Source organism: Canis lupus, chromosome 1 (assembly GCF_011100685.1).
Source record: "Canis lupus familiaris isolate Mischka breed German Shepherd chromosome 1, alternate assembly UU_Cfam_GSD_1.0, whole genome shotgun sequence".
NCBI classification, from domain to species: Eukaryota; Metazoa; Chordata; class Mammalia; order Carnivora; family Canidae; genus Canis; species Canis lupus.
In genome coordinates this window covers 105,061,446-105,349,803 of record NC_049222.1, presented here as the reverse complement: position 1 = coordinate 105,349,803, position 288,358 = coordinate 105,061,446, and the positions used below count along the sequence as shown (strand labels likewise).

Below are 288,358 nucleotides of genomic sequence, written 5' to 3'. Positions count from 1 at the left end.
ATAGTCTTTCCTGCTTTGTTGAATATTAGCTGACCATAAAGTTGAGGGCTCATTTCTTGGTTCTCTATTCTGTTCCATTGATCTATGTGTCTGTTTTTGTGCCAGTACCACACCGTCTTGATGATCACAGCTTTGTAGTATAACTTGAAATCGGCATTGTGATGCCCCCAGCTCTGGTTTTCTTTTTCAATATTCCCTTGGCTATTTGGGGGTCTTTTCTGATTCCAGACAAATCTTAAGATTATTTGTTCCAACTCTGAAGAAAGTCCATGGTATTTTGATAGGGATTGGAAATTGAATGTGTAAATTGCCCTGGGTAGCATTGACATTTTCACAATATTAATTGTTCCAATCCATGAGCATGGAATATTTTTCCATCTCTTTGTGTCTTCCTCCATTTCTTTCAGAAGTGTTCTGTAGTTTGTAGGGTATAGAACCTTTCCTCTTTGGTTAGTTTTAGTCCTAGGTATCTTACGCCTTCTGATGCAATTGTAAGTGGCACTGACTCTTAATTTCTCTTTCTTTAGTCTCATGGTTGGTGTATAGAAATGCCACTGATTTCTGAGCATTGATTTTGTATCCTGCCACGTTGCCGAATTTCTGTATGACTTCTAGCAATTTTGCGGTACAGTCTTTGGGTTTTCTCTGTACAGTATCATGTCATCTGTGAAGAGGGAGAGTTTGGCTTCTTCTTTGCCAATTTGAATGCCTTTTATTTATTTTTGTTGCCTGAATTGCTGAGGTTAGGACTTCTAGTACTATGTTGAATAGCAGTGGTGAGAGTGCACATCCTGTCGTGTTCCTGATCTTAGGGGAAAGGCTCTCAGTTTTCCCCATTGAGAATGATATTTGCTGTGGGCTTTTCATAGATGGCTTTTAAGATGTTCCCTCTAAAAAGAAAAAAAAAAAAAAAAAGATGTTCCCTCTATCCCTACACTCTGAAGAGTTTTGATCAGGAATGGATGCTGTATTTTGTCAAATGCTTTCTCTGCATCTATTGAGAGGATCATATGGTTCTTGTTTTTTTCTCTTGTTGATGTGATCTATCCTGTTGATTGTTTTACGGTGTTGAACCAGCCTTGTATCCCGGGGATAAATTGCACTTGGTCATGGTGAATAATCTTCTTAATGTAATAATGGGCCCTATGGGCTAGTATCTTGTTGAGAATTTTTGTATCTGTGTTCATCAGGGATATTGATCTATAATTCTCCTTTTTGGTGGGGTCTTTGTCTGGTTTTGAAATCAAGGTAATCCTGGCCTCATAAAACAAGTTTGGAAGTATTCTGTCCCTTTGTATCCTTCGGAACTGCTTTAGTAGAATAGGTATTATTTCTTCTCTAAACGTTTGATAGAATTTCCATAAGAAACCATCTGGCCCTGGACTTTTGTGTCTTGGGAGGTTTTTGATGACTCACTGGTTATTGGCCTGTTCAGGTTTTCTATTTCTCCCTGTTCCAGGTTTGGTAATTTGTGGTTTTCCAGAAATGCATCCATTTCTTCTAGATTGCCTAATTGGTTATATATAGCTGCTCATAATCGTTTTCAAAATTGTTTGTATTTCCTTGGTATTAGTTGTGATCTCTCCTCTTTCATTCATGATTTTATTAATTTGAGTCTTTTTTCTTTTTAATAAGGCTGGCTAATGGTTTATCTATCTTATTAATTCTTTCAAAGAACCAACTCCTGGTTTTGTTGATCTGTTCTAAAGTTCTTCTGGTCTCTATCTCATTGAGTTCTGCTCGAATCTTTATTATTTCTCTTCTTCTGCTGGGTGTAGATTTTATTTGCTGTTCTTTCTCCAGTTTTTTTAGGTGCGAGCTTAGCTTATGTATTTGAGTTTTTTCCAATTTTTTGAGGAAAGTTTGTATTGCGATGTATTTCCTTCCTAGGACTGCTTTTTCTGTATCCCAAAGATTTTGAACAGTTGTATCTTCATTTTCATTAGTTTCCATGAATCTTTTTAACTCTTCTTTAATTTCCTGTTTGACCCATTCATCTTTCAGTAGGATGCTCTTTAACCTCCACGTGTTTGAGTTTCTTCCAAATTTCTTCTTGTGACTGAGTTCAAGTTTCAAAGCTTTGTGGTCTGAAAATATGCAGGGGAGAATCCCAATCTTTTGGTATCAGCTGAGACCTGATTTGTGACCCAGTATGTGGTGTCTTCTGGAGAAAGTTTCAGGTGCCCTTGAGAAGAATGTGTATTCAGTTGTGTTCAGATATATATAATCTGTGAAATCCATCTGGTCCAGTGTATCATTTAAGGCCCTTGTTTCTTTGGTGATGTTGTGCTTAGAATATCTGTCATCTGCTGAGACTGCCATGTTGAAATCTCCTACTCACAGTGTATTATTTAAGTATGTCTTTACTTTGCTTATTAATTGATTGATATACTTGGCAGCTACCACATTAGGGCATAAATATTCATGATTGTTAGGTCTTCTTGTTGGATAGACCCTTTGAGTATGATATAGTGTCCCTCTTCCTCTCTTACTACAGTCTTTGGGATAAAGTTTAATTTTTCTGATATGAGGATTGTTACCCCAGGTTTCTTTTGAGGACCATTTGAATGGTAAATGGTTCTCTAACCTTTCATTTTCAGGCTAGCAGTGTCCTTAGGTCTAAAATGAGCCTCTTGCAGACAGCAGATAGATGGGTCTTGCTTTTTAATCCAGTCTGAAACCCTGAGTCTTTTGATAGGATCAGTTAGCCCATTCATGTTCAGAGTAGCTGTTGAAAGATATGAATTTAGTGTCATCGTAATACCTATTTAGTCCCTCTTTTTTGTGGATTATTTCTTTGGACTTCCTCTCTCCTTTAGAGGGTACCCCTTAATATTTCTTGCAGAGCCAGTTTGGTGGTCACATATTCTTTCGGTTTCTGCCTATCTTGGAAGCTCTTTATCTCTCCTATTCTGAATGAGAGCCTTGCTGGATAAAGTATTCTTGGCTGCATGTTCTTCTCATTTAGGACCCTGAATATATCCTGCCAGCCTTTTCTGGCCTGCCATGTCTCTGTGGAGAGGTCTGCTGTTAATCTGATATTTATCCCTATATATATATAAGTGAAGAATCTCTTGTCTCTTCTTGCTTTAAGAATTTTCTCTTTATCTCTGGAATTTGCACGTTTCACTATTAAATGTTGATGTATTGAAAGGTTTTGATTTTGGTGGGGGACCTCTCTATCTCCTGGATCTGAATGTCTATTTTCTTCCCCAAATTAGGGTAGTTCTCAGCTATGATTTGTTCGAATACTCTTTCTGGCCCTCTGCCCCTCTCGGCATTTTCTGGAACCCCAATTATATGTAGATTCTTCCTTCTCAGGCTATCATTTATTTCTCTTAGCCTTTCCTCGTGGTCTCTTCTTTTTCTCTTCTTTTCATCAGCTTCCTTCCTTACCATCAACGTGTCTTCTATGTTGCTCACTCTTTTTTCTGCCTCATTAATCCAAGCTGTTAGGACATGCATTTGGGATTGCATCTCATTTAACTGATTTTTTTTAAAGATTTCATTTATTTATTCATGATAGACACAGAGAGAGAGAGAGAGAGAGAGGCAGAGACACAGACACAGGCAGAAAGAGAAGCAGGCTCCATGGAGGGAGCCTGTTGTGGGACTCGATCCCGGGACTCCAGTATCACGCTGTGGGCCAAAGGCAGGTGCTAAACCCCAGGGATCCCCATTTAACTGATTTTTAATTTCGGGATCCCCATTTAACTGATTTTTAATTTTGGCCTGATTAGATCTAAATTCTGCAGTAACAAAGTCTTAGAGTCCTTTATGCTTTTTTCCAGGGCCACCAGTAGCTTTATAATTGTGCTTCTGAATTGGCTTTCTGACATTGAATTGTAATCTGTATTCTGTAACTCTGTGGCAGAGGGTACTGTTTTCACTTCTTTCTTTTGTGGTGAATTCTTCCATCTAGTCATTTTGCTCAGTGTAGTGTGGTAGTATGAACAGGCTGACTCAAGAATATCAACCAGGGCCTAAGTAAATTTCACCCTAGATGATTCTGATGAGGTCAGAGACCAGAAAATGAACACAAAGATCAGAACAAAATAAAAGGACCACAAAAGTGAAAAACAAATTGTAAAACAAAGTAGTAAAAAAATAAAAGGCAAAAATCCCAAAGAAGAAAAAAAGAAAAAGAAAAAAAGAGGAAAGAGAAAAAAGGAAAAAAAAAAAAAAAAGGGAGGGGTGGACTCAGAGATAGTGGTGGTGAAGAAGTATAGTGGAGGAGAATGTAGTCTACCTGAGGGGCCCTAGAGGGTGATCCTCTTGGTTCTGAGTGTTTTACTTTCTGTTGTTAGAATATTCTTAATCCCAAGTTTATATAAACCAGCAATACTTGCAGAAAGCCCCAACATTGACCACCAAGACATAAATGAGATAAAAGACGGGCAGAATGGAAATGAAGAGAGAATATAATCTCACAGAATGAACCAGCACTGTATACCACTTGCTTCTGGGTGCATGCTGGTCATGTTTTAGAAGGTATTAACTTCTGCCATTGTAGAACAAAACGAGGCAGAGAAAACAACACCAAACAAAAACCCATATTTTGTATATCTCCCAAAATTAAATTACGTTGAAGGGAATCCAGAAGTGAAAAATATATATCTAAGACATGTAATGTAGAAATATGAAAGTCAAAAAGGAAGAAAGTTAAAAATGAAGATCTAGTAAAATATTATAGTTACGGTGGGAAAAGAGAAAAAATATTGGAAATTTTTAGGCTGATATAAAAATGAGTTGTAATGGAAAAAAGGGGAAAAAATTTTTTTTAAAAAGGGGGGTGGGAGCCTCTCTAGTTCTATATACTATTTCCCTCAGTCCTGGAGCTTTCCAGGGCTGCTTGGTCAAGAACTTGTTCTTCCCCTGTTCTTCTAGCTGTTCTTCCTGCTGTGCTGATTCTCAAGTGTGTGTGCCTGGTCAGAGATGCCCCGCCCCCTGCTGGGTGCTAGCCTGTGTGAGCTGTTTATCCTGTGAGGCCTTTGTTCCCTGGTGGCCCCACCTCTCCCAGGCATTCGGTGAAACGAGGAGGAAAAAACAATGGCAGTGGCCAGATTTCCAGCTCTGGAGTCAGCTCCCGACTAGTAACTAATATAGTCTCCCAGTTTGCACTGGCCTAGATTCTCCCGGGGCTGGCACAGGTGCACTGATCTGCACAGTTTGCAGGGCACCCAGCAGCAGGAGAGTTCTCACTGTCCTGTGCCCTCCCCGCTTCCGCCTGTCTCAGGGGGAATGCAGGATCGCCAACTTTGCTTGGCTGCCATGGGATCCGGGGACCTGTGCAGCTAGAACTGTGCTCCCTGGGGCCACGGCTCTGGAAGGCAACAGGGCACAGCCAACTCCGTCTGGAGCCAGCCTGCCTAAACCCCTGGCTTCTCCCAAATGCCCTGAGGGCTGCAGCACTCCAGTCCTTTACCGAGATTGGTCCATAGTTTGCAGTGCAATTTCCCCTGTGCGCACTTCCTCTATTAGTAACTCGGAGAATCTGGAGGCTTCGCTGCCCCCCTGTGATTCGGTCCTATTTCCCTGCTAAGCACCTTTTCATCCTGAAAAAAATCTGGCTCGGATTTTTCTTTAAGATTGATTGATTGATTGATTGATTGATTGATTGATTCATGATAGAGAAAGAGAGGCAGAGACACAGGCAGAGGGAGAGGCAGGCTCCATGCCGGGAGCCCGACACCAGACTCGATCTCAGGACCCCAGGATCGTGCCCTGGGCCAAAGGCAGGCGCTAAACCGCTGAGCCGCCCAGGGACCCCCTGGCTCGGATTTTTAAAGTTTCCACTTTTCCAGGGCTGGGCTATCCTGTCCCGGAGGCTTTCGCCTCTCCTCTTTAGCCCGGCTCCTTGCGGGGCCCCTCCCCCACTTTATTCTTCATTTTTTCTGCCTTCCTACCTTGCTAGAAGTGAAAACTGCTTTCTGTTCAGGCTCTTCTCTCTTCAAATCTCAGGTCGAATTCGTAGGTGTTCAGGGTGTTTTGGAAGTTATGTAGGTAAGTGGTGGGACCAGGTGAGTTGAGGACTCCTACTTTTCTGCCATCTTGCCCCACCCCCCCCGACTTTTGTATACAGTGTTAGCTAGGGGTCCAACTTCATTCTTTTCCATGTAAATATCCAGTTGTCCTATCTATTCAATATTTAATCATCAGAGTTCCTTTACTAGACTTTAAAATATCAAAATTGCTCTTTCATTGAGAAGAAATTATAGGATCAGTGGGCCATGGAACCAATGTAGTCTTCTTGGTTCAGATGTTTAGACTTTGAATCTGTAGAAATAATAATATTCTGAGGGATTGTAACATCTGTGTTTGGTCAGGAAAACATATACATATACTTATTTGAGAATAAGAATTACCATATAAATTAAGTCAACAGTTTAGAAGAAATTTGAGCAGTGAAATGTTTGAAAGACTGATGGGTCATAGAGTTAGTCACAACTACATCCTAAAGCCCATAGTGGGTGGAGTAGCCAAAGATCATACATATGTCTGAGAAATTACTGTGTCTGGTTGCCTTAAATATGTAATTTTAGAGCTTGTGGGGAAGTCTGCAAAGTCTTTATCTGGTCACTTATTTCTCCTGATATTAACAATTTTTTTCTTTTTTTTTATTGGAGTTCAATTTGCCAACATATAACACCCAATGCTCATCCCACCAAGTGCCCCCCTCATTGCCCATCACCCAGTCACCCCAACCCCCCACCCACTTCCCCTTCCACTACCAGAGTTAGGTGTCTCATATATTAACAGTTTCTACTTACTTTTGCCTTCCACATTCCATATAAGTTTTTCTCATTGGCATACTTCAGTAAAAATCATACAGCATTTAAAAGCAAAAGTATGGACTACAGCAGACTAGGACAGGGCCCAATGGGATAAGCAATAAAAAAACCAAAAGTATGGGGAAAGGCTGAAAAAAAAAATTTGTGTAGGATAAAGCCCACATACACTGGACAATAAAGTACCTGAGAAAACCATAAGCTATTTCCTCTGGTGCTGCACAAATAGAAAGTGAAGACAAAGGCAGAGTGCTAATGGCCTGGCTAAGAGTTGGAGTGTCACAACTAAGAGCAAACCTACCAACAATGGGAGAATAATCTATTTTCTTTTCCTCTTCCTTTTCCTTTCCTCTTTTTCTTTTAGCTCTAGACATTTAGTGAAATCTTTGTCAAATCACAATATGATAACTAAGCTAATGGAAGAGACTACATTTATCACACGGATAATGGATACAGCCTTTACAAAATTAGTTTGGAAAGGTCACTAAACAAATTAGAACTCACAACAAGCAGCAAAAACAAACCCTCAAGAAGGAGAATCTGATTTCCAGAGTTCCACATTATAATACTTTAAATGCAAGTTTTCAACAAGATTATGAGGAATGAAAGAAGCAAAAGTATGGCTGAATCACAAAAAAAAAAAAAAAAGAAGAAGAAGAAATTAAGAGAAACTGTTTTGAGAATGCTCAGACATTATACTTTAAGCTGAAATGAAAGAATGCTAATTAGTTAGAAAACACACTGGTGGGATCCCTGGGTGGCGCAGCGGTTTGGCGCCTGCCTTTGGCCCAGGGCGCGATCCTGGAGACCCGGGATCAAATCCCACATCGGGCTCCCGGTGCATGGAGCCTGCTTCTCCCTCTGCCTATGTCTCTGCCTCTCTCTCTTTCTCTCTCTGTGACTATCATAAATAAATAAAGATTAAAAAAATTAAAAAAAAAACACACTGGTAAAGTATATCGTTAAATTCAGAATACTGTAATATAGTGGTGTGTTAACCACTGAGATCAAATGTAAAAGTGAAAGGTCAGGGTAATAAAAATAAATATACAATATTTGCTAAAGCACATACAATGTAAAAAGAGCTAATGATATCAAAAACTAAATGTGAGAGGAATAAAGAATAAAGTTCTATTTTTAAAAAATATTTCAAATAATATCTACACCCAATGTGGGCCTTGAACTCAGAACCAAGATTAAGAGTTGCACAGTTTATTGACTGAGACAGCCAGGTGCCCCAAAGAGTAAAGTTTTTATATGCAATCAAATTTAAGTTGTTGTCAGCATAAAATAGACCTTAATCTATGAGATGGTTTATGTAAGCCTTGTGATAGCAACAATGTAAAAACTTACAATGCACAAAAAAAGAAGGGAATTAAGGCATACCACTATAGGATATTATCAATTCCAAATGGAAGTCAGAGGGAAGAAGAAACGAATAAGGGAACTACAAAACAGCCAGAAAAGCAATTGATAAAATGGCATTAGTAAGTCTACCTATCAATAATATTAGTCTGAATGTAAGTGAATGAATTATTCAATCAAAGAAAGAGTGGAGCAATGAAACGCCGGGACACCTGCACCCCGATGTTTCTAGCAGCAATGGCCACGATAGCCAAACTGTGGAAGGAGCCTCGGTGTCCAACGAAAGATGAATGGATAAAGAAGATGTGGTTTATGTATACAATGGAATATTACTCAGCTATTAGAAATGACAAATACCCACCATTTGCTTCAACGTGGATGGAACTGGAGGGTATTATGCTGAGTGAAGTAAGTCAGTCGGAGAAGGACAAACATTATATGTTCTCATTCATTTGGGGAATATAAATAATAGTGAAAGGGAAAACAAGGGAAGGGAGAAGAAGTGTGTGGGAAATATCAGAAAGGGAGACAGAACGTAAAGACTGCTAACTCTGGGAAACGAACTAGGGGTGGTGGAAGGGGAGGAGGGCGGGGGGTGGGAGTGAATGGGTGACGGGCACTGGGTGTTATTCTGTATGTTAGTAAATTGAACACCAATAAAAAAAAAAAAAAAAAAAAAAAAAGTGGACAGCTTAAAAAGAAAGACTCTAGTAAATGCTGCTTACAAAAGAGTTAAGATTTAAGAATACACATAGTCTCAAAGTTAAGGGTTGGGAAAAGATACTCCATGAAAATGGAAACCAAAAGAGAGCAGGAGTCCCTATAATTATATCAGACACAATAAACTTCAATTCCAAAGATATAACAAGACAAGGTCATTATATAATAACAAAGGGATTCATTAATCATGAGGATATAACAATTGTAAGTAAACATATATATACACCCAACATTGGAGCACCTAAATATATCAAGCAGATACAGATCTAAAGGCAATAATAAATAGCAATAAATGTAGGGAACTTCAATATCCTATTTGCAACAATGGATAGGATATCCAGAGAGAAAATCAACACAAAATCATTAGACTTGAGCTATTCTTCAGATCAAAAAGACCTAAGACATATACAGATTATTCCATCCAACAGAACCAGAATATGCATTCTTCTCAAGTGCACACAAAACATTACCCAGGATAGTTCCTATGTTAGGTCTAAAAAAGGCATCTTAGTAAATATAAGAGTGAAATCATACCAGTTCTATTTTCTGAACACAATGGTATAAAAAGATAACAGGATTTAAAAAGGGAAAGTTCACAAATATGTGGAAATTAACACACTACTCAACTGATAAGTCAAAGAATAAATCAAAAGAGAAACAATATTCTGAAACAAATGAAAATAGAAACATACCATGCCTAAACTTATGGGATGGATCAGGAGAAATTCTAAGAGGAATGTTGATAATACCTACATTAAGGGAAAAAAATTCAATCTAGCTTTAGGCACAAGAAAAAGAAGAAAAAATTAACCCAAGTTAGCAAAAGGAAAGAACTAACAAAGATCAGACAGAAATAGACAAGAAAAAAAATAATAGATCAAGTAAACTAAAGACTAATACTTTAGTTTTACATTCCAGTTAGTTAACATACAGTGCTATATTTGTTTCAGATGTACAATATAGTGTTTCAACACTTTTGTACATCATGCTGTGCTCACCATAGGGCACTCTATTTTTAACTTTTTGAGGAACGTCCATATTGTTTTCCACAGTGGCTGTACCAGTTTGCATTCCCACCAACAGTAGTGCACTAGGGTCCCTTTTTCTCTGACTCCTTGCCAACACCTGTTGTTTTTTGTGTTGTTGATTTTAGCCATTCTCACAGGTGTGAGGTAATACCTCATGGTTGTTTTGAAGTGGTGATGAGCATCTTTTCATGAGTTTTGGGCATCTGGATATCTTTAAAGAAATGTGTATTCATGTCTTCTGCTCATTTTTAAATTGGATTAGTTGCTTTTTGGGTGTTGAGTTTTATAACTTCGTTATATATATTTTGGATACTAGCAAATATCCAGGTATGTCACTTGCAAATATCTTCTCCCATTCTGTAGGGTGCCTTTTAGTTTTGTTAACTGTTTTGTTTTCTGTGCAGAAGCTTTTTATTTTGATGAAGTCCCACTTGTTTTTTTTTTCCTTTTGTTTCCCTTGCCTCAGCAGACACATCTAGGAAAAAGTTGCTATGGCCAATGTGAAAGACGTTACGGCCTGTGTTCTATTTGAGGATTTTTATAGTTTCAGGTCTCATATTTAGTGGCCACATAATTGTGGGTTTATTTCTGGGCTTTCTATTCTCTTGCCTTGGTCTATGTGAATATTTTTGTGCCAATACCATATTGTTTTGATTACTACAGCTTGGTAATATAACTTGAAGTCCAGAATTGTGATGACTCCGGCTCTGCTTTTCTTTTTCAAGATTGTTTTGGCAGGGCACCAGGCTGGCTCAGTCAGTTAAGTGTCTACCTTCAGCTCAGGTATTGATCCTAGGATGAAGCCCCACAATGGGCTCTTTGCTCAGCAGGGAGCCTGGATCTCCCTCTCCTTCTGTCTGCTGTTCCACCTGCTTGTGCGCGCTCTCTCCCTCTCTCTCTGTCAAATAAATAAATAAAATCTTTTAAAAAAAGATTACTTTGACTATTCAGGGTCTTTTGCAGTTCCAGGCAAATTTTAGAACTGTTTGCTCTAGTTATGTGAAAAACACTACAGGTATTTTGATAAGGATTGCATTAAATGTGTAGATTGCTTTGGGTAGTATATACATTTTAACAATATTTGTTCTTCCAATCCATGAGCATGGAATGTCTTTTTTGTTGTTGTTGTCTTTCCATTTGTTTGTGTCATCTTCAATTTCTTTCATAGTGTTTTATAGTTTTCAGAGTACAAATCTTATAGGTCTTTCACTTCTTTGGTTATTAGGTTTATTCCTAGGTATCCTATTATTTTGGGTGCAATTGTAACTGGGATTATTTTCTTAATTTCTCTTCCTCCTGCTTCATTATTGGTGTATAGAAATGCAACAGATTTTTGTACATTGGTTTTTGTATCCTGCAACTTTACTGAATGCTTTTATCAATTCTACTGGGTTTTTTTTTTTTTTTTTTTTTTTTTAACTTTTATTTATTTATGATAGTCACAGAGAGAGAGAGAGAGGCAGAGACACAGGCAGAGGGAGAAGCAGGCTCCATGCACTGGGAGCCCGACGTGGGATTCGATCCCGGGTCTCCAGGATCGTGCCCCGGGCCAAAGGCAGGCGCCAAACCGCTGCGCCACCCAGGGATCCTCTACTGGGTTTTTAGTAGAGTTTCTGCATTTTCTTTATATTGTATGTCATCTGCAAATAGTGAAAGTTTTACTTCTTCCTTACCAATTTGGATGCCTTTTATTTTTGTTGCTGTTGTTGTTGTCTGATATGGCTAGGACCCCCAATGCTATGTTGAATAAAAGTGGTGAGAGTGGACATCTTTGTCTTGTTTCTGATGTTAGGGGGAAAGCTCTCAATTTTGCCCCATTGAGGATGAAGTTAGCTGTAGGTTTTTATAAGGTCTTTGTTATGTTGAGATATATTCCCTCTAAACTTATTATGTTGAAGGATTTTTTTTTTTAATATGAATGGGTGTTTTACTTTGTCAAATGCTTTTTCTGCATTAATTGAAATAATCATATGGTTCTTATCCTTTCCCTTATTGATGTGATGTATCATATTGACTTGCAAATACTGAACTACCCTTGCAACTCAGACATAGTGTATGATTCTTTGAGTTTGTTGAATTTGGTTTGTTAGTAATTTATTTAGGGTTTTTTTTTTTTTTTGCATATATGTTCACCAGGAATATTGGCCTATATTCTCTTTTTTAGTACTGTCTTTATCTGGTTTTGGTATTATGATAGTACTGGCCTCATAGATTAAATATGGGAAGTTTTCTTTCCTTTTCCTTTTTCAGAAAATTTGAGAAGAATAGGTATGAACTCTTCTTTAAATGTTTGGTAGAATTCACCTGTGAAGCCATCTGGCCTGGACTTTTGTTTGTTGGGAGTTTTTTTTATTACTAATTCAGTTTCTTTGCTGGTTACCAGTCTATTTTTATTTCTTTCTTCAGTTTTGGAAGTTTGTATTTCTAGGGATTTATCCGTTTCTTCTAAGTTGTCCAATTTGTTGGCATATAGTATTTCATAATATTCTCATAATTGTTTGTATTTCTGTGATGTTGGTTGTTATTTCTCTCATTTGTGATTTCTCATTGATTTTATCTGAGTCCTTTCCCTTTTCTTCTTGATAAGTCTGGCTAGAGGTTTATCAATTTTATTGATTTTTTTTTTTCAAAGAACCAGCCCCTGGTCTCATTGATCTCTTCTATTTTTTTTTTTTGTTTCTGTATGATTTATTTATGTCCTAATCTTTAGTATTTCCTTCATTCTGCTTGTTTTAGGTTTTGTGTATTGTTCTTTCTCTAGCTCTTTTAGGTGTAATATTAGGTTATTTCATATTTTTCTTGATTCTTGAGGTACTCCTGTATTTCTATGAAATTTTCCATATAGAACCACTTTTGCTGTATCCCATATGTTTTGGACCATTATGCTTTCATTTTCATTTATTTCCATATACTTTTTATTTTTTTCCATATACTTTTTAAATTTATTCTTTCATTTCCTGGTTGGCCCATTCATTGTTTAGTAACATGTTGTTTAACCTCTGTGTATTTGTAATCTGTCCACATTTTTTGTGAAAAAAGTCTCTTGTGGTTGACTTCTAGTTTCACAGCATTATGATCAGAAAATATGAATAGTATGAATTTTATCTTCTTGAATTTGTTGAGGTTTGTTTTGTGGGCCAATATATGGTCTATTCTGGAGAATGTTCTGTGTGCACTTGAAAAGAATGTGTATTTGTTATTTTAGGATGGAATGTTCTGAATATATGTGTTAAATCCATCTGTTCCAGTGTGTCATTCAAAGCCATTGTTTCCTTGTTGGTTTTCTGTTTAGTTCTGTCTGTTGATGTAAGTTGGGTGTTAGAGTCCCCTCCTATAATTGTATTATTATCAGTTCCTTTATGTTTGTGATTGTTTTATGTATTAAAATACTCCTCTGTTGGGTGCATAAATATTTACTATTACATAGTACAGCATAATCTTCCTTCTGCAAAGTCCCCAAATCTATCCCCAACACTGAATTTTTTAAATGTGCAGTAAACAAATTCATGAAATGATTTGATAATATGATTGGATTCTCTTTTCAGTTATATCTGGGTCACTTACATTTAAAACTGAGGATGCACATTATAAATGTAATCAAGTAAAGAAGCCTATCAAAATGGTTCTTCACTGGGGATCCCTGGGTGGCTCAATGATTTGGCCCTTGCCTTTGGTCCAGGGCGTGATCCTTGAGTCCTGGGATCGAGTCCCACATTGGGCTCCCTGCATGGAGCCTGCTTCTCCCTCTGCCTGTGTCTCTGCCTCTCTCTCTCTGTATCTCTCATGAATAAATAAATAAAATCTAAAAAAAAAAAAAAGGTTCCTTACTGGGGCACCTCGGAAGTTCAGTCAGTTAAGCATCTGCCTTCAGCTCAGGGTCCTGGAATTGAGCCCTGCATTTGGCTTCCTGCTTAGCAGGGAGTCTGCTTCTTCCTCTGCTCCTCCCCTGATTAGTGTGCTCTCTCTCTCTCTCTCTCAAATAAGTAAAAATCTTAAAAATATATATAATTCCTTACTGTCACAACCTGAAAGAATTCTTCCTAGTGTCAAAACCAACATTTGCATAACGGTGGGAAACTTTTGATCCATTCTTTATTGATAACAAAATATCATATTTATTTGAAAAATTGCAAAAGTCATAAACTTACAAAGTCTTTAGACAAGATCAATCTTCACTTGTCAGACATTCATACTGGGAATATCTTAAAATTATACTGAATAGGGCACTGTTTAAGCAAGTCAAACATTACTAAACACCAGTAAATAAATACCTCAGAAAAGTCTTAAGATGTAATATATGTGGCAACATTTTCATCCAAAAATCAATCTTTGTGGGATCATCACAATTTTGGAATGAAAAGTTAAGATTTTATGAGCAATAATACTCAAACCTTAGTAAATACTAAGGAATTCAAATGTAATGAACATCAAAACTCTAAATTTTACTTTAAATCTTATGAAATGCCACATAATGTATATGGCAGTGAAACCTTACGAATTTAATATAGTAAAAAATTTTTATCCAAAATGAAATAGAAAAAGAACAAAGGTGCTAAAAATAAAGTAATATTTTAATGAAAATACATTAGTTACTTTGGATAAAAGTAAAGTGAATTTGGTAGAAGAGATCCAGATATCCAAGAGATACATGAAAAGATATTCATCATCACTTACCATCAGGGAAGAGCAAATCAAAACTACAGAGATATTGCCTCAGACCTGTGAAAATGGCTAAAATCGACAACACAAGAAATAAGAAATGTTGGCAAGGACTTGGAGAAAAAGGAACCCTTGTGTACTACTGTTGGTGAAAATGCAAACTGGTACAACCACTGTGGAAAAGAGTATGAAGATTCCTCAAAAAGTTAAAAATAGAATTACCCGGGCAGCCTGGGTGGCTCAGCGGTTTAGCGCCACTTTCAGCCCAGGGTGTGATCCTGGAGACCTGGGATCAAGTCCCCAAGTCAGGCTCCCTGCATGGAGCCTGCTTCTCCCTCTACCTGTGTCTCTATCTCTCTGTCTCTCTGTCTCTCTCTCTGTATCTCAAATAAATGAATGAATGAATGAATAAATAGATAAATAAATAAATAAATAAAAAATAAATAAATAAATAAATAAATAAATAAATAAATAAATAAATAAATAAATAAATAATAGAATTACCCTATGATCCAGCAAATGAACTACTGGGTTTTTTCCCAAAGAATACAAAAACACTAGTTCAAAGGGAAGGATGCACCCTGATGTTTCTAGCAGCATTGTCTTCTCCATAGTAGCCAACATATCACAGCAGCACAAGTGTCCATTTATTTTTTTTAAGATTTTATTTATTTATTCATGAGAGACAGGGAGAGAGGCAGAGACACAGGCAGAGGGAGAAGCAGGCTCCACGTAGGGAGCCCGACGTGGGACTCGATCCTAGGGCTCCAGGATCACACCCTGGGCTGAACGCAGCGCCAAACCACTGAGCCACCAGGGCTGCCCACAAGTGTCCATTTATATTTTTTAATTAAGTTTTTAATTTTAATAATAACATAGTTAACATTCAGTGTTATATTTCAGATGTACAATATAGTGATTTCACAAATTTGTATTTACTCAGAACTCCTATTAATTGCCATCACCGATTTCTCTCATCCTCCACCTACTTCCCTTTGGTAGCCACCAGTTCTCTATACTTAAGACATCTATTTTTTAGTTTGTCTTTTCTCCCTTTTGTTCTTTTGTTTTCTTTTTTAAATTTCGTAAGTGCAATCATATGGTAGTTTTTCTCTGACTAGTTTATTTCACTTGCATACTCTCTAGCTCCATCCGTGTCATTGTAAATGGCAAGATTTCACTCTATTTTATGGCTGAGTGAGATATATATATATCTTCTTTATCCATTCCCCTACCAACGGCCACTTACCTGCTTTCCATAATTTGGCTATTGTAAATAATGCTGCTGTCAACATTGCAGTACATGTATCATTTTGAGTTAGTATTTTCATATTCCATGGGTAAATACCCAGTAGTGCAATTACTGGGTCATAAAGAAGGTACACTTTCACATTCTTGAGCAACCTCCATACTGCTTTTCCATGGTGGCTACACCACTTTGTATCCCCACCAACAGTTGACCAGAGGTCCTTCTTCTGCACATCCTTGCCAGCACTTCTGTTTCTTGTCATGGAAATTGTTTTTGAGGAAAGCCATTCTCACCTTGATAAACTGTAAACATTCAACACAAGTAGCCATAGAACTCTAAGCTCTAATAGAAACTGTTGAAAGCATAAACTTAAAATGGGGAGGGAGCAGTCCACAGAACATACAAATTCAAACAATTAGAAATGCCAGAGAAAGACATCTTGGAGGAACTCTCCACCCAGGTTCTGCGCTGGCCCAGCCCTCCAGCCATTTTGGTTCCACCTGCCATTTCAGTTTCTCTCCCATTATCAGAAGCATTCCTCCAAAGCACTGCTCTCTCCCGCCCAGCAGTGTGGGGCCACAGCCTGGCCAGTGCCAATCTCCCGTCTTTGTGGTAAGCGCTCCACCCAGGTTCTGCCCCAACCCAGCCTACCAGTGGATCTCCTCCAGCCAGGCCACTGTTTCCACCCCACCCATTATCGAAAATGCTCTCCACAGTCCCTGTCCCAGTCCCATCATTCCACCTGCCCACACAAGCAGTTTTTTACCCACACAAAAGTGGCTGGCAGGGAGCCAAGATAAAATTGGCTTCTGAGGGTTTTCAGCTTTCTGTTCTCTACCTCAGTGTCCCCAGTCCTACACCTCTGGAGTCTGGAGTCTCTAAGCATGTTAGAGTCCCCTCACCTGCATCTCCCACTGAGGTAAGTCCTGGGTCCTGGACAGACACACAGAAACCTGCTGCTGGTGCTGGCAGCTGTGGGTCCCAGTTAGTTTGGTTTTAAATCTTTCAGAGACCACCCCCACCTGTGCTCTTCTATCCCAATAGGTGTTGGTGAGGATTTGGAGAAAAAAGGAATCCTTGTGCACTGTTGGTGGGAATGCAATCTAATGCAGCCACTGTGGAAAACAGTATGGAGGTTCTTCAAGTTAAGAATAGAAATACCCAGGGATCCCTGGGTGGCGCAGCGGTTTGGCGCCTGCCTTTGGCCCAGGGCGCGATCCTGGAGATCCGGGATCGAATCCCACGTCGGGCTCCCAGTGCATGGAGCCTGCTTCTCCCTCTGCCTGTGTCTCTGCCTCTCTCTCTCTCACTGTGTGCCTATCATGAATAAATAAAAATTAAAAAAAAAAAAACCCAATGCAAATTATTAAAAAAAAAAAAAAAGAATAGAAATACCCAATGATCCAGCAATCACACTACTGGGTATTTACCTAAGAATACAAAAAAACTGGGATGCCCAGGTGGCTCAGCAGTTGAGCATCTGCCTTCAGCTCAGGGTGTGATCCCACGGTCCCAGGATCGAGTCCCATATCGGGCTCCCTGCATGGAGCCTGCTTCTCTCGCTGCCTCTGTCTCTGCCTCTCTCTCATGAATAAATACATACATAAATAAAATCTTTAAAAAAAGAATATAAAAAAACTAATTCAAAGGGCTACATGTACCCATATGATAATAGGAGCATTATTTACAACAGCCAAGATAAAGCAGCAGTGTAAGTATCCATCGAATATTGATGAATCAGGGGAATCCTGGGTGGCTCAGCGGTTGAGCATCTGCCTTTGGCTCAGGGTGTGATCCTACAGACCCAGGATCGAGTCCTGCATTGGGCTTCCTACATGGAGCCTGCTTCTCCCTCTGCCTGTCTCTGCCTTTCTTTCTCCGTGTCTCTCATGAATAGATAAATAAAATCTTAAAAAAGAGAGAGAGAACTGATGAATCAATATGTGAGATATATGTTTATTATATATTGATTTCTCTACACAAAATGAAATATTACTCAGTCATAAAAAAATACTGAAATCTTGCCATTTACAATGACATGGATGGAGCTGTAGAGTATAATGATAAACGAAAAAAGTCAGAGTAAGACAAGTATCATACGATTTGACTTATGTGGAATTTAAGAAACAAATGAGCAAAGGGGAAAAATGAGAGTTAAACCAGGAAACACTCTTAATTATAGAGAACAGACTGATGGTTACCATAGGGGAGGTGGGCGAGGGACTGGTTACATAGGTGATGGGGATTAAAGAGTGCTTTTTGTCTTGATGAACACAGGTGATTAATGGAATTGTTGAATCACTATATTGTATATATTTATATTTATATATAAATATAAAGTGAGTTTGAAATTATGTTTAGAAATTGTATTTAGAAATGCATTATGGTGTCACAAAGGTTTACCTGAAAGTAATTTTTATCAGTCACCTCAAGTGTGGAATATGTTCACAACTATATTGAACAACTCAAGTTAGATCTATATTTAAAAAAACTTTTTAAAAAGATTTCATTTATTTATTCGAGAAACAGAGAGAGAGAGAGAGGCAGAGACACAGGCAGCGGGAGAAGCAGGCAGAGGGAGAAGCAGGTTCCATGCAGGAAGCCTGAGGTGGGACTCAATCCTGGGTCTCCAGGAACACGCCCTGGGCTGAAGGTGACGCTAAACCGCTGAGCCACCTGGGCTTACCTAAAAAAAACTTTTTTAAAGCAATGGTTGGTGACCTAAATTATCACATCTATCCCTCATCTCCCACACCCCAGGTCTTATGTCTATGAACATCTATAGAAATGAATACATGATTGAGTACATGGTGAATGGGGACAAAAATGGAAATTATGTTCTGAAAAATGTTATTAAATATTGCCACATTATGGGATCCATGGGTGGCTCAGTGGTTCCGCGCCTGCCTTTGGCCCAGGGCATGATCCTGGGGTCCTGGGATCGGGTTCCGCGTCAGGCTTCCGGCATGGAGCCTGCTTCTCCCTGTGCCTGTGTCTCTGCCTCTCTCTCTCTCTATGTCTATCATGAATAAATAATAAATAAAATCTTGGGGATCCCTGGGTGGCGCAGCGGTTTAGCGCCTGCCTTTGGCCCAGGGCGCAATCCTAGAGACCCGGGATCGAGTCCCACGTCAGGATCCCGGTGCATGGAGCCTGCTTCTCCCTCTACCTGTGTCTCTGCCTCTCTCTCTCTCTCTCTCTGTGTGTGTGACTATCATAAATTAAAAAAAATTAAAAAAAATAAATAAAATCTTTAAAAATAAATAAATAATGACACATTTTTGCATTGGTATAGTTTTGCACATTTCAGTCTGCATCTATTGCATAGACAGGTGCATTCCATGCTTATTTAAATTGCTTAAATTCTAAAGCAGGAAATACTACTGGATCCAGCCATGACTCATATAACTCCCCATGGAGGACCTGGTCCCAACTAGAGTCCATCTCTACCTCTTCATCAAAAGGTTTTTTTTTTTTTAATTAAGTTTTTAATTTTAATTCCAATATAGTTCAGTGTTATATTGAGGTGTACAATATAGTGATTTGACAATTCTGTAAATTAATCATGATGGGTTTAGTCTTAATCCCCATCACCTATTTCTCCCATCCCTGACCTCAACCTTCTTGCTGGTAACCACCAATTTTTCTCTGTAGATAAAAGTGGTTTTTAATTCATTTCTTTTTTTCTTTTTTTGGTTTTAAACTCCACATATGAGTGAAATCATATGGTATTTGTCTTTCTCTGGCTGACTTATTTCACTTAGCATTATACTATCTAACTCTATCCGTGGTGTTGCAAAGGCCAAGATTTCACTCCATTTTATGATCAATATTCCGTTGTATATACATTCCACATCTTCTCATCCATTCATCAGATGATGGACACTTCTTTGCTACTATAATTTTGTTATTATAAATAATGCTACAATAAACATATGGGTGCAAATATCCTTTTAATTCAGTGTTTCCCAATCCCTTGGGTAAATACCCAATAGTTCAATAACTGGGTAGTAAGGTAGTTGTATTTTCAACTTTTGGAATAAAATCACAATGTCCTCTACAGTATCTGCACCAGTCTGCATTAGGAAAAAGAGTTTAGGAGGGCTCCTTTTTCTCCACATTCTTGCCAAAAGCTATTTAGTGTTCTCACAAGTTTTAAGGAAAGCCTCTTTCACTCTGGTAACCAGGTTAACTTTCAACAATATATCCCACACAACTCCACCCTTTACCTCAGTGTTCAAACATGAACTTAAATAGGCATGAAACAGTCCCCTCCCACTGGAGGCCAAAGAAACAGAAAGGGTTAGAAATTCCAAAAAAAAAAAGAAATTTCCTGGGGGGTGGGGCCCAGAGGAAGCCAGGCACTGTCCACCCGCTGATTGGTCGTGGACCCCCTCCGGAAATCCTAGCTAAGGCAAACCTTCCTGCGCAACCAGAACCGAAAGTTCTCCACCCCATTTCCGCCTGGCCACGCCCCCCAACACCTCAGCTCCACGGGTCCTTTCAGATTTTCTCTCCTTACCGGAAGCGCTGGTGCGTACTTCCGCCCCAACCTGTCCGCGGGTTCAGGCCTGGGAAACCAGTGCGTCCCTCCTGTTGCCGGAAGCGCTACGCTGAGGCCTCGCCCCAGTCCCGCCCACCCGCTGTGCTCTTCGCGGTCTGGGCGGCGTTCGCACTCCAACCCCCGCTGGAAGCACCACCCACCGGCCTGCGCCTAACCCGCTGTTCCTCCGGCGCGCAGGCGCCGCTCTTCACCGACGCGGAAGCGGCTGACTGGAGCGAACGTCAAATGGGCCTCTGAGGGTTTTTAACTTTCTCGCTTCTACCTGGGCGTCTCAGTCCCCAAACCTGTAACCCTGGGGCCTGGGTTCTCCACGCACGTTAGCGTCCCCTCACCTGCGCCTCCCACCGCGGTAAGTCCCGCGTCGCCGAGAGACACGGATCCCTGCCGGCGGCGCTGCGGCCCCGGAGGTCCGGCTGGTTTTGGTTCAGCTGGTTCAGAGGCCATCCCCGCCTGGGGTCTTCCGAGCCTCGGGCCCACGCAGTCCCCGGCGCCCCTGCCCCTCGCGCCGCGTGAGAACAGGGAGAGGGGCGCGTGCGCCTCGCCCCGCAGCCCGGCCCGGCGGCTGCCCCTGGCCCTGGGATCGCGCAGACCCCCAGCCTCCTGAGGTCTCCGCGGGGCAGCCCCGCCTGTGGAGAGAGGACCGATGCCCGGGAAGGGCCCTCTCTTCGGGGCGGGCTCTCAGGAGGGACTTAGGTCCGGGAGGCGGCGGGGAGTCACGGAGCGGGTCCCCTCCCCCAGGCGAGGATTGGGGGGCCTCGTGGAAGCCGTGGCTGCGGAAGGGAGGCCAGGACAGCGGCCGACGAGGGAGAGGAGGAGCGGGAGAAAGAGAGGGAGAGAGGAGAGCGATCAGAGAGAGGGTCCGTAAAGATACGGCAAGCTGGAGGATGCGGGAGGGACTGGCGACGAGGCCCTAAGGGCGGAAGACAGGAACTCGGGAACGTCGCCGCGAAATGTGGAGGAAAGGGAGGCGCTCCAGAGGTAGGGGACCCCCTAGGAGAGGTCCCTGGTGAACAGAAGGGGGGCAACAAGGTCGAGGAACTTCCCACGCACGGTGGGAAGGAGGAAAAAGCTGTGGGCAGGCGATGCGAGGACAGAAAGCGGCGGCAGTGCGAGAGCTTAGCCAGACGGGGAGCCAGTGAGTCGGAGCTGGAGGGGGGTGTAAGAGGAAAGAGAGGAGGGGACGGGGAGAGCAGAGGGACGCCGGCGGGGCGGGGCGGGGGGGCGGCGAGGCCGAAATATGTAGAGATCCCAACGGTCGGAGCGCTTGGAAGCAACAGTAAGGATTTCCAGAGTTCCCCAGAAAGTGTTGGTGTAGAGAAAGCAAGAGAGGAGACAGGGGAATCACAGAAAAGGAGAACCAGTGGCCAGAATCAGGAGAGAGAGACTCGAACAGATGAATAGAAACCCTTCGGAGAGAGAGAGCAGGGGAACCCAGAACTGTGTGGGTGCTGGTTAATGGGACATGGTGATTAAGTTGTGATACAGGGACTTGTGTCTCCATAATGCATTCAACTTTAAATGTGCTTGGTTGAATTGAACAGACGAGAAAGAAAATTAGAGAACTGCTTGTAAGGCTCGTGTGCTTTATAATTATTAGCGTTATAAGATAGCTTGTATTTGCTACCTTTAATTGGCCAGAGAGAGGAGAGAGACTGTCTTAGTCTTATGGGTCACCCTCCTATCCTGGGATGGCATGGGAAGATGGCCTAGAACTACAAATTACAGAATGATGCTTTTTGAAGCACTATTAAAAGTGTTTCTTTTTCTTTTAAATGGATTTACTTTTTCTTTCTACTTAGTTTACATTTAGTTTTTTAAACCAAATTGACGTGTATTGGACATCTATTCTGTAAAGAATCATTACAAGCTTCTGCAATAAGCTTTGGCGACATCTTAAGCCAGCTCTTGTGAATCTTTTCTAAATATTAGGTGGTTGCATTATGGTGAAAGCTTTGACCCCCATGGGTTGCCTCAGTGGCTGAATCTGTTAAGCATCTGACTCTTGACACCCTTGATACCAGCTCAGATTGTGATCCCAGGGTCGTCAGAGCCCCAGCTAAGACTCTGTGCTGGGGGTGGAGTCGGCTTGGGATACTCTCTCACCTTCTCCCTCTCAAAAAAAAAAAAAAAAAATTAAAGCTTTGACCCCAGAAGATTAACTAGATTTTTAAAAAATTCCAACCTGGTTTTTAAAAAATACTTTTTATGTATTTCAAGTGAGAAGCCCTGCGTTCTTTCTACTTGTTACCATATGTTGGAATATTCCTTTGTGGTTAGTAAATGATTTTGGGTTTTTTTGGTTTTTGTTTTTTAATTTTTTTTTTTTACTTATTTATGATAGTCACACACAGAGAGAGAGAGAGGCAGAGACACAGGCAGAGGGAGGAGCAGGCTCCATGCACCGGGAGCCCAACGTGGGATTCGATCCCGGGTCTCCAGGATCACGCCCTGGGCCAAAGGCAGGCGCCAAACCCCTGTGCCACCCAGGGATCCCTAGTAAATGATTTTGAACTATCACAGTGTGTATCTGGTAAGGGTGTCCATGATCTAAATAATCAGAACCTAGCTTAGTAAGTTAGTGTAATCTTCGACAGCATCTCTCCTTCCTTGATGTGATTGGTCTAATTAGTAAGATGTCAGCTCCAAAATAGATGTTCCCTTGAGGTCCCACAGGTCCGTTGTATGAACATAATGAAGGTGGGCTGGATGGACTATGAACTTTGTTCCAGTAGAACTGATCTATTCATGGTGAAGTAATAGGCTCAGAGTTGGTTTCCGTAGCTGATCCACTTTCACAGTATCCAGTACTCAATCTCTGATTTATCATTTTTTGAATTATCATGTTAAAAATATTTCCCCATTGATTAAGACCATGAAAGAAGTTTCTTTTGCTCAGGCATATTTTAGATGATTCTGGAATTTTTCATTTTTTAATGTTTTTGGTTTTTGGGGGGTTTTGTGTGTGTGTGTGTGTGTGTGTGTGTGCTTTTTTTTTTTTTTTTTAGGGAGTGCACTTTATTTATATTTATTTACCAATTTACTTAAGTGAGCTCCACCCCCAACATGGGGCTTGCTCTCTGGATCCGGAGTTCGAGTCCCATGCTGTACCTACTGAGACAGCCAGGCACATGGACTTTTTGAAAAAGACATGAGATGATAAGGATAAAGGCAAAGTGCCCCATGCCTCATTTAGGCCACCCTTCCAAAATTCAGTTACATGTAGTTCCCACTGAACTCAGGTGTGCTCAAGGTAACTTGTGAAAAGGCTTCCCTCCTAGGGCTCGGTGAACCCAGCTGCAGCATGGAGATGAAGGACAAGAGCAGGAAATCTGAATGACCATGATCCCTAAAGCAACTGAAATTTTGCATGTGTGTCTGTGTGGTATTTTTCTGCAGGATGGTTACAGTTGTGATTAGAAGATTAAGTTGGTCCTAACCCGACAATGAAAAATACTGTGAGGAAAGAGGCAAGGCCTAGGCTCAGAGCCAGAGAATAAATTTACAGAGTAAATCTGAAGCCAGGTCTTGTCAAACCCTGGCATTGAACTCTCCACTGGCTTCCCATCGCCCTCATGTATAAAAATCCAGACTCCTGGATATGACAGCAGAAAGCAAGACAACAAAAGAAAAATAGATTAATGCAAAAAAAAAAAAAAGGGTAGGCAAAAGACCACAATAGATATTTCTTCAGATGGATGGCCAGTAAGCTCATGTAGACATGCTCAATGTTCCTAATGATTAGGGGACTGCAACTCAAATCATGCCCCCTTGTGGGGCTATGCTAAAAAAAAAAACTGGGTAGGTTCAAAAGATGATAAGCACTGGAGAAAATGGGATGAAACTGAAAGTATTGTGCACTACTCCCAGGACTATAAATGGTGTGTTCCCTGTTGAAAAAATGTTAGTGATTTCTTTAAAAAATTAAACAGAATTTTCAGATAATCCACCAGATCCACCTGTGGGTACCTACCCAAAGAAATTGTGAACAGGAAACTGATCTGGTGCTTTTACGTTTTCTAAAACTGGCTAACTCACTGTCTTTATCTATCTGATTAGCAACATGTTGAACAGTAATCACTCCTTATTTTAAACATATTTTATCCTGACTTTCAGGACATTCAGTATTGACAGATGTCATCTTTTATTTGTGTGCGTTTTAATTTTCTTCACTCTGTTCACTTCTCAGCTGATTCACTTTCTCTGCCGATTTTTCCTCAACTCTCTGTTCTCTGATGGGAAGAGCACCCCATAGGATAGTCATAGACCTCTTCTGTACACCCAGGGACTTTTGATATCCCCTTATCTCCGGACTTTAAAGAGGTCTCCCAGGTTTGCATTCCATTTCAGACCTCTGCCTTGAATGCCAGATTGTGTTGTCCAACTGTGTCTCTGACATTTCTATTGGGACATCTCCACTTACAGTGTCCAAACATGACCTCCTGTTTCCTAGAGGTTTTCCAGTTGTGTTCCCTTAGTCCTCCACCTCCCAGTTCAGAGTAGTGCCATCTTCCTGGGCTTTGGTGACCATCTTGGCAGGCTTTCAAAATACATAGCACATTACAGGTTTTGTAATACATAGTGAGGGGGAAAAAAAGGCAATATCGGTGAAAGAGTACACGGCTTCCAAGATTCACCTGGGGTGGAGGAGAACAGTGTCAGAAGACCACAGCTGGACATTCCTGATCTTCTGTGACCTGATCCCATGCTGGTCTCCTCCCTACTGGGATTGAGGCCCACAGATATCTTTGCTATTCCTGGAGTCAGGGTCAGGACTCCCTCTTAGGGCTTTCCTAAGGTGGTCCCTCTGCCTAGAATTCTCAAACTCCTCGAATGTACATGGTGAACTTCCTCTCCAGGTCTTTGTTATATCACCTTCTAGTGAGGCCATCTCGCACACTGCCATGTCCCATTCCAGCCTCATCCCCACTCCATGTTCTGGCCTGTAATGCCTGTTCAGCATGAGTCTCTCTGCTCCTTCCTCTTGCACCATCTGGATACAGGGGACAGGGCCCTAAGAGGGAGCAGAGCCACAGGTGGGTGGGGTGGTGGGCTGGTTTCCTTGGAGTGGTGCTCCACCCTGACTTGCCATTGCATTGCTGAGGCATTTTGCATAATCTTCCTATGCCCAGTCCACAGAGATTTCTCTTCTTGTGTTTGGGAGCAACAGAGGCCAGCCTCTGTATCCAGCATCAAGCCCCAGGGCTCTGGCTCCTCCATTAATGAGGACTGAAAGCAGCCCCTGATCTAGAGAGAGGTAGAAAGTGCTGTGTGTCCTCTGTATGGTGGGTTAGCAGGGTGGGTCTGTGACTTTAAAGGGAGGTGCATAGATCCCCAGTGCTGCAGCTCAGGTGTGTGTTTCACCAGGAGGGAAGTGAGTTCTGCAGTGAGAGGCCAGAATGCTCACTTGCTGGTCTCTGTGTAGCAGTTTACTGTCCCTGCATCCCTCCTGTGGCAGTGGGCAGCAGAGGATTGACTACCACGTGGGGAAATCTTCCTGTGTGTGTGGTTGTGGCACAGAAATGTGTATGTTGCTAAACAGTGTATATTTGACACTCAGGATTGTTGTCTCAAGGCCCATCTCGCCTGGAAGAGAAGCCCAGAGGAGGCAGAGGAGGAAAACCTAAGAATCAGGAATGACTCTTTCTCAGGTAAAGTCCTAGCTCAGTTCCTTGTTCTGTTCTCTGCGTCCTCACCTCCACTTGGACTAGCTCTTTTCCCTCTCAAGTGTCTCTCCTGATGTATTTGCTCACATTCACCCCAGAGCCTTCCTTCAGCAGCTCTCTGCATGCGCATTCTAGCTCATACACTTCCATACCTTTATTTAATGGAGGTAGAAGTGAAATGTTATTCCAAAAAAATTTTTCACAGGGTTATTTGTGTAAGCAGGCTAAATAGAGTAACACTGACAGTGTTCTTTACGTTTAATACAATTTATGCATGTTTGTTGTACCAGAAATACTCAAATGAACTTGGATAAAAAAGGATAACAAAGAGATATTCTAAAAATAGGTGTCATCTAGAGACTACAGCTTTGATCTCAGTTATTTTCAGTGTGTGTTTGTTCCTGTGTACAAAAGTGTGTATGGGCCAGAGCCTGTAGTATGTAAAAAAGATGTCATCATCTCGTAAATAACCTTTATTTTATCTTGATAGTATGTCTGAGATATTTTTCATGGCTTTAAATATTTTCTATAGCACCACATAAAAAAGTTAATAGCAGTAAAAATAGTGTTTATGCATGTGTGTGTGCATGTATGTATATTGACCTTTCATCCAGGTTTGTGTTTCAGCCTTGGACTTGTTTCAGGTTTTCTCCATTAGCAAACCCTCTTTGTCAACAGACTTTTACTGTTGTGTTTCTTACTTCACCGTGTGGTGGTGTGGGTTCCATCCTAAAGCCTGACCCCTTGGTTCAGGTGCAGGGTCTGCAATTATTACCTATTCGACCAGAGGCAAATTCCTTAGAGTGTGTGTGTGACAGAGTTGGGTCCTGTGTAAGATGGGAACAAATACTCATTTAACTGGATGCTATATCTTATACAAGTTAACATTTGTAAAGTATTAAAGTAATGCTTATTATATGGGGAGTGTCAAAACTTCTGGTCGTTCTGTTATCATCAGCTTCCCATTTTTCCAGTTTTCACCTTTCATTGATGCTACTGTGTACTTGGTCATCCCTGAAGACACTACTCATGCTCTAGCTTATGTAGAAATTAGCTCTCATATGGTATTTACAGGATACTATCTAGAACTTACATATAGTTTACCGTTTGTTGAAGTTTTTCTTTCGTGTATTTTATCTGGCACAATATTATAAAACTAAGTAGTTTAGCTGATGGAAATTTGCTATTGGGAAAGTGTAAGAAACCAACATTGGGAATATATGACTTGTGCAAATGATATTTTATGTATTTATCTGGCTACTCTGTCCTCCTCTCATTTTTGTGAAATAAGTACTCTCCTGATGGCCCCTTGGTGAAATGTGCTTTCATTTCAGGAACTGTTGACATTCAAGGATGTGGTCATAGAATTCTCTCAGGAGGAGTGGGAGTGCCTGGCCTCTGCCCAAAGAGCCCTGTACAGGGATGTGATGTTGGAGAACTACAGGAACCTGGTCTCCTTGGGTGAGATTAGTTTCAAACTTCCCTAGTTTATCTTTGTGTTTCCCTTTAGAGTTTCTTGGGAGCCCCTGCCTTGTTTGACTCAGATTGAAGCCCTGTTGATTCAGAAATGAAAAGCTTCACAATGTGGTTCCTGTATTTTAAACCCAGATAATCACGCAAATTGGTGGTGCTAGAGGTTGAGGAGGAACAAGACCTTATGTCAAAACTTTAAAATACCAGCTTGCCTGGTTTTACTCCTGTAATTTTGATTCAGTAGTTCTGGGAAGAGAGCTAGATGTCTGTGTGCGTCAAACATTTAAGCATCTGGAAGAAGAGTGTCACTGAACAAATTTGTGTAATTCTATTCTATACCATCTGTAATTGAAGTCCTTAGTCTCAGCTGACAAAGGGCTGGGAAAACCCCAGGACATCATCTACCAGTTTCCATGTCAGCAGGAATCTTTTTCTGAGCTGAATATGAACTTGATTGTGGAGCAGGGAAGAGCTCTGGTACCTCAAGAGTGGGGAGAAACTAGCAACCAGGGGCACCTGGGTGGCTCTGTGGTTGAGCAATGGCCTTTGGCTCCAGCCATGATCCCAGGATCCTGGGATAGAGTTCATCGAGCTCCCCACAGGGACCCTGCTTCTCCCTCTGCCTATGTCTCTGCCTCTCTTTGTGTCTCTCATGAATAAGTAAGTAAAATCTTAAAAAACAAACAAACAATAAACTAGCAACAAAACCCAGATGGGTGGGAAGGTGTCAAAGATGTAACAGAAGTAAGGGTCAGACTGCAGAGAGGAAGGGTCTTCCTGAATTGTCATTTGGGATATTCTCCCCAGATAAGAGCAATGGTTAGGAGAGTTGATTTTTCATGGACTCTCAAAGTAACTTGTTCTCCCCTTCCTTCACTCTCTTCTATGTATATGATAGTGGGTTGGGGAAAACCTTTGATTCCCAGTCTTTCGTGGGGACTGTACCTCAAGCTTCAGGCCATCAGTCTGAACTCTGTAGTCAGACCCGAGATCCTCTTTGAACATTCCACGAAAATCAGACCCCCTTACTTTACTTTCGTTTTTGTCTTCCTCTTGCAGCTCCTTTTTAGTCTGTGAATATGGGAAAAACCTTGGTTTTTTCCTGATTTGTCTCCTATAAGTTTAGATGGTTTTGCCTCTGAAGTTTTCTTGGTTCTGAACCACAGTTCCTCAGTGTCTGATATTTTATCCTCGTATTTTCTGCTATGATAATCCAGCTTTTCAGTGCTAGACAGGTTGTGGCGAAGTCTCCCATGAGGAGTTTTACTGGATCAAAGAACATTCTGGATGGAGAAAACTTACATTTAGGTGTCACAGCATCATCCTGTTAAGTAGAGACGTGGGCTCTGAAGCACCTGAGTAGAGAATATTCCAGATGCTGAAATTGAGTGCAGCCTGAGAGTCTAGCTTATGGCTCCAGTTGTCCTTCTGGCTTTTGGTGCGTCATGGAAGTGTGTCTCAATGGCATTGTGGCAATGTTGATGGAGTACAATAAGGATCTTCCCCCTTGATTTGGTGTGAACAAGTACAGGAATTTATTCTAGGGAGAAAATTGTCAGCCTTCATAACCCCATCTAAAAGACTCCTGACCAAACTATTGTTTATGCAACAGTGTTCATTCTCTATGTATGCTGATGTTCTTTCTTCAACAAATAAGATGTTGATTTACTGTGTTGAGGGAATTTGAGTTCACATTGCTTACCTTATTGAACTCTAACCCATTTCTGTAGTTCATACAGCAAATGCTGTTACTTTGATCCGCAGATTTCCATGTATTACAAATGAAGTTATTTATGTATTTAATCATTTACTATGTACTTTTGATGATATTCACCAGCGTTCTTTCTTTGATACTTGTAATTTATGGGGCTGTTTGGTTAGAGAATGAATGTTTCATATATTTTACAAGATTTCCTTCCTGAGTGCTAAGGGGTATCAAGGAGCAGGCTTTATCCAAAAATCTATATAACCTCTGGAATTTGGTGAAAATATAATCATAGTTATCCTTCCTACAATTTGTTTTGTTTGAGTTAATACCTGCTTATTGACAAATACATTTCTCATTTGAATGAATTTGGATTTATAAAATTGAGCATATTGGCTATCTTGAGACTGTGCTTTTGTTATGAAGTGACTGTGGTCACCTCAGAAATACAAGGAAACTTACGCATAATTTTTTTTTTTTTTTTTTAAGATTTTATTTGGACACCTGCATGGCTCCGTGGTTGAGCATCTGCCTTGGCTCAGGTCATGATCCCAGGGTCTCAGGATTTATCCCTACATTGGGCTTCCTGCTCAGCAGGGAGACTGCTTCCCCCTGCCCCTGCCCTGCTCATGCTCTCTCTCAAATAAATAAATAAAATCTCTAAAAAAGAAAAGAGTGTGCCATATTGCTGGAATCCTGTAATTAATTTCCAGAATTCTTATAGAGTTGATTCTGAAATATTTTGGTAGTTCACTTCTGCCTTTTTAGAGGAGGTACATTTGGAGTTCCCTTCTTTGCCATTTCCATGTCACAGAGCCCCATTGTTTTTTTTTTTTTTTTTTTAAAGTCCGAGTTGGAATTAGTAAATTTAGTTAATGGTATTAATTTTTTTAAATATTTATTTATTTATTTATTTATTTATTTATTTATTTATTTATTTATTTATTTATGATAGTCACAGAGAGAGAGAGAGAGAGAGGCAGAGACACAGGCAGAGGGAGAAGCAGGCTCCATGCACCGGGAGCCTGATGTGGGATTCGATCCCGGGTCTCCAGGATCACGCCCTGGGCCAAAGGCAGGCGCCAAACCGCTGCGCCACCCAGGGATCCCCGAGAGCCCCATTGTTAATCTTTGTAATATTACATATTTATCAGAACTTCTATTTCAAAATGGGTGATTTCAGCATATTTTCCAGTTATGATATTGTATGTGTCTTCTGAAATACAACCTTTCTTTTTTTATTATGGGCTAATTTTTAAAATTCTAACATTTATATATATTTCTTACAAATATACACATTCCTTAATAATTGCTATATTTGTCTAGGATTACTAAAATGTTTATTTTTTCATGATTAATAGATAATTATAGCATATATTATGGAATATAAGCACATGACTCTGAATATTAACATTGCAGTATGCCTATTCTGCATGGATGTAGTTTTATAGCAAGTATCAGAAGAATATTTTGTTATTCTTTTTTTTTTTTTTTTTTTTAATGATAGTCACAGAGAGAGAGAGAGAGGCAGAGACACAGGCAGAGGGAGAAGCAGGCTCCATGCACCGGGAGCCCGATGTGGGATTCAATCCTGGGTCTCCAGGATCACACCCTGGGCCAAAGGCAGGCGCTAAACCGCTGCGCCACCCAGGGATCCCCTATTTTGTTATTCTTAAAGCTTTGTTTTACTGTTATGTATAGTAAGTATTCGATAATTAGTTAGATATATATGTTTCTTTTAAATATGAGCTGCCTTGGGACACCTGGGTGGCTCAGCAGTTAAGCATCTGTCTTTGGCTTGAGGTGTGATCCTGGAGACCTAGGATCGAGTCCTGTGTCCGGCTCCCTGCATGGAGCCTGCTTCTCCTCCCTCTATGTCTCTGCCTCTCTTGTGAATAAATAAAATCTTTTAAAAAAATAAATATGAGCCAGCTTTATGCCTCCTGTAGGGTTGCTATGGTCTTTGAGGTACCTGTATAAAATTCCTAAGTGTTCAGGGCTGTCATAACTTTTGATCACAGAGCATTTATAAATAGGCTTCCTTGAAAATAATATGAACTACCTGTAATCAGCCTTTCTTTACTGAGAAATCTTACATCCTTTGCATTTTGATCATTTGCATATACCATGGTTGACAAATGTAATAACTCTGTAATTATGAGTTTTATTTTTGGTGTAATACTTTTTATTATAAAATGTCCATTTTCAAACTTTGATTAATAGGAATTTACGATTTTTTATATCTTACAGATATCCCTACTATATGTGTGAGAAAAGAATTACCACCAAAAGATGACCTAAATAATGGAGAATTACTCCAAACTTTAATTTTGGAAAGACACTTAAGTCATCAGTTTGATGATTTTGACTTGAGAAAAGTCCAAGATGTGAACAAATTTGGGACTCAGTGGTTATCTGAAGAAAAAAAATATGAAGAAGACACTGCAACCCATTACAAAAATCTCATCTATAGAGAACATCAAGAACATCATAAATTCTATAATGATTTTCCTGTAAAGCACAATGTTTCCATAGGAAGAAGTACGTCTCAATGTTACAAACATTGTATGGGGAGTAAGGCACTAAAAAACAAGCTGTGCTATTCAGGAAGCAAGTACAGAAACCCTTTGGACAATAGGCTTGGATTAAGCTCTCATTCACATATGGCTCAACTGCAGAGATTTCAAACCCATGAGGAAGTTTATGAAAATAATCAAGTTGAGAAGTCTACCAAAATGTCCTCAGTTTCACCACTTCAAAGAATTCCTTCTAGTGTCAAAACCAACATTTTAAATAAATATGAGAAGGTTCTTATGCATCCTTCATTACAGACACAACAACAGAAAACACCCAAAAGAGAAAAACCTTATAAATGCAGTGAGTGTGGGGAGACTTTTAGCCATTGCTCAACCTTAGCTAATCATCAAAGAATTCATTCTGAGCCAAAACCTTATAAAGGTAATGAGTGTGGCAAAGCCTTTAAGAGGTTCTCAAATCTCATGAGAATCCATACTGGAGAGAAACCATATAAATGTAATGTATGTGGTAAGGATTTCACCACACAGTCACATCTCTGGGGTCATGAGCGAATTCATACTGGAGAGAAGCCTTACAAATGCAATGAGTGTGGCAAAGCCTTTTCTGATGGTTCATATCTTGCTCAACATAAGAACTTCCATTCTGGACAAAAACCTTACAAATGCATTCAGTGTGGTAAGGATTTTGCCACACGTTCACACCTTTGTATTCATAAGAGAATTCATACTGGAGAGAAACCATTTACATGTAATGTATGTGGTAAGAATTTTATGATACCTTCACAGCTTTGGGGTCATGAGCGAATTCATACAGGAGAGAAGCCTTACAAATGTAGTGAGTGTGGCAAAGCCTTTTCTAGCGGTTCAAATCTTGCTCAACATAAGAGAATCCATTCCGGAGAGAAACCGTACAAGTGTAATCACTGTGGTAAGGATTTTACCACACGGTCATACCTTTGGAGTCATGAGAGAATTCATACTGGAGAGAAACCTTACAAATGTAATGTGTGTGGCAAGGCCTTTATCAGGAGTTCCAATCTTACTCAACATAAGAGAGTTCATGATGGAGAGAAACCCTATAAATGTAATATCTGTGAAAAGGCCTTTAGTCAGAATGCAAGTCTTACTGTTCACCAAAGAATTCATACTGGGGAGAAACCTTATAAATGTCAAGAATGTGGTAAAGCCTTTAAACACTACTCAAGCATCAACAAACACCATAATACACATAGAGTAAAAATACAAGTATAAAGTGTGTGGTAATACTTTTATTAAATGTTTACACCTTGGGAATCAGAGAATTCATACCAGAGAGAAAACTTTTAAATGTCGTGAATGTTGCAAATCCTTTAAGCACTGTTCAAGCCTGAGCAGATACCAGAATATACATACATATAGTGAAGACATAGATGTAATGTGTGTAGTAAGGCTTTTACTAAATAGTCTCACCTTTGGAGTCATAAGGGAAGTCATACTGAAAAGAAACCTCACCAAAGAATGTAGCACAGCTTTCATGCCATGGCCTAGCCTCAATATTCACCAAAGATTTCATGTTAGAGAAAACCTTACAAATAAAATGCTGGGTATCTTGCTTAAGCAGGTTTCACAATGTACTATGGATCAGAGAATTCTAGCAGTATGAACTAAGTTTACTTGAAGATTAATCAAATCAAATGTTACACTCTACAGGAAAATTAAAAGTCAAAATGTTTTAAAGTGATGGGTGTCAAAGGAGCAGCAATATCTGTGGAATGACCCACTAATCTTCAGTTTATGTGATCTTTTTATTAATCTTTTATATTCTTTTTATTTTTTAGTCTTTTACATATCTTTTTTAAGATTTTATTTATTGAGACAGAGGCAGAGACATAGGCAGAGGGAGAAGCAGGCTCCACGCAGGGAGCCTGATGGGGGACTTGATCCCAGCACTCCAGGATCATGCCCTGAGCCAAAGGCAGATGCTCAATTGCTGAGCCACCCAGGCGTCCCAGTCTTTCAGATTTCTTGATGAGATTACTTTATTATGGACTTTGGCCTTGAAAATCTGTTGTTGATGTTATGTCTTCATGAGTGTCTGTGCTTGTACCTTTTGTTTTGGTCCTAATGTAAATGGTACTTTATTTTTAATTATCAATTCACTTAAACATTAAGTACCTTGGTATCTAGGAAGGCAGTTAATTTTTGATCCTTAACCTTGTATCCTGCTGCCTTGCTACAGTTTCATATTGTGTCTTATCTACCATACATCAGGGCATCATAAAATAATATTTCAATGCTGTGGTGACAGGTGCCACTCTGTTTTGTTTCTGGAATAAAAAGAATGCACTCTCCATTACTGTACTAATATCAAGCAGATCTTATAGTTATTAAGTCCAGCTTGGTCATGAGGACATGATACTATTGTACTATGTGGCAATCAGAGTTTCTGCAGTTTATTAAGATCTCAGAAGCTGGGGCACCTGGGTGAGGCAGTCACTTAAATGTCCAACTCTTGCTTTTAGCTCAAGTTATAATCTCAGGGTTGTGAGATTAAGCCCTGCATCTGGCTCTACACTCAGTGTGGGGTCTACTTAAGGCTGTTTCACTATCCCACTGCCCCTCCCTTCTTAAGTCTCTTTCACCCTCTAAATAAATAAATCCTTAAAAAAGAAAAAACTCAGAAGCTTTATGCATAACTGGTATTGCCATATAGAATAAATCTCTACATATAAATGGACTTGGACACAAACAAAATTATAAATAGCATACCCGAATCTAAACAAGGACAGCTGGACAGCCCAGGTGGCTCAGTGGTTTAGTGCCGCCTTCAGCCCAGGGCCTGATCCTGGAGACCCAGGATCAAGTCCCGCGTCGGGCTCCCTGCATGGAGCCTGCTTCTCCCTCTGCCTGTGTCTCTGCCTCTCTTTCTCTGTGTGTGTCTCATGAATAAATAAATAAAATCTTTAAAAAAAAAAAAAAAAAAAAAAACAAGGACAGCCTATGAAAACTCCTAAATGTAGATCTAGATTATAGGAAGAACACCATCAACCACCTTTATCCATATATTGTGTTAAAAACATGATATGATTTGTTCCTACCTCCAGTAGGTTTAAGTTCCCAGTCTGCTACTAAACAGGATGTGAAGTTACTCAAATCAATACTGTACCTTAGTCCACTTTAGAATGGAAGTAGTAGTTTACACCCTCAAATTTGTGAGGAATAAAGACATTAACTCCTTGTAGCACAGATTATTATGTTGTGTTAATTGTCCTTTCCTTAAGGGTTTGCCTGAGGGGGAAGAAAGGTAACATGGTAGCTGCTATTTCTTAGTTAAACCTGATTAATTTTTCTTTTATCCCTTTTCCACACATGGCTGATGCAGCTCCATGACTGTACTACAGCCTGGAGTTGTCATGGGAGACAGAATCCATAGGGAATGTAACATGATGGAAAGCTTTACAATGCAGGATAAAATAAATTTTACAAACAGGAAAATTCCCCATAAACAAAATGGACCATGACTTTCAAGTATAATTGCCTTCTCCCCAACTGTTGAGAGTTTGATGAAAATTCCACAAGTTACTTATTTGCTTGTGATCATGGGAGTCCATGCTGTGAAACTTCTTTCATACCAATATAGCTGGTAGGCAGTATTATGTAATACAGCATAATCTGTATAATTACCCTCTAAAGGTCCTCAAATCTATCCACAGCACTGTATCTTTTTTTAATGTACAGGAAACAGATGCATGAAATGATTTGGTTTATAGGAGGAGATTCTCTTCCAGTTATATCTAGGTTATTCACAGACATTTAAAACAGGATACACATTGTAAATGTAATCAAGGAAAGAAATCTATCAAAATGGTTTCTTAAAAAAAAAAATAAAAAAAAAAATGGTTTCTTAGTGTCACAACCTGAAAGAATGCTTCCTAGTGTCAAAGCCAACATTTGCATAAAGGTGGAAAAGTTTTGATCCCTTTGTTGATAACTACAGTTCTACATATTACAAAGAAACCCTAAAAGTAATTAACTTGGAAAGTCTTTAGACAGGATGATTCTTCACTAATCAGAAATTCATCCTGAGGAAATCTTAAAATTATACACAGTGGGGCACTGTATTTAACCTAGTCAAACATTAGACATTAATAAATACCTCAGCAAAATCTTAGAATGTAATATATGTGGCAAAATTTTCATCCAAAATTCAATCCTTGTGAGATCACCACAGTATTAATTTTCAAATGAAAACTTAAGAATTTTCTAAGTAATGATACTCAAAATTTAGTATATATTAATTCAAATATGATGAACATCAGAGGCTAACACTTATGAAACACATAATGTACACAGAAGTGAAACCTTACATATTTACATATTAAAAGTCTTTATCCAAAATGCCTTTATCATCAATTCTTACTGTAGAATTCATCTTTAACGCATGGGTTTTAGAGAAACATGTAGATATTAACTCATGGATATTGCCTTAAAGATTATTGAAGGTATAAATCAGATTTGGAAAACTGATATTCAAGCTTCACTTTCCTTAGTGTTCATATAAAGAAAACTCACATGCCTATTAATGGCCCTAAAATATTGCAAATTTTAAATGACAAATTCAAGTCTTCTAAAGAATATATACTTGAGCAGGACTGTAATGCACACCTGACATAACATTTACAATTAGAGAAACAAAAGTGCCAAAATATAATCTTTTATGAAAATATATTACTTTGGATAAAAGTAAATTTAATAGGTCATGTACCAAAAGGTCAATTATGAAATGCCCAGAATTTGTCAATTAAAACAATGTATTATCTGGGTTCTGCTATGGCCCAAACAGTATTAACTTTTTCTATTATGTGTTTTCATTTTTCCCTCAGAAATGGGGTTTAATTTTACATACCCAAGTCTTAACTTTCTCAATACAGATAAAAAATCGCCAAAAAAAAAAAAAAAAAAAAACCTAAAGGGAATTTGCAATTATATTTAGAAATTACTGAGAAATGAATTATGTCACAAAGGTTTACTTCAAGTTATCAGACACCTCAGGTGTGGAATAAACTGATAAAGAATAACTCGTTAGATATATATTTTTTTTTAAAATTTTTTTTATTTATTTATTTATGATAGTCACAGAGAGAGAGAGAGAGAGGCAGAGACACAGGCAGAGGGAGAAGCAGGCTCCAAGCAGGGAGCCCGACATGGAACTCGATCCAAGGTCGCTAGGATCACGCCCTGGACCGAAGGTGGCGCTAAACCGCTGAGCCACCCGGGTTGCCCCTATTTAAAATAAATAAATAAAAAAAAAAAAAATTAAGGGACGCTTGGGTGGCTCAGCGGTTGAAAGCCTGCCTTCGGCCCAGGGCGTGATCCTGGAGTTCCGGGATCAAGTCCTGCGTCGGGCTTCCTGCATGAAGCCTGCTTCTCCCTCTGCCTGTGTCTCTACGCCTCTCTGTGTCTCTCCCTCTCATATGAATAAAGTAAAATTTAAAAATAATAAATTTTTTAAAGCAGCAATTGGTGACCTAAATATCAAATCTAAACCCCCATCTGCCACACCCTAGATCTTGTGCCTAAAATCGGCTCTAGAAACGAACACAGGATTGAGCACATGGTGAATAGGGATAGAAATGAAAATGATATTCTGAAAAATGTTGGTCAATAATGGCATATTTCACATTAGTAGAGTATTGCATTTCACATTTCAGTTTTCATTCCCTTGCAAAGACAGGTTCGCTCCTTTCTTAAATTGTTCACATTTTAATTCTGAAGACATTCCTGGATCCAGGCATGGACCCACATCACTCCCCACAGAGGACCTTGTCCCAGATCATGAAGTACTTTTCGCCTATTGAGGATGCACATGTCTATCAATTAATGAAGTTTATTTGCATTAAGTGTTTTTATTTTTTATTTATTTGAGATAGAGTGTGTGCGTTGAGTGGGGGAGGGATGGCAGAGGGAGAAGGAAACTCCCCACTAAGCAGGGAGCCTGACATGGAGCTCAATCCCAGGACTCCAGGATCACACAACCTGAGCTACACTTAATCGAGCCACCGTGGCACCCCTAGTTTTTTTATTTTAATACTAACATAGTTAACATTCAATGTGATACCACTTCAGGTATACTTATAATGATTCAATTGTGTACATAACTCAGTGGTCATCATGACAGCTCTTGATCTCCATCATCTATTTCTCCCATCACCACCAACGACCTCCTCTCTGTCATCCCTTAGTGTGTACCTTGTAGTTCAAATAATTTTTTTTATCTCTATTTTTCCTTTCTTCATTTATTTTGTTGGTTGAATCGTACGGTATTTATCTTTCTCTGATGTATTTTGTTCCGCATGATATCCCGTAGCACCATCATTGTTGATAGACATGGCAAGGTTTCACTCTATTTTATGGCCGAGTAATACTTCATTGTGTGTGTATATATACCACATCTTATCCATTCCTCTATTAATTGACACTTCTCCATAATTTGGCTGTATAAATAATGCTACAATAAACACAGGAGTGCATATATCCTTTTAAATTAGCATTTTTGCATTCTTTGGGAAAATACCGCGTAGCTCCCCCACTGGTAGGAAGGTAATTCTTTTATTTGAGAAACCTCCATACCCTCTTCCACAGAGCCTGTACCAATGTAAATTCCCACAGTGCAGGAGGGTTCTTTTTTTTCCACATCCAAAACTTTTGTCAAAACAGTTGACAGAGGCCACGTTCACCTTGATACAACGTAACCACCTCAGCTTTCACAAGAGGCTTACACAACGCCAACCTTTACCTCAAACCGTTGAAGACATCAACTTAAAAGGGCAGGCAGCAGTCCCCTCACACTAGACCTGAGAGAAACTGGAAGGGACAGAAATTCCAAAGACATGTACTTGGGGGCGAGGAAACCATGCCCCATCCAGACCCCGTTCTAGCCTGGGGTCGTTGGGGCTCGCTGAACGCTGGCAACATTCCCGTGCATGCCCAACCCTGGCCGGGACAAATGGTCTTGGCCTAACACCGGATGGCCCACACACATACCCTTCCGGCTCGCCCAGTGCTGGAAGCTCTACCCCCAACTTCCGTCCGGCTCCTCCCTGCGGTCTTACTGGCTCCAAACCTTACAGTTTCCTTCGCTTCCAGGAGTTCCGCCCCATCCTGCCCGACGAATTCCACAGCGAGGCCGGGAATCTACTTGCTTCCCCACGCATCAGGAAGCCCTCCGCTAGACTCCGCCCTAATCCGGCCCATAGGCCTCACGATTCCGAGTCAACCCACAGTTCGCCAGCGCCATTACCGGAAGCACTACCCACAGGCCCTTCCCCAGTTCCGTCGTTCCAACCGCGCGCACGCGCAGTTTTCCGCCAACCCGGATGTAGCTGCACGGGAGCGAAGGTCAAATAGGTTTCAGATGGGTTTTTTTTAACATTCTCTTCTCTGCGTCACAGTCTCAGTCTCCAGGCCTACAGCCCTGGGGCCTGGGTTCTCCACGCACGTTAGCGTCCCCTCACCTGCGCCTCCCACCGCGGTAAGTCCCGCGTCGCCGAGAGACACGGATCCCTGCCGGCGGCGCTGCGGCCCCGGAGGTCCGGCTGGTTTTGGTTCAGCTGGTTCAGAGGCCATCCCCGCCTGGGGTCTTCCGAGCCTCGGGCCCACGCAGTCCCCGGCGCCCCTGCCCCTCGCGCCGCGTGAGAACAGGGAGAGGGGCGCGTGCGCCTCGCCCCGCAGCCCGGCCCGGCGGCTGCCCCTGGCCCTGGGATCGCGCAGACCCCCAGCCTCCTGAGGTCTCCGCGGGGCAGCCCCGCCTGTGGAGAGAGGACCGATGCCCGGGAAGGGCCCTCTCTTCGGGGCGGGCTCTCAGGAGGGACTTAGGTCCGGGAGGCGGCGGGGAGTCACGGAGCGGGTCCCCTCCCCCAGGCGAGGATTGGGGGGCCTCGTGGAAGCCGTGGCTGCGGAAGGGAGGCCAGGACAGCGGCCGACGAGGGAGAGGAGGAGCGGGAGAAAGAGAGGGAGAGAGGAGAGCGATCAGAGAGAGGGTCCGTAAAGATACGGCAAGCTGGAGGATGCGGGAGGGACTGGCGACGAGGCCCTAAGGGCGGAAGACAGGAACTCGGGAACGTCGCCGCGAAATGTGGAGGAAAGGGAGGCGCTCCAGAGGTAGGGGACCCCCTAGGAGAGGTCCCTGGTGAACAGAAGGGGGGCAACAAGGGCGAGGAACTTCCCACGCACGGTGGGAAGGAGGAAAAAGCTGTGGGCAGGCGATGCGAGGACAGAAAGCGGCGGCAGTGCGAGAGCTTAGCCAGACGGGGAGCCAGTGAGTCGGAGCTGGAGGGGGGTGTAAGAGGAAAGAGAGGAGGGGACGGGGAGAGCAGAGGGACGCCGGCGGGGCGGGGCGGGGGGGCGGCGAGGCCGAAATATGTAGAGATCCCAACGGTCGGAGCGCTTGGAAGCAACAGTAAGGATTTCCAGAGTTCCCCAGAAAGTGTTGGTGTAGAGAAAGCAAGAGAGGAGACAGGGGAATCACAGAAAAGGAGAACCAGTGGCCAGAATCAGGAGAGAGAGACTCGAACAGATGAATAGAAACCCTTCGGAGAGAGAGAGCAGGGGAACCCAGAACTGTGTGGGTGCTGGTTAATGGGACATGGTGATTAAGTTGTGATACAGGGACTTGTGTCTCCATAATGCATTCAACTTTAAATGTGCTTGGTTGAATTGAACAGACGAGAAAGAAAATTAGAGAACTGCTTGTAAGGCTCGTGTGCTTTATAATTATTAGCGTTATAAGATAGCTTGTATTTGCTACCTTTAATTGGCCAGAGAGAGGAGAGAGACTGTCTTAGTCTTATGGGTCACCCTCCTATCCTGGGATGGCATGGGAAGATGGCCTAGAACTACAAATTACAGAATGATGCTTTTTGAAGCACTATTAAAAGTGTTTCTTTTTCTTTTAAATGGATTTACTTTTTCTTTCTACTTAGTTTACATTTAGTTTTTTAAACCAAATTGACGTGTATTGGACATCTATTCTGTAAAGAATCATTACAAGCTTCTGCAATAAGCTTTGGCGACATCTTAAGCCAGCTCTTGTGAATCTTTTCTAAATATTAGGTGGTTGCATTATGGTGAAAGCTTTGACCCCCATGGGTTGCCTCAGTGGCTGAATCTGTTAAGCATCTGACTCTTGACACCCTTGATACCAGCTCAGATTGTGATCCCAGGGTCATCAGAGCCCCAGCTAAGACTCTGTGCTGGGGGTGGAGTCGGCTTGGGATACTCTCTCACCTTCTCCCTCTCAAAAAAAAAAAAAAAAAATTAAAGCTTTGACCCCAGAAGATTAACTAGATTTTTAAAAAATTCCAACCTGGTTTTTAAAAAATACTTTTTATGTATTTCAAGTGAGAAGCCCTGCGTTCTTTCTACTTGTTACCATATGTTGGAATATTCCTTTGTGGTTAGTAAATGATTTTGGGTTTTTTTGGTTTTTGTTTTTTAATTTTTTTTTTTTACTTATTTATGATAGTCACACACAGAGAGAGAGAGAGGCAGAGACACAGGCAGAGGGAGGAGCAGGCTCCATGCACCGGGAGCCCAACGTGGGATTCGATCCCGGGTCTCCAGGATCACGCCCTGGGCCAAAGGCAGGCGCCAAACCCCTGTGCCACCCAGGGATCCCTAGTAAATGATTTTGAACTATCACAGTGTGTATCTGGTAAGGGTGTCCATGATCTAAATAATCAGAACCTAGCTTAGTAAGTTAGTGTAATCTTCGACAGCATCTCTCCTTCCTTGATGTGATTGGTCTAATTAGTAAGATGTCAGCTCCAAAATAGATGTTCCCTTGAGGTCCCACAGGTCCGTTGTATGAACATAATGAAGGTGGGCTGGATGGACTATGAACTTTGTTCCAGTAGAACTGATCTATTCATGGTGAAGTAATAGGCTCAGAGTTGGTTTCCGTAGCTGATCCACTTTCACAGTATCCAGTACTCAATCTCTGATTTATCATTTTTTGAATTATCATGTTAAAAATATTTCCCCATTGATTAAGACCATGAAAGAAGTTTCTTTTGCTCAGGCATATTTTAGATGATTCTGGAATTTTTCATTTTTTAATGTTTTTGGTTTTTGGGGGGTTTTGTGTGTGTGTGTGTGTGTGTGTGTGTGCTTTTTTTTTTTTTTTTTAGGGAGTGCACTTTATTTATATTTATTTACCAATTTACTTAAGTGAGCTCCACCCCCAACATGGGGCTTGCTCTCTGGATCCGGAGTTCGAGTCCCATGCTGTACCTACTGAGACAGCCAGGCACATGGACTTTTTGAAAAAGACATGAGATGATAAGGATAAAGGCAAAGTGCCCCATGCCTCATTTAGGCCACCCTTCCAAAATTCAGTTACATGTAGTTCCCACTGAACTCAGGTGTGCTCAAGGTAACTTGTGAAAAGGCTTCCCTCCTAGGGCTCGGTGAACCCAGCTGCAGCATGGAGATGAAGGACAAGAGCAGGAAATCTGAATGACCATGATCCCTAAAGCAACTGAAATTTTGCATGTGTGTCTGTGTGGTATTTTTCTGCAGGATGGTTACAGTTGTGATTAGAAGATTAAGTTGGTCCTAACCCGACAATGAAAAATACTGTGAGGAAAGAGGCAAGGCCTAGGCTCAGAGCCAGAGAATAAATTTACAGAGTAAATCTGAAGCCAGGTCTTGTCAAACCCTGGCATTGAACTCTCCACTGGCTTCCCATCGCCCTCATGTATAAAAATCCAGACTCCTGGATATGACAGCAGAAAGCAAGACAACAAAAGAAAAATAGATTAATGCAAAAAAAAAAAAAAGGGTAGGCAAAAGACCACAATAGATATTTCTTCAGATGGATGGCCAGTAAGCTCATGTAGACATGCTCAATGTTCCTAATGATTAGGGGACTGCAACTCAAATCATGCCCCCTTGTGGGGCTATGCTAAAAAAAAAAACTGGGTAGGTTCAAAAGATGATAAGCACTGGAGAAAATGGGATGAAACTGAAAGTATTGTGCACTACTCCCAGGACTATAAATGGTGTGTTCCCTGTTGAAAAAATGTTAGTGATTTCTTTAAAAAATTAAACAGAATTTTCAGATAATCCACCAGATCCACCTGTGGGTACCTACCCAAAGAAATTGTGAACAGGAAACTGATCTGGTGCTTTTACGTTTTCTAAAACTGGCTAACTCACTGTCTTTATCTATCTGATTAGCAACATGTTGAACAGTAATCACTCCTTATTTTAAACATATTTTATCCTGACTTTCAGGACATTCAGTATTGACAGATGTCATCTTTTATTTGTGTGCGTTTTAATTTTCTTCACTCTGTTCACTTCTCAGCTGATTCACTTTCTCTGCCGATTTTTCCTCAACTCTCTGTTCTCTGATGGGAAGAGCACCCCATAGGATAGTCATAGACCTCTTCTGTACACCCAGGGACTTTTGATATCCCCTTATCTCCGGACTTTAAAGAGGTCTCCCAGGTTTGCATTCCATTTCAGACCTCTGCCTTGAATGCCAGATTGTGTTGTCCAACTGTGTCTCTGACATTTCTATTGGGACATCTCCACTTACAGTGTCCAAACATGACCTCCTGTTTCCTAGAGGTTTTCCAGTTGTGTTCCCTTAGTCCTCCACCTCCCAGTTCAGAGTAGTGCCATCTTCCTGGGCTTTGGTGACCATCTTGGCAGGCTTTCAAAATACATAGCACATTACAGGTTTTGTAATACATAGTGAGGGGGAAAAAAAGGCAATATCGGTGAAAGAGTACACGGCTTCCAAGATTCACCTGGGGTGGAGGAGAACAGTGTCAGAAGACCACAGCTGGACATTCCTGATCTTCTGTGACCTGATCCCATGCTGGTCTCCTCCCTACTGGGATTGAGGCCCACAGATATCTTTGCTATTCCTGGAGTCAGGGTCAGGACTCCCTCTTAGGGCTTTCCTAAGGTGGTCCCTCTGCCTAGAATTCTCAAACTCCTCGAATGTACATGGTGAACTTCCTCTCCAGGTCTTTGTTATATCACCTTCTAGTGAGGCCATCTCGCACACTGCCATGTCCCATTCCAGCCTCATCCCCACTCCATGTTCTGGCCTGTAATGCCTGTTCAGCATGAGTCTCTCTGCTCCTTCCTCTTGCACCATCTGGATACAGGGGACAGGGCCCTAAGAGGGAGCAGAGCCACAGGTGGGTGGGGTGGTGGGCTGGTTTCCTTGGAGTGGTGCTCCACCCTGACTTGCCATTGCATTGCTGAGGCATTTTGCATAATCTTCCTATGCCCAGTCCACAGAGATTTCTCTTCTTGTGTTTGGGAGCAACAGAGGCCAGCCTCTGTATCCAGCATCAAGCCCCAGGGCTCTGGCTCCTCCATTAATGAGGACTGAAAGCAGCCCCTGATCTAGAGAGAGGTAGAAAGTGCTGTGTGTCCTCTGTATGGTGGGTTAGCAGGGTGGGTCTGTGACTTTAAAGGGAGGTGCATAGATCCCCAGTGCTGCAGCTCAGGTGTGTGTTTCACCAGGAGGGAAGTGAGTTCTGCAGTGAGAGGCCAGAATGCTCACTTGCTGGTCTCTGTGTAGCAGTTTACTGTCCCTGCATCCCTCCTGTGGCAGTGGGCAGCAGAGGATTGACTACCACGTGGGGAAATCTTCCTGTGTGTGTGGTTGTGGCACAGAAATGTGTATGTTGCTAAACAGTGTATATTTGACACTCAGGATTGTTGTCTCAAGGCCCATCTCGCCTGGAAGAGAAGCCCAGAGGAGGCAGAGGAGGAAAACCTAAGAATCAGGAATGACTCTTTCTCAGGTAAAGTCCTAGCTCAGTTCCTTGTTCTGTTCTCTGCGTCCTCACCTCCACTTGGACTAGCTCTTTTCCCTCTCAAGTGTCTCTCCTGATGTATTTGCTCACATTCACCCCAGAGCCTTCCTTCAGCAGCTCTCTGCATGCGCATTCTAGCTCATACACTTCCATACCTTTATTTAATGGAGGTAGAAGTGAAATGTTATTCCAAAAAAATTTTTCACAGGGTTATTTGTGTAAGCAGGCTAAATAGAGTAACACTGACAGTGTTCTTTACGTTTAATACAATTTATGCATGTTTGTTGTACCAGAAATACTCAAATGAACTTGGATAAAAAAGGATAACAAAGAGATATTCTAAAAATAGGTGTCATCTAGAGACTACAGCTTTGATCTCAGTTATTTTCAGTGTGTGTTTGTTCCTGTGTACAAAAGTGTGTTTGGGCCAGAGCCTGTAGTATGTAAAAAAGATGTCATCATCTCGTAAATAACTTTTATTTTATCTTGATAGTATGTCTGAGATATTTTTCATGGCTTTAAATATTTTCTATAGCACCACATAAAAAAGTTAATAGCAGTAAAAATAGTGTGTTTATGCATTTGTGTGTGCATGTATGTATATTGACCTTTCATCCAGGTTTGTGTTTCAGCCTTGGACTTGTTTCAGGCTTTCTCCATTAGCAAACCCTCTTTGTCAACAGACTTTACTGTTGTGTTTCTTACTTCACCGTGTGGTGGTGTGGGTTCCATCCTAAAGCCTGACCCCTTGGTTCATTCAGGCGCAGGTCTGCAATTTTTTACCTGTTTAATACGAGGCATGTTCATTAGAGTATATGTGACAGACTTGGGTCCTGTGTAAGATGGGAACAAATACTAATTTAATTGGATACAATGTCCTTATCCGGTTTAACGCTTGTAAAGCATTAGAGTAATGCTTACTATATACGGAGTGTTCAGAACTTTAGATGGTTCTATCAAGAGATTCCCATTTTGCAATTTACACCTTTCGTTGACACTGTTATATAGACCGTATAGTCATCACTGAAGACACTACTCATGCTGTAGCTAACACAAAAATTACCTGTCATTTAGTATATGCAACATACTACCTAGAACTTGCATATATTTTACCACTTGTCGATATTTTTGCATTTGTGTGTTTTATCTGTCACAATATTGTAAAATCCTCAGTTTAGCTGATGGAAATGCTGTGATGGACAAGTATAATAAATCAAAATCAGGGACATATGACTTGCTCAAATGGTCTTTAGTGAATCTATTCCAGCACTCAATTCTAACTGACCTTTCTACCTCCTCTCATTTTTGTGAAATAAGTACTCTCCTGATGGACTCATGGTAAAATGTGCTTTCATTTCAGGAACCATTGACCTTCAGGGATGTGGCCATAGAATTCTCTGAGGAGGAGTGGGAGTGCCTGGACGCTGCCCAGAGGGCCTTGTACAGGGATGTGATGTTGGAGAACTACAGGAACCTGGTCTCCCTGGGTGAGGATTAATTTCCCTACAGAGGTTGAGAACTGTCCTGGGGTATCTTTGTGTTTCTCTTGGGAGTTTCTTGGAAGCTCCTGCCCTGCTTCACTGAGATTGAAGTCCTATTGATTCAGAAATGAAAAGCTTCCCATTGCGGCATCTGGATTTTAGCCTACCTCTGCACCTCCCGCTTTTATAGGTTAGTGGTGGTGCTAGAGGTTGAGGAGTAACAAGACTTCGTGTCAAAACTTTAAAATACCAGGTTGCCTGGTTTTATTCCTATAATTTTTTTGTTTGTTTTAAAGATTGATTTATGTATTCATGAGAGATACAGAAAGATTGAGGGAGACAGAGACATAGGCAGAGGGAGAAGCAGGTTCCCCACAGAGAGCCCGACACAGGTCAATCCTGGATCCCGGGATCATGCCCTGAGCCAAAGGCAGACACTCAATCAGCCACCCAGGTGTCTCTGCTTCTATAATTTTGATTCAGTAGTTCTGGGAAGAGAGCTGGATATCTGTATGTGTCAAACATTTTTCAGCGTTTGGAAGAAAAGTGTCACTGAACAAATTTATGAAGTGCTATTCTAGACCCATCTGTAATGAATGTTCTTGGTCTCAGCTGACAAAGGGCTGGGAAAACCCCAGGACATCATCTACCAGTTTCCATGTCAGCAGGAATCTCTTTCTGAGCTGAATATGAACTCTATTGTGGAGCAAGGGAGAGCTCTGGAACCTCAAGAGTGGGGTGAAACTAGCAGCAAAACCCAGGTGCGTGGGAAGGCGTCAAAGATGTGAACACCAGTAAGGGTCAGGTGGCAGAGAGGAAGTGACTTCCTGAAATGCCATTTGGGATATTCTCCCCAGATGGGATAGGTGGTTGGAAAAGAAGAGTTGATTTTTCATGGACTCTCAAAGGAACCCGTTCTATCCCTCCCTTATTCTCTTTGTATGTATGTTTCCTGCGCTCCTCAGTAGTACTGCAGCTCTCGTCCACAACAAGGGCAAAGTCTTCATCCTGACCAGATATGCTGGTCTCTGCCCCCTGGGGCCCTTTACTGGTTCAGCCTTGGGGAGCACATGGAGTGCTCTTTGTGAGGGCCATTCTTCCTCCTTTGGCCTCTCCTTCTCTGGTCAGTCATATATATCTGATCTGATGCCACCCCTCACCCTGACTGTGGGCCTTCTCCAGCTTGCATTCAGTTTCATGTGCTGAGTGACCTATCATGATAGAAACGTTGGCTACTCTTTTGCGTCTAGGGCTCGAGGCAGGTGCATGGGCTTTCTCAAGCCCTCTGCCTGTGTTGTGCCTCCACTATATCCTCATGTCCACTTTCACCCCTCAGCGGCATGTGTACTAGGAATAGAGTCGTTCTTCTGAGATTGCTACTCAGCAGTGCTGTATAGACAATGGGTGGGGAAAACCTTTGTTTGATTCCCAGTCCTTCAAGGGGAGTATATCTCAGGCTTCAGGCCCTCAGCCTGAAGACTACAGGCAGACCCCAGGTCCTGTTTGAATATCCCACAGAGTTGAACCCCTTTATTTTAGTTTACTGTTTTTTCTTTGTCTCCCTTTTGCAGTTCCTCTTTAGTCTGGGAGTGTGGGAAAGTCTTGGCTCTTCTGATTTCCTGGTTTCATAAGTTTGGATGGTTTGGCCTCTGAAATTTTCTTGGTTCTGAACTACAGTTCCTCAGTGTCTGAAAATTTATTCTCATATTTTCTGCTCTGATAACCCAGCCTTTAGGTGCTGGACAGCTTGTGGTGAAGTGTCTCCCATGGGGAGTTTTACTGGGTCAAAGAATATTCTGGTTGAATAATACTTATATTTAGATGTCACAGCATATCCTCCGAAGTAGAGACATGGGCCCTGGAGCATAATGGTCAACATGTTCTGGATGCTGATATTGAATATAGCCTGAGACTCTGGCTTATGGCTCCAGTTGTTCCTCTGGCTTTTCATGTGTCATGGAAGTGTCTCTCAAGATCATTGTGGCAGTGTTGATGGAGTACATTAAGGATCATCCCTCTTGATTTTACATGAACAAGTACAGGAGTTTATTTTAGGGAAAAAAATTGTCAGCCTTCATAACCCCATCTGTGATATGGCTGACTGAACAATTGTTTATGTAAGTGTTCGTTCCATATGTATGCTGTTCTTTCTTCAACAAATAATTTGTTGATTTGTTGTTTTGAGTGAATTTATGAATTCATGATGCCTACCTTGTTGAACTCTACCCCATTTCTGTAGTTGCTGTTCCTTTGATCTGCATGTTCCTTTGATTTGCATGTATTGCAAATGATCTTTTTATTTATGTATTTCATCATTGGTTATGTGTTTTTCATGATACTCATCAGTGGTTTTTATTTTATACCTGTAGTTTGTGGGACTATTTGATCAGGAAATGAATGTTATTTTATATATTTTATAAGATTTCCTTCCTGAATGTTAAGGGTTATAGCTGATTGGGTGTTTTCCCAAAACCTATATAACCTCTAGAATAGGGAAAATACATTTGTAGCTATCCTTTCCTAGGAGTGTTTCTTGATATATAATTGATTATTAAGAAACCCTTTCCTCAAGTTGCCTGGTTGGAAGAGCATGAGTCTGTTGATCTCAGGGTCACGAGTTCAAACTCCCATGTTGAGTATAGAGATTACTTTTAAAAAAACTTTTAAAAAGCCTTTTCTCATTTGAATGAGTTTGGATTTTTTAAATTGGGAATATTGGATGTCTTGAGAATATATTTTTGTTTGTAAGTGACTGTGTTCATCCCGGAATTAGAGGCAATTCATTCATAATTAGTTAATTAAGACACCTTCGTTTTTCTTTGGTATTTTTTACTTTGTCTAAACATAATTTTTTTGACTTTATATGAATTTTATAGATTTTTAAATTTTGTTTCAGATGTTTACTTTCCTTTTTTTTTTTTAAGATTTATTTATTTATTCATGAGAAACACACAGAGAGAGAGAGAGATAGGCAGAGACACAGGCAGAGGGAGAAGCAGGCTCCATGCAAGGAGCCCAACGTGGGACTTGATCCTGAGTCTGCAGGATCACACCCCGGGCTGCAGGCGGCGCTAAACCACTGTGCCACCAGGGCTGCCCCAGATGTTTTCTTTTAAGAATCCTCTCCCTATCTGTAGTCTCTTGATAATCTTCATTAATTGAGGATTTACTAATTTTGGGCAAATGCATAGTGATTTTTATTTATTCATGATAATTATATGTTTACTATTACATATAGTAAAAGGATCCCTCACCTCATGTCTTTTTCATGTGCGGAATTATGTTGAGATATCCATGATAGAATTTCAGGTAATGAGAGGAAGCCATCCTAAGAGAAACTATTATTTTTCCATAATAGTAACAGACTTAGTTTCTAATTTTAACATACTACAATTGGAAAATATTTATTTTTAGATATTTTCCAAAATTAATGACTTAGATCGTTAGTTTAAAAAGAATACTTTAGCTGGTGCCTGGGTGCCTCATTTTGTTAAGCCTTCAGCTCAGGTCACGATCACAGGGTCCTGGAATCTAGCACCATGTCAGGCTCACTGCTTAGCCAGGAGTCTGCTTCTTGCTCTACCTCTGTCTCTCCCTTTGCTCATGCTTTCTCTCAAATGAAGTCTTCAAAAAAAACTTTTTTTTTTTTAATTAAAAAGAACACTTTATTAGAGTGGAATTTCACATAACATAAAATTAACATTAACATTAATGGCTTTCATGCATTTAGCAGTTGTTCACCTACTGCCTGTATCTTTATTTTTGTTTTAAGATTTTATTTATTTATGAGAGAGAGAGAGAGAGAGAGAGAGGCAGAGACACAGGCAGAAGGAGAAGCAGGCTCCATCTAGGGAGCCTGACGTAGGACTCGATCCCTGAACTCCAGGATCATGCCCTGGGCCAAAGGCAGGCACTAAACCACTGAGCCACCCAGGGACCCCCCTACTACCTCTATCTTGTACATTTCCAGCAATCTACTGGAAATTTACTGTTTTACCCATTGAGCAGTTTCTCCACATTTTCCTCTGTCCCCAGTCCCTGGAAACTACTAGCCTGCCTTTTGTCTATCCATTCTATACAATTCTTCTTTTTCAATATTGTCTGGACCCTTTGGGCCCACTGCTGTTCCATATTTATTGGATCATGTTTTCCACTTCTACAAAAATGGTTTTTAGAAGTTTGATAGTGTCTTATAGAATCTCTGGTCAATATTACCATCTTTAAAAATATGAAATCTTCCAGTCTATTGTATGCTGTGTGTTTTCCATTTATTTAAATATGTTTAATTTCTATTAGCAGTGTTTTACAATTCTCAGTCTTAGAGGTCTTTCACCTCCTTGGTTAAATTTATTTCACAGTATTTTATTCTTTGGGTGGTACATTATTTTTTTAATTTCCTCTTCAGGTGTTCATTACAGTATATAAAGCACATCAGAGTGTTGATACTGTATCCTGCAGCTTTCCTGACTTCATTTATAACATGTCTTTCAGTGGGTATTTCATAGAATTCTGTATGTATACATTACGACATACTTACACAGAGATCATTTTCCTTTTTCTCTTCCAATATCTGTACTTTTTGTTGTTATATTACTCTTGTTAGAATTTGCAGAATAGTGCTAGATACCATTAGTGAACGAGGATGTCCATGATTTTTTTTCTTTTTTTTAAAGATATTATTTATTTATTTATTCATGAGAGACACAGAGACAGGAAGAAGTGGGGAGCCTGATGCTGGACTCCATCCCAGGACCCAAGGATCATGACCTGGGCCAAAGGGAGACACTCAGCCACTGAGCCACCCAGGTTGCCCCCATGTCTTATTTCTTACTTCAGAGGGAAATTTGTACTGTTTCATCTAGGATATTTGCTGTAGATTTTCATAAATAATCTTTAAGAGGTTGAGAAAAGTCCTTTCTTTCCTGAGTATGCTGAGTGTTTTTGTCAGAGTTCTAGAATTTTTCTTTTCTTTTTTTTTTTTTTAATATTTTATTTATTTATGATAGACATAGATAGAGAGAGAGGCAGAGACACAGGCAGAGGGAGAGATAGGCTCCATGCCGGGAGCCCGATGTGGGACTCGATCCCGGGGCTCCAGGATCCCACCCTGGGCCAAAGACAGGCACTAAACTCCTGAGCCACCCAGGGATCCCCTAGAATTTTTCAAATATTCTGCGTACAATGAGATCATTCTGGAGGTGGTTTTCTTTTCTTTTCTTTTTTTTTTTTTTTTCTGGAGGTGTTCTCCATTTGTCTTACTGTTAATATGGGTCATTACGTTTTATTTTATTTATTTATTTTTTTTTAATTTTTTTATTTATTTATGATAGTCACGGGGAGAGAGAGAGAGAGAGGCAGAGACATAGGCAGAGGGAGAAGCAGGCTCCATGCACCAGGAGCCTGATGTGGGATTAGATCCCAGGTCTCCAGGATCGCGCCCTGGGCCAAAGGCAGGCGCCAAACCACTGCGCCACCCAGGGATCCCTCATTACGTTTTAGATGTTTATATGTTGAATCTTCTTCCACTGTTGAATTTTTGGAACAAGTTCTTATTTATGTTGTGTAAGGTTTTTTTTTTTTTCTTTTTTTCCTGAGATTTTATTTATTTATTTAAGAGGACAGCATGAGCAGGAGAGTGATGGGCAGAGGAAGGGTTAGAAGCAGACTCCCCACTGAGCAGGGAACCTAACACAGGGCTCCATCCCAGGACCTCAAGACCACTACCCAAACCGAAGGCAGACGCTCAACTGAGTCACCCAGGCGCCCCTATATTGTGTAATTTTAATAATACTTTTCTAGGGGGATCCCTGGGTGGCGCAGCGGTTTGGCGCGCCTGCCTTTGGCCCAGGCCGTGATCCTGGAGACCAGGGATCGAGTCCCACATCGGGCTCCCTGCATGGAGCCTGCTTCTCCCTCTGCCTGTGCCTCTGCTTCTCTCTCACCTCTCTGTGTATTCTCATGAATAAATAAACAAAATCTTTAAAAAAAAAAAAACTTTTCTATTCAGTTGGCTGGTGTTCTGTTGAACACATACTTCTATATTAATAAGGGATATTATTCTGTAGTTTTCTTGTGATGACTTTGCCTGGTTTGGTATCAGAAAAATGCTGGTCTTAGAGACATCTAGGGTGTGTAGTTGTTTAAGAGTCTGACTCAGTTTTACCTCAGGCCGAGATCTCAGGGATATATAAGATCAAGCCCCATGCTCAGCATGGAGTCTGCTTCAGATTCTCTATGCCTCTCCCTCTGCTCTTCCTTCCCCAGAACTCACTCACTTTTTCTAAAATAAATAAATAAATCCTTGGGGGGGGGCAAGAATAATGTTGGCTTCAGAGAATAAATTAAGAAGTGTTCCATCTTTCATATCATGTAGTGCTCTTTTACTTACAAGGAACTTCCTCACCTTTTGTTTCTATTGGAAGCCTAAATTTCTCCCTTATTTTCAAAGGACAGTGTTTCTAGAGACAACTGATTAACAAGGACACCTGGGTGGTTCAGTGGTTAAGTGCCTTTGGCTTAGGGCGTGATTCCTGGGTCCAGGAATTGAGCCTGCTTTTCCCTCTATGTCTCTGCCGCTCTTTCTCTGTCTCTCATGAATAAATAAATAAAATCTTTTTAAAAAATTAACAGATTTTTTTTTTTGTTTTTTTTTTTTTGTCAGCACTTTAAATGTTATCCCATTGTCTCTGGACTTGATGGTTTAACTGAAAAATCACCTCTGATTGTCAAATGTGCATCCTTTGTATGTGATGTTCCCTTCCTGCTTTCATCTCTCTTTACCTTTGCCTTTCACGTATTATGATTTGTTGCAATGTGTGCCTCTGAATTTTTCCAAATTGTATGTTCACTGAGTTCTTAGATTTGTAGAGTCTTGTCTCTGAACATTTGAGAAATATGTCTTCCAATATTTTTTCTGCCTCCATTTCTTTCTCCTTTCTTTTTGGGACTCCCATTGTTCATATGTTGGCCCACATGATGTTGTCCTGCAGGACTATTAGACTCTTTATATTCAGTCTTTTTCTTTGTGCTCCTCAGACAGTAATTTCAGCCAATCTCCCTATCAGTTTGCTGAATCTTACTTCCGCCTCTTTAGATCTGATATTGAGCCTGTCTATGAAATTTTTCAATTCAGGAATTTTACATTACAGCTTCGGAAAATGTTTAGTTTCTTTTTCCATCTTCTTTTTGTTGATAATTTATTTAAACAGTGTTCTCTGGATTGCTTTTTAATTCTTTGTCTATCATTCTCTTTAGCTTGAATAGTTGAGTTAAAGTACGTGTTTAGGGCAGCCCTGGTGGTGCAGCGGTTTAGTGCTGCCTGCAGCCTGGGGTGTAATCCTGGAGACCCAGGATCGAGTCCCACATGGGGCTCCCTGCATGGGGCCTGGTTCTCCCTCTGCCTGTGTCTCTGCCTCTCTCTCTCTTGCTCTGTGTCTCTCATGAATAAATAAAAAATAAAAAAAAATCTTTAAAAAAAATAAGAAATAAAGTATGTGTTTAATTTAGTAAGTTCAAAGTTTGGGCTTCCTTAGGGCCAAGTTTTGTTATTTATTTAATATTTATTTTTCTGTCTGGGTCATGCTTTATTGTTGTATTGCCTCCTTTTTAACTTTCTGTTTACAACGGGAGATTTGGAATATGCTGAAACTTTGGAAATCCTTATATTTTCCTTTCCCAGGATTTTTTTTGTCTCTTGTGATTACAATTATGTGTTTGTTTCCCTCAAATTTTGTGTGGTGTATTTTCTTTGTTATGTGTAGTCATTGAAGCCTTTGGTTGACTTATTGGTTGCCTTTCCAGAGATTTCCTGAAACTCCTGGAACCAAACACAAAACAAACCAACTTTCTACTCTATGTAGATGTGTTGGGTGTGTGGGTGTGCTTATGTGTGTGCTGGGGAGTGCATGAAACATTTAGGGTAAGAAGTTTATGACAACAGTTCCTTACCCTTCTGCTTGCTCAGAATCTGATGGTCAGCAGGAGGGAAAACCTTGAGGGCTTCTCAGGTCTTTTCTCATGTGCCTGGTCCTGGGCATGTCTGCCACCTTCTAGGGTCTTCTATGTGGGGGATTTTCAAAGCCTTATTTCCCACTGCACCTCACTCCCTGGTGTTTTTCTCAGGGTTTTCTCTCATGAATAGATAAATAAAAACAAAAAAATAAAAAAATAAATGTTTGTGGGCAGCCCTGGTGGCGCAGCGGTTTGGCGCCGCCTGCAGCCCAGGGTGTGATCCTGGAGACCTGGGATCGAGTCCCACGTCCGGCTCCCTGCGTGGAGTCCGCTTCTCCCTCTGCCTATGTCTCTACCTCTCTCACTGTGTGTGTCTCTATGAATAAGTAAATAAAGTCTTTAAAAAAAATAAAAAATAAATAAATGTTTGTGACAAATGGCTCCTGGTCATCACCTACTTAGACATCTGAGGTAGACCAAAGAAAGGCAAACATTTTGAGCCAGTCCTTCAGGGAGCCAACAGGCAGATTAAAGAAACAAACAAATAACCAGTCACAGTCGTTTGAAGGTCCCATTTATTCCCTCTGGCTTGGGAAGCCTATACTTCTTGTAGACTCCCATCTTCAAGGCCACTTCCTGACTGTGGTGCAGAGCACAGAGTCAGGGCAAGTTAAAACAGCTACCTTTTTCTTGATTAAAAGTGTGCCTGATTGCTGGAATCCTGTGATGAATTTCCAGAGTTCCTATAAAGTTGGTTTTGATGGGTTTTGGTAGTTCATTTCCTGCTGGAGTCTCCTAGAGTTCCCTTCTTTGCCACTTTGCCATTTCCATGTCACAGAGTCCCATTGTTAATCTCTATAATATTAAATATTTATCAGAACTTCTATTTAAAAATGGGTGACTTAACATATTTTCTATTTATGATAATGTGTGCTGCTTCTGAAAATCAGCCTCTTTCTCTTCTTCATCTTATGGATGAGGTCTTTAGAATTCTGAAGTCTATGTGCTCACTTCGGCAGCACATATTACTAGAATTCTAAAGTCTATATACACTTTATAAATGAACATATTTATTAATTACTTCTGGATTTGCCTTGGGTTACTAACATGTTTATGATTTTTATTAAGATTAACACATAATTAATTTCTACATATATTACAGCATGTAACCACAGGTAAGTGCTTATTAACAATGCAGTATGCCTGTTTTGCATGGGTATATTTTTTGTAAGAAGTATTCAGAAGAGGGATCCCTGGGTGGCGCAGCGGTTTGGCGCCTGCCTTTGGCCCAGGGCGCGATCCTGGAGACCCGGGATCGAGTCCCACATCGGGCTCCCGGTGCATGGAGCCTGCTTCTCCCTCTGCCTGTGTCTCTGCCTCTCTCTCTCTCTCTGTGACTATCATGAATAAATAAATAAAATCTTTAAAAAAAAAAAAAAAAAAGAAGTATTCAGAAGAATATTTTATTATCCTTAAATGTTGTTTTAATATTGTATACAACACATTCAGTAATTGAATTTAATACGTTTTTTCAAGTATGATTCACCTATGTCCCTCCTATGAGGTTTTTAAGTTTTGGGATGCCTGTGAAAAATTTCTGTACTTCAGGGCAGTTGAACTTTTGACCACAGAACATTTGAAAATAAGCTTCCTGAAAATAATTTGAACTATGTGTAATTACTTTTTCATTGCTGAGGCATCTTGTGTTTCTAAACATTTGCACATCATGGTTGAGAAGCTTAATAACTCTGTTAGTTATGAATTATACTTCTGGTATAATATTTTTTTATTTTTTATTTTTTTATAATTTTTTTAATAAAATAATTTTTATTGGTGTTCAATTTATAATATCTTTTTTAAAAAAAGATTTTATTTACTTGAGAGAGAGAGCACACACATAAGCAAGAAGAGTGGCAGAGGTAGAGGGAGAAGCAGGCTCCCCACTGAGCAGGGACCCTGATGAGGGGCTTGATCCTAGGATGCTGGGATCATGACCTGAGCTGAAGGCAGACACCCAACTGAGCCACCCAGGTTCCCCTGGTATAATACTTTTTCATGTATAAAATATCCATCTTCAAACTGGTTAATATAGGGATCCCTGGGTGGCGCAGCGGTTTGGCGCCTGCCTTTGGCCCAGGGCGCGATCCTGGAGACCCGGGATCGAGTCCCACGTCGGGCTCCCGGTGCATGGAGCCTGCTTCTCCCTCTGCCTATGTCTCTGCCTCTCTGTCTGTGTGTGACTATCATAAATAAATAAGAAAATTAAAAAAAAAAAAACTGGTTAATATGAAGCTTATCATTATTTATATATTACAGATTTCTCTACTAGATGTATGAGCAAAGAATTACCACCAAAAGATGACATTAATAATGGAGAATTATTCCAAACATTGATTTTGGAAAGACATAGACTTCATGACTTTGATTTGAGAGAAGTCCAGCAAGATGTGAACAGATGTAAGACTCAGTGGCTATCTGAAGAAAAAAATGAAGGAATGACTGTATCCCATTACAAAAATCTCACTTGTAGAGAAGACCAAGAACATCAAAAATTCAGGAATAATTTCTCTGTAAAGCATAGTGTTTCCATAAAAAGTAGTAAATCTCAATATTACAAACATGATATAATTAATAAGGCACTAAAAAGCAAGGTAGGCTATTCAGGAAGCAAGAACAAAAATCGTTTGGACAGTAGGCTTGGATTAAGCTCTCATTCACATGTGGCTCAACTGCAGAGATTTCAAACCCATGAGGAAGTTTATGAAAATAATCAAGTTGAGAAGTCTACCAAAATGTCCTCAGTTTCACCACTTCAAAGAATTCCTTCTAGTGTCAAAACCAACATTTTAAATAAATATGAGAAGGTTCTTATGCATCCTTCATTACAGACACAACAGAAAACACCCAAAAGAGAAAAACCTTATAAATGTAGTGAGTGTGGGAAGACTTTTAGCCATTGCTCAACCTTAGCTAATCATCAAAGAATTCATTCTGAGCCAAAACCTTACAAATGTAATGAGTGTAGCAAAGTCTTTAACAGATTCTCAAACCTCACAAGGCATCAGAGAATCCATACTGGAGAGAAACCATATAAATGTAATGTATGTGGTAAGGATTTTATGATACGTTCACACCTTTGGGGACATGAGCGAATTCATACTGGAGAGAAGCCTTACAAATGCGATGAGTGTGGCAAAGCCTTTTCTGAGTGTTCAAATCTTGTTCAACATAAAAGAATCCATTCTGGAGAGAAACCTTACAAATGTAATCAGTGTGGTAAGGAATTTATCACCCGTTCTCACCTTTGGGGTCATGAGAGAATTCATACTGGAGAGAAACCTTACAAATGTAATGAATGTGGAAAGGCCTTCACCGGGAGTTCAAACCTTACTCAACATAAGAGAATTCATGCTGGAGAGAGACCATATAAATGTAATGTGTGTGACAAGGCCTTTAGTCAGAATTCAAGCCTTATCGTTCATCAGAGAATCCATACTGGTGAGAAACCTTACAAATGTCATGAATGTGGCAAAGCCTTTAAGCAGTACTCAAGCTTGAATAGACATCAAAATATACATAGAGGGAAGATACAGATGTAGAGCCTGTGGTAAGGTTTTATTAGATGTTCTCAACTTTGGAGTCATGAGGGAATGCATACTGCAAAAAAAAAAAAAAAAAAACTACAAGAAAATGGCATGGCCTTCATGCCATGACTTAACCTCAAGAATCACCAAAGATTTCACATTGGAGAAAACCCTACAAATACAACATGTGATAAATTGCTTAAGTAGGTTGTATGATGTACTGTATATGAAAGAATTCTTAGTGAGAACTAAGACTAGTTCTTGATTAATCAAGTAAGATGTTAAACTCTGCAGGAAAAGTAAAACTCAAAATGATTTAAAATTCCTGAGACAATTGATGTCAAAGGAGCAGGGGCATATGTGGAAATGCCCACTTAGCTTCAGTTTATACAGTCATTTGTCCTTTTAGAATTCTTGATGAGGTTACTTTATTATTGAATCATCGCAGACCTTCCATGTGTTGCCACAGTTGTGTCTGTGATGGAACCTTTTGTTTGGGTCCTAACATAAATGGTGTTTTGTTTTTAATTTTCTTTCTTTTTTTTAATTTTCAATTTACTTGTTCATTGGTGGTATCTAGGAAGAGAGTTAACTTGTACTGTAATCTTGGATCCTGCAGCCTTGGTATACTTGCACATTAGTATTTTATCTACCATACTTGGGGGCATTGCATGCAATAGTTCAGAAGTTCTGGTGCCAGGTGCCACTCTGTCTTGTTCCTGGCATAAAAACAAAGGACTCTCTGTTACCATATTAATACCAAATGAATCTTGCAGTTATTAAGTCCAACTTGGTCATGGGGCATGATTCTGGATGTCTTCATGTCTTCCGTACAATCAGAGTATCTGCAGTTATATTAAGATCTCAGATGCTTTATGCATCTATGTATTAGCATTTAAAATCTTTGCACATAAATGGAAATTGGATCACAGACAGAATTATAATATACTAGTAATCTAAAGTATGAGTACAACCATCCAGCTTTTTCAATAAATCATAATGGTTAAATCATGTGCATTGGTACCTCCCCCAGTAAGTTTAAGTCCCTAGTCTGCTGCTAAACAAGATGGGAAGATAGTGAAATCACCTAACCCTGTGTGCCTAAGTTCTCCTTAGAATGGGTGTAGTAGTAGTAGTCCCATCCTTGATTTTGGGAGGAATGAAGTCTTTTAAGTGCCTTGACATCAGAGATTCTTACATTATGAGTGTTCTTTAGAGTTGCCCAGTTAACTCTCAGAAGTCTCTTAATGGAGCTAAAATTAAATTTCTTAATGGGAAGTACGTGTAAGTGAAAAATACTGGATTTCACTTGAAATGGTAAATATAGGTGAAGCCTCAGGTTCCCATGCAGCATCCCCCAAAGGAAGAACATCACTCATTGTGAATGAACCCTCAGATGGCCTACCGGTTATTGACAGTAGAAATGGTCTTCTTATCACAGATACTGATTAGAATCCTAGGGAATTTCTTCTTTCTTTACCAGTAAGTTTTCCTTTTTGTCATAGGTGAAGATTAAGGTCCATAGATTTGAGTGTCAAGCACTTGTCTATAGCTGACTCCTTAGTTGTCATCTTTACAGGAATCTCCAGCACAGTAACAGCTTTTGGGTAGAAACATTTTCTCCCTGATTTTGGATGTAAATTTGTTTGCTGGGTCATAGAGTGATCCCATAGTATATTATGTAACATGTAAACTATCTGAGGGACCTGGGTGAAGTTTACAAGGACTTTTTCATATGATCTTTGCACAATTTGTGTATAGAAAATTACTTCAAAATAAAAAAGGCAACATGATGTGCTGTGGCTTTTAGAAAGTTCAGGTGCAGCTCTTTATTCATATAGGAATGAAGGACATTATAGATAATTCCAAAAGTCGTTCTTAAAACTGAAATTCTTAAAACTTGTCATCTCTTTGGTAAATTTCTGGAACCGTAATGGATTATGCCTCCACCCCATATAATGTGCAGTTTACTCTGCTTTTAAGAACTGAATCATCAGAACCAAAGGATTGGATATTTACAGTGTTGGCTTTATTATGCATTGGTAGATATTTTGTTCTGGAGCCACTTCTAATCCTGCATAAAGTGGGCAGATGGTCTGAGGAAAGGGGACGACAAATACAGAAGCACCATTGAAATTCTCTTCATGTCTAAATGAATGAAGCTTCCATCTTTCCCTTAACAGCACTACTGATGTTTTCTGCATCTTACACCAAGATTGGTGCCCTTAATCTCAGCGTATAGTTTTTCAAGTGGTATGTCAAATAGTTCCAACATGAGCAATAGCCCAAGATCCTGGATTCTGACCACTGAGTAAAACAACCGCATCAGCTCTCATTTCCACATGTCCAATGCAGAGGCCAAACATCCAGCCCAGTGAACCCATGAGGTTTCAGCGTAGGTGAACCGTCAGTGGACCAGTGTCAGACGGGAATCTAGGATCGCCGAGGTCTTCACAATGCCAGGGGCTTTGCTTCAGGCTGCGGATACGATTCATTCCTGTAGAGTTGATATGTTGCTGATGCCAATCGGGATTCATTCTTAAGTACCATCTCTGACCAGCCAAGTCTTTTAGGATCTTTCTGCCTTGTTGGTTGTAGGGTCCAAGTTGATTCATCAACATAGGAATGTTACAGTAGACAATCACAAGTGCTGAATCGGTCAGGCTTCATTTTTTACAAATGTTCAGTAGCAAGCTAATGGCTGTTTTCCAAAGCAATTTACCTGTTATGTCAAACCTAAGTCCAAACCTCAAAGGAGTCTTCAAGATGGGAAACTGCTTGCCTTCTTCAGAGACTCTAAATGACAGAATCTGGCACAGTTTTGCATTTAGACTTCTTATACTCCAGAAGTCTGTTGAGGGGCTGGGTCCTTTCTTTTTCTTTTCTTTTTTCTTTTCTCCTTCCTTCCTGCCTTCTGCCTTCCCTCCTTCCCTCTCTTCCTTCTTTTCTTCCTTTCTTTTTTGGGTTCCGGTAGTGGGGAAGACACAACAGTGTATTTTTCTTTATTGCTGGAATGAGCATTGCACATTGCCTACATAATTCCAATAAACTTTAACTGGAAAAGGACTCTGAATTTGTTACATTTTATCAGACTTACCTATTAGAGAAGGAATGTCCTAGATAGGGCTATTGAGACTAATGTCTCCAACTTTCCAACAAAGAATTCATCTACATAGTGAAACATTGACAGCAGGGTCAAGACAAATGTGCTATATTCTCACCCGTGCACTGATGGCAAATGCCTGGGAGTTTGTTTCACCAGGACTGCTCTACTTTCAGCTCATCCTGAAGAATGTCGGTAAATATGGAATCACAAATGGTGATGGTTGTGAAAATTGGTAAGACATTTTGAAAAGTATTGGAAGTATGAACTAAAGCTGAATAGATGTAAGCCTATGACTATGAAATTTACTCTTACATATGTAACCAACAGAAGTTTATGCATGTGTCACCAAAGCACAAGTTCTAGAATTTACATAGCAGAGCTATTCATAATAGCTCCACACTGAAAACCACCCGTGTGTGTATCAAGAGTGGAAAGATTAAAGTAATTGCTAGATGTTTACACAATGGAATTCTATTAAATGTTAGAGTCCACACAGTGGAACTAATGCTAATAAATGACCTACAACATGTGATAATAAGGATAAGTTCACAACATTTGGAATGTGGAGCCAAATACAGAAGAGTCCATCCTATATAGGTCCATTTCTATAAAGTGCCAAAAAGGCACTTTGAAGAGTGATCTATGTTAAATGTCACATTACTGTTTACTGTGGTGGGTAGTAACTGGGAGGCTTAACAAGGAGGTTTTGGGGGCTGAAAATCTGTGGGTTTTTTTTTTAACTAGGAAATGGATACAGAGATGTGTTCACTTTGTGCCATTTTACTGTGCTTTGTACTTAAGACCTATACATGAATCTTTAAAAATTGTTTTTAAATGCCTATCACCAACTTTTAAAAATTCAGTAGAAGGTAAGTAGATTGTTTTTATGTCCTTACATTGTTCTTGTAAAGACATTAAATACTACTGTAATTTGTTTTTAAAATAATGTATTCTAATTCCTAGGTGAAACATGAAGATAGTATAAAACCTAAATAAAGGGTAGAGAATAATTGGAAATTTACACAGAAGATAGAAAAATAAAATAGACCATGGGTAATGAAGAACATGCAATAAATTGGTAAATCTAATCCCAAGTAAACACAGTTATATTGAACATAAATGTGTAGCTCTTGTTACATTCTAACATTGTTGGACTCTATTCAGTGAGGGTTTTCTCATAAGTTAAAATATTAGGATTAAATAAAATTAATGAAATACAATTTCATGGCATTTTAACCTAGTAAACTGCCAACAGGACTGTATAATAGAGTTCAACATAGGCTGTCATTATGATAATTGTAAGTGGTACTATTCCATTTATTAATGTACAGTTTTTTTAATACTATTACTCAATAACAATCAGGCTGACAACTCCCCACACATTCACACATGCACAGACATGTACAAATGTGTTTGTGTATTGCATCTTGACTTGTGATCTGATGTGTGGTAAATATTTCTAAGTGTCCCTTATCATCTTAAAAATAGTGTTTCTCAAAAAAAAATAGTGTTTCTCTATTTCTGTGCCACAAAATTTATTATAATAATATTCATTATGTCAAACTAATTCTCTTAAAACTATTGAATCCTTAGTATTTTAGTACAGCTTTGTTTGGTAAACACAGAGATAGCTATATTATAATGTTTCTTCTACTTGAGTGACTATTTTGCCCCTGTGGAAATCCTCCTGCCACAAACTCCAACAGGATTCTTGACTTTCCCTCTAAATGACTGTTCCTGTTCCTACAGGTTTAGTCAAAAACTCCACTGAATGCCCCCAGGTCTCTTTCTTTACAACATGAGAATTGTCATCTTCACATTATACAGAAAAATCTATTCTCCACAGTTGCCAAAACTCATGCCAATTTTTCCTAGACATTTTACCTTTTTGTCTCTCACTCACCTGATGTCTTTTAAGCAATTAGCCATACATCTTTGCACTTTCATTTTTCCCACTGCAGTTTAATCTGGATGTTTCTACAGGAAAAAAATTATTCTCTCCCTCCATAAAATTATCTTTCCAGTGACCACTATCTCTGTAATGTTGTAATGTACTAATTTCATAACGTGGTCCCAAATATACCTGCTACGTGAACCTGATTCCCACTTCCGTTTCACCCCATTCTATTTCATTTTTCCCAGAGGGCATTTTGTTCAGTTTCTTGAATGGCCATCTCACATACTGTTCCTTTTCCATGAACTTTACTAGTTATTCCATGTTAATTTCTAGATAAATGTGTTATGTCAAGTTGAAAGTTACACACTCAAAGACATAATATCCAGGTTATGGCAGTACCCACGTTTTATTTCATCGACTCTGAACTACTTCACTATAAACATTACAATTATGTGAGGATTTATGTAATAATTACATAATTATAAATGTAAAATTACATTTACAGTTGTGTTCATGGTTTATTGGACACAACTGTCTATCCAACATCTTGTGTAAGGTGACTGTGTCTTCACTGTAGAACTCTGTGAAGAGAAGTGAATAAACAATAGATGCTGTGCATAAACAACTGTTTCATTTCTTTTTTTATGTGAACTCTGTGCCCAATGTGGGGCTTGAATTCTGAGCATGATCAAGAGTCGCAGCTCTACCGACTAAGCCAGATAGATGCCCCACTTTTCCTTTCTGATGAGATCAGGAGATTTTCTTACTTTTCCAGACAAAGCAGAGCCTGGACACACTGGAGCCATGGCTCAGGAGAACAAAGGGACTGACACTTGGGAAAGATCCGTTGTTAAGGTAGAGATGTTCACCAGCAACCAACTGGGATTATTAATAAGAACAATGCAGACTTGGAGGTGGAGGACATGGTATAAAATGATACAAGGGTGCGCCCAAGGAGAAGGATTCCTGGGGTGACTGGACCCGAGGGAGGATCTTGGAGAGAGATTGTTGCTATGAATGTGTCTGACTTGTGCTTGTGCAGGATGGAAACCATGGAGCAGCAAATATCAGAGGATAATAAAAATGTTGCCTGTAGTGACTGTGGTTTTGTGGTTATCTACCAGAACAGTGTCCCAAATCCTTTTTCATTGTGAGGTTTGCGTTATTTCATTTGTCAGTCAAATACAGGGAAAGCTATTTCCTAGTACTGGCAGGATCCAGTGCAAGAAAACAAAGCTAATGTGCCTGGGAGCTTTCACCTTAAGGTCTGCCCATGGTGGAATTTCTGGGGCTGATTGTGATGGCCTGGAACTTACTCAAGAGGCAGGTGCTTTAAAAAAAAACAAACAAACAAACAAAAAAAAAACAAAACAGGAGCTGCTGATGGACACACCCGCACTGTGAAGGTAGAAAAGTTTGTATCTGACATCATCAAAGAAATCTTTCAAATCAAGAACTGCCACTGTCTGGTAGACTCCTTTAGAAAGGGCTTAAGAGGGATCCCTGGGTGGCACAGCGGTTTGGCGCCTGCCTTTGGCCCAGGGCGCGATCCTGGAGACCCGGGATCGAATCCCACATCAGGCTCCCGGTGCATGGAGCCTGCTTCTCCCTCTGCCTGTGTCTCTGCCTCTCTCTCTCTCTGTGACTATCATAAATAAATAAAAAAAAAAAAAAAAAAAGAAAGGGCTTAAGAGTAGGCCATAATTAGGTGCTTGATAGTCAAATCTGTGGACCTCATGTTGTGCCCAGTGGAGTAAAAGAGATAATGGTAGAGAAGAGAGATCTACGATTCTGAATACTGTCTGTGATAAGGATTGTTCTGTTGGTCACATTCCTGAAGCCATTCTGCCAGCTTGCAGTGACTGTTAATTGTTTGTGCTTCAGAGTCAGAGGATCCTGCATGGGAATATGATGTACAGACTACATTTATGATGTCCATTGCAGTGGGATATTCTTCACAATACTCACCATTGGTTCGTTAGACAATCATAGTTCTGTAATTTTAAGCAACATCTCTCGACTTAGTGATGTGTTTGTACGTGACAGGAACAGACAACAGCCATATTCAAGTGCCATTTCAAAGATCTATCAAGTCCCTGGACATGTTTATTGTTGTTACTAGTCTAAGTTTTTAATACTCTGCTATTATTCTTATCCTGAGGAAAAGCTCCCACAGGTAGCAGCACTTCTCACTTTCAGGTGAAACTTCCCCCCTAGCTCCCACTTTCCAGTGCATGGGATGGGTCCATATATCAGACTCTCCCTTTCTCACAATGGGACTCTAGGAGCATATCCACAGTACCCTTTGCATGCTCTGTTGGAGTCATGTAGGCACACCACCCACCCTAGTGGCTGTGTAAATGCTTTCTAGATGTAGCCACTTGAATCCGGGAGAGCTTGCCAGTAGCCACCCAAGCTGCCTGGGATTTTGGGACTTGAGGGACCATGATAGCCAGTGTTGGCTGCACCTCAGGGAAGACCTGGAGCTGCTATGCCTGCCCACACCTAACACCCCTGGGAGCCCTGAGGACAGGCTTGGTGTTGGGAAAGTTGGACTGTTTCCTGAGAACTTAGCTGAAAGCCAGGCGTTTTGGAAAAAGACGGGGGAGGGCAGTGCCTCTAGGGGGAGTCGGGCTCCTGTGAAGGAGAGAGCGCTGCTGGGATGGAAACCTGCAGCTAAGTGCTGCCAGATAAGCACATCTGATTTTAGTGGATTGCCTCCCCAGCTTTAGCTGCACGTGGGCCCCGGGGCTGGGTGCAAGGTGGCTGGACATCAGTGGGACTGGACTTTCTCTGACTTTGGTTAGAGAAACCACCAGGTAAGAAGAGGAACAGAAAACCTGGTGAGAGCATGAAGCATGACCTAGAGCTGATTTCTATCCCTTAAAGAATCTTCCCCTTTGGTCACCATTAAACACCACCTGTTCCCAGGCCCTTTACTTTGGAAGTAGGTCCTTGGTTCTGTGATGTAGACCTATCCACTTCATGGAAAACCTCCAAGCACCAGACTCGTCCAACTTGCTCACACAGTTCAAATACAAGTGTGTGATTCCCCACACCCCACCTGCCCTGGCATTCCCTGCAAGCAAGATTATCTACTTATATACATGCTCAGGTGCCTTCCTCCAGGCCTCCTTCAGCCTCCTGGTCCCCCTAAAACTCAGCGAAACCAAAAGTTTTTGAGCCCCTTCCCTGTAGCTGCTGAAGCACCACTTCCATCTCGGTTCTGCTTACTCGCTGATTGGTTTCCCACACCCTGGCCCCGTACGGTGGGGGAACCCAGGGTGTGGGCCAGACCGTGAGGAGGGCAAGGCAGTGACAAGCTGGAACCTTCACAGAGTAAGTACTGTCACTGCCCCCTTTCCAGTCCCTTGATTGGATGCCTCCTTTCAGTCTCCAGCTCTCAAAGTGGTTCCATAGACAGGACCTGCAGCTAAGTTGGCACCACGCACACCGAGGCCTAGGCGAACAGGCAGGATGATGCTCCGGTGGCCCAAGCCACCCTGGGAGGCCAGCTTTTACACGGTCAGATGCAGAGCGCCACTGAGGCCACTGCACAGCATGGCGCAGAGAGGCTGCCCAGTCTTCAGGGGGTGAATCTCTGTGGGCAGTTGGGGTATCTGTGGGAAACTCTCCTGGGGTGTTGCAGTGAAACAGGCCAAAGCTGAGGGACAAGAAGGTGGAGTGAGGGTATGTGCTGGGCGGGTCCCAAAGCACTGGGTGCTCAGCCACACTGGGGGTAAGGCCGCTGCCGGTGGATGCATCCCTGCAGAGAAGGGTCCTGTGCAGCCAGTGCGGGCCACTCAGCCTGCCTGGGAGACACCCCAGGTCGAGGTCGGCAGGGAGCCAGCGGAGACTGCACTGTGCCCCCAGCCTCTGGCTGCAGGTGGCTCCACTGCGCTTCCCTTCCGGGGCGGTAGAACCTTCCAGTCCCCGGCCTCCACTGGCATGTGGTTTCCCCACCTGGCTCCTACCGGAGGCCAGGGAGCTCAAGGCCACACAGTCTGCACTTGGAACTTCCACATCGTTCCTTTCCCACTTTCACTGAGGGAACAGCGCGGGCTAGGTGCTGGTGGTGGCGTCTGGGTCACACCAGTGGAGTAACGCTTCTTAAAAATCAAACTGATGTTTTGGTCTTCCTGTATTTTCTCATGGGTGTAGTCATTTGGTGCTTTAGATGGAGCTCTTCTTAACACTTTCTCAAGTTAATACGGATTTGATCACTTTGGGGGCATAGGCTATAGCTTTGGAAATATCATTTCTTTTTAATTACTCCATCCTCCTTTTTTTAAGTCCTCTTACCTCCTTTCACCTTCCTTTGAAATCCTAAGTCTGGAGCAACCAGAGGATAAACCCTGAAAGGAAAGTGGTTTCTTTTCAATGAGCATTCTTCTGCAAGTTTGGGGGGAGGCAGAAAGGTCCTGTAGGTGTGCAATCATTGACTGCCATGGACCATCAGGTTTCAGAGGTTACCTGCCACTCAAAGGCCAACTGTGCCCAGTTTCCTCTCACCCTTGCCAACCTCCACCCTTCTGCCTTCAATTATAGTTCATAGCATGGAGAGTGGGCAGGAGAACCAGGCTGATTTTTTAAATATGTGGTGGTGGTCTTTGTGGTCTTCAGGCAGATTTTTAAGAGCTGAAAGAAAAAAAAGTTATGTATTTGTCTTATAAACTAGCATCAATGTTCCTTTCTTTTCCCTCCCCTCTTCCTGTAAAGATAGAAACTTGATACTGTTTGCTGCTAGTTTTTTTAATTTGTATTTTACTATTCTATTAAGTTTTTAAAATTTAAATTCTAATTAGGTAACATATAGCATAATATTAGTTTCAGGTGTACAATATAGTGATTCAACACTTTCATACCTCACCCAGTGCTCATCTGGACAAATGTATTCCTTAATCTCCATCACCTATTTAGCCCACCCCCTTACCCATCTCTTCTCTGGTAACCACCAATTTGTTCTCAATACTTAAGACTCTATTTCCTAGTTTGTCTTTCTTGTTTCCCTTTGCTCACTTGTTTTCTAAAATTCCACATAGTAGTGTAATCATATGCTATTTGTATTTCTCGGACTAGCTTATTTCACTTAGCATTATACTCTCTAGCTCTATCCATGTTACAAACAATGAAGATTTCATTCTTTTATATGTCTGAATAATATTCCACTGTATGTATGTATACCGCATCTTCTTTATCCATTCATCTATTGATAGATACTTGGACTCCTTCCATAATTTGGCCATTGTAAATAATGTTGCAATAAACATCAGGGTGCATGTGTCCTTTTGAAAATTACTGTTTCTGAGTTTTGGGGGTAAACACCCAGCAGTGCAACCCACAGATTATAGGGTAGTTCTATTTTTAACTTTTTGAGAAACCTCCATACCATTTTTCACAGTGGCTGTACCAGTTTGCATTCGTACCAACAGAGGCAAGAGATTTCTTTTCTCTTCACACCCTCACCAGCACTCGTTTTCCCCTGTTTTCCATTTTATTATTTTATTTTCTTTAGAGATTTTGTTTATTTATTCATGAGAGACAGAGAGAGAGAGAGGGAGAGGCAGAGACACAGGCAGAGGGAGAAGCAGGCTCCATGCAGGGAGCCTGACGCGGGACTTGATCCCAGGTCTCCAGGATCAGGCCCTGGGCCAAAGGCAGCGCTAAACCACTGAGCAACCCGGGCTGCCCCTTATTTTTATTATTTTTTTAAGATTTTATTTATTCATGAGAGACACACAGAGAGAGAAAGAGAAAGGCAGAGACACAGGCAGAGGTGAGAAGCAGGCTCCATGCAGGGAGCCCGACGTGGGACTTGATCCCGGGTCTCTAGGATCACACCCTGGGCCGAAGGCAGGCACTGAACCCCTGAGCCACCCACACTGCCCCTAGTTTGCATTTTAGCCATTCTGACAGGTGTGAGTTCCTATCTCATTGTAGTTTTGACTTGTGTTTCCCTGACGATCAGTGATGTTGAGCATCTTTTCAAGTATCTATTGATCATCTGGATGTCATCTTTGGATAAATGTCTATTCATGCTTTCTGCCCATTTTTAAAATTGGATTATGTTGAGCTGTATCAGTTCTTTATATTTTTTGGATACTAACCCTTTATCAGATATGCCATTTGCAAATACCTTCTCCCATTCCTATAGGCTGCCTTTTAGTTTTTTTGATTGTTTCCTTCACTGTGCAGAAGTTTTTTTTAATTTTTATTTTTATATAGTCCCAATAGTTTATTTTTATTTCCCTTGCCTAGGAAAATGTTGCTCTGGCCAACGCCAGAGAAACCATTGTCTCTCTTCTAGGATTTTTATGGTTTCAGGTCTCTGAATCCATTGTGAGTTTATTTTTGTGTATAATTTAAGTAGTCCAGTTTTCCCAATACAGTTTTTTGAAGAGACTTTTTCTCATTGCATATTCTTGCCTCCTTTGTCAGAGGTTAATTGACCATTTAATTTTGGGTTTATTTCTGGGTTTTTTATTCTGTTCTATTGATGTGTCTATTTTTGTGCTAGTATCATACTGTTTTGATTACTAAAATTTTGTGATAGAACTTGAAGTCCAGTATTGTGGTAGCTCCGGGTTTTTTTTTTTTTTTTTAATTTTTTTATTTCCCTTCCCCTCCTCTTCTTTATTATTTTCCTGCTTTGGCTAGTCAAGGTCTTTTGTGTTTCCAAACAGACTTTAAGGTTGCTTGTTCTAGTTCTAGGTGAAAAATGCTGTTGGTATTTTGATAGGGATTTTATTAGATGTGTAGATTGCTTTGGGTAGTGTAGACATTTTAACAATTTTTTTTCTTCCAATGTGTGAGTATGGAGTGGCTTTCCATTTCTTTGTGTTTTCTTCAGTTTCTTTCATCAATGTTTTATAATTTTCAGAGTAGAAGAGTTTCATCTCTTTTGTTAACTTTATCCCTATTTTATTATGCCTTTTATTACGGTGAGGTATGTTCCTGCTAAACCTACTTTGCTGAGGGTTATCATAAATGGACGTATAAATGGACGTTGTACTTTGTCAAATGCTTTCTCCATCTATTGAAATAATCATATTTTTTATACTTTCTCTTACTGATGTGACTTATCACATTGATTTGTGAATATTGAGCCACACTTGCATCCTGGGAATAAATTCTGCTTGACTGCAGTGAGCGATTTTTTAAATATATCGTTGGATTTGGTTTGCTGGTATTTTGTTGAGGATTTCTGCATCTATGTCCATCAAGAATATTGGCCTCTCTCTCTCTTTTTTTTTTTTTTTGTGGTGTCTTTATCTGATTTAGGGATCAGGGTATTGCCTGTGAAGCCATCTACTCCTGGAATTTTGTTTGTTGGGAGTGTTCTGATTACTAATTCAATTTCATTGCTGGTAATTGGTCATTCAAATTTTCTATTTCAAAGACAAAAACAAAAACAAAAACAAAAACAAAAACAAATTTTCTATTTCTTCCTACTTCAGTTTTGGTAATTTATGTTTCTGGAAACCTATCCATTTCTTCTAGATTGTCTAATATGTTGGCATATAGTTTTTCATATTCTTTTACAAATATTTATATTTCTGTGGTGTCAGCTGTTATTTCTCCTCTTTCATTTCTGATTTTATGAGTCCTTTCTTCCTTTTTTTGATGAGCTCAACTAGAGGTTTATTGATTTTTGCTGATCCTTTCAAAGAACCAGCTCCTGGTTTTATTATTTTTGTTATTATTTTCTTAGTTTTTATTTCATCTATTTCTGTTTTAATCTTTATTATTTCCTCACTTCTGCTGGTTTTGGGTTTTGTTCGTTCTTTTTCTAGCTCCCTCTAGTGTAAGTTGTTTATTTGGGATTTTCTTGCTTCTGGACGCAGGCCTGTATTGCTTTCCTGTTACAACGGCTTTTGCTGCATCCCAAATATTTTAGACAGTTTTCTTTTTTAATTTTCATTTGTTTCCATGTAAGTTTTGATCTTTTTATTATTTGACTTATTGTTTAGTAGCATGTTATTTAACCTCCACGTATTTGTGCTTTTTCCAGAATTTTCCTTATGGTGGATTTCTAGCTGAATTGTGACCAAATAATGTTGGTAAAAATGGCACATTTCGCATAAGTTTTCACACTTCACATTCCAGTTTGCAACTCTAGTACAGATGGGTTCATTTCTCGCTTAACTAAATTGCTTCAATTAAATTCTGGATCCAGCGCTGGCCCCACATCCACTCCCCATGGAAGACGAGGTCCCAGACCACCGAGTCTGGCTCGCCTCTTCCAGGAAGCACATAACTACCTCTATGATAAAGCTGGTTTTTTTTTTTTTTTTTTTTTGATAAAGCTGTTTTTTCGCCTCACTTTCAGAAAACGTAAACATGTTAGGTTTCGACACAATCGGCCCAAACGACTATAGCTCTACGTCAGACATCAATTTAGAATACGCAGGCAGCAATCCTCGACACGACATAAACTCAAGGGTTGGAAATTCCGAACCTTGGGGGCGAGTCGGGAGGAAACCAAGCCCCACCCAAGACCCCGCCCAACAGTCGGGGCCTCGCTCCTGAAAGTCCAGCCAGGAGGACCCTTGTGGGCGCGCAGTATTAAAAGCTCTCCGCCTGGGTACCGCCCCACTCGCCTTCCTTTCTCCAGGAGTCCTATCCGTTTCCCTCCCATTACCGGAAGCGCTTCCCCAAAGCCCCGCCCCACCCCAGCCCGGGCTCTACGGCCTAGTGTGGCCAGAGCGCGCGTCCCGGTCGTCGCCGGAAGCGCTTCTCCCAGGCCCCGCCCCAACCCCACCCTCAGTAGGAGAGCGTCCAGGCCAGCCCATTCTTCACAACCCGCCGGGCTATTGCCGGGAGGGACACGCCCCAGCCCGGGTCCGCCAAGTTCTCGCACTCTCCCGAAACCTCTTACCCCGACCCTTTGCCGGAAGCGCTCCCCCCAAGGCCACGCCTCAGTGCCGCCCTTCTACCGGCGCGCACGCGCAGTTTTTACAGCCTCCCCTCCCCCAAGCGGCTAGAGCCGTTAGAAGATCGCCAAGGTTTCGACTGTTTTCGGTGTTTTCTGTTCTCCACGTGAGCGTCTCTGTCCTCAGGCCTGCACCCCTTGTTCTGGGTTCTCCACGCACGTTAGCGTCCCCTCACCTGCGCCTCCCACCGCGGTAAGTCCCGCGTCGCCGAGAGACACGGATCCCTGCGGGCGGCGCTGCGGCCCCGGAGGTCCGGCTGGTTTTGGTTCAGCTGGTTCAGAGGCCATCCCCGCCTGGGGTCTTCCGAGCCTCGGGCCCACGCAGTCCCCGGCGCCCCTGCCCCTCGCGCCGCGTGAGAACAGGGAGAGGGGCGCGTGCGCCTCGCCCCGCAGCCCGGCCCGGCGGCTGCCCCTGGCCCTGGGATCGCGCAGACCCCCAGCCTCCTGAGGTCTCCGCGGGGCAGCCCCGCCTGTGGAGAGAGGACCGATGCCCGGGAAGGGCCCTCTCTTCGGGGCGGGCTCTCAGGAGGGACTTAGGTCCGGGAGGCGGCGGGGAGTCACGGAGCGGGTCCCCTCCCCCAGGCGAGGATTGGGGGGCCTCGTGGAAGCCGTGGCTGCGGAAGGGAGGCCAGGACTCCGTGGGGCCTGAACTCTCGATCCTGGATCGAGAGTTACACGTAGAACCTCCGGATCCTGGAATTTTTTTAAAAGGTTACGAGCTGATAAAGACGAAGTGCCCCCTGCTTCATTTAGGCCGCGCTTTCAAAATTCAGTTAGACGCAATTCTCCCTGAAGTCAGATGTTCTGAGGGAATTTGTGAAAAAAGCTTTCCTTCTGCACCTTAGTGAACCCAGCTGCAGCGTGGAGATGATGGACAAGAGCAGGGTTTCTGAACCCTGAAGTGACTGGCAGTTTTGTATGTGTGTCTGTGTGGCACTTTTCTGCAAGAGGGTAGCAGTGGTACTTAGAAGCTAAAGATGGCCCCAGCCCAACAATGATAAAAACTGAGGAAAGAAGCAGGGCAAAGGCTCAGACAATAAATTTACAGAGTAAATCTGAAGTCAGATCTTGTCAGTTCCAGCATTAAACTCTCCACAGGTTTCCCACTGCCATCATAAAAAAATCCATGCTCTTGGATATGTCACCAAAAAGCATAGGCAGCTTGGGATGAAATAGATAAATGGGCTTAATCGAAATTAAACATTTTGTACATCAGAAATTTATTGATGGGGAAAAGCAATTCTCCACAGAATGGGAGAAGATATTTGCCAATCACATATTTTATAAGGAACTAATATCCAGAATATATGAAGACCTACAATTCAGGAATTACTAAAACATACAACTCAATTTTAAAAACGGGCAAAAGGGGGATCCCTGGGTGGCTCAGCGGTTTAGCGCCGCCTGCCTTTGGCCCAGGGCATGATCCTGGAGTCCCAGTATCCAGTCACACATCCGGCTACCGGCATGGGGCCTGCTTCTCCCTCCTCCTGTGTCTCTGCCTCTCTCTCTCTCTCTCTCTCTCTCTGTGTCTCTCATGAATAAATAAATAAATCTTTTAAAAAAATATAATAAAAATGGGAACATCCCATCTTTAAAAAACTAAAAATAAAAAAATAAAAACGGGCAAAAGACTTGATTAGACAGTTCTTCAAAGACGAGGCATACAGTAAGCCAATGAAAAAATGCTCGATATCAGTTATCATTTTGGAAAGCAAATATAAACCACATTGAGATACCCTTGATACTCTTCACACTCTTAGCAATGTCTATTATCAAAACAAAACCAAAATAAGTGTTGGAGAAGATCTGAAGGAGTCGAATCCTTCGGGAATGTAATGGTGTAGCCCCTATGAAAAAGAGTGTAGTGATTTCCAAAACATTAAAGATAGAATTACCCATTGCCCATTGATCCACCAATTCCACTTCTTTTTTTTTTTTTTTTTTTTTTAAGATTTTATTTATTCATGAGAGACACAGAGAGAGAGGCAGAGACATAGGCAGAGGGAGAAGCAGGCTTCATGCACGGAGCCTGATGGGGAACTCTACCCCAGGACTCCAGGATCACGCCCTGTGCCTAAGGCAGGGGCTAAACCACTGAGCCACCCAGGGATCCCCCACCAATATCACTTCTGGGTATGTACCAATGAAATAGAAAGCAGGGACCCCAAGAGGTATTTTTACACTTGTGTTCATTACAGCATTCATAATAGCCAAAATGATAAATACAACCCAAATGTGCATCAGTGGATGAATGGGTAAATGAAGGTGGTGTATACATCCAACAGAGAGCATTGCTCAGCCTTAAAAATTTAGGAAGGTAATTCTGAAATAGTCTACAACATGGATAAACTTTGGAAATATGCTAATTGCATAAAAAGCCAGATACAGAAGGCCAAATGTGTTTATCCACTTATATAAATTACCTTAAGTAGCCAAATTCATAGATATAGAAAAGTAGAGTGGTGGTTGCCAGTGGCTGGGGACAAGGAGGTATGGGCAGTTATTGTTCGATGGCTATAGAGTTTTGGGAAGATAAAATTTCCAGGGATAGGGGCGCCTGGGTGGCTCAATCAGTTAAGCGTCAGCCTTTAACTCAGGTCTTGATGCCAGGGTCCTGGGATCAAGCCCCACACGGGGCTCTCTGCTCAGCAGGGAGTCTGCTTCTCCTTTTCTTTCTGCTCCCCTTACCACCTTGTCCTTGTGTGTGCACGTGCTCTTGCTCACTCTCTCTATCAAATAAAATCTTTTAAAAAATAAAAAAGTTCCTGAGATAGAGGTGGTGATGGTTGCATAAGAGTGTGAATGTCCTTAATACCACTGAACTATATAGTAAGTAAAATGTGTTAAAATGGTAAATTTTAAGAAATGTATATTTTACCCCTTTACCTCCCACTTCCCCATCCCTGCATATCCAGGCTCTTTACTGAGGCTGCTGAGCTCTGTGTCATCAGGACTCCTGCCAGCCTCATATTGAGAGCTTACCCTCTTAGAGCTACCTGTGCCTTAGTCACATTTGCCTTTCCTCTGTTACCAAACACCAAAACCTTTTCTGTCTCAGGTCTTTGTCCTTGTACTGGGCTGAACTTTTCGTTCCTTGGGCATCATGACTGGCTCTTTACCCTTCAGTCTACATGGACATGAGTGCCTTGGTCTTGAGTGGGTGGATCCAAGAGTTGCACTGCAGCTTCCACTCCACAAGTGACTTCTGTAGGGTCTCTTGAGGGCAAGACTCATTATCCAACTGATAGTGGAATTATAGGAAAAATAGAGAAGATTTGGGGGTTACTTTTGGTATTTTAGGGGAACTGTCACTAGGTTGGAAGCCAAGGTTTTACATGCATTTGGGGGTATGTAAATGATAATTTGGGGTGCTTCCATAGAAGGTGCTAGATCTTGTTGGAATATGTATGTCATTAGAGACATTATTTTATTTGGTAGATTATGGAAGTGCCAGCATTTGGAATGAGGTTATTGTAAATGAAAATATGGCATCAGGGGTTAGTGGGTCCTTGGACATCTTTATGTGTATTATTCCATCATAAATACTGGAGTTGTTGGGGTCTGGAATGTGCTGTGGGACTCCATAGCTGAATAGAGGGATCCTGATGGAGTGTTCAGGGAATACATTGGAGATCATGGGAGGTTTGTAAGAGTGTCTGAGTCCAGGAGGGAAAAAGGTGCCCAGGAGGCAGGTGGCAGGTAGGGCTTTCCGAAGGTGTATCACTGGGCACAGCTGGGGAGAGGCTGTGAATATAAAGGCATATTATCCCAGGAATCAGAGCATAGACACCACTACAGTGATCTGCCGCTCAAAGGCTTATCCTTGGGATTGTGCTTGAGGAAAAGATGCAGCTACTACTTCTTTTCTGCCAAGCCAGTGCTGGCTTCTCCATATTGGCCTCTCCCTGCCCTTCCCAACATGTGTGCACACGTGTACACAGACATGCAGAATCACAAGGTAGCTGGAGAGCAGAGGGACAGATGTTTTAAACTAAATATGGGGCAGGTTTCTCCAAGAAGGAAGAGGTCACTGCATCCTGGGAAGCATTTGGAAAGGATGGCAAACACTAAGGGTGGGGTGTTGGAGAAATACAGTAAAGACAATATTTCTGGCTACCCAGAGAAACCTCTCCACCAAAGTTGAAGACAAAACAGTTTTATTATTGAGTGAGTATTAAGCCAGAATATGATGCACATCACAGGGAATTGCCAACAAGATTTCAAAGGCAGAAAGAAATGTTTCCTTCCTTCCTTCCTTCCTTCCTTCCTTCCTTCCTTCCTTCCTTCCTTCCTTCCTTCCTTCCTTCCTTCTTTTCTTTCTTTTTTAAAGATTTTATTTATTTATTCATGAGAGAGAGGCAGAGACACAGGCAGAGGGAGAAGCAGGCTCCATGCAGGGAGCCCGACATAGGACTCGATCCTGGGTCTCCGGGATCACGCCTTGGGCTGACGGTGGCGCTAAACCACTGAGCCACCTGGGCTGCCCTGGATCAATGAGATCTTTTTTTTTTTTTTTTTTTTTTTAAGGTTTTATTTATTTCATCCTTTCTTTATTGCCAACCAGGTACATGTTATACCCATGTCTGCAAACTAAACAACTAGTCTCAAGAGGATTGATGGCATAGTTCATCCTGTATCATTGTGGTAATTGTGTGGTGATTTTGTGTTAGCAAATGGTCTTGATTCAAGGTAAAAGTAAAAATTCTCTTGGCTCTGTGACAGCGTTTTTATACCTTGGCACCAGATACCTGATTGAATTTGTCTTTTTACTTGTAATGGCAGATGGGCACAGTCTTCCTTGATATTTATGTTTCAAAGATAATAGCTCCTGGATCCTAAGAAAAACATTCTTGGGCTGTAAAAGTGGCCAGAGGCTTATGGAGGAGAGAAAGAATTTATAATTGAAAATGTTCTTGTTTTTAGTAAATGCTCTATGAAAACAGGGGAAGAAAGCCTCTTAACTATTTTTTTTTTTTTGTCAGAATTTTATCATTATAATTATTTATTTGCCCTTACATGAGTTAAAGCTCCAGGATTGGAATGGAGGCACGGGAACTGGAGAAAGAAGTTCTCCTCCCTGGGTGATTCGGTGCTCTGAAGTTTATAAAGACTGGCTGATGAAATGCCATTCTATTTAGAAAAAACGTTATTTTCCCCAAAGGCACACGCTCGCCCTATCTACACGATTTCCCCTTCATCCTTCATCTTTTCTGGAATGGCAAAGTGGGTGCTTCCACAGGTGGGTGACCTAAGGGGAAAAGTTGGTCAGTCGGCGCCACTACTGTATCCCTCCTGCCAGTCTTTCAGCTTCTCCTGTACTGTGCTATTCACAGACACTTCCTACTCTACTCTCAGTTTGTACAGTCTTAGACCAAATAATTCAGGATCTGGGGCCATGAATATTTCAGCCAAAATGTCATTGCAAAGTCAGAAATCTTAGATACCAAAAAAAAAGAAAGAAAGAAAGAAAGAAAGAAAGAAAGAAAGAAAGAAAGAAAGAAAGAAATCTTAGATACCAGGATTGTCTCTCCATCAGTGAGTCTCAGCAGCCCAGAGACCTCTCCTCCCAGCCTTCAGGTGCCTTTACTGCTGAAGTGGGTGTGCTCAGCCCAAGGTAGCTATGGCAACAGTTCAACTCCATGGGTTTTTTACATGTGCCCTTCTTACCTGCTGGGAATGAGGAGAGTGGTCTCAGTGAAGGACCTGTGGCTCTGTCCTTCTCTGCTGTCCCTGGTCAGCTTCCCCTTCACTTGTGAGAAGACTGTGTTAAGGATAACCAGGACCTTTGCATACATCAGCCCAGAGCATGAAGGTTATGCTTGAAACCTTCAAACATTCATGCAGTACATGTGGGGTCTGGACTAAATGCAGGTTTTTTCCTCTTCTAGGGTTATAAATGGTAAACCCCAGTATCCTGAATATACTCTCCTCCTCATCTAGGTTATTTTAAAAGATGGTGACAGACAAATCTTTCACTTACTAACAGCCACACAATTTAAGTGCCCCCCAGACAAAGGACTGATGTAACCATTCCCTAGATTTCCTTGCTTTCGCCTCCACATCATCTCATCCAGCCCTGCCTACTTTGTTCTGTCTTCCATCACAGCTGGAGGAAAACATAAACCCAGGTTGACTGGCCTTTTTTTTTTTTTTTTTTTTTTTTTTTTTAAGATTTTATTTATTCATGAAAGAAAGAGAGAGGCAGAGACACAGGCAGAGGGAGAAGCAGGCTCCGGGCAGGGAGCCTGATGCGGAACTTGATCCCGGGACTCCAGGATCACGCCCTGGGCCAAAGGCAGGCACTAAACCGCTGAGCCACCCAGGGATCCAGGTTGACTGGTCTTAACTCAATTTCTGGACTACCTCGTCTGGAATTTCCGTATTTGCCTACCATACCTTTTCCTCTAGAGCCCCTGAGAAAGGCAGCTCCTTCTTTCCCATCTTCATTTTCAGTCCAAGACCATCTGTCTGAGCACCTGGGAATGATGGGAAAGAGATCTTCCTGACTGGGCCCTCTGCCTGCCTCAATGTCTAGATCTTCTTCACTATGAATAAGGAATGGACTATCCCTGCACCCAGCTGTTCCCCCACCCTGAGAGTGTGCACTACCTCCCACACCCTTCAGGTCCCAGGGTGAAATTTGCATCCTGACCACATGCGCTCCATTTTTACCTCTAGAGAATTATTTTTGTTATCATACACAGACTGTGGTATAGCCTAACCTTAACAAAGCCCTTTATTCACTACATTCTCTCATGTTTACAACAAAAAATTTCTTTTATGGATGTCTTCTCCTTTAATAAGAGCCTTTTTTTTTTTTTTGCTCACAGTCAGAGCAAAATATGCAAACATCGTCATTGTATTCTCTCCTCAGTGTTGCCTGCAGTGTATACTTGACCCTTATCCAATCAGGCTTTCCCATCTACTGTTCCACTCTCCTTGTCAGGGGCAGTGATGTCCTGTTCTCTAGAAATATTGGTTAATTCACTGTCCTCAACTGTCTGATGAGCAACATGTTGAATAGTGTGATTACTCCTTCTTCCTTAAAAGATCATTTTTTCATGGCTTTAGGACATCCCACTATTGACAAATCTGTCATCTGTATGCCTGTTTCAATTTTCTTCTCTCTACCTTGTTCACTTCTCAGTTTGCTCTGCTGATTTTTTTCTCAGCTCCTTGCTCTCTGATTGGAGGAAAGCTAGTTTTGGGCCTCTTCTCCATCTATACCTGTTGACTTTCCATGGTACCACATCTCAGGGCTTTGAACACCCTGAGGTCTCCTAGGTCCACACTCCATTTCAGACCTCCACCCTGAATGCCAGATTGTGTTTTCCAGGTGTCTCCTTGTCGCCTGTGCTCGCACATCTAACAGGCATCTCCACCTTACAGTGTCCAAACATGACCTCCTGAACTCCCACAATTTTGTTCCTTGCAGTCCTCCACCTCCCAGTTAAGAGCAATGCCATCTTCCTGGGGTGATATCTTGGCATATTTTCGAAGTACACAGCATGTTTTCAAAATATTACAGCAAAATACATTGTGTGTGTGTTTTCACTTAAGATAGGTAAAAAAAAAATTAGATACTAACTTAAGATGGGTGAGAGACTACATGGCTTCCAAAATTCACTTGGGAAAGGGGAGAACAGTTTCTGAAGACCATGGCCACCCATTCCTGATCTACTTCTGTGACCTGATCCCCTGCTTGTCTCCTCCCTTACTGGGATTAAGGCCCAAGTTGTTTTTGCTGTTGCTGGGACCAGGGTCAGCACTGCCTCAGGGCTTTTCCAAGGGTGGTCCCTCTGCCTAGAATTCTCTGACTCTTCAAATGCATGTGGTGAACTTCCTTCCCCAGGTCTTTGTTGTAATATCACCTCCTAATGGGGACAGGTTTCTGTTTCATCCTTGAACTTGTTTCAGGTATTCTCCATTAGGAAACTCTCTGTCAACAGACTTTTACTGTTGTATGCGTTACTTTAACAATGGTGCTGTGGGTTCCATCCTAAATAAAGCCTGACCCTTTGGTTCTGGTGCAAGCTCTGCCATTTATTACCTGTTCGACCAGAGGCACATCCTTAGAGTGTGTGTGACAGAGTTGGGTCAAATGTAAGATGGGAACAAATACTAATTTAATTGGATGCTATGTCTTTATACAAGTTAGCACTTGTAAAGCTTTAGAGTAACGCTTACCATATGGGGAGTGTTCAAAACTTCTGATCTGTTCTGATATCATCAGTTTCCCATTTTTCCAATTTTCACCTTTCGTTGATGCTACTGTGCACTTCGTCATCCTGAAGACACTATTCATGCTCTAGCTCATGTAGACGTTAGCTGTCATTTAATGTGTACAACATACTATATAGAACTCATATATAGTTTATCACTGGTCAACATCTTTTCATTGTGTATATTTTTTTCCTTTCCTTCAAATAATAATCTCATCTCTATATTTGAATGTATTGTGGAGATAATATAAATCTTCTATTCTTCCTGGGCCCACTATTGTCTCTTAGAGGCCCATTTAGTAATTTGGTGACTAGAAAATCATTCTCTTGACCGGTGATACTAACTTCCAATGCTAGTGTGATGTCGGTTTGTTGACCTATCTTCCATGAATATATCAGTGGAAGGTTAACAAACATCCTTAAATCTCAGGCATCTTTAATTTTTCTTTGTCCTAATGTAGAAGATCATGTTGTTTTTTCTTCTGTACCATTATTTTTTTCTGATGTATTTTAATTTCACGAAATTCTACTTGTATTCTCTTAAAAGTAGAAAAATACATTTTCTTAGATATTCTTTGCTTGTCAGTACATTATTTACAAAAGTATATTCATCTTCTGAGTATCAACTTCCTTTTCTCTTTTTTTTTTTTTTTTTTTTTTTTTAAATATTTTATTTATTTATTCATGAGAGACACACAGAGCAAGGCAGAGACACAGGCAGAGGGAGAAGCAGGCTCCATGCATCGGGAGCCCGACGTGGGATTTGATCCCAGGTCTCCAGGATCGCGCCCTGGGCCAAAGGCAGGCGCCAAACCGCTGCGCCACCCAGGGATCCCAACTTCCTTTTCTCTTATTTCACGTTTTGTTTCTTGGCTTTTTAAAAAATCTTTTTGCTTACTCATATATTGCATTGAGGTTCCAAGCTTTGCATTCTTTCTGTGAGTTTTATAACTCTGGAAGAGCATCATTTGAGGTGATAATTGTAAATGAAAATATCCTCATGGTATACCAGAGAAAGTCCTTGTGTCTAGAATCTGGAATAGCACTAATATTTCTTCCAGAGACTCATGTGGTGACCTCAGGCAAACTGCTTAACTTCTGTTGTTCTCCTTCCCTTTTTTTGGGATTACTTCTGACCAATATTGTTTACTATTGAACTGTTTATGGTACTCAAAGCCCAAACTGACTAGTTCATCTGTCAGGGCTGAAAATAGCCCATCTCTACAAGGTTGCCATGGCATTCCACTCTGGTTTTGTACTTAAAACACTACCTAAAGTGACCATGAAAAGTACCTTTCTTTTCCATTCAGTCATCATATTATACCCTCTACTTCACTTCTCCATTTCATTAGGTATATATAGAGTTCATTATTTCCCTTTTGTTTTAATCATTTTATTAAATTTAGGAATATTGACATATATTAGTTTCTGGTGTACAAAATAATGATTCAGTATTTGTATAAATTGTGAAACAATCACCACAGTAAATCTAGTTAACATCCGTTAACAAACATTGTTACAAGAATTTTTTTTCTTGGGACTCCTGGGTGGCTCAGCGGTTGAGCGTCTGCCTTTGGCTCAGGACATGATCCCGCAGTCCCTGGGATCAAGTCCCATATCGGGCTCCCTGCATGGAGCCTGCTCTCCGCTCTGCCTATATCTCTGCCTATCTCTTGGGGTCTCTCATGAATAAATAAATAAAATCTTAAAAAAAGAAAAAAAGAATTCTTTTTCTTGGATGAGAACTTTTAAGATCTATTTTCAGCAATTTTCACGTATGCAGTATTGTATGTATATAATTTATCTTGCACAATATTGTAAAATCTCAATAGTTTAGCAGATGGAAATTCTCTGATGGAAAAGTCTAACAAATCCAAATATGGGATGTATGACTTGAAATGCTCTTTTGTAGATGTATCTGAGCACTCATTTCTAACTGACCCTTCGATCTCTTTCCTTCTCTCATTTTTGTGAAATAAGTACTTTCCTGCTGGCCTCTTGGTGAAATGTGCTTTCATTTCAGCAACTGTTTATATTAGGGATGTGGCCATAGATTTATCTGAGGAGGAGTGGGAGTGCTTGGACTTTGCTCAGAGGGTCTTGTACAGGGATGTGATATTGGAGAGGTAGAGGAACCTGGTCTCCCTGGGTGAAGATTAGTTTCCCTACAGAGGTTGGGAACTGCCTGAGTTATCTTTGTGTTTCTGTTGAGAGTTTCTTGGGAGCCCCTGCCCTGCTTGATTGAGATTAAAGTCCTGTTGATTCAGAAATAAAATGCTGCATCATCTGAATTTCAACCGCATCTGAATTTCAACCCCCACCCTTTTATCAGATGATATGCTCACTACTTGCAGGTTAGTGGTGGTGCTAGAGGTTGAGGAGGAACAAGACCTCATGTCAAAACTTTAAAATATCAGATTGCCTGGTTTTACTCCTGTAATTTTGATTCAGTAGCTCTGGGAAGAGAGCTGGATATCTGTATGTGTCAAACATTTTTAAGCATTTGGAAGAAAAGTGTCAGTGAACAAATTTGTGAAGTGCTATTCTAGACCCATCTGTAATGAATGTCCTTGGTCTCAGCTGACAAAGGGCTGGGAATACCCAAGGACATCATCTACCGGTTTCCATGTCAACAGGAATCTCTTTCTGAGCTGAATATGAACTCCATTGTGGAGCACGGGAGAGCTCTGGAACCTCAAGAGTGGGGTGAAACTAGCAGCAAAACCCAGGTGCGTGGGAAGGCGTCAAAGATGTGAACACCAGTAAGGGTCAGGTGGCAGAGAGGAAGTGACTTCCTGAAATGCCATTTGGGATATTCTCCCCAGATGGGATAGGTGGTTGGAAAAGAAGAGTTGATTTTTCATGGACTCTCAAAGGAACCCGTTCTATCCCTCCCTTACTCTCTTCTTTGTATGTATGTTTCCTGCACTCCTCAGTGGTACTGCAGCTCTTGTCCACAACAAGGGCAAAGTCTTCATCCTGACCAGATATGCTGGTCTCTGCCCCCTGGGGCCCTTTACTGGTTCAGCCTTGGGGAGCACATGGAGTGCTCTTTGTGAGGGCCATTCTTCCTCCTTTGGCCTCTCCTTCTCTGGTCAGTCACATATATCTGATCTGATGCCACCCCTCACCCTGACTGTGGGCCTTCTCCAGCTTGCATTCAGTTTCATGTGCTGAGTGACCTATCATGATAGAAACGTTGGCTGCTCTTTTGCGTCTAGGGCTCGAGGCAGGTGCATGGCTTTCTCAAGCCCTCTGCCTGTGCTGTGCCTCCACTATATCCTCATGTCCACTTTCACCCCTCAGCGGCATGTGTACTAGGAATAGAGTCGTTCTTCTGAGATTGCTACTCAGCAGTGCTGTATAGACAATGGGTGGGGAAAACCTTTGTTTGATTCCCAGTCCTTCAAGGGGAGTATATCTCAGGCTTCAGGCCCTCAGCCTGAAGACTACAGGCAGACCCCAGGTCCTGTTTGAATATCCCACAGAGTTGAACCCCTTTATTTTAGTTTACTGTTTTTTCTTTGTCTCCCTTTTGCAGTTCCTCTTTAGTCTGTGAGTGTGGGAAAGTCTTGGCTCTTCTGATTTCCTGGTTTCATAAGTTTGGATGGTTTGGCCTCTGAAATTTTCTTGGTTCTGAACTACAGTTCCTCAGTGTCTGAAAATTTATTCTCATATTTTCTGCTGTGATAACCCAGCCTTTAGGTGCTGGACAGCTTGTGGTGAAGTGTCTCCCATGAGGAGTTTTACTGGATCAAAGAGCATTCTGGATGGAGAATACTTCTATTTAGATGTCACAGCATCATCCTGCTAAGTAGAGACATGGTCCCTGAAGTACCTGAGTAGAGCGGTCAGCATATTCCAGATGTTGCTACTGATTATAGTCTGAGAGCCTGGCTTATGGCTCCAGTTCTGGTTTTTGGAGTGTCACAGAAGTGTCTCTCAAAGGCATTGTGGCAATGTTGATGGAGTACATTAAGCATTATTCTCCTTGATTTGGTGTGAACAAGTACAGGAATTTATTCTAGGTAGAAAATTCCCTGCCTTCATAACCCCATCTATGCTGACCAACTATTATTCATGCAACAGTGTTCATTCTGTGTGTGTGTTGCTGCTCTTTCTTCAACAAATAAGATGTTGATTTACTATGTTGAGGAATTATGAGTTCATGTTGTGTACCTTTTTTTTTTTTAAATTTTTTATTTATTTATGATAGTCACAGAGAGAGAGAGAGGCAGAGACACAGGCAGAGGGAGAAGCAGGCTCCATGCACCGGGAGCCCGATGTGGGATTCGATCCCGGGTCTCCAGGATCGCGCCCTGGGCCAAAGGCAGGCACCAAACCGCTGCGCCACCCAGGGATCCCATGTTGTGTACCTTATTGAACTCTACCCCATTTCTGTAGTTGAAAATGCTATTACTTTGATCTGCAGGTTTCCATGTATTACAAATGAACCTATTATGTATTTAATCATTGATTATGTACTTTTGATGATATTCATCAGAGTTCTTTGTTTTATACCTGTAATTTGTGGTACTGTTTGATCAGGGAATGAATGTTGTTTCATATATTTCACAAGACTTCCTTCTTGAGTGTTAAGGGTTATAGCAGAGCAGGTGTTTTCCCAAAACCTATATAATCTCTAGAATTTTGGGAAAATATAATCATATTTATCCTTCCTTCATCTGTTTTGCTTGAGTTAATACCTGCTTATTAACAAATACCTTTCCCATTTGGATGAAATTGGATTTTTAAAATTGGGAATATTGGATATTGCAAACAGGTACGACCTGGCTGTGGCAAAACCAAAGGCAAGTCTGGGTAACAAAAAGAGGAAAAAGGAGTCGAGAAGGCTGTTGTAAAAGTTATTTGGAGTAAACTGGAAGTTGGAAGTATGGTGGTTTTTCATTTTCTGAGCTGTTGCATGTGAAGCATAAAGGAAGTATCTCTTTCTCTGGCTGGAGTAGTATCCATATACAAGGTAAGATCTATGTAAGGTCAAGTTTTCCTCTTCCTGTTGGGTCTACAGTTGACTAGGAATAGTAGAGCATGAGAGCTCTACTTGTGGAAACCTTCAGAGTTCATTTTAGTGAGATTTCCTGTTACTACTGTCCATGTTACCATTTGACCGACATCTCAACATTTTCCCTATCCTTAACTCCTGGCAACAAACACTCTTTTTATTTTTATGACTTTAACTTTTTTAATATATTTCACATATAAATATATGTAGAGAGATATATATGTATATATATTCATTTATTTATGTGTGTATATATGTTTCATACAGTGTGTGTATATATATATGTGTGTATTCTGCATATGGCTTATTTCATGTAATAAAATGTCCTTCAAGTTTTAGGGGCCGAGTGCAGGCTCTCCCAAATTGGGCTATTTTTGCATGAAGATTATTTTGAGCTAAAAAGCAATCAAAACCCAGCAGATTCAAGAGAGCCTTTATTTTTTTTTTCTTTTTAAAGATTTTTAAAATTTATTTATTCATGAGACACACACAGAGAGAGGCAGAGACACAGGCAGAGGGAGAAACAGGCTCCATGCAGGAAGCCTGATGTGGGACTCGATTCCAGGACTCCAGGATCATGCCCTGAGCCAAAGACACACTCAACCGCTGAGCCACCCAGGTGTCCTAAGAAGAGCCTTTAAATAAATAATAAATAGCAAAACTGCCCCAGGAAGAGTTGTCACCATAGATAATTACATTAGGGTATAATCTAGGTATTGTGGACAGGGAAGAACCCAAGCCCTGTTTGATCAAAGTCCTCTATGTCCCGTTGTTCTGAGTGGCTGGCAAACATTTATTTACCAAACGTGAATCCTTTTTTTTTTTTAAGGTTTTATTTATTTATTCATGAGAGAGACAGACAGAGAGAGGCAGAGACACAGGCAGAGGGAGAAGCAGGCTCCATGCAGGGAGCCTGACATGGGACTCGATCCCAGGTCTCCAGGATCACACTCTGGGCGGAAGGTGGCACTAAACCGCTGAGCCACCCGGGCTGCCCACGTGTATTCTTTTTCATCTTCCCGTGAATTGCATTTCTTCCTTTGAAGTCCCAGACCTTTACCTTTTTCTTTTTAGTTCCGAATGACATATTTGCATCATTTTGCCTGTCATTGGAATTTTCATGTCCGTGAAAATTTCCCATACATATGTCCTTCTTTTTATTTTCTCCTGTTAATTTGTCTATGTCAATTTGATTCTTAGACAAGCTAGAAGAACCTTGAAAGGGACAGGGATTTTTGTTGCCAAATAAAGTTCATCCTGCTGCTGCAAATGGAAGAATTTCCTTAGATAGGTTGATATCTTCAAAAAAACTTTCTATCTGTATTTCTTTCTATCTGTATGTAACATTTTAAAAAATGCATTTGAGTGGAAGCAGAATAATTGACTCCAAAATACATTATTGTGCATATGGATTGGTTTGACCAGAAGGCAGTTAGGACATAGCAGGATCAGAAAAAATTTCCCTCTTATCTATCTATCTATCTATCTATCTATCTATCTATCTATCTATCTATTATTTAGTTAGTTAGTTAGTTAGTTAGTTAAAGATTTTATTTATTTATTCATGAGAGACACACACAGAGAGAGGCAGAGACACAGGCAGAGGGAGAAGCAGCCTCTACGCAGGGAGCCCGACCTGGGACTCGATCCCAGGTCTCCAGGATCAGGCCCTGGACCGAAGGCGGCACTAAACCGCCGAGCCACCCGGGCTGCCCTCCCTTAATTATTTAAAAGAAATTAGATGGGGAACTGTAAAGGTTAAGATGAAGTCACTCATGTGAAGTAACCAGTCATGTCAATTAGTGATGTAAGTAGTGGAGGACATTGTAGCTAAGACCTGATATCATTCATACCAATACAGATTGGCAGTACTTGGGACTGATAGTCCTGGCAATATTGAGCGCTGTTAACCACTGGAATGAGAAGAGGCCTGCAAAGATCCAAGACTGATGAAATCCTTCAGTAAGGAAGGAAGTTATGTAGCAAACTGCAAACAGTTTTGAAGCAAACCCTTCCATGTCTGATTGCATTTGAGAGGCAACCTCCACCAAAGGTTCTGCCTGATTGATCTCTGAATGCAATAGAGATCTTCCACTGCTAGAAGACCATAAGCACTATGTGCCAAGGGCTGACCCAAAACGGACCTGAGTCCCCATCTCATATGCATGCTCAAGAGACTGACTTCACCTTTGGTTTGTTAACTTCTTACCCCTTATTGTATCATGTTTCTTGTGTGAAGTGTATAAAGCCAAGTTCAGTGCTTAGTGAAATGTTACTGAGTTTGGAATTCTCAACCTGCTTTACAATTACGTTAATCTTGCTTGCTAGTTGAATAAAACGGATGTAGAAAGACACAATTCATGTATGTGTCTTTATAGTGTTCTTGAAACAGGAATCTGTATAGGAACAAGAGCTGATACCAGAGATAACTTTTTTCTTTTTTTTTTAATTTTTTATTTATTTATGATAGTCATAGAGAGAGAGAGAGGGGCAGAGACACAGGCAGAGGGAGAAGCAGGCTCCATGCACCGGGAGCCCAACGTGGGATTCGATCCCGGGTCTCCAGGATCGCGCCCTGGGCCAAAGGCAGGCGCCAAACCGCTGCGCCACCCAGGGATCCCCAGAGATAACTTTTTTAAAAAAGATTTTTTATTTCTTCATGAGAGACACACAGAGAGTGCCAGAGACATAGGCAGAGAGAAGGCAGAGACCCCCCTGTGGGGAGCTTGATGTGGGACTTGATCCCAGGACCCCTGGATCACAACCTGAGCCAAAGGCAGTTGCTCAACCACGGAGCCACTTAGGTGCCCCCTAGATAACTTATATATCAGAAAGAGTTACCTGCCTAGCATGACAAAATTAGTTTACCACGGGCTCTTGTCATTTTCCTCTTTACAGACTTCTCCCTTTTTTTTTTTTTTTTTAAATTTTTATTTATTTATGATAGTCACACAGAGAGAGAGAGAGAGAGAGAGAGGCAGAGACACAGGCAGAGGGAGAAGCAGGCTCCATGCACCGGGAGCCCAATGTGGGATTCGATCCCGGGTCTCCAGGATCGCGCCCTGGGCCAAAGGCAGGCGCCTAACCGCTGCGCCACCCAGGGATCCCGACTTCTCCCTTTTTGAAGTTCTAAATCCCTACCCCTTTATCTGGAGGTCAGAATGGTATATAAATGTAAGTTGCATGTCTTTGAGCCTAATGTGTTTGGGGTTCCTTTAAGACATTTAATTTGGGGATCCCTGGGTGGCGCAGCGGTTTAGCGCCTGCCTTTGGACCAGGGCGCGATCCTGGAGACCCAGGATCGAATCCCACGTCAGGCTCCCGGCATGGAGCCTGCTTCTCCCTCTGCCTATGTCTCTGCCTCTCTCTCTCTCTCTGTGTGTGACTATCATAAATAAAAAAAAAAAAAAAAAAAAATAAGACATTTAATTTGTTTTTCTCCTGTCAATCTTTTTTAGCCAAGAACCCAGAAGGGCAGTGGGAAAATTATTTTTCCTCCCTGCACTAAATTATTACCAAAAAATGAAAGAAAGAAAACAATGAGAATTTCCTCTGAAGTACCACTCCATGCTTGCTTTCTGTATTCCTCCCATCTACCTTTGTTTAGATCCTATTTTATACAATCAGTGTTAGAGAAAAAGAAGGAACAGAAAGGCTGAGCCCAGCATCTATATCCTCAGGGAACTATGAGACACCTAGTACCAACTCCTACTAAAGTATTAGGATGATTAATTCACATACATGTGCCTGAGGTTTCCAGCATATTGCATGATACCCTATGTGCCTGCACAGAGTAAATGCTCAATAAACACTGCATTAATGATGGATCTATATTATTTTCCAAATATAGACTTACTTAGACATTACTGTCTTCTCTATTCTTCTGTTAGCGCCAAAGGGCCAACAAAGAATGTGATGTTTCAAGACTGTGATTAGTAGTCTTCAATGGGAACCAAGAGAATTTGTATTGCGATGAGTTTGAGAAGATCAGATGTGCTGTGTCTGTTTTCTCTAGTTTAGTGCTTTGATTAAGGGTCTATGTGAAAGAAGACTTAAACTACCTCAGGCTATACCTCCTAATTACTTTTTCTTTCAAGCTTATCTTTTAACTCAGGGAAAAGACCAGGTAGGCGAAACATTTCCTGATAGGAATCAAAACTACCCCTTAAGTAATAGAATCCTCTTGATTCATCCCAAGACAATGATCAACCTCATCTTTAGTGTTCAGCTGCATGTACCCATTGACTTTGGTCCTACATTTTTCTTATATAAACCTATTAGTATTTTCAGCATTCTGGAGGTGGCCTTTAGCATGCTATTTTGTTTTCCTAGTGTTGGCCTCACTGAAGTGAATTCCTTTCTTGTTTCACCACCACTAGTCTCTCTGCCTTTGGATTTTGTTAATGGTGAGTGGCCAAACCTACTGTGCTTGAGACCTCTGGAGCCAGATGCTCTTGCACCTTAAGCTTTGGTTACAATTTTTGTTGAACCAGCCATGGGCTGTGCTTTTGATTTGTCCAGCTCCCTTGAGATTGTCCAGATGGAGCAGTTGGCCAGAACAGCATGCCAAAACTCACTCATTTCTTTCCTGAGCTAATAATGGATCAGAGCTAGCTACTTGAGGCTAGTTGACCCTGGGTTGAGGGAGTGAGAACAGACCCTTGCAGCTGCTGAAACTTGTTTTGTTTCAAGTTTCAGTTAGGTGCTCCGAACTGCCATTGACTCCTTAACCACATTTGGTGAAACAGAAAATGGAATTATAAGTAGTGGGTCCTAAAGTTTTGGCTCCTGGTAAGTTCCCTCAATAAGTATACATAGAACTCTGCCCTTCTTTGGCTCCCTGCTGTTGTGTGGTTTTGAATCACTTGTTTTGGATTTTAGTGAACCATTTGTTTCAGGTTTTTGTAATGCATTTGTTCAAGCTTACATAGCTTGGGTTGTGGCAGGGACCATAGTAATTTGTAAGATACCATTGGAAAAAGGAACAGATGTGGCATAAATGGGAATGTAGAGTATACATTTGGGAAGATCTCTGTTGGAAATTGTGTGTGTGTGTGTGTGTGTGTGTGTGTGTGTGTGTGTGTGTGAATGAAAATGGGGAATGGTAACTGTCCTCTCTCAAACCTCCTAGGGAGAATACTGGCTGATTGGTGGGGTTTGGGGGAGGCTTTTGTGGGGGGGTTCTTCGTATTTTTGTCTTTTAGTTATTAAACCAAGACCAAGAAAAAGTGATTTTTTTTTTTTTTTTTTGTCGTAACTCCACCTTATCATGTATATGTTATGCTTAGAAGAAAGATGGCCACTTAGTGGATCTCTTGGATTTCTTCCTCCTAATATGGTGCCTCCAAGTACAGGGTTTTATTTTGGCTCTTTTAGCTTTCTAAGAAGCTGTTTGGTTCAGTTGGTGAATCTCCCAGCTCTTGGGGAAGAAGGAGTGCTATAAGATACTCTCCTTGCTTCATTTAGTTTAGTTTTCTTTCTTCTGTGTTCTTTTTGAACTTTTGCCTAGTTAGAGGGGGAATGTTCTTTCTCTTTCCATAGTAAGTCCATTTGGACATATTTTTGAATGAATGGTGCAGAAAGCCAAAAAGGAACCTGAGAAAAAGCCTGTTTTGCAAGAGGGAGAAACAGTAGACAGACATAAGGGAATGTTAGCCCAAAATTAAACACAGTCTTTGATTCTGCCTCCCCGTCCTTCTGGTGCTGCTCATATTGTTGGCCTTTATACCATCCCCAGCACCTCCAACAACCTTGGCTTCTGTACCTCCTCCCCTTACTATTCTACCCTCACGGAAACCTCCTTTTGAGGTTCAAATGGAAGCACTTCTCAGATCAACATGAATAGACCCAGAGGCGCTCCTGGACTTACACCTCCCACTTCAGATTTCCTCACAAGAGCCCCAAGGTAAAACTGACAATAGGGAACAAATTAATTGACTTTTTTAGTAGTCATAGATTTAACATATTTGGTATTGAAGCTTATTCAAGTTTGTTGGTTTAATTAAAATAGCTGTTTCATTATAGTTATCAGCATTAAATATAAAAATTATGTTGTGGGTGCCTGGGTGGCTCACTTAGTTAAGCCTCTGACTTTGGCTCAGGTCCTGATCCTGCATGTACCCATTGGGATCCTGGGATGGAGTCCTGCATTGGGCTCCTCGTGGGGACCCTGCTTCTCCTCTCACTCGTCTCCTCCTGCCTGCTTATGCTCTGTCTCCCTTTCTCTCAAATAAATAGTCTTAAAAAAATTCTATTATACCTAAAATTATTAGTTATATTAGTCTTATCTCTGTTACTATCCATGTCATGGAAATAATGGTTCATTTTGTCTGTCTTATGATGTTTTCATGGGTAATTGTTAATTTTTTTTTCTGACTCCTTCATATGATGAAGCAAAGGAGAGGGCAGCCTTTTGTGCATTTCAGTATTCTTCTGCCTCTGGCCGTGCTGAAGCTTTTAAAAGCTTACAGGTGTGATTTCTGTACATAATATCTGGAGAGCAGAAGGGAGAGGAAGAAATGGCTGCTTCTCAGGTAAATCTTGTCTTGATTTAGCTCAGGGGCTTTGTCCTCATTTCTTTTCTTTTCTTTTTTTTTTTTTTTTTTTTTTTTAAGATTTTGTTTATTCATGAGAGACACACAGAGAGAGAAGCAGAGACATAGGCAGAGAGAGAAGCAGGTTCCATGCAAGGAGCCTGATGTGGGACTCCAGGACCATGCCCTGGGCCGAAGGCAGGTGCTAAACTGCTGAGCCATCCAGGGCTCCCCTGTCCTCATTTCTTACTGAAATGTCATATAGTTAGAACTTGCAAAAATTTACTTCTCTACCTCTTGAGGATCTTGTCTAGGAAATTTGTTTTTTATGATAGTAAGTGCTTTAGAGATTCCTCGTTGATATCCTGGGGCCATCTCTCCATTCTCTTGAACCAAGTTCTATACAGCCTGAGGAATTTCTACTATGAATTCATGACCTATAACTATTCAAAATATTTACCTCTGTGACAGATCAGCATGGGGATATATGGATACTCAAGATTCTCACTGAAGATGGGTTGGGTTTGGGATTCCAGTGAAGGAGGAGAATATATAATATTTAGGTTCTGTCTGGGTGTGGCCTGAGTCTATGTAAACTAGATTGAGGAAATGATGAAACCAACCAGGTGGCTACTGGGTCCCTAGAATAAATCAACATTCTGAAAAAGAAAGCTTTGCTGTCGAGATTGTTTTAAAGAAAGACCTACTGTTTAAAATACATTAAAGATTACAGGATATGAAAGCTGTCATTTGAAATATGCATAAAACTACTGTTTTCTTATGATTAGAATCCTATTATGAATTAATATTTTTTATTTGACAAACTGTTGAAGCAGTTATGAGTCCTTTTTTTTTTAAGATTTATTTATTTATGATAGACACAGAGAGAGAGAGAGAGAGAGAGAGAGAGGCAGAGACACAGGCAGAGGGAGGAGCAGGCTCCATGCCAGGAGCCCGATGCGGGACCCAATCCCAGGTCCCCAGGATCACGCCCTGGGCCAAAGGCAGGCACCAAACCGCTGAGCCACCCAGGGATCCCAGTTATGAGTCCTTGTATGTGCATCAGGCAGCTGATGTTAGTTTGTTTCATTACAGCTATTAATTTTGTTCACTTTGTTCAGGGTTTCTGTGCCAGGTTCCCCCTGTATAAAGTTAGTATTGTTCTTATTATCATTAATAAGGATCCGGAAGGGATTTACTGAAAGATGTGCATAAACCATCATATTTAATGTGGAAACTCCCATCTTCTAGTTTCTCTTTCTTGTGGTTTGCTTTGGAAAACAAAGGCCCTCACCCTTGATTACTGGAGATCCTGGCTTTTGTAGGTAAAGGTTCTCCTTTTTTTTTTTTAAAGATTTTATTTTTACAGATCTAAAGCTCTTTCGATTTTATACTGATTAAATCAGTACTGCAGTAAAAAAAACAAAACAAAACAAAACAAAAAAAAAAAGATTTTATTCATTTATTCATGACAGACACAGAGAGAGAGAGGCAGAGACACAGGCAGAGGGAGAAGCAGGCTCCATGCAGGGAACCTGACGTGGGACTCGATCCCGGGTCTCCAGGATCATATCCCGGCCTGAAGGTGGCACCAAACCTCTGGGCCATCGGAGCTACCCTGTAGGTAAAGGTTCTAAATTAGTCATTGATCCTCTAGTTTTCCATTTTATTCCCTGAAATGTCATGTATATCTCTTCTTTATTATTTTGTTTTTATTTCCAGCAAAGGGAAACCAGCATTGTATAATTTCTGTATGTTCAAGTATCTTAAATTCTATAGTGTAACTCAGTACAAATGATGAAATCATTCCAAGGAAATAACTAGGCATTTGTTGGTGTAAAGAAAGAAATGTTAAGGTGAAACATCATGAATCTTTCCCTTTTTTAGGGTTTCTCTGTCACTCTAGATTACTGAGAATTCATTAAATGGCATAGAATATTGTTGCCAATATCTGTTCCTCATTTTTGATTCAGCAGTTCTTGAAAGTGGAGTTAAGGAACTGAAAATTGAAAATTCTTCCTAAGTATTCTAAAGAGTGCATCAGGGACGCCTGGGTGGCTCAGCAGTTGAGTGCCTTTGGCTCAAGGCGTGATCCCAGAGTCCGGGGATCAAGTCCAACATCGGGCTCCCTGCACAGAGCCTGCTTCTCCCTCCGCCCATGTCTCTGCTTCTCTCAGTGTGTGTCTCATGAATAAATAAATCTCTAAAGAGTATATCAGGAAACAGTGTTTGAAGAAATAATTAAAAAAAAAAAGAAATAATTTTCTATAACTTTCTGTAATGTGCTTTCTACTGAGCATAGTGTTGGATTTGAAATTGAAGGTTTTCCAGCAAGAGTCCTCTTTCTTTTTTTTCTTATGAACCGGTTTTGTTGTCTCTAGGCTGAATCTGGTCACCTTGTTTGGAAAAAGAAAGTACATAAACAGAAAGGAGACAGTAGCCACATACCCGTTAGATGGTGAGAATAAATGAAGCAGATGACACAGGTGAGGGCCAAAAGTCAAAGGAGAAAACTGTACCTTAAAAATGTGGTTTGGGAAGCTCTGCTTGAATGGAATGATTCTGGAATGGAAGCCTAGGTTTAATTCTCAGGTGGTAACAGAGGAACATCTTCTATCTCACTCTTTACAAGCTCCTACATCCTCTAAGGATTTACCTTCTGTTCCAGTGTCTTCCATGGCATTCACAGTGAGAGTTGAAAGCCTCTCCATGGCCACTGAGGGTCTATATGATCTGATTGTTCTTCCATTGTTTCTGGGGGCATATGAAAATCTGTGTGTGTGTGTGTGTGTGTGTGTGTATGGAGTTTCTCAGTGATGGCCCCAATGTGATTTATTCCTCTCTTATTTTGAGGTGTATTTGTCTTCTGGAGACACAAATTCTGATACAACATCAGGAATATGGGTTAGATTAACCCCCCCTTACCAAATTTTATGCAGAGCAACCCTCTCCATGGAGGCTTCCCTATTGGCCAGACCCTGTACTCCATCCTCAGAAATGTACCTGGGAGCCTCACAGTATTTACTTTGGCCTCACAATGGAGTATCCCGGATCACATCATTAAGATTTAAATGATGCTAGGTCCCATCAAGTACCAAATGCCATTATCTTGTGTTGGAACACTGAAGATGGTAGTTGTGAAAACTACATAGGGGATTCCAATGGGAAGCCAAAAGTGAGAATGACTTTGCTAAACATTGCTTGTCAGAATTTCACGAACATAGGAATCTCTTGAGGTTCCCATTAAAAGCAGTCTGGATTCCCACACTCAGAGATTTTGATTCCCTAGATCTGAGATAGGCTCACTGATTTTTTTTGAAGATTTTATTTTATTTGTGAGAGACACACAGAAACATAGGCAGAGAGAGAAGCAGGCTCCATGCAGGGATCCTGATGCAGAACTCAATCCTGGGACTCCAGGATCATGCCCTGGGCCAAAGATAGGCGCTCAACGGCTGAGCCACCCAGGCATCCCTCATTAATTGGTATTTTTAACAGCCGTTGAGGTTCATTTTATTTCTAGTAGCCCTAAGCGAGAGAAAGCTGTCCTGCTATTATACCAGCATCCTATCTGAACACATACACTGCTTATTCCCAGTAAAGATCACTAACAGCTACTCTGCTCACTTGCTGCAGTTTGGGAAGTTTAAAGTTTTTTTTTTTTATGATAGTCACACAGAGAGAAAGAGAGAGGCAGAGACATAGGCAGAGGGAGAAGCAGCCTCCATGCACCGGGAGCCCGATGTGGGATTCGATCCTGGGTCTCCAGGATCGTGCCCTGGGCCAAAGGCAGATGCCAAACTGCTACGCCACCCAGGGATCCCAGTTTGGGAAGTTTAAATAGGCTGTTTGTGACTAGGCTGTTTTTAGGGGAAAAAAAATTGTACTCTATGGGTTTAGTGTTTACTGAGTATCTACTACATGCTCACAGGTATTTGAGGATGCATTGTGTCCAGGATGTTGTGCTGGATGTCATAAATACATTATCTGAGTTAATCTTTGAAATACCCTGGGAATTGGGTATTATGTGTCCATTTTTCCCAGGAAGATTAGGATACTGAGTTTGCCTTCCTGGGAGTAGAGATGCTCTCCCTTTTCATTATCAGTAATCATAAAAATTGTGTTGGATTTAATGGCAGAAATACAGACATTACACTGGCAGATAAAGGGTAGATTAGAGGTTCTGAGGGAAATTTGATGGTTCATTCATTTGTATATGTGTATTTTGTTCATTTTTTACGTATGGACTACCAGTGGACACCCCAGTAATGGAAGATGGGATGCTACCTGTTACTTTGGAAGTTTTGTTTTAACAAGAAAGGTGAAACTGACTCACCAAATTTTAAGTCCTTTGTTCACCTTTAGCTGAGTCTGAGCCTCAGAAAAGTGTGAATGTGAACTCAGGCCACCTAAGAGGTGGAGCTGGCAGGAACTCTGTTCCCTGAGCTGTTCTGAGAAGGGAGGGTCAGGGACTGTGGTGGAGCTGTGGGGGGCAGTTTTGTAATCTGAGGTCATTTTCGACAGAATTTGAACTGACAGTTCTCTCTTAGGCTCTGCATACTCCATTTTTTTTTTTAATTTTTATTTATTTATGATAGTCACACAGAGAAAGAGAGAAGCAGAGACAGAAGCAGGCTCCATGCACTGGGAGCCTGACGTGGGATTCGATCCCAGGTCTCCAGGATCACGCCCTGGGCCAAAGGCAGGCGCTAAACCACAGCGCCACCCGGGGATCCCTGCATACTCCATTTTGATACAAGGATGTATCTGGATGCAAATTATGGGCAGCTGAGCTCTGTGCCCACAATGCTAGGCCCGAACTATGAAACAGAAATCCGGCGTGATTATAAGATGGGATTGATGGGTGCCTTATGCATTTATATTACACAGGGTGACACGGGGTGGCTGGTCCCAGATCCCCCGTCTGCTCTGAGGTCCCCTGCATTGTGGATGTGTGGGATTCCTGTTCTTCAGGTGTTCACCCGTGTTCTCTGTGCATGTGTGGTTTTGGCACTAGGAAGACAGAAACGGGAGAGGGCATCAGAAACTCTGGGTATGATAATAGCATTGGTCAAAGGGAGGACTGGTCCATCCATCGACTCTGGTCCTAGATTGCCTAAACTGTGAACTCAGGTGTGTGGGTTTGGTTAAGATGGGATTCAGAGCTAGTGCTCTGGAGAACCTGGGCTGGTGAAGGAAGGAAACCTGCAGTATGACTGCAGAATTTGGCTTTGAGAACAGCAATGCCCTCCGAGAGCCAGAAGGCATCTCTGCCAGAAGTCCTCTGTGCACATGTGCAGCACATGGTAGGAAACTATCTGCACAGGAGCTTTGTGGAGCCATTATCAAGAGTGAAATCTGAGCAAGTTGACAGCAATCGTGTTGGTGTGTTGTGCGCATGTGCACAGCGGGTGGAGTGGCACAGGGAAAAATGGCTTACTGAGTCTTCTTCCACGTTGCGAGTGGGCAAGATGTCTATAAGGTCAGATCAGTAAAGCGTTCAAAATGAAAGGTGGTAGGTAGTATTAAAAGATGAACTAATGATGTACATTCAGATTTTTAAGAATTAATTTGGCCAGTTAATCTGTATATTCAAATGGTTAGGTATGCTCCACCTGTAGGAGATAGCAGTAAGGTTTTTACAGAGAAGATATGGAAGCAAAGCAAAGACAGCGTCTGATTGGATGTACCTTAGGCAGTTGACTTATTTTTGGAAGGCCTAGTTGACTGTAATTACCTGTTGTTGTTTTTTTAAAGATTTTATTTATTTATTCATGAGAGACACACACAGAGGCAGAGACACAGGCAAAGGGAGAAGCAGGCCTCCTGCAAGGAGCTGGATGTGGGACTCAATCCCAGCTCAGGATCACACCCTGAGCTGAAGGCAGATGCTCAACTGCTGAGCCACCCAGGCATCCCCTAATTATCTGTTTATAAGTTCATTTTCTTCCATTCCAGTGCAGTGACTGTGAATTAAGGTGTGGTTTGCTTACTGAGGCTACCTAGGCCATTAGAGCCAGTTGAGTCTAATGGCTTTCCTGTTTAATTTCTTTAACAGTGGAAACACAGTTGGTAGCGATTAAGGTTTTTTTTTTTTTTTTTTTTTTTAAGATTTTCTTTATTTATTCATGAGAGACACACACAGAGAGAGAGAGGCAGAGACAGGCGGAGGGAGGAGAAGCAGGCACCATGCAGGGAGCCCTATGTGGGACTGGATCCCAGGACTCCAGGATCACACCCTGAGCCAAAGGCAGACACTTAACTGCTGAGTCACCCAGGTGTCCCAGAATATTAAAGGTTTTTAAACCCATTTGCAAGGGTAGTTCAGCAATTTTCCATCTACTGTAAGAATGCACGGTCATGATGGTGCAACAGTCTCATGTCCCAGAACCACCCAGTAAGTCACATGTGTACGAATCAAAGATCCACATTTCATGATGTATGTAATAGCAGAAGATAGATAACATTCAACTATGTAATTGTATAAACAAGAGTATTTCAACAAGGTTGTTACATTTACAATTATTGTGGGATATGATGTGTTTTTTGTGTTGCTGCAGATCCATTTCTAGGTGTAAAAATGCCACCTCCATGTAGCATTGTTTAAGGAGAGCAATTTATTTTTTTTTAATTTTTTTTAAAAATTTTTATTTATTTATGATAGTCACAGAGAGAGAGAGAGAGGCAGAGAGGCAGAGACATAGGCAGAGGGAGAAGCAGGCTCCATGCACCACGAGCCCGACGTGGGATTCGATCCCGGGTCTCCAGGATCGCGCCCTGGGCCAAAGGCAGGCGCTAAACCGCTGCGCCACCCAGGGATCCCAAGGAGAGCAATTTGATCTACATTAAGTTTGATATGAAATATTTATGTAAACATTGAACCAGGTATAAAATATTTTAGTGCCTGTGTGTGTTATACTTTGAAGTTGCATAAGAGGGAGGATCCACCTAAACCTGACAAGGTATTATTACTGAACATCAAACTATTATTGATTAGGGTAATTTAATGAGGATTTTTACTTTAAATATTTTATAAATTAATTTAAAAAAATTTTTTTAAATTTTTATTTAAAATCAATGTTTCATGAGGCATTGAATCTTCTCAGAACCTCTGGGTCAGCAGTCACTTCCAGGATCATTCAGGTTGTTGGTAAAAACCATTTTCTTCTAATGGTTCCCATGTGACCCCCTGGTTATGCATGGTTATCCCAAAACAAGAGAGAAAATACTGACTCTCATTGTTTTCTCAAAATTTGACCTATGGTCCTTTACTGTATATTCAATTGGAAGGGTTTCTGGGTATTTTATATAAGTAAGGTTATTGCCTCATGGGCTGAAATTAGAAATTGTTGACAATTGTGAGTCAAGTGCAAATCAGAGAATTAAATGAGTAGGAAAATGAATTAGTAGCCTCCATTTGAACCCCTACAACTTCCATTACCCCCAGCTCCACCCCTCCTCTCTATCCCCCATTGTGACCTCAATATCTTCACTCTCCTAACTTTAGATATCTATGAGACCTCAGGCTTGCCCTGCAAATGACCCTCTAGTCTTCTTCATAGCTCTTCTAGTCCATCATGTGCAATTTAGACCTCTATACCAATAAACTACTTTATGCCTGATCCTAGAGGCCTCAGCTTAAACTTCCTCCCCTTCTGTTGCCCCCAAATCTTCCATCCTCCGATCTTTCCTCCTCCTGCCATTTATCTTCCCCCCCATCCCGTGACTTCAGCGCATTTATTGTGTCTTTTATGTTCACTGCCATCATTTATCAGGAGGCCTTAGTTTTCTTATGACCCTGTACCCATTACCCCCAACCCTATACTCCCTCTTTCTCATGGGCCCTTAAGCCTACTGATTCCCATTGTTCTCCCAGCTCTAATGATCCCTCTCTACCCATGTTAAATCCCTGTGCCCATTATATTCCTCAGGCCTGATCTTTTCTTCCCACCATTCATCTCTGGTTAGACCACTGAATACCCTCAGGATTGCATTCATAAGCAGCCATCCCCCTTCTACCCCTGTGTTCTTTAACCCTTCATGAGCAATAAGGTTTGCATGCCTTTGACCCAGCCTTGCCTTTGAACTCCCTTTTGCCAGTAAATTCTTCATCCATTATTCCCTTCCTTCTCATGATTTCCATCACCCTCTTATTCCTTCAACACACATATGCCTCATATCCTTAATGCTCCTGCATATACCCACCCCCAACCTTAAAACCTGTAGTGCACTTTAATCTCTCAGTGACATTTAACTGCCTAGTGCCCTTTAGTCCTGTTGTGGGTTACATAGTGTGCCTCAAATATGCTCAAGTCCTAATTCACAGTACCTGTAATTATATCTTATTGGGCAAGTAGGATCTTTCCAGATGTGACTAAGTGGATACAAAGTCATACTGGATTTGAGTAAGCCTGAATTCAGTGGCTGGTGTCCTATAACAGAGAAATTTAGACACACACACGGAACAGTGTGTGACGATGAAGGCGAGACTGAGTAATGCATCTACTAGCCGAGGAAGGCCAAGGATACCTGACAGTCTCTAGAAGTTAGGAAGAGGGAAGACTCCATTCTTGAGATGAAGTGTAGCCCTGCCAACAGCTTGACTTCTGCCAACAGCTTGACTTCAGATATCTAAGAACCTCCAGAACTGTGAGACACTAATTTTTTGGTTTGTTAAGCCACCTAGTTATGGTAATTTGTTACAGCAGCCCTTGGAAACTAACATAGTTCCTGTCCTCTCTTATTCTGTGGCTCTGTTACCCCAAGCCCTGAGACTCTGCAGCTCCATTTATCCCTGTGCCCCTCATTCTTACCCCCACCCCATATCACTACTTGTCTTCATGCCATGTACTTCAACCTAAAGTGGCACTGCTCCTTACTCTTTCAGTGGCACACTTTGTGAATATAGTCCTTGTGGAGTTCTGCTATGTTGGAAGGAGTATAAAGAGTGGAAAGAGCTTTTGTTTTTGGACATCCAGGGGACTGTAGTTAATCCTATTTTTTTCCATATACAAACACTTCTATCATGTGATTGGATGAGATTTTTGTGAACCTGAGCGTGACTGTGAGTTTGTCATCATAAGTATGTTTCATTATGGGTATGTTGAGAGGGAGTCTGTATGTGGTGTTTCTGCATTGGTGTTTGTGAATGTGGAGTGTGTGAGTATGCAAGTGACTGTGTGTGAGTATATGTGATTATGTATTTGAATGTTAATTCAGGCTTGTGTTTGTACCTGTGTGTAGATGTGGTCTCTGTCTGTGTGTATAGAATATAAATTGTATCCTATTATGGCTCTAATCCATGCTTTGGCAATTGTGGTGACTTTGGGAAGGAGACAGGGATCAAATGTAGATATGTTTCCTTGAAATTTGAAAGGATTGAAGGTTATTTCTTCAATTTCAGTAAGTAGAACTAAAGCCTATTACAGAAATGTGAGAACCCACGTTAAGAGCACCATTAGAAACTCAGTAGAAATGACTTAATGATATTTTTTAAAATAGCAGAATCAGCTTTTTTCCCCCTGCTTATTAAACCATTTTTTCCTAGTTCATTTTTGTGAGAGCCTCTTTTATAACATTCGCAGTTATCATGGATATTCTGTTTAGAATTGCTATTAATCCTAGGATCAATATTGTTAGATTATATTTTCCCACCAAATGTCCATATTATTTAATTTCCAAACTGATTTTCATGGAATTGTACAAATCAGCATAACAAATTGTCATTTCATATTAATTGTATTGGTACTGAAATCGCCACTCAGAATGTTTGTATGATTACTTTTCTCTGTTGAAGAATTATGGCACAAGTATGTGGTTAGAAAATGAGGAAAGAACTCAGGTTGCAGCAGAAGAATTTATCAGGGAAATATAGAATCCAGTAAAACACAAGTTTTTTGCTTACCCCTCATATGTCATCCTCAGCATGGTCTGCTCCCCTTCGTATGAGAAGCCTTTTGCTTTCCAGGGATGATGGAAAGGATGGCGTTTCTTTGCAAATCCTAACAATCTGTTCAGATGTGTATGACCTTATGATTGAAACTTTGTAATTTAATTTGGCTTTGTATGTCTCCAAACTCATTTTGTGGTTTTCCTTTATGGCACTGGATGATATAAATATATAATGCATATACATATATACAGATCTATATACATATATATGTTCATGTATACTTGTACTAATGACATAAATGATTATCATTATGTGAAATTAAATTTTCTGTCTTTTTTGAGTGCCTATATTTGATTCAGGTTTATAGTGTTATTATAGAGAGAGCAGTATTAAAATATTTCCTAGGATTGAAGGGATATCCATTATACTCCCATAGAATTCCACAAGTCACAAGCTCCCCATAAACAAAATGTCTTCTAGTTAAATGGCTATTTAGAACCTACTCCAGGTTTAATGACAAACTTCATTATAACCTTTATCAGTTTGAAGACCATGAGGGTGAAACCCAGAAAGTCATAAAACGACCATGGTCAATTGACATATCACTAAATGGGGGGGGGGTACCTTTTTTTTTTTTTTTTTAAGGATTTTATTTATTTATTCATGAGAGACACAGAGAAAGAGAGAGAGAGGCAGAGACACAGGCAGAGGGAGAAGCAGGCTCCATGCAGGGAGCCCGACATGAGACTCGATCCTGGGTCTCCAGGATCACACCCTGGGCTATAGGCAGGTGCTAAACCACTGAGCCACCCAGGGATCCCCAAAAATTACCTTTTATAGATCCCTGAATTATGCCATTTGATCCATGACTGTGCACTTGTACATTTTTGGTAGTCATTGGATATCTTTGAAAGATCAGCAAGCACATTTTTGTGTGTTCTCCTTTGATATATATGGCCATTTTTTATGAGTATAATTTAAATACCTAATAATATTTTATCATAACTTTATATTTCAAATGAATAACCTCTCTCTAAGATGGATTGTGCAATCACTTTTCAACCTTTTGGCTAAGATTGAGTATAGATAGATTGTGCAAAACTTGTTGACCTACCATTCTGTGGTAGGCACTTCTAAATTTGCCATCCAGCCAAACCCCAGCCTACTTATGTCTTTGTTCCATGGCTCCATTGTTTTCTTCAGTTGCTTGAATGACCATCTCATATATGCCTTTTTATTGATAGAATTGTCTTAAATTCTCATACCTAGTTAACATTGGGAAAACTTTCATTTGTTACATTGAAAATTATAGTGCTCAAGTATTTCTCTATATTTTCCAGATTGTTGTAGGACCTAATGTTTTATGAACGCATAAGACTGAACTTTTCCATGGTAAACATTAATAAAATCTGAATTATACAAGTCTGTAATAAATAACATTTCCATTAGAACTGCTATTACAGCTTACTTTTTGAGGCAAAGCTAGTCTGTCTTAATCAATATAGCTAGCTTTAATGTGTTCAAAGCTAGAACCTAGGACTCAGTGGGAGATAAATGAATAAACATCTGAACATTGTATAAAACACAGAATGTACATCTCTCTGATTGTATTAGGGGATTGGCATTCCGTATCCTGTCCCAGCAGAGCCCAGATAGACTGGAGTCATGACTCATGAGAAGAAAGGGGCAGACAGTGGGAAACTTGCAGCAAATAGTGCAGAAATAACTCACCATCAACCAATTGGGATCATTAACAAGAACAATACACACATGGAGGAGACAGTGTACAATGATATAAAGGTGCTTAGCAGGACAGGGATGCTCTGGGTAGCTCTGGTCTCTGGGAAAGATCTGGGGAAAACACTATTTCTGTGAATGTGTTTGACTTTCTTTTGCCTGGACAGCATGAAAATCATGAAGCCACTGCTCCACATCATGAGCCCCAAAGGTAAAACATCAGGAAATAATAGCCATGTACAAATATTGGCATTGTGATTTCTCCTTGAACTGTAGCAGAACAGTATCCAAATCTTTCTTTGTGATGTTTTTGCTGCTCAATTTAAATTAAAATTTAACAGCATGCATAGCATCCAGTTAAGGAACATCTAGAATTCAGTGTGCTTGGGAGACTTCTCCTTAAACTCTGCCTACCTGTAGTTCTAGGGACTGACTACGATTGCCTGAAAGTCACTCAAGAGGCCTTTGCCCATTTTGCGAATGTAGAACACAAGTTTATATCCAAAACCATTAAGAAAATCTTTCATCCCCAAACTTGCCATTGTCTGAGTGACTTTTTATTTTTTTATTTTATTTATTCATGAGAGACACATGGAGAGAGGCAGAGACATAGAGTGAGAAGCAGGCTCCCTGTAAGGAGTGCAATGTGGGACTCCATCCCAGGGCCCCCGGATCATGTCCTGAGCTGAAGGCAGATGCTCAACCACTGAGCCACCCAGGCATCTCTGAATGACTCTTTTAGAAAGAATAACCAAGGAATTGGTTATAGTCAGGTATTTGAAAAACAGATCTGTAGACCTTAACCTGCATCGGGTGGGGGGGGGGGGAGTCTATTAATGGTAAAGAAGAGAGAGATTCTCCAGAATTCCAACTATAGTATAGTTAGAAATATTCCTGTTGTGTAGTGTCTGGAGACCATACTGCTGGTTTCCAGATGACTGATATTCCTCTTTATGGCCAGAAATCCTTGCATGGATGTAAGAGACAGGAATTATGTGGACATGTCAGCTGAAAAACCAATATTTTTCATTTACTACTATTTCCTACTTAAGAAATATACTAAAATTTAGGTTCTTCTGTTAAGAGGGTTCCATTCCTTACAACAGTAACCTTTAACAATTTGTATGAATGACTATTATGAAATACTCCACAAGTATTTTAAAAATCTTTATAGCTCTCTGATACAGGTACACACATGGTTTTATTTGCAGATAAAAATGAAAGTAGATACACAATGTTTAGCCCGTTTGTGAAAGTGCACACACTGCTTAGGGGCAGAGTGGCTGGGATTGTAGTAAACACAATTCTTTTTTTTTTTTAAACACAATTCTTAACTGTTGTGCTGTACTAATAAGAACTGGCTTTTCAAATAATTCTGAGCTATGTTCTGTTTTTTAGACAGACATTTTATTTTAGGTTGATAGTGTTTTAAATAATTTTTTGTTTTCACAAGTTTTTTATGCAGAAATTTTTTTTAAGATTTTATTTTTATTTATTCATGAGAGACAGAGAGAGGGGTAGAGAAATAGGCAGAGGGAGAAGCAGGCTCCCTGTAGGGAGCCTGATGTGGGACTCAATCCCAGGACCCTAGGATCACGACCTGAGCCAAAGGCAGACATTTAACCACTGAGCCACCCAGGTGCTCCTATGCAGAAATATTTTCTATAGGTCAGTATCAACTATGAATAGAGATTTGGAGTTCTTAAGTTAGGTGAACTATTGATATATATAACAGTAGAGTCTGCCCCATGACCAACTTGGATTTCATGAAAACAGATTGACTCAATTATTAGACAAGACTGCTTTGCTTGTGTGCCAGGGTCAAAGTGCAATGTTAGATATCATAGTAAATGAACAATAATATCACATTATGAAACAATGTGATACCCTAACTGTGAGGCATGAAACTTTAGTCTCTAAAACAATATTGTGTAGAAATCAAGTTATGGGGCAGCCCAGGTGGCTCAGTGGTTTAGTGCCGCCTTCAGCCCAGGGCGTGATCCTGGGGACCCAGGATCGAGTCCCACATCGGGCTCCCTGCATGGAGCCTGCTTCTGCCTGTGTCTCTGCCTCTCTGTCTGTGTGTATTCTCATGAATAAATAAAAAAAATCTTTTTAAAAAAATTTTAAGAAAAGGGGATCCCTGGGTGGCGCAGTGGTTTAGTGCCTGCCTTTGGCCCAGGGCGCGATCCTGGAGACCCGGGATCGAATCCCACGTCGGGCTCCCGGTGCATGGAGCCTGCTTCTCTCTCTGCCTGTGTCTCTGCCTCTCTCTCTCTCTCTCTCTCTCTCTCTCTCTCTCTGTGTGTGTGACTATCATAAATAAATTTTTAAAAATTTTAAATTAAAAAAAATAAAAAAAAAGAAATGAAGTTATGAGCATTATCAGATTACCTGTTCCTCTATTCACATCTGAGTTAAATAAAACTATTACAAAATGAGATGTGTGAAATCTTGTACATGGTAGAAAGTTGTAGAGAGGGACGCCTACGTGGCTCAGGGGTTGAGCATCTGCCTTCCATCCCGGGCATGGTCCTGAGTCCCGGGATTGGGTCCTACATCGGGCTCCCTGTGGGGAGCCTGCTTCTCTTTCTGCCTATGTCTCTGTGTCTCTCATGAATAAATAAAGTTAAAAAAAAAAAAAGTTGTAGAGAAATACATGCTGAGCTTAATTTTGATACCAAAATATTTTTAAACCAGAGAAAATCTCTTAATACATTTGAACTTGGAAACTTCTCTATGCAACATACAACACAGTGTTTTGTTTTTGTTTTTGTTTTTTTTTTAATTTTTATTTATTTATGATAGTCAGAGAGAGAGAGAGAGAGGCAGAGACACAGGCAGAGGGAGAAGCAGGCTCCATGCACCGGGAGCCCGACGTGGGATTCGATCCTAGGTCTCCAGGATCGCGCCCTGGGCCAAAGGCAGGCGCCAAACCACTGCGCCACCCAGGGATCCCCAACACAGTGTTTTTTAAATACTTTCCCCCTAAATTCTATTTTCAAGTCTCTCTAATAATCTGAAAACAGATGTTCCAGTAGAGACAGAATCAATGTCTCCCTTACGTGCATCCTAACCCATAATTAGAGAAAAATATTTCTATTTCAGAAACTGTCACTCAAAACTGTTCTTTTTTTTAAATTTTTTTTTTTTTATTTATTTATGATAGTCACACAGAGAGAGAGAGAGAGAGGCAGAGACACAGGCAGAGGGAGAAGCAGGCTCCATGCCAGGAGCCTGACGTGGGATTCGATCCCGGGTCTCCAGGATCACGCCCTGGGCCAAAGGCAGGCGCCAAACCGCTGCGCCACCCAGGGATCCCTCAAAACTGTTCTTGTATGTAGGATTACATGATTCTAAGAGATCGATCTTACTCATTATTACAGGCACAGATGTATTTTTTTAAAAAGGTTTTATTTATTTATTCGAGAAACAGGCAGAGACACACAGGCAGAGGGAGAAGCAGGCTCCATGCAGGGAGCCCGACATGGGACTCGATCCTGGGTCTCCAGGATCAGGCCCTGGGCTGAAGGTGGTGCTAAACCGTTAAACCACCTGGGCTGCCCAACGCAGGTGTATTGCAGGCACCTTTCAGTAATCCTGAGAAGTTAGTCTAGGTGAACTGAAGAGATTGATTTAAGAACTGTAATCCTTGAGCATTTATTTATTAATGAGAGACGCAGAGAGGCAGAGACACGGGCAGAAGGAGAAGCAGGCTCCATGGCAGGGAGCCTGACGTGGGACTTGATCCCAGGTCTACAGGATCAGGCCCTGGGCTGAGGCAGCGCTAAACCGCTGAGCCACCCGGGCTGCCCAAGGATACATATTTTTAAAACATTAAGAAATTATTTGACTCATAGAAAAGGCTGAACTGAATCATTAAAAAAAACTGTAACTCTGTACCCATCAAACAATAACTCTTTTCCTATTCTCTCCAGTCCCTGTCAACCACCATTCTATTTACTACCTCCGTTAATTTGATTATTCTAGGTATCTCATATAAGTAGAATGATTTTCGTGGCTGGCTTATTTCTCTTAGCTTAATGTCTTCAAGCGTCATCCAAGTTGTGGCATGTGTCAGAATTTCTTCCTTTAAGGCTCAGTAATCAGTAATAATTATTGTAAGTATGTATCAGAATATCCAATTAATGTAATGATGACAGACACTTGGATTTTTTCCCACCTTTTGGCTGTTGTGAATAATACTGCTAAGAACATAGGTTTACAAATAGCTCTTTGAGACTGCTTTCAATTATTTTGGGTATCAGTACTTTTTCTATAGCAGCAGCACCAACTTACATTCCTATAAACAATGCACAGGGCTCCAATTTCTCCATATCCTTACCAACAGTTGCTGTTTTCGTGTGTGTATGTTTTAGATGTGAGGTGGTATCTCATTGTGGTCTTGCAGTCTCTTATGATTATTTTGTATGCTTATTGTTGGCAACTTCCTTTTGCTATATCTTTGTGCATATGTATTGTAAATAACTCCTAAAAGTGACTACTTTTTATTCTTCTGTATAATATACATGTGTATTTATAACTCCGAAAGGTTACTGCTTTTTATTCTTCTGTATAATATACATGTGTATTTATGTGTGCCTCTATGTAAGATTTATTATTCTACCCAAGGAGATTTTTCTTTTCTTTAAATCTGTACTTCCTATATAGGTAGTGTGCAATAATTTTTATTAATATACACTTTCCACATGTCTTGTTAGATTTGCTCCTATTTTAAACTGCAGCCTCATTTCTAAAATATCTTCTGGGTGCTTAGAATGTGCATAAACTATGTACTATATGCTTGTCATAGTATTTATAATATTTTGTCCAATTTTCTTACAATATTTGCCCATTGATTCTTTGGCCATACTCTTTAAACAGAGATGATTTTCTAGTGGTTAATTCTTTACTAATACCTCAAGGTGCTAAATAATATAGGTGTTAGGATTTCCCAGTGTTCTTTTTGACTTTGCAGGGAATTGATATATTTCTCAATAGTTAAACTAGCATTGGAAGTCAGTGACATTTCTTTGATTATGTTGATTATTTGGTGTTCATATCTCATTTTTATGACTTTAAAAGTGATATTTTCTAATAATGAAAAAATATTGTAGTCCTAGTATAAGATTCACTTAACCTCACTAGAAACTCTTAAATTTGCTAAAACTATATTTAATAATTTTGGACATCAAGGCATATATGAGATTTGTTAAATATATTTTTGAGAATTTTTTTATGGTTTGGGAAATTTTGAATAGCCTAAATGGCATGAATTTTAAAATCTTCAGTTTAGAATTTGTGCCTCTTCTTGCATCAACATTATTAAAATACGTATTTTTAGAGAACAAGTATGTCAAATAGACTTTTCCTATTTGCATCAATTGTATAAATCATGTCCAGTAATTTTTAATATAAGTTCATGGCATGTCCCCTTCACTTTTACTTTCACTCTTCTTGGAAAATTTTTCTCAAGCCCTTTGCATCCTTCCTTGTTTCTGTGGCTAACTTTTTTTAAAGTTTAGGAGACTAAGGGTGAACAGATAATTATATGTTGGGGACAGTGAACTTCTCAATTAAATGCACATGCTTCCTGTGGTTCTTTCATCTAGCAGATCACAGCATCTAAATATTTTCTGTTTCCACCATGTGGGAACTTGTCTGCTTACAGTTATTCTGGAAAAAGAAAACTTTTCCCATATACTTGACCTTGAATGCATAGTAGAAAATCTAATCACTTATGGGGATTGGGAAAGTTGTTTTTTTTTTTTTTTTTAGTTTTTGATGTTTAGTATCTCTGAAACTGCAGGTGAAGCGATACTGCATTTCTGCCAGGAGTTCACAGAATCACAAACCCAAAGTCTCCGAAAGTGGTGAAAGAAGAAAATTGCCAACCAAGAATACTCTACCTGGCATAGTTGTCCTTCAGAAGGAAGTTTCCCAGGCAAGTGAAGTCTGAAGGAGTTCATTAAGACTGGCCTTGTGAGAAATCTTAAAGGGACTTCAAGCTTTTCTGCTACTAACTAGTAAAGGTAAATACATAAATTCAGAATACTCTAATGTTGTGTTGGTGGTGGGTGAATCACCTAACTCTAGTATGAAAGTTGCAAGATAAAAGTATTAAAAATATTTATAACTTAAGTAATGTTAATGGATATATAAGGTAAAATATGTAAATTGTGACATCAAGACCAAAACATGGGGGAGGAAAGTAAAAAATGTAAAATTTTCTCAGCTTATCAATCTTCATGGTAACCACAAGTCAAAAACTTGGATTAGATTTAGGCATGCCAGACAGCAAATCATAAAGGGACAAAATGGCAATAGTAGTAAGCACATACCTATGAATAATTACATTAAATGTAAATGGACTAAATTCTCCCATCAAAAGACAGAGTGGCTAAATAGGTATAAATACAATATATATTATGTACAGGAGACTGATTTCAGCCTTAAAGACACATACAGACTGAAAATGAAAGATTGCAAAAGGATCTTCCATGAAAGTGTGGCCAGAGTTATAAAAGACTTTAAGACAAAGAGGGTCATTGTATACTGATAACAATGTCAAACAAGAGGATATAACATTTATAAATACTTATGCACCCATAGTGGGAACATCTAAATACATATATCAAGTATTAAGAGACAGGAATAAAATAATAGGGGACTTCATCCAGGCAGAAAATCAATAAGGAAACTTTGGACTTAAATTATATTATACCAGATGACATCAACAGACAATTGTACAACGTTCTATCCAACAACATCAGAATGCAAATTCTTAGGCACACATGGAACATTCTCCAGGATGTAACATATGCTAGGCCAGAAAACCATATCAAGCCTCTTTTCTAAACACAGTGGTTAAAACTAGAAATCAAGGATGAGAAGAAGGCTGGAGGGATGCCTGGGGGGCTTAGTGGTTGAGTGTCTGCCTTTGGCTCAGGGTGTGATCGTGTGATCCGGGAGAGTCCCACACCGAGCTCCTTGCATGGAGCCTGCTTCTCCCTCTGCCTGTATCTCTGTCTCTCTCTTTCTCTGTGTCTCTCATGAATAAATAAATTAAAAAAAAAAAAGCTAGATAATTCCCACATATTTGTGGACTTAACATTTTGTAATTGAACAACATAGAAGAAGCCGTCAAAGGAATTAAAAAAATATCTTGAGGCAAATGAAAATGGAAATTCAAACTAAGCCCAAAGTTGGAAGAAAATTAGAGCAGAAATAGAGACCAAAAGAAAAGATTAATGAAACTAAGAAAATTGACAAACCCTTTGGCTAGACTTAGCAAGAAAAAAAGAAGATCTCCAGAAAAGAAAATTAGAAATAAGAGACAATAGACATCAATAAGAGACACTACAACAGACATCACACAAAGATCTAAAAGACTGCTACACTCTGGAGGGTATTATGCTGAGTGAAATAAGTCAGCTGGAGAAAGACAATCATCATATAATTTCACTCACATGTGGAATATAAAAAATAGTCAAAGGGACTATAAGGAAAAGGAGGGAAACTGAGTGGGAAAAAATTAGAGAGGATGACAAACCATGAGAGACTCCTAACTCTGGGAAACAAAGGGTTGCAGAAGAGCAGCCCGGTGGCACAGCAGTTTGGTGCTGCCTGCAGCCTGGGATGTGATCCTGGAGACCCAGGATCAAGTCCCACATCGGGCTCCCTGCATGGAGCCTGCTTCTCCCTCTGCCTGTGTCTCTGCCTCTCTCTCTCTGTGTCTATGAATAAATAAATAAAATCTTAAAAAAAAAACAAAAACAAAGGGTTGCAGAAGGGGAGAAGTGTGGGGGCATGGAGTGATGGGCACACAGGGAGGGCACATGATGAGATGAGCACTGGGTGTTATATGTTGGCAAATTGAATTTAAATAAAATATTAGGAAGAAAAGACTGCTACAATCATATCCCAACAAATTTGACAACCTAGAATTGGACACTTTCCTAGAAATATCTAACCTACCAGGATTGAATCACAAAGAAATAGAAAACCTGAAGAGAAAAATTACTAGTAAAGAGACTGAAATAGTAATCAAAACCCTAGCAAAAGTTGAGAATCAAAAGACTTCATGGCAAACTCTACCAAACATTTAAAGATGACCAATTCTTCTCAGAGTATTCCAAAAAAATGGAAGAGGAGGGAACACTTCCAAACTCATTTCCAGCATTACCCTGATACCAAAACCAGACAAGGACCTGAAAAGGAAGGGAAACTCCTGGCCAATTACCTAATGAACAGAGATGTGAAAATCCTCATGAAAATAGTAGCAAATTGAATTCAACGGGGCATTAACAAGATTATACACTATTAGCAAATGGGTTGTATTCTAGGGATGCAGGATGGTTCAATATCCACAAATCAATAGATATGATACAGCACATTAACAAAATAGTGTATTGAACTCCTACAATCATCTCAGTAGATGCAGAAAAGCCTTTGACAGAATTCAACACCCAGGCATGATAAAAACTCTCAACCAAATGGGTATAAATGGAATGTACCGCAGCATAAGAAATGCCATATATGGTAAGCCCACAGCTAAAGTATTCAACAGTGAAAAGGTGACTACTTTTCCTCTAAGATGAGGGATGAGACAAGGATATGTCAGTCTCATCACTTTTCTTCAACATAGTACTAAATGTCTTTGCCAGAATAATTAAGTAGAAACTGGTCAGGTGCATCTCTCAAGTAGGGACTGTTTTTCTTATGATTAGATTCATGGTAAATGATACATCACTGGATGTTTTAACCTTGAACACTTGGCTCAGGTAGTGTTTTCCAGGTCTCTACATTAGATAAAGCTATTATATGTCTGTGTCCAGCCCAGCCACAGGGGAGGGAATAAATTAATATCCACCTCCTGGGAACAGGAATATCTTCCCATATTAATTTGTATTTTTCTGCCAGGAAGATTTGTCTCGTCTATTCAATTATTTTATATATATATATATATAGAGAGAGAGAGAGAGAGAGAGAGAGAGAGAGAGAGAGAGTGTTTATATGATATAAATATATCATATTTATATATATATATATAATTTTACATTTATATATACATATATATACCCCCCCCACAACACACATTGTGTTACGTTGTAACATTTTTAATCCAACACCATGATATTAATTTTGTTGCTCAAATTGTTTCAACTTTTGCAACTGGGAGCAAATTGTAGCTGTTTCAGATTAAACCATATATCCCTTTGATTTACCCTGATAAAAATTTATATGAGAGAAAGGGAGAGCATGAGCAGGAGGAGAGGCAAAAGGATAAGTAGACTCCTTGCTGAATGGGGAGCTCAGCATGGGGCTCAAACCCACTACCCCAAGATGATGATCTGAGCCAAAGTTAGATGCTTAACCGACTTCTCTTTTTTGAAGACTTCTTTCTCGTTCCAGTATGAGATGCTCCAAACTCATCTTGTATTTTTCCATATCCCACACATAGGATATTTGGATCCATGATTGATTTTTTTCTTTTAAGAGAACAAACACATGTACAAGCAAGCCAGGGGGAAAGGAAGAGAAAGAACCCCAAGCGGACTCTATGCCCAGTGACAACCTTGATGTGGGACTTAGTCCCATAACCCTGAGATCATGACCTGACCTGAAATCAAGACTTGGATGTTTAACCAACTGAACTGCCAAGACACCCCTCAAATACCCTTTTAAGAGAATATTAGAAACCAACTTAATGAAAGACTTCTGGAGATTCAAGAGTATTTCAATATTCCTGGATGTTTTGTTGGGTTTTTGTCAAATTCTGTGACTTCGTTTCTATTCCAGTGTTGTAGTGTAAAAAAGTAAATTATGGAAATGATGCAGCAAGATGACTGAGTAGGAACCCTTAGCTCTCATTCCTCCACAAACAAATCCATATAATGATACTGGTTCCAAAATTCCTCAAAGAGAAATTCACAATTCTTAGCACAAACTGAGAGTAGTTGCATTTATAGGGTTAAGAACAATTTACTTTACTTATGTCAGCTTGTCTCCAAGTCTCCTTAGCTCAGCACCAAGCTTAATACCTTGGGGTGTGATTTCTCCCATGGGGTAAGGGGAGTGAAGATTGGTAGTGTGTGCCTGGCCTTCTTACCTCTCCATGCATCCTCTGTGAAGTCGTTTTCTGTCATGCTCCTTACTAAGTGCAGAATGACTTGCAGAGCCTGGTCTTCTGGGAAAGACAGGAACAAAGAAAAAGTCACAGAATGCCCTTTATATCCACCATTGGTCTGCACAATTAGGAATAGGCACAGAGCTAAAGCTTTTCCTTTACAGGAAAGGGAAGGAAGCAAAATGACCTTATCCCAAGTATTAGAGTTTTTTCTTCACAGTGCTGTTTTTTTATCTCACATCATACAGAACATGGAATGACCTGCAGAGCCAGTCTTTTGGGTCAGAAAGGATCAAAGAGATGGGTAGGCATGCCCTTTACTAAAATCTGGTGATGCTTAGATTGGGAATAAACACAAAACTGAGATTTTCTTACACTAAGAACTTTTCTGCAACAAAAGTTTTTGTCCTTAACATTTCTGAGTGCCCTACATGGAGTTGATGTCTATGTTGCCCCATCCTAGCACTAAACAAGAGAGTTTGATTCCTGGGAAAATTAGTAATGAAGCAAAAACTTTGACATCCTCTTACAGTTAGCTTTGCTCTGCATTGAGAAAAAGCAAGGGACTCAGGCTTTTCTTCAAGAGGGAGAGGACGTGTTAAGGGGTCTTCCCCCACCTTCCAGTGCATTCCTCAAAAGCTCCATCTCTATTTTGTCACTTACTGAGTACTAGTAATTGGTGAGTATCTCTCCAAATGAAAATCATCCATAAAGACTAGGACAGGCAGCTGCTTTTCAAGATAGAAATAATGCAAACTTAAGCATGAAGAAACAAGAAAGTGCAATCAAAGAAAAAAACAAAATCTCCTTTTTTTTTTTTTTTAAACAGTAGGTTTATTTATTTTATTTTAATTTTTATTTATTTATGATAGTCACACAGAGAGAGAGAGAGGCAGAGACACAGGCAGAGGGAGAAGCAGGCTCCATGCACCGGGAGCCCGATGTGGGATTCGATCCACCTCCAGGATCGCGCCCTGGGCCAAAGGCAGGCGCCAAACCGCTGCGCCACCCAGGGATCCCCAAAATCTCCTCATTTACCAACTACCAAGAAATGGAAATCTGTGAAATGCCTGACAAGGATTATTAAAATATTGGATTTATTTCTAGGAGTTTGACTTTATTTATTTTTAAGATTCCATTTATTAAATCACTCCAAGTTCATCCATGTGGTCAAAATGGCAGGATTTCCTTCTTTCTGAAGGCTGAATAATATTCATATGTATATATAACATTTTCTTGATCCATTCATCTGTTCGTGGACACTTACTTAAGTTGTTTCCATACCTGGGCTATTGTGAATAATGCTGCAATGAATGCTCCAGTACAGAGATCTGTTATTGACAGAGTTCTCACCCTCCTTTGGATAAATTGCTAGATCATAAGGTAATTCTGTTTTTAGTTTATTGAGAAACCTCCACTCCATCTTCCATAATGACTATATCAGTTTACATTCCCACCATTGTGTAGCATTCACTTTTCTCTACATCCTTACCAGGACTTACTCTCTTGTCTTTTTAAAGATTTTTTATTTATTCATTTTGAGAGAAACAGAGCAAGAACATGAACAGAGGAGAGCAGCAGAGAGAGAGGGAGAAGCAGGCTCCCTACTGATCAGGGAGCCTAACTTGGGGCTCAATCCCAGGACTCTCAGATCATGACCTCACCAGTTGAGCCACCCAGGTGCCCCTCTCTTGTCTTTTGATAATAGGTATTCTAACAGGTGTAAGATGATATCTCATGGTGATTTTGATTTGCTTTTTCCTTGTGATTAGTAATGTTGAATACCTTTTCATGTAACTGTTGGCCATTTGTATGTCTTCCTTGGACAAATGTCTATTCAGGTCCATTGCCAATTCTTTAATGAGGTTATTTTAGCTATTGCATTGTAGGAGATCCTTGTATATTTTGCATATAATCTCATATCGAATATGTTGTTTGCAACTATTTTGTCCCATTCCCAAAGTTGCCTTTTCACTTTTTGTAGTTTCACATGCCGGATGTAAGCTTTTGATACTGATGTAGTCCCAACTTGTTTATTTTTGCTTTTGTTACACCTTTGCTTTTGGTGTCAAGAACTACCTGTTTCCTCTAGGAGTTTGATGGTTTCAGACCTTACATTTTTTGCATTTAGCTATCCAATTTCTCCAACATCATTTGTTAAAGTAATTGTCCTTTGCCAGTTGCATATTTTTGACATATCAAAAATTAATTTACCATATATCTATGAGTTTCTTCCTGAACAAAATAATTTCCCTAAAGAAGAACAGTGATTGGGCACCTAAGTGGCTCAGTGGTTAAGCATCTGCCTTTGGCTCAGGGTGTGATCTCAGGGTTCTGGGATCAAGTCCTGCATCTGGCTCCCCACAAGGAGCCTCCTTCTCCCTCTGCCTATCTCTCTGCCTGTCTCTGTGTCTCCCATGAATAAATAAATAAAATATTTTTTAAAAAGCACAGTGATTCATAAGATAATACAGATAAATGAACATATAGGAAACAATATATAAACAAAATGAGAAGTTGAACAGAGAGATGCAAGCTATTAAAAGGTACAGCTGGAAAATACCATAATTGAACTGAAAAATTTAAAGATTTTATTTATTTGAAAGAGAGTGCACAAGTGTGGAGGGGCAGAGAAGGAAGGAGAAAGAATCTGTAGCACATTTCATGCTGAGTGTGGAGCCCAGTGTGAAGCTCAGTCCCATGACCGTGAGATTGTGACTTGAGCCAAAACTAAGAGTCAACCAGATGCTTACCTGACTGAACCACCCAGGTGCTCCTGAACTGAAAAGTGTAATACAGGCTTTCAAAAGCAGACTTGAGCAAGCTGAACCAAGAATCCACAAACTTAAGCAGAACATTTGATATCTACTCAGGGCAAAATGAAAAAAGAATGAAAGAGTATGAAGAAAGCATTAAAGACTTGTACAAAAAAAAAAAAAAAGACCTGTACATTGTTTCTATGTGGTCTCATGAGTTACGGAAGTCAGAAGAAGAGAATGAGAGAGGGGCAAAAAAATGTGTGTACAGAAATAATGTCTTGAAAATTTACATCGGGCAGCCCCGGTGGTGCAGTGGTTTAGCGCCGCCTTCGGCCCAGGGCGTGATCGTGGAGACCCTGGATCGAGTCCCGCGTTGGCCTCTCTGTATGATGCCTGCTTCTCCCTCTGCCTGTGTCTCCGCCTGTCTCTGTCTCTGTCTCTATGAATAAATAAATAAAATCTTAAAAAAAAAGAAAAAAGAAAATTTACCACATCTGGGGAAAGAAAGTGCAAATATGTGAAGTCCACAGGATCCCAAATAGATTGAAAGTTTAGATTTACATTAAGACACATTAAAAAGTCAAAGACAAAGTAAAAATTTTGTTAGCAGCAAAGAAGAGATCTATAATATCCGAGGGAGCTCCACAAGAACCTTGAAGATTAAAAGAGAGTGGGATAATCAAACTGTTGAAAGTGAAAAACCATGGACAAAAAATATTATACCAGCAAAGCTGTCCTTAAGAAATAAAGATGTTCCCAGACAAGTAAATATTGAGAGATTTCTTTACCACTAGAGTTGCCGTACAAAAAATGTTAAAAGGAGTTGTTCATACTGAAGCAGAAGAGCACTAATTAATTAGCAGCATGAAAACAAAAAGTCACTAGTGAAGGTAAGTATATAATCAAATAAAGAATTTTGTTATATTGTAATGATGGTTCATAAGCCACTTTTCGAGTATAAAAGTGAAAAGAATTAAAAACAATGACTTTAATAATTTGTTAGTGGATATATACTAAAATATGTAAATTGTAACATCAATAACAGTGTTGGAAGAAGGGAGGAGTACAACTGTGGAATTTTTGTATGTAATCAAAATTAAGTTTTTTCAGGTTAAACTAGACTGTTACAATTAGTTCTATGTAAGCCTCATGGGAAATAAAAATCCTGTAGTAGACACACAGTATACCAAGAAAAAGGAATCAAAGGATATCTCTAGTAAAAGATTATTAAACCACAAATGAAGATAGTAAGAGAGGAAGAAAGTTGCCTTCTACCTGTATTGTAGTCCTTTTGTTATTAACAAAATGGAAATAATGAGTCTTCATCTTTAAAAATTAGTGTAGTCCACAATAGCCAAACTGGAAGGAGCCATGATATCCTTCAGCAGATGAATGGATAAAGAAAATGTGGTGTCTGTATGTATATATGTGTGTGTGTGTAAATTTTATACATGTTATACAAGTATACATTTTATATATTATTTATATAATATTATATAAATATATATATAAAATTTATACACACACACATATGTGTATAAAATGTCCACAATAGCCAGAATGTCCATAATAGCCAAACTGTGGAAGGAGCCAAGATTTCCTTCGATAGATGAATGGATATAGAAGATGTGTTATATACACACACGCACACAATGGAATAGTATTCAGCCATCAGAAAGGACGAATACCTAGCATTTGCTTCAATGTAGATGGAACAAAAAGGTATGCTGAGTGAAAAAAGTTAATTGGAGAAAGACAATCATATGGTTTCACTCACATGTGGAATATAAGAAATAGTGAAAAGGACTATAAGGGAAGAGAGGGAAACTGAGTGAGGGAAAATTAGGAAGACAAACCATGAGAGACTCCTCTAACTCTGGGAAAAAGGGTTGCAGAAGAAGAGGATAGAGGGATGGGGTGACTGGGTGACGGGGACTAAAGGAGGGCACTTAATGGGATGAACACTGGGTGTTATACTATATGTTGGCAAATTGAATTTTAATAAAATATAAAAAATAATAAAGATACTTTATTTTTTTATTTTTTTAAAGATTTATTTATTTATGATAGACACAGAGAGAGAGAGAGAGAGAGAGAGAGAGGCAGAGACACAGGCAGAGGGAGAAGCAGGCTCCATGCCGGGAGCCCGATGCGGGACTTGATCTGGGGACTCCAGCATCGCGCCCTGGGCCAAAGGCAGGTGCCAAACCTCTGAGCCACCCAGGGATCCCCAATAAAGATACTTTAAAAAGTATAAATGGATTAAATTTCCCAAAGAAACTGCATAGAATGGCTGAATGATATTTTAAATCCAAGCCTATGTTGTATATACAAGAGACTCATGTTAACTTTGAGGACATAATATAGGACATATGTAGGATAAAGTTGGAGGGTTGGAAAATACTCCACACAAATGATAATCAAAAGAGAGCAAGCCTAACTATACTCAGACAATTAGACTTTAAGTTAAAATCCATCAAAGGATCAGAGAAGGCTATTATAATGATAGATGGGTTAATTCACGAGGAGATTATAAATTATAAATTTGTATGTACTCAGACTGGAGTCCCTAAATATATAAGCAAATATTAACAGCTATAAAGGGAGAAATATACAGATTTACAGTAATAGGAGGGGACTTCAATACCCAACTTTCAATAGTGGGTAGGTTGCTTAAACAGGTAATATTGGATTTGAAATTACACTTTAGATCAAGTGTACCTAATAGACATATACAGTACATTCCATCCAACAGCAGTAAAATGCTCGTTCTTCTCAAGTACACAGAGAACATTCCCTAAGATAGATCATATGTTAAGCCACAAAACAAGCCTTCAAAAATACAAAAGGACTGAATTCCTATCAAGGATTGTTTCTAACCATAAAATCAATATCAAGAATAATACTGGAATATTGATAAATATGTGAGGATTGAACAAGTGTGTCAGAAAAGTAGTCATAGGAAGGACCAAAAGATATCTTGAAGAAAATGAAAATGCAGTATACCAAAACTTATGGAATGCAGCAAAAGCAATTCAAAGGGGAATATTGAAAGTGATAATTTTTCTGCATCTATTAATATAATAGAATTTTTTCCACTTCACTCTTAATGTGTATCACATTTATTGATTTGTAGATGGTGAGCTATCCTTGAACCTCACAGATAAATCCCACTTGATTATGGTGTATGATCCTTTAATGTGATGTGGAATTTTGTTTGCCAGTATTGAAGATATTTGCATCTATGTTTTCCAAGGCTATTGACTTATATTGTTTCTGTAGTACCCTTGTCTGCTTTTGCTACCAGGGGAATGCTAGCCTCATGAGTTTGGAAATGTCTTCTCCTTTAATTTTTTTAGAAGAATGAGCAGTTCTGGCTTTAGTTCCTCAAAAGTTTGGTATAATTCACCAGGAAAGCCATTTGGTTCTGGGGTTTTACTTATGAACATGTCTTTTGAATACTAATTCAATATCTTTACTCATTATTGATCTCTTCAGATTTTCTCTTTTACCACTATTCAGTCTTGGTAGGTTGTATGTTTCTAGGAATTGTTCGTTGTTTTCTATGTAATCCAACGTGTTGGCATGTGATGATTAATAGCTGGCTCTTATGGTCCTTTATATTTCTGGGGTGTCATTGTATGATACACCTTTATTGTTGTTAGTTTTCTCCCCTCCAGCAACCCTCAGTTTGTTCCCTATAGTTAAGAGTCTCTTAATTGCCTCCCTCTACTTTTATCTTATTTTATTTTTCCTTCTCTTCCCCTAGGCTCACCTGTTTTGTTTCTTAAATTGCACATATGAGATCTTTTAGTTTCTGTATTTATCACTTTCTGGGTCCTGGGATTGAGTCCCAGATCAGGCTCCCAGCAAGGAGCCTGTTTCTCCTGCCTATGTTTCTGCCTCTCTCTTTGTCTCTCTCATGAACAATTAAATGAAATCTTAAAAAAAAAAAAGTAATAATAATCTGGGAAATGAGAGAAAATATTTCCAAATCATATATCTGATAACAAGAGGTGAATGCCAAAAATATATGAAGAATTTATAAACCTCAAACTCCCAAGCAGACTGATTAAAAAATGGACAGAAGATATCAACAAAAAATTTTCCAAGGACACGTACAAATGGCCAACAGGTACATGAAAAGGTGCTCAACATTCCTAATCATAGGAGAAATGTAATTTAAAACCACAATGAGATCACTTCACCCCAATAATAATGACTGTTCTTGAAAACACAACAAATAACAAGTGTTGCTGAAGATATGGAAGAAACACTTGTACGCTTGGTGCAAAGGTAAAATAGGTACAGCCACTATGGAAAACAATATGATGGTTTCTCAAAACATTAAAAATTGAGTGTATAACCCAGCAAATGTGCTTCTGAGTATTTTTTTAAAGGTAATGAAATTGCTTTCTTCAGAAGATAATCTGCACCCCATGTTCATTCCAGTGTTACTTAAGTATACATTGACAGATGATTAAAGAAAATGCAGTGTACATATACAATGGAATATTATTCAGCCATAAAAAAGAAGGAAATCCTTCCATTTGTTACATGGTTGCACCTTAAGGATATACTGAGTGATGTAAGTCAGAAAAGAGAAATACTTTATGATATTACTTGTATGTGGCATCTAAAAAAAGCCAGTCTTAGAGTGCTTGGGTGGCTCAGTCGGTTAAGCATCTGCCTTCAGCTCAGGCCATGATCTCAGGGTCCTGGGATGCGCCCCACATTGGGTTCCATGCTCAGTGGGGAGCCTGCTTCTCCCTCTCCCTGTGCCTGCTGCTCCTCCTGCTTGTGTTCTCTCTCTGTGTGTCAAATAAATCTTTTTTAAAAATTCAAAAGCCAGTCTCATAAAAACAAGGAGCAGGGGACGCCTGGGTGGCTCAGCGGTTGGGCGGCTGCCTTTGGCTCAGGTCGTGACCCCGGGGTTCTGGGATTGAGTCCCGCATTGGGCTCCCCGCATGGGGCCTGCTTCTCCCTCTGCCTGTGTCTCTGCCTCTCTTTCTCTCTCTCTGGGTCTCTCATGAATAAATAAAATATATATTTAAAACAAAAACAAGGAGCAGAATGGTAATTACCAGTTGCAGGGGGGTGGGGATTAGGACAGATGTTGTTCAAGGGTAGAAACTTAAGACTAGAAGTAAATAAGCCCTGAAGATCTAATGCACACCATAGTGAATATAGACAATATTGTATTTTAATAATCAAACCTGTTAAAAGACTACATCTTAATTTTCCCAACCACAAAAAGGACATCATTATGTGACATGATAGAGGTGCTAGTTGCTACAATGGCAATGTAGCTAGTTGCTACAATTTATATATTGTAATGTATAAATATATATTACAATATATAAATATATATTTGTTACACATATATGTAATAATATATATTACAATATATAAATATATCAAATTGACATGTACACTTTAAATTTACACAGTGTTATATATGTCAAATATATTTCAAGAAAAGTAATAGAGAACAACAATATAAGAATCAGGCAGAAGAATTAATCTGAGAATTAGAAGATAGGAACTTGAAAATACCCAGAGAATAAGGGGAAAAAGTGAAAAAGGATGAAGAAAGACTATGTGATACCATCAAAAAACAATTGGCAAATTACCAGAGTCTCAGAGGATAGGTAGAAAGAAGAGGGCAGAAACCTTATTTAAGGAAATGATGGTTGAGAAATTCCCAAATCTGAGCAGAGATTTGAATACCCTGAGTTCATGATGCTCATTGGTCACCAAACTCAAAGACGACTTCTCCAATATACATTACAATAAAACTGACAAAATCAAAGAATCCTAAAAGCAGTAAGAGAAAAGAAGCTTTTAACTTACAAGGAAACCCTCATAAAGCTATTAGTGGATATTTCAGCAGAAACCTTCAGGCCAAGGGAGAATAGGATGCTCTACTCAAAGATAAAAACTGCCAAATAAGAATATTAAGCAAAGTATGAGACGCCTGGATGGCTCAGCGGTTGAGCCTGTCTGGTTTTGGCTCAGGGCGTGATCCTGGAGTTCCAAGATCAAGTCCCACATTGGGCTACCTGCATGAAACCTGCTTCTCCCTCTGCCTGTGTCTCTGCCTTTTCTCTTTCTGTGTCTCTCATGAATGAATAAGTAAAAATCTTCAAAGAAAAAAAGAATATTCAGCAAAGTAGTCCTTTATAAATGAGGGAATGATAAAGACCTTTCCTCAGAAATCAAAAGCTGAAGGAATTCATCATCACTAGACCTGCCTTACAAGAAATGCTAAAAGGAGTTCCTCAAGCGGAAATAAAACGACAACAAGTAATAATATAAACACATATGAGAATATACAACAGACATATGGAGTAAATATATAGGTAAATTAAGAGTATTCTGGTAATATAAGGTGGTATGTTAACCAGTTAACAGTAGTATAAAGTTTAAGGGACAAGATTATTAAAAATAACTATAGCTAAAAAATAAGTATAGTTAAGAGGCGCCTGGGTGGCTTGGTGGTTGAGCGTCTGCCTTTGGCTTGGGTTGTGGTCCTGGGGTCCTGGATTGAGTCCCGCATCAGGTTCCCTGCAGAGAGCCTGCTTCTCCCTCTGCCTGTGTCTCTGCTTCTCTCTCTGTCTCTCATGAATAAATAAAAATCTTTAAAAAACATAAGTATAGTTAAAAGAATTTTTAATACATAAACTATACAGAGAGGTAAATTGTGATTATATACAAATAAAAAAATAAGAGGGAAGAAGTAACGGATAGAGTTTTTGTGTCCATTTGAAGTTAAATTCTTATCAGCATGAAATAAGTTATTACATCTATAAGATATTTTATGTAAGCCTCATGGAACCACAAAATAAAAATCTACGTTACATTCACAAAGTATACAAAAGAATCATAGCATACCGCTACAGAAAATTAATTCAAAACCAATAGCAGGGACACCTGGGTGGCTCAGTGGTTGAGCATCTGCCTTTGGCTCAGGGTGTGATCCTGGGGTCCTGGGATCGAATCCTGCATCAGGCTCCCATCAGGGAGCCTGCTTCTTCCTCTGCCTATGTCTCTGCCTCTCTCTCTGTCTCTGTCTGTCATGAATGAATAAATAAAATCTTAAAAAAAAAGAGAGAAACAGAAGAAGAACAATACAAGAAACAACAAAATAGCCAGAAAACAGAATGGCATTGGCCAAGTCTTTACCTATCTATAATTACACATAAATAGATTACATTTTCCACTCATAAGTCATAGAGTGGTTGGATGGATAAAAATACAAGACCAACTATATGATGTGTACAAAAAACTCACTCCGAATTAAAATAAGCTCAAAATGAAGCCTTGAAAAAGGACATTTCATACAAATAGAAACCAAAAGAAAGAAGTGGTAGCAATATTTTTATTAGAAAAAGTAGGCTTCGGACAGCCCGGGTGGCTCAGCAGTTTAACGCCCTTCAGCCCAGGGCGTGATCCTGGGGACCTGGGGTCGAGTCCCACGTCGGGCTCCCTGCATGGAGCCTGCTTCTCCCTCTGCCTATGTCTCTGCCCTCCCCCCTCTCTCTCTCTCTATGTGACTATCATAAATAAATAAAAATTAAAAAAAAAACTTATACTGATGCCCAAACCAGATAAGGACAGGGAAGCTAAACTACTGGCTAATATGTATGATTTGGGATGCCTGGGTGGCTTAGTGGTTGAGCATCTGCCTTCTGCTCAGGTCATGATCCTGGGGTCCTAGGATTGAGTCCCACATCAGACTTCCTGCATGGAGCCTGCTTCTCCCTCTGCCTGTGACTCTGCCTCTCTCTCTGTCTCTCATGAATAAATAAATAAAATCTTTAAATAATAATAATAATAATAATGTGTGATGAATGTAAATATAAAAATTCTCAACAAATTATTTGCAAAATAAATTCAGCAACACATTAACAATATACACCATGACCACATCCTATTTATGCTTTAATACACATAAATCAATAAATGTGATACCCCACATTCATAGAATGATACAAAATTCTGTGATCAAAAAAATGGGTGGGGGCTCAGTGTTTGAGCATCTGCCTTTGGCCCAGGGTGTCATCCTGGGATCTGGAATCAAGTCCCACATTAGGCTCCTGGCAGGGAGTCTGCTTCTCCCACTGTCTGTGTCTCTGCCTCTCTCTCTCTCATGAATAAATAAAATCTTAAAAAAATTCTTGGGCAGCCTGGGTGGCTCAGCAGTTTAGCACCACTGTCAGCCCAGGGCATGATCCTGGAGACCAGGATCGAGTTCCACGTCAGGCTCCCTTCTTGGAGCCTGCTTTTTCCCCTGCCTTTGTCCCTGCCTCTCTCTCTCTCTCTCAAATAAATAAATAAATAAATAAATAAAATATTTTTTAAAGAATTCTGTCATCATCTCAAGAAAGCAGTAAAAGCATCCGAAAAGACACGCTTTCTTTTCTTTTCTTTTCTTTTTTTAAAAAGATTTTATTTATTCATGAGAGACAGAAAGAGAGAGAAAGGCAGAGACACAGGCAGAGGGAGAAGTAGGCCCCATGCAGGAAGCCCAGTGCAGGCAGGACTCAATCCCGGGACTCCAGGATCACGCCCTGAGCCAAAGGGAGACGCTTAACCGCTGGGCCACCCAGGTGTCCCATCTTTTTTTTTTTTTTTTTTTAAGACTTTATTTAGTCATGAGAGACACATAAAGAGGGGCAGACACACAGGCTGAGGGAGAAGCAGGCTCCATACAGGGAGCCCGATGTGGGACTCGATCCTGGGACTCTAGGATCATGCCCTGGACCGAAGGCAGGCATTAAACTGGTGAGCCACCCAGGGGTCCCCAGACTATGAGATTTTCAACAAATTTCACAGGCCAGAAGTAGGTAGCATAATACAATAAAATGGCTGAACAAACAAAACTGAAGTAGAATTTTCTACCTAGAAAATTGTCCTTCAAATTTGAGGGAGTCCATAGTTTTCTTTTCTTTTTTTTTTTTTTTTTTTAAGATTTTATTTATTCATGAGAGACACAGGCAGAGGGAGAAGCAGGCGCCATGCAAGGAGCCTGATGCAGGACTTGATCTCAGGATCACATGCTGAGCCACCCAGACATCCCATTGTTTTCCATATAAGGAGAAACTGAAGGAGTTCATCAGTACTAAGCTGGCCTTATAGAAATGTTAAAGGCACTTCAAATTGAAACAAAAGGATGTTAGTACAGTAAAACATATTAAAGTATAAATCTCACTTTATAGTAAAGGTAAATACGTAGCTAAATTCAGGAGACTAACATGTTGGTAGGCAGATCACTTAAATTCTACCATAAAAGATAAAAGACAAATATATTTCTGTAACTAGAACTATACTGATTTGTTAATTGATACACAAAGTAAACTATGGAAATTGTGATGTCAAAAACATAAAATGTAGGCGGGACCAGAATGCAAATTTTTAGTGTGCATTCAAAGTTGTTACCAGCTTAAAATAGACAATATAAGATGTTTTAGCTTAATATAGATTGCTATCTAGCTAATACAGACTGCAGAAGATGTTACATATAAACTGAATGGTAACCACAAATCAGCAAACAGTAAGAAATCTGGAAAAACTAAAGAGTAAGGAATTGAAGTATAGCAGTAAAGAAAACCAGCAAGCCATGAAGGAGAGAAGAAAGCATTAGAGAAAGTCTACAAAAATAGTCACAAAACTAGTAACAATATGGCAATAAATACATCTTTACCAATAATTACTTTGAATGTAAATGGAGTAAATGCTCTAGTCAAAAGACATAGTGTGACAGAATGTATTTTTAAAAATCTTTAAAAACAAAACAAAACCCCATCTATATGATATCTACACCAGATTCATTTCAGACCTAATGACACCTGAAGATTGAAAGTGAGGGGGTGGAGAAACATTTATTGTGCAAATTTATTGTGCAAATTATTCTGACATCTTCTGATGTCAGAAGAAAGCTGGAGTAGCAATAATTGGTATCAGACAAACTAGATTTTAAATCAAAGTCTGTAAAAAGAGACAAAGGACACTATATAATAATAAAGCGGACAATCCAGCAAAAAGATGTAACAACTGTATATATTTATGGACACCCCCCCCCTGCCGCGTGGATGCACCCAAATCATAAAACAGTTAATAACAAACATAGAAGAAATAATACTATAATAGTACAGGACTGGATAGATCATCCAATCAGAAAATCAACAAGGAAACAGTGGCTTTTTTTTTTTTTTTTAAGATTTCATTTATTTATTCATGAGAAACAGAGAGAGAGGCAGAGACATAGGCAGAGGGAGAAAGAGGCTCCATACAGGAAGCCAGATCAGATGTGGGACTCTATCCCAGGACTCCAGGATCATGCCCTGGGCTGAAGGCAGACACTCAACCACTGAGTTACGCAGGCATCCTGGCTTTTTTTTTTCTTTTTTATGATTTTATTTCTTATGAGAGAGGCAGAGACATAGGCAGAGGGAGAAGCAGGCTCCCTGTGGGGAGCCCGATGCAGGACTCGATTCTGGATCCCAGTATCACATCCTGAGCTGAAGGCAGATACTCAACCACTGAGCCACCCGGGTGTCCCAGGAAATAGTGGCTTTGAATGACACACTGGACCAGATGTATTTAAGAGGTTTATACAGAATATTCCATCCTGAAACAGGAGAATGCTTACTCTTTTTAAATACATACCCAACCTTCTCCAGAACAGATGACATATTAGGTCACAAAACAAGCTCCAACAAATTAAAGAGACTGAAGCCATACCATGTACCTTTTCTAACCACAAAACTTGAAGAACAAGGAAAAAAATCTAGAACACCACAAATATATGGAGGTTAAATAACATGCCACTGAACAATGAATGGGCTGACCAAGGAAGCAAAGAATAAATTTACAAATACATTGAAAACACAATGATCCGAAACCTTTGGGATGCAGCAAAACAGGTTCTCAGAGGGAAGTTTATAGCAATATAGGCCAACCTCAACAAACAAGAAATATGTGAAAGCAACAAAATTGATAAAAACTCTAGCCAGACCATGGCGGGGGTGGGAGATTAAACAAAATCACAAATAAGAGAAATGCAGGGCACCTGGGTGGCTCAGTGGTTGAGTGTCTGCCTTTGGCTTAGGTCATGATTCAGGGGTCTTGGGATCAAGTCCTACATCAGGCTCCCCAGAGAGAGCCTGCCTCTCTCTTACGTGCCTCTCAGGAATAAATAAAATCTTTAAAAGTAAAGAGAGAGAAATAGCAACCAACACCACAGGAATAGAAACAATCATAAGAAAATTACAAAAAAATTACATGCCAACAAATTGGACAAGCTAGAAGAAATGAATAATTTCCTAGAAACCTATAATCTACCAAAATTGAAGCATAAATACATAGAAAGTTTAAACAGACCAATTACCAGAAAGGAGAATGAATCAGTAATCAAAAAACTACCAGGGATCCCTGGGTGGCACAGCGGTTTGGCGCCTGCCTTTGGCCCAGGGCGCGATCCTGGAGACCCGGGATCGAATCCCACGTCAGGCTCCCGGTGCATGGGGCCTGCTTCTCCCTTTGCCTGTGTCTCTGCCTCTCTCTCTCTCTGTGACTATCATAAATAAATTTTTTTTAAAAATTAAAAAAAAAACAACTACCAAATAACAAAAATCCAAGACTAGATGGCTTCATGGGTGAATTCTACCAAACACAGAAAAGTTAATACCTATTCTCAAACTATTCCAAAAATTGAAAAGGAAATGAAATTTCCCAGTTCATTCTATGAGGCCAGCATTACCCCGATACCAAAACATGATCAAGACACCATAGAGAGAGAACTATAGGCCAACATCTCTGATGAACATACCTGTAAAAATTCTCAACAAAATAGTAGCAAACAGAATCCAACAATACATTAAAAAAAAAAAATCATTCACCACGACCAAGTGGGATTTACTCTTGGGTCACAAGGATGGTTCAATACTCAAATCAATCAATGTGATACATCACATCAGTAAGAAGGATAGGGGATCCCCGATGGCTCAGCGGTTTAGCGCCTGCCTTCGGCCCATGACGTGATCCTGGAGTCCTGGGATTGAGTCCCACATCGGACTCCCTGCATGGAGCCTGCTTCTCCATCTGCCTGTGTCATCTGCCTCTATCTGTGTCTGTCATGAATAAATAAATAAAATTTTAAAACAACGAAAGAAAAAGGATAAAAATAATATGATCATTTCAATAGACACAGAAAAAGTATTTAACAAACTACAACAATCATTGATGATAAAAGACCTCAATAAAGTAAGTTTAGAGGGAACATATCTCAACATAAAGGCCATATATAAAAAACCCACAGGTGAACATCATACTCAATAGGAAAAAATAGAGAGCTTTTCCCCTAAGTCCAGGAACAAGATGAAGATGTACACTCCCACCACTTTTATTCAACATAGCACTGGAAGTTCTAGACACAAACATTAAATAAGAAAAAAGCATAAAAAGTATGCAGATTGGTAGGGAAGAAGTAAGACTTCAATTATTTGGAGATGATGCTATATACAGAAAACCCTAAGACTCCATGGAAAAAAACTTCTAGATCTGATAAATGAATTCAGTAAAGTTGTAGGATACAAAATCAATGTCCAGAAATTCAATTGCATTTATAAACATTAATAATGAAGAAGCAGAAAAATAAACTAAGAAAACAATCCTGTGTAGAATTGCACCAAAAATAGTAAGATACCTAGGAATAAACCCAACCAAAGAGGTGAAACTCTGAAAACTGTAAAACATTGATGAAGGAAACTAAAGATAACAGAAAGAAATGGAGAGATATTCCATGCTCATGGATTGGAAGAACAAATACTGTTAAAATATCTATACTGGGGCTGCCCCGGTGGCTCAGCGGTTTAGCGCCGCCTTCAGCCCAGGGCATGATACTGGAGACCTGGGATCGAGTCCCACGTCGGGCTCCCTGCATGGAGCCTGCTTCTCCCTCTGCTTGTGTCTCTGCCTCTCTCTCTCTCTCTCTCTCTCTCTCTCTCTCTCCCTCCTCTGTGTATTCTCATGAATAAATAAAATCTTTTTTTTTTAAATCTATACTAACCAAAGCAATCTACACAATCCCTATCAAAATACCAACAGCATTTTTCACAGAACTAGAACAAAAAATCCTAAAATTTGGAATCACCAAAGACCCTAAATAGCCAGAGTAATTTTGAAAAGTAAAAGCAAAGCTGGAGGTATCACAATTTCAGACTTCAAGTCATATTACAAAGCTATAGTTATCAAAACATGGTGGTACTGGCACAAAAATGGACACATAGATCAACAGAAAAGAATAGAAAGCCAAGCAATGAATGCAGAACTGTATGATCAATTAATCTTTGACAAAGCAGGAAAGAATATCCAATGGGAAAAATCTCTTCAACAAATGGTATTGGAAAAACTGATCAACTACATGCAAAAGAATGAAACTGGACCACTTTATTACTCCATACACAAAAACAAACCCGAAATGTATTAAAGACCTCAGCATGAGACCTGATAACTTAAAATTCCAAGAAGAGAGCACAGGCAGTAATGTCTCTGACTTCAATTTTAGCAACGTTTTTCTAAATGTCTACTGAGGCAAGGGAAATAAAATAAAAAATGAGACTTCTCAAAAGAAAAACCTCTGCACAGCAATAGAGACTATCAACAAAACTAAAAGGTAACCTATGGAATGGGAGAAGATACTTGCAAATGATCCGATACAGGGTTAATATTCAAAATATATAAATAACTTATACAACTTGACACTCAAAAAACAAGCCAATTTTAAAAATGGGCAAAAGACATGAACAAACGTTTCTCCAAAAACATCCAGATTGCCAATGGAAACATGAAAAGGTGCTCAACATCCCTCATCATCAGGGAAGTGTAAATCAAAACCACCATGAGCAATCACACTGCATAAGAGAATAAGTGTTGGTGAGAATGTGGAGAAAAGGAACTCTTGAGCATTATTGATGGGAATGCAAACTGCTGCAGCCATTGTGGAAATCAGTAGGGTGGTTCCTCAAAAGGTCAAAAATAGAATTACTTTATGATCCACCAATTGCACTAGTAGGTCTTTACTCAAATAATACAAAAATACTAATTCAAAGAGATACGTACACCCTGGTGTTTATAACAGCATTGTCTACAATAGAAAAATTGTGGAAACAGTCCAAGTATCCGTCAGCTGATGAAGGGTTAAAGAAGATGTGATAAATATATACGATGGAATATTACTCAGCTATAACAGAGAATGAAATTTTGCCATTTGCAGTGACATGGATGGAGCCAGATAGTATAATGGTAAGTGAAATAAGTTAGAGAAAGACAAACACCATATCATTTCATTCACATGTGGAATTTAAGAAACAAATGAGCAAGTGGGAAAAAAAAGAAAGTAAAAAACAGACTCAACTATAGAGGACAAACTGATGGTTCCAGAGTGGAGGTGAGTGGGATGATGGGTAAAATAGGTGATAGGTATTAAAGAATGCACTTGGGGATCCCTGGGTGGCTCAGCGGTTTAGTGCCTGCCTTCGGCCCAGTGCATGGCACCTGCTTCTCTCTCTCTCTCTCTCGCTCTCTCTCTCTGTCTCTCATGAATAAATAAAAAAATAAAAAAAAAATAAAGAGTGCACTTGTCATGATGAACACTGGGTGTTGTATGGAATGTTGAATCACTATATTGTATACCTGAAACTAATATAACACTCTATGTTAACTATACTGGAATTAAAATTTTTTAAAGTGAGCAAATGCGTGGTGTAAAAAAAATTAAGATGTTTTACTTAAGCTACATACAAAGCAAAAACCTATTTTATTTAGATACTCAAAAGACAAATAGAAAGGATTGTAAGCATATGACTATAGAACATGATCAAATTACAAAGGAATTATAAAAACATCCAAAAAATGGCAATAGTAAGTCAATATCCATCAAGGACTAAGTGTAATTTAACTAAATTCTCTGATCAAAATATATAGAGTGGCTGAATGGATATGAATACATGACAAAACTATATGCTCTCTACAAGAGACCCACTTCGGCTTTATAGACTACAGAGACTAAAAGTGAAGAAGACATGAAGAAAATATTGTATACAAATGGAAACAACAACAACAAAAAAGTGTGGTTAATTAGACAAATTAGATTTTTTTGGTCAAAGACTAATAATAAAAGGGTCAATTCAACATGACATTTATACATATTTGTGCACACATTAGAAAAGTACATAAATATATAAACTATTAACAGATTTGAATGGAGAAATAGCAATACAATCGCAAGGGATGCTGATACGTCACCTTCAACAATGGATAGATCACCAAGATGGAAAAATCAATAAGGAAACATTGACTTCAACTACTCATTGATTAGATGGACTTAGAACATCCGAACCAACAGCAGCAGAAAACACGTTCTTGTCATGTGCACGTGGGACACTTTATAGATCACAAAACAAGTGTTAGGTCACTAAAGAAATCTCCAAAAATATAGGAAGATTGAAATATCAAGCAGGTTTTCTCACCATCATGGCATGAAACTAGAAATCAATTGCAGAAGAAAACAAGAAAATTCACAATTTGTAGAAATTAAACAACATTGCCACTGAATGAATAATTGATAGGTCAAAGAAGGAGTGCCTGGGTGGCTCAGTAGGTTAAGTGTCTGACTCTTGGTTTTAGCTCAGGTCGTGATCTCATGGTCATGAGATTAAGCCCCACACCAAGCTCTGCACTCAGCAGAGCCTGCTTGAGATTCGTTCTCTCCCTCTCCCTCACTCCTCCCCACATGTGCTCTCTCTTTCAAATAAATAAATAAATCTTAAAAAAAAAAAATAGGTCAGGGACACCTGTGGCTCAGTGGTTGAGCATCTGCCTTTGGCTCAGGTCATAATCCTAGGTCCAGGGATCGAGTCCCACATTGGGCTCCCCACAGAGAGCCTGCTTCTCCCTCTGCATATGCCTTGGCCTTTCTCTGTGTCTCTCATGAATAAATAAATAAAATCTTTTTAAAAAAATAGGTCAAAAGAAAAAATTCAAAAGAGAAAAAATAGCCTGAGACCATTGAAAATGGAAATAAAAAATGCCAAAACTTCTGGGATACAACAAAAGAACCATCATGGCAACAAATAACTACATTAAGAAAAAAAAAAGATCTCAAACAATTTAACTTTACACCTCAAGGAACTAGAAAAACAAGAGCAAACTGAGCCCAAAGCTAGTATAAAGAAAGAAACAGGAAAGATCAGAGAAAGAAGAAATGAAATAGACACTAAAAAGACAGTAGTGAAAATTAAATCTATTTTTTTTTTAAAAGAACTAAGTTGATATAATAACTGGCTAGATTTGCTAGATTTAGGGAGGAGAGAGAAAACTGAAAGAAATAAAATTTGAATGGAAGAGAAGACATTACAACACAAATATAGACAGCACACAAATATAAATGATCAAAAGAGGACACTATGAATGATTATGTCAAGAAACTAGAGAATCCGTAAGAAATTCCTCAAAGACTACAGCCTACCAAGACTGAATCATTAAGAACTAAAATAATCTACATGGACCAGTTACTAGTAAAGATATTGAAAAAGTAATCAAAAACCTCTCAACAAATGAAAGCCCAGAGGACTAGATGGCTCACTAGTGAATTCAATCAAACATTTACAGAATACCAACTCTTTTCCAACTCTTCCAAACTATCACAGAGGACAGAATTTTTCCAAACTCATTTTTCAGGGCCAGCATTACCCTGATACCAAAATAAGACAATGATACTACAAGAAAATAAAATTACAGGCCAATAGTGGTATGAATATAACTACAAAAAACATTTAACAAAATATTAACATGTCAAATTTAACAGGGCATTAAAAGGAGCATGCACCATGATCAAGTGGGATTTATTTCAGGGGTGCAAGGATGGTTCAATATCCATAAATCAACCAATATGGTACACTTCATTAACAATATGAAGGATGAAAATCATGTCACCTCAATAGATGCAGGAAAAGCCTTTACAAAATTCAACATCTATTCATGATAACTGAACGAACTGGGCATAGAGAGAATATACCTCAATATAATAAAAGCCATATATGACAAGACCTTTGGATGAGGATTAAAACAAGGATGCCTGCTCTTGCCCCTTTCAGTCAAATTACTACTGGAAATTTTAGCCAGAAAAATCTTGTACAAACAGAAATTAAAAGTAGACATATTGGAAAGGAGGAAGTAAAGTTGTTTATATTAGCAGATGGTATGATATATATAAAAAATCCTACTCTCCCTGTTAGATTGGCTGTCATCAAAAAACAAGAGATGACAAGTGTTGGCAGGTATGTGGAGAAAAGAGAACCCTTGTGCACAGTTGGTGGGAATGTAAATTGGTACAGCCACTGTGGAAAAGAATATGAATGTCCCTAAAAAAATTACAATAGAACTATCCTATTATCAGGCAATCCTACTTCAGGGTATATATCCAAAGAAAAGGGAATCATCATCTTTAAGAAATATCTGCATCCTCCCATGTTCATTGCATCTACAATACCAAGACATGGATACAACCTAAGTGTCCATTGTAAGACAAGTCAATAAGAAAATGTAGTGTGTGTGTGTATGTATATGTATATACATATATGTTTTTGTTTAAGAAAACAAAAACACACACAAAACAAAAACCACTTAATACTTCCTAGATAAATAGACTCAGTATTATAAATATCAAAGACTACATCAATTCAAGGATTCCTTAAAGCATCTATCAAAATGTTACATACATACATCTTTGAGCCAGTGATTACAGTTCATATCCTACAACCCATAAAAATGAACATTCACAAAGCTGTCTGAAACAAATATAACATTCTTTATATGAAAGAAACTTTGAGGGATGCCTGGGTGGCTCAGCGATTAAGCCCCTTTGGCTCACGGGATTCAGGATCTAGTCCCACATTGGGCTCCCTGCAGGAGGCCTGTTTCTCCCTCTCCCTGTTCTCTGCCTCTCTCTCTCTTTCTCTGTGTCTCTCATGAATAAATAGGTAAATCTTTAAAAAAAAGAAAACTTTGAAAATAATGTATATGTGATCAATAAGCAATTGTTTACATGAGTATTTTAGGTATGTACTAATTTTATTTTTACTGATAATAAAACATCTTCACAATATATCACATAAATGTTGAGAAAAGCTGCATAACATTATATAAAACACAACATGTACATAAAATGACAGGCAAACTTTTAACCCAATATGTGTATTTATAAAAGATTTAAAATTATACAGCCAGGGACAAATTTGAATGAATGTTTCTGTACAGAGAGATTTATATTTGGTATATAAAAGTGAAGAACACAACTTATTTCTAATTTAGAAATATTTAAAATATTTCCCACAAAAAGAAATATTACATTGGTAACAAAACAGTGGAACCACACTTGAAACGCTACTCAAAAAGCCAAACTTCTATTCTGCTTTTTCAATTGAATTGTAAGCATTTTTTTCTGTTTTCTTTTCCTTTCTTTCTTTCTCTCTCACAAAAGGTGGGGGAGGAGCACAAAGAGAGAGAAAGAATATCTCAAATAGGTTTCAGGGTCAGTGCAAAGCCAGACACAGGTCTCGATCTCACCACCCTGAGATCATGACTTGAGCTGAAATCAGTAGTCGGTTGTTCCACCAACTGAGCCACCAGTAACCAAACAGTTACTCAGTTTATAACTAGCCTTCAGTTCAGTGATTGAGCTATGGATTATTTCACAGACCTCTACTTTTTAGATATCGTGGTTGATTCTATTTTTAAAAATTAATTCTTTAACAAATCAAATTTGGCATATGATTTTTAAAAAGATTTTATTTATTCATGAGAGACATACAGAGAGAGAGAGAGAGAGAGGCAGAGACATAGACAGAGGGAAAAGCAAGTTCCGTGCAGGGATCCTGATGTGGGACTTAACTGGGGCTCCAGTATCATGCCCTGAGCCGAAGGCAGATGCTCAACCGCTGAGCCACCCAGGCATCCCTGGCATATGATTTTAAGGGCAGTGTTGATCATTGATTTCAGGTTATGTAATGATTTAGAAGCACTTTTTTTTAAATTTTTTTTTAATTTATGATAGTCACACAGAGAGAGAGAGAGAGGCAGAGACACAGGCAGAGGGAGAAGCAGGCTCCATGCACTGGGAGCCCGACGTGGGATTTGATCCCGGGTCTCCAGGATCGCGCCCTGGGCCAAAGGCAGGCGCCAAACCGCTGCGCCACCCAGGGATCCCTAGAAGCACTTTGAAATGACAAATAGCCACCCTTTCTTTCCATTGCCACAAGAGAGATGCAGGAACAACAAACTTCTATCTGGAGGTCAAAATGCAGATTTCTCCCCTGTGTCTTCAGGTGCCCTCCTCACCTACAAATGTCCCCAAATTCTGCTTCAGTAATGGGGATGTGGGCTAGACTGAAGTTCCTCTACAAAACTCCTATAGCATAGACCCTGTAATCTCATGGACCAGAGCCAGGGCTCAGCTTTCAGAAGTGTAATTGGGAGCCCTGGTGCTTCACCCTTTCCTCATATTAGAATTACCTGGGACATTTTATTAAAACAACATTGAAACTGGGTTTCACCCCAGATGCAAAGACAGAGTTATTTAGAGATGGTCACAGATGAGGGTAATTTTTAAAACTACCCATGTGATCCCCACAGATACAAAGACTGAGAAACATGTATTTATATATTGCTTCTTAACCTAAAATGTGTGCTAGTCACCTGGAGATTTTAATAAAAGTTATAAGCCTCTGCACATAGAAATTATGATTCAGGGGCACCTGTGTGGCTCAGTCGGTTGAGAATCTGGCTCTTGATTTCAGCTTACATCATGATCTCAGATTCCTGAACATCAGGGCTCCACACTCAGCAGGGAGTTTGCTTCTTTCCCTCCCTCTGCCACTCTTCCCACCTCCTCTCTCTCTCTCTCTCTCTCTCTCTCATACATAAATAAATCTTTAACCAAAAAAAGAAAGAAATTCTGATTCAGCTGGTCCAGGGTAGGGCCCGTGAATTTATATTTTCTCCTGTTGCAACTCTGAAACATTTTATTTTCAGCTTAAAGTATGATTAACCAGAAAAATTATATACACAAAAGCTATACAAAAGATTTTTTTCATATACACAAAAGCTATACAAATGATTTTTACTAAGGGAGTAGACCTAATGAACTTGTACACATCTTCAGATGGTTCTGACACACATATTGTAGTATGTTATTTGTTCCCAGTATAGACTTCCCTGAGAGATTATGTCCTCAGTTGTCCCTTGTTAGCCTGAGAGGGGACTAGAGACAACCATAATATCTGAACGAGACTATTTGGAAAAAACATTCATTTATTTATGAAATAAATGTCTCTGGAACAAATTGGTGGTTGCCAGAATGGAGTAGAGTGGGAGGATAGCAAAATGGGTGAAGGGAGTAGGAAGTGCAGCCTTCCAGTCACAGAATGAAAAAGTCATGAAGGTGAAAGGTAGAGCATAAGGAATAGAAGCAATGATTTTGTGATAGTGTTGTAAGATGGCAGATAATATTTACACTTAATGCTGAGCATAGGATAACATACAGACTTGTACAGTCACTATGTTGCGCACCTGAAACTAATGTAACATTGTGTGTTGACTATACTACAGTAAAACAGGTAAATGTTTCTAGAGCATCTAGTATGTACTCAGATGTATGGTAGGGTGCATATACTGTGGGGTTTTGTGCTAGGAACTTCACATTTTGTGAGCCAATTGGAAAATACTCTGGGAGTTGGTTATTATGTGTATATATCTTTCCCAAGGGGTTATAGATGCTAGTCCTTGTAATTCCAGGAACAAAGGGTTCTCTGTGTTTCTTTGCTTACCTTAATGATTTTAAGAATAATCCTGCATGAGAGAGCAACTAAGTGAGAAGAGAAGGATAGAATAGAGAAAGGCCTTTCTGTCTATAAAGAAAAAAAGATAGCAAGGAGAGAATAGCCATTTTGACAGACTCGGGTAGATTATTCACTTGGATTCATTCATGTATTTTGTTTGTTTTCACCATGAAGGACAATCAGTACACTCCCCAGAAATGGAAGGTAGAATGCTGCAAGTTTCTCATGAGGCACACATTTTAACAAGGAAGATAGAAATTGGCTTGCCAAATTGAAGTCCTCTCTCTGAGTGCAGGTGTCCAGAAATAGTGATTATCAGCCCTGAACTCTGCTGTTCTCTCAGTTGTTCTGGAGACAGAGTAGTGGGAGGGAGTGGGAGATGGGTCAGGGTGGTGCCACTGCCTGGTCTTGGAATTTTTCCAAAGGAAACGTGATCTGACAGTTTTCTGTTAAACCCTGCAGACTCAGACAGACTGTCTCTATTATAACCAAACATTGCCACTACAGGTGAAATGATAATTTGCAGTTTTGAAGGAAGGCGGGGTCATAGAAACACAAACCCATATCTCAGGGTCCAGCTGCCTTCCTGTCACACATGCAGTCTTCACACTTGGAACCTTCACACTCAGTCCACCGTCCTGGTAGCAAAAAAGCATTGTGTATTTTCTGTTTCTGTGTGAGGGGCACAGTCTGTAAGGGAAGGAGGCAGATCAACAGTCAGCAAGTGATCATGCAAGTAAATGCAATTCTGGGGACAACTCCCAGTTTGAAAGCTACACAGGAATGAGGAAAACCCCTGAGGCATGAGCTGAGCAGTAGAAATGTAGCTTTTGACACTACACCAATCCCTGATGGCTCTCAATGTAACTTTCTGTACTCCTTACTGGCAGTGTTTGTTGGTATTTAATCCAAGTAATAATGAAATCTGATTTTTAAGATACTCAAGGATTACAGGGTGCCTGCATGGCTCCATCAGTTAAGTGCCTGCCTTCAGCTCAGGTCGTGATCCCAGGGTCCTGAAATCGAGCCCCATGCTGGGCTCCCTGCTCAGCGGGGAGTCTGCTTCTTCCTCTCCCTGCTCCCCCTTGCTTGTGCTGTCAACTAAATAAATAAAGTCTTTTTAAAAATAAGATGCTTAAGGATTACAGTCCTTAAATCAATCTCTTCAGTTTATCTAGACTAACTTTTCAGGATTACTGGAGGGTGCTGGCAATGCATCCATGTTTGTAATAATGCGTAAGGTAGATCTCTTAGAATCACATAATCTTATACAAGAACAGTCTCTGAATAACAGTTTCTAAGAATATATATATTTTTTTCTAACTGGGTTATGATGTACGTAAAGAAGATAGTGATTCTGTCTACTGGAACATCTGTTTTCTGATGATTGTGGAGAGCCTGTTGAAGTGAGGAAGTAAAGAGTATTTTAAGACGCTCTGTATTGTGTGTTTTATAGAGCAGCTGTCAGCCTTAAATGCATTTTATGACATTTTCTCTGGTTTAAAAATATTTTAGTATCAAGCCTAAGCTCAACATGCATTTCTCCACAACTTTCTGCCATGCAGAAGATTTCACACATCTCATTTTATTTTTAATAGTTTCCTTTTACTCAGGTGTGAACATACAAATTGATCTGAAAATAGCAAACATTCATTTCTACACAATATTGTATCAAAGATTAAAGTTTCATAGTTAGGGTATCATGACAACTGTTCCATAATTTGACATTACTGTTCACTTACTGTTATATCTGACATTACTCTTTGACACTGGCATACAAGCGAAGGAGTCTTGTCTAATAGTTGAGTCATTCTGTTTTCATTAAATCCAAGTTGGTCATATGGAAGATCCTTTTTCCTATTATACTCAGTAGTTCACCTAACAACATAATAAGAACCCCAAATCTTTTTTCATAGTTGATACTGAACTGTAGAATATTGCGACAAAAAAAAGAAACTTGTAAAAACTAAAATTATTGGGAAAAAAACCTGTCAGCCTAATTAAACTGTCAAGATATAGGAAACAAAACCCAGGTGTTTTAATTTTATTAGTATAGCAGAGTAGCTAAAAGCACCATCTTTGCTACAACCCCAACACTCTGCCCCAAGCAGTGTGTGCATTTTCACATTTGGTTAAACATTCTATGCCTACTTCATTTTCCTCTGCAAATAAAAACTATGTATGGAGGCACCTGGTGGTTCAGTCTGTTAGGCATATGCCTTTGTCTCAGGTCATGATCCTGGGGTCCTAGGAACGAGCCCTACAGCAGGGAGCCTGCTTCTCCCTGTCCCTCTGCCTGCTGCTTTCCCTGCCTATGCTTGTTCTATCTAAATTTAAAAATCTTTATTTTTTTTTATTATTTTTTAATTTTTATTTATTTATGATAGTCATACAGAGAGAGAGAGGCAGAGACATAGACAGAGGGAGAAGCAGGCTCCATGCACCGGGAGCCCGATGTGGGATTCGATCCCGGGTCTCCAGGATCGCGCCGTGGGCCAAAGGCAGGCGCTAAACCGCTGTGCCACCCAAGGATCCCTAAATTTAAAAATCTTTAAAAAGGGCACCTGGGTGGCTCAGGTTGAGCATCTGCCTTCTGCTTAGCTTGTGATCCCGGGTTCCTGGGATGGAGTCCCGCATCGTGCTCCCTGCAGGGAGTCTACTTCTCCCTCTGCCTATGTCTCTGTCTCTCGTGAATAAATAAATAGAATCTTTTGAAAAATGAAAATTAAAAAATAAAAATATTTTTAAAAACTCTACATATGAGCCCTTATTAAAGAGTTAAGATTTTAAAAATTAACGCATGTACAGTGATTCATACAAATTGTATATAAGGGCAGCCCCGGTGGCTCAGCGGTTTACTGCCACCTTCAGCCCAGGGCGTGATCCTGAAGACCTGGGATCGAGTTCCACATCGGGCTCCCTGCATGGAGCCTGCTTCTCCCTCTGCCTGTGTCTCTGCCTCTCTTCTCTCTCTGTGGGTCTCTCATGAATAAATAAATAAAATCTTAAAAAAAAAAGAAATTGTTATGTAAAACCTAGTATGGTTAAACATATTAAACATTCAAAATAACAGACCTTGACCTACTAATATTAACATGTCATTTTAAGACTTTGTTTATTTAGAGAAAGAGAGAGAACACAAGTGAGTAGGGGGAGGGGCAGAGGGAGAAAACCTCAAGGCAGCTCAGCACTGAGCATAGAGCCCAATGCAAAGCTCGATCTCACAACCCTGAGGTCATGAGCTGAGCCAAAATCAAAAGTCAGACACTTAACCAACTGAGCCATCCAGGCGCCCCTGATATGTTTACATAAATACATACATATGACATGTTTACATAGGTACACAACTATATATATGTGTATATATATATGATCTTTATTTATAAAATCATATATAGAGCATCTATATCTATAAAATGTTATATATAGGATCTATATATGACCCTCTGCCATAATGAGGTTGGAGACTTTGGAGCTGAGAATACTTATAAAAATATTTTTCTCAGTTGCTAATTACCAATACAAGTTTCTATTATGAGGTCATATACCTGCAAGCAGACTATTAAGTGTGTTCAAAAGAGAGTGTTTCTAACATCCCTGGAGAACAAAAATGCTGCCATATGGAGGAAAGCAGACCATGCTAAAGTCTGACACGGGCATGAAGCTTGCATGTTTCATTGGATTCTATGTTTCTCTGAGAAATTCCTCTAGTGGAACTACAGTTCCTTCCAAATCTTCAGACCACTGAGTTGTGCCATAATTCATAAGCAGAGAAAAGAAATCAGACAAATGACTTGGTAGATTCAGTGATAACAATTAAGATGAAATGACAATTTCTGTTACGCTAATTTGTGCAACTAATGAAAATCAGTTTGTAAAGTTAATAAGGACATTTGGTGGCTTTGGGAAGGTGACAACAGTCAAATGTGGATTTGTTCATTTGAAATCTGAAAGGACCAAGGGATCAATGATCCCAGGATTAATAGTATTTCTAAACAGAACAATATCTATGAAGACTGGGATTGTTATAAAAGAGCCTCTCACCAAAAAAAAGTTTCGGGAAAAGAAGGTTTAATATTCTTTTAAATGACAGAATCTGTTTATTAAACCACCACAATTGCCAAGGCATGGATTAGACCTATAATGAGAACAACTTATATTCTATATATTCACAAAGGGACCACATCTAACCCTTACAGGTACAAACACAAACTGGAATTAACACTCAGACATTCAAATACACAATCACATATACTCACACACTTAGTCCCACATTCTGCCCATGCAGAAACACCTACCACATATGACTCCCTTGCAACATACAGACTCATGAAACACATGATAACAGAAGCTCACACAGTCACACTTGGATTCATAAAATCTCAGCAAGTCACAAGAGTCACTGTATCTTCATGAAGTGTTTTTATATGGAAAAAATAGGATTAATTACAGTCCTCTGGGTATCTAAAAACAAAAGCTCTTTCCACTTTTTATACTCCTTTCAACACAGCAAAACAAGAACCACTGAAAGAGTAAGGAGCACTGCCACCTTTGGTCGAGGTGCTTGGCATGAAGACAAGTAGTGACACAGTTGGATAAGAAATAGGGCACAGGGATAAATGGAGTTGCAGAGAGTCCAAGGGCTTGGAGTAACAGAGCCACAGGGGAAGAGAGGACAGAACCTATGTTAGTTTCCTAGGGTTTCTATAACAAATTACCACAACTGTGTAGCTTAACCAACCAAAAAATTAGTGTCTCACTGTTCTGGAGGTTCTTAGATGTCTGAAGTCAAGCTGTTAGCAGGGCCATACTTTATCTCAAGAATGGAGTCTTCCCTCTTTCTAACTTCTGGAAACTGTCAGCTATGCTTGGCCTTCCTCACCTAGTAGATACATCACTCAGCCTCTGCCTTCATCATCACACACTGTTCTGTGTGTGTCTAAACTTCCCTCATCTCATTAAAATAGCAGTCATTGAATTCAGGTTTACCCAAATCCAGTATGAGCTCATATCAACCTAATTACATCTGCAAATCCCCAATAAGGTTACAATTACAGTACTGTGAATTAGGACTTGACCATATTTATTTGAGGCACACTGTGTAACCCACAACAGGGCTAAAGGGCACTAGGCAGTTTAAGCGTCCCTAAGGGATTAAAGTACACTACAGGTTTTAAGGTTGAGGGTGGATTTATGCAGAGACATTAAGGATATGAGCCTTATGTGTGTTGAGGGAATGAGGGTGATGGAAATCATAGGAAGGAAGGGGATAATGGATGAGGAATTAGTTGGCAAAAGGCAGTTCAAAGGCAAGGTTTCATCAAAGGCATGCAAACCTTATTGCCTATGAAGGATTAAAGAACATAGGGGTAAAAGAGGGATAGTTGCTTGTGAGTGCAGTCCTGGGGGTATTCAGTGCTCTAACTAGGAATGAATAGTGGGAAGAAAAGATGGGAGCATAGGTAGTTAATGAAGTTGGAGGGGGATCACTGGAGCTGGGAAAACAGTGAGCATCAGTAGGCTTAAGGGCTGATGAGAAAGTATCAGGGAGTGTAGGGTTGGGGGTAATGCATGCAAGGTCATGAGGAAACTAAGGACTCCTGATAAATGGTGGTTTTGACATTGAGGACAGTGGACATAAAAGACACAAAAAATGGGCTGAAGTCATTAGAATGGGGTGGGGAAGTTAAATGACAATGGAGGAGGTGCAGATAATGGAGGATGGACGTTCTGTGGGCAGTGGAAGCAAGGTTGGACTAAGGATTGTAGAATCAGGCAAAAAGGCTTGATAGTTTATACAGGTCTAAAGTGGAGAAGATGAACATAGAAGAGCATGAGGAATTGTAGAAGGATCATTTGGAGAGAGAGTGTTAGGGATCATGGATATTTACAGCTATAGGGGTGGAAAGATTGAGGTCACAATGGGGGACAAAAATGGAGGGAGGGGAGCAATAATACATCTGGGAGTGATGAAGTTGCAGGGATTCAGTTGGAGATCATTCATTCTTCTACTCATTGATTCCCTGATCTGCCTTTGATTCACAATTGTCAGCAGTTTCTAATTTCAGCCCATGAGATAATAACCTTACTTATATAAAATACCCAGTAAGCTTTTCTCTTTTTTCTTTTTTCCTTTTTTTTTTTTAAAAAGATTGTATTTATTTATTCATGAGAGACAGGAAGAGAGAGGCAGAGGCAGAGACATAGGCACAGGAAGAAGCAGGCTTCCCATAGGGAGCCTGATGCAGGACTCGATCCCAGGACCCCAGGATCACGACCTTAGCCAAAGGCAGATGCTCAACCACTGAGCCACCCAGGTGCCCCACCTAGTAAGCTTTTCAGTGGAATATACAGTAAAAGACCACAGGTAAAATTTTGAGTCCACAATGAAAGTCAATATTTTCTCTTTTCTTTGGGGATACCACGTACAAGGTGTGACCATTGAGGGGTCACGTGGCAACCATAAAAGGAGATGGATTCTATCAAAAATCTGAATGGTCCTGGAAGTAGATTCCCCACCATAAGCTGCAGAGAAAGCCCAATACCTCATGAAACCTTGATTTTGACCTTGTAGGATCCTAAAAAGAAAACCCAGTCAAGCCCACTGAAATTCAAACATAAAATTCAGAGTATTCTTTTTTAACTCCTAAACGTGTGGAAAGTGGTTATAGTAGAGATAACAACAACTAACATAGGGCATAACTTTAATTGTAAAATAAAAATTGTACAGTTTAAACATTTAAAATATTTAAATAATAAAAATCCCCATTAATTGCCTGCATTCAGTAATAGTTTGATCTTCAGACATAACAGCTCATCAGTTTGATGTGTATCCTCTTGTGCAATCAGAGCAAATAGGAAGTTTCACTTGAAATTGTGTACTTGGTTTGCACTTGGTTCAGTGTTTACATAATTTACATAAATCGGCCCTTCAGATTTTCCTCAGAGCCTCTAATCCCCCCTTCCTTTCTCTCCCCCAGTCTGTTCTCTGTAGATGTGCCATCACATCCAACATTATTTTTAAGATTGCTGATAATGAAGAAGAGACAGAAATTCTACTCCCAGGGAGGCAAAACCAGCATCCACATCCTCCTGGAAAAAAATGAACATGTAGTATCCAATTCCTAGAGCTTTAGACAGATTAACTCACATTATATATGTATGATTCCCCATACTGTGTCCAGGACCTAGTACATACTCATATATACCTAGAGCATGTAGTAGATACTCAATAAGCATTCCTTTATGAATGAGTACATACTATTTACCCCTTGCTCTCACCACTGCCTTACCTAGTCCTTTCTGAACTTGCAGGGGATGGACAGAATGTGGTCTTTCTGGAAGCTGTTAATAGTCTTCATTGGCAACAGAAGACGTACTTGTGTTGAGATAGAATGGTTTGGTTTTCAGGTGTGCTCTTCTGTACTCTCTAGCTCAGGGCAACTGGAATTGAAGTCTGGGGACAGCAACCTCAATGGTTGTTAAAAGTACATATTAATGGGCTTCATGCATTCATTCACTCAGATACCTGACTGTGGGTGCTTAGAGTCTGTTTTTAATGGAAACCTTAAAATGGTTTGTATATACGTGAAATTTTGACAAGCAATGTTTAGAAAAGTTAGTCTTGGGTTTGGCTTCACATTGGGATCCCCTGTGTAGTTTTTAGAAGTACCAGTTCCAGTGTCCCAACTCCAAAGATTCTTGTACTTGGTCATTGATAGGCCTAGTATTAATTAGGTCTTAATGAAGAAGCCCAACTCATTCCACTGTGACACCAGTGTAGACACTGAAGCTTTCAAGTACATATCTTATCCTTCTTTTTTTCTTTTTGTTTTTTAAGATTTATTCATTTATGTTAGGGTGGGAGGGCAGAGAGAGTTGTAAGCAGACTCTATAATGAGTGTGGAGTCCAACGGGGAGATTGATCCCAGACCCTAAGATCAAAACCTGAGCTGAAACCAAGGGTTGGATGCCCAACTGTTTGCACCATCCAGGCATCCCCTCAAGTACATTTCTGAGGATGGAGCATAGGGTCTAGTCACTGGGAAGGACTGCTCTGCATAATATTGATAGGGGAGAGTCCGTGTACACCACATTCCTGATTTTATACCAGACTGTATGTGTCTCCAGGAGAAGTACACCTCCAAATAAGACATAAGTTAATTACATCGGGGTCTCCACTTAGAAACTCCCAATGTGTATAGATTTTTCACATGTTTCCACAAGCAATGGAATAGCAATCAGATGGCATACACCCTCACTGGCCAAGGGGAGGCTTTTGGATTTCACTGTGAATGCCATAGAAGAAACTGAAACAATGCACCTGGGTGGATCGGAGGTTGAGTGTCTGCCTTTGGCTCAGGTTGTGATCCCGGGGTCCTGGAGCCCTCCTCCTCCCCCCACAGGGAGCCTCCTTCTCCCTCTCCCAATGTCTCTGTCTTTCTCTCATGAATAAATAAATCTTAAAAAAAAAAAAAAAAAAACTGGAACAGAAGGTAAGTCCTTATAGGATGGAGGAGCATGTGAAGAGTGAGACAGGAGAGGTACCTAGGCTTCCAGAATCATTCCATTCGAGAAGAGCTTCCCAAACCACAAATTAAGGTCATGTTTTCTCCATTGACCATTGGCCCTCACTTGTGTCATCTGCTTCATGGACTGCCACTTACCTGGGTGTGTGACTATTGTCTCCTTTCTCTTCATGTGCCAGGGCTCTTTAGTTTTCCAAAGAACTACCAGATGCAGTCTACATACAGTCTAGAGACAGCAAAGCCCTGTTTATAAGAAAAAGAAACGACTCAATGGAGAATGTAAAATTTCAAATCCAGCACCATACTTGGTAGAGAAGAGAGCACATTACAGAAGGATATAGGGATCCCTGGGTGGCGCAGCGGTTTGGTGCCTGCCTTTGGCCCAGGGCATGATCCTGGAGACCCGGGATCGAATCCCACATCGGGCTCCCGGTGCATGGAGCCTGCTTCTCCCTCTGCCTGTGTCTCTGCCTCTCTCTCTCTCTCTCTCTCTGTATCTGTCATAAATAGATAAAATATATAAAAAAAAAGAAGGATATAAAAAATTATTCCTTCAAACACTATTTTCTGATGGCCTCTTGAGAATACTTAGGAAGCATTTTCAATGTTCAGCTCCCTAATTCCACTTCCAAGTACTACTGAATCAAAAATAAGGAATAGATATCTGATTTTAAGATGTAACAATATTCTATGCCATTCAGTTTCTAGAATTACCACAAATGTAGAGTGAAAGTTGCAGAGAACATCAGGGAAGGGGAAGGTTAAAGCCAAGATAAAATATCATAAATCCTTCCTTGCACCAACAAACACCTGATGATTTCCTGAATGATGTCATTTGTGCTGAGTTACACTATAGACTTTTAAGACAGGTCAACATGTGTAATTATGTCCTTGTTTCCTTTTGCTAAAAATAAAGAGCATATCTGTGACATTGTGCAGAATAAAATGGAAACTTACAGGTCGGGATCCCTGGGTGGCGCAGCGGTTTGGCGCCTGCCTTTGGCCCAGGGCGCGATCCTGGAGACCCGGGATCGAATCCCACATTGGGCTCCGGGTGCATGGAGCCTGCTTCTCCCTCGGCCTGTGTCTCTGCCTCTCTTTCTCTCTGTGACTATCATAAATAAATAAAAATTGAAAAAAAATATTAAAAAAAAAAAGAAACTTACAGGTCTAGGGCTAATTTATAATCTTTATTTGCAAAAGCCAGGTTCTCCAGTAAACAAAGGTCATACCCTTCATTTTCTGGGGGAATCTGGCAGAGAGACTCTGAACAAAGTGAAAAAAGTTAATATCAGCTCTAATGAGAAAATTTGCAATTATTGGCCTGAAGCACATCGGACTCATCATTGTTGGCTATTACTTTTTTAATTTTTATTTATTTTTTTAAAAGATTTTATTTACTTATTCATAGAGACAGAGAGAGAGAGGCAGAGACACAGGCAGAGGGAGAAGCAGGCTCCATGCAGAGAGCCTGACGTGGGACTCGATCCATTGTCTCCAGGATCACGCCCTGGGCTGCAGGCGGCGCTAAACCGCTGCACCACCGGGGCCACCCCTATTACTTTTTGTAAAAAGCAAATCATACGATTGCAATTGTGAGATTATAGAAGTTATGAAATTTCACAGATTGCTCCCATGTCCTGTAATTTTTAATGTATTCCAAGTAGTTAGTCTTTCTCTGAAGCAGTCTAGTCAGCAAGGCTCTTTTTCAGAACATTGACTTATTCTGGGCCTTAAGCCATCTAGTTTGTTCATGTTCATCTAGTTTCTATAGACTCAAGCCACATCCAGAAAGAACCTAAATATTATATATTCTCCTTCTTCACTTGGGTCCTGAAACCCAACCCATCTCCAGTGAGAATCATGTGTATCAACACATCCCCAGGTTGATCTATTACAGAGGGACTGTTTTCAAAAGTTGCAGGTTATGAATTCATGGTAGGAATTCTTCATGCTGCGTAGAAAGCCTAGTTGGAGAGAATAAACAGCCCCAGGGATAGAAAGAGGAGTATCTTAAAGGGCTGACATTGGCTGTCATTAAAATGATAAACAGTAGTCCAAAACATTTGCTAGGCAGGACCACCAGAGGTAGAGAAGTAAATGCATGCAAATTCTAAATACATGGCATTTGGATAAGAAATGAGGACACAGCCCTGAGCCAAGTCAAGATTTATCTGAGAAGCAGCCATTTCGTCCTCTCTTTCTGCTTTGATTGTTTTCTTGGGTGATATTATGTAGAGAAATCACACCTGTAAGCCCTTAGTGGCCTCAGTATGGCCTCTTCACCTGCGATCATCAGCATAGTGGCAGAAGGATCTTGAAATATATAAAAGACCACATTCTCTCTTAATTTTTCATAGAGAAGATCCAGAAAAAATAGAGCTCCTACATGGACACTTGCATGTGAGGTTTCTTCTTGGTTTCAAATGTCCTCCCCTCCCACGGACCGCCACAAATCCTGCCACAGGATGAGGAACTTTGGCTGCACTGACCTGCCCCAGACCGAACAGTCTTGATAGCTTCTCTTCAACTGAAACCTGGGCTCAGCCTTCACAAATAAATCTTTTAATCCTTGTGCTTCACTCCGGCCTACCTGAGAATCCCCTAGAGCACATATTTAAAGCAGCACTGATGCTATTACCCTGACCCATAGACAGACTCTACAGAGGGCCCGGTGATGGTGGTTCTTAAAACTCACCCTGAGATCCTTACTGTAACCCCAGGCTGAGAAGCAATGATGTGCTTTCAAATTTTAATGTGCATAGAAATCATCTTTGTGTTCCAGGTCCCATTGAAGAAATGGTGATTCTGCAGGCTTGAAATGGAGCCTGAGAACTAGCATCTTTCACGAGTTCTTTGTTAGTGCTGATGCTGCTCCTGGAGACCCACATTTAGTGGCACTAACTAGAGAATACAGGCACAACACACCTGAGCCCCCCCACACCCACCATCTTATGTCAGCCCTGGTTAGTGCCCAGAAAAGAGTTTACTTTTCTTTGTTGTAGTTTACTGTGGGTTCCTAGCAAAGATCATTATCACCATCCTGAAGGGCCACATGCTTTCACAGCATTTTAAAGTTTGCAGAAAGAAGGCTGGTGAATGCACTAATGTCTAAGCAAGTCTCTATTTGGAAACAATGTGTATACACTGATTACTGCAACATTTCTTGAACACTAATTTTGTGTTTCCAGGGAAGTTATGGTGCACCCTGTTGGCAACTTCACATATATAATGCGATTTCATCCCTGTAATACCTTGTGAGTTGGGCACTGTGTCCTATAATAACCCAAGATATTGGTACTGGGCCCCACCTATGTGCTTCATCTTGTTTTCCTGTTTTTAAAAAAAACTGTGTAAGAGTTAAATATCCATGAACAGAAAAATACAGAAAGGAAAAATAGATAGTAGTTCTGAGAGTTTTCATTGTTGTGTTTATATTTTTTTAACTAGATAAATATCTGAGTTTATAAGTAAAAGCCAGTTTTCCTGTACTTTGTACATGCTCATTAGCAATATATGATCATTTTAATTCCTCCATATTGGTGTTACTAATTTTTTTCCCTTAAATTCAGTCATTCTATTTTTTTTTTTTTTTAATTCAGTCATTCTAGCAAATAGGAAGTATCATCTCCCTGTAGTTCCCTGCTTTTTAGGAGTGGTTAAGGAAAATATGATATTTATTTATTTACTTTATGATATAAATTATATATCATAGAATATATTATGTATCATAAATATATAATATATATAATATAGTATTTATCTATATAAAATTTAGCCTTTAGTCCATTTGGGACACATATGTGACCCTGAAGGATGTTATGCTAAGTGGAATAAGACACACAAAATGGCAAATATTGCATTATCTCAGTTATGTCTGGAATCTAGTGAAGTTGAACTCCTACAAGCAAAGTAGAATTGTGATTGCCAGGAGGTTGAGAATGAAATAGGAGATGTTGGTCAAGTTGTCCAAAATTTCTTTCCTGCAGAATGAATAAATTCTGGAGATCCAAAGTACAGCATGGTGACTACAGATAATTATGTATTATTATACTTAATATTTGCTGAAAAAGTGGAAGATTTAATGATAAAAACAAAAATGAAGATGCTGGGCAGCCCCCGTGGCACAGTGGTTTAGCGCTGCCTGCAGCCTGGGGTGTGATCCTGGAGACCCGGGATCGAGTCCAGCATCGGGCTTCCTGCATGGAGCCTGCTTCTCCCTCTGCCTGTGTCTCTGCCTCTCTCTTCGCTCTCTCTGAATGAATGAATAAATAAATCTTTAAAAAAAAAAAAGGAAGATGCTAAAATATTTAGTCCTTTGCTCCCATATATCTGCTTCTGGGTTTTGGAAATTGTGAGCTCTAGCCCTGGAGAGATGAAAGGACCAGCCACTCAGAATGGGATCTCAAAAGAAAAAAAAAGGGATCTCCAATCTGTCCTGGGAAGGAAGGAAATCCCAGAGCCAGGCCAGACCTGGACACTGCCTCAGAAGAGGGTGGATCTGGTTTGGGCTGGCTGTAGGCTGATCTCCATGACTCTGGGGGTAATTCCAGCTCTGTCATTCCTAAGCCCATCCAAAGAAATTCAACACCCAGAGTTCATCTTAATTTATCTAGTTTTTTTCCTGTTTATTTCATAAAATAAAATAGAAAGCAACTTAATATAAACACTTAGAATATCCTGGGACAATTATATTAGAAAACGTTATTCTTAACACAGATGTAAAATAAATGCTACTAATGCTATTAAAAACTCTGGTTAAAAAAAAAAAAAAACAAAAAACAACTCTGGTCAGTGGAATGAACCATCAGGGATGATACCAGAACTCACGCCACAACACAGGCAAGAGACTGGCCCAACTGAAGCAAAGGACCACCTCTTCTTTTTATTTATTTTTTTATTATTTTTTTTATTTTTTATTTTTTTTAAAGATTTTATTTTATTTATTCATGATAGTCACAGAGAGAGAGAGAGGGGCAGAGACACAGGCAGAGAGAGAAGCAGGCTCCATGCATCGGAAGCCCGACGTGGGATTCGATCCCGGGTCTCCAGGATCGCGCCCTGGGCCAAAGGCAGGCGCCAAACCGCTGCGCCACCCAGGGATCCCCTTTTTTTTATTTTTTATTTACGATAGTCACAGAGAGAGAGAGAGAGAGAGAGGCAGAGACATAGGCAGAGGGAGAAGCAGGCTCCATGCACCGGGAGCCCGACGTGGGATTCGATCCCGGGTCTCCAGGATCGCGCCCTGAGCCAAAGGCAGGCGCTAAACCGCTGCGCCACCCAGGGATCCCAGACCACCTCTTCTTTATGTTGACTCCACAATCCTGAATTCAACAATGTACCAATTTGCCCTAGCCTAAAAATTCCTGCAAGGTAAGGATCATGACTCTTCATCCGCTTTTCTAATGACCAGATGCCATGGAAACCATCAGTTTCTGTTTCTTTACATTTCTACAACTGCCTAGTGTTCTTTACCATACCACAAGGAAAGTCCCCTGTATACCACCTCTCCTCACATTGACTCCACAATCCTGAATTCACAGCATACCCATTTCCTAGTCTAAAAGTTCTTGGTACGGATCATGCTTCTGTTTTTCTAATGACCAGATGCCACAGAAAACAATCAGTTTTTATCTGTTTGCATCTCCACACTTACTCAGTGTTCTTTAACCAAAGAAGGGACTCCCACCTGGGTACCACAGAGAAGATTCCATCTATGGAGGGAGAAGACGACCCTGGATGACTCACTCCTCTTTCTCTGAAATGGAAGCAAATTCAGATTCTGGTGCCGGCCTAATGCTCTATACAGGACATCCCCAAATATTCCAAAGAGTCCCTGGTGTTGGAGAGAATATCCCCGGTGAGACTGACTTAATGCCCTTCGTAGGGATCCAGAGAACAGAAACCTTAGGCTGAGTCTGTGCCACCTGGTAGAGCACAGACCTGTCTTGATGGAGCAGTATCCTCTGATGCACGTGTAATGTATCCTGTCTCTAAGCAGAGCTCTCAGAAGTAAGAAACCTTTACTTCAGTTAACTCAGGTAATAGCTAGCTATAGTCCTGGTCATGATTTTTGATATTTTGTGAAGTCTTAACCCTGCATTGTTAAAGGATCTTCTCCCCTCCTGAAGTTGCATTAAGGCAGGACCTACTGTGGCACATAGGCTTGTTGCCACATAGACATTCTGCTTGTTGCCACATAGACATTCTGCTCTGACCATCAGGAGTGCCATTTCTTGAAGGAACATCAAACTTGTTAACCATTTTTGTGGAACTGTCTTCATAACCCCATGCCCAGATCAATGTTTGGCTAATGTAATATCTCATATTGAAAGATACACATTCAAAGATATTTTGAGTATCTCTACATTCTTTCAGGAGGCAGTTTCATTCCTTTTTTTTTTTTTTTTTTAATGACAGTTTCATTCCTGATTGGACTGACCTTATGTACTGGGACCATTAACACAAGATAACTATGTGCATAATTATATAATAACTATAAATGGATTCATACTATGGCTGTAATTTGTCTTCATTACTAGAGTGGATGATCTTATTGACTATTTCACCTATAATGTGACTAGCTTATAATTGTATGTAACACTGTAAGGCATGAATATATAGACTGACATGGAAAAAAAACGACTGCATTCCTCTCATAAGATGAAGTTTTGTAATTCTTCCAGGATACACAGACCGAACTGAGCATAATAAAGTGTATGGCTGTTGGGAAACATTCATTGATTAAGACAGAGTTGTTCATTTCCACCCACGTGGTCTAATAAAAAGGTGAGAAATTACAATGATGGCAGAGAGGGCATGAAAAGTTACAAAGGTGCTCCTGAGGACAAGAAGGTTTATTATTTTGTTCTCTCAGGGAAGGATCTAGGTGAGATACTGTTCCTGTGAAGGTGTTGGCACCTATACTTGTGCACTCACCAAATGACAACCATAGTGAGTCCTAAAAACAAAACATTGGAGGTACATCTGTATGCTGCATAGACTAAGTCTATGTGTTCCTCATGCGATATAGCAGAACATTATCCAAAGCCTATAATGTTTGCTATGTGTTTTTTTTGTTGTTGTTCTTCTTGTAACACAAATACATAGGAACTCTGATATTGACCAGCTCATGTCGAATCTAGCATAGGACATAGAAGGGGCCCATAGAATGTGGAACTCTAACATAATCCCTCCTGGAGATCTGGGACTGATGGTGGCCTGGAAGACACTCAAGGGGGCCAGAGTTGCCAATGGAGACACCACTGGGCATTGTGAAACTAGAAAATACATCTGCATCCAAAATAATGGAGTAAACATTTCAAATCAAAAGCTGCCAAGATGTTAGGGGTTGCACTAGAAGAAATGACCAACAATTGGGAATATTCAGATGACTGAGAAAAAATTCTCAAACTCTCCTTGCTTCCACTGGGGTAAAGGAAAATGATGATGTAAGAGGTAGAAGTCCTGCAGGTTTCCAGGGAAAATATGGACCAGAAGCCAGAAGATCATTCCCACTATCAAATACTCCATTGCCATTTTCCAGGGTTCAAGATTTAGGTTCAGAAAGAGAAATCAGGGACACCTTGGTGGCTCAGTGGTTGAGCATCTGCCGTCGGGTCAGGGCATGGTCCCAGAGTCCCAGTATTGAGCCCCACATTGGGCTCTGCACAGGGATCCTGCTTCTCCCTCTGCCTATGTCTCTGCCTTTCTCTGTGCCTCTCATGAATGAATAAATAAATATATACAACTCTAAGAAAAAGAAGAAGAGAAATCAGCATGGAAACATGAGTTCTAGACTACTATTTTCTTGAAAAATGAAATATAAAATATTAACCAAAGTGTAAAGTCATTCTATAGTATTTACAATGTATGGTCCTCTGTTACTATTGCTTTATTCAAATGATTTTAATGTACATAATTGTATACTTTTGGACTGGTATCATTACTTTTTTTTTTACTGTTGTTAGATAATAGAATACTTGGACTGCCGCTGGTTTTAGCACAAAACTCCTAACACTTTTGTAAATTCCTAAATGATAACAGCACTAGGAGCATCTCTTATCCAATGCAAGTGACTCAGAGTGCATTCCTGGGTGGGGACTGGCCACCAGAAAGACCAAGTTATGATCAGAAGCTTGGAATGATGAGCTTCATCTCCCCACCCTCCTTACTCCAGAGAAGGGTGAAGGGGTGCAAATGGAGTTAATGACTGGTCTTGGCTACATGAAGAAGGTTCCATTAAATCCCAATAGCATGGAGTTTGAAGAGCTCCCAGGCTGGTGAACATATCCACACAGGGTGGGTGATTCACACTAATTCCACAGGGCACAAAAGCTTTTGAGCATGAGATACTCCCAGAAATCATGCTATGTATCTCTTCACCTGGCTATTCATCTATATCCTTTATCATGTCCTTTAATAAGTACTTCCCTGAGGTTTGCAAGCCTTTCTAGCAAATTAATTGAACAGAGAGACCTTATTGGAACTTCTGTACCCATTCACAAATATGGGTAATAGCCTGAGCTTTTAGGTAAAAATGTGTGTTGGGGTGGGGGCAGTCTTGAGGGACTGAGATCTTACCTGTGGGACTTGACAATATATCTTGGTAAATAGTGTTCAAATTTTGTTAAATTGCAGGATATCCAAGTGGTATTGGCAATGTGATAATTGGCGGGAAAGCACTATTACCACATATTTGTGACGAGAAGTGTTAGAAATTAACTGCTCTGTGTATGTAGTAAGAGGAATACAGAGCAGAGAAACACATTAGGGAAGAACTGATTTTTCCCTTTATAGAAAAGAAACAATACTTTTTTTTCCCTTACAAATGACAAAAATAGTTTAGTTTTTAAGAAAGTTTTAGTGATTATTGAAATGTTTGTAGAGTCAATATTTGAACCTATGTACCTAAAGCAATAGGAGGAATTCAAATGCCCTTCCAGAAAAAGACATGTCCGTGGATTCTCTCCTTTGTTAGACAATCAATTCTTCATTCAGAAGACTTCACACAGAAAAGTTTCCATAGTCTGAGACTTCAGAGTGTAAATTCCAGCCCTGGATACACACACACAGCAGCGGTGGGTATTTAACTGACTACTGAGGACTAGGTACACAGGACATTTTCGGGGTTAAAGAACAGGAGAAACCATCCCACACATGAGCCAAATTTCACTTCTGGCGAACACGGACCACAGTCCAACTAAAACAATTCATGGGATCCCTGGGTGGCGCAGCGGTTTAGCGCCTGCCTTTGGCCCAGGGCGCGATCCTGGAGACCCGGGGTCGAATCCCACATCGGGCTCCCGGTGCATGGAGCCTGCTTCTCCCTCTGCCTATGTCACTGCCTCTAGCTCTCTCTCTCTCCCTCTCTGTAACTATCATAAATAAATAAAAATTAAAAAAAAATAAATAAATAAAACAATTCATGATCACCTGTGTATCTGATTGCATTTTCATGGGCTAATGTCCTTATCGAAAATGACAACCCTAACAATACCCCCAGACTGTCACTCAAAGCAGGTTGCCAAAACAGGCCCTACTGGCATCATCATACAGAGTAGCAGAGTCAAGTTCAGCACCCTGTAGCCATCCCAAATGGACTGCCATTCACAATACAAATAATTCAGCTGCTAGATCAGGGGAAGCATGGGACAATAGGATGCATATTGGAAAATCAGTTGGTGTTCAGTTATGACTATACCAAAGTGAAGGTGATTTTCTATTGTAATATTGCATGGCCACAATACACTTTAGAGTCAGGAGAAGCACAGATTACATGTCTGTGTCAGAGATGAATCTTCCCCTTAAAAATTTAAAATTCATCACAATCTGGCAAATTTAAATGCTTGCTGCATTCTGTAGATGAGTCTCTGAATGAATCCAGAGACAAAGGACATTAGCTCCTCTTAATAGAGTGGCACAGTCATCTTTAGCAAAACACGGCCACCCCACCGTGGTTCCCATTCATAATACAAATAATTCAGCGGGTCCATCAGGGGAAGCATAGAATCACCACTTAGCATTCTCAGCACTTGGTGGGTTTTTTTTCTTTTGTATTTTTTAGACTTTTAAAATTTATTAATTCATGAGAGACACAGAGAGAGAGAGAGAGAGGCAGAGACACAGGCAGAGGGAGAAGCAGGCTCCAAGCAGGGAGCCTGACATGGGATTCAATCCCGGGTCTCCAGGGTCACACCCTGGGCTGAAGGTGGCACTAAACCACTGAGCCACTCGAGCTGCCCCATTCTCAGCACTTGGAATTTAGCCAGGCTAACTCCAGGAAAACACAAAACATAAAATACAATCAACCATCTCCAGAGGGACACTTGAAGGGGTAAGATCACTCTAATTAGCACACTCATTTACAGCTAAGTTCCTTTAGGTGCTGCACCTTTCAACCCACTAGGATGGAAAATAAACCATCACTATAGGAAGAAAAGGGATGGAGATGCACCTTCCAACCATCTGGTGGGAGTCATGTTAACACATATGGATTACCTATTTGCAAGTGTCTAAATAAATAGAAAATTCTACTGAAGGGTGATTTAATGCTCAAGTGGCCTAAATGAAGACTGCCTGAAAGACTTAATTTGTGTACTTACATATGCTCCTCAAGAGAGAGCGATCTATTCAACTAAACAAACTGAATGGGTTACATATTTTGACTGCTACTTAGAAAATTTAAAGCAAACACAAGATAATATCTATGCAGGAAACAAAAAGGGACCTTCTGAAATAGTGGCAAAAAGTGAGCTCAACAATATCAACTCCTGGACATGTACCTCCTACTGCTCCACCATCTTTTTATGCTTTCTATAGGATATCCGGAAATGAGGCATTAAAATCAAATCCTCTGTCTGAGAACAAGAATTCTTGTCCCTTCAAAGATCCTTCCAGCTGGAGTAGGAATGAAATCGACGTCAGACAGATTAAAAGGAGACAAACTTAATAGATGTACATACAAGGAATCCACATGAATCCATACAGGAATTCCATAGATGTGGAAATTCCAAAGACTGTCAGGCAAGATGAGGAGCCAATGTCATGCTGAACTAAGGAAAAAGGACTGGGGGCCTGGAGCTTCAGAGGAAAGGAAAACATTTCACACGGCAATAAGAAGGGCACATATTTGGTAATGACATCTTTGTCCTGCCTTAGAGATGGGTCACTGAGAAAAACTCTGTTAATAACTCTTACTCTGGGAAAGACCTCACCCTCCAATTTAGAATCTACGGTGTGTTTAAGGGACAGAGTAAAGGTTCTCTCAAGCCTGTAGGATCCCAAGTACCCTCAACTCAAAATCCTCACAAGGCCAATGTGGCACATTTGGGAAGTGGTGGTGGGGGCAGCATAGAGACTGTCCTGCACTCCTGCAATTCCCCCATCTGAAACTTCAAGAGTCTCACATGTTAGAAGTTGACCTGGTAGATTTCATGCCATTGATCCAGTATTTTGCTCCTAACAATAGGTCAGTTTAATCAAACTCATTTCAACAGGGGAATGGGGTAAACTAGGTGATGAACCTTAAGGAGGGCACTAGATGTAATGAGTGCTGGGAGTTAGATGCAACTGATGAATCCCTAAACTCTATCCCATGAGCGAATAAAACACCATTTGTTAAGTAACTTGAATAAATTTGAAAGAAGAAGAGGCGACGATGCAGGTGTATTTTTAAGTTAGCCCATTGATAGAATTAATGTTACTAAATGGGAATGGTTAGTAATTAGACCAAATGTTAAGGCAGTTTCTGAGGTCTAATGGTAGCCAGTTGAGCATATTTCTAGCTATTGGTCTTGAAGGATCTTCAGATAGAGTAAGGGCAAGTACAGGCAACCTCACAAATCTTCCTGGCTTCCAGTTGAAATTCCTTTGGTAATCTTTACATTGGCCGATAGAGCTCAGCACTAAGCTTGTCTATACATGAACTGTTATGATGATTTCTTTACATCCAATGATTTGCATATAGTTTTCAGAGAGCTTCAGGAAAAATCCTCTCCAGTATACCTTCCCTGATCAGGAGTCAGTGTTAGCATTGCTTAAAGGCCTGGCCACATTCTTAACCATTTTAAGGTTATTCTCTAATATGAAGTCTCTGATGTGGACTAAGTGGTGAGCAGTCCTTAAAAATTTTCTCAAATTTTAAACATTTTCAGGTTTGCTGCGTTATGAATTATGTGATAATGAGTAGGTATTGAAATATGATTAGAGGCCTTCCTGTATGTTTACACGGGTAAGGTTTTCTCACAAATGAATTCTCTGACGTTGAATAAGGCCTGAGATCTGGATAAAGGCCTTGTCACATTTTTCGCATTGGTAAGGTTTCTGTCCAGAATGAATTCTGTTGAGTAAGGGTTGAGCGACGGTTAAAGGCCTTCCCACATTCTTTACATTGGTAAGGTTTCTCTCCAGTACGAATTATGTAATGTATCATGAGGCCTGACCGCTGACTAAAGGCCTTACCACATTCTTGACATTGGTAAGGTTTTTCTCCAGTGTGGATTTTGTGATGTTGAATAAGGTTTGGGTACTGCCTAAAAGCCTTGCCATATTCTTTACACTTGTAAGGTTTCTCTCCTCTATGAGTTCTGTGATGTTGAGTCAAAGTTGAGTGTTCATTAAAGGCCTTGCCACACTCTGAACATTTGTAAGGTTTCTCTCCAGTATGAATCCTGTGATGTCCAATAAGAATTGAGTGGAATTTAAAGCCCCTGCCACAGTATTTACATTTGTAAGGTTTCTCTCCAGTGTAGATTCTCTGAAGTTCAGTAAGGCTTGAGTGATAGTTAAAGGGCTTGCCACATTCTTTTTGCAAATGTAACTGTCAAGTTTCTCTCCCGAATGGATTCACCTATGTCCATATAATAATCAGAGGTACTTCTACATTTTACCACATTCTTCACATTTGTAAGGTTTCTCTCTACCATGGATTTGCTGATGTTGAGGTAGCATTGAGGGCCCATCAAAGGCTTTGCCACATTCCTTGCAAATGTATCTTTTTCTTTTTAAAAGATCTTATTTATTTATTCATGAGAGACACAGATAGAGAAGCAGAGACATGGGCAGAGGGAGAAGCAGGCTCTCTGCAAGGAACCCAATGTGGGACTGGATCCCAGGACCCAGGGATCACGCCCCAAGCCAAAGACAGACATACAACTGCTGAGCCACCCGGGTGTCCTGTATATTTAGTCTTGATGACTGGCTAAACGTGTTCGCTGGTTTATTACATCTGTATGTTTTTTTTTCCCCACACATCAATTCTCTGATTACCACCAACACTGGGGGGTCTGGTTAAGAGCTTTCATGCTTTCATTATATTTATGAGGATTCCCTCCTATAGGGACACTCTTATGTACAATAAGTTTGGAGCTTTCAGAAAACACTTCTAATTTTTGGAAAGAAGCGTCTACACACAGCTTTGGCAGGAAGCTCTGGGTGGCATGTGAAGATATAGCTGAAAGATATCAAATAAGAGAAAAGCAAAATCATCCCATTTACTACTTTCAGATGAGTATAATGAAAACTCCTAAAATGCAAAATTAAAATTAGAGAACTTCAGCAAGATGGCTGAGAAGGAATCACCAGGACTTTATTCTTCCATGAACAAATGCACTTGCGTACAATGTAGTCACCACATGGCGTAATAGGTATTTCTATTGTCATGCTGTAGCATGCGTTACTTTCCTATACCTCAAAAAAATCAGGAAAAGTACCATTTTGGCTCACAATTGGCAGAGAGAAAGAAATTTAAACTTAAAATAGAAATCAACCAAATAGGTTGTAGCAAAAGCAGTAAAATATCTACGATAGGAAGAGTTGCTTGTAAGAAAAGATCAATAAAAATGACATACTTTTAACTGAATCAGGTAAGAATGAAAGAGAGAAAACCAACTAAAACCAGAAGAAATGAAAGCAGACACAGTATCAGTGATACCTTAGGAATAAAGTAATTATGAGAGGTGATGATGCATAATTACTATGCCAGTAAATAGGTATCAAAAAAGCATGTATAAATTTCAAAAAAGGTATAACCTACCTGACTCCACCATGGGGAAATATTAGAAAAAAAACAATCTCAGCTGATCTACAACTACTGAGTGGCTTGAAAAAGCAATAAAATAAAATAAAATAAAATAAAATAAAATAAAATAACACCCTAAGAAAGAAAAGCCCTGTGTCAGATGAATTCACCGGATAATTCAAACAAACATTTAATGAGAAAGTACTTCATGATCTCCTCCAACATTTCCAAGGAGTGAAGAGAAGTGAAACATCAAACACTCTCTGTGACATCAGCATTTATAGGTTATCACAGCCCAGAGGAAGACACTACAAGCAAAGAAGATGACCAGGTACTACCTGTGACAAGGAGTCCTACAAAGTCCACAATTAATTAAACAACTCGAATCAAAAGAACATTTTACTATTTTACAACATGATCAAGTGGTAATTCTTCCTGATAATCAAGGATGTCTCAAGATATGGAAATCTATCAATTTCAGACTGCACATTAACAGAAAGAAGATCAAACATGACATAATCCTATTAATGCACACAGAACAAGAATCTGAGCATTTGGGACAGTGGTTCAAGATAAAAAACACTCAACAAAAGGAATAGAAGAAGACTACCCTCACCTGATAAAGGCCACGTACATACCAAAAGGTGAAGTCTAACTTATTCAATAGTAAGTGACTGAACATTCTATTTGATCAGAAGCAAGGTAAAGAAGTGACTTCACCACTTCCATTCAACACAGCATTATATATTCTAGTCTGAAACATTAGATCAGAAAAAAATACATAAAGGGAATCCAATTGGTAAGGAAAAACTAGGGTGCCTCTGTGGCTCAGTGGTTGAGCATCTGCCTTTGGCTCAGGTCATGATCCCAGGGTCCTGGGGGTCTTTAAAAAAAATAATAAGGAAAGAAACTAAACCTTTCTCTGTTCCCAGATGACTTAATTTATAGAAAACCGTAAAGAACCTTATTTTTTTAATTTTATTTAGCTTTTCATTATTTTTATTCTTATTATATTTATTTATTTATTTATTTATTTATTTATTTATTTATTTGAGAGAGACAATACATGAGTTTGGGGGGGGGAGGGAAAAGGGAGGGGGAGAAGCAGACTCCCCACTGAGCAGGGAGCCCACCACAGGCCCTGAGACCATGACCTGAGCTGAAATCAGGTGCTTAACTGATTGAATCACCCAGGAACTGCTCCTACTTTAATTTTTATCCTGTTTTATATTTTGGTTATATTATATTGTTTATTTCTGCTAATTTTCATCACTAGACTTCCACGCTGGGTCTAGATTTATTTGATTTTTTTTAATGTTATAAATGCTGGAGTTAAGAAAAAAGGTTTATTTCCTTTTTAAAAGATTTTATTTATTCACGAGAGGCACACAGAGAGAGGCAGAGACATAGGCAGAGGGAGAAGCAGGCTCCATGCAGGTAGCCCGATGTGAGACTCGATCCCAGGACTCCAGGATCACATCCCAAGGCGAAAGCAGACGCTCAACCATTGAGCCACCCAGGCGTCCCCCAACTGCCCCTTTAGAACACACAGGAGAGATGTCCAATGTTCAGAATTGACCTCCACAGCCAAGTACTAGACACAAGAATAAAAGGTGTAAATTGGAGTTTAAGTTATGGACAGTACTATTTTTTGCCCTCATTGTATAGAATTCCCATTCATCTACAGAAGCGATGATGTTACCTTAAGGAAGGGGAAGTTAAAGCTGAAAAGGAAGCAATGTGAAGACTTTTCTCCTCTACTGTTGTGCCCAAGATTGCGAATCCGAGAAACCACCAAGGAGCCGACACCGATGCAAGTACACGAGGGTTTATTTACAAGCTCGAGCTTGGGTCCAAGTATACTCCATACAGCAGAGCAGGGGCTTGGACCCCGAGACTAAGAAGCACAGCAGTGTTATAGGGGCCAGTGGCCAATGAGATTGTAACATACGTAGTTGCACAGTCATGTTGGTCTACACGCAGGTGGCCATTGAATTACGATTCACCTTATAGTGACCATTTGAACTAGCCTATTATTCTGGTTAGAACTTGCTGCAGTTTTGGGGGGCAAAAGAGGGGTTTTCATTCCTTGGCTGGTTAAAGGTCAAAGGGTCCCGCATTCCTAATTAGGTGTGCTGGTTTCTGATGAAAGTGTGCTTAATAGCTAAGCTAGGGTGAGGGAGTGCCTTAAACAATAGGCAGGTCGTGTGGGGGGGGGTTTACATGAGATGGGTGTAGCACAAAATGGAGTTAGTCCTGCTCTGCTTGTCCAGGGGTAGGGGATTTTTGTTAGATTTCCTGGATCCCACATTCCCCCCCTTTTCAGAGGATCCTTTGCAGGACCCAATCATGGGTCCTGGGCCCTGTTGACAAAGGCAATGGTCTTAATTTTTCTCGGCCTCCACAGGCGTGAGTTGCCCAGGGTGGTTTCTCTTTTTCCCAGGACAAACACCTCAATCCTCCTTTGGGATTACAGCCATCTCTGCTAGAGGGCACCTGACCTGTCCTGACCACAGTGCGTCTAACGCAAGGGCATACATTGGGACAGCTGTGAGATTCACACCAGCCCAGAGCCACATGGGCTCAGATGTTTTGCTACAATTCCTCGGGTGGCCAGGATGGTAGGTCTGGTCATGAAGCAGTCACGCAGCGTTGGTCAAAGTACTTTAAACTCTCTGGGCCTGGGCTTTTCAAGATATTAAACAAGGAGGACAAACCTTGTGGCCTAAAGCACTTCATGCTCTGAAATTCTGGTTCTCTTAGGTTTAACACATGTTCTGGGCTCCACTCACCACTGAGCTTCACAAAAGTGCTGAGAGTGAAGTCATGGTGATGCCAGGCAGGCTGGTCCTAGATGCAGAGATGTGATCACGCTGAGTGTGTGGGACCATGGTTGATACAGGCATCCAGGGACACACCTCACCCAGAATCATCGAGGATCCAACTGTGCCGTGGATGTTGTCTATCTGTGGACTTTGCACAGTGTATGTGTGGCTCTTACTGAATTCTCAATTAGCATTTACAGAGTAACACTTTCCTTCTCCCTCTCCTGCTCAGTGCTGGGGAAAAGGAGATACAATTTTTTTTTTAATTTATTACATCCATAGGAAGGTTGGCAAAAACTCGCATGCATCATTAGAACCAAATCAATTATGTAATCAGAGGTTGTGGAGCATAGTGTGTGGTGGCCAAAGAGATTCCTATCTTAAATGTCAGTAAGAAAAACCCACTAACTCTTGGGAGCTCCATAATCGACATTTCTATTCAACTCAGTTTGTGTCATTCCTTCCAACCAACTTTACAATGTCCTAAACACACCCGTTTTTTTTTTTAATCTGTCTTCCTGGGAAAAGTCAAAATTTAGGTCAACTTCAGAACTCAACAAGTAATATTTATAAGATTCATAAGGTTAGCAATACACTCGCCAACTGCAAATACACTTCCAAAGAAGGAAAACTTTAGAGTCAAAGATTGTGGTAACGTGGGTCAGAAGTAAACTGAAGCTAAGAGAACAATGAAAGAGAACATATAGAACATTCAATATAAATCTAACAGACAGTATTCATGTCTCTTTTACAAATTAACATTTCAGGTCACAACAGTGCTGTTTAAGAATGTAAGCAAGTCTATCCCACTTTGGGGGTGAAATTTGAACACAAAATTTGAAAGTGTATATTCTTATCTTTCTGAAGCTCATAGGACTTATTAAAAGTCCATGGCTTGAGGTCTCTTGCCAACTTTGGAAAATACTCAGCCAATGTCTCTTCAAATATTGCTTCTGCCCTATTCTCTCTCCTCATCTTCCAGGACTCCATTTAGGGATCCTTAGAACTTCTTATGGCGTCCCTGGGGCCACTTGATCCCATGACGCTATAAAAAATTCTGTTCAGCTTCCCATGTGACTCCTCCAGAATGTGCAGACAGTACCCACAATGAAGCAGCCCCAAATTTCAGATTCACATTGTGAAGTTTCTAGCTCCTCCAGAGCCTGGCGTCTTAATTCTTATTGCCTCATGAATTCTCCAAAGTCTTCAAGCAAATGGCTAAGAATGGTTTATTCAGCTTTTCTACTTGAATACAGGAGGATGCTAAATTACCCAGTCCATCATGACTACACTAAGTATTTCATAGTCCTACAAGAAAGCATTACCACTGCTTTTTATAGTTAAGGCCTATTTGCCTTTATCTGCATACCTACTACTTTTATGTTTTTGGTTTTTTTTACTCTTCTTGCAAGTCTGACTTTCCATTCTGGAACAAAGTCCTTGAGAACAGCGTGTGGGTCAGCTGGCCGGACGTGGGTGTAGTGGACCGAGGAAGTAATCCTGTCGACCTTGAGAGCGGTGGGAGTGGTCAGGATCTTGATGTAGGGTCCCTTCCAGCGAGGTTTAAGTATCTGGTGTTGGTATCTCTGCACATACACCCAGTCACCCAGCCGATATCAATGGGGGTCCGGGGGTGGCCCAGTCTTGTAGAAGGCCCTCAGCTTAGGCCATACCTGCTCATGGGTTCATTGTAACATTTGGAGGGAGAAAAGGAGTTGGTGATCATCAAATTCAGCAAGCACCTCAGGTTTTAAATTGGGGATAATAGGTGGAGGAAGACCGAACATGATCTCATAGGGAGTCAGTCCCATCTTATGTGGGGAGTTCTTCACCCTATATAGGGCAAAGGGGAGGAGAGTCACCCAGTCCCCGCCAGTCTCCAGGGCTAATTAAGGTCTCCTTCTGTTCTAGTCATCCTCTCTACCTGTCCTGAGCTCTGGGGCCTATATGCACAATGTAATTTCCAATCTGCCCCAAGTACTAGTGCCACTCCCCATTTTACCTTCGAGACGAATCCTGGTCTGTTGTCTGATCCAATTCTAACAGGAAAACCATACCTCTGTAAAATGTCTTCCAACAGTTTCCTGGTCACGGTCTGTGCTGTTTCATGTTTGATAGGAAATGCTTCTGTCCATCCTGAAAAAGTATCTACAAACACTAGTAAATACTTGTACTCATGTATTCCAGGTTTTACCTCAGTGAAGTCCACTTCCCAGTAGACTCCTGGGCTGTCCCCCGGAACCAGGTGCCCGAGTTAGATCCATGGGCGGTGGCATTAGTTAACCGGTATGCGTGGCAGCTTGCCACAATCTGCTCCATCTTTGCTCAAGAGTCTTTAATAGTGATCTTTGCATGTTGTATGAGGTCTTCCATCTTCCTTGTTCCCGTGTGAGTTCCCCGATGCATTTTGGTAGGACTCGCCATCCTAGTTCCTCTGGCAGGATGATGCTGGAGTCTGCGGCCCTCTACCAGCCACGCAAGCACTGGGTCATAGGCAAGCGTTTGATCCAGTGTAAGTCAGCGTCAGTATAGTTGGGGATGTCAGGCAGGGTCGGTGCCCCTGGATCGGGTAATGTGGTTGTTAAAACCTGGGTCACCATAAGGGCCGCCTCCTTAGCTTTTGAGTCGGCTAGCCGGTTTCCCCTGGCTACTGGTGTGTCTGCTCTCTGGTGTCCCGGACAATGGGCGATAGTTAGTACCTTGGGCAGCCAGAGGGCCCTCAGGAGTTCAAGGATCTCTCTTTTGTTCTTAGTAGTTTTTCCCTCTGCTGTCAGAAGCCTTCTCTCTTTGTAAGGGGCTCCGTGGATGTGAGCGGTGGCGAAGGTGTACCTGCTGTCGGTGTAGATGTTTATTCGTTTACCTTCTCCCCCGGTCAGTGCCTTGGCCAGTGCGATCAGTTCTGCCTGTTGAGCCGACCTTCTGGCTGCCAAAGGCTCTGCCCAGCTGGTCTCCGTTTCCGTGGTTACGGCTGCCCCGCGCGTATTTGACAAAACTGCTGCTCTTATCAAGAGCAGACCAACAAATGAAGGAAACTTTTGAACAGAAAGTAGACTTTTTTTTTAATTTTTTAAAAATATTTTATTTATTTATGATAGACATAGGGAGAGAGAGAGACAAAGACACAGGCAGAAGGAGAGACAGGCTCCATGCCAGGAGCCCGACGTGGGACTCGATCCTGGAGCCCCAGGATCGCGCCCTGGGCCAAAGACAGGTGCTAAACCGCTGAGCCACCCAGGGATGCCAGAAAGTAGACTTTTAATCTTATATCTCGTACTTTAAAATCCATTTACTTTGATCTCAGTCTGTCCTGACCACATCTAAAATTCCTTTCCAAGGATTTCCCTTCACAACCCTTTTACACCTTCCTCTGCATTCAGAATTTGTCCCAAGCCATTTCTTTCCAGTCAGTCTCATTTAGGACAAAATTACTTTCTTTTACCTTGAACAAAAATATATTCCCTTTTCTTACATATCTCCTTTTCTACATACAGAGTTGCTTTCTTTATCAGTCATCAGTCTTATTTTAGCAGAGTTTTTCCATTCTTAGGAACCTTAGTGTCCAGTGAAAACTAAGGAGTAACCGATTTTTGAACACCAGAACTCTTTAGATGGCAAATTTATGAAACAGTTAAGTACAAAGCATGTTCACCAACAGATTCAAATCAACATTTCAGCACTTCTTCCTGTTTGGAAAAGACCTAGATGTCCGATGAATTTAATTCTATTTATCATCAAAGTGTAACTAAGGTTTCAGGTTACCAAGGACTTTGAAAGGTATCTTAACAATTACTTAAGAAAACTTGGAAACAGACAATTAAACATCAATTTGGCCAATTTTTTTTTTTTTACTAGCAAATTGCAAAAAAATAACAGAACTTCTGTGACCTTCAGCAAACCTCAATAGAATAACAGTTTCAGGCTTAGTAGTGATAATTTTCAAGACCTATTTGCTATGTCCTGTCTGGATCCGCTTAAAGTCAATCAGTTTGCTCCCCATCGTCAATTTTTATCTGAGACACTGGTGGGGGAATCTGGAGGGGGTGGTGTTAAGTAATTGGTGGTCTTCTTGCTATTTGTCTTCTAAGCTCAGGACAAGCACCTGAATTGAGTGCCCCTCCTTGTTTAGGATTTTTGTTCCTTCGTAATAGAAGCAAATTTGTGCCCCCATCTTGGTGAGCAAATCCCGACCTAACAATGGGTAGGGACACTCAGGGATGACCATGAAGGAATGGAAGAGATCAATGCTGATATCCACAGTTCTTCGGGTAGTCCATGAGTACTGCTTTTGCCCGTGGCCCCTTGCACCCCTGAAGTCTTGCTTGCCAATTTCCCTTGAGTCTGTAATAAAACCGACTGCTGTGCCCCAGTGTCCACTAGGAATTCAACAGGTTGCCCCTCCACTCCGAGAGTTACCCTGGGCTCGGGGAGGGGTGCCAAACCCTGACCCCCCTAATCGTCTAGGTCCTCCATCTCCAAGATCTTGGCAGGGGCCTTAGTCTTTTGTTAAGAGAGTCTTTCACCCAGCGGTCCTCTTCCTTGCAATGGGCACATTGGTTTTTGTTCAGCTTAGGGCGCTCCCGACGGGGATCAGGGCCATCCTCCTTACCTGTCCCTGAAGCCAGCTTGAGGTGGCTCCGTCTTTCCTGTGGGTCGTTTATGGTTGTGGCCAGCAGGATCTTGGCCAGTTTTCGGGTCTGCCGGTCACTTAGTTTGGTTTGTTGTTCTTCCGGACTTTCTCTGTTATTATAGACTCTTTCTGCTACTATTACTAAGTCCTGCAAGCTCTTCTCTCCCAATCTCTCTACTCTTGGCAATTTCTTTTTAATGCCCAGAGCGGCTTGGTTAACAAAAGCCATGATAATTGCGGCCTTTGTTTCCGGGGCTTTTGGGTTCATAGGGGTGTACTGCCTAAAAGCCTCTATGACTCTAAGAAGGCTGCTAGACTCTTGTCCTTGCCCTGTCTCACACCATATACCTTGGCCAGATTGGTAGGCTTGCACGCGGCAGCCTGGAGACCTGCCCCTAGAGTCTGGCGGTAGACCCGGAGTCTCCTTAACCTTCAGCCAAGTTGTGGTCCCAGGTAGGGCAGAATAAGGGGAAGGCAGCGTTTATGAGGTCTGGGTTTTGAGTCGGCTGTCTGTCCTCTCTCAGGACAGACTTCCAGGCTTCCACCTGAATGGGTTCCCTCTCTTCGGTGGTGAAGAGAACCTGTAAGAGCTGTCGGCAGTCATCCCAAGTAGGCTGGTGGGTAAAGAGAACAGTATCTAAAAGCCCGATTAGATCTTTCTCCAATTTCTCTCGGATTATCAGAGAACTTATCATTTAGAACTTAGCATTTTTCCAATCATATAAATCACTGGTGAAGAACGGCCAGTACAGCATTAGCTGTCCTCCAGTCTTGTTGGGGGTGAGGGTCCCATGGCGCAGAGGGGAAGGGCGGTGGAGTCCACCGGCCCTGCGTTATGGGGTTGGGGCCACCCGGTGGGTCTCTCTGCGAGTCCCTGCTGCTGGCACAGGAATCCCCTCATCTGGGACGGGGGGTGCCCCTCTGTAGCCCCCCATACCTCTGATGGGGGGAGCGGAAGGGCAAGGGGTTGCCCAGTAGGGCGGCGGGAGGATCAGGTCCTCCGAAGAGGAATCCTGTAAGACTGGATAAAGAGGCACTTTTGTCTTAGAGTCAGTCTCCTTCTCGGCCTGTCCGCAGGGCTAGAATCTTGGTAGGTCCTGCCTGGGCGGGTTGGGGGGGGGGGGGGGGGGGGACAAAAACGGTTTTAGCCAAAGAGGGGAGTTTTTGATCATGTCCTGCCAGGCCAGGGTGTAGGGCACCTAGTCAGGGTGGCCGTCTGGTTCATCCCTGAAGATCACAGCCTTAACCTGTAAGATAATAGGTAGGTGGAAAGTTCCTTCTCGGGGCCATCCCACGTGAAAGGTTGGCTATTCTGACGCGCAGTAAGTTTGAAATTTCCCTTTCTGTATGTCTGTGCTCAGATTGTGAGCCCTTTTCATAATGTCTGAGAAGTGAGAGAGCATAAGGAACAAGGGTGTGGTTTGCGTCTGCCCCATTATGTCCCCTGTCCACACCAAGGCACAGACAGTTATGACAGTTAAAAAATAACACAGTCAAACACACAGTTAACAAGAACACAGTAACACAGACCAGCGCACAAACAGTTAACAAGAACACGGTAACAGAGACCAGCGTGCAGTTAACAAGAGCACAGTAACAGACAAACGTTCCAGTGCGGCCAAGGAGACAAAACAGAAAGCTACCCGAAGGGCTGGCAGCTGGCCCTCCTTACAGATGAGGACATCCATCTTCCTTACGAAGACACCGTCCTTTTCACAGACGAGGACCCCGTACTCCTCACAGATGAGGATCTCAGTCCTCCTTACAGATGAGGACCCCATCCTCCCGGCGAGGGCAAGGAACATCTCCTCAAGATCCCCGGTCGACGGCCCGCCAGCGCTTCCACCTAAGCCAATGCCGACCCAATACAGATTGGAATTCCTACAGGTAAAGGTACAGTTTAGAGCTCTCAGAGAATATGCGCGCAAAAGGTGGAAAAAGTTGAGTGCACTCACCACGCGTGAAACCTTCCGGATGGGGTCCTGAGGGTCTCTGGGATCCCGGACGAGCCCCCAAATGTTGTGTCCAAGACTGCGAATCCGAGAAACCACCAAGGAGCCAACACCGATGCAAGTACATGAGGGTTTATTTACAAGTTCGAGCTTGGGTCCAAGTATACTCCATACAGCAGAGCAGGGGCTTGGACCCCGAGACTAAGAAGCACAGCAGTGTTATAGGGGCCAGTGGCCAATGAGATTGTAACATACGTAGAAAGTTGCACAGTCATGTTGGTGCACACGCAGGTGGCCAATTGAATCACGATTCACCCTATAGTGACCATTTGAACTAGCCTATTATTCTGGTTAGAATTTGCGCGCAGGTTTGGTGGGCAAAAGAGGGGTTTTCATTCCTTGGCTGGTTAAAGGTCAGAGGTCCCTCATTCCTAATTAGGTGTGCTGGTTTCTGATGAAAGTGTGCTTAATAGCTAAGCTAGGGTGAGGGAGTGCCTTAAACAATAGGCAGGTCGTGTGGGGGGGTTTTACATGAAATGGCAGGTGTAGCACAAAATGGAGTTAGTCCTGCTCTGCTTGTCCAGGGGTAGGGGATTTTTGTTAGATTTCCTGGGTCCCACGCTACAAAACACAACTTTTTTCCTTCACTGCCCAGATCCAAATTCCAATCATTCAAAGAGGAATCTTCCAAGAGACAGTCTTCAAAGGAAGAAAGGAAACCCTGAGTGTGGTATGGAAAATCTGGAAGGAGTGATCCTCACCCAAGAGGAGGAGGTGTCTGTAGTTCTCTAACACCACATCCCTGTAGAGTATCCGCTGAATGTGGTTAAGACATATCTATTCCTCCTGAAAGAATTCTATGGCCACATCCCTGAATGTCAGCAGTGCCTGTAATAAATACCACAGTTACCAAGAAGCCTTAGGCAAAGTTCACAAAGGTTCCAAAGATGAAAGACAGCATTAATGTCACCAGCTAGACCCCAAGACCTGACCTTCACTGTTTACCTGCTTGTACTCTCCAACCTTTGTCCCACATTTTACTTACCCTCTCTTTCTACCACATCTTTTACTTCAGGCAAAACACCCGATGGGCAGAGTCTCCTGTGATGGAAACAGAAACTATCCAAGGAAAGGTAAGGACTGATCTTGATGTGGGAAACAAAGGCAGAAAGAAATGTATATAACATTAAATGTCCCTATAAAATCCAACCCATTAAAAAAAAAAAAAAATGCAACCCATTGACAAATACTTAAGTCAGAGTATAAAGTTCCTCCAGGAAGTACTCCACTCTCTTAAGGTGAATGCCTTACTAGTGGGAAAAACAACCTTAGTTTGACAATAACAAGGCCATTGTGTCAGGTTGAGTGTTGTTTCTTTTTTTTTTAAGATTTTATTTACTCAAAAAAAAAAAAAAAGATTTTATTTACTCATGAGAGACACGGCGGGGGGTGGGGGGGGAGAGAGAGAGGCAGAGACACAGACAGAGGGAGAAGCAGGCTCCATGCAGGGAGCCCGTCTAAGGACTCGATCCGCAGTCTCCAGAATCACGACCTGGGCTGAAGACAGAGCTAAACCTGCTGTGCCACCCGGGCTGCTGTGGTCGACAAAGTCCATTTGGAACTTCCCTTATCTTTACTTTCCCCAACCGCAGAATATATGATCAGTTGGTCCTCACAGTCTCTGGGCAAGTGGCGCCAGCAGACAGCGGGCAGCAGGCTGCAGCAGCAACAGCAACTCCTTTTACTGGTGGTTCCTGACCGCATGCTTTAAAACAATCACTTTTGTGCACCAAAGACCTCTCAAGAATTCTTTCTTGATTAAGTAAAACTGCATCACCTGAGGAAGACCTTGAGCCAGCCCAATTGAGCTAAACCCCTAACTTACTCTTTATAAAGGTAACAAACAGTAACCTCTGGGGTAACCTATAATTACTTTTACCTCATTCTATTACCAAAATTTCCAGCCAAGGAGGAGCACGAACCTCAGTTACATAAAATGTTGTGCCCAAGATTGCGAATCCGAGAAACCACCAAGGAGCCGACACCGATGCAAGAACACGAGGGTTTATTTACAAGCTCGAGCTTGGGTCCAAGTATTCTCCATACAGCAGGGCAGGGGCTTGGACCCCGAGACTAAGAAGCACAGCAGTGTTATAGGGGCCAGTGGCCAATGAGATTGTAACATACGCAGAAAGTTGCACAGTCATGTTGGTGCACACGCAGGTGGCCAATTGAATCACGATTCACCCTATAGTGACCATTTGAACTAGCCTATTATTCTGGTTAGAATTTGCGCGCAGGTTTGGTGGGCAAAAGAGGGGTTTTCATTCCTTGGCTGGTTAAAGGTCAGAGGTCCCTCATTCCTAATTAGGTGTGCTGGTTTCTGATAAGGGTGTGCTTAATAGCCAAGCTAGGGTGAGGGAGTGCCTTAAACAATAGGCAGGTCGTGTGGGGGGTTTTACATGAGATGGCGGGTGTAGCACAAAATGGAGTTAGTCCTGCTCTGCTTGTCCAGGGGTAGCGGATTTTTTGTTAGATTTCCTGGGTCCCACAAACACACAGGTATGTGTACAACTGTTGGGGCCTTATGCCAAGCTCTACATATGATGACAAGTCTAATCTTTCTAAACATCCAGCCTAACCCTAATCAGCAGGAAACCTTTCCCCTTGCTCTGTGACTTTCTGCTTGGGATATTATTCTCTGTGATCTCCTCATTGGCAGTAAATCAAGTTTCTTTTGGGTCACAAACAAACCTGGTATATTTTCTATCTGTTGTTATACTACCTTTCAGGCTTTTAAGACAAACATGCTAATTTTGTGATCTTTTTTTTAAGATTTTATTATTTATTCATGAGAGAAATGGAGAGAGAGAGAGAGACAGAGACATCAGCAGAAGGAGATATAGACTCTGTACAGGGAGTGGGATGTGGGACTCGATCCTAAGACCCCGTGACCACAACCTGAGCCAAAGGCAGTTGCTCAAACTTTCAGCCACCCAGATGCCCTAATTATGTGATTCTTGTGTGTTGTTTTTCTTTTAAATACAAAGAAGTAAATAGAAAGTTAAATCTAGGAGTGCATGGGTGGCTCAGTGCTACAGCATCTGCTTTTGGCTCTGGTCAGGATTCCTGGGGCCTGGGATGGAGTCTGCAGCACACATGGAGACTCCTTCTCCCTCTGCCTAGGTCTCTGCCTCTCTCTTTGTGCCTCTCATGAATAAATAAATAAAATCTAAAAAAAAAAAGAAAAGAAAAGAAGGATAACTATGACACTAAGTATGGAGTAACATAGAAACCCACAAGATGGAGGTCTGATTGAGAGCCTCCACTCCCAGAAGTAAATATCTCACTGCATGACCGTGAGAGCATTCATTGTCCATTGGAAACTAATGTGATGTGGGCCTGGAGCTAAGGATCAAAAAGGTATTCTGAGAATATTTTGTTGCAAAAAGCTGTTTATATTAAAACATAGGGACAGGACCACACTGGAGGGCAGAAAGACCTGCAGTATCCTTTTGAAAAGCCCATGATTATATACTTTTAAGGTGGGGGCAAAGATAAGGGGAATTTCTAAAGAGACTTTCATATATTAACGAAGATTTGCAGGATCCTGGAGGTCTGGCTATTGCCAAACAAAAGTTGCTTTTGGCCTCTAACAAAGCATTAACATTAAGGCAGTTGTGAATTCCTTCAGTCCTCTCAGACACTGCCCATCTCAAGTATTTATCAGGGAACATTTCTTTTGCTTTTGTTCTCATTAGAAACTACAAGCGAAAGAATTCAGAAGTTTCCTGTTTATTTATTTATTTATTTATTTATTTTTTATTTATGATAGTCACAGAGAGAGAGAGGCAGAGACATAGGCAGAGGGAGAAGCAGGCTCCATGCACCAGGAGCCCGACGTGGGACTCGATCCCAGGTCTCCAGGATCCCAAAGGCAGGCGCTAAACCACTGCGCCACCCAGGGATCCCAGAAGTTTACTGTTTAAATGTAATAGTTTCCTCACATCCTTCAGTAAACCTGTCTAAGATCTTAGGAAAGATAAGAAAGTATGAATTTTATAGGGAGAAGTCTGGCAGAGAGGAGCAAGCCAAGGAAAGGAAGGTAACATTAACTGTAGGAAACAAACTAGTAGCAGTGCCTAAAGAGATGGGGGAACAGAGGGCTAGCTGAGGACAAATGATGAGCCAGGGCCAGCACATTGACAAGTCCTTGAAACAGGCAGAGGGACATTCCTCTCCGGACTCAACTGTCTCGATGGTCTTACTTTGCGTAGGGCAAAAGGCAATCTTTGCCTGACCCCCAGGAGCCTGTTAGTCTACTTTAACCTTTGAAAATTCTTTTAGAAATGTCCTTTATTTCTACACCCCCAAGGTAGATGTTGGCGATCATCCCCCCAGCACATGACCCACAGATATATCCTTGTGAAGGGTCTCATGACTCAGGTTTTATTAGACGGTAATACGTGGCCTTTTCCCAACAATTGCCAGCCCCTTCAAGGTCCTGGAAACCTTGCTTCCAGAATTCCTTAGAGAGTATGCTATCCTCAAACCCCTCCCAACTCCCAGGTGAATAATCAGCCACCCCTCACAGGCCCAGGTTGGGGACTCTTCCTGCCCGCAGGCCCTGTCCTTGTGCTTTAATAGAACCACCATTTAGCACCAAAAGATGTCTCAAGAATTCTTTCTTGGTTGTTGGCTCTGGACCTAACCTATATTCCAAAACTTCATCAAGGGGACTGTTGTTACTGATATGTTTTTGTCCTCCTCAAATATAAAACCAGAATATTAATTGAATTCTGAGAACACAGTGGATTTATACAAATTTCAGTCACATATACTTTCACTGTCTTGTAATACCTCGTATATATTTACATATGTTCAAAATTTTTATTTATTTATTCACGAGAGACACAGAGAGAGAGGCAGAGACACAGGCAGAGGGAGAGTCAGGCTCCTCGAGGGGAGCCAGGCATGGGACTGGATCCTGGGACTCTGGGACCACGCCCTGAGCCAAAGACAGACTCTCAACCACTGAGCCACCGAGGCGTCCCTACCTAGTATAGTTTAAATAGAGTATCTTTTTCATATTCTTTTTTTTTATTTAAATCTTTTTCATATTCTAAACAGCAAGTCTCTTCTTTTTTAAGAGCATTCTGTGTTATCCTGGACCTTATATATATAATAGCGTTTATTTGTGCGTTTTCTTACTCCTGGCCTACACAGAGCTGATAAGCATTCAGGTGGGCCCTAAAGGACAAGTGTTTTCCTTGGCTGATATCCCAGGACCCCGTCAGCAACAGGAATGTTGGACTCAATATCTTCTCTATGGATCTGTCAGCGAGTCAGCTTGCAGAACTGTAATTGTAGGGTAGCCCTAGTGGCCCAGCAGCTTAGTGCCACCTTCAGCCCGGGGTGTGATCCCGGAGACCCAGGATCGAGTCCCATGTCAGGCTCCCTGCATGAAGCCTGCTTCTCCCTCTGCCTGTGTCTCTGCCTCTCTTTCTCTCTCTGTGCCTGTCATGAATAAATAAATAAAATCTTAAAAAAAAAAAAAAAAACGAACTGTAATTGTAAAGTACAACTGTTGGGGCACCTGGCTGGCTCAGATATTGAGTGTCTGCCTTTGGTTCAGGTGGTGGTCCTGGGATGGCGCTAAGCCGCTGAGACACCCAGGCTGCCCAATAAATAAAAGTCTTAAAAAAAAAAAAAAAAAAAGTAGACTTCTAGGGTCCTGGGGGTCAAGCTAAGATTTCCTTTTGCCCTTAGCAAAGTATTAACACCGAGAGAGTTGTGTCCATAGAGGAATGTCCCTCTGCCTGTTTCAAGGAACTTGTCAAGGTGCTGCCCTGGGCTTGTGCTTTGTCCTCAGCTGGCTATCTGTCCCCACCACCTGCCACACTGTTTTCCACAGTGAATGTGCATATTGCCCTCCCACCACCAATATATGAGAATTCTAATTTGTCAACACTCTCCTTTGAAATTTTTTCTCCATTTTAGACATTCTAGAAAATACTGAGTGGTTTCTCACCGTAAAATATGAAATGGTCTTCCTACAGTTGTCCTGATGACTCAAACTGAAACCACTTAAAAGCATAAACTTGAACAAAATCAAAATGGCTGCATTAAAACAGCAGCAGGACTTAAACTAAGCATCCCTTTTCCTCTGTTCTGCAAACCTCCTCTCCCCTTTCTTAGCCTTTTGTTTCAGGAACCCAGTTCCACCCTGAAAACATGATGAACAAAGCTGGTAGCACAGACACAATTCCAGTCAAAACCAGCTACATCCTGTATTTTCCCACAAGCCCAGCCCCTTCCTCTATTTTAATGAATAGAATATAATGGTTTTTAATGTGTTAACACTGATATGTAATGAATGATGTATTATCTGGCCACCACTAATTCCCTACCTTACTTTAAGAATGCAGACCACAGGGATCCCTGGGTGGCGTAGCAGTTTGGCGCCTGCCTTTGGCCCAGGGCGCGATCCTGGAGACCGGGATCGAATCCCACGTCTGGCTCCCGGTGCATGGAGCCTGCTTCTCCCTCTGCCTGTGTCTCTGCCTCTCTCTCTCTCTCTCTCTCTCTGTGTGACTATCATTAAAAAAAAAAAAAAAAAAAAAAAAGAATGCAGACCACAGGGATGCCTGGGTGGCTCAATAGTGGGCATCTGCCTTTGGCGCAGGTCAAGATCCCTGGGTCTTGAGATCAAGTCCCACATCAGGTTCCCACAGGAAGCCTACTTCTCCCTCTGCTTATGTCTGCCTCTTTCTGTGTCTCTATCTCTCATGAGTAAATAAATAAAGTCTCTAAGAAAAAAAAATGCAGACCACAGACAGTATCTACCACCCATTTGGTAACAGAGTGACATAATACAACTAGTAATCCCTTTTCTCAGTGGCCTCAGACTTTTTATAAGGCATGGCTATATTTCCCACAGTTTATGTATTGCATCATTTTCTCCTCCTTTTAACACTTGGGACAACAAGATGAATATATTACAGATGATTTTAAAGGTATTATTGGCTGTTTAGGTAAACTCCTCCATGATAGTGCTACCTGACATCCATTCTGTGTAGTCAGGTGGTTTGCAGGGGACGTGAACTGACACCAGACCTTTTCACTAGTGCACTCCCCAAATAACACCCTGCAGAGTCACAGGATAATAATAACTACTGATATGATACCTCAACCACCCCCTTGAGATCAACCATCTTCCCAGGTACCCTAGGCATTCCCCCTGTGCACACTGTATTTTTTTTTTTTTAAGATTTTATTTATTTATTCATGAGACAGAGAAAGAGAGAGAGACAGAGACACAGGCAGAGGGAGAAGCAGGCTCCATGCAGGGAGCCCAATGTGGGACTCGATCCCGATCCCGGGACTCCAGGATCACACCTCAGGCCAAAGGCAGGCGCTAAACCGCAGAGCCACCCGGGCTGCCCTGTGCACACTTTAGAGAAGATCCCCACAGAGTTTACTTAATCTGTTTTTGTTTCAATGGCTCATTCTGGACTTACCCAGGAACTCCAAAGCACTCTACCCATGGATCCTAATAACAGATTGAATCCCACGTTGGAATGGAGGGGTTCTTTTGATGTTTAAATGAATATCCACACATGGCAGTACTGCGTATGTAATAGATACCCCATAAGTAGGAGGAAAATATTCCAACATGAGGCAAGACATGAGAGAGGAAAATCATAGGAAGAATAATTGCATGACTTCTTCATGTGGAAAGAGGAAACCTGTTTCTGGGTTGCATACCTGACTGTGAGTACACAAAGATAAATTGTATTTGTTTTATTTTTTAATTATCTCCAGTTCTTCTGTATCTCCTCAATTTCTTTCCAAGCTACAGCATATGCATCTCAGACAATTTTCCACCTGTGTTGTGTCTAGAGTGTCCACACTGACCTCTTAATTGAAATTAGAGGGATGTGAGGCAGGTGGGCCAAGGATTAATTCAGACATTTAGTGAAATCTAATAATCCATTTCATTTTATAGCTGTGTGCTTGTGTTCAGCTATACCAAGAAAGAGCAATACTTACAGAAAATAAGATGTATGTATATATATACATATTTTAAGATTTTATTTATTCATGTGAGACAGAGAGAGAGAGAGAGGAGAGAGAGACACACATAGGCAGAGGGAGGAGCAGACTGCATGCCTGGAGCCTGATGCCGGACTTAATCCTGGGACTCCGGGATCACGCCCTGAGCCCAAGGCAGGACTCAACTGCTGAGACAGTCAGGTGTCCCACCTGGTCAGTTCTAAATAAAAGACTGTCCTTGGAGGCCCACGTTGACAATCCTGTCAGGACCCCTCTCACTCTTGAGAGCTTTTTCTGTATCCTTACTTAATAAAACTTAATGGCTTTATTCACTCTCCTCTGTCTTTGAGATTCATTCTTGGATTCCTTGAGACAAGAATCTTGCTCTTCCACTTCATCAGGAGCTATCTGGTTTCAACAGGAATTGGGTTTGTGCTACAAGCTCAGTTTATAATGTTTTCAGTTGGGATCAGTTTCCTTAAAAAAAAAAAAAAAAAGTCTAAGAAGGGAGGAGGGGAAGATTCCCAAAAGAGAAAAAAGGTTACCAGGTTTAACATCATGCCTCACTGATGTTTTGTTTTGTTTGTTTGTTTGTTTTATAAAGATGGGTCTTTTTTTTTTTTTAATTTCATTTATTTATTCATAGACACAGAGAGAGAGGCAGAGACACAGGCAGAGGGAGAAGGCGACTCCATGCAGGGAGCCTGACTGGGACTCCATCCCGAGTCTCCAGGATCACACCCCAGGCTGCAGGCGGCGCTAAACCACTGAGCCACAGGGGCTGCCCACCTCACTGATGTTTTAATGCAGATGTTTTAATGCAGACATTTTGATTTTCTTTAACTTGATACTGTTAAGTGTTTTCAAGTTCAGTCACCAGGAGAACCGTAGTAAGACTACTTCATATTTTACAGTGAGAAACCACTGAATATTTTCTAAATGGCTAAAATAACAAAGACACGATAATACCCAATTGTATTTTATTTATTTTTATTTTTATAAATAATCGCGGGACTTGATCCCAGGTCTTCAGGATCAGGCCCTGGGCCGAAGGCCGCACTAAACCGATGAGCCACCCAGGCTGCCCCAGTAATACCGAATTTTAATAAAAATACGAGGAATTAGAATTCTCATTTACTACTGATGGTGATGTGGGAAGCAAAGGAAAAGAAAAAATTAAATTTCCTTACTGCCTGCAGCCTATTGACAAGTCTTTGAACCAAGTAGAGTGACCTTCCTCTGGGAGCTCAACTATCTGGATGTTGACACTTTGCTTAGGGCAAAAGACAATCATACAATAACATTATTCTACCACCACCCCCTCCTCCTGTCCTTCCCCCCCCCCCCCATCTATGAGTCTATTTTTTATTTTTGTAAAGATTTTATTTATAAATAATGAAAGAGAGAGAGAGCGAGTGACCTGGGGATAGAAGCAGAGGGAGAGGGAGAAGCAGATTCCCCACTGAGCAGGGAGCCCCCGTCCAAGACTAGATCTCAGGACCCTCAGATTATGATGTGAGCCCAAGGCAGACATTTAACAGACTGAGCCACCCAAGTGTCTCCTTTGTGTTTACTTTAACATATAAAAATTCCTTTGGAAACTACCTTTATCTCTACCTCCCAAGATACATGTTAGCAATTGACATATAGCCCACCAATATACATCTGAGGTGTCTCGTGACAGGATTTATTGAAGAGTACTAAGTGTCCTTTCCTTCAAAGGAGCTAGGCCCTGGAACGCCTGGGTCGCTCAGCGGTTGAGCCTCTGACTTAGGCTGGGGGTGTGATCCTGGAGTCCCGGGTTCGAATCCCACATCGGGCTACCTGTGTGGAACCGGCTTCTCCCTCTGTCTGTATGTCTCCCTCTCTCTGTGTCTCTCATGAATAAATAAAATCTTAAAAAAAAATAGCTAGCCCTGTCGACATCCTGGAAGCCTTGTTTCCAAAATGTTTTGGAGGCTCATGCTGTCCCTAACATATAGCAGAAACATCAAAACTAGAAAAATCAGTGTTTGCAATTTTTAAATGTGAGGAATTTCTGGAGAAAAAGAGGACATGGCCTCTGACCCAGGGCACCAGGCTTTCCTGACAATGGGCCATTTCTTCTCTCCCAACTTGGAACTATATAATCAGTCACCAGTTGCAACCCCAGTGCAGCTCTTCCTGCCCATGGGTCCTGTCCCTGTGCTTTAACAAAACCACCTTTCTGCAATAAAGACGTCTCAAGAATTCTTTCCTGGCAACTGGCTCCAAACCCCAACACTTTACATGAATGGGAATTTCTTTTTATTTACTTATTCTTTTTTTTTTTTTTTTTTAAAGATTTTATTTATTTATTCATGATAGTCACAGAGAGAGAGAGAGAGAGAGAGGCAGAGACACAGGCAGAGGGAGAAGCAGGCTCCATGCACCGGGAGCCCGACGTGGGATTCGATCCCGGGTCTCCAGGATCGCGCCCTGGGCCAAAGGCAGGCGCCAAACCGCTGCGCCACCCAGGGATCCCCTACTTATTCTTTTTTTTAAAATTTTTTTTAAAATTTATTTATGATCGTCACAGAGAGAGAGAGAGAGAGAGAGAGAGAGGCAGAGACACAGGCAGAGGTAGAAGCAGGCTCCATGCACCGGGAGCCTGACGTGGGATTCAATCCCGGGTCTCCAGGATCGCGCCCCGGGCCAAAGGCAGGCGCCAAACCGCTGCGCCACCCAGGGATCCTTATTTACTTATTCTTTTAAAGATTTTTCTTTTTTTCATTCACGCATGAGAGACACACAGAAAGAGGCAGAGACATAGGCAGAGGGAGAAGCAGACTCCCTGTGGGGAGCTTGATGCAATACTTGATCCCAGAACCCAGGGATCACACCCTGAGTGGAAGGCAGAAGTTCAACCACTGAGCCACGCAGGTGTCCCTTCATGGGAATTTAAAAAGTACATTCAATTTGTAACATTATTTGGCAGGGACTTATGAAAATAAACTTTCCTATGGAAGGGGAGCATTTTGTCGCCACAAAACATGTCTCTTTGGCCTAAGGATTATTTTATTTTATTTTTTATTGTATTTTATTTTATTTTATATTTTATTTTATTTATTTTATTATTTATTTTATTTTATTTTATTAAGATTTTATTTATCCACAAGAAACACACAGAGAGACAGACAGAGTCAGGCTGAGGGAGGAGCAGCAGACTCCATGCAGGGAGCCCAATGCGGGAGATGCAGGATGTGGGCCTTGTTTCCGGGACTCTAGGATCACACCCTGAGGGGAAGGCAGACGCTTAACCCCTGAGCCACCCAGGGGTCCCACCTAAGGATTATTTTAAAGAAACAAAGGAAAAGCTCTGAAATCCAGTAGAAGGTGCCTTTTGCAACAACATTTGTATTTATAAGGGAAAGCTCCACTTGTAAGGGTGTTTTCCTCCGCGTAGCTGCAAGAGGGACAAATTGTAAATTCCAGAAACTGATCACTGGAGTAGACGTGGATTTAAATCTGGATAACAACCAAAAGGAACGGTTATTCCTTTTGGCCTGTTCGCCTCTCCAAATGCTTCCCAGTAGGATCATGTGTGGAGTTTTAAAAAGAATCATATCTAGTGCCCCCCCCCCCCATTCTGTCATTCCGTGAGGGTGGAAACAACACTGTTCTTTTAATTAAATGCACGAGCCTGGGAAGGTCAGTTCCATGCAGCACACTTCTCCTAGCCTCCAATGGAATCGTCTGCATCTGTGGAAGAGTAGGCCCCCTGAAAAGCAGAGAAGGAAAACTCAAAGATTGGTCTCCAGGGAGAGAATCAGTTCTGAATTGCTCCTGACACAAAGGATGAGGAAGTTGGGCCTTTGCATTTCAAAGTCCTACCTGCAGGCGAGCAGCTTACAAGAGGCTCTGCTGGTGGCTTTAAAGGCATTTTTTCCTGACACAGCTGTGATTTCTCTTGGAATCTCTTCTGAGAAAGAGCTCTAGAAAAGGAGGTGACAGAAGAAATGGCCAGTTGTCAGGTAAGCCTTGCTTCCCAGATCAGAGGCCATGTCCTCCTTTTCTCCCCAAATTCCTCAGATTTAGATATTGCAAACGTTGGTTTTTCTAGTTCTGATGTTTCTGCTTTATGTTTGCACCTAATTTTTAAACCTTTTCAGAAATGACACTCAAGATCAGGTCTTTAGACCACTTCTCCCTATTAACCAGAGCCTTTTATCCCTTCTCCCCAATCTGGCTCTCAGTAGGCCATCAACGGTTGTCACTTTGAATTACAGACCTGTGTGCAAGTATTGAAAATAATTCCTTTGTGAGAGATCCACGGGGACGGTGTTGAGTTAAAGAATCCTTTTTTTTTTTTCTTTAGATTTTATGAATTTATTCATGAGAGACACAGAGAGAGATAGAGGCAGAGACGCAGGCAGAGGGAGACGCAGGCTCCATGCAGGGAGCCTGACGTGGGACTGGATCCCGGGATACCAGGATCACACCCTGTGCCGAAGGCAGGCGCTAAACTACTGAGCCACCCAGGAATCCCCCAAAGTAAAGAATAAACACAGTGGATATAAGATCCAAAAAAAATAAAAAAAAAAAGGAATATTCTCTGAGAACAAACGGGGGCCCAGTCTTACTGTTTAGAACATGGAGAAGGTACTATATTTAAAATATACTAGCTGTTACAGGAAATGGAAACCATCTGTGACTCTGTTCGGTTTCTGCCGAGGGCATTCTGAGCTTTATGGTCTTTCTGGGCATCTGAGCTTTATGGTCTTTCCGATATGGGATTCCCTGCCTAGGACATTCTGCAGTTTTTCCTGTAAAGTTCAGCTCATTCCTAGGGGCCTAAGATGGCTGTACTTGTGCTAATGCTAAACTTGAGGTGGAATGGCCTTAATTTTTCTCGGCCTCCACAGCTGAAGTTTGTATAAATGAAGAGTATTCATAGTTTACAGTCTGATTTACTCTTTAGGGGCCACAAGAATGTGGTGCCTAAATGGGGTGTCTCTTGATTGAAAGTGGGCCCCTAAATATAGGGCGACCATCAGTTAGAAGCTGGTAGCAGAGGAAGTGAGAGAATTCACCTGAGGCAGAACAAAGGAGCTAGAAGTTCACATTGAATAGACAGCGAGGGAGCTGGAGGGAGCTGCAGGTAGGACCACAGAGGAGAGGCTGTCTGCAAAGACGTATAGAGGGTGGGGGCTGTGGTTAAAGGGGGAAGATGAGGACATATGGCAACAAATGGAATCTTCCCTTTTTTGGGGAAGTGTACCTGGTTGTGAGAAGCCCATTGGCTAGTTCAGGCCTCTGGACACTTCAGGGTGGGTTGCCTGATGGGCCTGTCTGCATTCAGCCAGGTGGTCACTGGCTCTTTCTGCATTCCATTGCTCAAGCCTGTTTGCCTAAAAGCAGCGTCTATGAAGAACACATGTTGCAGGGTTCTTGTCTGCCGAGTGGAAGAATGACTCTCGTAGACACAAAAGGGTGAAGTGATAGTTTACCAAGTGAGGGTGAGAACAGAAAGAAAGCTGTCTAGAGTGAAAGGGGTTTCAAACTGGTTGCCAATGAAGGCTTTTATGTTTGATCTTGTATAGACACCTGACCCGGGGACTTAAATCTTGACATCACCACTGATAGCACCACGATTACTTCTCCTTTCGCTATCTCATCTCTGATGTTTAAAACAAACGAGTTGGTCTGTTTATGTTCCCTTATCTGTGGTTTCTTAGGCTCCCCATTTCTGGGATTTTTGGTGAGCCCTGCCTGTCCCTTCCTCAACACCAGTAGTAATGGGTCCTTCAGTGTTCCTTAGGCACAGATATCAACGTTTCATTACAGCTGGTGTTAACTTCTTTTGGTTTGATGCTCTGCTAGATGTCTCGGCTGCAATGATCCTATTTTCCTTTTCTATTTGTAAGGATCTTGGATTTGCTGAGCAATGTGCAGAAACCATCCCTTTTCACCTGGAAACTTCTTTCTTCTGAGTTTCTCTTTGCTTGTAGTTTCTTAGGAGAACAAAGCAAAAGAAATGTAGGTAAAATGAAACGTCCGTAGTGAGATTTGCAGCTCACTGATAGATAATACTTGAGACAAGCAGAGTCTGACTTTTCTCAGGGAATTCACAGCTGCCTTAGTGTTAATGCTTTGCTTGAGGCAAAAAGCAACCTTAGCTTGATGGTAGCCAGACTCCCAGGATCCTAGAAGTCCTCTTGAACAGATGTAAATCCCTTTAGAAACTTATTTTACCTATACTGCGCAGCCCCCCACCCCCCGGCTTAAAAGCATATAATCCATGCTTCCTCAAAATCACACTGCAGCTTTTTCTGCCCAAGGGTCATATCCCCGAGCGTTAATAAAAAAAGGATTTTTTCCACCAAAAATGTCTCATGGATAGTTTCTTGACCTTTTACTCCCAACCCACACCAAGCAGTTTCCACTGGACAAATGAAAACTCAGCTTCATGTAGTTGATCATATCGACTTCAGGGAGTGGAGGTTCTCCATCAACCAGACTTCTATCCTGTGAGTTTTTATTATATTCCACACTTATGTCACTGACATACTCCTTTTTTTAAAAAGCTTTTATTTATTTACTCATGAGAGACACACAGAGAGAGACAGAGATATAGGCAGAGGGAGAGCAGGCTCTTTGAGGGGAGCCCGACCTGGGACTCCATCCTGGGGCTCTGTCCAGGGACTCCATCCTGGGACTCCATCCTGAGAACTGGAATCACGTCTGGAGTGAAAGGCCGAGGTTCAACTGCTGAGCCACCCAGGCGTCCCACACTTCTGGTTTAAAGGCAAACATTTTTTGCTTGTATTCCCTCATTGTGCTAGACTCAAATAATAGCTGTTTTGTATCTATATCATGTCTTTGTATAGATAGGGTGAATGAAAGAAACATCATTATCCACAAAGAGATTTATAGTCTCAGGTCATTGACAGTGTTTCTTAAATTTGTCACCATGACAATTTGCTGCTCTGTCACGTTTTTTTTAAAGATTCTTTATTTGTTTATTTGAGAGAGAGCGCGTGAGCACAAGCAGTAGGAGTAGCAGAGAGAGCTACTATTTAAAAAAAAAGAAAAGTTGATGATTACATTTGTAGCCCACCAAAACTTTCCCTGTAAGAAAAATAAACAACTTAACTGTATGATATAAACATAGTATTCAATAATGTGTATACCTAAGTTGATGCTTTCAATATGCAACTTCAATTGGATCAACACACAGTATTTATGTATTTATGTATTTATTTAAAGATTTTATTCATTCATGAGAGACACAGAGAGAGAGAGAGAGAGAGAGGCTGAGACGCAGGCAGAGGGAGCGGCAGGCTCCATGCAGGGAGCCCAATTCGGGACTCAATCCCAGGATTCCAGGATCACGCCCTGGGCTGAAGGCAGGAGCTAAACCGCTGAGCCACCCAGGGATCCCCAACACACAGTATTTATAAGTTTTGTGGATCACATGCTATCCTCTGACCTCAAAGTTAGTACATTAGAGCCTAATACCATGTTAAATATTATTTTACTGCAGAAAGCAGGAGACTTCTGTAAGACAGAACTAGTTCTAAAATAGCTCAAATGACATGAGTTCACTGCTTGGTGAGTCACAGATGGAAACTACACTACATGGGATTCTCACACACAGAGATCTTGATTTGCCACAAATAAGATTATAGGGTATAACTTCCAAAGCAGAGACTCACAGAGCAAGGGGAAATGATAAATGATTTCCTATTATGGGGGGGTTAGGGTGGATATTTAGAAAGGGTAGCCTGTTACCTTATGTAGAGCTGGCATAAGGTTGCATATAGACGTTAAGAAAATACTTTGTACTTTAGGTAAATGATGTTTGTCCTCCATGCATGGAGAATTTTAGTATTATAATGAGGTAAAAGTAACTGTAGATGACTCCATGGGTTACACCTTAGTCTGTCTGCCTCAACCTGCGCCAGGCCAAACACTTCCTCGGGGCAGTCATTCCCCTTCTTCATTGGATAGTTTCTGTTTCACCACGGGAGACTGCCCATGAGGTGTTTTGGCCTCAGTAAAGGATAAAGTGGAAAGAAGAGTGTAAGTAAAATGAGAGACTAGGGTTGGCATTGATAAGCAGGTAAGCAGAAAGGGTCAGTTCATGGGTTTTAGCTGGTGACACTAACTCCCTCTTTCATCTTAGGTACGTTGTGAACTCTTGTCAATGGTCATTTGGTAACTGTGGTATTTATTGCAGGGACTGCTGACATTCAGGGATGTGGCCGTAGAATTCTCTCCGGAGGAGTGGAGATGTCTGAACCATACTCAGCGGGAATTATACAGAGATGTGATGTTAGAGAACTATGGACACCTCCTCTTCGTGGGTGAGAATAACCGCTCTGAGATTTCCCAAACCAACTCAAGGTTTCGTTCCTTCCTTTGAAGACTGTCTCTTGGGTGATTCCTCATTGCATGACTGGAATCCAGTCCATGCAGTAAGGAACATAAGTTGGGGTTTTAGGATTTTTTTTTAAATTTTTATTTATTCATGCCGGGGTGGGGGGAGCAGAGGAAGCAAGGATCTTGACTTGGGACTTGATCCCAGGACTCCGGGACCACACCCTGAGCCAAAGGCAGATGCTTAAGCAGATGCTCAACCGCCGAGCCACCCGGGCGACCTGGGGTTGTAGGTTTAGAGAAAAATCTTAATGATACTCGCTTTTCAGCTTTAGCTTCCCCTTCCTTAAGGGGGTAACATCATTTCTGTAGATTAGTGGCAATTCTAAACATTGAGCAGCATAAAGTGGTATTGCCCACATGTTTTTTTTTAATATTTTTATTTATTTATTAGAGACACACAGAGAGAGAGAGAGGCAGAGACTCACACAGGCACAGGGAGAGGCAGGCTCCATGCAGGGAGCCCGACGTGGGACTCGATCCCAGGTCTCCAGGATCACGCCCTGGGCTGAAGACGGCGCTAAACCACTGAGCCACACGGGCTGCCCTTATTGCCCACATTTAAACTCCAATTTTTACTCATTATTATATCAGTAGTACTTGGGAGTCGAAGTCAGGAAGTGAATATTTGATACCCTACCTGTTCTAAAGTGGCTGTTGGTCAACAGTGTTTGGAAATCATCTTCTGTTATTTTACAATGGCCTCTCTTCTCTATTGAGCACAATAGTGGATTGAAAGAATCTCCAGCAATACTTCTATTCCCTTTTTCTAATAAACAGGTCTAATTGTATCAAAGCCAGATTTGGTCTCCTTTTTGGAGCAAAGGAAGGAACCTTGGGATCTGAAGACAAAGAAGACAGTAGCCATCCATCCAGGTAGGTGGGAATATGTGAAGCAGATGACAGAAGTTGAGGTCCAAATCTAAAGGAGGACGATAGACCCTGAGGTGCGGTTCCAGTAGCTCTCCTTGAATCAAAGTCAGTTGGGGAAGCCCAGTTTTATTTCTCTGTCTCTTCCAAAGGGACATCTATTATGCAACATTATCATGCTCTTTTATTCTCTTAAGGATTCTCCTTCAGGTCCAGTTATGGTCCATCACATCCACAGGGAGGGCCAGGAGACTCCCATGGGAGTGGGAGGGCCTCCACAATCTGAGAGGTTTTCCATCGTTTTGAGGACCTTGGGGAAATCTCCCTGTTTCTGAAGAACTTGATGCTAACTAACTCTTTTCTAAGTTCTGTTTTGCCTCGTGTGGGAAGTGTGCCAGAGTTGTGGTGGCCATACGGGTTTTGGTGCAGAAATCCCAGGAACACTAGAGACAGACATCCCATGATTTCTGATTTATGCATTCCACTGTTATGGAGGCTTTAATCTTAATCAGACAAAATTAGAAACTCAGTGATTTCATCAGATAAAGTCCCTTGATGATCCTTGCCTGAATTATTTAAGATTTGCATACTAGTTCTTGGCCAGTTACATTATTTATTCTACCTTTATTTGCTATCACTTTATTTTTTATTTTTTTATGGTTGTATTCATTTATTCATGAGAGACACAGACAGAGAGAAAGAGAGAGTCAGAGACATAGGGAGAGAGAAGCAGGCTCCATGCAGGGAGCCCGATGTGAGACTCGATCCCGGGACTCCAGGATCATGCCCGAGCTGAAGGCAGGGGCTCAACTGCTGAGCCACCCAGGCATCCCTAGATCAAAAGTTCTGATATGACATGGGCATGTATGTGCTTTGTAAGAAGTGAAGTAGATAGTAAAATTCCCATATTGAAAAAATGTTTTGCGTATAGAATAATTTTACTTCGAATAATTCTTTTTTTAAAAGATTTATTTTTTAAGTTTTATTTATTTATTTTTTTAATTTTTTTAAAATTTTTATTTATTTATGATAGTCACACAGAGAGAGAGAGAGGCAGAGACACAGGCAGAGGGAGAGCAGGCTCCATGCACCGGGACCCCGACGTGGGATTCGATCCCGGGTCTTCGGGATTGCGCCCTGGGCCAAAGGCAGGCGCCAAACCGCTGCGCCACCCAGGGATCCCTATTTATTTATTTTTATTTTCATTTTTATTTTTATTTTTATTTTTATTTTTATTTTTATTATTTATTTTAAAGATTTTATTTATTTATGAGACATAGAGAGAGAGAGGCAGAGGGAGAAGCAGGCTCCATGCAGGGAGCCCGACGTGGGAACTCGATCCTGGAACCCAGGATCGTGCTCTGGGCTGAAGGTGGCGCCAAATCGCTGAGCCACCTGGGCTGCCCTATTTATTTATTTATTTATTTATTTATTTATTTATTTATTTATTTATTTATTTATTTATTCATAAGAGAGACACACACACACACACACAGAGAGAGAGAGAGGCAGAGATGTAGGCAGAGGGTGAACCAGGCTCCTTGTGGAGAGCCCGATGTGGGACTTCATTCCTGGACCCGCGGATCACGGCCTGACCAAAGGCAGATGCTCAACCGTTGAGCCTCCCAGGCATCCCATACTTTAATTCAGTTTAGTATGTAGATTTCTAATTTTATTATATTTTTTAAAAATATTTTATGTGTTTACTTGAGAGCGCACAAGCAGGTGAAGAGGGAGAGGGAGAGGGAGACAGAGAAGCAGACTCTCTGCTGAGCAGGGAGCATGACATGGGGTTCTATCCCAGGATGCTGGGATCGTTACCCGAGTTGAAGGTGGATGGGTAACTGACTGAGCTACCCAGGTGCCCTTTTAAATATTCACATGAGCAGAGTTTTATGTTGTAACGTCTACTGAAAATTTCAGTAGTATACTATAGAGGCTCCCTTGTAGAAGATGAGTAGATTTTGTCATGTTGGTTTAAAATTCTCTTTTCACTTCTGATTTTTGATGGATGAGTTTTATATATATACACACATATGTATATGCATATATATTAAAGATTCTATTTATTTATTCATGAGAGACACACAGAGAAGCAGAGACATAGACAGAGGGAGAAGCCGGCTCCTCGCAGTGAGCCCAGAGTGGGACTCCTTCCCTGGACCTGGGATCATGCCCTGAGCCAAAGGCAGACGCTCAACCGCTAAGCCCCCCGGGCATCTCTGATAGATTAATTGTAATGTGTCACTGTGTTTCTGTCTTGACATTTATCCTACTTTGAGTTTACTGAGCTTGTTGAATTTGCCTCTTTCCACATATGTGTGAAGTAGAAGCCTTTAGCTCTTCACGTAAACTCTCTGCCCCCTTTCACTCCTCTCCTTATGGGGTCCCCTTAATGTACATATCATCCCACTTGTTGGGGTCCCATGGATCCCCAGGCCATGTCCTTTTCCACATTTTTCTTTGGTCTTCTTAATAGGTGATTTAAAACAAAGGGTCTTGGGGATCCCTGGGGGCTCAGTGGTTTAGTGCCTGCCTGTGGCCAGGGGTGTGATCCTGGAGTCCCCGGATCGAGTCCCATGTCACGCTCCCTGCATGGATCCTGCTTTTCCCCCTGCCTGTGTCTCTGCCTCTCTCTCTTTCTCTGTGTCTCTCATAAATAAGTGAATAAAATCTTAAAAAAAAAAAAAAAAAAACAGTGTCTTTGGAGAGCCTGATTCATTCTTCTGCTTGAGCAAGTGTGTTGCTCATTCCTTAGTGTATTTATTTATTTATTTATTTATTTATTTATTTATTTATATTTTTTAAAGATTTTATTTTATTTTTTTTGGAGAGAGAGAGAGAGAGAGAGAGAGAGGCAGACACAGGCAGAGGGAGAAGCAGGCTCCATGCAGGAAGGCAGACATGGGACTGGATCCGGGGTCCCCAGGATTATGCCCTGGGTGGAAGGTGGCGTAAACCGCTGAGCCACCTGGGATGCCCAGTGTATTTTTTTTTTAAAGGTTGTATTTATTTATTTATTTATTCATGAGAGACACAGAGAGAGGCAGAGACACAGGCAGAGGTAGAAGCAAGCTCCCTGTAGGGAGCCCACTGTGCCACTCGATCCTGGACCTCAGGATCATGACCTGAGTGAAAGGCAGAAGCTCAACCGGGGAGCCACCCAGGCATCCTTCCTTAGTGTATTTTTCAGTTCAGTGATTGTACTCTTTGGCTCCCAGTTCCTGGTTGGTTGATAGTTATACTTTGTCTCTTTTGTTTCCATTTTGGTCACACAGTTTTCTGAGATCATTTAGTCACATACCTGTTTTCTCTTCATAGTTAATTCTCTGTTATCCAATTAATAGTTCCTCATTAATCTAGGGTCAGTTTGGGGTATATATTTTGTTCCTGTGACTGGAACACATTTGTCTTTTCTTTTTTTTTTTTTTAAGATTTTATTTATTTATTCATGAGAGAGGCAGAGACACAGGCCGAGGGAGAAGCAAGCTCCACACATGAAGCCCGACGTGGGACTCGATCCTGGGTCTCCAAGATCAGGCCCCGGGGCTGAGGGTGGCGCTAAACCACTGAGCCACCAGGGCTGCCTGACATTTTTCTATTTTGTGTCATGTGATCTTCTGTTGACATTTGTGAATTACGAAAACAGAAAAAAGAAAAAGAAAAAAGGAAATAGAAAAGCAGCTTCTGGGCCCAGGATTATGTACTTTCTTTGTAGAGAACACACATAATAGTAATCCTGGCACCTGTCACACATATGCTGGGCATATGTCATGTCTGAGTTTTTGTTATTTACACGTTACAAAAGGGCAGTTACTGCTTTATAGCTCATGATACCTTCCTGGCTCTTTCCCTTCAGCCCTATTATCTCTCCATTGTTTGAACAAATGCCCGCCTTTTGTCTGAGCAGCTACCACACTGCTTCCAGAGGGTGTTCTCACTCTCTCTTTTTTCCATGTCATGTATGACAGAAACAAGTTCCTCGGGCAGCTATAATGGAGCCAGATCATTGAACATACAGGCCACTGTTTTGTAAGAGTTTTCTCACAATGTGGCTATGGAGTGACAGGTTGAGCAGCTAGCTGCAAGGAGCAAGTGTCAAAAACTTCCTTTGTCTCTCTGATATGGCCTTTCTTCATTTGTACTTGCCTGGGGATGCTGTGCTCTCCTCATTGGCTTCTGGAGCATTCTAAAAGGTAATTTGGTCCTTTTTTGTCTCCATGGAGGAGCAAAGCCCTAAGTGTTTCCAATTCCTCAGTTGCTGATGTCCTATGATAGGTATTACTTTTGCAAATTAGCATTTTAATGTACATGCATGTGAGCTTAGTAAGTGGAAAAACTTATTTTGTATCTTTTAGTTGTGTCTTTCCATAACACCCTAGGCTTGTTAGCAAAGACAGGCAAAGAAGATTGTTATATAGGAAGATCCAAAAGCTGTGGCCCTGAGTATTTATAATTAATGAATGTCTGGGAAAGGGATGGGGGAGGGAAAAGCAGGAAGGATGTTTCGATGGATATAACCAAACTAGGAAAATCACCCGTAATGAAATCTCAACTACCAGAAGAGGTCAAGGATATAAAACTTTAGGGGGGAAACCCCACCTTACGTGAGTCACATTGGCAGAACGGTATCTTTGAACCCGAGGGCCAAATTCCATTTTCATGCATACCTGTTCTCTGAAAGAACATTTGCAAATTCTGGAAACCCCCCCTAGTCCATCCTGAAAATAACATACAAACCATTTGAAATATAAGATTGGATCAGTCATTCACTGAGACATGTCTGAAAGTTAGACATGGAGAAAGAAAGCTAAGAATTCTAAATGTGGGACGCCTGGGTGTCTCAGCGGTTGAGTCTCCTTTGGCTCAGGGCATGATCCCAGAGTCCGGGGCCCGGTCCCGCATCGGGCTCCCTGTGAGGAGCCTGCTTCTCTCTCTGCCTATGTCTCTGCCTCTCTCTGTCTGTCTCTCGTGAATAAGTAAAATCTTTTAAAAAATTGTAAATGTGACTGATTTTGGAAGTCTTTTTCAGAGGGTTCATTATTCTTCCACCAATACATATTCAATCCTTTTTCAATGTCTTTAATTTAGATAAACACGGGGGAGGGGGGTCTTTATTCAGACATCACTGTTTAATAGTTATCACATAATACATAATTTGGAGCAAGTTATTTATCTTTTTTTTTTTTTAAGATTTTATTTATTCATGAGACAGAGAGACAGAGAGAGGCAGAGACACAGGCAGAGAAAGAAGCACGTTCCATGTAGGGAGCCTGTTGTGGTACTTGATCCCGGGACCCCAGGATCACGCCCTGGGCAGAAGCAAGCGCTCAACCGCTGAGCCACCCAGGTGTCCCACGTTTTTTATCTTTATGTGTTATACACTTAGAGTCCTCACTAAAAGCCTTTCTATCTTCCATAATCACTGAGGTGTTTATACTCGAGACAGAACGTTATCAGTGGAATATATTGGGGAGAAACAATAATCAAGGGTCAGGAAACTCAGTTTCCAGATAACTAGTCTACAGTAATACATGTGGGAAAGTCTTTTATGAAAGCTCAAATCTTATTTTACATCCTTGTGTCCTCACTGGAGAGAAGACTTACAAATGTAGTAACTCTGGCAAACCTTTAAACTGGTCTTCAAAACTCAGTCAACAGCAGAGATTTCATAATGGGAAGAAATCTTACAAATGTAAACATTGTGGCAAAGCCTTTAAGCACTACTCAAAACTTACCATCATAAGGTAATACATGCTGGTGAGAAGGCTGACCAATGTAAAAAAAAATGCGCAAAGCCTTTAAGCTTTGTTCAGAAGCTACAACTTTCTGAACATCAGACAGTGCCTAATGACAGGAACCCTACAAGTGTAAAGAATGTGGCAAAACATTTAATACATAATGAAAACTATTCGACATGAGATAATACATCCTGTGGAGATACTGTACAAATGTCAAGAATGTTGGCAAAGTCTTCACAGGGAACAAACTCTTACTCAATACAGGAGAAAGCATACTGGATAGAAACCCTAGAAATGTAATGAATGATGAAAACCTTTGTTCTTAATACACACTTCAGAAGAAGGAAGCCTTCATGAAGGATGGAATATTGAAGATGTAAATAATTGTCTAACTATGTAATGGGAATGTGAAATCTAAAATAAATAAGAGGGGATTCCTGGATGGCTCAGCGGTTTGGCGCCTGCTTTGGCCCAGGGGCATGATCCTAGAGTCTCGGGATCCAGTCCCATGTAGGGCTCCCTGTATGGAGCCTGCCTCTCCCTCTGCCTGTGTCTCTGTCTCTGTCTCTCTCTGTGTGTCTCATGAATAAATAAATAAAATCTTTAAATCAATCAATCAATCAATCAAAGAATTCACTGTAGAAAGCAAAAGATCAGTCTATTTCACACATGATTCTAAATTAGGATATTTATTATGGAGTAAAATCCAAAGTTCAAACACTTAATTACATTTTAGCTTTGGACAATGCAAGTATTAGGGGTGTCAACTCTTTCACCGTTGAAAATCTGCTCGTCACTTTTGACTCCCCATACATAAAACCATACCTGTTTATCCATGGAAATAGCCTATTGTTGACAAGCCTTCCAGAACAGGAACAGTCAATATCCCATTCTTAGTATGTTTTCTGTACTATATCTGGCATTGTTTTTTTTTTTTTAATATTTTATTTATTTATTCATGAGAGACCCAGAGAGAGAGGCAGAGACATTGATAGAGAAGGAAGCAGGCTCCAGGCTCCTTGCAGGGAGCCCGATGTGGGACTCGATTCCTGGACCCGGGATCACACTCTGAGCTAAAGGCAGAGGCTCAACCGCTGAGCCACCCAGGTATCCCTATTATGGCATTGTTATAATAATGTAAGCTTGAGAAAAGAAAATGTTAAGGAAATCATAATGAACAGAAAACATGTTTACAGTACTTCAAGAAGTACGTATCAAGAAAACTTATGTGTAAGTGGACCCATACTGTTCAAACCCACTTATTCAAAGGTCAGCTGCACTTGCTAATATGCCTGAAAGGATCGAGAGAGGATGGATGTCTGGGGAGGGGTATTAGTGTGTCTTATTTTCTTTTGACCATATTTGAGAGTTTTTGCATGGCAAATAGTATTGATTTGACTCTTAAGTCATCTCGTGTTGTGCCTTTATTGCGTGGGTGCATTCAAGGTGATTTGATTGTGGCTGTCTCACAGACATGAGGGGCTCTTATTTGGTGGGGAATTCATTCATGCCTACTTTGCATACACGATGAAGGAGACTATGGTTTACAATTTATGAAGAAAGTCCACATGGAGATGCTGTTTGTGGGTCATGAGGAAGAGTGACCTAAATCATGATGAAGTAAGTGTTCAGAGAGTCATCATTTACATTAAAGTAAGAGAAGGGTGCCTGGGTGGCTGAGTTGCTTAAAGCATCTGTCTCTTCAGTTCAACTCAGGTCATGATCTGGGAAGTTGGGATGGAGCTCCATATTAGGCTCAGTGTTCAGCCCTGTCAGCTAGGGATCTTTCTGTCCCTCTCCCTCTGGCCCTCCCTGCTAATCTCCCACATGTTCTTTCTCTCTCTAAATAAATGGATAGGGATGCCTGGGTGATTCAACGGTTAAGCATCTGCCTTCAGCTCAGGGCATGATCCCTGAGTTCCAGGATGGAGTCCCACATCGGGCTCCCTGCGGGGAGCCTGCTTCTCCCTCTGCCCATGTCTCTGCCTCTCTCTGTGTGTCTCTCATGAATGAATAGATAGATAGATAGATAGATAGATAGATAGATAGATAGATAAGCTTAAAAAATAAATGGGTATCCCTGGGTGGCGCAGCGGTTTGGCGCCTGCCTTTGGCCCAGGGCGTGATCCTGGAGACCCGGGATCGAATCCCACGTCGGGCTCTCGGTGCATGGAGCCTGCTTCTCCCTCTGCCTATGTCCCTGCCTCTCTCTCTCTCTGTGACTGTCATAAATAAATAAAAATGTTTTAAAAAAAAATTAAAAATAAATAAATAAATAAATAAATAAATGGAGGGCAGCCCGGGTGGCTCAGCAGTTTATAACCACATTTGGCTCGGGGCCTGATCTGAAGACCTGGGATTGGGTCCCACTTTGGGCTCCCTGCATGGAGTCTGCTTCTCCCTCTGCCTGTGTCTCTGCCTCTCTCTGTGTCTCTCATGAATGAATAGATAGATAGATAGATAGATAGATAGATAGATAGATAGATAGATAAATAAGCTTAAAAAAATAAATGGAGGGCAGCCCGGGTGGCTCAGCAGTTTATCACCACCTTTGGCTCGGGGCCTGATCTGAAGACCTGGGATTGAGTCCCACTTTGGGCTCCCTGCATGGAGTCTGCTTCTCCCTCTGCCTGTGTCTCTGCCTCTCTCTTTCTCTCTCTCTTCTCTTTGTGTGTGTCTCTCAAAAATAAATATAAATAAAATCTTGAAAAAAGAAGATAAATGGATAAAATAATTTTTAAGATATAAGGAACATAAGATAAAGAAACATCCTGAATTTTAAATAGTTTTACCAAGGAGCACCCGGGTGGCTCAGTGAATTAAGCATCTGATTCTTGGTTTAAGCTCCGGTCATCATCTCAGGCATCATCACCATAGTCTCCTCATGGGGTGGAGTGTGTTGGGGATTCCATCTTTTTCTACGCATCTCGTGGTCACTCATTCTCTCTTTAAAATAAATAAAGAATCTTTTTTTTTTTTTTTTGGCTTTCTGACATCAAATTCTTTTATTTTTTATGTTTTTAATTCTTTTTTATTGGAGTTCAATTTGCCAACATATAGCATAACACCCAGTGCTCATCCCATCAAGTGCCCCCCTCAGGGCCCGTCCCCAGTCACCCCCCACCCCCCGCCCACCTCCCTTTCCACCACCCCTTGTTCGTTTCCCAGAGGTAGGAGTCTCTCGTGTTCTGTCTCTCTCTGATATTTCTCACTCATTTTTTCTCCTTTCCCCTTTATTCCCTTTCACTATTTTTTATATTTCCCATATGAATGAGACGATATAATGTTTGTCCTTTTCCGATTGACCTTTTTCACTCAGCATAATACCCTCCAGTTCCATCCACATCAAAGCGAATGGTGGGTATTTAAATAAATAAACAATCTTAAAAAAATAAATAGATTTGCCAATTGCTGTTTAAGGAGACTATGCTGGCAGTTCATTAACATCTGGATGTATCTTTATATTAGCAGTTGGTAGAAGTCAAGAATATTAGTTATCCCGTTCAAATAAAGAGATTTCACAGATGTCTGAGGAAATTATACTTAGCTATTCTGTAAAGGGTATAAAATTATTGTAAGTCCACTTCGACTCCATACTTGGTCTCTATTTATTTATTTATTTATTTATTTTAAATATTTATTTATTTATTTATTTATTTATTTATTTATTTATTTATTCATTCAGAGGGAGGCAGAGAGGCAGAGACACAGGCAGAGGGAGAAGCAGCCTCCATGCAGGAAGCTGGACATGGGACTCGATCCCAGGTCTCCAGGATCACACCCCAGGCTGCAGGCGGCGCTAAACTGCTGGGCCACCGGGGCTGCCCTGGTCTCTGTTTAAAAGGCATTGAGAGGGACGCCTGGGTAGCTCAGTGGTTGAGCGTCTGCCTTCGGCTCAGGGCGTGATCTGGGGGTCCTGGGATTGAGTCCCACCTCAGGCTCTGTGCAGTGAGACTGCTTCTCCCTCTGCCTAGGTCTCTGCCTCTGTCTCTGTGTCTCTTATGATTAAATAAATACAATCTTAAAAAAAAATAAGAAAAGGCATTGAGAACAGAATTCACAGAAAATTACCTCTGAGGAACAAGAATGGTTCTTGAATGCTTATAATGGGTATTTTGACTAAGAATCATGGTGATGTGGCAGTGGTGTCTTTAGAGTGCATTTGAAATTATATGTTTTAATTAGTAACACTGGATGGATTGTAATGTGTTAACAGTGATCTGGAGTGAAGTTTTTTTTTTTTTTTAAGGATTTTATTTATTTAATCATGAAAGACACACACAGAGAGACAGAGAGACAGAGACAGAGAGAAAGAGAGGCAGAGGCACAGGCAGAGGGTGAAGCAGGCTCCCTGCAGGAAGCCCAATGTGGGAACTGGATCCCGGGTCTCCAGGATCATGCCCTGGGCCAAAGGCAGCGGTAATCCGCTGAGCCACTGGGCTCTGCCCTGGATTGAAGTTTTATCCCATACCAACCATAGCCTGCCCCAACTTCATCAAGGTTGTAGGTAAAGAGACAGGAACACAAAGTATACTTGACCTTTGTGCTATGTGAGTTTGAACACTGTGTAGGTCTACTTATAGCGAGATTTATTTATAGTACAGTATTGTAAATGTATTTTCTCTTTCCTCTGCTCTTCTTAATATTGTCTTTTTTTGAGCATCCTTTGTTGTAGTATTATCATCTGTAAAATAACATGTATATTCATTGACTTTTTTTCTTTAATGAGAGAAAGAGAGAGAATATGCAGGGGGAGCAGTAGAGGGAGAGGGAGAGCAGATTTGGGCTCGATCTCAGGACCCTGGGATCATGACCTGAGCCAAAGGTAGACGGTTAATAGACTGAGCCACCTAGGCATCTTTAATGGACTGTTTTTGATTAGGTTTCTGGTCAACAGGAGGCTATTAAAATTAAGTGTTAGAGAGTCCATATTATACATGGATTTTCAACTGCATGGGTGTTGGCACACTGAACCTCTGCTGTATTCAGGAGTCACCTGTATTTGTTAGAGCAGTGGGATGCTATGACTAATAATCTTTTTTCCCTGTGGTCTTAAACCTCAAATAATTTGAGGTTATTTTGTTTTTAAGATTTTATTCATTTATTCACGAGACACACACACACACACACACACACAGGCAGAGACCTAGGCAGAGGGAGAAGCAGGTTCCATGCAGGAAGCTCGATGTGGGACTCCATCCCTTGATCCCAGGACCCCAGGATGATGCCCTGAGCAAAGGCAGAAGCTCAACTGCTCAGCCACCCAGGCGTCCCTATTTGAGGTTATTTTCCCCAAGTTTATGTGATGTATGTTTTCCTCCTTATATTATACTACTGCTAAAGCAGTATGATGGGTTTTTTTCCTTTAAGATTTTATTTATTTATTTGAGTGAGAGAGAGCACAAGCAGGGGGAACAGCAGTGGGAGAGGGAGAAGCAGACTCCCTGCTAAGCAGGGAACCCGATGTAGGGCTTGATCCCAGGACCCCGAGATCATGAGCTGAGCTGAAGACAGAAGCTAAATCACCTGAGCCACCCAGGCACCCCAGGATGATGTTTGTAATAAGGATGATATAGATGTATTATTGAGCGTGTGGCTAAATGATTTCTTGATAATGCTGTGTTGGAATGCATTTTGTATAATCACACTGCCTGCAGGGGCTTTGAACGGACCCTAGTTCTACCCAGTGGCAAATAACACTAGATAAAAGGCCCCCAAGTCACAAGTAAAGGTAACTTTTGATAGGACTTCCTCTATAGTGTTTGTGAAAGAGCTGTCTGCTGGCAGTATTTAGCATAAGCTCCCCTTAGAGAAGATCCCTGCACAGTTAATCTTACTCATTTTGGTTTGATTTGCATTCTAGATTTAGCCCAGGAACTCGAAAGCACTCCAACCGTGGACTCGAAACATGGCATCTGCCCCACTTCTTGGTCATTTTCTCTGCCTGCAGTCAATCTTGAACCCTTCATGCTGTCTCTCAAGGCATATTATTTACATCCTCCAGTACCTATGAGTAGTAAACTTTATTTCCCTTTCTTTGTTTTCTTTTATTGAACCTTGGCTCATCATCCAATGCCCAGGGGTCCTACTTCAAAACTGTTAACTGAACAAAGTCAATACACATATAATTACAAGCCATATCTACAGAATTTTCGATCGCTATTTTTCTTTGTTTATGTTGTTTTGGTGAGCATAGAGAAGACAACATTTATGGGTTTGGTATCCACAGAATGCAAAGTGTTATATTAAGTTAAAGATATGGGCAGCCCAGGCGGCTCAGCGGTTTAGCGCTGCCTTCAGCCCAAGGCCTGATCCTGGAGACCCGGGATCGAGTCCCACATTGGGCTCCCTGCATGGAGCCTGTGTCTCTGCCTCTCTCTCTGTCTCTCTCTCTCTCTCTCTCTGTGTGTGTCTCTCATGAATAAATAAATAAAATCTTTTTAAAAAACGTTTAAAAAAAGCTAAAGATATATCTTTTTTCTTTTTTTTTCTTTTTAAGATTTTTTAAAATTATTCACGAGAGGCAGAGAGACAGGCAGAAGCAGAGACATAGGCAGAAGGAGAAGCAGGCTCCTCAGGAAGCACGATGTGGGACTCGATCCCGCAAATCTGGGCTCATGCCCTGAGTCGAAGGCAGATGTTGAACCACTAACCCCCGCCCCCGGGCATCCCAAGATATATTTCAGAATAGTAGAGTAACTAGGAAGAAGTACCTGTGTGTATATGTGTGGGTATACCTATATCTCCAGAAGGAAAGGGAATATTGGGGCAAAGAAGGTTATTTTCAAACTTCACGATTTCCTAGTAAACAAAAATGTTTACTAGATTCCTGATGGGAATAATTTTCTATACGTTGCGTTGAATTTATTTCTCCTAAATTTCGTATGCCTTGGTTTGAAAATCTCTCCGGGCAAATTGTGTCTCATCTACTTACCTATTACTCATGTAGGATCTACTCAATTTTCCTTGTTTTGAATGTTCAGGAACTGTTGCTTGTATGTCTTAGGGATTTTAAGAATGGTTTGCATGAAATGACATGGTGTTCAAAAATTCATCCGAATGTGGGAGTAATTTCTCACTGAGCATATTCAATTCCATGTAGTTTAATTGCTACATTTCATTTCTTCCTTCTTAATTGGAGAAGAACGCTAAGTGCGATTTCTTTACTTACTATTCTTTTCCCTTCCTGGAGGTGACATCATCCAAGTTAGTCACTTTCGTATAACAGTTTGATTTACGTGAAGACGTGGAGACTTCATGAGTCATGGGATGTTTTAACATTCATTTGAAGAGACCAAGTTGGGACAATGCTCGGGGTGTGGTAGATGTTCTAAACATAAGAAGACAATATTTTATTGGGAGTGATGACACAGCCCAAGGCGAGATGAAAAATATCTAGGCTAAAGAACCGACATGAATTCTTCATGGGGGGGAGAGACTACCTGTCCAAGTCTGCACTACTGACTGTAAATTTAGAAAGACAAATTTTACTTGTTTTGTTTCCAAATCATTCCCAGTTTTTCCATGTCTTCCTCTCCTTTATAGTGTGTGGCATCACAGTTGTCCTCCTTTTGTATGTTATGGAGACCCCATTGTCACTGCTCTCTCCCTCCCACATAAGCCACACAGGCTGTTGTAGGTTCTTAGGAGGAGCTTTACTTTTTTTAATTGAGTCGGAAATGGTTGGTAACTGGATCATTTGAGGCCATATCTGAGATCTAAATACTATGCTGTCACCACTTCCTTGGTAGACCGGGAAGCACATCAGTGGGCCACAGGACTACTTCAGGCATTTGGTACTAAGAGTTGTGAGGACAGATAAGACATGCTAACGGTATCCTTCGAGAGGGAGAGAAGGCTTAGTGAAAGCAAGTATGAACAATTTAAGGGATTTCATTTATTTTTTTTTCAAGGTTTTATTTATTTATTCATGAGAGACACAGAGAGAGGCAGAGACACAGGCAGAGGGAGAAGCAGGCTCCATGCAGGGAGACTCGGACCCGGGTCTCCAGGATCAGGCCCTGGGCCGAAGGCGGCGCCAAACCGCTGAGCCACCCGGGCTTCCCAAGGGATTTCATTTATATGAGAAAGGGACACAGAGAGAGCATGCAAGAGCTTGCAGGAGTCGGGGGAGGGGCAGAGGGAGAAGGAGAAGCAGACTCCTCAATGAGTGGGGAGCTCAGTGTGGGGCTCGATCCCATGATTCTGGGATCAAGGCAGATGCCCAGACGACCATACCAACCAGGTGATCCTGGACAACTCTTGAAAGGTGGGGAAGTTCTGGTCGGGAGCTCTCTTTGGTCACTGCAATGTCTTAAGTAGCTTCTAGTGATGAATAAAATGACAGAGATGGGGACTTGAGGAATGTGGTGATTTTCTGGGATTCAAGGCAGTCAGATCCATTCCACATGAGTTAATGAATTCCCTGGTGGTCCTCAGACCTAGCTGCTATTGGGTGACATAGATAACTATACCTTTCCAGGTGCAGATGTGGGAGTGGGTGGAGAGAGGATACGGATGATTAAACATTTTGGGCATAGGTTTAAGGTGTCATCTGGCAGAGTCGATGTTGATGATGAAGAAGGCTTTTGGATACTAATAGGCAGAAGAAGAAACACTGATATCCCAGGTATATAACCCCCACATAGATCTGCTTCACTATACATGTTTGACATTCCAGGGATGGTGACCCACGGCTGGCACAACCTCCCTCCCTCACTTCCACTCAGCCCCATGATCAATCTAGTCCTGTGTTCTTGACTGTGTGCAAAGCACTGCATATCTTAGGAGCAGGTCACCAGTCATGGATGCTTCAAATGGCCCACCCAGTTTTTAGTCTTGATATCCCTATGTGGTTTCACAGCCCATGCAGTCCTTAACACCCTTCCTGATCTGAGTGGAAAGAGGATTTTTATCAGTTGTCAAAACTGATAAAATAAAGTTGGGTATCATGTTATACTCACATTTTAAAGTGGTTCCACTGAAGGATAATGACTCATTCAGGAAAAGCCATCCTCCCCAAGGCACAATGCCCACGGTGTCATTGACCTACTCTGGGCTCTTTTCTTCTTGGGAGAAGAACCCTAGTTCTAGGTGGTCCCCCACGGTGGGGCACTGTGCTGGCCCATGGAGAAGTGTACTGTGGTCATAGGGAAACGACTCCACTTAACCTTCTGATGCTGTCCCTATTGATCTTTGTAGTCCAGGGGGTGTTCAGCATCACCCCTGAGTCCTGAGAATTGCCCAGTGATGTCTTATGTGTATAGTTGCTAGTTGAGCTTATTATGAGAAGTACAGAAGTGGGATCTACCTATGTCACCATCTTTATGATGTCAACCCTCTGTGATGAATACTTTTATATCTCGTGAGGTAACAATGAATGTCTTGCTACATACATGTATGTATGTGTGTATATGTTTATATGTGTATATAAATATGCACACACTGATTATGTGTTATTGATGAGATAGAATGGAGTACATTTAGATACTTAACAACATTATGAAGAAGAGTGACAGACTCCTTCAGTGTTAAAAATTATTCGACATCATATTTATTTTTGCCATGCAGCATGTTTAATTGGTTATCACACACGGTTTTGTTTTTTGTTTAGTTTTTTTCCAATTTCATCCTCACGTTTCAGTTACAACTCTAGGAAAATTCCAACGGAATATATTCAAGCAAAGTTTAGTGTTACCAGGAACATTTAGTTTATATATGTTAATATTCTAATGGAGATGTTGGGGTTTGGAATTACCGTGTTTTTACTTTACACTCTATCCGCTTAATTTTTTTGTGTTTTCCTATATGAATTTTAAGAAAATAATTCTATATTTCCTTCTTTTTTTGTGAATATTGTATACTCAGTACCATATTGCTTTAGCTATAAATTCATGCATGCCATGAAAATTTAGTCACAGTGGGAAGTTCCTTCCTAACTTTAATTTCAACTTGTCCGCATACATTATGACACTTTTATTTGTGTATTTGTTTGTTTGTTTGTTTGATTAAAGACTTTATTTATTAGAGAGAGAAAGAGAGAGAACAGAGTAGAGGGAGAGGGAGAAGCCGACTCCCTGCTGCTGAGCAAGGATCCTGGGGCCCTGAGATCATGACTTCTGCCAAAGGCAGATGCTTAACCCACTGAGCCACCCAGGTGCCCTGACACTGATCTTTTAATATACATCTCTTATTCTTGGACATTTTTTAAAAGTAAAGTCACATGTGGAGATCGTAGGTGAACAGTTCAGTGGGATTTCACAACCGAATCCCATCTCTATAATCCATTGAGCTCAAGAAACTTTATTTTGTTTGTCCTCTAAAATTCCCCTTGAGGTCCTTAGTAATTTTCCCAAAAGCTCAACACTCCTTTAACACGTAAGGAATAGGTGCCTGTCCTCGTTTTTGTACTTTACGTGAATGTAATCAGGTGACGGGAACTCTTTTGTAATTGGCATTTTTTTCCTTTCTGTCTCTTGCCTGTAAATTTATGTATCACTGCATGTTGTTGTGCACCATTCATTAGAGTTGGATGGATCCAGTTCCATCATGTGAATATCAACTGACTGCATCGTTCTAGTATTAATATGCAAGTGAATGGTTCTCAGTCTATGACTGTCATGACTATTACTGGCATGTAAAATCTATAATTTGTCTTTAAGTGTGAAAAATGTAGATATATCTGCTGCCTCTGTGTGTGTGTGTGTGTGTGTGTGTGTGTGTGTGTGTGTATGGGAGTGAATTGTTGGTAAATAGGTTTATTCAGCTTTAACAGACACTATGAAACTCCATCCCACAATCTTTATACCACTTTTCACACACATCGCAGCACATGGGATTTCTGGCTTATCTACATACTTTCCAAAATTTGGTAGTTTATGTCATTTTCACAGTAGGCTTCTGGTTGGAAGGAGAATAACCAACTCTTGGTTTTATTTGCTTTGTTGTAGTTACTTCCTTTTACTATGGAGTAAAATCTCTGTATAATCTCTTCAAAGTGTCCGGTTAGTTATTATGATCCTCTTCCTGTTAATGTGCAGTCTCAAATTGATAGTATTGAATTCCAGGAAGAATTCTCACTTGATCATGTTGTAAAATGGTAAAGTGTGCTTTTGATTCCGTTTGCATTATTTCATTGTGGACTTTGCATGAATATTCCTCACAGATAGTAGTTTGTAGATTTCTTTACTTGTAGTTTCTCCTATGGCTTTGATAACCTGCTAATGCTGGTGTCCCAGAGAGTGTTGTCATTTTCTCCCTTCTCTTTACTCCTTGCAAATATTTGAGGATATTTGAAGTACTTTCTCATTATATATTTGTATGAATTATCCCGTGAATTCATCTGGCATAGGATTTTTCCTTGTTCGGAGGTTTTTTAAAATTACTTTGTCAAAAAAAAAAAAAAAAAAAAAAAAAAAAAAAAAATTACTTTGTCAATTTACTTAGTAGGCGTAGATCAGTTGAGATTGTTTTAGAAATTGCTTCATGATGGAGTCCAGGTAAGTTAGATCTTTTTTTTTTTTTTTAAGATTTTATTTAATTATTCATGAGAAACAAAGAGAGAGAGAGAGAGAGAGAGAGAGAGAGAGAGAGAGGCAGAGACAACAGGCAGAGGGAGAAGCAGGCTCAATGCAGGGAGCCCGACATGGGACTGGATCCTGGGTCTCCAGGATCAGGCCCTGGGCCAAAGGAGGCACTGAACCGTTGAGCCACCGGGCTGCCCCCTTTTTGGGTATTTATATCCATTCAATGGTATTTATTCCTTGGCATATATATGTATCATTGCCTCTTTTAATTATTTTCATTTCTGTAGTATTGGTTATACCATTTCTTCCTATTTTAGTTGGTTTCCTCTTTCATTCTTACTTTAGTTCTATGTCCATCAACTTTTATTTTTATTTTTTCTGAAAACCAAATCCTCGTATTGTTGATATTTTCCTAAATCCCATTTTATTCATTTCTGTTTTATGTTTAAGTTTCCTTTCTTCCACAGAGTGACAGGATTGCCCAGTCAGTTAAGTGTTTGAGTTCAGCTCAGGTCATGATCTCGAGGTCCTGGGTTTAAATCTTGTGTCATGCTCCCTGCTGAGCAGGGAGTCTGCTTGCCCCTCTCCTTTGGCCTTCCCCTTGCTCATTCTCTCTCTCTCTCTGTCTGTCTGTCTCTCTCAAATGAGTAAAATAGTTTTTAAAAAAATTCCTTCCCTCTGCTGATTTTGGGCTCCTATGGTACTTTTCATGATTACTTGAGCTACAGGAAAGTGGTTTGTGTCACACTATGGAATTAACTGTTAAGCTATGTGGTCAGTATGTTGTGTACAAGTTTATGTGTCCATGGAGGGATGAAGTCCTGAGGACTCCTCAACCATCTTGCTGATATTCTCTGACTGATTTGATGGCTGTATATAGATGTCATCAGTATTTTCTTCTGAAAGTAGTAAGTGGAATGACTTGCCTTTTCTGTTATTCAATATTTTTCAGCTGTATCTTCACATGACACCCCAAGCTTCCTGTCAGAGCTGTGCAAAGAAGCTTCATTTCCAAATGTGTCAGTGGGTCCATATAAACATAGTGTCCTTGAGAAGTTACACTTAATGATAGACTGGGACAATGATCATAAAGGATATATCCAAATTGAGGCTACTGCCCATAATAAGAATCTCACTGCCCCACATGGTGAAGGATATAAAACATTGTGTAAAACCTTTCTTTTTAAGGCCACTAGTTCTATAAAGCAGAGTGTTTCTGTAGGCAACAGCTCAAATCAAATATTCAAAGATACATATTTATGGAAAGATAATGTAGAAAATCTAGAAAGTTACCATGCTGAAGATAATAATTTGAACAATCTGGAAAATAGGATTAGACCGACCTTTCAGTCAAATATGTCTAAACATCAGAGATTTATAGATGAAGAAGCAACTGCTAGGTGGTTTCAGTTTGAGAGGTCCTTCACCAAGGACTCAACCCTACAAAATTACCAGACCATTTTCAGTGAAGACAGACTTGCTCAAGGCAGTGAATCTGAGGAAAAATGTAATCAAGGCTCAAATGTTGATAAACATCTGAGGACTCATTCTCCAGAGACCCATTCTGAATGTAATACATGGGGGGACGTCTTTCATCAAAGAGCCAACCTTGTATATAACAGTATGCATAGGAGAGAGAATCCTTATAAATATAATGATTGTGAAAATGATCTTAACCACTCCACCGGTGTTGGTGATCATCAGACAATTCATGGGAGAAAAAACCCATGCACATACACTAAACCTGGGAACCTGTTGAGTCAGTCATCAAGAATACGCATACGTAAGACCGTGTGTAGTAGAGAGAAACCTTACAAATGTATAGAATGTGGCAAGGCCTTTAATTACCACTCAAGCTTTAGTCAACATCACAGGATTCATACTGGAGAGAAACCTTATGAATGTAAACAATGTGGCAAGGCCTTTAACTTGCAATCAAACCTTACTAAACATCATAAAATTCATACTGGAGAGAAACCTTACAAATGTAAAGAATGTGGCAAAGTCTTTAACCAGCAATCAAACCTTACTCGACATCACAAAATTCATACTAGAGAGAAATCGTATAAATGTAAAGAACGTGGCAAGGCCTTTATACATCAATCAAGCCTTACTCAGCATCACAGAATGCATACTGGAGAGAAACCTTATAAATATAAAGAACGTGGCAAGGCTTTTATCCGTCAGTCAAACGTTACTCAACATCACAGAATTAATACAGGAGAGAAACCGTATAAATGTAAAGAATGTGGCAAAGCCTTTATCCATCAATCAAGCTTTACTCAACATCACAGAATTCATACAGGAGAGAAACCTTATAAATGTAAAGAATGTGGCAAGACCTTTAACCACCAATCAAACCTTATTCGACATCACAAATTACATACTGGAGAGAAACCTTATAAATGTAAAGAATGTGGCAAAGCCTTTATACATCAATCAAGCTTTAATCAACATCACAGAATCCATACAGGAGAGAAACCTTATAAATGTAAAGAATGTGGCAAGGCCTTTATCCATCAATCCAGTTTTACTCAACATCACAAAATTCATACTGGAGAGAAACCTTATGAATGTAAAGAATGTGGCAAGGCATTTATCCATCAGTCAGGCCTTACTCAACATCACAGAATTCATACTAGAGAGAAAGCTTATAAATGTAAGGAATGTGGCAAAGCTTTTAACCATCACTTAAACCTTAGTAAACATCACAGAATCCATACTGGAGAGAAACCTTATAAATGTAAAGAATGTGGCAAGACCTTTAACCACCAGTCAAGCTTTACTCAACATCACAGAATTCATACTGGAGAGAAACCTTATAAATGTAAGGAATGTGGCAAAGCCTTTATCCATCAATCAAGCTTTACTCAACATCACAGAATTCATACAGGAGAGAAACCTTATGAATGTAAAGAATGTGGGAAGGCCTTTATCCATCAATCAAACTTTACTCAGCATCTCAAAATTCATACAGGAGAGAAACCTTACCAATGTAAACAATGTGGCAAGGCTTTTAACCAGCAATCAAACCTTACTCAGCATCACAAAATTCATACTGGAGAGAAACCTTACAATTGTAAGGAATGTGGCAAAGCCTTTAACCACCACTCAAGCCTTACTCAACATCAGAGAATTCATACTGGAGAGAAACCTTATAAATGTAAGGAATGTGCTAAGGCCTTTAAGCAGCACTCACACCTTACTCGACATCATATAATTCATACTGGAGAGAAACCTTATAAATGTAAAGAATGTGGGAAGGCCTTTATCCATCATTCAGGCCTTACTCAGCATCACAGAATGCATACTGGTGATAAACCTTATAAATGTAAAGAATGTGGGAAGGCCTTTATCCATCAATCAAGCTTTACTCGACATCACAGGATTCATACCTGAGCAGTTTTTCCAATTTAAGAGAGAATTTGTAAGAACTGTTGAATCCTAACTCTACATCAGAGCATTCATGTCGGAGAATAACTAATACATGTGTAAAGAATGTGACAAGACCCTTAAGCAATGTTACACCTTATTAGAGGATTCCTTATTAGAGGAATGGATAGTGGAAGTGATTTTTATAAATATAAACATTAGGGCAGCCCAGGTGGCTCAGCGGTTTAGCGCTGCCTTCAGCCCAGAGTGTGATCCTGAAGACCCAGGATCGAATACCACGTCAGGCTCCCTGCATCGAGCCTTCTTCTCCTTCTGCCTGTGTCTCTGCCTCTCTCTCTCCTCTCTCTGTTTCTCATGAATAAATAAATAAAATCTTTAAAAAATAAAAAAACATTCACAAGCCCTTTAATATTGCTCAAGCCTCTCTCATAATTATAGAATTCATACTAGAGAAATATTATAACTGTAAAGAATGTGGTAAAGGTTTCAGGATGTTCAACCGTCACTCAGCATCACTGAGTTCATACTGAGGAAAAATAATAGAAAATTGAACGAATCAAACTGCTAGCTGGAAGTCATAACTTGCTTCATATTACAGTTATCATACAAAAACAAAATTGAAATGGGAAGAAAGTGGCCAAATCTTTAACTGGAATCCAATCCTTACTCAGTATCCCAAAACACAATCTTGGTTCAAAGTGTAGCAACATAATGAAAGAGGAGAGTATGTTATACCTTAGGAAACCTCACAGTTCAGAGAAGAAAAGTAACTTGAAAGGTAAAAATAAAAATGTTTTTAATTGAATATAAAATGTCAATAAATGTCACAATTCATAGTACAAAGCAGTTTATCTGTCACTCTATTCAGACATCACATTAAAAAGGGACTAATACAAAGTTAGACCATGTTTATGCAATCATGTGTTAAAAGAGAAGGGATGGATTTTTGCGTGGGTATATTGCCATGTGTTTTTCTTTCTTTCTTTTTCTTTCTTTCTTTCTTTCTTTCTTTCTTTCTTTCTTTCTTTCTTTCTTTCTTTCTTTCTTTCTTTCTTTCTTTCTTTCTTTCTTTTTTTTAAGATTCTATTTATTTATTCATGAGAGGCACAGGCAGAGGGAGAAGCAGGCTCCATGCAGGGAGCCCGATGATCCCGGGTCTGCAGGATCACGCCCTGGGCCGAAGGGAGATGCTCAATTGATGAGCCACCCAGGCGTCCCTGTTTTTGTTTTCATTGACCCTATATGAGATTTGTGACTTTTGCAAATATTGTGTTTCTGCAGTCACAACTCTTCAGAAAATTCATTTATTCCTAGTGGGTGTGTGAAACTATGGAAGTGATTTTTGTTGCATCAAAGATATGAGATGCCCTTCTTCCTTAAGTGGAATTCATGCATACCTAATTTTCCATGGAACATTAAGGACATACAACATGCAGTATATGAAGAAAATATATATTTTTTAAGATTTTATTTATTCATGAGAGACAATCAGAGAAGCCAGAGACAGGAAGAGGGAGCATCAGGCTCCATGTAGGGAGCCCGATGTGGCACTCCATCCTGAGACTCCGGGATTACACCCTGAGCAGAAGGCAAGACGCTCAACCACTGAGCCACCCATGCATCCCAATATATGAAGAAAATCTAAATGGATATTCTGCTTGCGGTCATAACATTGATTCCAGGTATGAAGTACGTGTTCAGCATCATTCTCCATTTGAAATTTTAAAAATTTCTGAATATTACAAAAAAAATGTTTTACTAGTAAGTTTTTAAGGTAAAAGAGATGGCAGACTACGGGCACTTAGGTGGCTCAGTGATTGATCGACTGCCTTCACTCAGGTTGTGATCCCAGGGTCCTGGGATCAAGTCTTGCATCAGGCTCCTTGAAAGGAGCCAGCTTCTCCTGCCTGTGTTTCTGGCTTTCTCTCTGTGTCTCTCATGGATAAATAAATAATATCTTAAAAAAAAAAAAAAAAGATGGCAGTTCAGTAAACTACTGATCTATCTTCATAATAGCAATTGTTAGAGAGTATGAGCTGATGTGTTGAAATGAAGAAATCCTCACAGATAATCAGAGAATAGCTAAGTCTTCCCTAAAATGACAACCAACTGTACATCCGTATTTTTAAAGAATTAGCACAGTCCTGAACATGTGTTAGTATGCAACAGTAAGCTGTTAACAAGTTAAAATTGCTCTAAGCTGTCTTCTTTAAGCCTCCTGGTAATCATAAAATGAAAACATGCAGTATACCCTCATGGAAAATCATTAAATAACAAAGATAAAGAGCAAGTGAATAAGAAAGGGATAAATAATTCTAAATAGTCAGAAAACAATGAAAAAATGACAACAGTAATTCCATACCTGTACCAATACTTGCTTTAAATATAAAGGCACTAAATTCTCCAATCCAAAGATCTAGATGGCCTGAATGGAAAAAAATACAAACCTGAGCTGTGTAGTCTTCAAGAGACTCATTTCAGTGTAAAAGCATACGCAGATTGAAGGTGTAGGGGTGGGAAAAAGTCCTTATAAAATAAAGGGGTCACTTTGTGCAGAGCTTTTAATTACTTGGTGTTTGGCAGAATGCTAAAGAGGATTTCCCACATGTTGGTTTTGGAAGGACAGGAAGAGTGTGATTATGTAACTCAGGTAATATCACTTAAGAACAACAACAGGACAGCCCCCCTGGGTGGCAGAGCGGTTTAGTGCCACCTGCAGCCTGGGGTGTGATCCTGGAGACCCAGGATCGGGTCCGTGTGGGGCTCCCTGCATGGACCCTGCTTCTCCCTCTGCCTCTCTGTCTCTCTCTGTGTCTCTCATGAATAAATAAATAAAAATCTTTAAAACAACAACACCTTTTCCCATAAATGTTGATGGTGTTTGTCCATGTACCTCAATTTCAGCTTGTATAAGGTTTATGGACACGGTATCTAGGAGTCCCTTAAATGAGTAACATTCAAACATCGATTTCTGTGTTCTGAGGGTTGGGGGAAAAAAACAAAATACTGAACAACAATTGGTGAAAGACGTATTGCTTTCTGATTTTGATGTGGGGAAAAACTGTTGCAGTGAAAATCTTGGTCATTTGCTATAACAAGCAGTCAATACTTTTTCGAAACCGACTTGTACAGGCTTATAAACCTTTCCCACAGTATTCAGCTTCCTAACCTCTTGCTAATATACATTGCATATTTTTCTCACATGTTATGTAATTTGCATTGTTATTTGCTATTGTAATCCCTCAGATAAGTTATTTATCCTTTCAAGCAGCTTACCACAATGCCCTTTGATAAGATTTCTGGTATTATGATTGGGCTGTTTTTCTTTGTATAGAATTGGCAAATGATAGGCTTTGTATGGGTCACCTTTGCAATACTTGTGATAGTGGACTTATTTCAAGTTGGTTTCTTTCTGAAATTTACATCTTCACATAAGAAAACCTTACATTCTAGTTGGTTCAGACTTTCAGTGTACCTTACATATGCCTTAAAGTTGTATATACTGTATAGGCATTTGCTAAATATAAAGCATACTCCTTTAATGTTTCAGAAAGGTAGCTAACACATATAGTTAAGATTTCTTTCTTACATTAAGGCTGTAGTATGTATATTCACATAGTATTCGTATTGATAAGACATTTCTGTTTACTGCTTTCTGCTCTCTGAGCTACATAATCTTTCTGTGCATTGGATTGTTGTTGATTGGTTCAAAATTTGGATATATATGACTCAGTTTTAAAAACTAATTTTGTGGCGGCCCCTGTGGCGCAGCGGTTTAGCGCCGCCTACAGCCCAGGGCGTGATCCTGGAGACCCTGGATGAGTCCCAGGTCCGGCTCTCTGCATGGAGCCTGCTTCTCCCTCTGCTTGTGTCTCTGCCTCTCTCTCTCTCTCTGTGTCTCTATGAATAAATAAATAAAATCTTTTAAAAAAATAAAAAATAAAAATAAATAAAAAATAATTTTGTGGGACACCTGGGTGGCTCAGCGGTTGAGCGTCTGCCTTCATTCAGCTCGGTGTGATCCTGGGGTCTGGGATTGAGTCCTATATCAGGGTCCCTGTGAGGATCCTGCTTCTCCCTCTGCCTATGTCTCTGCCTCTCTCTCTGTGTCATAAATAAATAAATAAAATCTTTTTTAAAAGCCACAAATTATGTATTGTGTGATATCTAACGAACAGTGATGGTTGGATAGAGACAAGCCCTTGTTTATCAAAATTAGGGACTTTGGAATCTGGAGTCTTTTTTTTTATTACAAGAATAATGAACTCTCATAAAGATCTCTCAAATATATCTAGGCCTTTTATGTTCATTTTAATATTTGTAATTTGTATAAATGTTTGAATAATCCATCCTTCCTATAATTGAAATGGTTCAAATCATTACTTTCAGCATAGAATAAGTAACGTTCCAAATTTCTTTTCAGAGAATAAGTACATTTAAATAATGGAATTGGGTATTGGGTTTATAAACACACTGTTATGCAAACATAACTATCGTTTTTTAAAAAGATTTTATTTATTTATTCATGGGAAATACATAGACACAGGCAGAGGGAGAAGGAGGCTTCCTGCAGGGAGCCCCGTGTAAGACTTGATCCTGGGACTCCAGGATCACACCCTCAGCCAAAGGTAGACGCTCATCCATTGAGCCACCCAGGCGTCCTGCAAACATAACTGTCTTCAAATGGGGTTTCCTTCAGAATGTTTTCTATTCTCTATTTCTTTAGGCAGTAAGGATTCCATTAATGGTAATCGTCCCAGTTTAGTTATATCCGTAATAACATTCTTTTTGCTCTTCACTTCCTGCCATCACCTTGTTAGTCTTTCACTAACTGTGATCTCAAAGCCACAGCTTCCATGTCTTCCCAATAGCACTTTATGTAATAAATCTTTTTGCCTGTCTTTGTCAACAATCCCAGGGTGCCATGAGAAGCCATAACTGAAAGATACCAATAAATGATCCCACGTACTACACTTACATGTATATACTATAAAATGTTAATGTAGAAAATGAATATCTAACATAGGATATTAGGATAATACAGAAATAGGAAGCACCAGGACTATGCTCCACCATGAGGACACGAACTAACCAAATTGCCTTTTGAGTGCTCCACAAGCCAGTTGGGAGAATACAGCAACCTCATGTAAGAACAAGTGAAGAAGAGCCGGTTTGAAGAAAGGAAATTTTGTTACATTGCCCACAATAGCTGCTCACCCTACCTGGAACTTCATGGCAAGACTGTGAGAAAACTCTAGACTGTTCAGAAAAGATGAGGGACCTATGTGAGCCATAATCTGGCTTCACTGCAGCTGCCTGGTGGGGCTTGTTTCTGTCATGCATGACATGTAGGGCTGAGGGAATGAGAACACCCTTGATGTACTCTGGTGTCTGCTCAGAGAAAAGGAAAGTGCTTGTTCAAACACCAGAGAGAATGCAGAGTTGAAGAACATCAGGAGAGGAATGATCGTATGCAGTGAATATGAAACAACAAACAATTGTTTAACTGTGAAATTACAAGCACTCAGACATTATACACCTCCAGAATATATGTGTCACAGGTCCCAGAATTACTGCACAGGTGGCTGCTGTCTGTGTTTTCCTTTACAAAGCAAGTCCATAAATTCTGGGACCAGAGGCTGTTTTTTAAATTCCCAAATCTCAGCAAAAGATCACCAGGCAAATGAAGAGACAGAAAAACATGTTCCAACAAAAGGAAGAAAGTAAAACCCTAAAGCTGACCCTAAATTAATAGAGAAGAATTAAATGCCTGACAAAGAATTCAAAATAGTGATCATTAAAGTGTTCATGAAGGAAGAGGAGACCAGTAACTACATGGTACCAGTAAACTATGCATGTTCAAAATGAAAATCCAAAGAGACAGAAAGTCTAAAAAAACAACTAAACAGAAATTGGGAGCTAAAAAAGTACAATAACTGAATTGAAAAGACACTGAATGGTCAGCAAAAGAATTAATCAAAATGGGATACCTCAGTGGCTCAGGGGTTGAGTGTCTGCCTTTGGCCCAGGGCGTGATCCCGGGGTCCTGGGATTGAGTCCTGCATTGGGCTCCCCACAGGGAGTCTGCTTCACCCTCTGCCTATGTCTCTGCCTCTCTGTGTCTCTAATGAATGAATACATAGATAGATAGATAGATAGATAGATAGATAGATAGATAGATAGCCTCTCAAAAATCACAAGTGAAAGAATTTTGAAACAGCATGATAGAAGTAACTCATCTTGTGCAACAGACTCATCTAAGAATATTAATGGTTTCTCAGCAGAACTTGTATAAATAAGTGTATGAGATAATATATTCGAGTACTGAAAGGTCAGAAAATATCGACCAAAGATATTGTATCTGCCATACTATCCTTCAAAAATGGAGAAATAAAAACTTTCCCGGGGAAAAACTACTAGAAGTGTACCAGTAGACCTGCCTTATAAGAAATATTAAAGGAAATCTTTCTACCTACAATAAAAAGGTTCTAAACAGTAGTTAAAACCACAGGAAAATATAAAACTCCACAAATATAGCAACGTGGACTATTGTAAAGTGGTAACACAAATCACTTTTATTTATGTGACAGAAATTTTTAAAAGAATAAAGCGAAAAATGATATATCTAAATTATAGACCACACCACATAAAAGATGGAATTTGGGATATCAGTGACATAAATTGGGTGAAGGAGTAGAAATGACAAACAGTAGAGTTTTGTATGTTGTTGACAATACCAGGTTACAATGGTTTATTATAGCTTTGAGAGGCTTTAGATATCCCTAGGGTCACAAAAAGAAAAAACCCTGTAGAACTCATAAAAAGGAAATGAGAATGGCATCAAAGTCTGTCAATATGAAATGTCAAAGAAACATAGTGGAGCACAATAAAAGAGAAAGTGGGATTAAACAGCCACAAGAAGTAAAGTATGAAAAAACAGCAGTAGTAGTCCTTCCATCCAGTGAGTACTTTTTAAGTAGATTAAAAGGTGTAAATTGGCTGAATGAATAAACCACAAGATGAAGAACCTCCTGTCTATAAGAGAGTCACATTAAATCTAAGAACACACAAGAGATGCCAAAGTATGTGAAAAGTCTTTTCATGCAAATGGAAGCCAAACAAGGGACCAGTGGCCTTACTAATATCACACAAATACACATTAAGTTCATAGAGTGTCAGGAAACAAAAATGACATTATAGATAAAGGAATGAAATTCTGTCGATACTATAACAATAATAAATATATGTGCACCTAACAACAGGGACCCCATTTATGTGAAATACAAAAGACAGAATTGAAGTAAGAACTCAATGGTGTCATGAGAGTAGCAGAGGTTAATACCTCAATTTAATTGTATAGCAAGACCACATTAAGTCCAAGGAGAGCACTTGCGCATTACAGACCACTTACACGTAATAGACATATACATACCACTCCACCAAGCAAGAGCAGAATATATAATCTTTTCAATCATACATGGAACATTTTCTAGTATAGACAACCTGTTTGTCTGCAAAACAAGTCTTAACAAATTTATGAAGATTAAAATCATAGAAGTTTTTTGTTGTTTTTTTTTTACCACAACGTAATGAAATTAAGAATGAATAGCAGAAAAGAATGCCTGGGTGGCTCAATCAGTCAAGCATCTGTGTTTGGCTCAGTCATGATCCCAGGGTTCTGGGATGGAGTCCCACATCAGACTCCTCGTTCAGCAGAGAACCTGCTTCTCCCTCTGGCTGTTGCCTCTCTGCTTGTGCTCTCTCTCTCTCTGACAAATAAATAAAATTTAATTTTACTTATTTTAATTTTAAAAAATGAAGAGTAGATGGAAAATCAGAAATTCCACAAATATTTTGAAATTATACAACACACTCTGAACAATCAATGGTCAAAATGAAATTTAAAAAATGACCAGTAATTATCTTGAGACTAATGAAATAAAACTCAGTATATTGAAACATGGAATTCAGAGAAAGTGATTCCAAAGAAACATTCAGTGGAGTGAAAAGGCCATCTGTGAAATGAGAGGACATTTTCTCTAGAACCTTTAGAGCATAAGGAATTAATATCTATCGTATAGAAAGAACTCTTGCAACAACCACAAAACAAAACAAAAAAAAAAAAGAGAACAAAACAAAAAAGACCCTGGTACGATTAAAAAATGGACAAAAGATTGAATGGGGGATCCCTGGGTGGCGCAGCGGTTTAGTGCCTGCCTTTGGCCCAGGGTGCGATCCTGGAGACCCGGGATCGAATCCCACGTTGGGCTCCCGGTGCATGGAGCCTGCTTCTCCCTCTGCCTATGTCTCTGCCTCTCTCTCTCTCTGTGTGTGACTATCATAAAAAAAAAAAAAAAAAGGGCAAAATCCAGGGAAGATATGCAAATGGACAAACATATGAAAGATGCTCAAAATCACTATTCATTAGAAAAATACAAGCAAAACAGTGAGTCATAAATCACTACTTCTTCGGATTCCACTATTAAACGAGAATAACACCAAAAAAGAGCTACTCTGAGTTGTAAATCACAAGAATCCTTAGAACTCATAGAACCCATAAGGACTGCTAGATGAGATGCAAATGGCACAAGCGCTATGGAAAACCATGGGATTTTGTAAAAAAATTTAAATTGTATTGCCCTATGATTCAGCCATCCCACTTGAGACTATATAACCAAAGAATTCAAAGTAGGATGTGCAAGAGATACTTGCACAAGCAGATTTCATAGCAGCAATGTTCAGAAAAGCCAATAATAATGAAAGCAACAAAAATGTTCGAGAACAGATAAAGAAAATGTAGCATATACATACTTTGAAAAAAGAAACATCATGCACAAAATAACTAACAGTGACTGAAATAATTCACAGAGATAAATACACTATGATTTCACTTAAGTAATGAAACAAAAGATATTCCTGAATACAGAAACACCACGAATGCTGTAAAATATACAGAGTATCACTGCTACACTAAAAAGCACGTACAGTTAAGTATTAATTATACCACAATTTAAATGTATCTTGAGAAAAGTAGATCAAAATTCTAAGGGGGGGATCCCTGGGTGGCGCAGCGGTTTGGCGCCTGCCTTTGGCCCAGGGCGCGATCCTGGAGACCCGGGATCGAATCCCACGTCAGGCTCCCGGTGCATGGAGCCTGCTTCTCCCTCTGCCTGTGTCTCTGCCTCTCTCTCTCTCTCTTTCTCTTTCTCTGTGACTATCATAAATAAATAAAAATTAAAAAAAAAAATTCTAAGGGGATTTGCCTCAAGGGAAATTTATATTTATGAACAAAACATTTAATAAATATGGGGTTGTTTACTAATTATCAAACTCCCTTCTTTTTTTTTTAAAAAAAAAGATTTTAAAAGTCTATTTATTCATGAGAAACAGAGAAGCAGAGACAGGCAGAGAGAGAAGCAGGCTCCCAATGGGGAGCCTGATGCAGGATTCCATCCCAAGACCTTTGACTCATGATCTGAATCAAAGCCAGATGCTTAACCACTGAGCCCCCCAGGCAACACATGTAAGTCAAGCGTGTTCTTTTTTTTTTTTTTTCTAAAATTTTATTTATTTATTCATGAGACACACAGAGAGAGAGAGAGAGAAATGCAGAGACACAGGCAGAGGGAGAAGCAGGTCCCATGCAGGGAGCCTGACATGGGACTCGATCCCGGGTCTCCATGATCACACCTTGGGCTGCAGGTGGCTAAACCGCTGCCCTGTCAAGCATGTTCTATCAGAACTTTAGAATCTGGGGCATCTGAGTGGCTCAGTGGTTGAGCCTGTGCCTTTGGCTCAGGTTGTGATCCTGGGGTCCTTGGATGGAGTCCCACATCAGGTTGCCTACAGGGAGCCAGCTTCTACCTCTGCCTGTGTCTCTGTCTCTTTCTGTATGTCTCTCATGGATAAATAAATAAAATCTTAAAAAAAAAAAGACTTTAGAATCTAAAATCATAGCTCAATTTCACAGAAAACTAATCACAAAGCGAAAACAGAACACAACCAAAGGAACTCCATATACACATGACAAAATTAGAAAATCATTATTGTTAAGAAATATGGTAACAACACCTGTTATGAGGCAAAAATGGAACTGAAAAAATGGCTTAGCAAGGAGTTTCTTAGAAATATGCACAGATTTCCCCAGGCCCCCCAAAGCCATAGAAAAGCAGACAGATTGTGCAGGCCCTCGCAGGCCATGGAAGGGTCCCTTGGCCCTCTTCCGGAATATGATGTAAGACCAGGGGAGCAGAAGGAGAATCTTACAGGATGTAGGAGCATGGGAAGTGTTAGAATTGTCTATGACAGAAACATAAATCAACAAAAGCTTTTAGAAAATTCTTTCACTCAGTGCTTCCCAAATGACACTTTTAAGGTTTGGTCTCCTCCTTCACTTTTGCACTTCACATAAGTCATCTACTTTCTTCATTCCCAACTTTGTGGCTGGACAGCTCCTTTCTCTTCACATCTCAGGGCTCCTATTTGCTCCAAAAAGGTGACCGGGTCTGGCGTAGATATAGCAAGACCCGTTTATTTAAAAAATAGGGGGGCGGGGGCAGCTCGGGTGGCTCAGTGGTTTAGCGCCGCCTTCAGCCCAGGGCCTGATCCTGGAGACGCGAAATCGAGTCCCACGTTGGGCTCCCTGCGTGGAGCCTGCTTCTCCTTCTGCCTGTGTCTCTGCCTCTCTTTCTGTCTGTGTCTCTCATGAATAAATAAATAAACAAAATCTAAAAAACAAAACAAAACAAAAAAAAACAAAACTTAAAAAAAAGGGCGGGGGGTGGGGGATGCCCAGGTGGCTCAGTGGTTGAGCATCTGTCTTTGGCTCAGGGCGAGATCCCAGAGTCCGGGGATCAAGTTTCGCATCGGGCTCCCCCCATAGATCCTGCTTCTCCTCCCTCTACCTGTGCCTCTGCCTCCCTCTCTGTGTCTCCCATGAATAAATAAATAAAACCTTTAAAAAATAAAAAATAGGAATATGAGTCTGGTTGGAGATTCACTAATTTTGAACCCACTAATGTCCTCAGTAGAGAAGATAGGACAATGTAGAATTCTCGAAAATGATTTCTGAAAACACTGTTATTTGATGAGTTTGAATGCAATGATTTTAGTGACAGTTAAAAGTTCTACTGAGCGTGCCTGGTTGGTTCATTCTGTTAAGCATCTGTGTCTTGATTTCAGCTCAGGTCATGATCTCAGGGTCGTGGGATCCCGCCTCAAATGGGGCTCTGTGCTCAGTGCAGAGTCTGCTGGAGATACTATCCACGGCCCCTCTTCCTCCCTCAAGCTCTCTCTCTCTCTCTCAGTCATCAATAAATAAGTAAATATATAAATATATCAATCTATTTACTTATCAATTTTTCAAAAGATTTTATTTATTTATTCATGAGAGGCACAGAGAATGAGAGACAGAGACATAGGCAGAGGGAGAAGCAGGCTCCATGCAGAGAGCCTGATGTGGGACTCGATCCTCAGACCCTGGATCATGCCCTGAGCCAAAGGTAGACGCTCAACCACTGAGCCACCCAGGCATCCCTCAATCAATTTAAAGGCTCTACTAGCATACCAAGAATGGCAACAACAATCCTTTTTATTTTTACTTTACTTTTTAAAAGATTTTATTTGTTTGAGAAAGAGAGACAGCCTGAGCAGGGGGAGGAGCAGAGGGAGAGGGAGAAGCAGATTCCCTGCTGAGCATGGAGCCCAGTGGCAGGGTCTGGGGTGGGGTGGCTCCATCCCGGAACCCTGAGATCATGACCTAAGTTGAAGTCAGATTGTTAATAGACTGAGCCACCAGGTACCCCAGCAATGCTTTTTTTTTTTTTTTTAAGTTTTATTTATTTATTTATTCAGAGAGAGCGAGAGAGAGGCAGAGACACACAGGCAGAGGGAGAAGCAGGCTCCATGCAGGAAGCCCAATGTGGGACTCGATTCCGGGTCTCCAGGATCACACCCCGGGCTGCAGGTGGCGCTAAACCGCTGCGCCACCGGGTCTGCCCCCCAGCAATGCTTTTTAAACATTTGCTAGTCACTAGATAGCATTATAACACTTTATAGAAGTTAGTACAAATAATAAACACCAAAATAATTGATGAGACCAAACATATCATTATTCGTTTTCATAAGAGTTTTTTGCCCGGGACGCCTGGGTGGCTCAGTGGTTGAGCATCTGCGTTTAACTCAGGGCCTAATCCTGGTGTCTGGGATCGAGTCCCATGTAAGCTCCTGCAGAGAGCCTGCTTCTGCCTCTGCCTGTGTCTCTGCCTCTTTCTCTCTCTCTCTCTCTTTCTCTCGGTCTCCCATGAATAAATAAATACAATCTTAAAAAAAAAAAAAAGGGATTTTTTTGCCAAACACCCAATAAATGGAAAGAACTAGGTTTTCACCAAGGTCATCTGATGTAGAGTTTATCTAACATGACATACATATCTGTATACAGAGACTACTACCTTAAAGCAACGTTCTCTAAGGGCCAAAGGCAGGCTGCCTCTAGATAGGAGAGTTGGCATGAACATTCTTTTGGGCTAAAGGCACTTGACACCCTATAGGGCGAAGAGAAGTTTTTGCCCCTCACCTCATAATATAGAATAATCTTTTTTTTTTTTTTTTTTTTTTTTTAAAGATTTATTCAGGGCAGCCCCCGGTGGCTCAGCAGTTTAGCACTGCCTTTGGCCCAGGGTGGGATCCTGGAGACCCGGGATCGAGTCCCACGTCAGGCTCCCTGCATGGAGCCTGCTTCTCCCTCTGCCTGTGTCTCTGCCTCTCTCTATATATGTCTCTCATGCATAAATAAATAAAAAATCTTAAAAAAAATAAAGATTTATCCGTTCATTCCTGAGACACACACAGAGGCAAAGACCTAGCCAGAGGGAGAAGCAGGCTCCCCCTGGAGAGCCCGATGTTCGACTGGATCCTAGATCCTGGGATCACACCCTGAGCCAGAGGCAGACACTCAAGCACCGAGCTACCCAGGCCTGTGTAGAATAATCTTAACTGGCCATCTTTCACAGAATAAATGTTACTGCTAGGGACAAATTTCATTTGAGTCATCCATCTGTGTGGCAGGGCAACATCTAATTACCAAACATCTGCTGTTATTCTTCTTGCCCTGTTTAGTGCATTTCTCCACTTCAAAGTCCCAGGCCCTCTTCCTAACTTCAGGATATGAACCTCATTTTGCCCAATTTTGCAATTTCCGTGTCTGTGAGCGTTCCCTACACCTATGAAATTTAATTTGATCTTGTCCTGTTAATCTGTCTCTGTTCAATGGGTTTCTCAATCCAGCTAGAAGGATCCTGAAGGGCACAGAAATTTGTGCTCCCTGGCATGATCAACACAACATTGATCTAATGAAACCAGCATTGATCTTGTCAGTTCAGATGAAAAAATGCACACTACAGGTCATATTGTCCTCAGGCCCAGCTGTACCAGATAAGGAACATGGAGACTAGGCTCAAGAGGTAAGTAGTTAATCGGCACTACCCTACAGATGTAACTACCAGATATACCTAATAAAACCTCTAAGATAGGGGATCCCTGGGTGGCTCAGAGGTCTGGTGCTGCCTTTGGCCCAGGGGGTGGTCCTGGGGACCCGGGATCAAGTCCTGCAATAGGCTCCCTGCGAGGGGCCTGCTTCTCCCTCTGCCTATGTCTCTGTGTCTCTCATGAATAAATAACTAAAATCTTTAAAAAAACACCTCTAAGATAAAGACGAAGAAAGATATTGTTTTCTGATTCAAAGTTTTATGAGATAGAATACACCTCCGGGGTACCAGGTGAAACAGCACCAGAAGATATCAAAGAACATCTGCTCACATGGCCCCGTGGGTCTCTCTAATCAGTAGCATCTACCTTCTCAGTGACACCACACTAAACCTGTCCTTGAGCTCTAAGCATAGAAATTGATAACAGCAAATCAGAGTTTCAGTCAGGATTTTATTGGGGCATATGCTTGAGAACAAGGGAGATAGCACAAAGGAAAGTGTTCTCAGGGACTCTCCCCAAGAAGAAGTCCGGGAGAGCCATCATGGTGCAACTTGGTTTGGTCCAGGCTTTGCCAGTATTCATAATAAGAATTCCTGCAACAGAAACTACTCAGGAGGCATTTCCTTTCCCTCCCCCCCTTCCTCCCCTTTCCTTCCTCCCTTTCCTTCCCCCTCTTTCCTTCCCTCCCATTCCTTCCTGTTCCTTCTCTTTTTCTCTCTTTCTTTCCTTTCTTATGGAAGGAGCAAAAGAATGCTGGATTTCATGCTCAGTGTTGAGGAAGACCGAGTCTAGTCCCTGCCCTATCACATCAGAAGACTCTCAAACCAAATTTTCCCCTTAAAAGTCTTCACTTGCAAGCCATTGAGGATTTCAACACTTTTGAGCATTAGCTTCCTCTTCTCCTGGGTGGGGCCATACAAATCAATGTCTTTTAATGTCTTAAATAGATATACCACAAAAGCTCAGTGTATGATTATACTGGCTTACTGCACATGGTAGACAAATTCTCATTTGCTTTGGTTATGATTTTGGGAAGCACAAAGGAAACTCAGTCCAATGTGGAAATTCTTCCCATGATTCACTGGTCCCTAGCCAGTGGGGGCATCTCAAGTACTAGCTGCCCAGACTGCTTGTTTTGGGGAGAGTATTGAGATACTCACTGCTGAGTAGATTTTGTTGGCCTGTGGTACCTCTAATTTTTTTTTGAGAGAGAGAGATCCTCCATAATTTTTCTTTTCGAGTTTCACTTTAGATCAAAATATTACGCCATTCCTATTAATTGTGATGAGCTGAGGACAATAGAAGTATTCAAATTCACCTCATTCTAATAAAGCCATGAAGTGCAATAAAAAGTTGAATTTCACCTGTAAATGTTCTCTTCTAACATTTTCAAATCTACCTAAATACAGATTTAAAAAAATATATTTTTGTTTATTCAATTGAGAGACACAGAGAGAGATTGAGAGCATAAGTGGGGCAGAGGGGAGAGTCAGAGTGAGAAGCAGACTACTGTTAGCTGGAACTTGACCTGGGGCTCGACCCCCAGACCCAAATATCAACTCCCAGACCCAGATATCATGACCTGAGCTGACAGCAGATGTTTAACCATCCTAGTTACACTGGTGCCCCCAAACTAGATTTATTTTTATGACACAATTAGAATTTCACATTAACAAAATATTAGATATATAGAAATGCAGACGGAGGAACAAGAATCTGTAGTGAAATAATATTACATATACAAAACACATATAATGGGACACCAGGGTGGCTCAGTGGTTGGGTGCCTGCCTTTGGCTCAGGCCGTGATCCCGGATTGCCTGGTTTGAGTCCCACATCGGGCTCCTTGCATGGAGCCTGCTTCGCCCTCTGCCTGTGTCTCTGCCCCCCTCTCTCTCTGTATCACTAATGAATAAATAAATTAAAAATCTTAAAAAAAAACACATAGTGAAAATGGGTTATGATAAATGAAAGTATAAACATCATTTTGCTCATTCACTAAAGAAAGCCTTTGACACTTCCAATTTCATATCATCAAATTTATTATTCTTGCTTAATTAAGAACACAACACAAACATGGATCTCAGGCGTTACTTTCAGGGGTACCTGAAAGTAAGATAATTTACTATAGTGATCTAATCTGGAAATCAGTAGGAACCAGTAAATCACTGCATGAAAGAATGAAGGAGGTCCTTTTGCTTTAGTGAAAGCAAGGGAGGATTATTATATTTCTCAGATTTTCTTGAAAGGAAACATTTCTTCAAATACTCAGGAGGGGGGACACCTGGGTGGCACAGTGGTGGAGCATCTGCCTTTGGCTCAGGTGGTGATCCCAGGGTCCTGGGAATCATGTTCCCTGTGAGGAGCCTGTTTCTCCCTCTGCCTATATCATTGCCTCTCTCTGTGTGTCTCTCATGAATAAATAAAATCTTTTTTTTTTTTTTTTTAAGATTTGTTATTCATTTATTCATGATAGACAGAGAGGCAGAACACAGGCAGGGAGAGAAGCAGGCTCCATGCAGGCAGCCTGACATGGGACTTGATTCTGGGTCTCCAGGATCAGGCCCTGGCCTGAAGGCGGCGCTAAACTGCTGCGCCACCTGGGTTGGCCAATAAATAAAATCTTTTTTTTTTTTAATTTTTAAAAATTTATTTATGATAGTCACACGGGGAAGAGAGAAAGAGAGAGGCAGAGACACAGGCAGAGGGAGAAGCAGGCTCCATGCACCGGGAGCCCGACGTGGGATTCGATTCCAGGTCTCCAGGATCGCGCCCTGGGCCAAAGGCAGGCGCCAAACCGCTGCGCCACCCAGGGATCCCAATAAATAAAATCTTATAAAATATATACAGGAGAAATATATTTTGCCTCTGAGCCGTACAGTAGCATTTATATGCTTTGGTCGTTTTTTTTTTTAAATAAAGATTTTATTTATCTATTCATGAGAGACAGAGAGAAAGAGGCAGAGGGAGAAACAGGCTCCATGCAGGAAGCCCGACGTGGGACTCCATTCCTGGACTCCAGGATTACACCCGGGATTGAAGGCAGCGCTAAACCACTGAGCCACCAGGGCTTCCCTATGCTTTGGTCTTGAGCATAGAAGAATGATGAATTAATATTATAAATCAATCGTGTGGATGGCATTGGCCTGAAGTGTACAACTCCCCAACCTGTACAATATTTGTTATTAAAAATGGGGAGTGCCAAAAAAAAAAAAAGGGAGTGCCTGAGTGCCTCATTCAGTTAAGTGTCTGCCTTTGGCCAAGTCGTGATCTAAGGGTCCTGGGGTCAAGCCCCACACCAGGCTCCCTGCTCCACGAGGAGACTGCTTCTCCCTCTCCCTTTCCCTCTGTCCTGCCGCTCCTCCTGCTTGGGCATGCTCTCTCACTATCATTTGCTCTGTCAAATAAATAAATAAAATCTCAAAAATGAAATAAAAGTGGATTCAAAGGGTGCCTCAGTAGCTCAGCATGTTGGGTGTCTGACTCTTGATTTTAGCTCGGATCAAGATCTCAAGGTTGTGAGATTGAGCCCCACATCAAGCTCTGCACAGGACTTGCAACCTGCTTTGGATTCTCTCTCTCCTTCTCGCTCTGCCCCTCCACACCCCTGCTTATGCACACAGCCTCTCTCTCAAAAAAAATAAAAACACAGGCTTTAAAATATTAAAAAAAAAACAAAAACAATGAATTCAACACAAATAATTCAGCTGGTCCATCAGGGAAAACATAGAAGAATCAGCCACTTAGCATTCTCAGCACTTTGAATTTAGCCAGGCTAACTCCAGGAAAACACAAAACAAAATACAATCAACCATCTCCAGAGGGACACTTGAAGGGGTAAGATCACTCTAATTAGCACACTCATTTCCAGACAAACTCCTTTAGGTGCTGCACCTTTCAACCCACTAGGATGGAAAATAAACCATCACTATAGGAAGAAAAGGGATGGAGATGCACCTTCCAACCATCTGGTGGGAGTCATGTTAACACATATGGATTACCTATTTGCAAGTGTCTAAATAAATAGAAAATTCTACTGAAGGGTGATTTAATGCTCAAGTGGCCTAAATGAAGACTGCCTGAAAGACTTAATTTGTGTACTTACATATGCTCCTCAAGAGAGAGCGATCTATTCAACTAAACAAACTGAATGGGTTACATATTTTGACTGCTACTTAGAAAATTTAAAGCAAACACAAGATAATATCTATGCAGGAAACAAAAAGGGACCTTCTGAAATAGTGGCAAAAAGTGAGCTCAACAATATCAACTCCTGGACATGTACCTCCTACTGCTCCACCATCTTTTTATGCTTTCTATAGGATATCCGGAAATGAGGCATTAAAATCAAATCCTCTGTCTGAGAACAAGAATTCTAGTCCCTTCAAAGATCCTTCCAGCTGGAGTAGGAATGAAATCGACGTCAGACAGATTAAAAGGAGACAAACTTAATAGGTGTACATACAGGGAATCCACAGGAATCCATACAGGAATTCCATAGATGTGGAAATTCCAAAGACTGTCAGGCAAGATGAGGAGCCAATGTCATGCTGAACTAAGGAAAAAGGACTGGGGACCTGGAGCTTCAGAGGAAAGGAAAACATTTCACACGGCAATAAGAAGGACACATATTTGGTAATGACATCTTTGTCCTACCTTAGAGATGGGTCACTGAGATAAACTCTGTTAATAACTCTTATTCTGGGAAAGACCTCACCCCCCAATTTAGAATCTACTGTGTGTTTAAGGGACGGAGTAAAGGTTCTCTCAAGCCTGCAGGATCCCAAGTACCCTCAACTCAAAATCCTCACAAGGCCAATGTGGCACATTCGGGAAGTGGTGGTGGGGCAGCATAGAGACTGTCCTGCACTCCTGCAATTCCCCCATCTGAAACTTCAAGAGTCTCACATGTTAGAAGTTGACCTGGTAGATTGTTTCATGCCATTGATCCAGTATTTTGCTCCTAACAATAGGTCAGTTTAATCAAACTCATTTCAACAGGGGAATGGGGTAAACTAGGTGATGAACCTTAAGGAGGGCACTAGATGTAATGAGTGCTGGGAGTTAGATGCAACTGATGAATCCCTAAACTCTATCCCATGAGCGAATAAAACACTATTTGTTAAGTAACTTGAATAAATTTGAAAGAAGAAGAGGCGACGATGCAGGTGTATTTTTAAGTTAGCCCATTGATAGAATTAATGTTACTAAATGGGAATGGTTAGTAATTAGACCAAATGTTAAGGCAGTTTCTGAGGTCTAATGGTAGCCAGTTGAGCATATTTCTAGCTATTCGTCTTGAAGGATCTTCAGATAGAGTAAGGGCAAGTACAGGCAACCTCACAAATCTTCCTGGCTTCCAGTTGAAATTCCTTTGGTAATCTTTACATTGGCCGATAGAGCTCAGCACTAAGCTTGTCTATACATGAACTGTTATGATGATTTCTTTACATCCAATGATTTGCATATAGTTTTCAGAGAGCTTCAGGAAAAATCCTCTCCAGTATACCTTCCCTGATCAGGAGTCAGTGTTAGCATTGCTTAAAGGCCTGGCCACATTCTTAACCATTTTAAGGTTATTCTCTAATATGAAGTCTCTGATGTGGACTAAGTGGTGAGCAGTCCTTAAAAATTTTCTCAAATTTTAAACATTTTCAGGTTTGCTGCGTTATGAATTATGTGATAATGAGTAGGTATTGAAATATGATTAGAGGCCTTCCTGTATGTTTACACGGGTAAGGTTTTTTCACAAATGAATTCTCTGACGTTGAATAAGGCCTGAGATCTGGATAAAGGCCTTGTTACATTTTTCGCATTGGTAAGGTTTCTGTCCAGAATGAATTCTGTTGAGTAAGGGTTGAGCGACGGTTAAAGGCCTTCCCACATTCTTTACATTGGTAAGGTTTCTCTCCAGTACGAATTATGTAATGTATCATGAGGCCTGACCGCTGACTAAAGGCCTTACCACATTCTTGACATTGGTAAGGTTTTTCTCCAGTGTGGATTTTGTGATGTTGAATAAGGTTTGGGTACTGCCTAAAAGCCTTGCCATATTCTTTACACTTGTAAGGTTTCTCTCCTCTATGAGTTCTGTGATGTTGAGTCAAAGTTGAGTGTTCATTAAAGGCCTTGCCACACTCTGAACATTTGTAAGGTTTCTCTCCAGTATGAATCCTGTGATGTCCAATAAGAATTGAGTGGAATTTAAAGCCCCTGCCACAGTATTTACATTTGTAAGGTTTCTCTCCAGTGTAGATTCTCTGAAGTTCAGTAAGGCTTGAGTGATAGTTAAAGGGCTTGCCACATTCTTTTTGCAAATGTAACTGTCAAGTTTCTCTCCCGAATGGATTCACCTATGTCCATATAATAATCAGAGGTACTTCTACATTTTACCACATTCTTCACATTTGTAAGGTTTCTCTCTACCATGGATTTGCTGATGTTGAGGTAGCATTGAGGGCCCATCAAAGGCTTTGCCACATTCCTTGCAAATGTATCTTTTTCTTTTTAAAAGATCTTATTTATTTATTCATGAGAGACACAGATAGAGAAGCAGAGACATGGGCAGAGGGAGAAGCAGGCTCTCTGCAAGGAACCCAATGTGGGACTGGATCCCAGGACCCAGGGATCACGCCCCAAGCCAAAGACAGACACACAACTGCTGAGCCACCCGGGTGTCCTGTATATTTAGTCTTGATGACTGGCTAAACGTGTTCGCTGGTTTATTACATCTGTATGTTTTTTTTTTTTCCCCCACACATCAATTCTCTGATTACCACCAACACTGGGGGGTCTGGTTAAGAGCTTTCATGCTTTCATTATATTTATGAGGATTCCCTCCTATAGGGACACTCTTATGTACAGTAAGTTTGGAGCTTTCAGAAAACACTTCTAATTTTTGGAAAGAAGCGTCTACACACAGCTTTGGCAGGAAGTCTGGGTGGCATGTGAAGATATAGCTGAAAGATATCAAATAAGAGAAAAGCAAAATCATCCCATTTACTACTTTCAGATGAGTATAATGAAAACTCCTAAAATGCAAAATTAAAATTAGAGAACTTCAGCAAGATGGCTGAGAAGGAATCACCAGGACTTTATTCTTCCATGAACAAATACACTTGCGTACAATGTAGTCACCACATGGCGTAATAGGTATTTCTATTGTCATGTTGTAGCATGCGTTACTTTCCTACACCTCAAAAAAATCAGGAAAAGTACCATTTTGGCTCACAATTGGCAGAGAGAAAGAAATTTAAACTTAAAATAGAAATCAACCAAATAGGTTGTAGTAAAAGCAGTAAAATATCTACGATAGGAAGAGTTGCTAGTAAGAAAAGATCAACAAAAATGACATACTTTTAACTGAATCAAGTAAGAATGAAAGAGAGAAAACCAACTAAAACCAGAAGAAATGAAAGCAGACACAGTATCAGTGATACCTTAGGAATAAAGTAATTATGAGAGGTGATGATGCATAATTACTATGCCAGTAAATAGGTATCAAAAAAGCATGTATAAATTTCAAAAAAGGTATAACCTACCTGACTCCACCATGGGGAAATATTAGAAAAAAAACAATCTCAGCTGATCTACAACTACTGAGTGGCTTGAAAAAGCAATAAATAAAATAAAATAAAATAAAATAAAATAAAATAACACCCTAAGAAAGAAAAGCCCTGTGTCAGATGAATTCACCGGATAATTCAAACAAACATTTAATGAGAAAGTACTTCATGATCTCCTCCAACATTTCCAAGGAGTGAAGAGAAGTGAAACATCAAACACTCTCTGTGACATCAGCATTTATAGGTTATCACAGCCCAGAGGAAGACACTACAAGCAAAGAAGATGACCAGGTACTACCTGTGACAAGGAGTCCTACAAAGTCCACAATTAATTAAACAACTCAAATCAAAAGAACATTTTACTATTTTACAACATGATCAAGTGGTAATTCTTCCTGATAATCAAGGATGTCTCAAGATATGGAAATCTATCAATTTCAGACTGCACATTAACAGAAAAAAGATCAAACATGACATAATCCTATTAATGCACACAGAACAAGAATCTGAGCATTTGGGACAGTGGTTCAAGATAAAAAACACTCAACAATAGGAATAGAAGAAGACTACCCTCACCTGATAAAGGCCACATACATACCAAAAGGTGAAGTCTAACTTATTCAATAGTAAGTGACTGAACATTCTATTTGATCAGAAGCAAGGTAAAGAAGTGACTTTACCACTTCCATTCAACACAGCATTATATATTCTAGTCTGAAACATTAGGTCAGAAAAAAATACATAAAGGGAATCCAATTGGTAAGGAAAAACTAGGGTGCCTCTGTGGCTCAGTGGTTGAGCATCTGCCTTTGGCTCAGGTCATGATCCCAGGGTCCTGGGGGTCTTTAAAAAAAATAATAAGGAAAGAAACTAAACCTTTCTCTGTTCCCAGATGACTTAATTTATAGAAAACCGTAAAGAACCTTATTTTTTTAATTTTATTTAGCTTTTCATTATTTTTATTCTTATTATATTTATTTATTTATTTATTTATTTGAGAGAGACAATACATGAGTTTGGGGGGAAGGGAAAAGGGAGGGGGAGAAGCAGACTCCCCACTGAGCAGGGAGCCCACCACAGGCCCTGAGATCATGACCTGAGCTGAAGTCAAGTGCTTAACTGATTGAATCACCCAGGAACCGCTCCTACTTTAATTTTTATCCTGTTTTATATTTTGGTTATGTTATATTGTTTATTTCTCCTAATTTTCATCACTAGACTTCCACGCTGGGTCTAGATTTATTTGATTTTTTTTAATGCTATAAATGCTGGAGTTAAGAAAAAAGGTTTATTTCCTTTTTAAAAGATTTTATTTATTCACGAGAGGCACACAGAGAGAGGCAGAGACATAGGCAGAGGGAGAAGCAGGCTCCATGCGGGTAGCCCGATGTGAGACTCAATCCCAGGACTCCAGGATAACATCCCAAGGCGAAAGCAGACGCTCAACCATTGAGCCACCCAGGCGTCCCCCAACTGCCCCTTTAGAACACACAGGAGAGATGTCCAATGTTCAGAATTGACCTCCACAGCCAAGTACTAGACACAAGAATAAAAGGTGTAAATTGGAGTTTAAGTTATGGACAGTACTATTTTTTGCCCTGTTGTATAGAATTCCCATTCATCTACAGAAGCGATGATGTTACCTTAAGGAAGGGGAAGTTAAAGCTGAAAAGGAAGCAATGTGAAGACTTTTCTCCACTACTGTTGTGCCCAAGATTGCGAATCCGAGAAACCACCAAGGAGCCGACACCGATGCAAGTACACGAGGGTTTATTTACAAGTTTGAGCTTGGGTCCAAGTATACTCCATACAGCAGAGCAGGGGCTTGGACCCCGAGACTAAGAAGCACAGCAGTGTTATAGGGGCCAGTGGCCAATGAGATTGTAACATACGTAGAAAGTTGCACAGTCATGTTGGTCTACACGCAGGTGGCCATTGAATTACGATTCACCTTATAGTGACCATTTGAACTAGCCTATTATTCTGGTTAGAACTTGCTGCAGTTTTGGGGGGCAAAAGAGGGGTTTTCATTCCTTGGCTGGTTAAAGGTCAGAGGTCCCGCATTCCTAATTAGGTGTGCTGGTTTCTGATGAAAGTGTGCTTAATAGCTAAGCTAGGGTGAGGGAGTGCCTTAAACAATAGGCAGGTCGTGTGGGGGGGTTTTACATGAGATGAGTGTAGCACAAAATGGAGTTAGTCCTGCTCTGCTTGTCCAGGGGTAGGGGATTTTTGTTAGATTTCCTGGGTCCCACGCTACAAAACACAACTTTTTTCCTTCACTGCCCAGATCCAAATTCCAATCATTCAAAGAGGAAACTTCCAAGAGACAGTCTTCAAAGGAAGGAAGGAAACCTTGAGTGTGTTATGGAAAATCTGGAAGCAGTGATCCTCACCCAAGAGGAGGAGGTGTCCGTAGTTCTCTAACACCACATCCTGTAGAGTATCCGCTGAGTGTCGTTCAGACATATCTACTCCTCCTGAGAGAATTCTTTGGCCACATCCCTGAATGTCAGCAGTCCCTGTAATAAATACCAACCACAGTTACCAAGAAGCCTTAGGCAGAGTTCACAAAGGTCCTAAAGATGAAAGACAGCATTAATGTCACCAGCTAGACCCCAAGACCTGACCTTCACTGTTTACCTGCTTGTACTCTCCAACCTTTGTCCCACATTTTACTTACCCTCTCTTTCTACCACATCTTTTACTTCAGGCAAAACACCCGATGGGCAGAGTCTCCTGTGATGGAAACAGAAACTATCCAAGGAAAGGTAAGGACTGATCTTGATGTGGGAAACAAAGGCAGAAAGAAATGTATATAACATTAAATGTCCCTATAAAATCCAACCCATTAAAAAAAAAAAATGCAACCCATTGACAAATACATAAGTCAGAGTATAAAGTTCCTCCAGGAAGTACTCAACTCTCTTAAGGTGAATGCCTTACTAGTGGGAAAAACAACCTTAGTTTGACAATAACAAGGCCATTGTGTCAGGTTGAGTGTTGTTTTTTTTTTTTTTAAGATTTTATTTATTTACTCATGAGAGACACAGAGGGGTCGGGGAAGGGAGAGAGAGAAGGAGAGAGAGAGAGAGAGAGACAGAGACACAGGCAGAGGGAGAGGCAGGCTACATGCAGGGAGACCGTCTTGGGAGTGGATCCCGGGTCTCCAGGATCACGACCTGGGTTGAAGGCAGAGCTAAACCTGCTGTGCCACCCGGGCTGCCGTGGTCGACAAAATCCATTTGGAACTTCCCTTATCTTTACTTTTCCTGCCGCAGAATATATGATCAGTTGGTCCTCATAGTCTCTGGGCAAGTGGCGCCAGCAGACAGCGGGCAGCAGGCTGCAGCAGCAACAGCAACTCCTTTTACTGGTGGGTCCTGACCCCATGCTTTAAAACAATCACTTTTGTGCACCAAAGACCTCTCAAGAATTCTTTCTTGATTAAGTAAAACTGCATCACCTGAGGAAGACCTTGAGCCAGCCCAATTGAGCTAAACCCCTAACTTACTCTTTATAAAGGTAACAAACAGTAACCTCTGGGGTAACCTATAATTACTTTTACCTCATTCTATTACCAAAATTTCCAGCCAAGGAGGAGCACGAACCTCAGTTACATAAAATGTTGTGCCCAAGATTGCAAATCCGAGAAACCACCAAGGAGCCGACACCGATGCAAGAACACGAGGGTTTATTTACAAGCTCGAGCTTGGGTCCAAGTATTCTCCATACAGCAGGGCAGGGGCTTGGACCCCGAGACTAAGAAGCACAGCAGTGTTATAGGGGCCAGTGGCCAATGAGATTGTAACATACGCAGAAAGTTGCACAGTCATGTTGGTGCACACGCAGGTGGCCAATTGAATCACGATTCACCCTATAGTGACCATTTGAACTAGCCTATTATTCTGGTTAGAATTTGCGCGCAGGTTTGGTGGGCAAAAGAGGGGTTTTCGTTCCTTGGCTGGTTAAAGGTCAGAGGTCCCTCATTCCTAATTAGGTGTGCTGGTTTCTGATAAGGGTGTGCTTAATAGCTAAGCTAGGGTGAGGGAGTGCCTTAAACAATAGGCAGGTCGTGTGGGGGGTTTTACATGAGATGGCGGGTGTAGCACAAAATGGAGTTAGTCCTGCTCTGCTTGTCCAGGGGTAGCAGATTTTTTGTTAGATTTCCTGGGTCCCACAAACACACAGGTATGTGTACAACTGTTGGGGCCTTATGCCAAGCTCTACATATGATGACAAGTCTCCTCTTTCTAAACATCCAGCCTAACCCTAATCAGCAGGAAACCTTTCCCCTTGCTCTGTGACTCTCTGCTTGGGATATTATTCTCTGTGATCTCCTCATTGGCAGTAAATCAAGTTTCTTTTGGGTCACAAACAAACCTGGTATATTTTCTATCTGTTGTTATACTACCTTTCAGGCTTTTAAGACAAACATGCTAATTTTGTGATCTTTTTTTAAGATTTTATTATTTACTTCATTTTTTTTTAAATATGCTATTTATTTATTCATGAGATACAGAGAAAGAGACAGAGAAAGAGAGAAAGGCAGAGACACAGGCAGAGGGAGAAGCAGGCTCCATGCAGGTAGCCCGACGTGGGTCTCGATCCCGGGAGTCCAGGATCACTCCCCGAGCTGAAGGGGGCACTAAACCGCTGAGCCACCCGGGCTGCCCAAGATTTTATTATTTATTCATGATAGAAACGGAGAGAGAAAGAGAGAGACAGAGACATCAGCAGAAGGAGAAACAGACTCTGTACAGGGACTGGGATGCGGGACTCGATCCTAAGACCCCATGACCACAACCTGAGCCAAAGGCAGTTGCTCAAACTTTCAGCCACCCAGATGCCCTAATTATGTGATTCTTGTGTGTTGTTTTTCTTTTAAATACAAAGAAGTAAATAGAAAGTTAAATCTAGGAGTGCATGGGTGGCTCAGTGCTACAGCATCTGCTTTTGGCTCTGGTCAGGATTCCTGGGGCCTGGGATGGAGTCTGCAGCACACATGGAGACTCCTTCTCCCTCTGCCTAGGTCTCTGCCTCTCTCTTTGTGCCTCTCATGAATAAATAAATAAAATCTAAAAAAAGAAAAGAAAAGAAAAGAAAAGAAAAGAAAAGAAGGATAACTATGACACTAAGTATGGAGTAACATAGAAACCCACAAGATGGAGGTCTGATTGAGAGCCTCCACTCCCAGAAGTAAATATCTCACTGCATGACCGTGAGAGCATTCATTGTCCATTGGAAACTAATGTGATGTGGGCCTGGAGCTAAGGATCAAAAAGGTATTCTGAGAATATTTTGTTGCAAAAAGCTGTTTATATTAAAACATAGGGACAGGACCACACTGGAGGGCAGAAAGACCTGCAGTATCCTTTTGAAAAGCCCATGATTATATACTTTTAAGGTGGGGGCAAAGATAAGGGGAATTTCTAAAGAGACTTTCATATATTAACGAAGATTTGCAGGATCCTGGAGGTCTGGCTATTGCCAAACAAAAGTTGCTTTTGGCCTCTAACAAAGCATTAACATTAAGGCAGTTGTGAATTCCTTCAGTCCTCTCAGACACTGCCCATCTCAAGTATTTATCAGGGAACATTTCTTTTGCTTTTGTTCTCATTAGAAACTACAAGCGAAAGAATTCAGAAGTTTCCTGTTTATTTATTTATTTATTTATTTATTTATTTTTTATTTATGATAGTCACAGAGAGAGAGAGGCAGAGACATAGGCAGAGGGAGAAGCAGGCTCCATGCACCGGGAGCCCGACGTGGGACTCGATCCCAGGTCTCCAGGATCCCAAAGGCAGGCGCTAAACCACTGCGCCACCCAGGGATCCCAGAAGTTTACTGTTTAAATGTAATAGTTTCCTCACATCCTTCAGTAAACCTGTCTAAGATCTTAGGAAAGATAAGAAAGTATGAATTTTATAGGGAGAAGTCTGGCAGAGAGGAGCAAGCCAAGGAAAGGAAGGTAACATTAACTGTAGGAAACAAACTAGTAGCAGTGCCTAAAGAGATGGGGGAACAGAGGGCTAGCTGAGGACAAATGATGAGCCAGGGCCAGCACATTGACAAGTCCTTGAAACAGGCAGAGGGACATTCCTCTCCGGACTCAACTGTCTCGATGGTCTTACTTTGCGTAGGGCAAAAGGCAATCTTTGCCTGACCCCCAGGAGCCTGTTAGTCTACTTTAACCTTTGAAAATTCTTTTAGAAATGTCCTTTATTTCTACACCCCCAAGGTAGATGTTGGCGATCATCCCCCCAGCACATGACCCACAGATATATCCTTGTGAAGGGTCTCATGACTCAGGTTTTATTAGACGGTAATACGTGGCCTTTTCCCAACAATTGCCAGCCCCTTCAAGGTCCTGGAAACCTTGCTTCCAGAATTCCTTAGAGAGTATGCTATCCTCAAACCCCTCCCAACTCCCAGGTGAATAATCAGCCACCCCTCACAGGCCCAGGTTGGGGACTCTTCCTGCCCGCAGGCCCTGTCCTTGTGCTTTAATAGAACCACCATTTAGCACCAAAAGATGTCTCAAGAATTCTTTCTTGGTTGTTGGCTCTGGACCTAACCTATATTCCAAAACTTCATCAAGGGGACTGTTGTTACTGATATGTTTTTGTCCTCCTCAAATATAAAACCAGAATATTAATTGAATTCTGAGAACACAGTGGATTTATACAAATTTCAGTCACATATACTTTCACTGTCTTGTAATACCTCATATATATTTACATATGTTCAAAATTTTTATTTATTTATTCACGAGAGACACAGAGAGAGAGGCAGAGACACAGGCAGAGGGAGAGTCAGGCTCCTCGAGGGGAGCCAGGCATGGGACTGGATCCTGGGACTCTGGGACCACGCCCTGAGCCAAAGACAGACTCTCAACCACTGAGCCACCGAGGCGTCCCTACCTAGTATAGTTTAAATAGAGTATCTTTTTCATATTCTTTTTTTTTATTTAAATCTTTTTCATATTCTAAACAGCAAGTCTCTTCTTTTTTAAGAGCATTCTGTGTTATCCTGGACCTTATATATATAATAGCGTTTATTTGTGTGTTTTCTTACTCCTGGCCTACACAGAGCTGATAAGCATTCAGGTGGGCCCTAAAGGACAAGTGTTTTCCTTGGCTGATATCCCAGGACCCCGTCAGCAACAGGAATGTTGGACTCAATATCTTCTCTATGGATCTGTCAGCGAGTCAGCTTGCAGAACTGTAATTGTAGGGTAGCCCTAGTGCCACCTTCAGCCCGGGGTGTGATCCCGGAGACCCAGGATCGAGTCCCATGTCAGGCTCCCTGCATGAAGCCTGCTTCTCCCTCTGCCTGTGTCTCTGCCTCTCTTTCTCTCTCTGTGCCTGTCATGAATAAATAAATAAAATCTTAAAAAAAAAAAAAAAAAAACGAACTGTAATTGTAAAGTACAACTGTTGGGGCACCTGGCTGGCTCAGATATTGAGTGTCTGCCTTTGGTTCAGGTGGTGGTCCTGGGATGGCGCTAAGCCGCTGAGACACCCAGGCTGCCCAATAAATAAAAGTCTTAAAAAAAAAAAAAAAAAAGTAGACTTCTAGGGTCCTGGGGGTCAAGCTAAGATTTCCTTTTGCCCTTAGCAAAGTATTAACACCGAGAGAGTTGTGTCCATAGAGGAATGTCCCTCTGCCTGTTTCAAGGAACTTGTCAAGGTGCTGCCCTGGGCTTGTGCTTTGTCCTCAGCTGGCTATCTGTCCCCACCACCTGCCACACTGTTTTCCACAGTGAATGTGCATATTGCCCTCCCACCACCAATATATGAGAATTCTAATTTGTCAACACTCTCCTTTGAAATTTTTTCTCCATTTTAGACATTCTAGAAAATACTGAGTGGTTTCTCACCGTAAAATATGAAATGGTCTTCCTACAGTTGTCCTGATGACTCAAACTGAAACCACTTAAAAGCATAAACTTGAACAAAATCAAAATGGCTGCATTAAAACAGCAGCAGGACTTAAACTAAGCATCCCTTTTCCTCTGTTCTGCAAACCTCCTCTCCCCTTTCTTAGCCTTTTGTTTCAGGAACCCAGTTCCACCCTGAAAACATGATGAACAAAGCTGGTAGCACAGACACAATTCCAGTCAAAACCAGCTACATCCTGTATTTTCCCACAAAAGCCCAGCCCCTTCCTCTATTTTAATGAATAGAATATAATGATTTTTAATGTGTTAACACTGATATGTAATGAATGATGTATTATCTGGCCACCACTAATTCCCTACCTTACTTTAAGAATGTAGACCACAGGGATCCCTGGGTGGCGTAGCGGTTTGGCGCCTGCTTTTGGCCCAGGGCGCGATCCTGGAGACCGGGATCGAATCCCACGTCTGGCTCCCGGTGCATGGAGCCTGCTTCTCCCTCTGCCTGTGTCTCTGCCTCTCTCTCTCTCTCTCTCTCTCTCTCTGTGTGACTATCATTAAAAAAAAAAAAAAAAAAAAAAGAATGCAGACCACAGGGATGCCTGGGTGGCTCAATAGTGGGCATCTGCCTTTGGCGCAGGTCAAGATCCCTGGGTCTTGAGATCAAGTCCCACATCAGGTTCCCACAGGAAGCCTGCTTCTCCCTCTGCTTATGTCTGCCTCTTTCTGTGTCTCTATCTCTCATGAGTAAATAAATAAAGTCTCTAAGAAAAAAAAATGCAGACCACAGACAGTATCTACCACCCATTTGGTAACAGAGTGACATAATACAACTAGTAATCCCTTTTCTCAGTGGCCTCAGACTTTTTATAAGGCATGGCTATATTTCCCACAGTTTATGTATTGCATCATTTTCTCCTCCTTTTAACACTTGGGACAACAAGATGAATATATTACAGATGATTTTAAAGGTATTATTGGCTGTTTAGGTAAACTCCTCCATGATAGTGCTACCTGACATCCATTCTGTGTAGTCAGGTGGTTTGCAGGGGACGTGAACTGACACCAGACCTTTTCACTAGTGCACTCCCCAAATAACACCCTGCAGAGTCACAGGATAATAATAACTACTGATATGATACCTCAACTACCCCCTTGAGATCAACCATCTTCCCAGGCACCCTAGGCATTCCCCCTGTGCACACTGTATTTTTTTTTTAAGATTTTATTTATTTATTCATGAGACAGAGAAAGAGAGAGAGACAGAGACACAGGCAGAGGGAGAAGCAGGCTCCATGCAGGGAGCCCAATGTGGGACTCGATCCCGATCCCGGGACTCCAGGATCACACCTCAGGCCAAAGGCAGGCGCTAAACCGCAGAGCCACCCGGGCTGCCCTGTGCACACTTTAGAGAAGATCCCCACAGAGTTTACTTAATCTGTTTTTGTTTCAATGGCTCATTCTGGACTTACCCAGGAACTCCAAAGCACTCTACCCATGGATCCTAATAACAGATTGAATCCCACGTCGGAATGGAGGGGTTCTTTTTTGTTTAAATGAATATCCACACATGGCAGTACTGCGTATGTAATAGATACCCCATAAGTAGGAGGAAAATATTCCAACATGAGGCAAGACATGAGAGAGGAAAATCATAGGAAGAATAATTGCATGACTTCTTCATGTGGAAAGAGGAAACCTGTTTCTGGGTTGCATACCTGACTGTGAGTACACAAAGATAAATTGTATTTGTTTTATTTTTTAATTATCTCCAGTTCTTCTGTATCTCCTCAATTTCTTTCCAAGCTACAGCATATGCATCTCAGACAATTTTCCACCTGTGTTGTGTCTAGAGTGTCCACACTGACCTCTTAATTGAAATTAGAGGGATGTGAGGCAGGTGGGCCAAGGATTAATTCAGACATTTAGTGAAATCTAATAATCCATTTCATTTTATAGCTGTGTGCTTGTTTTCAGCTATACCAAGAAAGAGCAATACTTACAGAAAATAAGATGTATGTATATATATACATATTTTAAGATTTTATTTATTCATGAGAGACAGAGAGAGAGAGAGGAGAGAGAGACACACATAGGCAGAGGGAGGAGCAGACTGCATGCCTGGAGCCTGATGCCGGACTTAATCCTGGGACTCCGGGATCATGCCCTGAGCCCAAGGCAGGACTCAACTGCTGAGACAGTCAGGTGTCCCACCTGGTCAGTTCTAAATAAAAGACTGTCCTTGGAGGCCCACGTTGACAATCCTGTCAGGACCCCTCTCACTCTTGAGAGCTTTTTCTGTATCCTTGCTTAATAAAACTTTATGGCTTTATTCACTCTCCTCTGTCTTTGAGATTCATTCTTGGATTCCTTGAGACAAGAATCTTGCTCTTCCACTTCATCAGGAGCTATCTGGTTTCAACAGGAATTGGGTTTGTGCTACAAGCTCAGTTTATAATGTTTTCAGTTGGGGATCCCTGGGTGGCGCAGCGGTTTGGCGCCTGCCTTTGGCCCAGGGCGCGATCCTGGAGACCCAGGATCGAATCCCACGTCGGGCTCCGGGTGCATGGAGCCTGCTTCTCCCTCTGCCTGTGTCTCTGCCTCTCTCCTCTCTCTATGTGACTATCATAAATAAATAAAAATTAAAAAAAAAAAATGTTTTCAGTTGGGATCAGTTTCCTTAAAAAAAAAAGAAAAAAAAAAGTCTAAGAAGGGAGGAGGGGAAGATTCCCAAAAGAGAAAAAAGGTTACCAGGTTTAACATCATGCCTCACTGATGTTTTGTTTTGTTTTGTTTGTTTGTTTGTTTTATAAAGATGGGTCTTTTTTTTTTTTTTTTAAGATTTCATTTATTTATTCATAGACACAGAGAGAGAGGCAGAGACACAGGCAGAGGGAGAAGCCTACTCCATGCAGGGAGCCCAATGTAGGACTCGATCCCAGGTCTCCAGGATCATACTCCAGGCTGCAGGTGGCGCCAAACCACTGAGCCACAGGGGCTGCCTGCCTCACTGATGTGTTAATGCAGATGTTTTAATTTTTTTTTTTTTTTTTTATGATAGTCATACAGAGAGAGAGAGGCAGAGACACAGGCAGAGGGAGAAACAGGCTCCATGCACCGGGAGCCCGATGTGGGATTCGATCCCGGGTCTCCAGGATCACGCACTGGGCCAAAGGCAGGGGCCAAACCGCTGCGCCACCCAGGGATCCCTTAATGCAGATGTTTTAATGCAGACATTTTGATTTTCTTTAACTTCATACTTTTAATTGGTTTCAAGTTCAATCACCCGGACAACCATAGTAAGACTACTTCATATTTTACAGTGAGAAACCATTGATTATTTTCTAGAATGGCTAAAATAACGAAGACACGATAATACCCAATTGTATTTTATTTTATTTTTGATTTTTATTTTTTTAAGATTTTATTTATTTATTCATAGACACAGAGAGAGAGGCAGAGACACAGGCAGAGGGAGAAGCAGGCTCCATGCAGGGAGCTCGACGCAGGACTCGATCCCAGGTCTTCAGGATCAGGCCCTGGGCCGAAGGCCGCACTATACCGATGAGCCACCCAGGCTGCCCCAGATAATACCCAATTTTAATAAAAATATTGAGGAATTAGAATTCTCATTTACTACTGATGGTGATGTGGGAAACAAAGGCAAAAGAAAAAGTTAAATTTCCTTACTGCCTGCAGCCTATTGACAAGTCCTTGAACTAAGTAGAGTGACCTTCCTCTCGGAGCGCAACTATCTAGATGTTGACACTTTGCTTAGGGCAAAAGACAATCATACAATAACATTATTCTATCACCACACCCTCCTCCTGTCCTTCCCCCCCCCCCCATCTATGAGTCTATTTTTTATTTTTGTAAAGATTTTATTTATAAATAATGAAAGAGAGAGAGTGAGTGACCTGGGGGTAGAAGCAGAGGGAGAGGGAGAAGCAGATTCCCCACTGAGCAGGGAGCCCCCATCCAAGACTAGATCTCAGGACCCTCAGATTATGATGTGAACCCAAGGCAGACATTTAACAGACTGAGCCACCCAAGTGTCTCCTTTGTGTTTACTTTAACATATAAAAATTCCTTTGGAAACTACCTTTATCTCTACCTCCCAAGATACATGTTAGCAATTTTCTTCCGACATATAGCCCACCAATATACATCTGAGGTGTCTCGTGACAGGATTTATTGAAGAGTACTAAGTGTCCTTTCCTTCAAAGGAGCTAGCCCCTGGAACACCTGGGTCGCTCAGCGGTTGAGCCTCTGACTTAGGCTGGGGGCGTGATCCTAGAGTCCCGGGTTCGAGTCCCACATCGGGCTACCTGTGGGGAGCCTGCTTCTCCCTCTGTCTGTATGTCTCCCTCTCTCTATGTCTCTCATGAATAAATAAAATCTTAAAAAAAAAATAGCTAGCCCTGTCGACATCCTGGAAGCCTTGTTTTCAAAATGCTTTGGAGGCGCATGCTGTCCCTAACATAAAGCAGAAACATGAAAACTAGAAAAATCAGTGTTTGCAATTTTTATATGTGAGGAATTTCTGGAGAGAAAGAGGACATGGCCTCTGACCCAGGACACCAGGCTTTCCAAACAACGGGCCATTTCTTCTCTCCCAACTTGGAACTATATAATCAGTCACCTGTTGCAACCCCAGTGCAGCTCTTCCTGCCCATGGGTCCTGTCCCTGTGCTTTAACAAAACCACCTTTCTGCACTAAAAATGTCTCAAGAATTCCTTCTTGGCAACTGGCTCCAAACCCCAACACTTTACATCAATGGGAATTTCTTTTTATTTACTTATTTTTTTAAAGATTTCTCTTTTTTAATTCACGCATGAGAGACACAGAAAAGAGGCAGAGACATAGGCAGAGGGAGAAGCAGACTCCCTGTGGGGAGCTTGATGTAGGACTTGATCCCAGAACCCAGGGATCACACCCTGAGTGGAAGGCAGAAGCTCAACCACTGAGTCACGCTGGTGTCCCATCAATGGGAATTTTAAAAAGTACATTCAATTTGTAACATTATTTGGCAGGGACTTATGAAAATAAACTTTCCTATGGAAAGGGAGCATTTTGTCGCCACGAAACATGTCTCTTTGGCCTAAGGATTTTTTTATTTTATTTTATTTTATTTTATTTTATTTTATTTCATTTCATTTCATTTCATTTCATTTCATTATTTCATTTCATTTCATTTCTTTATTTTATTTTATTTTATTTTTATTTTTTTTAATTTTTTATTTTATTTTATTTTATTTTATTTTATTTTATTTTATTTTATTTTATTTTATTTTATAAGATTTTATTTATCCACAAGAGACACACAGAGAGACAGAGACAGAGGCAGAGGGAGGAGGAGCAGACTCCATGCAGGGAGCCCAATGCAGGAGATGCGGGATGCGGGCCTTGTTTCCGGAATCCAGGATCACACCCTGAGGGGAAGGCAGACACTTAACCCCTGAGTCACCCAGGGGTCCCACCTAAGGATTATTTTAAAGAAACAAAGGAAAAGCTCTGAAACCCAGTAGAAGGTGCCTTTTTCAACACACATTTGTTTACTTATAAGGGAAAGCTCCACTTGTAAGGGTGTTTTCCTCCGCGTAGCTGCAAGAGGGAGAAAGTGTAAATTCCAGAAACTGATCACTGGAGAAGACATGGATTTAAATCTGGATAACAACCAAAAGGAACGGTTATTCGTTTTGGCCTGGTCGCCTCTCCAAATGCTTCCCAATAGGATCATGTGTGGAGTTCAAAAAGAATCATATCTAGTACACCCCCATTCTGTCATTCCGTGAGGGTGGAAACAAGTGTTGTTTTAATTATATGCACATGAGCCTGGAAGGGTCAGTTCCATGCAGCACACTTTTCCTAGCTTCCAGTGGAATCTGCATCTGTGGAAGCGTAGGCCCCCTGAAAGCAGAGAAGGAAAAACTCAAAGATTGGTCTCCAGGGGGATCCCTGGGTGGCGCAGCGATTTGGCGCCTGCCTTTGGCCCAGGGCGCGATCCTGGAGACCCTGGATCGAATCCCACGTCGTGCTCCCGGTGCATGGGGCCGGCTTCTCTCTCTGCCTCTCTCTCTGTGTGTGTGTGACTATAATAAATAAAAAATTTTTTAAAAATTATTAAAAAAAAAAAAAGATTGGTCTCCAGGGAGAAAATCAGTTCTGAATTGCTCCTGACACAAAGGATGAGGAAGTTGGACCTTTGCATTTCAAAGTCCTACCTGAAGGTGAGCCGCTTACAAGAGGCTCTGCTGGTGGCTTTAAAGGCATTTTTTCCTGTTGCAGCTGTGATTTCTGGAATCTCTTCTGAGAAAGAGCTCTAGAAAAGGAGGTGACAGAAGAAATGGCCAGTTGTCAGGTAATCCTTGCATCCCAGGTCAGAGGCCATGTCCTCCTTTTCTCCCCAAATTCCTCAGATTTAGATATTACAAACATTGGTTTTTCTAGTTCTGATGTTTCTGCTTTATGTTTGCACCTAATTTTTAAACCTTTTCAGAAATGACACTCAAGATCAGGTCTTTAGACCACTTCTCCCTATTAACCAGAGCCTTTTATCCCTTCTCCCCAATCTGGCTCTCAGTAGGCCATCAACAGTTGTCACTTTGAATTACAGACCTGTGTGCAAGTATTGAAAATAATTCCTTTGTGAGAGATCCACGGGGACGGTGTTGAGTTAAAGAATCCTTTTTTTTCTTTAGATTTTATGAATTTATTCATGAGAGACACAGAGAGAGATAGAGGCAGAGACACAGGCAGAGGGAGACGCAGGCTCCATGCAGGGAGCCTGACGTGGGACTGGATCCCGGGATACCAGGATCACACCCTGTGCCGAAGGCAGGCGCTAAACTACTGAGCCACCCAAGAATCCCCCAAAGTAAAGAATAAACACAGTGGATATAAGATCCAAAAAAAAAAAAAAAAAAAAGGAATATTCTCTGAGAACAAACGGGGCCCAGTCTTACTGTTTAGAACATGGAGAAGGTACTATATTTAAAATATACTAGCTGTTACAGGAAATGGAAACCATCTGTGACTCTGTTCGGTTTCTGCCGAGGGCATTCTGAGCTTTATGGTCTTTCTGGGCATCTGAGCTTTATGGTCTTTCCGATATGGGATTCCCTGCCTAGGACATTCTGCAGTTTTTCCTGTAAAGTTCAGCTCATTCCTAGGGGCCTAAGATGGCTGTACTTGTGCTAATGCTAAACTTGAGGTGGAATGGCCTTAATTTTTCTCGGCCTCCACAGCTGAAGTTTGTATAAATGAAGAGTATTCATAGTTTACAGTCTGATTTACTCTTTAGGGGCCACAAGAATGTGGTGCCTAAATGGGGTGTCTCTTGATTGAAAGTGGGCCCCTAAATATAGGGCGACCATCAGTTAGAAGCTGGTAGCAGAGGAAGTGAGAGAATTCACCTGAGGCAGAACAAAGGAGCTAGAAGTTCACATTGAATAGACAGCGAGGGAGCTGGAGGGAGCTGCAGGTAGGACCACAGAGGAGAGGCTGTCTGCAAAGACGTATAGAGGGTGGGGGCTGTGGTTAAAGGGGGAAGATGAGGACATATGGCAACAAATGGAATCTTCCCTTTTTTGGGGAAGTGTACCTGGTTGTGAGAAGCCCATTGGCTAGTTCAGGCCTCTGGACACTTCAGGGTGGGTTGCCTGATGGGCCTGTCTGCATTCAGCCAGGTGGTCACTGGCTCTTTCTGCATTCCATTGCTCAAGCCTGTTTGCCTAAAAGCAGCGTCTATGAAGAACACATGTTGCAGGGTTCTTGTCTGCCGAGTGGAAGAATGACTCTCGTAGACACAAAAGGGTGAAGTGATAGTTTACCAAGTGAGGGTGAGAACAGAAAGAAAGCTGTCTAGAGTGAGAGGGGTTTCAAACTGGTTGCCAATGAAGGCTTTTATGTTTGATCTTGTATAGACACCTGACCCGGGGACTTAAATCTTGACATCACCACTGATAGCACCACGATTACTTCTCCTTTCGCTATCTCATCTCTGATATTTAAAACAAACGAGTTGGTCTGTTTATGTTCCCTTATCTGTGGTTTCTTAGGCTCCCCATTTCTGGGATTTTTGGTGAGCCCTGCCTGTCCCTTCCTCAACACCAGTAGTAATGGGTCCTTCAGTGTTCCTTAGGCACGGATATCAACGTTTCATTACAGCTGGTGTTAACTTCTTTTGGTTTGATGCTCTGCTAGATGTCTCGGCTGCAATGATCCTATTTTCCTTTTCTATTTGTAAGGATCTTGGATTTGCTGAGCAATGTGCAGAAACCATCCCTTTTCACCTGGAAACTTCTTTCTTCTGAGTTTCTCTTTGCTTGTAGTTTCTTAGGAGAACAAAGCAAAAGAAATGTAGGTAAAATGAAACGTCCGTAGTGAGATTTGCAGCTCACTGATAGATAATACTTGAGACAAGCAGAGTCTGACTTTTCTCAGGGAATTCACAGCTGCCTTAGTGTTAATGCTTTGCTTGAGGCAAAAAGCAACCTTAGCTTGATGGTAGCCAGACTCCCAGGATCCTAGAAGTCCTCTTGAACAGATGTAAATCCCTTTAGAAACTTATTTTACCTATACTGCGCAGCCCCCCACCCCCCGGCTTAAAAGCATATAATCCATGCTTCCTCAAAATCACACTGCAGCTTTTTCTGCCCAAGGGTCATATCCCCGAGCGTTAATAAAAAAAGGATTTTTTCCACCAAAAATGTCTCATGGATAGTTTCTTGACCTTTTACTCCCAACCCACACCAAGCAGTTTCCACTGGACAAATGAAAACTCAGCTTCATGTAGTTGATCATATCGACTTCAGGGAGTGGAGGTTCTCCATCAACCAGACTTCTATCCTGTGAGTTTTTATTATATTCCACACTTATGTCACTGACATACTCCTTTTTTTAAAAAGCTTTTATTTATTTACTCATGAGAGACACACAGAGAGAGACAGAGATATAGGCAGAGGGAGAGCAGGCTCTTTGAGGGGAGCCCGACCTGGGACTCCATCCTGGGGCTCTGTCCAGGGACTCCATCCTGGGACTCCATCCTGAGAACTGGAATCACGTCTGGAGCGAAAGGCCGAGGCTCAACTGCTGAGCCACCCAGGCGTCCCACACTTCTGGTTTAAAGGCAAACATTTTTTGCTTGTATTCCCTCATTGTGCTAGACTCAAATAATAGCTGTTTTGTATCTATATCATGTCTTTGTATAGATAGGGTGAATGAAAGAAACATCATTATCCACAAAGAGATTTATAGTCTCAGGTCATTGACAGTGTTTCTTAAATTTGTCACCATGACAATTTGCTGCTCTGTCACGTTTTTTTTAAAGATTCTTTATTTGTTTATTTGAGAGAGAGCGCGTGAGCACAAGCAGTAGGAGTAGCAGAGAGAGCTACTATTTAAAAAAAAAGAAAAGTTGATGATTACATTTGTAGCCCACCAAAACTTTCCCTGTAAGAAAAATAAACAACTTAACTGTATGATATAAACATAGTATTCAATAATGTGCATACCTAAGTTGATGCTTTCAATATGCAACTTCAATTGGATCAACACACAGTATTTATGTATTTATGTATTTATTTAAAGATTTTATTCATTCATGAGAGACACAGAGAGAGAGAGAGAGAGAGAGAGGCTGAGACGCAGGCAGAGGGAGCGGCAGGCTCCATGCAGGGAGCCCAATTCGGGACTCAATCCCAGGATTCCAGGATCACGCCCCTGGGCTGAAGGCAGGAGCTAAACCGCTGAGCCACCCAGGGATCCCCAACACACAGTATTTATAAGTTTTGTGGATCACATGCTATCCTCTGACCTCAAAGTTAGTACATTAGAGCCTAATACCATGTTAAATATTATTTTACTGCAGAAAGCAGGAGACTTCTGTAAGACAGAACTAGTTCTAAAATAGCTCAAATGACATGAGTTCCCTGCTTGGTGAGTCACAGATGGAAACTACACTACATGGGATTCTCACACACAGGGATCTTGATTTGCCACAAATAAGATTATAGGGTATAACTTCCAAAGCAGAGACTCACAGAGCAAGGGGAAATGATAAATGATTTCCTATTATGGGGGGGTTAGGGTGGATATTTAGAAAGGGTAGCCTGTTACCTTATGTAGAGCTGGCATAAGGTTGCATATAGACGTTAAGAAAATACTTTGTACTTTAGGTAAATGATGTTTGTCCTCCATGCATGGAGAATTTTAGTATTATAATGAGGTAAAAGTAACTGTAGATGACTCCATGGGTTACACCTTAGTCTGTCTGCCTCAACCTGCGCCAGGCCAAACACTTCCTCGGGGCAGTCATTCCCCTTCTTCATTGGATAGTTTCTGTTTCACCACGGGAGACTGCCCATGAGGTGTTTTGGCCTCAGTAAAGGATAAAGTGGAAAGAAGAGTGTAAGTAAAATGTGAGATACTAGGGTTGGCATTGATAAGCAGGTAAGCAGAAAGGGTCATTTCATGGGTTTTAGCTGGTGACACTAACTCCCTCTTTCATCTTAGGTACGTTGTGAACTCTTGTCAATGGCCATTTGGTAACTGTGGTATTTATTGCAGGGACTGCTGACATTCAGGGATGTGGCCGTAGAATTCTCTCCGGAGGAGTGGAGATGTCTGAACCATACTCAGCGGGAATTATACAGAGATGTGATGTTAGAGAACTATGGACACCTCCTCTTCGTGGGTGAGAATAACCGCTCTGAGATTTCCCAAACCAACTCAAGGTTTCGTTCCTTCCTTTGAAGACTGTCTCTTGGGTGATTCCTCATTGCATGACTGGAATCCAGTCCATGCAGTAAGGAACATAAGTTGGGGTTTTAGGATTTTTTTTTAAATTTTTATTTATTCATGCCGGGGTGGGGGGAGCAGAGGAAGCAAGGATCTTGACTTGGGACTTGATCCCAGGACTCCGGGACCACACCCTGAGCCAAAGGCAGATGCTTAAGCAGATGCTCAACCGCCGAGCCACCCGGGCGACCTGGGGTTGTAGGTTTAGAGAAAAATCTTAATGATACTCGCTTTTCAGCTTTAGCTTCCCCTTCCTTAAGGGGGTAACATCATTTCTGTAGATTAGTGGCAATTCTAAACATTGAGCAGCATAAAGTGGTATTGCCCACATGTTTTTTTTTAATATTTTTATTTATTTATTAGAGACACACAAAGAGAGAGAGAGAGAGGCAGAGACTCACACAGGCACAGGGAGAGGCAGGCTCCATGCAGGGAGCCCGACGTGGGACTCGATCCCAGGTCTCCAGGATCACGCCCTGGGCTGAAGACGGCGCTAAACCACTGAGCCACACGGGCTGCCCTTATTGCCCACATTTAAACTCCAATTTTTACTCATTATTATATCAGTAGTACTTGGGAGTCGAAGTCAGGAAGTGAATATTTGATACCCTACCTGTTCTAAAGTGGCTGTTGGTCAACAGTGTTTGGAAATCATCTTCTGTTATTTTACAATGGCCTCTCTTCTCTATTGAGCACAATAGTGGATTGAAAGAATCTCCAGCAATACTTCTATTCCCTTTTTCTAATAAACAGGTCTAATTGTATCAAAGCCAGATTTGGTCTCCTTTTTGGAGCAAAGGAAGGAACCTTGGGATCTGAAGACAAAGAAGACAGTAGCCATCCATCCAGGTAGGTGGGAATATGTGAAGCAGATGACAGAAGTTGAGGTCCAAATCTAAAGGAGGACGATAGACCCTGAAGTGCGGTTCCAGTAGCTCTCCTTGAATCAAAGTCAGTTGGGGAAGCCCAGTTTTATTTCTCTGTCTCTTCCAAAGGGACATCTATTATGCAACATTATCATGCTCTTTTATTCTCTTAAGGATTCTCCTTCAGGTCCAGTTATGGTCCATCACATCCACAGGGAGGGCCAGGAGACTCCCATGGGAGTGGGAGGGCCTCCACAATCTGAGAGGTTTTCCATCGTTTTGAGGACCTTAGGGAAATCTCCCTGTTTCTGAAGAACTTGATGCTAACTAACTCTTTTCTAAGTTCTGTTTTGCCTCGTGTGGGAAGTGTGCCAGAGTTGTGGTGGCCATACGGGTTTTGGTGCAGAAATCCCAGGAACACTAGAGACAGACATCCCATGATTTCTGATTTATGCATTCCACTGTTATGGAGGCTTTAATCTTAATCAGACAAAATTAGAAACTCAGTGATTTCATCAGATAAAGTCCCTTGATGATCCTTGCCTGAATTATTTAAGATTTGCATACTAGTTCTTGGCCAGTTACATTATTTATTCTACCTTTATTTGCTATCACTTTATTTTTTATTCTTTTATGGTTGTATTCATTTATTCATGAGAGACACAGACAGAGAGAGAGAGAGAGTCAGAGACATAGGGAGAGAGAAGCAGGCTCCATGCAGGGAGCCCGATGTGAGACTCGATCCCGGGACTCCAGGATCATGCCCGAGCTGAAGGCAGGGGCTCAACTGCTGAGCCACCCAGGCATCCCTAGATCAAAAGTACTGATATGACATGGGCATGTATGTGCTTTGTAAGAAGTGAAGTAGATAGTAAAATTCCCATATTGAAAAAATGTTTTGCGTATAGAATAATTTTACTTCGAATAATTCTTTTTTTAAAAGATTTATTTTTTAAGTTTTATTTATTTTTTTTTAATTTTTTTAAAATTTTTATTTATTTATGATAGTCACACAGAGAGAGAGAGAGGCAGAGACACAGGCAGAGGGAGAGCAGGCTCCATGCACCGGGACCCCGACGTGGGATTCGATCCCGGGTCTTCGGGATCGCGCCCTGGGCCAAAGGCAGGCGCCAAACCGCTGCGCCACCCAGGGATCCCTATTTATTTATTTTTATTTTCATTTTTATTTTTATTTTTATTTTTATTTTTATTATTTATTTTAAAGATTTTATTTATTTATGAGACATAGAGAGAGAGAGGCAGAGGGAGAAGCAGGCTCCATGCAGGGAGCCCGACGTGGGAACTCGATCCTGGAACCCAGGATCGTGCTCTGGGCTGAAGGTGGCGCCAAATCGCTGAGCCACCTGGGCTGCCCTATTTATTTATTTATTTATTTATTTATTTATTTATTTATTTATTTATTCATTCATTCATAAGAGAGACACACACACACACACACAGAGAGAGAGAGAGGCAGAGATGTAGGCAGAGGGTGAACCAGGCTCCTTGTGGAGAGCCCGATGTGGGACTTCATTCCTGGACCCGCGGATCACGGCCTGACCAAAGGCAGATGCTCAACCGTTGAGCCTCCCAGGCATCCCATACTTTAATTCAGTTTAGTATGTAGATTTCTAATTTTATTATATTTTTTAAAAATATTTTATGTGTTTACTTGAGAGCGCACAAGCAGGTGAAGAGGGAGAGGGAGAGGGAGACAGAGAAGCAGACTCTCTGCTGAGCAGGGAGCATGACATGGGGTTCTATCCCAGGATGCTGGGATCGTTACCCGAGTTGAAGGTGGATGGGTAACTGACTGAGCTACCCAGGTGCCCTTTTAAATATTCACATGAGCAGAGTTTTATGTTGTAACGTCTACTGAAAATTTCAGTAGTATACTATAGAGGCTCCCTTGTAGAAGATGAGTAGATTTTGTCATGTTGGTTTAAAATTCTCTTTTCACTTCTGATTTTTGATGGATGAGTTTTATATATATACACACATATGTATATGCATATATATTAAAGATTCTATTTATTTATTCATGAGAGACACACAGAGAAGCAGAGACATAGACAGAGGGAGAAGCCGGCTCCTCGCAGTGAGCCCAGAGTGGGACTCCTTCCCCGGACCTGGGATCATGCCCTGAGCCAAAGGCAGACGCTCAACCGCTAAGCCCCCCGGGCATCTCTGATAGATTAATTGTAATGTGTCACTGTGTTTCTGTCTTGACATTTATCCTACTTTGAGTTTACTGAGCTTGTTGAATTTGCCTCTTTCCACATATGTGTGAAGTAGAAGCCTTTAGCTCTTCACGTAAACTCTCTGCCCCCTTTCACTCCTCTCCTTATGGGGTCCCCTTAATGTACATATCATCCCACTTGTTGGGGTCCCATGGATCCCCAGGCCATGTCCTTTTCCACATTTTTCTTTGGTCTTCTTAATAGGTGATTTAAAACAAAGGGTCTTGGGGATCCCTGGGGGCTCAGTGGTTTAGTGCCTGCCTGTGGCCAGGGGTGTGATCCTGGAGTCCCCGGATCGAGTCCCATGTCATGCTCCCTGCATGGATCCTGCTTTTCCCCCTGCCTGTGTCTCTGCCTCTCTCTCTTTCTCTGTGTCTCTCATAAATAAGTGAATAAAATCTTAAAAAAAAAAACAAAAAACAGGGTCTTTGGAGAGCCTGATTCATTCTTCTGCTTGAGCAAGTGTGTTGCTCATTCCTTAGTGTATGTATGTATTTATTTATTTATTTATTTATTTATTTATATTTTTTAAAGATTTTATTTTATTTTTTTTTGGAGAGAGAGAGAGAGAGAGAGAGGCAGACAGAGGCAGAGGGAGAAGCAGGCTCCATGCAGGAAGACAGACATGGGACTGGATCCGGGGTCCCCAGGATTATGCCCTGTTTGGAAGGTGGCGTAAACCGCTGAGCCACCTGGGATGCCCAGTGTATTTTTTTTTTAAAGGTTGTATTTATTTATTTATTTATTCATGAGAGACATAGAGAGAGGCAGAGACACAGGCAGAGGTAGAAGCAAGCTCCCTGTAGGGAGCCCACTGTGCCACTCGATCCTGGACCTCAGGATCATGACCTGAGTGAAAGACAGAAGCTCAACCGGGGAGCCACCCAGGCATCCTTCCTTAGTGTATTTTTCAGTTCAGTGATTGTACTCTTTGGCTCCCAGTTCCTGGTTGGTTGATAGTTATACTTTGTCTCTTTTGTTTCCATTTTGGTCACACAGTTTTCTGAGATCATTTAGTCACATACCTGTTTTCTCTTCATAGTTAATTCTCTGTTATCCAATTAATAGTTCCTCATTAATCTAGGGTCAGTTTGGGGTATATATTTTGTTCCTGTGACTGGAACACATTTGTCTTTTCTTTTTTTTTTTTTAAGATTTTATTTATTTATTCATGAGAGAGGCAGAGACACAGGCCGAGGGAGAAGCAGGCTCCACACATGGAGCCCGACGTGGGACTCGATCCTGGGTCTCCAAGATCAGGCCCCGGGGCTGAAGGTGGTGCTAAACCACTAAGCCACCAGGGCTGCCTGACATTTTTCTATTTTATGTCATGTGATCTTCTGTTGACATTTGTGAATTACGAAAACAGAAAAAAGAAAAAGAAAAAAGGAAATAGAAAAGCAGCTTCTGGGCCCAGGATTATGTACTTTCTTTTTAGAGAACACACATAATAGTAATCCTGGCACCTGTCACACATATGCTGGGCATACGTCATGTCTGAGTTTTTGTTATTTACACGTTACAAAAGGGCAGTTACTGCTTTATAGCTCATGATATCTTCCTGGCTCTTTCCCTTCAGCCCTATTATCTCTCCATTGTTTGAACAAATGCCCGCCTTTTGTCTGAGCAGCTACCACACTGCTTCCAGAGGGTGTTCTCACTCTCTCTTTTTTCCATGTCATGCATGACAGAAACAAGTTCCTCGGGCAGCTATAATGGAGCCAGATCATTGAACATACAGGCCACTGTTTTGTAAGAGTTTTCTCAACAATGTGGCCATGGAGTGACAGGTTGAGCAGCTAGCTGCAAGGAGCAAGTGTCAAAAACTTCCTTTGTCTCTCTGATATGGCCTTTCTTCATTTGTACTTGCCTGGGGATGCTGTGCTCTCCTCATTGGCTTCTGGAGCATTCTAAAAGGTAATTTGGTCCTTTTTTGTCTCCATGGAGGAGCAAAGCCCTAAGTGTTTCCAATTCCTCAGTTGCTGATGTCCTATGATAGGTATTACTTTTGCAAATTAGCATTTTAATGTACATGCATGTGAGCTTAGTAAGTGGAAAAACTTATTTTGTATCTTTTAGTTGTGTCTTTCCATAACACCCTAGGCTTGTTAGCAAAGACAGGCAAAGAAGATTGTTATATAGGAAGATCCAAAAGCTGTGGCCCTGAGTATTTATAATTAATGAATGTCTGGGAAAGGGATGGGGGAGGGAAAAGCAGGAAGGATGTTTCGATGGATATAACCAAACTAGGAAAATCACCCGTAATGAAATCTCAACTACCAGAAGAGGTCAAGGATATAAAACTTTAGGGGGGAAACCCCACCTTACGTGAGTCACATTGGCAGAACGGTATCTTTGAACCCGAGGGCCAAATTCCATTTTCATGCATACCTGTTCTCTGAAAGAACATTTGCAAATTCTGGAAACTCCCCCTAATCCATCCTGAAAATAACATTCAAACCATTTGAAATATAAGATTGGATCAGTCATTCACTGAGACATGTCTGAAAGTTAGACATGGAGAAAGAAAGCTAAGAATTCTAAATGTGGGACGCCTGGGTGTCTCAGCGGTTGAGAGTCTCCTTTGGCTCAGGGCATGATCCCAGAGTCCGGGGCCCAGTCCCGCATCGGGCTCCCTGTGAGGAGCCTGCTTCTCTCTCTGCCTATGTCTCTGCCTCTCTCTGTCTGTCTCTCGTGAATAAGTAAAATCTTTTAAAAAATTCTAAATGTGACTGATTTGGGAAGTCTTTTTCAGAGGGTTCATTATTCTTCCACCAATACATAATCAATCCTTTTTCAATGTCTTTAATTTAGATAAACAGGGGGGAGGGGGGTCTTTATTCAGACATCACTGTTTAATAGTTATCACATAATACATAATTTGGAGCAAGTTATTTATCTTTTTTTTTTTTTAAGATTTTATTTATTCATGAGACAGAGAGACAGAGAGAGGCAGAGACACAGGCAGAGAAAGAAGCACGTTCCATGTAGGGAGCCTGTTGAGGTACTTGATCCCGGGACCCCAGGATCACGCCCTGGGCAGAAGCAAGCGCTCAACCGCTGAGCCACCCAGGTGTCCCACGTTTTTTATCTTTATGTGTTATACACTTAGAGTCCTCACTAAAAGCCTTTCTATCTTCCATAATCACTGAGGTGTTTATACTCGAGACAGAACGTTATCAGTGGAATATATTGGGGAGAAACAATAATCAAGGGTCAGGAAACTCAGTTTCCAGATAACTAGTCTACAGTAATACATGTGGGAAAGTCTTTTATGAAAGCTCAAATCTTATTTTACATCCTTGTGTCCTCACTGGAGAGAAGACTTACAAATGTAGTAACTCTGGCAAACCTTTAAACTGGTCTTCAAAACTCAGTCAACAGCAGAGATTTCATAATGGGAAGAAATCTTACAAATGTAAACATTGTGGCAAAGCCTTTAAGCACTACTCAAAACTTACCATCATAAGGTAATACATGCTGGTGAGAAGGCTGACCAATGTAAAAAAAAAAAAGCGCAAAGCCTTTAAGCTTTGTTCAGAAGCTACAACTTTCTGAACATCAGACAGTGCCTAATGACAGGAACCCTACAAGTGTAAAGAATGTGGCAAAACAAAACAAAACAAAACAAAACAAAAAAAAAGAATGTGGCAAAACATTTAATACATAATGAAAACTATTCGACATGAGATAATACATCCTGTTGAGATACTGTACAAATGTCAAGAATGTTGGCAAAGTCTTCACAGGGAACAAACTCTTACTCAATACAGGAGAAAGCATACTGGATAGAAACCCTAGAAATGTAATGAATGATGAAAACCTTTGTTCTTAATACACACTTCAGAAGAAGGAAGCCTTCATGAAGGATGGAATATTGAAGATGTAAATAATTGTCTAACTATGTAATGGGAATGTGAAATCTAAAATAAATAAGAGGGGATTCCTGGATGGCTCAGCGGTTTGGCGCCTGCTTTGGGCCCAGGGGCATGATCCTAGAGTCTCGGGATCCAGTCCCATGTAGGGCTCCCTGTATGGAGCCTGCCTCTCCCTCTGCCTGTGTCTCTGTCTCTGTCTCTCTCTGTGTGTCTCATGAATAAATAAATAAAATCTTTAAATCAATCAATCAATCAAAGAATTCACTGTAGAAAGCAAAAGATCAGTCTATTTCACACATGATTCTAAATTAGGATATTTATTATGGAGTAAAATCCAAAGTTCAAACACTTAATTACATTTTAGCTTTGGACAATGCAGGTATTAGGGGTGTCAACTCTTTCACCGTTGAAAATCTGCTCGTCACTTTTGACTCCCCATACATAAAACCATACCTGTTTATCCATGGAAATAGCCTATTGTTGACAAGAAGCCTTCCAGAACAGGAACAGTCAATATCCCATTCTTAGTATGTTTTCTGTACTATATCTGGCATTGTTTTTTTTTTTTAATATTTTATTTATTTATTCATGAGAGACCCAGAGAGAGAGGCAGAGACATTGATAGAGAAGGAAGCAGGCTCCAGGCTCCTTGCAGGGAGCCCGATGTGGGACTCGATTCCTGGACCCGGGATCACACTCTGAGCTAAAGGCAGAGGCTCAACCGCTGAGCCACCCAGGTATCCCTATTATGGCATTGTTATAATAATGTAAGCTTGAGAAAAGAAAATGTTAAGGAAATCATAATGAACAGAAAACATGTTTACAGTACTTCAAGAAGTACGTATCAAGAAAACTTATGTGTAAGTGGACCCATACTGTTCAAACCCACTTATTCAAAGGTCAGCTGCACTTGCTAATATGCCTGAAAGGATCGAGAGAGGATGGATGTCTGGGGAGGGGTATTAGTGTGTCTTATTTTCTTTTGACCATATTTGAGAGTTTTTGCATGGCAAATAGTATTGATTTGACTCTTAAGTCATCTCGTGTTGTGCCTTTATTGCGTGGGTGCATTCAAGGTGATTTGATTGTGGCTGTCTCACAGACATGAGGGGCTCTTATTTGGTGGGGAATTCATTCATGCCTACTTTGCATACACGATGAAGGAGACTATGGTTTACAATTTATGAAGAAAGTCCACATGGAGATGCTGTTTGTGGGTCATGAGGAAGAGTGACCTAAATCATGATGAAGTAAGTGTTCAGAGAGTCATCATTTACATTAAAGTAAGAGAAGGGTGCCTGGGTGGCTGAGTTGCTTAAAGCATCTGTCTCTTCAGTTCAACTCAGGTCATGATCTGGGAAGTTGGGATGGAGCTCCATATTAGGCTCAGTGTTCAGCCCTGTCAGCTAGGGATCTTTCTGTCCCTCTCCCTCTGGCCCTCCCTGCTAATCTCCCACATGTTCTTTCTCTCTCTAAATAAATGGATAGGGATGCCTGGGTGGTTCAACGGTTAAGCATCTGCCTTCAGCTCAGGGCATGATCCCTGAGTTCCAGGATGGAGTCCCACATCGGGCTCCCTGCGGGGAGCCTGCTTCTCCCTCTGCCCATGTCTCTGCCTCTCTCTGTGTGTCTCTCATGAATGAATAGATAGATAGATAGATAGATAGATAGATAGATAGATAGACAGATAGATAAGCTAAAAAAAATAATAAATGTGTATCCCTGGGTGGCGTCTTTAATGGACTGTTTTTGATTAGGTTTCTGGTCAACAGGAGGCTATTAAAATTAAGTGTTAGAGAGTCCATATTATACATGGATTTTCAACTGCATGGGTGTTGGCACACTGAACCTCTGCTGTATTCAGGAGTCACCTGTATTTGTTAGAGCAGTGGGATGCTATGACTAATAATCTTTTTTCCCTGTGGTCTTAAACCTCAAATAATTTGAGGTTATTTTGTTTTTAAGATTTTATTCATTTATTCACGAGACACACACACACACACACACACAGGCAGAGACCTAGGCAGAGGGAGAAGCAGGTTCCATGCAGGAAGCTCGATGTGGGACTCCATCCCTTGATCCCAGGACCCCAGGATGATGCCCTGAGCAAAGGCAGAAGCTCAACTGCTCAGCCACCCAGGCGTCCCTATTTGAGGTTATTTTCCCCAAGTTTATGTGATGTATATTTTCCTCCTTATATTATACTACTGCTAAAGCAGTATGATGGGTTTTTTTCCTTTAAGATTTTATTTATTTATTTGAGTGAGAGAGAGCACAAGCAGGGGGAACAGCAGTGGGAGAGGGAGAAGCAGACTCCCTGCTAAGCAGGGAACCCGATGTAGGGCTTGATCCCAGGACCCCGAGATCATGAGCTGAGCTGAAGACAGAAGCTAAATCACCTGAGCCACCCAGGCACCCCAGGATGATGTTTGTAATAAGGATGATATAGATGTATTATTGAGCGTGTGGCTAAATGATTTCTTGATAATGCTGTGTTGGAATGCATTTTGTATAATCACACTGCCTGCAGGGGCTTTGAACGGACCCTAGTTCTACCCAGTGGCAAATAACACTAGATAAAAGGCCCCCAAGTCACAAGTAAAGGTAACTTTTGATAGGACTTCCTCTATAGTGTTTGTGAAAGAGCTGTCTGCTGGCAGTATTTAGCATAAGCTCCCCTTAGAGAAGATCCCTGCACAGTTAATCTTACTCATTTTGGTTTGATTTGCATTCTAGATTTAGCCCAGGAACTCGAAAGCACTCCAACCGTGGACTCGAAACATGGCATCTGCCCCACTTCTTGGTCATTTTCTCTGCCTGCAGTCAATCTTGAACCCTTCATGCTGTCTCTCAAGGCATATTATTTACATCCTCCAGTACCTATGAGTAGTAAACTTTATTTCCCTTTCTTTGTTTTCTTTTATTGAACCTTGGCTCATCATCCAATGCCCAGGGGTCCTACTTCAAAACTGTTAACTGAACAAAGTCAATACACATATAATTACAAGCCATATCTACAGAATTTTCGATCGCTATTTTTCTTTGTTTATGTTGTTTTGGTGAGCATAGAGAAGACAACATTTATGGGTTTGGTATCCACAGAATGCAAAGTGTTATATTAAGTTAAAGATATGGGCAGCCCAGGCGGCTCAGCGGTTTAGCGCTGCCTTCAGCCCAAGGCCTGATCCTGGAGACCCGGGATCGAGTCCCACATTGGGCTCCCTGCATGGAGCCTGTGTCTCTGCCTCTCTCTGTGTCTCTCTCTCTCTCTCTGTGTGTCTCTCATGAATAAATAAATAAAATCTTTTTAAAAAACGTTTAAAAAAAAGCTAAAGATATATCTTTTTTCTTTTTTTTTCTTTTTAAGATTTTTTTAAATTATTCACGAGAGGCAGAGAGACAGGCAGAAGCAGAGACATAGGCAGAAGGAGAAGCAGGCTCCTCAGGAAGCACGATGTGGGACTCGATCCCGCAAATCTGGGCTCATGCCCTGAGTCGAAGGCAGATGTTGAACCACTAACCCCCCGCCCCCGGGCATCCCAAGATATATTTCAGAATAGTAGAGTAACTAGGAAGAAGTACCTGTGTGTATATGTGTGGGTATACCTATATCTCCAGAAAGAAAGGGAATATTGGGGCAAAGAAGGTTATTTTCAAACTTCATGATTTCCTAGTAAACAAAAATGTTTACTAGATTCCTGATGGGAATAATTTTCTATACGTTGCGTTGAATTTATTTCTCCTAAATTTCGTATGCCTTGGTTTGAAAATCTCTCCGGGCAAATTGTGTCTCATCTACTTACCTATTACTCATGTAGGATCTACTCTGTTTTCCTTGTTTTGAATGTTCAGGAACTGTTGCTTGTATGTCTTAGGGATTTTAAGAATGGTTTGCATGAAATGACATGGTGTTCAAAAATTCATCCGAATGTGGGAGTAATTTCTCACTGAGCATATTCAATTCCATGTAGTTTAATTGCTACATTTCATTTCTTCCTTCTTAATTGGAGAAGAACGCTAAGTGCGATTTCTTTATTTACTATTCTTTTCCCTTCTTGGAAGTGACATCATCCAAGTTAGTCACTTTCGTATAACAGTTTGATTTACGTGAAGACGTGGAGACTTCATGAGTCATGGGATGTTTTAACATTCATTTGAAGAGACCAAGTTGGGACAATGCTCGGGGTGTGGTAGATGTTCTAAACATAAGAAGACAATATTTTATTGGGAGTGATGATGCAGCCCAAGGCGAGATGAAAAATATCTAGGCTAAAGAACCGACATGAATTCTTCATGGGGGGGAGAGACTGCCTGTCCAAGTCTGCACTACTGACTGTAAATTTAGAAAGACAAATTTTACTTGTTTTGTTTCCAAATCATTCCCAGTTTTTCCATGTCTTCCTCTCCTTTATAGTGTGTGGCATCACAGCTGTCCTCCTTTTGTATGTTATGGAGACCCCATTGTCACTGCTCTCTCCCTCCCACATAAGCCACACAGGCTGTTGTAGGTTCTTAGGAGGAGCTTTACTTTTTTTAATTGAGTCGGAAATGGTTGGTAACTGGATCATTTGAGGCCATATCTGAGATTTAAATACTATGCTGTCACCACTTCCTTGGTAGACCGGGAAGCACATCAGTGGGCCACAGGACTACTTCAGGCATTTGGTACCAAGAGTTGTGAGGACAGATAAGACATGCTAACGGTATCCTTCGAGAGGGAGAGAAGGCTTAGTGAAAGCAAGTATGAACAATTTAAGGGATTTCATTTATTTTTTTTTCAAGGTTTTATTTATTTATTCATGAGAGACACAGAGAGAGGCAGAGACACAGGCAGAGGGAGAAGCAGGCTCCATGCAGGGAGACTCGGACCCGGGTCTCCAGGATCAGGCCCTGGGCCGAAGGCGGCGCCAAACCGCTGAGCCACCCGGGCTTCCCAAGGGATTTCATTTATATGAGAAAGGGACACAGAGAGAGCATGCAAGAGCTTGCAGGAGTCGGGGGAGGGGCAGAGGGAGAAGGAGAAGCAGACTCCTCAATGAGTGGGGAGCTCAGTGTGGGGCTCGATCCCATGATTCTGGGATCAAGGCAGATGCCCAGACGACCATACCAACCAGGTGATCCTGGACAACTCTTGAAAGGTGGGGAAGTTCTGGTCGGGAGCTCTCTTTGGTCACTGCAATGTCTTAAGTAGCTTCTAGTGATGAATAAAATGACAGAGATGGGGACTTGAGGAATGTGGTGATTTTCTGGGATTCAAGGCAGTCAGATCCATTCCACATGAGTTAATGAATTCCCTGGTGGTCCTCAGACCTAGCTGCTATTGGGTGACATAGATAACTATACCTTTCCAGGTGCAGATGTGGGAGTGGGTGGAGAGAGGATATGGATGATTAAACATTTTGGGCATAGGTTTAAGGTGTCATCTGGCAGAGTCGATGTTGATGATGAAGAAGGCTTTTGGATACTAATAGGCAGAAGAAGAAACACTGATATCCCAGGTATATAACCCCCACATAGATCTGCTTCACTATACATGTTTGACATTCCAGGGATGGTGACCCACGGCTGGCACAACCTCCCTCCCTCACTTCCACTCAGCCCCATGATCAATCTAGTCCTGTGTTCTTGACTGTGTGCAAAGCACTGCATATCTTAGGAGCAGGTCACCAGTCATGGATGCTTCAAATGGCCCACCCAGTTTTTAGTCTTGATATCCCTATGTGGTTTCACAGCCCATGCAGTCCTTAACACCCTTCCTGATCTGAGTGGAAAGAGGATTTTTATCAGTTGTCAAAACTGATAAAATAAAGTTGGGTATCATGTTATACTCACATTTTAAAGTGGTTCCACTGAAGGATAATGACTCATTCAGGAAAAGCCATCCTCCCCAAGGCACAATGCCCACGGTGTCATTGACCTACTCTGGGCTCTTTTCTTCTTGGGAGAAGAACCCTAGTTCTAGGTGGTCCCCCACGGTGGGGCACTGTGCTGGCCCATGGAGAAGTGTACTGTGGTCATAGGGAAACGACTCCACTTAACCTTCTGATGCTGTCCCTATTGATCTTTGTAGTCCAGGGGGTGTTCAGCATCACCCCTGAGTCCTGAGAATTGCCCAGTGATGTCTTATGTGTATAGTTGCTAGTTGAGCTTATTATGAGAAGTACAGAAGTGGGATCTACCTATGTCACCATCTTTATGATGTCAACCCTCTGTGATGAATACTTTTATATCTCGTGAGGTAACAATGAATGTCTTGCTACATACATGTATGTATGTGTGTATATGTTTATATGTGTATATAAATATGCACACACTGATTATGTGTTATTGATGAGATAGAATGGAGTACATTTAGATACTTAACAACATTATGAAGAAGAGTGACAGACTCCTTCAGTGTTAAAAATTATTCGACATCATATTTATTTTTGCCATGCAGCTTGTTTAATTGGTTATCACACACGGTTTTGTTTTTTGTTTAGTTTTTTTTCCAATTTCATCCTCACGTTTCAGTTACAACTCTAGGAAAATTCCAACGGAATATATTCAAGCAAAGTTTAGTGTTACCAGGAACATTTAGTTTATATATGTTTAATATTCTAATGGAGATGTTGGGGTTTGGAATTACCGTGTTTTTACTTTACACTCTATCCGCTTAATTTTTTTGTGTTTTCCTATATGAATTTTAAGAAAATAATTCTATATTTCCTTCTTTTTTTGTGAATATTGTATACTCAGTACCATATTGCTTTAGCTATAAATTCATGCATGCCATGAAAATTTAGTCACAGTGGGAAGTTCCTTCCTAACTTTAATTTCAACTTGTCAGCATACATTATGACACTTTTATTTGTGTATTTGTTTGTTTGTTTGTTTGATTAAAGACTTTATTTATTAGAGAGAGAAAGAGAGAGAACAGAGTAGAGGGAGAGGGAGAAGCAGACTCCCTGCTGCTGAGCAAGGATCCTGGGGCCCTGAGATCATGACTTCTGCCAAAGGCAGATGCTTAACCCACTGAGCCACCCAGGTGCCCTGACACTGATCTTTTAATATACATCTCTTATTCTTGGACATTTTTTAAAAGTAAAGTCACATGTGGAGATCGTAGGTGAACAGTTCAGTGGGATTTCACAACCGAATCCCATCTCTATAATCCATTGAGCTCAAGAAACTTTATTTTGTTTGTCCTCTAAAATTCCCCTTGAGGTCCTTAGTAATTTTCCCAAAAGCTCAACACTCCTTTAACACGTAAGGAATAGGTGCCTGTCCTCGTTTTTGTACTTTACGTGAATGTAATCAGGTGACGGGAACTCTTTTGTAATTGGCATTTTTTTCCTTTCTGTCTCTTGCCTGTAAATTTATGTATCACTGCATGTTGTTGTGCACCATTCATTAGAGTTGGATGGATCCAGTTCCATCATGTGAATATCAACTGACTGCATCGTTCTAGTATTAATATGCAAGTGAATGGTTCTCAGTCTATGACTGTCATGACTATTACTGGCATGTAAAATCTATAATTTGTCTTTAAGTGTGAAAAATGTAGATATATCTGCTGCCTCTGTGTGTGTGTGTGTGTGTGTGTGTGTGTGTGTGTGTGTGTGTGTGTATGGGAGTGAATTGTTGGTAAATAGGTTTATTCAGCTTTAACAGACACTATGAAACTCCATCCCACAATCTTTATACCACTTTTCACACACATCGCAGCACATGGGATTTCTGGCTTATCTACATACTTTCCAAAATTTGGTAGTTTATGTCATTTTCACAGTAGGCTTCTGGTTGGAAGGAGAATAACCAACTCTTGGTTTTATTTGCTTTGTTGTAGTTACTTCCTTTTACTATGGAGTAAAATCTCTGTATAATCTCTTCAAAGTGTCCGGTTAGTTATTATGATCCTCTTCCTGTTAATGTGCAGTCTCAAATTGATAGTATTGAATTCCAGGAAGAATTCTCACTTGATCATGTTGTAAAATGGTAAAGTGTGCTTTTGATTCCGTTTGCATTATTTCATTGTGGACTTTGCATGAATATTCCTCACAGATAGTAGTTTGTAGATTTCTTTACTTGTAGTTTCTCCTATGGCTTTGATAACCTGCTAATGCTGGTGTCCCAGAGAGTGTTGTCATTTTCTCCCTTCTCTTTACTCCTTGCAAATATTTGAGGATATTTGAAGTACTTTCTCATTATATATTTGTATGAATTATCCCGTGAATTCATCTGGCATAGGATTTTTCCTTGTTCGGAGGTTTTTTAAAATTACTTTGTCAATTTACTTAGTAGGCGTAGATCAGTTGAGATTGTTTTAGAAATTGCTTCATGATGGAGTCCAGGTAAGTTAGATCTTTTTTTTTTTTTTTAAGATTTTATTTAATTATTCATGAGAAACAAAGAGAGAGAGAGAGAGAGAGAGAGAGGCAGAGACAACAGGCAGAGGGAGAAGCAGGCTCAATGCAGGGAGCCCGACATGGGACTGGATCCTGGGTCTCCAGGATCAGGCCCTGGGCCAAAGGAGGCACTGAACCGTTGAGCCACCGGGCTGCCCCCTTTTTGGGTATTTATATCCATTCAATGGTATTTATTCCTTGGCATATATATGTATCATTGCCTCTTTTAATTATTTTCATTTCTGTAGTATTGGTTATACCATTTCTTCCTATTTTAGTTGGTTTCCTCTTTCATTCTTACTTTAGTTCTATGTCCATCAACTTTTATTTTTATTTTTTCTGAAAACCAAATCCTCGTATTGTTGATATTTTCCTAAATCCCATTTTATTCATTTCTGTTTTATGTTTAAGTTTCCTTTCTTCCACAGAGTGACAGGATTGCCCAGTCAGTTAAGTGTTTGAGTTCAGCTCAGGTCATGATCTCGAGGTCCTGGGTTTAAATCTTGTGTCATGCTCCCTGCTGAGCAGGGAGTCTGCTTGCCCCTCTCCTTTGGCCTTCCCCTTGCTCATTCTCTCTCTCTCTCTCTGTCTGTCTGTCTCTCTCTCAAATAAGTAAAATAGTTTTTAAAAAAATTCCTTCCCTCTGCTGATTTTGGGCTCCTATGGTACTTTTCATGATTACTTGAGCTACAGGAAAGTGGTTTGTGTCACACTATGGAATTAACTGTTAAGCTATGTGGTCAGTATGTTGTGTACAAGTTTATGTGTCCATGGAGGGATGAAGTCCTGAGGACTCCTCAACCATCTTGCTGATATTCTCTGACTGATTTGATGGCTGTATATAGATGTCATCAGTATTTTCTTCTGAAAGTAGTAAGTGGAATGACTTGCCTTTTCTGTTATTCAATATTTTTCAGCTGTATCTTCACATGACACCCCAAGCTTCCTGTCAGAGCTGTGCAAAGAAGCTTCATTTCCAAATGTGTCAGTGGGTCCATATAAACATAGTATCCTTGAGAAGTTACACTTAATGATAGACTGGGACAATGATCATAAAGGATATATCCAAATTGAGGCTACTGCCCATAATAAGAATCTCACTGCCCCACATGGTGAAGGATATAAAACATTGTGTAAAACCTTTCTTTTTAAGGCCACTAGTTCTATAAAGCAGAGTGTTTCTGTAGGCAACAGCTCAAATCAAATATTCAAAGATACATATTTATGGAAAGATAATGTAGAAAATCTAGAAAGTTACCATGCTGAAGATAATAATTTGAACAATCTGGAAAATAGGATTAGACCGACCTTTCAGTCAAATATGTCTAAACATCAGAGATTTATAGATGAAGAAGCAACTGCTAGGTGGCTTCAGTTTGAGAGGTCCTTCACCAAGGACTCAACCCTACAAAATTACCAGACCATTTTCAGTGAAGACAGACTTGCTCAAGGCAGTGAATCTGAGGAAAAATGTAATCAAGGCTCAAATGTTGATAAACATCTGAGGACTCATTCTCCAGAGACCCATTCTGAATGTAATACATGGGGGGACGTCTTTCATCAAAGAGCCAACCTTGTATATAACAGTATGCATAGGAGAGAGAATCCTTATAAATATAATGATTGTGAAAATGATCTTAACCACTCCACCGGTGTTGGTGATCATCAGACAATTCATGGGAGAAAAAACCCATGCACATACACTAAACTTGGGAACCTGTTGAGTCAGTCATCAAGAATACGCATACATAAGACAGTGTGTAGTAGAGAGAAACCTTACAAATGTCAGGAACGTAGCAAGGCCATTATCCATCAATCAGTCCTCACTCAGCATCACACAATTCATAAGGGAGAGAAACCTTATCAATGTAAACAATGTGGCAAAGCCTTTATCTGTCAATCAAAACTTACTCAACATCACAGAATTCATACGAGAGAGAAACGTTACAAATGTAAAGAATGTGGCAAAGCCTTTATCTGTCAATCTAAACTTACTCAACATCACAGAACTCATACAGGAGAGAAACCTTATATATGTAAAGAATGTGGCAAGACCTTTAACAACCAACCAAACCTTATTCGACATCACAAATTACATACAGGAGAGAAACCTTATAAATGTAAAGAATGTGGCAAGGCATTTATCCATCCATCAGGCCTTACTCAACATCACAGATTTCATACTAGAGAGAAGTCTTATGAATGTAAGGAATGTGGCAAGGCCTTTATATATAAATCAAACTTTACTCAACATCACAAAATCCATACTGGGGAGAAACCTTATGAATGTAAAGAATGTGGCAAGGCATTTATCCATCAGTCAGGCCTTACTCAACATCACAGAATTCATACTAAAGAGAAACCTTATAAATGTGAGGAATGTGGCAAAGCTTTTAACCACCACTTAAACCTTAGTAAACATCACAGAATTCATACTGGAGAGAAACCTTATAAATGTAAAGAATGTGGCAAGACCTACAACCACCAGTCAAGCTTTACTCAACATCACAGAATTCATACTGGAGAAAAACATTATAAATGTAAGGAATGTGGCAAAGCATATATCTATCTATCAAGCTTTATTCACCATCACAAAATTCACACTGGAGAGAAACCTTATGAATGTAAAGAATGTGGCAAGGCCTTTCTCCATCAATCAAGCTTTAGTCAACATCTCAGAATTCATACTGGAGAGAAACTTTACCAATGTAAACAATGCGGCAAGGCTTTTTATCAGCAATCAAACCTTACTCAGCATCACAAAATTCATACTGGAGAGAGACCTTATAATTGTAAAGAATGTGGTAAATTCTTTAACCACCACTCAAGCCTTATTGGACATCAGAGAATTCATACTGGAGAGAAACCTTATAAATGTAAGGTATGTTCTATGGCCTTTAAGCAGCACGCACACCTTACTCGACATCACAAAACTCATACTGGAGAGAAACCTTATAAATGTAAAGAATGTGGGAAGGCCTTTATCCATCAATCAAGCTTCATTCGACATCACAGAGTTCATACTTGAGCAGTTCTTACAAATATAAGACAGTGAGAGAATTTTTAAGACCTGTTGAACCCTAACTCTACATCAGAGCATTCATATTGGAGAGTAACTAATACATGTGTAAAGAATGTGGCAAGACCCTTAAGCAATGTTACACTTTTATTCCTTATCAGAGAATGGATAGTGGAAGTGATTATAAATATAAACATTGGCAAGCCCTTTCATAGTTCTCAAGCCTCTCTCATCATTACAGAATTCATACTAGAGAAATATTATAACTAAAGAATGTGGTAAAGGTTTCAGGATGTTCAACCCTCACTCAGCATCACTGAGTTCATACTGAGGAAAAATGATACAAAATCGAATGAATGTGGCAAACCTCTAGCTGGAAGTCATAACTTGCTCCATATTATAGTTATCATACAAAAACAAAATTGAAATGGGAAGAAAGTGGCCAAATCTTTAACTGGAATCCAATCCTTACTCAGTATCCCAAAACACAATCTTGGTTCAAAGTGTAGCAACATAATGAAGGAGGAGAGTATGTTACACCTTAGGAAACCTCACAGTTCAGAGAAGAAAAGTAACTTGAAAGGTAAAAATAATTAGAAATGTATTTAATTGAACATAAAATGTCAATAAATGTCACAATTCATAGTACAAAGCAGTTTATCTGTCACTCTATTCAGACATCACATCAAAAAGGGACTAATATAAAGTTAGTCAGTTAGATCATGTATATGCAATTATGCTTCAAAAGAGAGAAGGGATGAAAAAAAAAGAGAAGGGATGGATTTTTGCATGGGTATAATTTCAATGTGTTTTTGTTTTCATTAAGCCTATATGAGATTTGTGACTTTTGCAAATATTAATGTGTTTCTACAGTCAACTCCTCAGAAAATTCTTTTATTCCTAGTGGGTTTGTGAAACTATATGTAAGTGATTGTTGTTGCATCAACGATATGAGATGCTCTTCTTCCTTAAGTGGGATTCATCATACCTAATTTTCCATGGAACATTAAGGACAATACAACATGAATATATGAAGAAAATATATATTTTTAAAGATTTTATTTATTCTTGAGAGACAACAGAGAGAAGGCAGAGACATAGGAAGAGGGAGAAATAGGCTCCCTGTAGGGAACCTGACGTGGGACTTGATCCCGGGTCTTCAGGACCACACCCGGAACTGAAGGTGTCACTAAGCCACTGAGCCACCCGGGCTGCCCTAAACAACCTAAGTTTGACTGATAGATCTATAGCAATCTTTTATAGTTTTTCAATTAAATATGACCTGCTTTTCCTAAAAAAATAAAAATAAAAAAATAAAGGGGTCAGTTGAACAAATGGATATAACCTTATGATTATCTATGTACCCAACATGAAAGTACATAACACATGAAGCAAGTATTAACAGAGAAGAAGAGAGGAAGAGATGGCAATACATTAGAAGGGGACTTCAAGGGACACCTGGGTGGCTCAGCGGTTGAGCATCTGCCTTTGGCTCAGGGTGTGATCCTGGAGTCCCAGGATCGAGTCTTGTATCTGGCTTCCTGGGCCTCCTGCATGGAGCCTGCTTCTCCCTCTGCCTCTCTCTCTCTCTCTGTGTCTCTCATGAATAAAGAAATAAAATCTTTTAAAAGGTGGGCGGGGGGGGACTTTAATATTGTACCTTCAATAATGGATAGATTATCCAGACAAAATCAATAAGGTGATGTCAGACTTTAATGATAGAAGCAGACAGAACATTCCATCCAACAGCATCAGTAAAACAGATTCTTCTCACAGGCCCATGAAGTATAGATTTTATATTGGGCCACAAAACAAGTCCTAATTAATATATGATTGAAATCATACCAAGCATCTTTTCCAAGCCACTTTGGCATGAAACTAGAAGTCAGTTTCAAGAACAAAACTAGAAAATTCACAAATACGTGAAAAATAAGCAAGTTGCAACCTTATTCATGATAGGCAAAATATGGAAATAACTTGCCCATTGGCAGATGAGTAGATAATGTGCATTTATACAATGGATGCTCTAACAATACATTTAAAGGTTTCTAATTGAATAGCTCTTAAAAATTCTTATCACGTGAAAAATTTTAACTAAGTGATGTTAACTATGTTTTAAAATAATATATACTGGGATGCCTGGGTGGCTCAGTGGTTGAGTGCCTGCCTTTGGCCCAGGGTGTGATCCTGGAGTCCCAGGATCGAGTCCCACATCAGGCTACCTGCATGGAGCCTGCTTCTCCCTCTGCCTATGTCTCTGCCTATCTCTTTCTGTGACTCTTATGAATAGAATAATCTTTTAAAAAAATATATATAGGGATCCCTGGGTGGCGCAGCGGTTTAGCGCCTGCCTTTGGCCCAGGGCGCGATCCTGGAGACCCGGGATCGAATCCCACATCGGGCTCCCGGTGCATGGAGCCTGCTTCTCCCTCTGCCTATGTCTCTGCCTCTCTCTCTCTCTCTCTGTGACTACCATAAATAAATAAAAATTTAAAAAAAAATAAAAAAATAAAAAAAAATAAAAAAAATAAAAAATAAAAAAATATATATATATACTTATATGAAGCATGTATCTGAAACTAATATAATGTTTTATGTTGATTATATCTCAATGAGACTGGGAAACAATATTAGTGGTTGCTTAGGCATACGAATAAAAGGTTGGGGATGGTGATAGCTAAAGAATGAGTTTTCTTTAAGATGTGATTACGTGTGATTTGACTATGGTTTGCCTGCACCTATGTGTAGAATCAGTTAAAGACCTACCGTTTGTACATTTTAAATAGGTGAATAATACAGCATGTAAATTGTATGCAAATCTGTTTTAAAAGAACCCCAAATAAATGCCCGTATGAGAAGACCTAGTAGTATAACATCTCAAGACTATAAATTCAGCTATTAAACACATATACGGGATACCTCGGTGGTCAGCTGTTTGGTGCCTGCCTTCAGCCCAGGGCGTGATCCTGGAGTCCCAGGATCGAGTTCCCACATTGGGCTTCCTTCAGGGAGCCTGCTTCATGCTCTGCCTGTGTCTGCCTCTCTCTGTGTCTCTCATGAATGAATAAAATCTTAAAAAAAAAAAAAGGCACATATATGTGTAGGATTTCAAATGGAATTTAGGATTTAAGTGTCTTCTGTGTTTTCAATTTTGTAGTAATGCAAAAATTTTTGAAAGGAAGCACATGGGTAGGAGGTTTTGTCAAATTACACATATATAATTATTAATAGGAGTTGAAATTCAGCACTTCAAAATTGGATGAAGAAAGTAGAGATGCTAAAATATGCATGGGTTTCTGCAAAGAAACAGAATCAATAGAATTCATATCTATCTCTTTTTGTACTTTTAATATGTTTCTATAGACCTATAGCTACAGAAATAGATATAAGCTTATCATAAAGAGAAATAGATCTCTATTTCTCTATATATCTACATAGAGAGTGAAAGGTTTCTTTAATGAATTGACTAAATCAATTGAGAGAGCTGGCAAGAGAAGGCTGCAAAGAAGGCCATCAATCTAGAGACCTGGGAAATAGCTGATGCTGAAGCTGGACAATCTGCAGAGCATCTGGAGACAGACTTAGGTCAAAAGGAAGAAGCACCTTTGAAATGTACAGCTAATTATGTTCTCCAGAACAGACTGCCTAGTAGGTAGTGTGGGTTTATTTTCATAGAACTTTAATATAAACTCACTAAAATGGAAAAAGACAAATTTCTAAAAAGAGTTCAACATAATCTTTTTTTTTTTTTTTAAGATTTTATTTATTCACAAGAGACACACAGAAGCAGAGACAAAGGAAAAGGGAAGAGAAGCAGGTTCCATGCAGAGAGCCTGATGTGGACCTGATCCCCAGAACTCCAGGATCATGCCCTGAGCCAATGGCAGATATGCCCGACCCCTGAGCCACCCAGGCGTCCGAAGTTAAACATAATCTTAGAATATGTTGACTAAGTGTATAAGAATATACAGCATTTTCAAGCATGGACTAGTGCCTAGCTGCAAAATCAGAATTATGGTATGTATACATTTAACAATAGAATCAAGAGCATATACATTATTTTTTAGGTATTATAGGTAAATAATTAGTGTTAGCCAAAGAGAAAATATTTCAATTATTAAATAGGATTAAAAGACAGAATACCTCTGCAATTGAACCTCATTTTTCTAAGTATAGGAGAAGCTAATTGATAAAATAACTTAAATATTCAAGAATGAAAATTGATCAGATTTCACAGCTAGAGGTGGAGTACAAATAAATACATGGATACCACTTTTAGCCTTATGATAGATGAGATAAAAATAAATGGTAATAAAGAGTACTGATGGGGATCCCTGGGTGGCGCAGCGGTGTGGCGCCTGCCTTTGGCCCAGGGCGCGATCCTGGAGACCCGGGATCGAGTCCCACGTCAGGCTCCCGGTGCATGGAGCCTGCTTCTCCCTCTGCCTGTGTCTCTGCCTCTCTCTCTCTCTCTCTCTCTCTCTCTCTGTGAGACTATCATAATAAATAAAAATTAAAAAAAAATAAAAAAAATAAAGAGTACTGATGAAGCCAGGAGGAAAAAAAAAAACTATGAATAAAATAGGACATAAGTGCAACTTTAGGGAAGAGCTGTCCAGTATGTGTAAAAATTTTCAATTCATTTACCTGTGAAGTAGTAATTATAGTTCACATTCTACTACTCATAGAAATAAATAGGGGCACCAGGGTGGCTCAGAGAGTTAAGCATCTATCTGCCTTCAGCTCAGGTCATGATCCCAGGGTCCTGGGATTGAGTCCCAAGTCTCGCTCTCTGGTCAGTGGGGAGCCCATTGCTCCCTTTCTCTCTCCCTCCGCATGTGCTCTCTCAAATAAAAAAAGGTTTAACAAAGAAATATATACAAATGTGTCTGAAATATGAATCACAACATTCTTTATATAGAAGAAATTAAAAATGACTTCTATGTGTTCAATAGAAAATACTTAGATGGATATTTTAAGATTTGTCCTAATTCCATTTTTACTACTACTGAAACATCTCTAAAACATATCACAGAAATGTTGAGAAAAGCTGCATCACCTTATGTGACACAATATGCTCATAAAATGGCATGCATCCTTTTAACTCAATATCTGTATGTATATTTAAAAAAGGCATAGAGCTAGGAAAATTGGAGTGTATGTTTTGATAGGGAGGGATTCGTTATTGTATATATATTAGTACAGAACATAACTTCTTTAGAAGTATTTGAAATATTTGCCCATAAAAAGAAATGTTGCTTTGGTAACAACTATTACAACCACACTTGAAACTGTCTGATTGCAAAGCCAAAGTTCTACATTGCTTCCCCAGTGTTGAATTGTAAACCTTTGTCTCTCACTTATAATGAATGATCCAGAACAATTCCTCGATATACAACTGGCATTCATTTCAATGAATGCAGTATAGATTATTTCATACACCTCCAAGTTTTAGATATCTAGATTGATTCTATTGTTTAAAACTTAATTAACAAATCAAATTTGATGTATGATTTTAAGGGCAGTGTTGATAACTGATTTCAGGTTGTGGAATAATTTATTCTACTCCCTATACCAATCTCTATTTTGTATTCAGTGATGCTCTCATTCGTTCTCTAATGAGCTTTTTAAATTCTGGCAGAGCTCATGCCCCCTTAGTCCTCTGCATTTTTCAGGACTTTGCACTTTATTGAGGCCACTGACCCCATCTGGATTACACGTGCAATTTCTTTAATCCCAGTCTGCACAGAGCAGCCCGAATATCAAGTGCCCACTAAGCACTACAGGCTGTCCCTCCTCTTTGATATTGAGAACCTCACTGCCAACTCCAAAAGGAATCTTGGACATCAAAGCTGATCCACCCCCAAAGCAAACCTTCTCAAAAGCTCTAGGTCATTACTTCACAGTGAGACTTGTTCATGGCTACGGAAAAAGCCCAAGGAGGAAGTGAGAACTGACAGATTTTGCGATATAGAGGAGAAATATTCAGAGAGCCGGCCTTCAGAAGAACAAGGAAACAAGGAAACAAGTGAATGAAAAGCCCACTGGACACCTCAGAGGGAGATAAGTAAAGGTTTCAAGTTGTAAAAAGAATGGTCTCTGAGTGACAGTTTTAAAAATAGAAATATTTTTCTCTAACTATGGGTTAGGATGCACGTAAGGGAGACATTGATTCTGTCTCTATTGGAACATCCATCTTCTGATGATTATTGACTGTTGATGTGAGGAAGTAACCAGTACTAAAAAAGCTTTGCATCATGTGTTTCATAGAGCAGCTGTTAGGCTCAAATGCATTTTGTGATATTCTCTATGGTTTAAAAAAGATTTTAGTACCATGCCTCAGTTCAACGTGCATTTCTCCACAGCTTTCTACAATGCACAAGACTTCCCACATCTTTTTTGATAATAGCTTCCTGTTACTCAGGTGTGAATAGAGAAATAGGTGATCTAATAATACTAATAACTTCATTTCTACACAATATTGTATCAAAGCTTGAAGTTTCATACTTATGGTATCACATCGATTATTTCATAATGTGATATTACTCTTCACTTACTGTAATATCTGACATTGCACTTTGACACTGCTTACACACAAATGAATACTGTCTAATAAAAATTTTGTTTTTTCTGTCTAATAAATTAACTCATTCTGTTTTCATGAAATCCATGTTGGTCATGGGGCAGATTCCTTTTCCTATTAAACTGCAGTGATTCACCTAACATAATAAAACCTCCAAATCTGGGACACCTGGGTGGAGCATCTGCCTTTGGCTCAGGGCATGATCCCAGAGTCCCGGGATCAAGTTCCACATCGGGCATCTGTAATGGAGCCTGCTTCTCCCTCTGCCTATGTCTCTGCCTCTCTCTGTGTCTCTCATGAATAAATAAATAAATAAAATCTTAAAAACAAAACTCGCAATCTTTCTTCATAGTTCATATCTATTCCTAAGAATCTTGTGAAAAAAAAAATACTATCGGGTACCTGGGTGGCTCAGTGGTTGAGCATCTGCTTTTGGCTCAGGTCATGATCCTGAGGTTCTGGGATAGAGTCCTCCACCAGCTTCCCCACAGGGAGCCTGTGTCTCCCTCTACCTATGTCTTTGCCTCTCTCTGTGTCTCTCATGAATAAATATGTAAACTCTTAAAAAATACTACCTAAATTAAAATGTCAAGGTATAAGAAACAAAAGTAAATATAGATCAAAATTGTTTGAGGGATGCCTGAGTGGCTCATTTGCTTAAGGGTCTGCCTTTGGCTCAGGTCATGATCCCAGGGTCCTGGGATGGATCCCCACATTGGGCTCCCTGTTCAATGGGGAGTCTGCTTCTCCCTCTGTCCCTCTTTCTGCTTCTGCTCTCTTTGATATGAATTAGTAAAATCTTTAAAAAAATTGTTTGAAACCATGACCCAGCCATCATGGTTTGTTAATATAAAACAGTAGTTAAAGTACCATCTTTGCTACAACCCCAGCTACTCTGCTTCCAAGCTGTGTACACATTTTCACATATTGGCTAAAATTGTGCATCCATATCATTCTCCTCTGCAAATTAAAACTATGAATGGGCCAATATTCCAGAGTCATGAAAATTTTTGTAAAGTAACACATATACAGTGTTCAGATCAGTAATTCGTATAAATTGTTATTTCAAGGCTAATGTGGTTGGTTGAGGATTGGAAGCCTTATAAGAAAAGGACCTCTAGGGATGCCTGGATGACTCAGAGGTTGGGCGTTTGCCTTCAACTCCGGGCATGATCCTGAGGTTCTGGGATCGAGTCCTACATCGGGCTCCTGCATGGAATCTGCTTCACCCTCTCCCTGTGTCTCTGCCTCTCTCTCTCTATCTCTCATGAATAAATAAATAAAAAATCTTTAAAGAAAAGAAAGGACCTCTATTTTCATAATTTCCTTGAGTAGTAAAAAATGCAAACTCTTGGCTTTCAGCTGACATGTTCCATATGACTCCTGCCTCCTATTTCCATGAGGGATTCTCTGGCGACAAAGGTGAATAGCAGTCATCTGGAAACCAGTAGAACGGCCTCCAGACACTTGACAATAGGAGTAACATTTCTATTATAGGGTGTTGTTGAAAACCTGAGGAATTTCTCTCTTCTTTACCATTATACCTTCCTTTCTTTCCACTGGGAACAGGTAAAGTCCATAGATCTGATTCTCAAACACCTGACCATAGCCAACTCCAGGAGTCACTCAGACAATGGTTGGTTTGGGGCTGAAAGACATCCTTAATGCTTTTGGATACAAACTTGTGTTCTAAGTTCATAAAGTGGGCAGAGGTGTGTCTGTTGGCACCACCTGCCTCTTGAGTGTCTCTCAGGAGATGGTGATCAGTCCCTGGAACTCCAGGTGGGTGGAGTTTAAGGTGAAATCTCCCAAGTACATGGAGTCCCGTGTGTCCCTTTATTCGATGCTATATATACTAATAAATTTGACTTTTCCTATATATGTAGCTGGCAAAATGAACAGCAAGAACATCACAAAGAAAAAAGATTTTGGATACCGTTGTGCTACATTTCAAGGAGAAATCACAGTGCCGCTATTTGTGCATGGGTATTATTCCTAGTGTTTTACCTTTGGGACTCATGATGTGGGGCAGTGGCTTCATGATTTTCATGCTGTCCAGGCAGAAGAAGCAGGGGTTTAACACATCTATGGAAACTGGGTTTTCCCCAGATCCTCCCAGGAGACCACAGTTACCCATAACATCCTTGTCCTCTGAGCACTTTTATATCATTGAACACCCTAGCCTCCATCTTCCAGGTGCGTGGTGTTTGTTAGTAACCCCAATAGTTGATATTGAACATCTCTGCACTACTTGCTGCAAGTTTTTAAAATTTTAAAATGATTTTATTAATTTATTTGAGAGAGAGAGAATACATGAGTGGGGGAGGGGCAAAGGGACTGGGAGAAGCAGGCTCCTCGCTGAGCTGGGAGCCTGATGCAGGGCTTGATCCCAGGACCTTGGTTTCATGACCTGAGCTGAAGGCAGAGATTTAACTGACTGAGGCACCCAGGTGCTCCAGAAGGATGTATATGTTTAACAACATCATCAAGGACTATATTTATAATGTATGCCACTGAAAGAGCACTGACATTTTAGTTTTAGGTCAAAGTACTTGGCATGAAGATGGGAGTGATACAGGGGTGGGGCATGAAAGAGGGTATGGGATAAATGGAGCTGCAGAGAGTCTGGGGGCTTGGGGTAACAGAGCCACAGGGGAAGGGAGGATAGAAGCTGTGTTAGTTTCCTAGGGCTTCTTTAACAAATTCCACAACTGGGTGATTAACAAACCAAGTATTAGTGTCTCACAGTTCTAGAGGTTCTTAGATGTCTGAAGTCAAGCTGTTGGCAGGGTCATACTTTATCTCAAGAATGGAGTCTTCCCTCTTTCTCACTTCTGGAGACTGTCAGCTATCCTTGGCCTTCCTCGGCTAGTTGATGCATCGCTCAGTCTCTGCCTTCATCATCACGCACTATTCTGTGTGTGTCTGAACTTCTCTCTTCTCATAGGACACCAGCCACTGAATTCAGGCTTACCTAAATCCAGTATGGCCTCCTTTTAACTTGATTGCATCTGCAAAGATACTATTGCCTTAAAAACAACAACAACAACAACAACAAAAACACAAGATGCTATTGCCCAATAAGGTACAATTACAGGTACTGTAAATTAGAACTTGAGCACATTTTTTTAAAAAAGATTTTATTCATTTATTCTTTAGAGGCACACACAGAGAGAGGCAGAGACATAGACGGGGGAGAAGCAGGCTCCCCGCAGGGAGACTGATGTGGGACTGGATCCCTGTACCTGGGACCATGCCCTGAGCCAAAGGCAGACAATCAACCACTGAGCCATCCGGGCATCCCAGAACTTGAGCATATTTATTTGAGGCACACTATATAACCCACAACAGGGCTAAAGGGCATGAGGGAGTTAAACGTCACTGAGGGATTAAAGTGCACTACAGGTTTTAAGTTTGGGGGTGGAGTACATACAGGGACATTAAGGATATGAGGCATATGTGTGTGTTGAGGGAATAAGAGTGTGAAAGAAATCCTGGGAAGGAAAGAGATCATGGATGAGGAATTAATTGGGAAAAGGGAATTAGGATGCAAAGTTTAGTAAAAGGCATATAAACCTTACTGCCTATGAAGGGTTAAAAACTATGGGTTGGAAAGGTGATAGCTGCTTATGAATTCAGTCCAGGGGGTATTCAGTGCTCTTACCAGAGATAAAGGGTGGGAGAAAAAGCTGATGCCTGGGAAACATGATCGGCACAGGGAGGAAATGTGGGTGGAATGAGATCATCAGAACTGGGAGAAAAGTGGGCATCAGTAGGCTAAAAGGCCTATGAGAAAGCAGGAGTGTAGAGTTGGGGTAATGAATGCAGGGACATATGGAAACTAAGGACTCCTGATAATGATGGCTAAGGCATTGAGGGCAGTGGACATAAAAAACACAATAAATAGGCTGAAGTCATGGAATGGGGAGAAGATAGATGGGGCAACGGAGAATGGAGGATTTTGTGTCAAAGGAAGGGTCAGAAGTTTGAACTGAGGCTCTCAGGCTAGGCAAAATGTGATTTATTGGTATAGAGTTTTAAAATGCACTGGATAGACTTAGAAGAGCAACGAAGAAGATTAGGAGGGTCATTTGCAGGGAAAGATTCAGGTTTCATGGAAATCTAAAGGTTCCATGGGTGAAGAGATTGTGGTGACAGTGAGATATAGAGAGGAGGGAAGACAGGGATGGAGCTGGGGGTGATGGAGGTTGCAGGGGTACATTTGGAGGTCACTAATTCATTCTCTTACTCATTGATTCTCTCATTTGCATTTGATTCACAATTATCAACAGTTTCTAATTCTAGCCCACAAACCAATAACCTTATTTATATAAAATACCAGTAATCCGGGAACCCTGGGTGGCGCAGTGGTTTAGCGCCTGCCATTGGCCCAGGGCACAATCCTGGAGACCCGGCATCGAATCCCACGTCGGGCTCCCGGTGCATGGAGCCTGCTTCTCCCTCTGCCTATGTCTCTGCTTCTCTCTCTCTGTGTGTGACTATCATAAATAAATAAAAATTTAAAAAATTAAAAAAAATACCAGTAATCCTTTTTGACTGAATAGACAGTGAAGGACCAGAGGTAAATTCTGAGTAAACAGTGAGATTAAACATTTTCTCTCTACGTGGGGATACCCTGCACAAGGTAAGACCAGGTTGGAGATCTTGTGGAAACCATGAGAAGAAAATTCTGCCAACAACCTAAATGCTCCTGGAAGTGACTGCTGACCTTGAGATTCCTGAGAAGATCCAATGCCTCTTGAAACTATGATTTTAACCTTATAGGACCCCAAGTCCACTGAAATTCAGACTCAGAATCATGGTTTTATTATCTCCTAAATGCACAGTGATTGGTTATGGTAATGATAGAAAACAGCTATCCATGAGCATATCATTAACTGTAAAAAGAAAATTATAAACTATAAATTTAGAGACAATTACCCTCAAACCAATCATAGTTTTATCTTCAGACATAATAGCTTGTCAGGTTGAGATGGATCCTCCCTCTTATGCAAATTCAGAGTATAACACACAGATGCTAAAATATTTTGCATTTGGTTCAGTGCTTACATAAATATTGTGTTATCACATATACTGTCAAATTCTTTTTTTTTTTTTTAAGATTTAATTTATTTATTCATGAGAGACACACAGAGAGAGGCAGAGACATAGTCAGAGGGAGAAGCAGGCTCCCCGCAGGGAGCCTGATGGGAGACTTGATCCCAGGACCCCGGGATCACGACCTGAACCAAAGGCAGATGCTCAACCACTGAGCCACCCAGGCGCCCCTCAAATTGCTTTTCTTTTTTTTTTCTTTTTTTTTTTTTTCAAATTGCTTTTCTTAATCAATGCCATAGAAGTGGATCTATGGCAACAAAAACCCACATCGTATCCCACAATAATTATAAACACAACACCCTTGGGGAAACACTCTTGTTTATATAACTACGTAATTGAATGTATCCATCTTCTGCTATCACACATCATGAAATGTGGATCTTTGATTTGTACACATGTGACTTACAGGGTGGTTCTGGGACAGGAGATTGTTGTACCATCATGACTGCATCCTTACAATGGATGGACATTTGCTAAATTATCCTTGCAAATGGAATAAAAAAAAAACCCTCAGAACCTATAATCTCCAACCAACTACATTTCCTTTTTTTTTTTTTTTTAAGATGTATTTATTTATGATAGACATAGAGAGAGAGAGGCAGAGACACAGAAGGAGGGAGAAGCAGGCTCCATGCCGGGAGCCCGACGTGGGACTTGATCCCGGGAACCCAGGATCAAGCCCTGGGCCAAAGGCAGGCACCAAACCGCTGGGCCACCCAGGGATCCCCCCAACTACATTTCCACTGTTAAATTAAATAAGGAAGCCATAGACTGACGTGTCTTTAAAGCCTAGGTAGCCTCTGTACGCAAAGCACAATAGGACCAGAACAGAAGAAAATGAATTTAAGAAAAAATAATTACAGGTATGCCTGGGTGGCTCAGGGGTTGGGCATCTGCTTTTGGCTCATACTGGGGTTCTGGGATCAAGTTCCACATGGGGCTTCCTGTGGGGAACCTGCTTCTCCCTCTGCCTATGTCTCTGCTTCTCTCATGAATAAATAAACAAAATCTTAAAGAAAAACACACACACACACACACAAATAGTTACAGTGAAACAGACCTTCCAATAATGAGGCAACCACTTAAGGTAAATACAATGAAACACTATCTTTGGGGGCTTTGCTTCCACATCCTCTCTATAAAAATCTCACTGCTAGTTCCTACAGGTGAGGGACTATTTGAATAGACAAACTAACTGGCCAAATTAACTCTGGAAACTTTGAATATACATCAGCTCACCTTTTAAAGCCACACAGTACTACCTTTCATTTTGAGCACTTTTCTCACACAGCCTGAACATCTTGCCCATTTGCAATGTGTGTATAAGAATCAGTATGACATCTCTACCTGCCCCTCTCTGCCCCCTTTTGGACAAGTGCACAACACACCAACATGACTCTGCCTTCACTTCTTCAGACTTCAGTCTCCGTAAGGCTCCCCACTGCTCCTGTGCAGACAGGGTTTCCCCAAGTGCTGCATGTGTGCACAGAGACATTGGGGCACAGCGCCCCTCTCAGGCACAAAACTGCAGGCACATGCTCCTCCCTTCTCCCCAGATCACCAGCCTTGAAGTCTGTCAAGCCCACATACCTGGGTTCTCAGTACAGGCAAACCGGGACTCTATGGACACGATGGACACAGCAGTCCTCCCTCTAACCAACATTGTTATCACACCCAGATTTTTTTGTTGCCCTCTTTCTCGTTCTGGCCTTTCTTATTGCCAGAAGTTCACACATGTGCACAAAGAGAATGCAGGTGAATCCTGAAGGATCCTGAATACGCACCTGCCAGAAAGAAAAGGGCCCCCAGCAGATGGGGATCAGGGACTGGACATTCAGGATAATCCTAGGTAATATGAACACATAAGATGCTCTTCAGTCCCACCCATCCAGAGATCCTTTTGATGTCCCCAGATTCCTCTTTTGTATTTTGGGGCAAACATCGTGAGCACAGAGCTCAGCTGCTCCAAAATTTCCATTGGAAAAGTCCCTCTGCCTAATTATGTGGCTGTCAGAGTGTAACAGGGAATTGTCAGTTTAGATTCTGTCAAAATGACCATAGACCACAAAACTACCGGTCTCTGCACCTCCCTTCTCAGAATGGCTCAGAGAACAGTGTTCCTTGCAAGTCCACCTACTGGGTGGCCTGAGATGGCATTCACACTTTCCTGAGGCTTTGGCTCAGATAAAGAAGGCAAAGGACTCTAAATTTGGTGAGTCACTTTCGCCTTTCTGGTTATAACAGTGCTTCCAAAGCAACACATATCATCCCACCTTTTTTCCTGGGATGTCCACTCATAGTCCACATATTAAAATTAACCAAATATAAAAATGCAAATATTGACCCATCAAATTTCCCTCTGATCCTCTAATCCATCCTTCCTTTCTCTCTCCCAGTCTGCTCTCTATACATGTGCCTTCACATCCAATATTATTTTTAAGATTACTGATCATGAAAAAGAAGAGAAAGCATCTGTACTCCCAGCACAACCAGCATCCAAATCCTCCTGGGAAAAACAAGTATAGAGTACCCCAATTCCCAGGGATTCAGAAAGATTAACTTGCATGATGTATGTAAGATTCTCAGCAGTGTCCTGGACTCAATGCATACTCACATACCTGAAGCATGTAGTTGGTGATAAACATTTCATGAGTGCATGTTATTTACCCCAAACATCCTTGCTCAGACACCACAGCCTCATCTAGTCTCTTATCAACCTGCAGAGGGTGAGAAACTCTAGAAACTCTGAAACTGGAAAATGAGTCTACATCCAAAATACGGAGAAAGTGTTTCAGACCAAAAACTGCAAAGGTGTCTGGTATTCCCCTAGAATATCAACATTTGGCTACATTCAGATGGCTGAGAAAACTCTGTCAACCTTGCCCTGGTTCCACTGCAGTAATGGTTCCCACTGAAAATCTGGACCATGAAGATCATTCCCAATGTCCAATATTCAGCTACCATTTTCCAGGGCTCACTATTTACATTCAAAAAAAGAGAAATCAGGGATGCCTGGGTGGCTCAGCAGTTGAGCATCTGCCTTTCGGCTCAGGGCGTGATGCCGGGGTCCTGGGATCGAGTCCCACATCAGGCTTCCAGCACAGAGTCTGCTTCTCCCTCTGCCTGTCTCTGCCTCTCTCTGTATCTCTCATGAATCAATAAATAAAATTTAAAAAAGAAAAACCCAGAGAAATCAGCAGGGAAACAGGAATTGTGGGCTACCTTTTCCATGAGAAATGAAATCTAAAATATTGACCAATGTCTAAAATCATTCATTACTGTTTACAATATGTGGTCCACTCTTACTAATGCCTTATTCTAATTATTTTGATATTCAGAATTTTATGCATCTGGGCTAATGTTCTTTTGTAACTGATGTCAGATAATAGGATGCATAGAAAAGAACCATAGAGTTTTTTTTTCTTTACAACTGACAAAGATGTTTAGATAAAAAAAGTCCAGTCATCATCTAAATATTGATAGAGCCAGTATTTAAACAGGAGGAGTTCACATGCCCTTCCAGAAAACGTTGGTTCTTGGATTCTCTCCTCTGTTTGACAATCAATGCTTCATCCAAAAGACTTCACACAGGGATCCCTGGGTGGCGCAGCGGTTTGGCGCCTGCCTTTGGGCCAGGGCGTGATCCTGGAGACCCGAGATCGAATCCCACATCGGGCTCCCGGTGCATGGAGCCTGCTTCTCCCTCTGCCTGTGTCTCTGCCTCTCTCTCTCTCTCTCTCTCTCTCTCTCTCTGTGACTATCATAAGTAAATAAAACAATTAAAAAAAAACAAAAAACAGCAAAAGACTTCACACAGAACAGTCTTCATTCTCTGAGACTTGAGAGTATAAGTTCCAGACCTGGACACACACATATTGCTTGAGTATTGCCTACTGAGGATCATGTACACAGGTCCAGCTTCCCTGTTAAAACACAGGAGAAAACAGCCAGCCCACACATGAGCACATTTTCACATTGGAGAACCAGGACCACAATCCACCTAATACAATTCATGCTCATCTGTATATCTTTTTTTTTTTAAGATATTATTTATTTATTCATGACAGACACACAGAGAGTGGTGGAGACATAGGCAGAGGGAGAAGCAGGCTCCTTATGGGGAACCCAATGTGAGCCTCAATCCTGGGACCCCAGGATCACGTCCTGAGCTGAAGGCAGATGCTCAACTCCTGAGCCACCTGGGCATCCCCTCATCTGTGTATTTGACTGCATCCTTCATGGACTAATATTTTTATTGATGATGACCACCAGAAAGATGCCTCCAGAATTTCATTCTCAAAGCAGGTTCCCAAAAGAGGCCCCATTGACACCACCTGAGGACTTGTGGGAATGGAAAGTTGGGGGACACAGCCTAAAACAATTGAAATGTAACAAGGAAAGAGGCCTAGAAATCTGAGATTTTACAAGTGCACCAGCTAATTCTGATGCAAGATAAATTTGAGAGCCACTGCAGTAACAAAATCACAAGTCATGCCTGAATTATACATGGATAACTCACTCTTAGATACTCTCTCTGTGGTGATATTAGTGGTGTCACACACAAAAACATACACATTGTCTTTATTTACAGAGAAATCTGATTCTAACATAGTCCTCTTCTGGTTTACAGGTCTTCCATGTCTCATTTTCCTCAGTGCTCTCCTCAAGCTTCCTGGGATTACCCACAAATACACTTATTTTCACATTATTTCATGAAAATATTCCAACCTATAGTGAACTGGAATCTACTCAAATATTTCATCAAATAAAATGTGAAACACAGGAGCACCTGGGTGGCCCAGTCAGTTAAGCTACTGAAGAATTAGAACTTCATTTGCATTCATGATTATATTCTTCTGAATCTGGGTAGGCATACTCTAAGTTTCAGGTGCCTCTCATAACATCTGATTCCAGAGCAAAACATGATGTTCTTTGTGTCAGATGCCTTGAAACACTTCAGGTAAGGAGGAAGAAATGAAACACATCAATTAAATGACATGCAACTTAATATAGTCACTGTGGAATTACTTCCATTTTGAATGAATCTTAGAACATCATGTAATTCGCTGGAAACCATTCTTAGAAAACCTGTGCAAGACATAAGCAATGGTTTCTGAACATTGGAACAACGAAAACAATACATCTCACACAACTAATAGGGTAACACGACTTGCATGTGCAGATTCTCACGCCAAGCAAGAATCATGAGATTTTGGAGGAATAAATTCAATGCAATATAAAAAAAATTATTCCCATTACGAATTGGTAATATTTAAGTGTGCTAGAAAATCATCAATTTTGAAATTTCCTTATTACTATATTGACCTGACATCCCCTTTTCATCTGAAAATATGGGTACATATAGACATTCTTCCTCATCAGTTCTGTTATACCTAAATTATATCTTAAGCTTACTATATATACAGTTTGCATACCATGCATCTCAAAACCATGGGAGGGACGCCTGGGTGGCTCAGTGGTTGAGTGTCTGCCTTCGGACCAGGGTGTGATCCTGGAGTCCCAGGATTGAGTCCCACAGTGGGCTCCCTGAATCGAGTTTGCTTCTCCCTCTGCCTGCTTTGTGCTTAGGTTGTAGTTCTGGGGAAAGGTTTTGCTATATCCTCTACATCGGTTGCATTTCTCCCAGTTGTGTAGACTCTAATGTCAAAGAAAGTTTGAGCAATGGTTAAAGTCTTTTTTTTTTTTTTAAGATTTTATTTATTTATTCCTGAGAGACAGAGAGAGAGAGAGAGAGAGAGAGAGAGGCAGAAGGAGAAACAGGCTCCATGCAGGGAGCCTAATGTGGGACTAGATCCCTGGTCTCCAGGATCAGGCCCTGGGCCAAAGGCAGGCTCTAAACCGCTGAGCCATCCAGGGATCCCCAATGGTTAAAGCCTTCACCAAATTGTTTACCTTTGTAAGAATTTCTTCCCAGTATGTATTCTCTCATGTTAGAGAGGTTTGAGTGCTGGGTAAAGGCTTTGTGACTTTTTTTATATTTGTAAGATTTCTCCTCAGAATCTATTCTTTGATGTCCAGCAAGACTTGAATGCTGGGTTAAGGCTTTGCCACTTTATTTACATATATAAGGTTTCTCCTCAGTAGGAAGTCTCTGCTGCTGAGTCAGTTTGGAAGATTGCTTAAAAGCTCTGCCACATTTGCTACATTTGTAAATCTTATCTTCAAGGATACAATGACATATAAAATAGTTTAAGCTTTGGGGTTCCTAGGTGGCTCAGTCAGTAAAGGGTCTTCCTTCAGCTCAGGTCATGATCTAGGGGTCCTGGGAAGGAACCCCACATCAGGCTTCCCTGCTCAGTGGAGAGTCTGCTTCTCCCTCTACCCTGGCCCATCTCTCCCTACTCCCTGCTTGTGCTCTCTGTTCTCATGCTCTCTCTCTCTCAATTAAATAAATTCTTTTTAAAAGAAGATTTAGGGACGCCTGGGTGGCTCAGCGGTTGAGCGTCCGCCTTCAGCCCAGGGCGTGATCCTGGAGTCCCGGGATCGAGTCCCACATTGGGCTCCCTGCATGGAGCCTGCTTCTCACTCTGCCTGTGTCTCTGCCTCTTTCTCTTTCTCTGTGTCTCTCATGAATATATAAATAAAAATAAAATATTAAAAAAAATAAAAGAAGGTTTAAGTCTTGATAAAATATTTTCTGACATTTATTTCTTTTATAATGGTAACTGGAACCTGAGTTCTCTGAAGTTTATTAAGATTTATCCATATTAATGCTTTTCTAGATTCATTGCATTCATAAGTTCTGTCTCTAGTAAAAGCAACATGGTAGGGACGCCTGGGTGGCTCAGTGGTTTAGCTCAGGGAATGATTCCAAGGTCCCAGGATCAAGTCCTACATCGCGCTCCCCATGAGGAGCCTTTCTTGTCCATCTGCCTATGTCTCTGCCTCTCTCTCTGTATCTCTCATGAGTAAATAAATAAAATCTTTTTTTTTTCATTTTTTTTTAAATTTTTATTTATTTATGATAGTCAGAGAGCGGGGGGAGAGAGAGAGAGAGAGGCAGAGACATAGGCAGAGAGAGAAGCAGGCTCCATGCACCGGGAGCCCGACGTGGGACTCGATTCTGGGTCTCCAGGATCGCGCCCTGGGCCAAAGGCAGGCGCCAAACCGCTGCGCCACCCAGGGATCCCCTAAACAAAATCTTAAAAAAAAAAAAAAAAGTTGGTAATTCTTGAAGATCAAGTCTTCCCAAAGGCCTTTCTTAGGCTTTTCTTTCTTTTTTACACCTAAAAAGTTGCTCCAAATTATGTATTGTGCGGCACCCAAGTGGCTCAGTTGTTGGGCATCTGCCTTTGGCTCAGGTCATGATCCCGGGGTCCTGGTTTCAAGTCCCACATCTGCTTCTCCCTCTGCCTATGTCTCTGCCTCTCTGTGTCTCTCATGAATAAATAAATAAAATCTTTTTTAAAAGCCACAAATTATGTATTGTGTGATATCTAATGAACAGTGATGGTTGGATAAAGACAAGCCCTTGTTTATCAAAATTAGGGACTTTGGAATCAGGAGTGGTTTTTGTTATTAGAAGAATAATGAACTCTGAGATAAGGATCTCTCAAGTTAAATATATCTAGGCCTTTTATGTTCGGCTTAAGATTTCTAATTTGTATAAATGTTTGAATAATTCATCCTTCTATAATTGAAATGGTTCAAATCATTACTTTCAGCATAGAATAAGTGACGTTCCAAATTTCTTTTCAGAGAATAAGTACATTTAAATAATGGAATTGGGTATTTGGGTTCACAAAGATACTGTTGTGCAAACATAACTTTTTTTTTTTTTTTTTTAAGATTTTACTTATTTATTCATGAGAAATACATAGAGAGAGGCAGAGACAGGGAGAGGGAGAAACAGGCTTCCTGTGGGGAGCCCCGTTTAGGACTTGATCCTGGGACTCCGGGATCACACCCTGAAGCAAAGGTAGACCCTCATCCACTGAGCCACCCAGGCATCCTGCAAACTGTGGAGGCCGAGAAAAATTAAGGCCATTCCACCTCAAGTTTAGCATTAGCACAAGTACAGCCATCTTAAGTCCCTGGGAATAAGAGCTGAACTTTACAGGAAAAACTGCAGAATGTCCTAGGCAGGGAATCCCATACCCGAAAGACAATAAAGCTCAGATTGCCCTCGGAGAGAATCCCATATCAGATCCTAAGAAACTCCCCCACACTTTCCCCCATATTGGAATGGAAAAAATTCCTCCACCCCTTCTGAAAATCCCCTAGACCAGCCCATAAAAAACCCAGCTGTAACCCACTTCGGGGTCCAAGTCCCTGCTCCGCTGTGTCGGGTATACTTGGACCCACGCTCAAGCTTGTAAATGAACCCTCGTGTACAAGCATCAGTGTCGGCTTCTTGGTGGTTTCTCGGATTCTCAATCTTGGGCACAACACAAACATAATTGTCTCCAAATGGGGTTTCCTCCAGAATGTTTTCTATTCTCTATTTTTTTGGGCAGTAAGGGTTCCATTAATGGTAATCGTCACAGTTTAGTTTTATCCATAATAACATTCTTTTTGCTCTTCACTTCCTGCCATCACCTTGTTAGTCTTTCACTAACTGTGATCTCAAAGCCACAGCTTCCATGTCTTCCCAATAGCACTTTATGTAATAAATCTTTTTGCCTGTCTTTGTCAACAATCCCAGGGTGCCATGAGAAGCCATAACTGAAAGATACCAATAAATGATCCCACGTACTACACTTACATGTATATACTATAAAATGTTAATGTAGAAAATGAATCTCTAACATAGGATATTAGGATAATACAGAAATAGGAAGCACCAGGACTATGCTCCACCATGAGGACACGAACTAACCAAATTGCCTTTTGAGTGCTCCACAAGCCAGTTGGGAGAACACAGCAACCTCATGTAAGAACAAGTGAAGAAGAGCCGGTTTGAAGAAAGGAAATTTTGTTACATTGCCCACAATAGCTGCTCACCCTACCTGGAACTTCATGGCAAGACTGTGAGAAAACTCTAGACTGTTCAGAAAAGATGAGGGACCTATGTGAGCCATAATCTGGCTTCACTGCAGCTGCCTGGTGGGGCTTGTTTCTGTCATGCATGACATGTAGGGCTGAGGGAATGAGAACACCCTTGATGTACTCTGGTGTCTGCTCAGAGAAAAGGAAAGTGCTTGTTCAAACACCAGAGAGAATGCAGAGTTGAAGAGCATCAGGAGAGGAATGATCGTATGCAGTGAATATGAAACAACAATTGTTTAACTGTGAAATTACAAGCACTCAGACATTATACACCTCCAGAATATATGTGTCACAGGTCCCAGAATTACTGCACAGGTGGCTGCTGTCTGTGTTTTCCTTTACAAAGCAAGTCCATAAATTCTGGGACCAGAGGCTGTTTTTTAAATTCCCAAATCTCAGCAAAAGATCACCAGGCAAACGAAGAGACAGAAAAACATGTTCCAACAAAAGGAAGAAAGTGAAACCCTAAAGCTGACCCTAAATTAGTAGAGAAGTATTAAATGCCTGACAAAGAATTCAAAATAGTGATCATTAAAGTGTTCATGAAGGAAGAGGAGACAACAAGTAACTACATGGCACCAGTAGACTATGCATGTTCAAAATGAAAATCCAAAGGACAGAAAGTCTAAAAAAACAACTAAACAGAAATTGGGAGCTAAAAAAGTACAATAACTGAATTGAAAAGACACTGAATGGTCAGCAAAAGAATTAATCAAAATGGGTTACCTCAGTGGTTCAGGAGTTGAGTGTCTGCCTTTGGCCCAGGGCGTGATCCCGGAGACCCGGGATCGAGTCCCATGGAGCCTGCTTCTCCCTCTGCCTGTGTCTTTGCCTCATTCTCTATGTGTATCTTTCATGAATCAATAAATAAAATCTTAAAAAAAAAAGAATTAATCAAAATGAAGCAAGAATTAGACAACTTACAGATCCCTTGTTTTCAATTATCCATTGAGGGGAGTAAAAATCATGGGGAAAAGGACAGAGTCAGAGGGACTTATTGGGACACCAACAAGTGGACCAACATACACATTAAGGGGACCTTGCGAACGAGAGGAGAGTGAAAGAGAGCAGAGAACTTACATGAAGAACTTTTGGCTTAGAATTCTCACAATTGTAGAAAGAAAGATACAAATTCAAGAAGCTCAGTGAATTCTAAGTAGGATAGATGTCAAGACATGAACACAGTGATACACTATAAATAACATAACCTTTCAGGGACGCCTGGGTGGCTCAGTGGTTGAGCGTCTGCCTTTGGCTCAGGTCGTGATCCCGGGTCCTGCATTGGGCTCCCTGCAGGGAGTCTGCTTCACCCTCTGCCTATGTCTCTGCCTCTCTGTGTCTCTAATGAATGAATACATAGATAGATAGATAGATAGATAGATAGATAGATAGATAGATAGATAACCTCTCAAAAATCACAAGTGAAAGAATTTTGAGACAGCAAGATAAAAGTAACTCATCTTGTGCAACAGACTCATCTAAGAATATTAATGGTTTCTCAGCAGAACTTGTATAAATAAGTGTATGAGATAATATATTCGAGTACTGAAAGGTCAGAAAATATCGACCAAAGATATTTTATCTGCAATACTATCCTTCAAAAATGGAGAAATAAAAACTTTCCGGGGAAAAACTACTAGAAGTGTACCAGTAGACTTGCCTTATAAGAAATATTAAAGGAAATATTTCTACCTACAATAAAAAGGTTCTAAACAGTAATTAAAACCACAGGAAAATATAAAGCTCCACAAATATAGCAACGTGAACTATTGTAAAGTGGTAACACAAATCACTTTTATTTATGTGACAGAAATTTTTAAAAGAATAAAAGCGAAAAATGATATATCTAAATTATAGACCACACCACATAAAAGATGGAATTTGGGATATCAGTGACATAAATTGGGTGAAGGAGTAGAAATGACAAACAGTAGAGTTTTGTATGCTGTTGACAATACCAGGTTGCAATGGTTTATTATAGCTTTGAGAGGCTTTAGATATCCCTAGGGTCACAAAAAGAAAAAACCCTGTAGAACTCATAAAAAGGAAATGAGAATGGCATCAAAGTCTGTCAATACAAAATGTCAAAGAAACATAGTGGAGCACAATAAAAGAGAGAAAGTGGGATTAAACAACCACAAGAAGTAAAGTATGAAAAAACAGCAGTAGTGGTCCTTTCATCCAGTGAGTACTTTTTAAGTAGATTAAAAGGTGCAAATTGGCTGAATGAATAAACCACAAGATCAAGAACCTCCTGTCTATAAGAGAGTCACATTAAATCTAAGAACACACAAGAGATGCCAAAGTATGTGAAAAGTCTTTTCATGCAAATGGAAGCCAAACAAGGGACCAGTGGCCTTACTAATATCACGCAAATACACATTAAGTTCATAGAGTGTCAGGAAACAAAAATGACATTATTTATAGATAAAGGAATGAAATTCTGTCGATACTATAACAATAATAAATATATGTGCACCTAACAACAGGGACCCCATTTATGTGAAATACAAAAGACAGAATTGAAGTAAGAACTCAATGGTGTCATGAGAGTAGCAGAGGTTAATACCTCAATTTAATTGTATAGCAAGACCACATTAAGTCCAAGGAGAGCACTTGCGCATTACAGACCACTTACACGTAATAGACATATACATACCACTCCACCAAGCAAGAGCAGAATATATAATCTTTTCAATCATACATGGAACATTTTCTAGTATAGACAACCTGTTTGTCTGCAAAACAAGTCTTAACAAATTTATGAAGATTAAAATCATAGAAGTTTTTTGTTGTTGTTTTTTTTACCACAACGTAATGAAATTAAGAATGAATAGCAGAAAAGAATGCCTGG

General features: G+C 40.9%; 4 protein-coding genes, 3 long non-coding RNA genes and 1 pseudogene across 11 annotated transcripts; 5 read left to right on the top strand and 3 right to left on the bottom strand.

Moving 5' to 3' along the window:
• Window positions 1–20,480: 20,480 nt before the first annotated feature.
• LOC111089988 (zinc finger protein 677-like) lies at window positions 20,481–34,971 on the top strand. Its single transcript, XM_038527966.1, has 4 exons — window positions 20,481–20,722; window positions 25,931–26,021; window positions 27,371–27,497; window positions 31,465–34,971. The coding sequence occupies exons 2-4, from the start codon at window positions 26,007–26,009 to the stop codon at window positions 33,000–33,002; spliced, it is 1,680 nt and encodes a 559-aa protein (XP_038383894.1). The 5' UTR covers window positions 20,481–20,722; window positions 25,931–26,006; the 3' UTR covers window positions 33,003–34,971.
• Window positions 34,972–39,090: 4,119 nt separating this feature from the next.
• LOC476394 (zinc finger protein 677) lies at window positions 39,091–57,700 on the top strand. The gene is given in 5 exon segments (XM_038527968.1): window positions 39,091–39,261; window positions 44,470–44,560; window positions 45,933–46,059; window positions 56,320–57,506; window positions 57,508–57,700. Coding segments are annotated over 4 exon segments (1,383 nt in total). The 5' UTR covers window positions 39,091–39,261; window positions 44,470–44,545; the 3' UTR covers window positions 57,562–57,700.
• Window positions 57,701–71,039: 13,339 nt separating this feature from the next.
• Window positions 71,040–151,924, top strand: LOC119875996. Of its 4 annotated transcripts, XR_005354490.1 has the most exons (4): window positions 71,040–71,715; window positions 108,742–108,964; window positions 143,701–146,207; window positions 146,417–149,399. It is a non-coding gene; the product is annotated as an uncharacterized LOC119875996 (long non-coding RNA). The 4 variants fall into 4 exon arrangements; XR_005354491.1 differs by lacking the exons at window positions 143,701–146,207; window positions 146,417–149,399 and adding an exon at window positions 150,925–151,924 and having other exon boundaries at window positions 71,065–71,715; XR_005354489.1 differs by lacking the exon at window positions 146,417–149,399 and having other exon boundaries at window positions 71,065–71,715; window positions 143,701–146,296.
• On the bottom strand, window positions 135,938–151,397 carry LOC111099012. Its single transcript, XR_005354493.1, has 4 exons — window positions 151,192–151,397; window positions 150,938–151,006; window positions 145,387–145,491; window positions 135,938–137,410 (listed from the first exon to the last, which is right to left on the bottom strand). It is a non-coding gene; the product is annotated as an uncharacterized LOC111099012 (long non-coding RNA).
• Window positions 151,925–157,491: 5,567 nt separating the features above from the next.
• Window positions 157,492–164,412, bottom strand: LOC119875919 (annotated as a pseudogene).
• A 3,461-nt stretch (window positions 164,413–167,873) lies between these two features.
• LOC119875994 (zinc finger protein 420-like) lies at window positions 167,874–207,705 on the top strand. Its single transcript, XM_038527924.1, has 5 exons — window positions 167,874–168,607; window positions 169,748–169,805; window positions 184,928–185,054; window positions 185,908–186,003; window positions 204,216–207,705. Exons 1-5 carry the CDS (start codon window positions 168,489–168,491, stop codon window positions 206,660–206,662), a joined length of 2,847 nt encoding a protein of 948 aa, XP_038383852.1. The 5' UTR covers window positions 167,874–168,488; the 3' UTR covers window positions 206,663–207,705.
• On the bottom strand, window positions 199,800–201,060 carry LOC111099005. The gene is made up of 3 exons (XR_005354487.1): window positions 200,702–201,060; window positions 200,213–200,333; window positions 199,800–200,063 (listed from the first exon to the last, which is right to left on the bottom strand). It is a non-coding gene; the product is annotated as an uncharacterized LOC111099005 (long non-coding RNA).
• Window positions 207,706–220,072: 12,367 nt separating the features above from the next.
• Window positions 220,073–265,666, top strand: LOC119875995 (zinc finger protein 708-like). 2 transcript variants are annotated; one of them, XM_038527925.1, is made up of 6 exons: window positions 220,073–220,116; window positions 229,316–229,460; window positions 230,417–230,474; window positions 246,174–246,300; window positions 247,158–247,253; window positions 262,693–265,666. In XM_038527925.1, coding segments are annotated over exons 2-6 (2,394 nt in total). In that variant the 5' UTR covers window positions 220,073–220,116; window positions 229,316–229,458; the 3' UTR covers window positions 264,804–265,666. The 2 variants fall into 2 exon arrangements, with proteins under 2 accessions (XP_038383853.1, XP_038383854.1); XM_038527926.1 differs by lacking the exons at window positions 220,073–220,116; window positions 229,316–229,460; window positions 230,417–230,474 and adding an exon at window positions 236,925–237,327.
• The last annotated feature ends 22,692 nt before the right edge of the window (window positions 265,667–288,358 follow it).

What these genes read in the sequence shown, in the direction of transcription:
- LOC111089988 (XM_038527966.1), top strand. An exon ending in CAGGAACCTGGTCTCCTTGG is followed by an intron (nt 27,498 to 31,464) that starts GTGAGATTAGTT and finishes TATATCTTACAG; the next exon opens with ATATCCCTACTATATGTGTG.
- LOC119875994 (XM_038527924.1), top strand. Translation starts at nt 168,489, where the DNA reads ATGAGGACCCCATCCTCCCGGCGAGGGCAAGGAACATCTCCTCAAGAT. An exon ending in CAGAAACTATCCAAGGAAAG is followed by an intron (nt 169,806 to 184,927) that starts GTAAGGACTGAT and finishes TATTTATTGCAG; the next exon opens with GGACTGCTGACATTCAGGGA. An exon ending in GACAGTAGCCATCCATCCAG is followed by an intron (nt 186,004 to 204,215) that starts GTAGGTGGGAAT and finishes AATATTTTTCAG; the next exon opens with CTGTATCTTCACATGACACC.
- LOC119875995 (XM_038527925.1), top strand. An exon ending in TGGACACCTCCTCTTCGTGG is followed by an intron (nt 246,301 to 247,157) that starts GTGAGAATAACC and finishes TCTAATAAACAG; the next exon opens with GTCTAATTGTATCAAAGCCA. An exon ending in GACAGTAGCCATCCATCCAG is followed by an intron (nt 247,254 to 262,692) that starts GTAGGTGGGAAT and finishes AATATTTTTCAG; the next exon opens with CTGTATCTTCACATGACACC.